At 42.5% G+C, this 288358-nt stretch overlaps 3 protein-coding genes across 3 annotated transcripts in view; 2 read left to right on the forward strand and 1 right to left on the reverse strand.

Moving 5' to 3' along the window:
• WRB (tryptophan rich basic protein) overlaps positions 1-11861 on the forward strand; it is a 15628-nt gene extending 3767 nt beyond the window's left edge. Inside the window, exons 2-5 of the mRNA XM_005675622.3 lie at positions 4746-4911; positions 5928-5995; positions 8982-9096; positions 10958-11861. Of these exons, the coding sequence (XP_005675679.1) occupies positions 4746-4911; positions 5928-5995; positions 8982-9096; positions 10958-11031 (423 nt within the window). The 3' untranslated portion in view covers positions 11032-11861. The remainder of the gene's footprint in view (positions 1-4745; positions 4912-5927; positions 5996-8981; positions 9097-10957) is intronic.
• Positions 26624-64799, reverse strand: LCA5L (LCA5L, lebercilin like). Its single transcript, XM_005675621.2, has 9 exons — positions 64619-64799; positions 51002-51159; positions 47066-47394; positions 39159-39673; positions 35847-35984; positions 33811-33895; positions 31364-31470; positions 31080-31197; positions 26624-27354 (listed from the first exon to the last, which is right to left on the reverse strand). The coding sequence occupies exons 3-9, from the start codon at positions 47382-47384 to the stop codon at positions 26624-26626; spliced, it is 2013 nt and encodes a 670-aa protein (XP_005675678.2). The 5' UTR covers positions 47385-47394; positions 51002-51159; positions 64619-64799.
• On the forward strand, positions 62760-150780 carry SH3BGR (SH3 domain binding glutamate rich protein). The gene is made up of 11 exons (XM_005675623.3): positions 62760-62890; positions 64676-64976; positions 65070-65230; positions 80632-80962; positions 89196-89381; positions 101008-101088; positions 124762-124836; positions 125473-125565; positions 139950-139979; positions 146491-146634; positions 150349-150780. The coding sequence occupies exons 1-10, from the start codon at positions 62760-62762 to the stop codon at positions 146599-146601; spliced, it is 1500 nt and encodes a 499-aa protein (XP_005675680.2). The 3' UTR covers positions 146602-146634; positions 150349-150780.

The raw sequence follows: 288358 nt of genomic DNA on the forward strand, positions 1-288358 counted from the left end.
TTCTCCAGGCAAGAATACTGGAGAGGATTGCCACGCCCTCCTCCATCAAACTTCATCTTAGAACCACATACAAAACTAATCTCAGTTGTTCAAAGAGGCTGTTGATTTTGTATTCCTCAGTGAATTGTTCCTGGGCTTCCCAGGTGGCTCAGTGGTAAGGAATCCACCTGCAATGCAGGAGATGCAAGTAATTTTTTGAAATTAATTTATTTTTTAATTGAAGGGTAATTGCTTTATAGAATTTTGTTGTTTTCTGTCAAACCTCAACATGAATCAGCCATAGGTATATATATATATATCCCCTCCCTTTGGAACCTCCCTTCCGTCTCCCTTCCCATCCCACCCCTCTAGGTTGATACAGAGCCCCGTTTGAGTTTTCTGAGATATACAGCAAATTCCCATTGGTTATCTATTTTACATATGATAATGTAAGTTTCCATGTTACTCTCTCCATACATCTCACCCTCTCCTCTCCTCTCCCCATGTCCATAAGTCTGTTCTGTATGTCTGTTTTTTCACCGCTGTCCTGCAAATAAATTCTTCAGTACCATTTTTCTAGATTCTGTATATATTCACTAGTATACAGTATTTATCTTTCTTTTTCTGACTTACTTCACTCCGTGTAATAGGCTCTAGTTTCATCCACCTCATTAGAACTGACTCAAATGCATTCCTTTTTATGGCTGAGTTTATTCCATGGTGTATATGTACCACAACTTCTGTGTCCATTCATCTGACAATGGACATCTAGGTTGCTCCCATGTTCTAGCTACTGTAAATAGTGCTGCAGTGAACAGTGGGATACATGTATCTCCTTCAATTTTGGTTTCCTCAGGGTATATGCCTAGGAGTGGGATTGCTAGGTCATATGGTGGTTTTATTCCTAGTTTTTAAAGGAATCTCCATATAGTCTTCCATAGTGGCTGTATCAATTTACATTCCCACCAGCAGTGCAGGAGTGCTCCCTTTTCTCCACTTCCACTCCAGCATTTATTTGTAGACTTTTTGATGATGGCCATTCTGACTGGTGTGAGGTGATATCTCACTGTAGTTTTGACTTGCATTTCTCTAATAATGAGCGATGTTGAGCATCTTTTCATGTGTTTGTTAGCCATCTGTATGTCGTCTTTGGAGAAATGTCTGTTTAGGTCTTTTCCCCACTCTTTGATTGGGTTGTTTGTCTTTCAGAAGATGTGAGTTTAATCCCTGAATCAGGAAGGTCCTCTGGAGATGGAAATGGCAACCCACTCCAGGGTTCTTGCCTGGGAAATCCCATAGATAGAGAAGCCTGGTGGGCTACAGTCCATGGGGTCGAAAAAGAGTAGGACACAACTTAGCGACTAAACAAACAAAAATAACAGCTATAAATAAGACCTATCATCATCTCCAGCTCCTTCCCCAAGCTTACAGCAAACCTAAGCCCTGCAGCTTCCACATTCTCAGAAGAAATTATTGCTGCAGTCTGCTCATGCATGAGGCTTGTGCCTTATTAGATGGCTGTTTGTCATTCAGGTGAAAGATACTGGGTTTGTCCTTGGACCCGGGTCATATCCTTTTGCTGCATCCTACTGCTGTATAGCCTCTCTAATCTGAAGCCAGTTGTTGTTGTTGTTCAGTCACTAAGTTGTGTCTGACTGTTTTAGCCCCATGAACTGCAGCACACCAGGCTTCTCTGTCCTTCACCATCTCCTGGAGTTTGCTCAAACTCATGTCCATTGAGTTGATGATGTCATCCAACCATTTTGTCCTGTGTTGCTTCCTTCCCCTGCCTTCAATCTCATCAGTCTTTCCCAGTGAGTTGGCTCTTCGCATCAGGTGCCGAAAGTATTGGAGCTTCAGCATCAGCATCAGCATCAGTCCTTCCAGTGAATAGTCAAGGTTGATTTCCTTTAGGATTGCAGTCTCTCAAGAGTCTTCTCCAACACCACAGTTCAAAAGCATCATTTCTTTGGCATTCAGCCTTCTTTATGGTCCAGCTCTCACATCCATACATAACTACTGGAAAAGCCATAGCTTGACTATGAGGACCTTTGTTGGCAAAGTGATGTCTCTACTTTTTAATGTGCTTGTCTAGGTTTGTCAGCTTTCCTTCTAAGGGGCAAGTGTCTTAATTTCATGGCTGTAGTCACCATCTGCAGTGATTTTGGAGCCCAAGAAAATGGAATATGTCACTGCTTCCTCTTTTCCCCTTTGTCCTGAAGTGGTGAATCAGTAGGGTAACCACCACAACAGTCAAGATAAAGAATATCTCTGTGACCTCTGGAAGTCCTTTTCCCCACCCAGCAATTTCTTGGTTTACAAAGTTTAAGCAGCATCTATGAACTCCTTCCTCTTAAGATGATTCTGTGGTTTTAGAGCTAGTTGGGCACATTCCTGTGTTCTTCTCTAGGGTGGATCTGGCCGGAGTGTATGTCCTTTAGTTAGAGTGTAGGGCAGTGGTCACTCCAGGGCAGAGAGGACAGGCCGAGCAGAGTGGAGCCCCTGCTGCAGGCTCGAGGCCTGCAGGAGGCTACACAGTGGTAAACACAGTGTGCTGCGGTGCAGGCGCCCTCTGGCCACCGAAGGGCCTCATTGCTCGGGTGCCGGAAAGCGGCCCTGGTGGGGCATTGAGGGGAGGGGCGCGTCTGCGCACCTGGAACTGAAGAGTCACCATACTGTGTGCTGGGCAGCAGGCATCGGGGCTAGAGGGACAGACTCAATTATTGTGCACCTGCTATGTACCAGTACACTGAAATATGTTTATATTTTTAAAAATTTGAAACAAACACAGATGTGCAGAGAAGTTCAATAGAAAGAACTGGTTGTTTCCTGAGCCATTTGAAAGTTAATTGTCGCCTTGAACACCCTCTTTCTCTCTCCCCGATACTTTAGTGTATAAACAGCGGCCTTGTCCACAGCCCAAAGGTTAGGTACAATCCTCCTGTCCTGTTCAGGGTTCTCTGTCCTGACCAGGTCCTTCCGAGCAGAAGGACCTTAGTCAGTGTCGTGTGTAGCGCACGCTTGTCAGGCCTCTCTAGTCTGGAAGGAGTCTTGGTCCTTCCCTGACTTGTGTGGCTGACATGCCCGAGGATCGCAGGGCAGTGGTGTTGCACAGTGGCGTTCTGTGGATGTCTCTGTCCGATGTTGGCGGGTTTGTCACATGAAGGATGCTGTGTTTCATTACATCTCATCAGGTGCTGTGGGCATGGATTTGGGGATGTCCACGCATCACTCGGGGCCAATCCCGAGGGATTCTTAGTCCCCTGCTGTGGAGGAGCTGGAAGGCTTTGAGCAAATACTGAAAATGTATTTGCTCCACTCTTAATGAAGGTTGGAAGCTGGAACGAGCATAACAAAGGGTTATGAGCGTTCACCGAGTGCCTGAGGCTGGGAACGGATAACGAAGGGTTATACGCCCGACCTTGAGGTGTTCGAAGGCTTCCTTCTGACCACCTGTTTCTGAGAGCAAGGACTGTTGTTTCATGATAAGACTCCCTTTAGAGTTTCACCAAAGCTATGTTATGGCTTGGGTGGTGGGAACTGTATTTTATGCTTAAATGCTTTGATGTTTATCTGAAATGGCTACGTGCAAGTCTGTTTTATGCTCTATTCCCTGAAAATTATAAAGCTACACAATTGGATAATAAACTTTGTCAGTCCACTAGAGGCTGTCCCTGAGTGTCCTTTTCAGAGTGCGGTTCTCCGAGCCTTATACCCTACGAGGTCGCCCGTGGACCTCTGTGTGCCCCTGTGAGAGTGGTCACCTCTCTCTCCCCTCACTGTCCTGGGACCCTCACTTGTCCTAGTCAGTTTGGCACCACCTGGCAGCCACTGCCATCTGGAGTCTGGGCCGCTGGCGTTCCTGGCAGGTTTGTGTGTGTGTGTTGAGGGGTGGTGCCTGGGAAGGGCGTCAGAGGCGAGAGTGGGTCCCCTCCACTATCTGGGAGCTAGGAACACCTTGGGGAGGGCGCCTGGGCCAGCTGCTTCCCATAGGGGCCCTGGCTGTGCAGGCGAATCCTTTGCAAACATTCATGTCTGTCATTGCCTCTGTCTCTATGTCTGGAAAGTCACGTGTCTCCAATTTTAATCTACGCCTGCAGGACTCATTCTAGTTCTCTATGGATTTGTATTTCTCACTCCCTTTTCTAACAGTGAGAACACTGCTACTGTTATCCTCAGTAGGTTTACTTGACTAGCTCAATGCTTTGTAAATGATCCTCGGTCTCCAGCACCGCCCCATCCCTCTCTGGGGCTCTGACACCATGATAGGCGGGGTTCCTTCTTCCTGTCATGTATGCTTATGTAAGCCCCCCTCACGTGCTGGGACTCTGACTCTCATGCCAGGCAGCTCCTCTGTAGGAGCGCTGTCTTCACCAGCCACCACTTTGTCCCTGACACCCAGCACCCACCGCTGCTCTGCCCTAATTGAGGACAGAATTGAATTCTTAAGGGTGAGAAGAGGATGCGGGATCCTTGCCGCCTGAGTGCAGCTCTGGGGGTGGAATCAGCGTTCACTCTATAATCACAGTTTTACAGTACACAAATGTACATAGCAGCCGAAGGAAGGGCATAGTTGACAGGAGACTTGGCTGTAAGGAGTCTTTATTTGTGCGGTGATTGTGGGCAGCATGCCCAGGACATGCAGCAAAGCCAGGCTGTGAAGGTAAAGGGCAGCTCGCCCAGGGGCAGGAGGCAGCAAGCCAATAGGACGGAGGAGGAGGAGGAGGTGGGGGACAAGGCCCTGACCCCACTGTTTCCTCCCCCAGATGTCCCGGGTACTGCAGAAGGACGCAGAGCAGGAGTCCCAGATGCGAGCGGAGATCCAGGGCATGAAGCAGGAGCTCTCCACCGTCAACATGATGGACGAGTTCGCCAGATATGCCAGGCTGGAGAGGAAGATCAACAAGATGACGGATAAACTCAAAACTCATGGTACTGTGCTCAGCTGTAGCCTGGAAAGCTTCGTAAGAGCTGGTTCACAGAGAAGCCTTTATATGAAGATGCATAGCGTATACCCTTTGAGCTTCAATGTTCTGATGTTGATGCAGAGTTTTAAGTTGTCTGGAAGAGACCTGGCAATAATTCTTACTTTGTCCTTAGTTTGCTGATGAACCTTTGCTTTCTAAACACAGAAACCTGGGAACTCCCTGGTGGTCCAGTGGTTAGGACTCTGTGCTTTCACTGCCGGGGCCCCAGGTTCCATCCCTAGTCTGGAAACTAAGATCATGCAAGCCTCGAGGTGTGGCCCAAAAAATTTTTTTAAACTCAAAAAACAAAACAAAAAAACCCACACAGAAAGCTCTAACATCCTCTTAGATTTTCTTCATTCTCTGTAGGCTGATACTCTCAAATTCAACAATTTTCTGAGAGAAGCCCAGGAAAATCTTACAGTGAATTTTCAAGGGCTTTTGTGAACACTCTCTAAAAATTGCCCAGGAGTCTCCTTATCTGAGTGTTGACTTCAGGGTGGGGATCAAGTCTTACTCAGCCACTGTTCCTAACTCTCTCATGGGATGGAGAGGAGGTCAGCGTGTGTGCCAAGAGTGTGTGTGGCTTGTAAAACATGCCAAGGGGGCCTCCCCAGGCCTGAGACAAACTAGACTATGGGTTAGTGTCCTGTGTGGGCTAAGAAGTCTGGAAAGAAAGTATAGTTCTGTTGGTTAAGTGCATTGTAAAATGAATCTCTGATTTAGATGATAGTTTTAAGAGTTTTTAAAATTAAAGCTTCAGATCTCATAATCTGTGAGTGATTCTATTTTGAATAATGGCATAGTGGGTGATTTTAAAGAAATTGCATTTTATATTTTCTAAGCATGTTGAGCAAATGTTGCATACATAGTTAGAAAATATTTAATGAGAGGGAAAAACATTTCTGTGTTCTTGAATATTTTCTTCATTTTTTTTTTGTTGTTTGTTTTAGGACTGATATCACTTGTTTTTCCTTTCAGTGAAAGCACGGACAGCTCAGTTGGCCAAGATAAAATGGGTTGTGAGTGTTGCCTTCTACATATTGCAAGTAAGTGCCCTGTTGTGTCACCTGGGGTCATTGAAGTCCTCCAAAACCGTGTGACCCAGAATCCAGGCCTGGAATTCAGGCTTTCCCACTTCCAGCTGCCGGCTGGTCCTGCTAGTGTGTGACTCTGAACACTGTGAGTTTCTAAGTTAGATTTTAAAAAAAGCGCCTTTCTTCCTCTTAGTCTCTTTCAGCTTTTCTCTTTGTTGTTGTTGTTTAGTCACTAAGTTGTGTCTGACTCTTTGCAACCCCATGGACTGCAGCATGCCAGGCTTCGCTGTCCTTTACTATTTTCCAGTTTGCTCAGACTCATGTCCATTGAGTCAGTGATACCATCCAACCATCTTATCTTCTTCTGTTCTCCTCTTGCCTTCAATCTTTTCCAGCATCAGGGTCTTTTCCAGTGAGTCAGCTCTTCATATCAGGTGATCCAAGTATTGGAGTTTCAGCTTCAGCATCGATCCTTCTGGTGAATATTCAGGGTTGTTTTCCTTTAATGTTGACTGGTGGTTTGATCTCCTTGCTATCCAAGGGACTCAAGAGTCTTCTCCAGCACTACAATTAGAAAACATCAATTCTTTAGCACTCCACCTTCTTTATGGTCCAACTTTCACATCTGTACCTGACTGCTGGAAAACCATAGCTTTCATTTTACAGACCTTTGTCAGCAAAGTAATGCCTCTGCTTTTTAGTATGCTGTCTAGATTTGTCATAGCTTTTCTTTTTAGCAAGCATCTTTTAATTTCGTGGCTGCAGTCACCGTCCACAGTGATTTTGGAGCCCAAGAAAATAAAATCTGTCACTCTTTCCACTTTTTCTGCATGTATTTGCCATGAAGTGATGGGACAAGATGCCATGATCTTAGTTTTTTGAATGTTGAATGTCAAGCTAGCTTTTTCACTCTCCTCTTTCACCCTCATCAAGAAGCTCTTTAGTTCCTCTTTGCTTTCTGCCATTGGAGTGGTGTCATCTGCATATCTGAGGTTGTGGATATTTCTCCTGGCTACCCACTCCAGTATTCTTGCCCGGAGAATTCCATGGACAGAGGAGCCTGGAGGGCTGCAGTTCATGGTATCTGTAGTCAGACGTGACTGAGCTTTTCTCTTTAAGAATTGTTAAATGTTGGAATTTTTTTAGCACATGACCTTTTCTGGAGTTCTTTCATGTTGCAGTGTTGGGAGCCTGGGGGATCAAGTCAGAGAGCTTATTATTATTTTTTCATCTTCCTATGTGCTTTTATTTATTTTTTTATTGGCGGATGATTACTTTACAATGTTGTGGTGGGCTCTGCCATACATCAGTGCCAATCAGTCATAATTATATACTTATATTTCTTCCTTTCGAGCCTGCCTTCTGCCTCCGTTCCGCCCCTCTAGGTCATCACAGTGCCTCGCTGGGCTCCGTGTGCTGCACAGCAGCTTCTCACTAGCCCTCTGTTTTACACGACGGTCTGTATATATCAGTGCTGCTCTCTCTTTTCCACCCTCTCCTTCCCCTGCCGTGGAGTCCACCAGTCCTTTCTCTGAATCTTTTTTTTCTTCTCTGTAATAGGTTCATCAGTACTGTTTTTCTAGATTCCATATACATGTGTTAATATTTGATATTTATTTTTCTCTTTCTGACTTACTTTGTGTAACAGGCTCTAGGTTCATCCACCTCACTACAATGGACTCAGCTTCGTTCCTTTTTATGGCTGAATAGCATTTCATTGTGTGTGTGTACCACAGCTCCTTTATCCATTCATCTGTCGATCGCCGTCTAGGTTGCTTCCGTGTCCTGGCTGTTGTAAACAGTGCTGCAGTGAACACTGGGGTGTGCGTGTGTCTTTCTGGATTGTGGTTTCTCCGAGTACGTGCCCAGCAGTGGGATTGCTGCATCACACGGTAGTTTTATTCCTAGTCTCCATGCTGTTCTCCATAGTGGCTGTACCAGTTAACATTCGCACCAGCGGTGCAGTAGGGTTCCTTTTTCTCTACATCCTCTCCAGCATTTATTGTCTGTTGCTACTGTTGTGTAGTCGCCAAGGCGTGTTTCGTGCCAAGTCTTTTGCGACCCCATGGACTGGAGCCCACCAGACTCCTCTGTCCATGGAATTTTCCAGGCGAGAACACTGGAGTGGGTAGCCATTTCCTTCTCCAGGGGATCTTCTGACTGAGGGATCAAACTTGGGTCTCCTGCCTTGACTGGCAGATTCTTTACTGTCTGAGCCACCCAGGGAAACCCTTTATTGTTTGTAGTTGATAGCTTATTTAGACATTATATTTTCTAAGCTGGTCAGTGATGTGGCAGTTGCTCGTCACCTGTCCAACACCATTGCTTCCCACCTTTCTCATCTGGTGGACCCTTGTTTCATTTCTCGCCCCTGCTCCTCTCCCTCCACCCTGAGGTTGTGGATGGGCTGCACAAGAGGCTGGAAGCTGCTTTAAAAGATCCCCGAGTATCAGTGCTGGGAGCCCTACCCCCCACAGTCCCTGTGGTCTGGGGTGTGTGAGGACTTTGATCCTGGGGCACTGTCACTTTGCTATAAGAGAGGTTTCACAGGGACAGGAGTTGGGAGAGCTGCGCTCTTGGGTCTGGTCACCTGGGTGGCATTTTCAGGACTATGGAGAGGACGGAAGACAGCTGATAGAATGCTGCTGGGAAGTGAGGAGCCATTGAACCTCACAGAGGGCTCACTGCTGCGCTTGGGTTGAGGATGGGAGGAATAGCTAGTTTTCTCAAGGGTCCGAGAGATATCACTTTTGTCACAGACGAGGTGTATTTAGCATAAGCTGGCCACTTCGGGGAGCTGCTTAATGGAAGGGAACACCTACACTGTGGGAGACCTTGGATAGTGTATCAGCTAATTTAATCGTGTGTGTGGATGGTGAGGACTGGATTGGCCTGGAGTGAAGTCACTGACTGGGAGTTTCCTTAGTTTGTCTTCCTGTTTCCTTGTCTTCCGTGGTGGTGGGTCGTGTGTCTCTGCTCACCAGCCATGTCTCTGCAGGCCGCCCTGATGGTCTCGCTCATCTGGAAGTATTACTCTGTCCCTGTGGCTGTGGTGCCAAGCAAGTGGATCACTCCTCTGGACCGCCTGGTAGCATTTCCTACGAGAGTCGCAGGTGAGGGTTCCGGCAAGCGTGGTGGGGGAGCGTGGCTAAGGCTGAAGTGGGACGTCTGCAGTCAGGTGACCTCCCCCTGCCGCCTGGGGTGAATAGTGCTTGTCTCTGCCCCTCCCACGAGTCTTGCAGCAAAGAAGCCAACACCAGGAGAATTTACTTAACTAGTCCAGCATGACCGAACTGTGAACTAGCAGAGCTGTAATTCAGCCCAAGCCTGCCTCTACAGTCCAAGGCCAGTACCGTGGTCTGATACCCATTTTTTAAAACACCACTTCTAATTCCCAGATTCAGTGGCTTCTTTAGAATTCACACTATGCTTAGTCCCTCAGCAGCATTTCCTGCTGTTGGCCATTCTTTCACTTATGAAAGAATTTTTTTCAGATGTTAAAATCAGTCCATGTCATGGGAATTCCCTGGCAGTCCAGTGATTAGGAATCTGTGCTTCCACTGCGTGGGGCTCGTGTTCAATCCCTGGCTGGGAGACTAACATCCTACATGCTGCCTGGCATGGCCAAAAAAAGAAAAATTAGTGCATGTGTTTGTAGAATGAATAGAAATATCAGAAAAAAATTTTTTAAAGACTCATTAGCTATGGATTGCTCTCTTAACATTGTGGTGTATTTTTTCCAGTCTTCTTTGCTATATATTTTTATACAGTAAAGGTTATCTGGCACATACAATTTTTACCCTTCCTGTTATTTAAGCCTTTTCCCACATCGGGCTTCCCTAGTGGCTCAGACAGTAAAGAATCTGCCTGCAGTGTGGGAGACCTGGGTTTGATCCCTGGGTTGGGAAGATCCCCTGGAGAAGGGAATGGCCAGCCGCTCCATTCTGGCCTGGAGAATTCTGTGGACTGTATAGTTCATGGGGTCACGACTGAGTGACATTTACTCTCCCATATCATTAAGTTTCTTCACATTCAGTTCAGTTCAGTTCAGTTGCTCAGTTGTGTCCGACTCTTTGCGACCCCATGAATCGCAGCGTGCCAGGCCTCCCTGTCTATCACCAACTCTCAGAGTTCACTCAGACTCACGTCCATTGAGTCAGTGACGCCATCCAGCCATCTCATCCTCTGTCATCCTGTTCTCCTCCTGCCCCTAATTCCTCCCAGCATCAGAGTCTTACTGAAATGCTGCTGGCTACGTTGAGAGGGCAGCTTATGGAGTTTCTTTATGAAGGAACTTGGAGCAGCTGTTCTTCATTTAGGTGTGTTATCATTTATTAATTTCCCTGCTAAAGGACATTTGTTTCAGTCTGAGTTGTTGCTATGGAGTGGATGCTATAGTACATGTGCTGCTTGGCCAGTCTCTGGCTGTGATTTGTGGTCACCCTGGAGGTGAACTACTACATTAGCTTAGCCAACCCTCTTCCTTCCCCTCCTCTTCCTCCTTTCTGGATTCAACCAGGAGGGCACGGCTGGTGGTTCTCAGTGGTCCTGTGCCGAGGAGCTAAGAGGCCACCCTTCCAGGCATCTTGTGGCCTGCTGTCCTGTCTCTCAGCCATCAGTGGGGCAGGGAAAGCCCAGGTAGACATTGCTCCGTGTTTGTAATGCTTTTGTGAGAAGGGAAAGACAAGTGGTCTGAGAGGGTGGTCCTGCAGTCAGTTAATATCATAAATAATGATGCACAGCTCTCAGGCAGGAAAGAGAAACTCAAACCATAGTTTATTGTTTTGAGTAATTCCTGCAGGTCCATGAATTGGTAGAAAGCATGATCAGTTTGAACCCACGGAACACAAACTTAGACCTAGCCCAGCATGACTCAGAGCGGCGTGCTCCGTCTCTCAGAAGTCAAAGGCAGCAGGGGCAGGAAATGTGGGCAGCACTCCTGCATGCTCTCATGTTGAATTTCTTTGTTTTTAGGTGGTGTTGGAATTACCTGTTGGATTTTAGTCTGTAACAAAGTTGTGGCTATTGTGCTTCACCCTTTCAGCTGAAAACGAAGACGAATTCAACTACAGCACTTTCAAAATCAAATTTTCATTTAGGAGGTTGCAAGTCTGAGTTATACTTTTTTTTTTTGTTTTAAAAGAAACACAGCCACAGATTAGCTGTCCTTGAACATGTTTATTCTTGGACTTCAAGTTGAGATTCTTAGAAGAATCGCGATTTTCTATACTTGTCATGGGCCGTGAAAGTCAGTCTCACACGTGTGTGCTGGCCACCATGGCACCAGATTTGTGACAAGAAGTGTGTGACATTATGGTCTACACATTTTTACTTGTGATCTGCACTTGTGACATGTTTTAAAGGTCATCTTGCCAACTGGGAAGTCAGACTTTTCTAGTAATGTAAGTGCTTTAAAGAGTTGGAGCTATTTTTAAGCCCTATTACCAAGTAGCTTAATTTTAGTACCACTACTAGAATTTGAAAATTTGTGTTTTAATTTCATGCAGTAGTACTGGGAGAGTAACACTAATTGACAGTGCTCTTTTCTTCCTCTGTTTCAAATGTCATTTGTTGAGCAAACCTTCAGATATTGTCTACTTATTTGAAGTGAATGTTTCATTGCTGTGTTTTATGTATTCGTGAACCCATAATGCATTGTCTTATGCTTAAACTGTTTTATAAAGTATTTCCAATGAAGGGGATTTTTTAAAGCATATAATTTTTATGCTCTGTAGAATGGAAGGAAGTTAAAAAACAAGCTAGGACCCCTGATTAAATTACTTTGAATGACTGCCTGTTTGCCCCGTCAAGTACAATTCTGCTAAGTATTTTTTAAAACACTTTTTTCTAATTAAAACTTTTGCAAGCGCTTGTGTGACTTCGTTCCTTATGGCCACTTTTTGCTACGACTGATCTGTGGTGGGAGCTTGCACCGATGACTAAGTGGGACTCAGCCCTGTAAAACCAAATACTAGCATGAGTTTTTGTTTTGTTTTTAAAGTATTTACTTGAATTGAAGTATAAGTGCTTTACGACGTTGTGTTAGTTTCTGCTGTACAACAGCCTGAGTCAGCTATATGTAGACATATATCCCCTCCTCCTTGAGCCTCCCTCCCACCCGCCTGTCGCAGCCCTCTAGGTCATCGCAGAGCACCGAGCTGAGCTCCCTGCGCTTCTCAGCGGCTCCCCACTGGCTGTTTTACACGTGCTGGCGTGCACGTCCCTCCTCCTCTCGCAGTCTGTCCCGTCCTCTCCTTCCCCTGCTGTGTCCACTGGTCCACTCTCTGCACATGTGTCTCTGTTCTGCCCTGTGGAGAGGTTCATCGGTACCGTTTTTCTGGATTGTGTGTATATGTGTTAATATGCGGTATTTGTTTTTCTCCTTCTGACTTCATGCTGTATGACAGACTCTGGGTCCTTCTGCATCACTGCAGGTGGCCCAGTTTCTTTCCTTTTTCTGGCTGAATACTCCGTTATATCAATGTACCACACCTTCTCTATTGCTTCCTCTGTCAGTGGACTTCTAGGTTGATTTCATGTAGCACAATGTGTGTATCCTTGTACTCCCTGATGCTGTGATAAGTAAGCTCATTACTGTTTCTGCTGATCATGCTATGAAGGGACCAAGCACTGTGTTGCTTCAGTCGGGCATCACCAGAGTGGGTTTCAGGTTCCTCTCCGACTCACTCAGCCCCAGGCTGCCCCAGCTCTGGAGGTGATGCAGAACGGGCAAGACAGCCGTGATTACAGCCAAAACCAGAGTCCACCATCCGGTCACCTCACAGGGTATGTTTCAGCTGCAGGGGATGAGCTGCTGACCTTGTCCTCATCAGTGGAGGCAATTACAGCAGCACAAGGAAGCTGCGGGGTCTCGGCCCCCTAGGAAGCCATATGCCCAGTGTGATTTTATGAGCTGCAGACATAAATGGCAGGTGACAGTCCACAGTTCGGTGGCCAGGTATCCTCCTCCCCAGGCCCATCCTGGGATCACTAATCCATGAAAGTCTCCTGGGCTAGATCCTCATTTCTCTACTAAGGATATAGTCTTTCTGCACGCATTTTGACAAATTTCACTGAGGCTAGGAGAAAAGGTTTATAATTCACAGCTGTTCCCTTTTTCTTGCCGGGAGCCAGCGTGAGGAATCCCGCCCATGGCAAAGGTCATGAGGAAGGAAGCCAGACATATGCAAAGGTGTGATCTGGCTTCAGGGGTTCCCCCTGGGTTTTCCTGAACATCTACCCCCGAAAACCAGAGTCTGCCTGCCTTATTGTACTGTGCTTTCCACTCTTCTGCCTCTAAAAGGAATTAACTTAGGGCTCCAGTTAACAGTCTCCTGCATATAAAAAGAATGTCTCGGTTTAAACCCCTCTGATAGCTTTCTAACTTATCTGATCAGTCTGCCCGGACTTTTACAACTTGTGAATTGTTTATAGCCCCCCAACCGCGAGAGGCACAAAGCTTAAAGCATCTTAAAGATACAAAGCCTTTTTCTAAAGAGCTAAAAATTATACTCGTGACAGGTTTCACTGTTGAGTCAATGACTGCTGCCAGGCCGCCATATTCTTAATCTTTTAGGCACCTGAAGGATATTAATCGATGTAATTGGGATATAGAAAAAGGAATATAGTAGTTTTGATGTTAGCAACACTAGACTTTTGAGTTACTTTTCTCTTTGTTATAAATCACTGTACTTCTTTCATTGTTATAAATTGTGTCCTTGCTATGTAAGAATGTAACTTTATTTAGTGCTTTCTGAGGGTGGCACCAGACTTTGGGAAGAACAACACTATTAAGGCAAATAAGTCTTCTGGTTGACAAACCCTTATCAGAAAAGGGCCGTAAAATGTTAATTGGCCTTCTGGCCAGAAGATGATGTAAATCACCTAAGGCTTATGTATACAACTAGGTATGCAGAGAGAAAGCCTGGTCTCAATAGAGTCAGGGCTGCTGATGCTGCATAATTTTGTATTATCCATTGATCTCTATGTACAATCAAAAGTATATAAGGCCTTTCCGGACAATAGAGGATGGCCAGTCACTGGAGAGACTGGTTTCCCCCGTGTCTTTTCTTACTCTGTTTTCTGGCTGAATTGCCATCTGGGGCATGGAGGCTTGCCATGTCTGCTTACTGGTCCTGGCTTCTAAGACCCATGAGAGAGGAAGCCCAAGGCGGGGCACCCTCCGCTATTCAAACAGGCGCCGGTGGCCTAACGTAGATGGTGCACATCTCTTGTCCTGAGGTTTTATTAGTTCTCCACATAAACCAAGTTATTCAGCCTCTTTTCTCCACTAAATTTCCCACTACATTATTCTTTCCTAATCTCTCTTTTATATTTCTAAATAAGTTTTTCCTCACTTACGCCATCCCCGCTTCAAATTACCCTGGATCTACCGGGGCTGGACCCCAGCATTTTTCCACATACATTAATAATAGTTTGTGAAGATTAAATAGGGGGCATTTAAATATCTGTCATGTTTCACATCCTTGTGGTTTTTGAAAAGTGGGTTTTTTAAAAAATAGTAAATGTGGGACTGAATTCACAAGATACAAAAAGATGTGATAAAAGTACATCTTCTAAGCTTCTGCTGTTATGCCCCTCAATTTTCCAGAGTTGTCGCTGCTACCAGTTTCCTCCAGTGATATTTCATACCTTTATGAAAACTGATACATGTGCTTTTAAAATAACTTTTTGAAAGTAACACCTAAAAAACTTTTATTTATTTTTTTTAAAATCCTAGCTGGAAAGTACAGAAAAGGAACTAGGAAGTGAAGTCTCCCAAGATTCCACAGAACTGGGACTGTGGTGTTATCGTTTGAGCTTTTCCTTTCTTTCTAAAATTTTAGGATAGCTTTAGGTTTTGTGTTCCTATTAAAAATTACTGGATATGGTTTATAGCTTCACATGAAAATAGACATCTGTTTGATTTAAAATACATCTAAAGTGGGAATTCCCTGGCGATCCAGTGGTTAGGATTCTGTTGCTTTCACTGCCAGGCCAGGGTTTGTTCCCTGGTGGGTGAACAAAGATCCCACAACTTGTAGAGTGCAGCCAAAAAGAAAAAATTCTAAAGTTCTCCTCATACCAGTTTGGTTGGCTCTAAATTTATGATAAATCAAGCAGGAGAATCTTTTTATATACAAACCCATGATCGTTTGTATGTGCTTAATACAGTCTGTTACTGGCACAGGAGGGTGGAATGCTACCTTGGCTAGTTTGTTCTTCCTTGACATGGCCAGACTGTTTGGCCACCCATGATTTTTCTCATACACAGGTCTGTGGGGGCAGTGTGTGTGTGTGTGTCTGTGTCTGTGTCTATGCGTGTGCGCATGCAAGTATGTGTGATGCCTCTTCTGTCCAATCTATACTTTGTATGCTAACTCATTTCAGTCGTCTCCGACTCTTTTGCAACCCTATGGACTGTAGCCCGCCAGGCTCCTCTGTCCATGGGATTCTCTGGGTAAGAATACTGGAGAAGGTTGCCATGCTCTTCTCCAGGGGATCTTCTGAACCCTGGGATTGAACCCCCTCTTATGTCTCCTGTTTATATCTTATTGTCCCTTTAAGATTATTTATGAAGCTTTTTCTGACCAGTTTAGATGACAGTGATTTCTTTTTTTCCCCCTCCTTGTTTGAACATCTGAAGTAGTGTCAGTATGACTGATCTGTCAACAAATTTTGTATTGACTTGTGATATCGGCTATTGTGTGTTTTTATTCCTGATGTTTGGTGGTGGTTTTTAGTCCCTAAGTCCTGTCTGACTCTTTTGCGACCCTGTGGGCTGTAGCCCACCAGGCTTCTCTGTCCATGGGGTTTTCTAGGCAAGAATACTGGAGTGAGTTGCCATTTCCTTCTCCAGGGGGTCTTCCTAACCCAGGGATCTAATCCCGGTCTCCTGCACTGCAGGCAGATACTTTACCATCTGAGCCACTAGGGAAGTCTGATTCCTAATGTTTAAATACTTCTTTTGTGATAAAGAGCTTCCCTGGTGGCTCAGATGGTAAAGCATCTGCCTGCAATGCGGGAGACCCGGGTTCGATCCATGGGTTAGGAAGATCTCCTGGAGAAGGAAATGGCAACCCACTCCAGTACTCTTGTCTGGAGAATCTCACGGACGGAGGAGCCTGGTAGGCTACAGGCCATGGGGTCGCAAAGAGTCAGACATGACTGAGTGACTTCACTTTGGGATAAAGGGTTTTCCTTCTGTTGATGCTGTAAGTGCCTTTAGGGCCAGAAACTGTTGCTTAGGCTTTTTTATACCCCTCCCAGCATGTTGTAAGTCAAAACCCAGGAATATTTAACTTAAAAAAAACTCCACCAAATAATGGTTTTCACCTAAGGGCTATGAACACCTTTTCAGGGAATATATCTTCACAGTTGAGCTGTTACCAGTTAGCAGTTAGGGGAACTTCCTTGGGTGCTGTTCTCTTACAAGTTCATGGTGGAGCCTTTTGGTGGTCTCACCAGATCCACAGCTCTGTGTGTTTGCACCCCATGTGGATCCTGGGACTCATGGCTCATTTTCTCTCTGGGTTCACTATTCTTTTCCTTTTGGGGGCGGGGGGGTGATGTGCGTACCGTGCTGCTTGTTGGGCCTTAGCTTTTTGGGCCAGGGGTCAAACCTCTGCTCCCTGCAGCGGAAATGCGGAATCTTAGCCACTGGCCCTCCAGGGAGGTCCCAGGTTCACCATTCTTGCTTGTGTGTGTCGGCTTTGCTGCCTGCGTGTTTGGAACGTAAAGTGTATGCGTCCCTCTTGCAGTATGGAGAGCACTGACTCTTGCTGTTGAGTCCAACCTTAAGTTGAATGAATGCTGTGTATTCTGCTGATGCTTTAGCTGTTGCTTGTGCTTTTGGTGTCATTCCTAAGAATCCATCGCCAGGTCCAAGGTCAAAGGTTGATGCCTATGTTTTCTTTTCAGAGTTTTATAGTTTTCGCTTTTACATTTAGGTCTTTGGTTCATTTTGAGTTAATTTTATATACAGAGTGAGGTAAGGATTCAGTTTTATTCTTTTACATGTGGGTATTCTATTGTCCAGGCTTCCCTGATGGCTCAGTGGTAAAGAATCCACCTGCCAACGTGGGAGACCTGGGTATGATCCTGGCTCAGGAATATCCTGGAGAAGGAAACGGCAACCCACTTCAGTATATTTGCCTGGAAAATTCACCGGACAGAGGAGCTGGTGGTCTACAGTCCACGGGGCCACAAAGAGTTGGACACGACTTAGCAACTGAGAATGCATGCATGCAGCCTGTTGTGCAAGCACTGTTTGTTAAAGAGACTTATTCCCCATTGAGTGGTCTTGTAACCTTTTCAAAAATCAGTGGACTATAAATACATGGATTTGTTTTTTGGGCTCAGTTCTGTTCCATCCATCTGCATATCATTCTCATACCAATTCCATGGTGTTTTGATTAATGTTACTTGGTAGTAAGTTTTGAAATTAGGAAGTGTGAAGCCTCCAGTATTGTTCTTTTGAAAGATTTTTTTGGCTGTTCTAGGTCCCTTGTGATTCCATCTGAATTTTAGAATCAGCTTTTCAGCTTCTTCAGTGACATTAGCTGGGGTTGTGTTGCCATCTTGACGTTATCTTTCAGTCCTTGTGCACAGGGTGTCTTTCCAGTTATTTCGATCTTTAATTTCCCTCAACAATGTTCTGTAGTTTTCAAATGATAGACATTGCATGTCTTTTGTTAAATTTATACATTAGTATTGTATTCTTTTAATGCCATTATAAATGGAATTGTTTTAAAATTTCAGTTCAGATTTTTTGTTTCAGGTATATAGAAATAGATTTTTGCACATTGATCTTGTTTTATTGCTCCTCCCCTTGCCTCCTTGGAGCAATTCTCTCAGGGCTACTGGAGGTGCTGCCTCCTGGGCTTAAAGTCCTAAAAATTCTCAACGAATAAAACATAACTCTCAACTTTTAGGCTGTGAATATTTTTTTAAGTTCACACCCCATAACAAGCAACTCTCTGGGACACCAACTTGGTGTCCAGCAAGTTAACTCAGTTCTGACAAACTTTACCTGGAGATGGTGTCAGATGCCACAGGTGAAGGTCTCAGTACCATAACACTGCCCCCTCCCCTTCCCCCACTTTAGATGCCAATCCCAAGTTAGGTTGTCACAGGGCTTCTGACTGACCAGTTAAATATCCGAGGTTCCCACAGCCCTCTCCTCAGCAGTTGCAATTTAATTAGTTTGCTAGAGCTGCTTACGGAACTCAGGAAAACCACGTACTTAACTGTTTTGCTGTTCAGTTGCTAAGTCATGTCTGACTCTTTGTGACCTCATGGATTGCAGCACACCAGGCTTCCCTGTGCTTCACCATCTCCAAGAGTGTGCTCAAACTCATGTCCATTGAGTCGGTGATGCCATCCAACCATCTCATCCTCTGACATCCCCTTCTCCTCCCACCTTCTGTCTTTGCAGGGACTTTTCCAGTGAGTCAGCTCTTGGCATCAAGTGGCCAAAGTGTTGGAGCTTCAGCTTCAGCATCAGTCCTTCTAATGAGTATTCAGGGTTGATTTCCTTTAGGATTGACTGGTTAGATCTCCTTGCAGTCCAAGGGACTCTCAAGAGTCTTCTCCAGCACCACAGTTTGAAGGCATCAACTTTTCAGCACTCTGCCTTCTTTATGGTCCAGCTCTGTCGTCCATACATGACTACTGGAAAATCTATAACTTTGACTATACAGACTTTTGACTTTTTATCTGCAAAATGATGTGCATTTACTAGTTTTATTACCAGTTTTATTATAAAGGATGGGATAAAGAACCCCAATGAACATCAAGAGGAAGGAATTCGTAGGGCAGGGGCTTCGTGCCTTCTCTGGGCATGCCAGTCTTCCCAAATCTCCATGGGGTCACCAACCCAGAAGCTCCCAGCCCTGTACTGTTGGGATTTTATGGAGGCTTCATTATGTAGGCATGATTGTCATTAACTCCATTTCAGCCCCTCCCCACTCAAGACAGTGGAATGCATGGCTGACAGGTCCAAGCTTCCAACCATGGCTTGGTCTTTGTGGTGACCAGCCCCCACCCATGAGCCATTCAGGAGCCACCCAGAGTCAATTCATAGAACCAAAGACCCTCCCATCACCCAGGAAATGGCAGAGGCTTTTGGAGCTCAGTGCCAGGAGCTGGAGTCAAGGACCAAATAACAGAAGAAAAGATGCCGCTGGTTTCTCATTATTGGAATCGCCAGGGTTTCAGGAGTCTTGTGCCCAGAAACAGGCGCAGAGACCATTTCATGTTCTCTCTTATCTCACAATTACCTTTTGTATTTCACGTCTCTCCCATATGTTTTGAAGTTGATTTTTGCTTTAGTGCTTACACTAGAAAATTTATCAGTGCTTAAAAATTAGTATTTTACTCTTCTCATCAGCAGTGTAAGACTCACAACACTTTAACTCTAGTCCTTTCCTCCCAGTGTGAATGTTATGCTTGTCATAAACTGATGTGATACAGGATACTTCAGCTGTATCTTACTTTTTTGCAAGACCATGAGGGATCAAAAACTAAATTCTTTAACTTGTTCAGGGAATTTAGCACAGGGAACTCTGCTCAATGTTATGTGGCAATGTGGATGGGAGGGGAGTTTGGGGGAGAATGGATACATGTATGGCTGAGTCCCTTTGTTGCCCATCTGAAACTGTCACAACATGGTTAACTGGGTATATCCCAATACAAAATAAAAAGTTAAATATAAAACAGTAATGTCGGGACTTCCCTCGAGGCTTGGTAGTAAAGAATCCATCTACAAATGCAAGAGACTTTCTGGGAAGAACCCACATGCTGCGGAGCGACTAAAGCTGTGCCGTAACCGCTGAGCCTGTGCTTTGGAGCCCAGGAACTGCAACTACTGGGCCCACCGGCCCTGGAACCTGTGCTCAGCAGCAAAAGAAGCCACCGAAGTGAGAAACCCATGAGCCGCAGCTGGAGAGTAGTCCCCACTCGACTCAACTAGAGAAAGGCCTGTTCAGCAGTGAAGACCCAGCACAGCTGAAAATACAAAATTTTTAAAAGCAGTAAGTCACTTAAAATTACACATTTACTACTCTCTTGCATATGAGACCTTTTAAACATCTCAAGTCACTTTTCTCCTGCCTGAAGTTTATCAGTTAGGACAAGGTTCACAAAACACTGCAAAATCAGGCAGCAGCAGGACTTGGCCTATAGGCTGAGTGTGTTTACTTTATTGGAATGCAGCCATGCCCTGAGATGTCTGGGCTTACTGAAATAATTCCTTTGATATACATGTTTACTCTCCAGGGCCTGTATCCTGTTTTTCTCCATCCTGAATTTCCCTCGGCCATCAGGGGCAGCTGCAGTGGCTGATGGTTTTCTGGCCCCCAGCATCCTTTGTTTACTGAAATGGCAGATGAGATTCTTTGTCCACAGTGGTAATAACACTAACATGTTAATAACTTGCAGAGCTGACCCTGGTATCTATTGTTCCTGTTGGTTCTCTTAGCACTTTGCTTTCTTGTGTCTTCCTCTTACCTCTATTGGGAATTTCTTGAGGCCTGGATCAAAGCTAGCTTCTTCCAGAGAGGGTTTGCATCTCTACTGCCCTGGGGGTACCATTTGCCTCGATCACTTTAAACTTTAGATTATAAATACCGGGTAACCATATAGTTAAGGCTATGGTCTTTCTGTTAGTCATGTATGGATGTGAGAGTTGAACAATAAAGAAGGCAGAGTGCTGAAGAATTGATGCTTTTGAACTGTGGTGCTGGGGAGGACTCTTGAGAGTCCCTTGGACTGCAAGGAGATCAAACCAGTCAATATTAAAGGAAATCAACCCTGAATACCCTTAGGCAGGGCTGATGCTGAAGCTGAAGTGCCAGTACTTTGGCCACCTGGTGGGAAAAGCTGATTCATCAGAAAAGACCCTGATGCTGGGAAGGATTGAAGGCAGAAGGAGAAAAGGGCAACAGGCAATGAGATGGTTGGATGGCATCACCGATTCATTGGACATGAACTTGGGCAAACTCCAGGAGATGGTGAGGGACAGAGAAGCCTGCATGCTGCAGTCCATGGGGTTGCAAAGATTAGGACAGACTTGGTGACTGAACAACAACCACCCAATTCAGGCTCTCCTGAGGATGAATGCTGATTACGGTTACAGAGTTTCAGAGTTTAAGACAGTTTGGGAGCTCATGGAGGCTGGATGTCCCCTTATGTGGGAGGGAACTCCTCTGAGGCTCCTACTTGGGCTGGTTTTGTCCTCTGGGTTTTATCCTGGAAGCTTTTTGGATACTTATCAAATGCCCGGTGAACTAGAAATGTCCCTGCTGCAGCTGCCCTGACAGTGCACCCTGAGGAGACTCAGCATGTGAAAAAACAGGATCCTGGCCTGAGAACAAGTGTGCATCAGAGGAATGATTTCAGTGAGCCCAGACTCTTGCATCTTCCCATATGTAGGTGCACTAAATTCCTTAACTTGAGATGCCTGGTTTTCTTTAACAGTCATCTTTTGATGTTCTGACTACCTTGTCTTTGTTGTGAAAACTATATATCCTGGCTTCCCGCCTTGCTTGCCTCTTCAGAGCAATCCCTCAGAGTGACCTGAGATGATGAGTCCCAGGCTTAGGTCCTCAGTTTTGTCTGTGGAATAAAGCATAACTCTCAACTCTTACGTTGTGCTTTTTTTTTTTTTTCAGTCGACAACCTGTTAGGCGGAAGCTGACTTCAGAGCCCTCCTTCCAGCCTCCCTGGTGCCCACTTTCCTGAGTGTTTACCCGCTCAGCAACTGGTCAAGAAACATGTTTATATACTTACTATGGCATTTTTAGCCTTTTTACAGCAGGAGATCCAGAGGACCTTGTATACCAGACTACATGAAATGGCGCTCTTGTTTTTATTTTGAAACCTTTTTTCTTCCTGTTTACAAAATTGTGTTCATTATAGAAAGTCACAGTAAAAAAAAAAAAAAAAAAAGCCAAAGAATAAATTTAAAAATTGGCCACAATCTCATTCCTCAGAAATAAAAATTTAGCATTTTATTACTTTAACTTCCTACACCTATAATTTTTAAAATAAGATGACCAGAAGATAACCATCTTAGTTTATATTAAATTATATTTTTAAAATATTCCCTAAAGAGGCTCTTTTAGATTGCTTTGATTTAATGCTTCGATTTGTGCTTCTATTGTGGTAATAAGAAAAGATCCCCCCAAATTCTCCATCTGCTATAAAGCAGGAGTAGGTGTTGGAATATTGTAATATTATTCTGTACACCATTTCATCCAATCCTGTATATTCATTGGAAGGACTGATGCTGAAGCTGAAGCTTGAATACTTTGGCCACCTGATTCAAAGAGCTGACTTACTGGAAAAGACCCTGATGCTGGGAAAGATTGAAGGCACGAGGAGAAAGGAATGATGAAGGACGAGTTGGTTGGATGGCATTATCAACTCAATGGACATGAGTCTGAGCAAACTTTGGGAGATGGTGAAGGACAGGGAAGCCTGGTGCTGCAGTCCATGGGGTTGTAGAGAGTTGGATACGACTTAGCGAATGAACACCACCACCACGACCATTTCTAAGAATCCTTTTAGTACATTTCTCCAGAATGTAGAGATGAGCAGTTGTATGTCATGTGCATTCGTGTGTCTCCCCCTCTAGAAGCCTCGGAGAATTCTCTCTTCCCTCCCTCTCTCCCCTTATCTTTTTTTTAATCCCCCCTATGTTTTCATAAAGATCAAAGCTTATGCCAATTCTAGTATTTATCTCATCTTTGATTTTAAATATAGTTCTTTTCTGAAAACCATGACTTCTGTTTCCTTTAGAAAATTTATTTGGCTATTCCCAGTTTTCAAAAGGATGCTGCTATTAATGAAATAAAACACTTATTTTATGGTGAGACTTTAAACATAAACATTTCCTCTGCCCAATTGGGCCTTCTCTCTCCCCTTTGGTGTCTGCTGTGTGTCTGCATTAACCAGACCCCCTTAGGAGATAACATTCCTTCTTAGTCTCAGGAAGGATCACACTGCTCAGGAAGATAACCTCCCTTCTTGATGTTACAAGGTCATGGTAATTCACTGTTTGTATGTGTAGATCTGGACTGTGTAAACTAGCAACAGTAGATAATCTTTTGATAGATAACCCTTTGTCTTAAAAACTTACATAACTTACATAACTGCACAAAACTTACGTAACTGCACTTTGAACTTTGGTGGGCGGAACGGTCCTAGAGCTTTCTGAAACGTCTCCAGGTTTTAATCTTCAGCTTGGCTTGAATGAAGTTTAACATTTCTTAGATCGAGTACAGTCTTAGATCAACAATATTACATACCAACCCATAAACATATTTGAAAATAATATGGTCTAAATTATAAATCAGTTCAGTTCAGTTGCTCAGTCGTGTCCCACTCTTTGTGACCCCATGAATTGCAGCACGCCAGGCCTCCCTGTCCATCACCAACTCCTGGGGTTTACCCAAACTCATGTCCATCTAGTCAGTGATGCCATCCAGCCATCTCATCCTCTGTCATCCCCTTCTCCTCCTGCCCCAATCCCTCCCAGCATCAGGGTCTTTTCCAATGAGTCAACTCTTTGCATGAGGTGGCCAAAGTACTGGAGTTTCAGCTTCAGCATCAGTCCTTCCAAAGAATACCCAGGACTAATTTCCTTTAGGATGGACTGATTGGATCTCCTTTCAGTCCAAGGGACACTCAAGAGTCTTCTCCAACACCACAGTTCAATAGCATCAATTCTTCGGTGCTCAGCTTTCTTCCAGTCCAACTCTCAGATCCATACATGACTACTGGAAAAACCATAGCCTTGACTAGATGGACCTTTGTTGGCAAAGTAATGTCTCTGCTTTTTAATATGCTATCTAGGTTGGTCATAAATTTCCTTCCAAGGAGTAAGCATCTTTTAATTTTATGGCTGCAATCACCATCTGCAGTGATTTTGGAGCCCCCCAAAATAAAGTCTGACACTGTTTCCACTGTTTCCCCATCTATTTCTCATGGAGTGATGGGACTGGATGCCATGATCTTAGTTTTCGAATGCTGAGCTTTAAGCCATCTTTTTCACTCTCCTCTTTCACTTTCATCAAGAGGCTTTTTAGTTCTTCTTCACTTTCTGCCATAAAGGCGAAAAATAAGTTACCCTTATACATACATTACTTTGCCAACAAAGGTCCTAGGTCTAGTCAAGGCTATGGTGCTAGGAGCCAGTATGGGGAATCCCACCCGTGGCAAAAGTCATGAGGAAGGAGGCCTGACAAAACGCAAAGGTGGGGCCTCAGGGCCCCCCCCTCCCCCAACGGATTTTCTTGAGTATCTACCCCCAGAACCAAAATCTATCTGCTTTACTATATTAAGCCTTTCACCAACTCCTCTGACATTAACAGGGGGCTATCCCCCACCACCTTTTTCTGGAAAAAGTCAACTTAGAACTCCAGCTAACAGTCTCCTGCATATAAAAGGAGTGTCTCAGCTCAAACCCCTCTGGTAGCTTTCTAACTTGCCTGACAGGTCTGTCCAGACCTTTTACGACTGCACAGGTGATTGCTCACAGCCTCCCGAACATAGAGGCACAGGAAGCTTAAAAAATCCTAGGAATGTAGGGGCTTCCGAGGAGTCGAAATCATTAGAATAGGACAGATTAAGGGTTTCATTGTTGAGCCAATAGTTGCTGCCAAATTTTCATATCTTTTATTTGTTGATATAGTTGGTATATAGAAAAAACAAGTAGCAACATAGATCTTTGAGTTAAGTACCTTCTTTGTTATAACCCACTGCACCTTTTTTCTACAGGGATGTAACTTTATTTAGTGCTTTAAGGGTGATGCAGATTAAAGAAAAACACTTCAGAGGAAATGAGATTAACATTCATTAAGGAAGAGAGCCATAAAGTGTTAACAGGCCTCTTGGCCAGAAGATAATGTAAATCACCTGAGACCTTTTGTATATGGAAAGATATGCAGAAAGAAAGCCTGGTATCCATAAGGGTCAAGACTGTTGCCTGCATGACTCTATCTTCCATTATGTAAAACTTGGGGTATATAAGCACCTTTTGAAAATAAAGTTATGGGATTTCTGCACAAGCTTGGCCTCCCCCGTGTCGACTCTCTCTGTCTCTTTCTCCCTCTCCCTCCCTCTCTTTTTCAGGCTGATCCCTTGGAACACAGAGGCTCTCCGTGTCTACTTATTTGCCTGGGCTTCTAAGACCCATGTGAGAGGGAGCCCAAGGCAGGGCACCCTCTGCTATTCAAGCGGGCGCCTGTGGCCTAACGTAGATGGTGCAAGTTTCTTGTCTTGAGATTAGCTTTCTGTGTAAACCAAGGAATATTAGCCTCTTTTTCCCACTAATTTTCCTACTACACTATTCTTTCCTAATCTCTCCGTATATCTTTAATTAAACAATTAATTCCTCAGATGCCGATGCCTTCCCCACTTCAAATTCCCTCGATCCACCGGGGCTGGACCCCGGCACTATGGTTTTTCCAGTAGTCATGCATGGATGTGAGAGCTGGATTATAAAGAAAGCTGAGTGCCGAAGAATTGATGATTTTGAACTGTGGTGTTGGATAAGACTCTTGAGAGTCCCTTGGACTGCAAGGAGATCCAACCAGTCCATTCTAAAGGAAATCAGTCCTGACTATTCATTGGAAGGATTGATGTTGAAGCTAAAACTCCAATCCATTGGACACCTGATGCAAAGAACTGACTCATTGGAAAAGACCCTGATGCTGGGAAAGATTGAGGGCAGAAGAAGAAGGAGATAACAGAGAATGAGATGGTTGGATGGCATCACTGACTCAATGGACATGAGTTTGAGTAAACTCCAGGAGTTGGTGATGGACAGGGAGGCCGGCATGCTGCAGTTCACGGGGTCACAAAGAGTCGGACACAATTGAGCGACTGAATTGAACTGAACTGATACATGAGTAAAGGTAAGTTAATTAACATTGGGAGTACAGTCTCCTCTGTACAGTCCTAATATAAAATATTCTAAGTATAATGAATATATTCATTAGGACTGAGCAGCTAACCCAGTGGACACTAATTATAACAATATACTGTTTTAGACAAGATTGATAGAAAAAGGGTTACGTTACAGGTATTCAACACATATAAATAAAAAATATGGGGGTACTTGAGGAAAGTGTTAACAACCAGGGCAGGATATTGGATACCCAGTTTACCTGAATAAGAGATGCTCAAAAATAATTTTCATAAAACCAAGCTTGGTAATCAATATGCTTTTTTTAAAAAAAGAAAAGAGAGACTTCTTATATTCTCTTTCAGAGCTGCTTCCATGTTTTTAAGTTACAGTGTAGTCTGATTCCTGATAAGGTTCTGACAGGTATGAGAAGTGTATGTTTTGGGTTGACTAACTTAGACTTATTAGCTATGGAGCCCCATGGAATATTGAAATAATATAATGAATTAGTCTTCCAAAAGATAGTGGATATGTTTCAGTTGTAGGAAAAAAAGATGTAATTTTGTATATGAAATGTTGTCATTGGCTAATATACAATGGACTTTTAAAATTAGATTAGAAATAAAACAAAACCTTAATTTTAAAAAATCAGTTTAAGTATTGAAAACACACATTAAAGTTACAAGACTAAAGGCCCATAAAGCCAGAGTGGGTTAGGATACTGATTATATTTAAATAATTATCTTTGTCTTTCCTTCTGTGGGTGAAGATGACTTAATAGAATTTACTACAGTTACTCCAGAATCTCCAAAAGCATTGCTGGTGGATGCCTGGCTAGGGGGTAGATGATGTATCTTTGTACTCTGCAAAGTCTCCTCAGGCTCTTTCATAACAGTAGTACTTGTTTGGTTGTTTTTTAAGACAGAGCCTGATCCAAAGAGTTCCTCCACTAGATTGCTTTTCTTCTCCCTGAAAGTTGTGTCTTTTGCCTTTGTTCTGGAAGATTTAGCAAAGGAGGGTTCGTGGGCGATGGCAGGATGCTCCAGCTTCATTTCTTCCGAGTGACTGTGGTGCTTGCCTGTGCTATGAGTGTACCTCGTGCTGCCTGCACTGACCAGCCCACCTGAGGCGGGAAGCCCGTGATGCAGGTTTTCGATTGCTTCTGTGAATGAATAATGCTTTCTTTGTCTGAAGGGTATTTTGAAATTTGGAGCAGCATTTTTATCTGGCATATCACCCATGTCACTGATTTCTGGACTTCTTTTAAACTTGTCTTTTTCTGTTTCGTCTTCCTGACCACCTTCCTCTTCGGGATGGATTACTTCAATTCTTTTTGGTGGTAGTTCCTGTTCTTCTTTCACCAAAGTGGTCTTCTTTTCTTGATTTTCTGTTCTGTCTCTCTGTTGTCCAGTATTCTTCAGAGATGGTTGTGCTTCCAAATATTGTTCTTCCTTGGATAAATCTGTAGTAGAAAAATAGTCAATTTATTGATCTTTAAAATTAATAGATTTCTGTTTCAAGATGGCATGTTGAGCACACTTATACCTCCTGACAAGCACATTAAAATGACAAAAAGGAAATAAAAGTAATGCGTACAATCCTAGAATACAGGGAAAGGTGCTATTAGCAAGTCTGATATGTTATACTTTTGAAGAACATACCAGATAAGTGAAAATTATGAAGCCAAAAGAAAATGATGTTCATAAACTTTGCCAATACATTATTAACAGATGTTCAACATCACCAGCTAGGTTGTGCCAATTAAAAAACAATGAGAGTATTTTTCACTCATCCAATTGGCAAGTAATTTTCAGAACTGGTGAGAATATGGGGAAATGGAAACTTTTGTTCCCCATTGGTGGGTGAGTAAGATGGTAGGTAGTCTGGATGGTGATTTGGAAGTATCTATCAAAATTTTAGGTGAGCATGCCCTTAGACCCAACAACTTCCCTTTTAGAACCAAACTCTGCCAAAATATACAAAAGTGTGTCTAAGGATGTTCACTGTAGCCTGATTTAGTGAGAGTGAAACATCCTGAATATCCCTGGAAGGAGTCCTGGTTGAATCAGTTAGAGCAAGTGCATGCATGCTAAGTCTCTTCAGTCGTGTCTAACTCTTTAGGACCCAAGAACTGTAGACCCCAGGCTCCTCCATCCATGGGATTTTCCAGGCAAGAATGCTGAAGTGGGTTGCCATTTCCTACTCCAGGGGATGTTCCCGACCCAGAGACCGAACCCAGTCTCTTATGTTTCCTGCGTAGACATTGGCAGACAGGTTCTTTACCATTAGTGTCACCTGGGAAGCCCCCAGGAACGCTTGGGGCTGTGCAATCTGGGCAGTAATTATAGAGAATGAGAAGGTAGCCTGTGCTGACAGAAGACACAATCGCAGAACACCGTCAGGTGCAGAGATGCTCTTTCCTCTGCTGCTTCTTCCCCGGGCACCCAGGAAACCCTGTGTGCAGCCCTCTGCTCGTCCCAGGACCAGACCTGCGTGGGTTCTGAGGAAACAGCATCACTCTCTGCCAGCCACTCAGCGAGGCCATCGTTTGTGAGGGAGAATGGGGACACAGTTGGGTATGCAGAGAGTTGAAACGTTTTCTCATGTGAATAAACTCTTGAATAAAATAATTTACCTACACTCTAGGAAAATGAAAAAAAAAATACTAGGAGGAGAAAGTAGTATGTTTCAAGAATTAACGGTGAGCCTAGAAGCTAGTCAAACATACTAAATAACTGTTAATATTATGCCTTATAACACCTGATGAGAATGTTAACATTTGAGACCATGGGGGGAATGTGCTTGTTTTCCCCTGCCTCCCCTGTCCCCGCCTGGCCTCCCTGGCCCCAGAAGTGGGTCTGCTCCCTCCTCTGCTCCAGGTGGTTCCAGCTCCTGGGGATCTTCCTGGAGGCCACAGCCCTTGTACGACTCCTCCTCTGGCCCTGGCATCCCTAGGACATTCTGTACCAGGAGTAGGTCATGTCCTTACTGGTCTCTCCTGAGCTGTCTGGACTCAACCTTGTCTTTCCCTCCACCCCTCCTCCCCACCCCCTCCTTAGTCTGGACCCTCTTTTTCATACTCATTGCCCTCCATCACTGCTGATCTCCCCAAGAGCACAGGATCCTGAGAGCACGGCATTTTCCCCCAGTATTTGGAGCAGTCCCAGACACAAAGTATATGCTCAGAAAATATTTGTCAAGCAAGTGAAGAAACTTTCTAGGACAATATGTGTGAGTGTTAGTTGTTCAGTGGTGTCTGACTCTTTGTAACCCCATGGACTGTAGCCCACCAGGTTCCTCTGTCCATGGGATTCTCCAGGCAAGAATACTGGAGTGGGTTACCATTTCCATCTACAGGGGATCTTCCCAACCCAGAGACTGAACTCAGGTCTCCTGCATTACAGGCGGATACTTTATCTTCTGAGCCATTACCAAAATGGACTAAAAAACAGGTGGAAAAAGTAAACAGAACCAGTATTTACTGCACTGGAGCAGTGGTTTTCCAGGTGGTGCAACCCGACCTGGGGTTTGTTTAAACTTCATTCTAAGGCCATTTGGGGACTTCCCTGGTGGTCCAGTGGCTAAAACTTTGCACTCCCAATGCAGGGGGCCTGGGTTTGATTCCTGGTCAGGAAACTAGATCCTACATGTCACAACTAAGACCTGGCCCAGCCAAATAAATAAACATTACAAAAAGAAAATAAAGCTTTCCTGGTGTCTCAGAATATGCTTGCAAAGCAGGAAACTGAGGTTCGATCCTTGGGTCAGAAAGATCCCCTTGAGAAGGAAATGGCAACCCACTGCAGTATTCTTGCCTGGAGAATCAGGCAAGAATCAGGAAAGTATCCTGGGCTACAGTCCATTGGGGTCGCAAAGAGCTGGATATACTACAACTAAGACCTGGCATGGCCAACTAAATAAACATTACAAAAAGAAAATAAAGCCACTTGGGCCCCACAGCTAAGATGTGGCCTCTCCAGGCCCACGCTCTGAGGGCCCCCTGGGAGGCCTTTCCCGTGGCTGCTATTTCTAGGGGGTTGTGCTTGCCCAGCTGGGTGGAGGGTCACCCAGATACCCCTATATCAATAATTTAACATGGAAACAATGGGGGAGTGTCTTCAACATTCTGAGGGAAAATGATCTTTGTACTAGAATTTTCTTTCTAGTCCATTACTAACCAAGTCTAGGGTAGAACCATGACATCCCCAGGGAAAGGTACACAGAGTTGCCTAATGTGCACCTGTTTCTCAAGAAGCCAGTAGAGGTTTTGCTCCTTGTCCAGGATGGCATTCATTACAGGAGGATACAGGAAGAATGGGGGCAAGAATCAGCAGGAAGGGTGATGGGAGCCCCTGGACCACAGAGGCAAAGGGCACCAGGCCTGAGGCCAAGGGCTTAAACCTTAAGGGCTGGCATCACCAAGACTCTGCTAGCTAACCCCCCAGCCTCTAGCATCCTTGGTCCATCCTGACCGGCCCGTAGCCTGGTGGAGGCATCCCTCCCACTGTGGTGTCTGCAGCCTGGGTGGGCTGAGAATGCTCCAGAGCCCAGTGCACGGGGCCTCTCCCTGCACCAGCAGAGCAACCCTGCCAGGTGTCTGGCTCTTATGGGTCCCCATCCCCCAGGACTGTGAGTGACCTTGACCCTGGCCAGGCCCTGTGCCCTCAGGGAAGCTGCAGCCAGTTTGTATCCAGCCTGCCTGCTCTGCAATCTTCTTCAGGGGCGGTGCTTCCCTTAATTCAGCTGGGTTTGGGTTTGAGACTCAGTTTTTCAAAAGTGAATATGTTGTTTAGGATACACACAGGTTTGGGAGCTGTGGCAGAAAATGGAATGTAGAGGTTGCTTTTGGTGGTGGTGATGGGGCGGGGCAAGAGCTTTATGGTTATGAAGAGCCCACAGGGTGTCCCAGGGGATGCTCATGTTCTGTTTCTTAAACAAGGTAGTGGCTACGCAGGTGTTTATTTTATAACAGTTCTCTCAACTGAACACATCTGTTTTATGTATACTTTTAAACACACATATAGTGAGTAATTCACAACTTAAAAAAACAGCAGGTGTTTATTTTATAACAGTTCTCTCAACTGAACACATCTGTTTTATGTATATTTTTAAACACACACATAGTGAGTAATTCACAACTTAAAAAAACAAAGTGTAAAGGAGACTTTTACTAGTTGTTAAAATTACCTTCATATTTTCTCTTGGAATCCTCTTGGTTTGGTAGTTTGCTGATACAGGGAGGAATTGCATGGATTATTTCAATAGATTTCTCTTTATGACCATTGTTTCCTGTTGTCTTTTTGCTCTATAATTTAGAAAAGTGGCAAAAAATATTTTTTGGTGGTAGAGATAATTTTAAATTGTGCTTTATTTAATGACTACAACAACTTTTTGTATAGAACAAGTGTGTAAAGCCTATGTTTGCAAAAGTATGTTTAATTAGACACTTCAAGAATTCAAATTTGCTGTACCTTAGTTGTCCAAGGTGGAACATCTTCCGATTTTTGGGTTTCCTGGTGTCGCATACTCGTAAATGGAAAACTTTTCTTGTCTGCTTGTACTGACTTTGTTGAAGAAACTACAGAACAGTTACATTCAATACATGTGAGAAGCATAACTTACATTTGGAAGCAATGTTGATTTTAAACAGAAAATAACAACTGAAGTTGGTAACGTAATAATGAAACAAAGTATACTAGACATTTTCTAAAGATGTTCAGTAAATATGAAACATTTGCCAGTTTCACTTTCTCCTCTGCCACGTTAGCACTTTTGTCCTGTTTTGGGCCGCAGAGGTTATGGGTATCACAGTGGTGCCCATACAAGAGGCATGAGGATGGGTGGGCATTGCTCTGGGAGGACACAGCGGCCCCTGCTGGCAGGAGGGGTTCAGAAGCATAGTTCTGCAGTTGCGATAGGGGCGCCACCATGTCTCCTGCGTCAGAGCTCTTGGTTATCAATGGTTAGATCGCCCATGCTAAAGTTTACGACTTCTAAATCTGGTAGCCACTTTCTTCGGAGGTTTTATCCTATTTAAATAACCCCATGTTTGATTTTATCATCTCTGCTGGCTGTTATTCTGGATTATAAACCAAAAGCAAAGAGATTGTTGCCTTGAAAAGTAAACACATAGTTACTTCTTCTAGCAAGAAGAGGTGTTTCTGTTGTTCCTCTTCTTAGCAGAATCTTGCTGGAAGGTCTTGTCTGTCGGGGATGGGGTGGGGAGTGAGTAAGTACATCCTGTCTTGAAGGAAAAGGTACTACTGATCCCCTGGAGAAAGGAATGGCAACCCACTGCAGTATTCTTGCCTGGGAAATCTCATGGACAGAGAAGCCTGGTGGGCTACATACAGTCCATGGGGTCACAAAGGGTCGGACACGACTGAACGACAAACACAAACACAACACAGCAATAAGAAGGTACAAACTAATGATAATAGCACAGCATAGATGAGTCTCAAACACACTATGCTGAACAAGAGAAGACAGATACAAAAGAGGACCTGCTGTATAATCCCACTTGTGAATCTGTAGAACAGGCAAACTGAGCAACTGCGACTGAAGGGAGGTCAGAGGCGGCTTTGGGCTGGGGCTGGGGGATCCCTGACCTGACTGCTAGGGACAAGGGCACCTCCTGAGGAGACGGCCATATTCTACATCTAGACTGAGGTAATGGTTACATAGGTATAAGCACATGTCAAAACCCACTGGACTGCACTCTTAAAATGGGGGCACTGCACTGAGGTTTATGCATACTCAGTTGTGTCTGACTCTTAGCGACCCCATGGACTGTAGCTTGCCAGGCTCCTCTGTCCATGGGATTTCCCAGGCAAGAATACTGCAGTGGGTTTGCCATTTCCTCCTCCAGGGGATCTTCCTGACCCAGGGATCAAACCTGCCTCTCCTTTGTCTCCTGCATTGGCAGGTGGATTTACCACTGACCAACCCAGGAAACCCACTGTATTGAGGTGAGAGTGTTAGTTGCTCAGTCGTGTCCGACTCTTTGCATCCCAAGGGCTATACCTGCCAGGCTCCTCTGTCCATGAAATTCTCCAGGCAAGAATACTGGAGTGGGTTGCCATTCCCAACCCAGGGACTGAATTCTGGTCTCCTGCATTGCAAGCAGATTCTTTACCATCTGAGCCAAAGGTACCTAAATAAAGGTAACCTTAAAAATCTACACAGGGTCCTCCCTGGTGGCCCAGTGAGTGGTTAGGACTTGGTGCTTCTACTGCAGGGGGTGTGAGTTCCATTCCTAGTTCTGGGAACTAGGATCTCACATGCTATGAGGCTCCGCAAAAAAAAAAAAAACCCAAACAAACAAAAACAACCCAAACAGAAAACAAAACAAAAAATCCACACACTGGATGACAGATCTACCTAGAAAGTTCAGTATTTGGCAGACATGTTGCATCAAACTGAAAGTTATCCCCTCATTCATGCGAGTGAGGACATAAAGGACCGAGCCGACGATGGGGAGGAGGACTGCGTCTCTGTTTCCTTCTAGCTGTTTCAACCATGGGGTGGTTTCATTATTCTATTATGTTACAGTGCCTAACAAAATGATTTTTTAAAAAATAGACTTTTGGACTCTGTGGAAGAAGGCGAGGGTGGGATGATTTATAGATGGCCAGTCCAGGTTCGATGCATGAGACAGGGTGCTCAGGGCTGGTGCACTGCCTGAGGGATGGGATGGGGGGGAGGTGGGAGAGGGGTTCAGGATAGGGGACACATGTACACCCATGGCTGAGTCATGTGAATGTATGGCAAAAACCAGTACAATAAGGTAATTAGCCTCCAATTAAAATAAATAAATTAATTTGAAAAAATGTCCATTATCTTGATGATATTAGTTAGGAAAATTTAACTACATACTTTAAAACAGATTTCAAGCAAAAATAATTGAAACATGCTTTACCTTTTGGATAATCTTCTTTGTCATGTAAATTTCTGAGTATCCGGTTAGTATAGATGTTTCTAATTTCGAGCTCTCGATCCTTCTCCTATAAAGAACCACAATACCAATATTTCTATAAGTGTTTACTTTTATCAACCTTCATTTTCTGTAAAAAACTATTTAATGTGAGGAGCTTGGTAAGCTCTAGCAGAAATTGGCCATATCATGGTATATCATTCCCAACATAAAAAAATTAGTTCTTTTTTAAAAAATATGTATTTATTTGGGCCATGGTGGGTCTTAGTTCTGGCATGTGGGATCTTGTTCCCTGACTGGGGACTGAACCTGGGTCCCTTGCTTTGGGGAGTCTTAGCTGCTGGACCACCAGGGAAGTCCCAAAAAAGCACTAGCTTTTAAACAGAGTGATAAACCATTGTGACTCAGACAATATTTTGAAGAGTTTGCAAGCCAAATTCTTTCACAGTTTTTTTTTTCTGTTCCCTGGGTCTGCACCAAGAAGTTTACTGTTCCTTGTGGTGCAATTCAGTGGCCACTAATCATGTTGTTCCTTGGATTAAGTAGAACTAAAAATATTTAGTTCTGAGTCACATGACCCGTATTGTGGATGCGCAGTCCTGTATGTGAGTGGTGACCACAGGGTTGGACAGTGAGAGAGAACACTGTCCTCATCACAGAAACTTTTGTCTGTACAGCCAGTGCAGGGTGGGTGGGACCTGGAACAAAAATACTGCTCTTTAGCTTGAGATTTCAGTGCTGACTTTTTAAGTCTTGGCAAAACAAAAGGTTTGACACCCTGGTTTTCTGAGAAAAATTGAAGTATGGTTGATGTATAGTATTATATAAGTTACAGGTGTGGTCTAGTGATCACAAGTTTTAAAGGTTATACTCCTTATTGTAAAATATTGGCTATATTCCCTGTATTGTACTGTTTCCCTGTAGCTTAGTTTATACCTAATAGTTTGAACGTTTTCCTTTCCTACCCCTATAGTACCCTTCCACCTCTCCCTCCCCATTGTTAACCACAAGTTTGTTCTGTATACTCATGTGTCTGCTTCTTTTTTGTTATATTCACTAGGTTGTTGTATTTTTTAGATTCCACATTTAAGTGATATCATACAGTATTTGTCTTTCTCTGTTTAACATATTTCACTTGACACTATTTTGAACTGTGGTCTTGGAGAAGATTCTTGAGGAGTCTGCAAGGAGATCCAACTAGTTCATTCTAAAGGAAATCAGTCCTGGGTGTTTTTTGGAAGGACTGATGCTAAAGCTGAAACTCCAGTACTTTGGCCACCTCATGCGAAGAGTTGACTCATTGGAAAAGACCCTGATGCTGGGAGGGATTAGGGGCAGGAGGAGAAGGGGACGACCGAGGATGAGATGGCTGGATGGCATCACCAACTCGATAGACCTGAGTTTGAGTGAACTCCGGGAGTTGGTGATGGACAGGGAGGCCTGGCATGCTGCAGTCCACGGGGTCACAGAATCAGAGATAACTGAGCGACTGAACTGAACTGAACTGTCTGTATAGTCAAAGCTATGGTTTTTCTGGTAGTCATGTACAGATGTGAGAGTTGTATCATAAAGAAGCCTGAGCACAAAAGAAATGATGCTTTCAAATTATTGTGTTGGAGAAAACTCTGGAGAATCCCTTGGAGTGCAAGGAGATCAAAGCAGTCAATATTAAAGGAAATCAGTCCTGAATATTCATTGAAAACACTGATGCTGAAGCTGAAACTCCAATACTTTGGCCACCTGATAGGAAGAGCCGCCTCATTGGAAAAGACCCTGATGCTGGAAAGGATGAGGGCAAGAAGAAAATGGGGCAATAAAGGATGAGATTGTGGGTTGGCATCATCGAACCAATGGACATGAGTTTGAGCAAGCTCTGGGAGATAGTGAAGGACAAGGAAGCCTGGTGTGCTGCAGTTCATGGGGTCACAAAGAGTTGGACATGACTGAACAACAACAGCTCTGATATTTTTGGAAGCTGAATTTCACAAGTTTTGGTACATTTTGCTTTAAAAAAAAAGTACCTTAAGTTTTTGTTGAAGGTGTTTTATTTCCATCTGCAGAGTCTTTGTGGCAGCCTGAGCTGCTAAGGTCTTCCGGTTCTCAAAGGTCAGCTGCCGAGTAAAGGCTTTATTGTTCAGCCTCAATTGTTTCTCCAAGCCCTGAAAACAGTACATATTTCAGCTCTTTGTGACCAGTGTAGTATTATACAAAACGTCAACTGTAATGAAACTAATTACACTTATGAAAAGTTCAAGATTTTAATATAATTTTAGTGGGGAGAACACATATTAGAACTAAAAATTATCATACACGCACAGAGAGGCACAAAGCCCAAAAATCTCAGATCCCAATGCTAGAGAATATATATCATGTTTACAGTCTGATGTTTTTTACACTCTGGAAGTTGATAAAAAAGAAATTTTGGGGGGGGAACAGAGCCTGAAAATCAATAAGCATAATCAGTGTTACACTTTCGGAGAAGGCAATGGCAACCCACTCCAGTGTTCTTGCCTGGAGAATCCCAGGGACGGGGGAGCCTGGTGGGCTGCCGTCTCTGGGGTCGCACAGAGTCGGACACGACTGAAGCGACTTAGCAGCAGCAGCAGCAGCAGTGTTACACTTTCAAACTAAACCTAAGCAATTGTATTGAAATGAAGTATTATGCTAACTTGGCATAGTGCACTCTTTCAAGCATCTCTTGCTGAAAGCTTTACCAGCATCAGTACAGATCATGATTCTGTGGGACTGTGATTCTCAGATAACCGAGACTGGAAATTATGCTGGGGCCTCACAGAGCCACACCTGTGTGAATGGGTTATATGTGAGACAGTGACATGACTGACTTATTAGCACAATGGAGTGGAGTGGAGTGGAGTTGCTCAGTCGTGTCCGACTCTTTGCGACCCCATGGACTGTAGCTTACCACGCTCCTCTGTCCATGGGATTTTCCAGGCAATAGCACTGGAGTGCGTTGCCATTTCCTTCTCCAATAACCTTCTATAAAAATGCAGGATTTACTATTGCCCATTCACCTTTCTGGAATGAGACGTGTTTTACTGGAGAACTGTTTGAGCAGGGCTTTAACAGGAGGTTGGCCTAAAGACCTTTTCTTTGCTTTTTTTACCATAAAGTTTCCCTTTATGGATTCCCTCATTATAACATTAACACTTTCTCATTAAAGTGTAAAATATGATAAATTAATGGGATTGAAATGAAATAATCTTTAAAATCACACTTTCTAAAATATTAACATTAAAAAAATACCTACATGTTTTGTCCCACAAATGTTTTCCCCCCACCAAATGCCCTAAAATCAAATGAAATCTCCTATATGGCCAAGTGCTCCTGATAAGAAAATAGCTAAGTAGTTCTTGAATTCTTTTTGGTTTTGGTTGTAGTATAGAGACATGAACTACTTAAACATATCTGTAAAAATATGTAGATGAGATACAAATACATGTACTTTCACATGACAGACAGATGCTAAGATCAGTGCTACCTGAAAAGCCAAACATTAGAAACTTGGTACACTATTTACATCAGTAAAAAAGGACGTTCCTCATTATGTCCTGTAGCTCACATATCCATTTTATGTGAGAAAATTCTCTTTGAAAATAGAGGAGGATTTTTACCAAAAAAGAAAGAAATAACTGAGAAATGGCTGAAATGAACTTAATGTCTTATTATTTCAAGTAAATACTTGTCTACTTGATGAATGATTTCTATTTCATAGAAAATACTTGTCTCTCACCATTAAGGAATGAAAGAATAAGTTAATTCCATTTGTGTCCATTCCATTTTGTGTTCATAGAGACCAAAACCACCTAATGTAGAATAGGCAGAATTCTCAGTGTAATCAGTGTTCTCCCAAACCACTCCTTGTAAACCCAAGCTTTTAACCACCATGCACCCTTGAGGAATACCAACCTATCCATTCCTTCAGTGATTTACATTCCTTTCCCCTATCTGTCTCCAGGAATATTACTAGAAAACTTGTCTGTTTCCAGGACATGGGTCTTTGTGGTCAGACTGGACAGATGGATGAGGGAGAGAAGAAGGAAGGGTATGAGGAGATGCACTTACAGTTTAGAGAAATGATCTTTTCAGAAGCAGTTTGGAGCAGAGGCTCACTTTCTAAGACAGGTTTCCCACAACATAGCACAGCACGACATAGCACGACACACTGCCCTCCAGCATGTGAACAGATTCCCCTAACCCTGGCAGCCAGACCATCTCAGAGAATGGTCATTTCCAGATAAATGAGCCCCACTGTAACCGAGTAGGACACTATGGGGCTTTTTCTGGAACAGGGACCCCCTCCCCACCACATGTCCTCCGTCTGCCTCCTGTCTTTAGAAAACCTTTAGCCTCCTATAACTTGCCTGAGTTCCAAAGAGTAATTTTAATCAGAGAAGTGAGAAGATGCAGAAAGAAATGAAAATAGTAAAGTAAGACAATTTGTTTCCCTGGTGGCTCAGATGGTAAAGAAGCTGCCTGAAATGCAGGAGACCCAGGTTTGATCCCTAGGTCAGGAAGATACCTTGGAGAAAGGAATGGCTACCCACTCCAGTATTCTTGCCTGGAAAATCCCATAGACAGAGGAGCCTGGTGGGCTATAGTCCATGGGGTAGCAAAGAGTTAGACATGACTGAGCGACTAAACACAGCACAAGAGAAAATAATAATAGTTTAGCTATTAAAGTTAAGAACTTCTAGTTCCTCCTCAAGGGCTATAGGTAATATTCTGAGCCATTTTCTGTGAGTTGTTTTGCAGATACTGAACCCCCACCAGGTAGAAGAAGTTTAACTGCATGCTGCCCACAAGCACACAGACCCCAGACTGGCTGGAACCAGAAGGTTGATGATGCCGACTCCTGAATACCTCACCACCAACCAGTCAGAGGAATGTCCATGAACTGATCACATAACACACTACCCCAACCTTGTCTTTAAAAATTTTTCCCTGAAAGCCACTGGGGGATTTCAGGCGTTTTGATCACTAACTACCTGGACTCCTTGCTTGGCATTTGCAATAAATGCTGCGCTTTCCTTTAGCACTTCAGCGCAGGGTCAGTAGACTGGCTTTGCTGCCCATGGATGAGTGGACCTGAGTTAGGTTGTGTGACACAAACACAGAAGGAGCCCTGGCTCAGTCCACAACAAGAGGGGCTGTTTCTGTTTCTCCTGCACACCTCCCCTTCCTGCCCCCACCCCATCCCACCATCCGTGTGCTCAGCCCAGTAGTGCTTCATTCCTCAGGCAAGTATGGTGAATGCACACCCTCTCCAGATTGCTTTTGGAACCTTAATGTTTCTAGGCCTCTGAAGTACAGACCTGTATCTTTTTGTCGTTTGCCTCCATCTTTGCTGTAAGAATGGACAACCTCTGAGTGAGCTCTTCTCTCTCTGAAAGACTCTTGTCTTCAGAAATCCTCTGCAGTACCTGCAAGGCATCTTTTGTCCTCAGCAGCTCACTGTCTGTCTCTCTCAGCTTCCTCGACACGGCTCTTTCTTTTCCCTGGGATTTCCTGAGGAGCTGCCTTAAATTTTTCACTTCGTTCTGATGTTTAGCCATAATTTGAGGTAGATTATTTTGTGAATTCTCATATTTTCCTATAGCTTTCAAGTGCTTAAGCTGGAGTTGTTTCAGAAATTGGTTTTCTATGACTGTGGCCTCCGCTTTGTGGTGCAGATCAGCTAACTCATTCTTGAGTTCTTTGATCTTATGAAGCCTCGCTGACAGGATGCGGTGGGCCATGGCATCGCGTCGCTGGGCAGCCACACTGATCTGGGAGTTGAGAAATGGTACATTCCAGCTGTGCTTTTTTCTAACCGAGATTTCCTTCTGGCCTGTGTAAGAAGATAATCCAGTCTGTTACTATAGTCATATGTATGTGCTTAGTTGCTCAGTCATGTGTGACTCTTTGTGATCCTATGGACTGTAGCCCGCCAGGCTCCTCTATCCATGGGGATTCTCCAGGCAAGAATATTGGAGTGGGTGGCCTATCCCTTCTCCAGAGGCTCTTCCTGACCCAGGAATCAAACCAGGGTCTCCTGCATTGCAGATGGAGTCTTTACAAGCTGAGTTACCAGGGAAGTCCAATCATATGCATATAGATATGTAAGTATGCAGGTATCTGTAATACCCATGCCCCCCTTCTGGCCTACTCCCACACACATATACACATACACACGCAAGGTAGAAGGGGAAGGAACTAACACTGAATGAATACTCATGCTTTATGCTAGGTACTTTAAGTCCAGCGATCTCATTTAATGCAATCCTTTTAAGGTCAGTAGTAGTCCATTTTATAGCTAGAGATTATAAGTCATTTGTCCATGGTTCAGTTCAGTTCAGTTCAGTCGCTTAGTTGTGTCCGACTCTTTGCGACCCCATGAATTGCAGCATGCCAGGCCTCCCTGTCTATCACCAACTCCCGGAGTTCACTCAAACTCATGTCCATTGAGTCAGTGATGCCATTCAGCCATCTCATTTCCGTTGTCCCCTTCTTCTCCTGCCCCCAATCCCTCCCAGCATCAAAGTCTTTTCCAATGAGTCAACTCTCCTCATGAGGTTACATAACCACAAAGTGACATAAAAGGAATTGAAATCAGGTCTTCTCTGACTCTAAAACCCACACTTACTTCTATTATAAAAGGTAAACTAAAAACCATAAGAATAAGTAATATTTACCAAGCATTTCCCATATGTGAAGCATTGAATTAAATGCTTTATGTAATAGATTATCTGATGTAATTCTGCCAACAAAATGTTATGAGGCAATTAGAGGGTAACATTAGAGCCAAGAGTTATATATGAAGGTCTCATAGATTTAAAAAGATGTTTAAAAGAGCCATTAAATTGCTTAGAGAATTCATATAAGTATTCTATCTCTCAATATATCTAACATAGGCAGTTTTTCCTTTGTTGCTTTTGGCTGGGCACTCAATTAACCAGTTAGATAGTTTGTGCTCAGGAAACTATTTTGATCAAAAAGCATCTAAATGATATTACACCAAGCTCATATAACTGAATTTGCATATGTCAACTGTATGTGTAACATCACTGTATTATTATCCCATTTTATTTTTTAAATTAATTTTCATTGGAGTATAGTTGTTTAACACTGTTGTGTTAGTTTCTGCTGTACAGCAAAGTGAATCAGCTATATGTGTACATATATCCCTTCTTCCTTGGATTTCCTTATTTAGGTCACCACAGAGCACTGAGCAGAATTCCCTATATATTATGTTCTCATTAGTTATCTATTTTATATATGATATCAGTAGTGTCTATTATTGCATTTTAATGATGATGCTTATCAACAGGCACACAGCTAGTAAGTGGTGAAACAGACTCAGGTCTGTGTACCTTTGCCACTTCCCCACAGGTATGTGCGTTTATATGATATTCATATGTGCATCTGTGTATGTACACATGTGTGTGCCTGTATCTATATCAGTATACCTGTATTCTGAGAAAGAGTGGTTGGAACTGGATTCTAGAATTTAAAAATGTATGATCCTCATCCTGCAGAGAAAGCCTCTTAGTGGCCAGTGTCACTGGGGTCTTAGCCCTGAGCTATTGGCCCAAGTGAGGACACATTGTTTGAGACACGGCTCAGTGTGTTTGGTCTAGTGGTGGGAAAGGCAATTCTGCCTGTGATGGAAACAATGAGCCAGCAGAGATAGAGGACACTTTCTGGGGATAAAGCATCTGCATCTTGGGGGTGACAGACCACACAGATCTCAGTGACCACACTATCTGTTTCCCAGGTGGTTCAGTGGTAAAGAATCTGCCTGCCAATGCAGGAGATGCAAGAGACATGGGTTTGATCACAAGTTTGGGAAGATCCCCTGGAGAAGGAAATGGCAACTCTCTCCAGTATTCTTGTCTGGAGAATCCTCATGGACAGAGGAGCTTGGCGGGCTATAGTTCATGGAGCCACAAAGAATCAAACACGACTGAGCGATTAGCACTTTCCTTTTTTTTTTTTTTAAAGCTGAATGGTTAAACTACTCTTAAGATACCTAGTTGTTAAACCACTAAGCTAAAACACTTAAATTAATTCACCAAAAACATGTACATCTAGGTCCATAGTCAAAAAGGGACTCTTGTTACTCAAGACCAGTCATGCCTTCCCAGTACAGACAGTGAAATAAGCTCTTTGGACAGACCTAAGCCCAAGCCCTGCTTCACTGGCTCCAACTTTCCTCAGCCATTTCCCCAGGTGCACCCTCACTCCCATCCTCCTTTTCAAAGCACCTCTGTCCTCCTGTCACACTGCTGTGCCCATCCTCCCAGCCCCGTCGTGGTCCTGTCTCGATGTCATCTTCCTCTTTGTGTCACAGTCCCATTCTGTTCCTGCCGTCTGCGCCCTCAGTCTGGTTCAGGTCCTCATCCTGAGCCAGGTCCCTGCTGGTGCTGGCGCTACCCTCTGCTGGGTCCTCTCTCTCTTCCAGGTCACCTTAAAGGAGGTGGCCCCTTCTTCCAAAGACCAGGGTAGGAAGAGGTTCAAAGGCAGGCCTTTCCCCTTCCTGTTCTCCACAGCTCCAGCATCAGTTGCAAAGCATACCTGCTCAACCCCACCTTAGGGCTTCCACCCACCTCTGCCCAAAGACAATAGGGCAAAAGGTGTCCCAAGCAAATGAATGTAGTAAAATAACTTTTGTTTTTTGGTATACCATTTTTTTCCCCTTATTTAAAATTCTGAGCTCAGAGCAAGTGTAGAAACCTTCATAGTTATACAGGTCCACAGTAAAACCTTTTCGTCATTGCTCAGAAATGATCAGTCTTTCATACACATACATCCACAGCCAGCTCTCACTCACCCACCAATAAGTCCTCAGTTATCCACTGTCACCTTTACAAAAACACACACACACCTTATTTTAAATTATTCTCTTGGTTCTCAGAACTACAGAGATCATGCATCAGGTAGACTGGGAGCTCTTCTGAGGCTCAGATTTGGCTATTTTCATCATTGATCCACTTCAGTGAGAGCGGATCTCAGAGAAGGTATACCAGTTTTTTGAATGACTATCACAAAACATCTTGGTGGGCTTCCCAGGTGGTACTAGTGGTAAAGAACCTATCTGCCAGTGCAGGAGACATAAGGAATCACAGGTTTGATCCCTGGGTCAGGAAGATCCCCTGGAGTAGAGCATGACAACCCCATCCAGTATTCCACTAATGAACCTTGCCTGGAGAATCCCATGGACAGAGCAGCCTGGCAGGCTACAGTCCATGGGGGTCACAAAGAGTCAGACATGACTGAGCGACTTAGCATGCACCCACGTGCACACATGTTTTGGCATTGTATTGACAAATCACAGTAAAGAAGGGTATAATTGAAGGAATTCTGAAAGTAAATTTTTCTATAAAAGAAAGAACCACATTTGGAAAATCAAATTATAGAAATATATTGCTTCCTATTTACAGTAATCTAAAGAAAGGCAATGGCAAAGAATGCTCAAACTACCACACAATTGCACTCATCTCAGATGCTAATAAAGTGATGCTTAAAATTCTCAAAGCCAGGCTTCAGCAATACGTGAACTGTAAACTTCCAGATGTTCAAGCTGGTTTTAGAAGAGGCAGAGGAACCAGAGATCAAATTGCCAACATTCCCTGGATCATCGAAAAAGCCAGAGAGTTCCAGAAAAACATATATTTCTGCTTTATTGACTATGCCAAAGCCTTTGACTGTGTGGATCACAATAAATTGAGGAAGATTCTGCAAGAGTTTGGAATACCAGACCACCTGACCTGCCTCTTGAGAAACCTATATGCAGGTCAAGAAACAACAGTTCGAACTGGACATGGAACAACAGACTAGTTCCAAATAGGAAAAGGGGTACGTCAAGGCTGTATACTGTCACCCTGCTTATTAACTTATACGCAGAGTATATCATGAGAAACGTTGGGCTGGAAGAAGCACAGGCTAGAATCAAGATTGCCTGGAGAAATATCAATAACCTCAGATATGCAGATGACACCACCCTTATGGCAGAAAGTGAAGAAGAACTAAAGAGCTTCTTGATGAAAGTGAAAGAGGAGAGTGAAAAAGTTGGCTTAAAACTCAACATTCAGAAAATGAAGATCATGGCATCTGGTCCCATCACTTCATGGGAAATAGATGGGGAAACAGTGTCAGACTTTATTTTTCTGGGCTCCAAAATCACTGCAGATGGTGATTGCAGCCATGAAATTAAAAGACGTTTACTCCTTGGAAGAAAAGTTATGACCAACCTAGACAGCATATTCAAAAGCAGAGACATTACTTTGCCAACAAAGGTCCATCTAGTCAAGGCTATGGCTTTTCCAGTAGTCATGTATGGATGTGAGAGCTGGACTATAAAGAAAGCTGAGCACCAAAAAATTGATGCTTTTGAACTGTGGTGTTGGAGAAGACTCTTGAGAGTCCCTTGGACTGCAAGGAGATCCAACCAGTCCATCCTAAAGGAGATCAGTCCTGGGTGTTCATTGGAAGGACTGATGTTGAAGCTGAAACTCCAATACTTTGGCCACCTGATGTGAAGAGTTGACTCAACTGAAAAGACCTTGATGCTGGGAAAGATTGAGGGCAGGAGGAGAAGGGGACGACAGAGGATGAGATGGTTGGATGGCATCACCGACTCAATGGACATGGGTTTGGGTGGACTCCGGGAGTCAGTGATGGACAGGGAGGCCTGGCATGCTGGGATTCATGTGGTTGCAAAGAGTCGGACATGACTAAGCGACTCAACTGAACTGAACTGAAGTATATAAATCTCTAGTATCTAACCAGAGCAAAAATCCTATCAAATTGAAGTTCTCATTTTATCCTTATAATTTTTCTCTATGAGATGTTCTTCTGCTATAAAATGTGCTTTTCTAAGATGAGAATTGAAAATAATCTCTGATGCTATTATCTTTGAGTGAATTCTGGGTCTCTATTGGTGGTTCCTGATTCAATGTTACCAGCCCCTGAGGGTCAGAGGTCTCCTTTTATATATCAGACAGCTGAACAGAAATTGAACCTTCACTCAAAAAGGGACTGCATTGGCTAGACATTATGCCTTATTGGTTGAGATTAGTTACATTTTTGTGTGCCTACTTAGTTGCTAAGTTTTGTCCCACTCTTTGTGACCCTATGGACTGCACCTGCCAGGCTCCTCTGTCCATGGAATTCTGCAGGCAAGAATCCTGGAGTGGGTTGCTATTTCCTTCTCCAGGGGACCTTCCTGATCCAGGGTTGAACCTGCATCTCCTGCACTGGCAGGCGGATTCTTTACCGCAAAGCCACCAGGGAAGCCCAAGAATTACCTTACCCAAGCATTGATTCTTTAGTTACTTGCTGATTGAATTTTTTTGGCAAACACTTACACGACATGGGCTGTGAAGGAAGAAAAGAATAAAAGGATACACCAAGAATATTTTTTATCATTCTGTGACAAAGCTTGATGTTACAAGTGTTTGAAGGTCATTACACATTGGGGTACAGGGATCTTCAGGGGCATAAAATTTGGGTTAAAGAAGCAGCCAAGATTTACTTAAAATAATTTGAGAGTATCCACACACAAAAGAGTACCCAAGGGAGAACAAGTCTTCACTAGTGGATTCACTAGTCCTCACTAGGATCATGGAATTTAGGTTCTGCGTGCTCAGTCACTTCAGCAGTGTCCAACTCTTTGTGACCCCATGAACTGTAGCCCTCGAGGCTCCTCTGTGCATGGGATTCTCCAGGCAAGAATACTGGAGTGGGGTGCCATGCCCTCCTCCCGGGGATCTTCCATACCCAAGGATCGAAGTCTTCTGCATTGGCAGCAGATTCTTTACCACTGTGTCACCTGGGAAACCCTCACTTGGATCATGGAATTTAGGTTCTAGTCCACTGTGAAGTGATAGTTCATTTGGGATGCTGCCAATTTATGAATAAGTACCTTGCATAAAGGATACAATAAACATTTGTGGAATAAATAAATGAGGAATCAGTTTTTAAAATTTGTATTGTAAGGCTCTTAGAACTCAACATGCAATTTGTTTCTTGTAGAAATAATTTTATAAACACTAACTGCCTTCTTACACAGTTCTGTGAAATTCTAGACTCAGTGTAAGATGTGGTTTATTGTTTGATGATTTCTTGTCATAAACCCACGGGGACCAGACTACTTCTGAATTTTGGGGGGTTTATTCTTTGGGATGGGCTTTCCTGGTGGCTCAGGCTTTTCCTGGCAGGCTCTTCTGCCCTGGCCTGGCCAGTGGGTACAGGACTCCCACCTCTCCAGAGAAAGGGCTGTGAAACCTTTCTAGAACCTGGAGGAAAACTATGGGTCCTTCTCCCTAGAAAGTTCACAAACACAAATAGACTCACATAGATACAGACACTCACACAAAATGCAAAGGATTCCCTAAGGCTCCCAGAGTCAGGTCTTAGATGAAGACTCCCTGCTCTGAGGCTGGGAAGAAGGGCAACTGAAGACTCCAGCTCTTCACAGGGTCCCAGGTGGGCTGGCTGTGGGAGGCAGGCGCTGGGTGAATGTGGCACTGGACGTGCTCCACGTTCAACAGGCCCTTAATTGTTTTTCGGCCACTTACTGACACCAGTTCTGATGGTCCCAGCCGGAAAAGAGTGGCAGCGGTTTCTACACAGGGAATATTTATAAGCCCGGCATTCCTGCCTAGGGGGCAGGAAGTGAGGAGGTCGAGAATGGTGCAGAGCTACTCTCAGTTTGGACAGTTAGAAGCTGATGCTGTTGCTACTCTTAAAATCCACAAGGAAATGACATTAACAGCCTTTTGACCAGCCCTGTATCCTAAAAAGCATCTTTGCCAATATGCCTCACCAGACTCGAAGACCATCTTCCTGGGGTGCTGAGACAGATAGTTACATTTCACTGGAGATTGAAACCTTGCCTCTTCAGCTGAGATGAAAGGCAAGAAGCCCATGAAATCCAAGTACTGTGGTGCGCTGTAACAGGGCCACCTGTTAACTAAAAACGGAACTAACCTCACTTATGGGTTCCAGGAGGGTAAGCTGGGCAAGAGGGCTTTCTGTCATTTTGTGATTATTCTTAATTTCTCTATTTCCTACTCCTTCTATGAAAAATTCACTTGTAATACTTATAATTTTATAAGTACTGGTACAATCTGGAAAAACAATAAAACTGAATATGGGCCACTCCAGGTTACCAGTGCATTAAATAATAATGTTATTATAACCCAAAATTTGGTCTTGGTTGGGAGATTTTGCTTCTTACCTTTAGGTTGGGAGATTTTAGAAACATTATACTTCATCTTCTCCTTTTTTTCTTTTACTGTAGGCTTCTCTAAGTAGTTGTTTCTAGCTGTGGTTTCTGAGCACACAGACAGAAAGTCTTCTGAATAATCGCAGTGGGAGCTTGGGCTTCGGCAGGAACACTGAGATCTGCTGTAATCAACACTCTTGGCAGAGGCCTCGCTGTTCCTGGGAAAACCTGGGCTGTTGCTCTCCCTTTTTGAGGAACTCCCGCCATTTTCGAAGGCTGTGCTGGGGAAATGTCCACCCAGATTTGTTTCTGTTGGACCAGCCAATGACATAATAAACAACCTAATAGAAGAAAAGTATTTTTAGATTTAGAGCTACAGCCCTTAAAACGAACCTATGCTTTATTATGTGTACGTGTTCAGTTGTGTCTGACTCTTTGTACCATGGACTGTATCCTGCCAGGCTCCTCTGTCCATGGGATTCTCCAGGCAAGAGTACTGGAGTGGGTTGCCATTTCCTCCTCCAGGGGATCTTCCTGATCCAGGGACTGGACCAGTGTCTCTTACGTCTCCTGCATTGGCAGGTGGGTTATTTACCACTTGATCCACCTGGGAAGCCCATGCTTTATTATAGTTAACTAACTATAAATGCACAATTAGGGATGCAAAACAACACATTATTTTTGAGTAGGTTCCAGAAAAAAAATTTCAATTTGGTTTTTATATTTTTTTCTCCCTAAAATATAAGACTCCTGAGACTGGACTTTGGGGAGACTATATTGACAGGAATTATAAAGTTCACATCAGATAACAACAACAGGGACAATTTATAAGTTAGTGAATTACATTCTTATTCTCTAAGGCTGGCTGTTCGTTGGGATTTTAAAAAATTGGAATATAGTTGATTTATAATCTTGTGTTAATTTCAGGTGTATAGCAAAGTGATTGAGTTATACATATATACATATATATATATGTATACACACTAGAACACAGAATGCTTTAAATTCCCAAACCAGTTCTATTTCTAAATCTTTCTCTAAGAACTACTTTGAGCTTCCTTAGACTCAGTCTGAACTGTGTTTTGTTTTGGGAAATGGTGATCAGGCACTGTCTGGAAGATTACAAGGCCTTCCTGCTGATGATCAAGAGGGATAAATGGCACCTCACTGTTGTTTACTGAATGGTGAGGATCACCTAGCTACATTCATTCATTCACCTGGGAAAACAACCAGGTGATTCCTCCATGTGTAGTCACTGTTCTTCCCCAGAGAGTGATCAAGAGGAGAACCACATTTACCCTTCAGATGTTGACTTTGGAATGCACACAGGTGGTGGGCAGCATCTAAGATGGCCTGCACCGATTCCCACTTTCTGGTGTAATCCCCTTAACTCCGGTGTGACTCAGAGGTGGCTTCTAAGGTGAGGTAACTAAAGGACTCTGACTTCCCTCTTTTTTTAAAAAAATTATTTATCTATTTATTTTTAAATACATTTATTATTTGTAATAAATAAATATTATTTGTTTATAAATGCTCTTCCCTGGTGGCTCAGACGGTAAAGAATTTGCTTGCAATGTGGGAGACCTGGGTTCAATCTCTGGGTCAGGAAGATCCCCTGGAGGAGGGAATGACAACCCACTCCAGTATTCTTGCCTGGAGAATCCCATGGACAGAGGAGCCTGGCGAGCTACAGTCCGTGGGGTTGCAAAGAGTTAGACATGACTGAGTGACTAACACTTTCACTTGGACTTATAATAAATGTATTATATTTACATTATTTATATAATATTTATATATAATAAATAACTAATATTATCTATAATAATATGTTAATATTATTAATATAATTTATATTAATGTACATAATATTATATATACACACACACAGGTCTCCATTACTGCCTGTGGGCTTTCTCTGGTTGCAGCCAGCAGGGTCTACTCTCTAGTTCTGGAGTGCAGGCTTCTCATCATAGTAACTTCTGTTGTGGCAGACCATGGGCTCCAGGGGGCAAGGGTTCAGTGGTTGTGACACATGGTCCCATGGAAAGTGTGATCTTCTTGGACCAGCAGTTGAACCCATGTTCCCTGCATTGGAACATGGATTCTTAACCTCTGGACCATGGGGAACATACAGCATGCTAAGTCTTGGTATATCCAATTTATGATAGTGTACAGTTCAGATTTTCAGTAGCATTTTTAATTGAACAATCAGTGTTTAGAGTATAACGATGCCCGTATTATTGCACCTGAAGCATGATTTTACTATGTTTCTATCATTATAGAGTTTTTAGTATTAGTAGTCTCTTTGCTGTTACGTATGACTCAGGAATTGCAGGTCAAGAAGAAACAGAACCTGATGTGAAACAGCTGACCAGTTCAGATTTGGAAAAGGAGAGTGACAAGGCTGTATGTTGTCACCCTGCTTATTTAACTCATATGCAGAGTACATCATGTGAAATGCCAGGCTGGATGAAGCACAAGCTGGAATCAAGATTGCTGGGAGAAATATTGATAACCTCAGATATGCAGATGACACCACCCTTATGGCAGAAAATGAAGAGGAACTAAAGAGCCTCTTGATGTAAGTGAAATAGGAGAGTGAAAAAGTTGGCTTAAAACTCAACATTATAAAAACAAAAATCATGGCGTCTGGTCCCATCACTTCATGGCAAATAGAAGGGGAAAAAGTGGAAGCAGTGACAGATTTTCTCTTATTGGTCTCCAAAATCACTACAAATGGTGACTGTAGTTATGAAATTAGAAGACACTTACTTCTTAGAAGAAAGGCTATGACATATGGCAATCTGAGCATTTTAAAAAGCAAAGACATCAGTTTACTGAACAAGGTCCGTATAGTCAAAGCTATGGTCTTTCCAGTAGTCATGTACGGGTGTGAGAGTTGGACCATAAAGAAGGCTGAACACCAAAGAATTGATGCTTTCAAATTGTGGTGCTGGAGAAGACTCTTGAGAGTCCCTTGGAATGCAAGATCAAACCAGCTAATCCTAAGGGAATCAACTCTGAGTACTTATTGGAAATCAACCCTGAATCCTCATTGGAAGGACTGATGCTGAAACTGAAGTTCCAGTACTTTGGCCACCTGATGTGAAGAGCTGACTCATTGGAAAAGACCCCGATGCTGGGAAAGACTGACAACAAAAGGAGAAGAGAGTGCAGAGAATGAGTTGGTTGGATGGCATCATCAATTCAATGGACATGAACTTGGACAAACTCTGGGAGATGGGGAAGGACAGGGAGGCCTCACATGCTGCAGTCCATGGGGTCCCAAAGAGTTGGACACAACTTAGCAAGTGAACAAAAACGACTCAGGAATATAACCCACAATTAAAAAGACTAATGGAAAATTGTGAACCTTCTGATGATATGATTTTTCTGGAATGCACTGTGGTGAAAAGGGGTATCTGCTTATATATACAATAAATTTGTAAATCACATTCATTTAATTATAGAATGAGAAATAAGATTGCTGAAGAGCAAGATTCATATCTGAATAATTCTGAATACTACAGTGTTGTATATTTGCTCAGTTCTGCTTTTACAACAAGGCCAACCAAAAAATAAACACAAGCAAAAATGTTTTAAAATGAATAAATGTGGACTTCCTTGTGGTGTAGTGGATAAGAATCCGTCTGCCAGTGCAGGAGACATGGGTTCAGTCTTTGGTCTGGGAAGATTGCACATGCTGAAGGGCAACTAAGCCCCTGAGTCACAACTACTGAGCCCATGTGTTGCAACTACTGAAGCCCATGCGCCTAGAGCCTCTGCTCCTCAAGAGAAGCCACTCCAGTGAGAAGTCTGTGCAGTGCAACAAATAGCCCCAACTCGCAGCAACTAGAGAAAGCCTGCACACAGCAATGTAGACCCAGTGCAGCCAAAAAATAAAAATAAATAAAATGTAAAATAAAGATAAAATGAATTAATGCGTACCTGGTGTTCTTTACCAGATGTTCCTAAGATGTATGAAAAATCAACTTTATGTCCTGAGCAGAGGGGTCTTCACACTGTAGTATTTATGAAGTTTTCAGGATAGTGTTTTTTTGACATGTTTTGATTTCTTTTTAAGAAAATAATGTATTTCAAAAAACCTAGAATGATATTACAGAAGGAAAATGTTAAGAGCCCATAAACAAACATTTATAAAAGAAGTTAACCTAGATGTCCATCAGCAGATGGATGGATAAGAAAGCTGTGATACATATACACAATGGAATATTACTCAGCCATTAAAAAGAATACATTTGAATCGGTTCTAATGAGGTAGATGAAACTGGAGCCTATTATATAGAGTGAAGTAAGCCAGAAAGAAAAACACCAATACAGTATACTAACGCATATATATGGAATTTAGAAAGAAGGTAACGATTACCTTGTATGCAAGACAGCAAAAGAGACACAGATGTATAGAACAGTCTTTTGGACTCTGTCGGGGAGGGCGAGGGTGGGATGTTATAGGAGAATGGCATTGAAACATGTAAAATATATGTGAAACGAATCGCCAGTCCAGGTTTGCTGCATGATACATGGTGCTTGGGGCTGGTGCACTGGGATGACCCAGAGGGATGGGATGGGGAGGGAGGAGGGAGGGGGGTTCAGGATGGGGAACATGTGTACACTCATGGCGGATTCAACTCAACTTATGGCAAAACCAATACAATAAAGTAAAATAAATAAATTTTAAAAGTTTTGAACCAGTATTAATTAATATCATTCATTTGCATATGAATTGCTTTATACTTCACATACTATAAGGCTTTTTCTCTATCAAAGTGATTTGTAAATTATATGTTTCATGATGGTAGTATTTTTGATGGTTTTGTCTATGCTGTATCATCTGTGCCTAGAAGAGTTCCTTGGAAATAATGTGTTTGATAAATATTGATTAAATAAATTAATGTTCAGGGTGCCTGTATGCTTAATTCCTGTCTCAATATCCATTACTCCTGACAAACTTCTCACTACTGTGACCCGACTCAATGCCCTAAATAAATGCTTCCCAATATAATAAAGAAATACATATCTAAAACTAAAAGCTAACCTCATGCTTAAAAGTGAAACATTAATTTACATTGCTGTAAAAATTAAGATAAAGGTGCCAATGATCACTTCTGTTGATTAATAATTGCTTTGTAGGCACTAGCCACTGAAATTGGATATGAGAAAAAATAGCAGGTATAAATGTTGGGAAAAAAAGGCAAATTATTTATTTGTGTAGATAATATAATTTTAAACTTAGAAAACCTCATAAAACATTATAAAATCATGAGAATTCAATAAAGCTATAGGTTATTAAATGCATATAAAAGCAATGTTTTCTATATGTTAATTAAAATGACTTAGAAAACAGATGAAAAGACCCCACTTACTATATCAGCTAAAAAATCAAAAATATCTGATACAAGTATAATACAAATAATATAAAGAAAAATTTAAAACTACTGAAATAAAAGATTTATGTATGTGGAAACACATACTGTGTCCTTATATAGGAAGGACCTTGGTGATAAAGATGTAAATTCTCCCTAATTTAATTTACATAATCAAAGTACTCCTAATAAAAATGTTGAGTAATTTTTTAGAAATTTGACAACATGATACTAAATTCACATAATTATAAATATGAAAAATGAGAACAAAAAAGATTTTGAAAAAATGATGAGAAAGGACCACCTCTATCAGATATTAAGATATAAAACTACAGTTAGTAAAAGAGTTTGATTCTGGTGCTTGAATAGACAGAGCAACATAATGAAATAAAGACTTCAGAAACAGAAACATATGAAAACTTGGCATAAAATAAAGGTGGAGAAGAGTAGACATTCAAGAAATGATGCGGTGGGGGCAACAGACTAGACTTCCATCTGGAAATCAGACAAAAGTGAATTCTTATTACCTTCCTTACACTGAAATAAACACTAGGTGAATTGAAAATGTAAATGTTAAAAACAAATGTTAAAACATGGAGGGTGGCAAAAAATAAAGCCCACAAACCACAAAGGAAACAATTAGAAAAACTGACTGTACAAAAGTTTTAAAAATTTTTTTTATTGAGGTAAAGTTGATCTATAATATTATATCATTCAGGGGTACAACAAAGTGATTCTCACAATTTAAAAATATTATACTCCATTTATACTTGTTATAAAATTCTGGCTATATTCCTCATGCTGTACAATATTTCCTTGTAGCTTATTTATTATATACATAATAATTTATACTTCTTAATCCCTTACCCCTAGGGCTTCCCCGGTGGCTCAGAGGTTAAAGCGTCTGCCTGCAATGCGGGAGACCTGGGTTCGATCCCTGGGTCGGGAAGATCCCCTGGAGAAGGAAACGGCACCCCACTCCAGTATTCTTGCCTGGAGAATCCCATGGACGGAGGAGCCTGGTCGGCTACAGTCCACGGGGTCACAAAGAGTCGGACACGACTGAGCGACTTTCACTTTCAATCCCTTACCCCATCTTGCCCTTTCCCTACTCCCTCTCCTCACTGATAACGATTAGTTTCTTTATACATGTGAGTCTCTTTTTTTTTGTTATATTCACGTTTGTTTTATTTTTCCTTCCTCTGCAATTTTTTGGAATCATTTGAGAAGGACAGATGTTAAATCTCGTCAAAATGTTTCGTAGAATTCACCTGTGAAGCCATCTTGTCCTGAACTTTTGTTAGTTGAGTTTTTTTTTAATGATTGATTCAATTTAATTACTAGTAATTGGCCTGTTCATTATTTTCTATTTTTTCCTGATTCAGTCTTGGGAGATTTTGCATTTCTCTGATAATTTGTCCATTTCATCTAGGTTTTACATTTTATTGGCATACAGCTGGCTGTAGTCATCTCATGATCCTTTGTATTTCTGTCGTATTCATTGTAACTTCTTTTTCATTTCTAATTTTATTGATTTGGACCCTCTCTTTTTTTCTTGGTGAGTCTGGTAAAGATTTAACAATTTTGTGTGTCTTTTCAAAGAACCAGCTCTTAGTTTAACTGATCTTTTCTATTCTTTAAAAAAAAATTTTTTTTTTTTTTTTAGTCTCTATTTCATTTCTGCTCTGATCTTTTTGATTTCTTTCCTTCTACCACCTTTGGGTTTCATTTGTTCTTTCCCTTGCTCTTTAGTTGTATGGTTAAGTTTTTTTATTTGGGAATTTTTTTTGTTTGTTTCCTGAGGTAAGCTTGTACCACTATAAGCTTCCCTCTTAGAACTGCTTTTGCTGCTTTTGGATTCTTTTTTTTTTCAATTTCATTTGTCTCCAGGTATTTTTTTATATCCTGATTTCTTCAGTGACCCTTTGATTAGTTAGTAGCAGATAGTCTCCATGTGTTTGTGTTTTTGCCTTTTCTTTTCCGTGTAGGTATTTCTAGTCTCATAGCATTGTGGTCAGAAAAAATGCTTGATACATTTCAATATTCTTAAATTTACTGAGACTTGTTTCATAGACTAGCACTTGATCTATCCTGAAGAGTATTCCATGTTTACTTGAAAAGAACGTGTATTCTGCTGCTTTAGGATCAAATGTTATATATATATATAAAGTCTATCTGTTCTAAGGGCTTCCTGAAGCTCTAGTGATTAAGAGTCCGCCGGCCAGTGCAGGGGACACAGGTTCGATTCCTGGTCTGGGAAGATTCTACATGCTGCAGAGCAACTAAACCCATGCACTACAACTACTGAGCCAGTGCTCTAAAGCCTACGATCTGCAACTACTGAGCCATGAGCCTAGAGTCCATGCTTCACAGCAAGAGAAGCCACCCATACACGGCAACTAGAGATTAGCCCTCACTCACTGCAACTAGAGAAAGCAATGAAGACCCAGGACCGCCATAAATAAATAAATAAATCTTAAAAAAACAAAAGTCTAACTGTTTAAATGTGTCACTTAGAGCCAGAATTTCTTTATTGATTTCTGCCTTGATGATCTGTCCACTGATGTTCAGTTTAGTTCAGTTCAGTCGCTCAGTCTTGTCTGACTCTTTGCTACCCCATGGACTGCAGCACGCCAGGCCTCCCTGTCCATCACCAACTCCTGGAGTTTACTCAGACTCATGTCCATTGAGTCGGTGATGCCATCCAGCCACCTCATCCTCTGTTAACATCCACTGATGTTAGTGGGGTGTTAAAATCCTCTGTTATTATTGTGTTGCTGTCACCTTCTCCCTTTATGTCTGTTAGGTATTTAGGTGGTTCTATGTTGGGTGCATATATAAAAATTTTAAAACTTCTCTATAACAAAAAAAATCATAAACTTAAAAGGCACATCAGAAACTGGGAAGACTACTCTCAACACATATGACAAAGAGCTAACTCAACCCCTTAATTTAAAAAGAACTCATGATAATCCATGAGGAAAATGGGCGAAGGGTATGAACACATTATATACCAAGCGCATTACAGCAACAGAGACAACCAAAAATATATAAAAAGTTTTTTTTACGACTTCCCTGGTGATACAGTGGATAAGAATCGCCTGCCAATGCAGGGGACACAGGTTTGATACCTGGCCCAGGAAGATCCCACAGGCCCCAGAGCAATTGAGCCTGTGTGCACAGCTATGGAAGCTAGTGCGCCTGCAGCCTGTGCTCCTCAATACGAGAAGCCCCTGCAATGAGCAGTCTGTGCACTGCTGTGATATCCCCATTCATTTTTATGCTGGCTTTGAAAATGGAGGAAGGGATCCCAGGCCAAATACAGTCTTTTCTAGAAGCTGTAAGAGGCAAGGGGATGGATTCTTCCCTGAAGGCCTGGAAGCAACCAGCCCTGCTGATATCTTAATTTTTAGCCTCATGAGACACATTTCAGACTGCCGACCTCCAGAACAGATTTGTATTGTTTTAAGTCACTGGGCTTGTGGTATTTGTTAGAGCAATGACAGGAAACTAATAGTGATTGTCTTGAAAATCATTATGAATCAAAATGAGACTAAAATAGGCTATTAAATGTAAAATAAAAAAATAAACTATTATACAGTTTAAAGTCAAAGAAGAAGGTAACTTCAAGTGCTTTGGGGAAGTAACTTAATGTTCTCAAAAGTAGCTTTCTATACCTTGTCCAGACTACATCTAGAAAAAAGATCACCAACTCTGGAGAGCTGGTGGGATTGTTTGCTTTGGAAAAACTAGCTAGAGAAACTAGCCAGCTCTCTCATCAAACACTCAGGGTGGAGATTCTAAAAACCAAGAAGGCTGTCTGGTGCAAAGGCATTTGTGGAGTGGTGGCATGGCTGGAGGCTGAGAAAGCTGGGTAGGGAGGAGATGATGTGTGTATGTGTGTGTGTGGGCGGTGGGTGACAAAAGGTGACAACAAGATCAGGAGATTATCTACACAGAGCAAATAAGATCACTGAGGAAATCAAATTGCTTTCTGCCTGAGAGAGTTTTACTTACACAGAGAGGGGGAAGGCTCAAAATAACCCCGAAGTGTTAGGTTATATATATATGTACACATTTTATACACACAGGGACAGATATAGAAATACAGATGTGTGTGTGTGTGTGTGTGTGTGTGTGTGTGTATTTTTCCTAACTATGTTGAGGGCCTAGAAGCAATGACACCCCTGCAACAATGAGCACACCGAGCTCCAGTCTTCACTAAATACCATTCTTTACAAAAGGAAATCAACCCTGAATATTCATTGGAAGGACTGATGCAGAAGCTAAAACTCCAATACTTTGGCCACCTGATGCAAAGAGCCAACTCATTGGAAAAGATCCTGATGCTGGGAGGGATTGAGGGCAGGAGAAGGGGGCGACAGAGGATGAGATGGTTGGGTGGCATCACTGACTCAATGAACATGAGTTTGAGCAAACTCTGGGAGATGGTGAAGGACAAGGAAGCCCAGTGTGCAGCAGTCCACAAGGTCACAAAGAGCTGGACACCTCAGCGACTGAACAGTAACTACTAACTCGAATCAGAGTTCCTTGGGGAAACAGATAATTCCAGGCATGGATCAGGTAAAGTTCAAGATAAAGCTGGTATGTGTTTAAAGGACACGGAAGCCAACTTGAAGTATTCTCCCATCAAATCTAGGACAATTTGAATATCAAAATAAATAAGGATGAAATAAGATGACAACCTATTAAATAAGATAGGAACCTATGAGTCCATACTAATACAAATGAATAAGTAAATAGAGAAAGGAAGAGAACGCTCTTCCTTATGGCACAATGACAGCTAATAAATGCAGAAGGAACAGAGGAAAGAAACAATGACTGATGCCTATCAGAGAGTTAGTTGAAACAGGCAGGACCTGCCATTGAATGCTAAGTGCCAGTGATGTAAGTCTGATAAGGAACAGGATTGTGCATAATACTAACGAAAAACATGGAAAGAGGGAGGCTTTGTGCAGAAACCTGGCAGACACCTTGATCGTTACCCGGTCAGCAAGGCCTGAACCACCAGTGGGACACGTGGATCTCATATGCCCCCTGGAGACTGCTAAGGGGAAAGGGTCATTCCTGAAGTCTCCCTGCCAGGAACTGGCCTGAGTCAGGTCATGGGGAGACACCAGCTGGACCCAGGTTGAGGGTCATCCTACAGGAGGAAAAGCCTGAACTCTTTGACAAGTTCAGCAGAATGTAAAATGAATACAGAAAACCAGTGTTACATACGTAAGATGATCATGTATTTTAGGGTTTTCAAGAACATGATTTTGAACACTGTATCCACCTTTAAGATGATGTGTCCCCAGTAGGGAAAGGAGAGGGTGGGACAAATTGGCAGAGTAGCATTGAATATGCATTGCCATGGGTAAAACAGTCAGCGGGAAGTTGCTGTGTTCAGGGAGTTCAACTTCCAGGGAGTTCAACCCAGTGCTCTGCAATGACATGGAGGGGTGGGATGGGCCGGCAGGTGGGAGGAAGGTTCAAGAGGGAGGGGATGTATGTATACATATGGCTGATTCATGTTGCTGTATGACAGAAACCAGAACTTCCAGGTGGCTCAGTGGTGAAGAATCTGCCTGCTAATGCAGGAGACCTGGGTTCCACCTCTGGGTCCAGAAGATCCCCTGGAGCAGGAAATGGCAACCCACTCCAGTATTCTTGGGAAATCCTATGGACAGAGGAGCCTGGCGGGCTACAGTCTATGGGGTTGCAAGAGTCAGACATGACTTAGTGACTGAACAACAGTAATGGCAGAAACGAACACAATATTGTAAGGCAATTATCCTCCAATTAAAAATAAATAAATAAGATGATGTGTCCCAACTTTTGGCTTCAGAAATGTGATCTCCCTAATAGTGAAGAAAAGCAGTTTAAGAATGAACACAGGGTTGAGAAGAAAGACAGCATGCTATTGAAGGGAAAAAGGCTTATGTGGCATGGCATCTGAGTTGCAACATCAGCTTTTGCCAGTATATCTAGCTCTCTGGTCTCAGTGGTTTAATGTATGAAAATTTCTGCTTTCAGTGATGTCTAAGGTTTAGTCCAGCACAAAAATCCATACATTAAATATATCTATATACGTCAGAAGTTGTAAGCTTTCTTGCATAACATGGAATTGTGCCATGTTCAAGGTTTGGCTGGTTATAGACAAGTTATGTAGGTTTTGGGTATTTAACAATTTTATGTAAAATGTTCAAATCCATTACCAGACCAGGCCTCCCAAAGAAGCACCTTCAGGGTGAGAAGCTCTACTCCCACCAAGCAGTGGCAAATGCAACTACTGCCCTTGTCTGTGCTCACTCTTGCTCAGCCATGTGGGACTCTTTTCGACCCCATGGACTGTGGCCCACCAAGCTCCTCTGTCCATGGGATTCTCCAGCAAGTATACTGGAGTGGGTCGCCATTTCCTTCCGCAGGGGATCTTCCTGACCCTGGGTCTACTGCATTGTAGGCAGGCGCTTTACTGTCTGAGCCAGCAGGGAAGCCCAACTGCTTCATGGGCTACAGAAAAATTCAACATTCTAGGGCTAAATTTATAGATGTGTAAACTTTTAGCTCTTCCTCCCAGCCACTGCCACACATCTTTTTAATTTCCGGTGTTGACCTGACTCTTTTTCATTATAATGTTTATTTTAATAAAATTCCATGAAAATATCCCAAATTTGATCTTACACATTTGGATGTTCATTAATTCACTCTTTCAACACACAGTTGAGTGCTTACCATGTGCCACGAGCTGTGTGAGGTGTGGAGGGTAAAGTGAACACAGAAATGGTTCTGTTTTTGTGGAGCTAGTATGTCAGTAATAAAATAATCACAGTAGTGACTGTTCTATGTGTTTTAAAGCAAAGAGCTACAAGTCTGTGAGGACACATGACAACAAAACCTGATCCAGACAGTGACCTGGGAAGCTTCTCTAGAGAAGTGGCAGCTGACTGAGATACAGGGGGTCAGTGGGAACTGCCTGGGCAGAGAGGAATGTGGGGTAGGAGGGAAGAACGATGTGGACAGAGGAGGCAGCACCAGGGCCAGTCGGTGGAGGAGGGCCTCATGTTTGGGGCCCAGTGAGAAACTCCAGTGGGTGCAGATGGGTCTCCAGAGGCCCAAGAGGTGAGCAAGCTGCAGGGTCATCAGAAGGCACATTTATGATATGGCTCATTCATCCAAGAGGAACAGACAGCTAGCAGTAAGAAGAGAGAGGGGCTGGGGAAGGGGGATATGATGAGCGCTGCCTTTTGAACAGGTGACTCTGGCTGCATTCTCCATCCCTCCGCAGGATGGAGAACAGAAGAGGGAAATGTCAGAGAGCAGTGGATGCAGAAGGCAGGACTAAGGAAGGCGGGAGCTTGGACCGAGGTGCCTGCAATGATCTGAAAGATGCATGGGGGACAATATCACTGGGGCATGGAGGCCCACTGGATGCTGGTGGGAGGGAAAATGTCAAGGAGGAATCCTGGTTTCCGGTGCAGGAGTCCCAGTGGGGTGGGTGGGGGAGACTGTCAGGGCTTGTGTGTGCTAAGTTGCAGGTGTCTGAGAGGTATTAAGTTGTGTTGCCACCCAACAGCTGGACCTATGGGTTGAATTCAGAAGATGCCAAGTGGAGAGAGCATAGAGATGGTGGGCATGGATTTGTGCCTAGTGTTGGAATCTGGGGGCCTGAGGGGAGGACACTGCACTCTGAGGAACTGCAGTGCTAAGGAGCCAGGAGAGGACGACAGCTGGGATGGGAGCAGGAAGTGTGGCGGCTGAGGGCACAGGGGCCGAGGGAAGGCAGCCCTTTGCTGCGGTGTCAGACTTAAATGCTGCTGGGAGACTGAGCAAGACTGAGTGGCCAGGGATGTCTGATTAGCGGTTCTTGTTTTAGTGCAGAGGTGAGAGGGGAGGGCAGACTGGAGCGGGCTGAGGAATGAGAGACGAGGAATGGATACACTGAATGCTGCGATTCTTTACCAAACTTTGCCTGTCGAGGGGGATGAGAAACTGGGCATGTCAACTACAAACTGGCACTTGCCAGAGTATTGGCAGCAACTGAACAACAACAGGTGGCGCTAGTGGTGGAGAATCTGCCTGCCAATGCAGGAGATGTAAGAGACGTGAGTTCAGTTCCTAGGTCGGGAAGATCCCTTGGAGGAGGGAATGGCAACCCACTCCAGTATTCTTGCCTGGAGAATCCCATGAACAGAGGAGCCTGGTGGGCTACAGAGTCGGACATGACTGAAGTCATTTAGGACACACACACGAACAAGAAGAAGAAGGACATTTGCCATCTGCCTGTGCTGCTGCAGCTGCTGACCATCAACACTCCCTGAAGGGAATGTGGGGTGGAGAGTAAGGCACTCTGTGCTCCAAGGAAACGTGGGACAAGTCTTTGGATAGATATTTTCAGGAACTGACTGCATGATCTCAATCTCTGCATCTCCTCATATCTAGAAAAGCACTAAATTCCTTCATGGTGACATCAGCTCCTCGTGACTAGCAGAAAACCTTTTTTAAAGTTAGTGCTCCATTGCTTTGGCTTCCTCTTCACCAAAATCTTATATATTGATCTTCCCCCACTGCCTCTTTGGGCTTCCCTGGTGGCTCAGGTGGTAAAGAATCCACCTGTGATGCAGGAGACCTGGATTCTATCCCTGAGTCAGGAAGCTCCCCTGGAGAAGGGAATGGCTACCAACTCCAGCATTCTTGCCTGGGAAATCTCCTGGCCAGCTGTCTGGAGAGCTGCCTGGAGCCTGACGAACTGCAATCCACAGGGTCACAAAGAGTTGGACACGACTGGGTGACTAATCACAGCACTGCCTCTTTAGAGCAGTCTCTCGGAGCTATCAGAGGTGCTGCCTTCCCTGGCTGCAGTCCTCATTTTGCCCCACATGAAACTTAACTTGCAGCTCTCATGTTGTGCATGTTTTTTTAGTCTACAGTTAGTAACTAGAAAATGAAGAGGAGCGCGGGTCAGGGAGCTTGTTTCTCTTTCTTTTCTGATGGGAGGTCTTCAGTTCAGTTCAGTTCAGTCGCTCAGTCGTGCCTGACTCTTTGTGACCCCATGAATCGCAGCACGCCAGGCCTCCCTGTCCATCATCAACTCCTGGAGTTTACCCAAACTCATGTCCATCAAGTTGGTGATGCCATCCAGCCATCTCATCCTCGGTCGTCCCCTTCTCCTCCTGTCCCTAATCCCTCCCAGTATCAGAGTCTTTTCCAATGAGTCAACTCTTCTCATGAGGTGGCCAAAGTATTGGAGTTTCAGCTTTAGCATCAGTCCTTCCAATGAACACCCAGAACTGATCTCCTTTAGAATGGATGGTTGGATCTCCTTGCAGTCCAAGGGACTCTCAAGAGTCTTCTCCAACACCACAGTTCAAAAGCATCAATTTTTTGGTGCTCAGCTTTCTTCAGAGTCCAACTCTCACATCCATACATGACTACTGGAAAAACCATAGACGGACCTTTGTTGGCAAAGTAATGTCTCTGCTTTTTAATATGCTACCTAGGTTGATCATAACTTTCCTTCCAAGGAGTAAGCGTCTTTTAATTTCATGGCTGCAGTCACCATCTACAGTGATTTTGGAGCCCAGAAAAATAAAGTCTGACACCGTTTCCCCTGTTTTCCCATCTATTTTCCATGAAGTGATGGGACCAGATGCCATGATCTTCTTCGTTTTCTGAATGTTGAGCTTTAAGCCAACTTTGTCACTCTCCACTTTCACTTTCATCAAGAGGCTCTTTAGTTCTTTGCTTTCTGCCATAAGGGTGGTGTCATCTGCATATCTGAGGTTATTGATATTTCTGCTGGCAATCTTGATTCCAGCTTGTGCTTCTTCCAGACCAGCGTTTCTCATGATGTACTCTGCATAGAAGTTAAATACGTAGGGTGACAATATACAGCCTTGACATACTCCTTTTCCTATTTGGAACCAGTCTGTTGTTCCATGTCCAGTTCGAACTGTTGTTTCCTGACCTGCATATAGGTTTCTCTGGTACTCCCGTCTCTTGCAGAATTTTCCACAGTTTATTGTGATCCACACAGTCAAGGGCTTTGGCATAATCAATAAAGCAGAAATAGATGTTTTTCTGGAACTCTCTTGCTTGTTCAATGATCCAGGGGATGTTGGTAATTTGATCTCTGGTTCCTCTGCCTTTCCTAAAACCAGCTTGAACATCAGGGAGTTCACGGTTCACGTATTGCTGAAGCCTGGCTTGGAGAATTTTGAGCATTACTTTACTAGCGTGTGAGATCAGTGCAATTGTGAGGTAGTTTGAGCAGTCTTTGGCATTGCCTTTCTTTGGAATTGGAATGGGAGGTCTCAAGCATGTTTAAAAGCCAAGGGAAAGAGCCAGCAGAGATGGGAGAGGTGATGACACGGGTGAAAGAATGGGCAGCCAAGAGTAACAGCAAGCAGGAGCGGGTAAGACCCAACGCGCAGGGGAGCTTGCTGTGGCGGTGGCGGTGGCGGCTGGAGGAGAGTCCCCTCCTGTGGCTTTAAGAGGCTCTGGGAAGTGAAAGCACGCGGGATGAGGAGGAGCCGCGGGAGAGTGGAACATCCCACAAGCCCTCTGCAAGTCGCAATTGTTCTACTGTTGTTCCTTTCCTCAGTCAGGGTTTCACAGGACGAAAAAAAAGAAAACTGAGGCCGCCGTTTGCGATTGGCCAGGGGACAGGTGGGCGGGGCCATCCGCTCCCAGAGAAGAGTGGACAAGTCTTATCAATCATTGCATCACTCTGTGACTGACAGACTATTAGCACCCAGGTACTTGCTATCAAAGGGATCAGCACATGAATGCTCCTGTGTCCCCATTTCAATTTACCTCTCTTGGTGCTTCTCTAAAACACCAAACAAGAAAACTACTCAACAGATAGAGTGTAAATTCCTCCACGACTTCTTTTTCTCACTGGGAAGAAGTCTACAGATTCTTTCATTCTTCCCTAAAGTCAGTTAGTTTTAATGTTCTTGCCATAGCTCTATCCAGAGACACTGTCCTAAACCTCAGGGAGCTAAAGGGCATCTTTTGATTTTTAGCTTAATAGTAAGGCACTTACGGAGCTTTGTCTACTTGGTTTAAAGGTCACAATTCTCAAAATACATACTAAAAATGTTGTATTGTTATCTATAAACTATAAAATTCAAATCCTTAAAAAAAAATAACCCCACCTAACTCACATGAAATAACAGAGAAAGGGAAAATAGCATAAGACTGTCTCTACTCAATGCAGAGAGACCAGTTAGGAGGCTTCTGACATAATCCAGGACTGGACCAGGGTGGTGACAGTGGGGGTTGGGAGAAATGGTAGGACTGTACATCTATTCTGGGTACATTCTGAAGGATGTGTTGACAGACTGAAGGTGCAGATGGAGGAAGAAAGGGAGTCCAGGAGGACCCCCAAGGCCCAGACAACTGAATGGCTTCTAGTAACTGGGATGGGTAAAAGCCGGGGATGAGCAGGTTTGGGAGAAACGTTCTGGACTTGTTGTGTAGCAGGAGATGGTTAGTCATCTATGGAGAGATGTGGGCAGAAGACACGAGTCTGTAGCTCAGAGGAGGCTCAGGACAGGAGAAACGCAGCTGGGGTTCATCGGCATTGAGATCGGTTTTGAGCCTATGACACTGGATGAATTCATTAAGAAAGTGAGTGTAGATTAAAAAAAAAAAAGACTCAAGGTCATGTTCCGCAGTGAAAATCTGGTCTGAAAAGTTATCTGTTGGCACAAGTGTGGCAAGGAAATGTTAAAGCACCACCAGGAAATTGCGGACAGAGAGCTCTGAGCCTGAGTTCGGCGGGGGAGGGGCAAACATACAGATACTGTGGCAAAGCGTTCAGACTTCCAGGGAATGGGGATTAAGGGACCGTCAGCGCTGAGATTAGAAAACAAAGCAAAGCAAAAGCAAGCAGGTAGATGAATAAATGAAGGTGTCAGATTTCAAAGGGAAATAGTGAAAGCGAGTCAATTGGGAAAGGGGTGAAATTTGCCCCAGCGTGATGGGGCAGGAGGGTGGGGTGGGGTGACGGGGGCCGGCCGTCCCCTGCCCGTCAGCCTCCGGCGGCCAGTCCGCTTGCGGGCGGTCCGCGGCCCGCCACCTCCCCCGGGACAGAGTGGGCTTGTAAGTGCGCTGTGTGGGCTCAGTCACAGTGTCTGAACCAGGAAAGAGGACGCCGAGGGCCGCTCCTCACCAGACCGCGTTTGCGGGAGGAAGCGGCCTGACCACCCGGCTACGTTACCAATTCCAGAGCCAGGCAGCGAAGCCCGAGTTGGGCAGGGGCAGGACTGAGTGATCGGGAGACACCGGAGGGCTCAGAAAGCTTAGCAGGAGGCTCCGCTGGGGCGCGGCGGCGGCTGGGCCGTTATCTGCTCAGCGCTACTCGCGCGACAGCGCCAACCCCGCGGCCTCTGGCTCTGACGCGTCGCCCTGGAAACCGGCGCGCGGGGCCTCCTGGGACTGACCCGCCAGCGGAAGGGGCTAGGGAACAGGCCCGCGAGGCCTGCGCGCACGCGCACTTGAGATCGCGTCCGTGCGGCCTGAGCTGGGACGTGAGTTTCGTCCCACTTGACTGTGAGGGTGAAGTCAGCTGGCTGCGGAGACGTTCGCAAACAGGCCTCTTACGGCTCCTCCTCGGCGCCTAGTACCACGCCTGCGTCCTGGCGCGCCCGTGGCGAGGGAGACGGTCCCTCGGCATCCCTGTGGGCTCGGAGTTCCCGCGGATCCTTCCCGCGTCGGGTCCCTCGAGTCCGCGCACCGGGTGTGTTGAATCCAAGTCTGATGTGTATGTCCGCTCCGCAGCCTGGTAGGGTCGTGGACCTAGAGCAGAGCGCCCGTGTTAAACTCTATAAAGATGGATTTCTCGGTAGCAGAAAATCTGATCCCAAAGCAATGCATGTTTGGTGAAGACAAGTTACCATGTAGAGAAAATACCAAGGAAAAGTTAAAAAAAAAAAAAAGTGATTGATTAGGAGTTTTTAGTGATACAATAGAGCTTCCCTGGTGGGTGATACAATAAATGTCTCCAAACCTTAATCCACATTGAGGGTAATCGTATTTCTTTAAAAAAAAAAAAGTATGCCCATGTTATTGTCGCAAAGTGACACCTTGGAACTTCTCTGGTGGTCCACTGGTTAAGATTATACTCCCGATGCAGGGCCCTGGGTTTGATCTCTAGTTTGGGAACCAGAATGAAAGAATGAAAACCACAATTACAGAAAACTAATCAAACTGAAAGTGAAGAAGAATTAAAGAACCACTTGATGAAAGTGAAAGAGGAGAGTGAAAAAGTTGGCTTAAAGCTCAACATTCAGAAAACGAAGATCATGGCATCCGGTCCCATCACTTCATGGCAAATAGATTGGCAAACAGTGGAAACAGTTGCTGACTTTATTTTTTGGGGCTCCAAATTCACTGCAGATGGTGATTGCAGCCCTGAAATTAAAAGACGCTTACTCCTTGGAAGGAAAGTTATGACCAACCTAGACAGCATATTAAAAAGCAGAGACATTATTTTGTCAACAAAGGTCCGTCTAGTCAAGACTATGATTTTTCCAGTAGTCATGTATGGATGTGAGAGTTGGACTATAAAGAAAGCTGAGCGCCAAAAAATTGATGCTTTTGAACTGTGGTGTTGGAAAAGACTCCTGAGAGTCCCTTGGACTGCAAGGAGATCCAACCAGTCCATTCTAAAGGATATCAGTCCTGGGTGTTCTTTGGAAGGACTGATGTTGAAGGTGAAACTCCAGTACTTTGGCTATCTGATACGAAAAGCTGACTCATTTGAAAAGACTTCCCTGGTGGCTCAGAGGTTAAAGCATCTGCCTCCAATGTGGGAGACCCGGGTTCGATCCCTGGGTCGGGAAGATCCCCTGGAGAAGGAAATGGTAACCCACTCCAGTATTCTTGCCTGGAGAATCCCATGGGTGGAGAAACCTGGTAGGCTACAGTCCACAGGGTCGCACACAACTGAGCGACTTCACTATACTATACACTATAATGCTGGGAAAGATTGAGGGTAGGAAGAGAAGGGAACAACAGAGGATGAGATGGTTGGATGGCATCACCGACTCAATGGGGATGAGTTTGAGTAAACTCCAGGAGTTGGTGATGGACAGGGAGGCCTGGCATACTGCGGTTCGTGGGGGTGGCAAAGAGTCAGACATGACTGAGCGACTGAACTGAACTGAACTGAATCAAACTAATCACATGGACCACAGCCTTGTCTAACTCAGTGAAACTATGAGCCATACCATGCAGGGCCACCCAAGACTGATGGTCATGGTAGAGAGTTCTGACAAAACATGGTCCGCTGGAGAAGGGAATGTCAAACCGCTTTAGTATTCTTGCCTTGAGAACCGCATGAGCAGTATGAAGAGGCAAAAAGATAGGACACTGAAAGATGAACTCCCCAGGCAGGTAGGTGCCCAATATGCTACTGGAGAGCAGTGGAGAAATAACTCCAGAAACAATGAAGAGATGGAGCCAAAGCAAAAACAACATGCAGTTGTAGTTGTAACTGGTGATGGAAGTAAAATCCGATGCTGTAAAGAACAATATTGCATAGAAACCTGGAATGCTAGGTCCATGAATCAACGTAAATTGAAAGTGGTCAAATAGGAGATGGCAAGAGTGAATATCCACATTTTAGGAGATGGCAAGAGTGAATATCCACATTTTAGGAATCAGTGAATTAAAATGGACTGGAAAGGGTGAATTTAACTCAGATGACCATTATATCTACTACTGTGGGCAGGAATCCCTTAGAAGAAATGGGGTAGCCCTCCTAGTCAACAGAAGAGTCCAAAATGCAGTACTTGGATGCAATCTCAAAATGACAGACTGATCTCTGTTTGTTTCCAAGGCAAACGCATGCAATATCACAGTATTTCAAGTCTATGCCCCAACCAGTAATGCTGAAGAAGCTGAAGTTGAACGGTTCTATGAAGACTTATAAGACCTTCTAGAACTAACACCCCCAAGACATGTCCTTTTCATTACAGGGGACTGGAATGTAAAAGCAGGAAGTCAAGAGATACTTGGAGTAACAGGCAAATTTGGCCTTGGAGTACAAAATGAAGCAGGGCAAAGGCTAACAGAGTTTTGCCAAGAGAACGCACTAGTCATAGCAAACACCCTCTTCCAACAACACAAGAGAAGACTCTACACATGGACATCACCAGATGGTCAACACCAAAAGCAGATTGATTACATTCTTTGCAGCCAAAGATGGAGAAACTCTATACAGTCAGCAAAAACGAGACTGCGAGCTGACTGTGGCTCAGATCATGAACTCCTTATTGCCAAATTCAGACTTAAATTGAAGAAATTAGGGAAAACCACTGGACTATTCAGATGTGCTCTAAATTAAATCCCTTATGATTATACAGTGGAAATGACAAATAGATTCAAGGGATTAGATCTGATGGACAGAGTGCCTGAAGAACCATAGATGGAGGTTTGTGACATTGGTCAGGAGGCAGTGATCAAGACCATTCCAAAGAAAAAGAAATGCAAAAATGCAAAATGTTTGTCTGAGGAGGCCTTACAAATAGCCAAGAAAAGAAGAGAAGTGAAAGGTAAAGGAGAAAAGGAAAGATATACTCATTTGAATGCAGAGTTCCAAAGAATAGCAAGGTGAGATAAGGAAGCCTTCCTCAGTGACCATTGAGTAGGTGATGACATCCAACCATCTCATCCTCTTTCCTCCCCTTCTCTTCCTGCCTTCAGTTTTTCCCAGCATCAGGGTCTTTTTCAGTGGGTCAGTTCTTCACATCAGGTGGCCAAAGTATTTCAGCTTCAACATCAGTCCTTCCAATGAATATTCTGGACTGATTTCCTTTAGGATGGATTGGTTGGATCTCCTTGCAATCCAAGGGACTCTCAAGAGTCTTCTCCAACACCACAGTTCAAAAGCATCAATTCTTTGGCACTCAGCTTTCTTTATAGTCCAACTCTCACATCCATACATGACTACTGGAAAAACCATAGCCTTGACTAGATAGACCTTTGTTGACAAAGTAATGTCTCTGCTTTTTAATATGCTGTCTAGGTTTGTCATAAGTTTTCTTTCAAGAAGTAAGCGTCTTTTAATTTCATGTCTGCAATCACCATCTGCAGTGATTTTGGAGCCCTCCCAAAATAAATCTGCCATTGTTTCCACTGTTTCCCCATCTATTTGCCATGAAGTGATGGGACTGGATGCTACAATCTTAGTTCTGAATGTTGAGCTTTAAGCCAACTTTTTCACTCTCCTCTTTCACTTTCATCAAGAGGCTCTTTAGTTCTTCTTTGCTTTCTGCCATAAGGGTGGTGTCATCTGCATATCCGAGGTTATTGATGTTTCTCCTGGCAATCTTGATTCCAGTTTGTGCTTCATCCAACCCAGCATTTCTCATGATGTACTCTGCATATAAGTGAAATAAGCAGGGTGACAATATACAGCCTATACAGTCAGCAAAAATGAGACAGGGAGCTGACTGTGGCACAGATCCTGAACTCCTTATTGCAAAATTCAGACTTAAATTGAAGAAAGTAGGGAAAGCCACTAGACCATTCAAGTATGACCTAAATCAAATCTCTTACAATTATACAGTGGGAGTGACAAACAGATTCAAGGGTTTAGATCTGATAGACAGAGTGCCTGAAGAACTATGGATGGAGGTTCATGATATTGTATAGGCGGCAGTGACCAAGACCTTCCCCAAGAAAAAGAAATGCAAGAAGGCAAAACGGTTGTCTTAGGAGGCCTTACAAATAGCTGAGAAAGGAAAAGAAGCAAAAGGCAAAGGAGAAAAGAGAAGATATACCCATCTGAATGCAGAGTTTCAAAGAATAACGAGACATGATAAAGCCTTCCTCAGTGATCAGTGCAAAGAAATAGAGAGAAACAGTAGAATGGGAAAGACTAGATCTCTTCAAGAAAATTGGAGATACCACGGGAACATTTCATGCAAAGATAGAGACAATAAACGACAGTAATGGTATGGACCTAACAGAAGCAGAAGATATTCAGAAGAGGTGGCAAGAATACGCAGAAAAACTATAGAGATACCAAGGGAACATTTCATGCAAAGATGGGCACAAAAAGCACAGAAATGGTTCGGGCCTAACAGAATCAGAAAATATTAAGAAGAGGTGGCAAGAATACACAAGAACTAAACAAAAAAGATCTTCATGACCCAGATAACCACCATTGTGATCACTCACCTAGAGCCAGACATTCTGGAATGCAAAGTCAAGTGGGCCTTAGGAAGCATCACTATGAAGAAAGCTAGTGGAGATGATGGAATTCCAGTTGAACTATTTCAAATCCTAAAAGATGATGCTGTGAAAGTGCTGCACTCAAAATGCCAGCAAATTCGGAAAACTCAGCAGAGGCCACAGGACTGGTAAAGGTCAATTTTCATGCCAATCCTGAAGAAAGGCAATGCCAAGGAATGTTCAAACTACCACACAATTGCACTCATTCACACATTGGCAAAGTAATGCTCAAAATTCTCCAAGCCAGGCTTCAATGGTATGTGAATCGTGAACTTTCAGATGTTCAAGTTGGATTTAGAAAAAGCAGAGGAACCAGAGATCAAATTGCCAACATCTGTTGGATCATTGAAAAAGCAAGAGAGTTCCACAAAAACATCTACTTCTGCTTTATTGACTGCCAAAGCCTTTGACTGTGTGGATCACAACAAACTGGAAAATTCTTAAAGAGATGCAAATACCAGACTACCTGACTTGCCTCCTGAGAAATCTGTATATGGGTCAAGAAGCAACAATTAGAACTGGACATGGAACAACAGATTGGTTCCAAATTGTTCCAAGGAATCCATCAAGGCTGAATATTTTCACCCTGCTTATTTAACTTATATACAGAGTACATCATGTGAAATGCCAGGCTGGATGAAGCACAGGCTGGAATCAAGATTGTCAGGAGAAATACCAACAACCTCAGATATGCAGATGAGGAACTAAAGAGCCTCTTGATGAAAGTGAAAGAGGACAGTGTAAAGTTGGCTTAAAATTCAATATTCAGAGAACTAAGATCATGGCATCTGGTCCCATCACTTCATGACAAATAGATGGGGAAACAATGGAAACAGTGAAAGACATTTTTTTTTTTTTGTACTCAGAATTACTGCAGCTGGTGACAGCAGCAGTAAAATGAAAAGACACTTGCTCCTTGGAAGAAAAGCTATGACCAACCTAGAGAGCATATTAGAAAGCAGAGACCTTCCTTTGCCAACAAAGGTCCATCTAGTCAAAGCTATGGTTTTTCTAGTAGTCATGCATGGATGTGAGAGTTGGACTATAAAGAGAGCTGAGCACTGAAGAATTGATGCTTTTGAGCAGTGGTGTTCAAGAAGACTCTTGAGAGTACCTTGGATGGCAAGGAGATCAAACCAGTCAATCCTAAAGGAAATCAGTCTGGAATATTCACTGGAAGGACTGATGTTGAAGCTCAAACTCCAATCCTTTGACCACCTGATATGAAGAACTGACTCATTGGAATAGACCCTATGCTGGAAAGGATTGAAGACAGGAGGAAAAGGAGTCGACAAGAGTATGAGATGGTTGGATGGCATCACTGACTCAATGGACATGAGCTTGAGTAAGTTCCAGGAGCTGGTGATGGACAGGGAGGCCTGCCATGCTGCAGTCCATGGGGTCGCGAATATCAGACATGATGGAGCAACTGAACTGGGAACTAGATCCACAGAGCAAGCAATACTCAGAACAGTCAAATAAATAAAAATAAACAATAACTACATATATATATATATATATATATATATATATATATATATATATATATATATAAAAGTGACACTTCACTTTGATTTTATTCACAACTTTGGTTACTAGGAAGGATAGGCATTTTTGCTGTATTTTTAATGACTATTTGTACTTATTTTGTGATTTGCCTTTTTCTTCCTTTTGCCAACTTTTTCACTTGGTGTTAATCTTTGTAAAAATAGATTTGTTAGAACTTTTGATTATAGTATATATTGCAAATATCTCCTTTAATTTGTCAATTACCTTTTAATTTTGTTTACAGTGTATTTTGTGTTTGTATAGTTTAGTTCAGTTCGGTTGATATTTGTGTTCTATTCAGTTATTTTCTGCTCAGTTCAGTTGATACATGACATATGGATATTTTTTCATCTGAGGTTATTGATACTGTGTACTTTATTTTTTTTATTTTTATTTTTTAATTTTAAAATCTTTAATTCTTACATGCATTCCCAAACATGAACCCTCCTCCCACCTCCCTCCCCACAACATCTCTCTGGGTCATCCCCATGCACCAGCCCCAAGCAAGCTGCACCCTGTGTCAGACATAGACTGGCGATTCAATTCTTACATGATAGTATACATGTTAGAATGCCATTCTCCCAAATCATCCCACCCTCTCCCTCTCCCTCTGAGTCCAAAAGTCCGTTATACACATCTGTGTCCTTGTGTACTTTAAATCTATCCATTTCCCTTTTGTTTTTTGGTGTTTGGTTTTATATAATAGGGGCTGTGGGCATTTCCAAGCAGACTCTTTTTTAAAAAAATTTAATTTTATTCTTGTTGTTACTGTTCAGTTGCTAAGTCATATCTGACTCTGTGACATCAAGGACTGCAGTACAGTCCGGATTCTGTCCTTCACTATATCCTGGAGCTTGATCAAACTCATGTCCATTGAGTCAGTGATGCTATCCAACCATCTTGTCCTCTGTTGCCCCTTTCTCCTCCTGCCCTCATCATCTCCTCCTGCCTGTCTTTCCCAGCATCAGGGTCTTTTCTAATGAGTCAGCTCTCCACATCAGGTGCTGGAGTTTCAGCTTCAATAATTTTATTGAAATATAGCTGATGGTTTGATAGAATAACTCACTCAATGGACATGAGTTTGAACAAGCTCTGGGAGTTGGAAACGGACAGGGAAGCCTGGCATGCTGCAGTCCATGGGGTTGCAATGAGTCAGACATGACTGAGCAACTGACCTAAACTGATTAAATATAGTTCCCTGTGCTATACAGTAGGTCACTATGTGTTTCTACAATCTTGGATGATGAGTTATTCACGTAGAGTGGGTAGTGGTCTTTGTTATGGTTCAGCTGGACACCATCTCCAGACAGACATACATTAGACAAGTATTGCCCTAGACTTGTTCATGGAAAGATGGCTGGTTCATGGCTGGTGGCACTCCCAAGACAGCAACAAAAGTGACTGCTTATTATTAAGGGAACATTCCAATTACTTGCTTCTCAGGATTGGAGGACCCTGAAAGATGGAGGATCCTCAGAATGTCCTTTCCCATCTGAATGGTCTTTATCTCTCTTTTCTGCTAGCTCTTTGCAGTCCATAGTCTTTGCTTCTGCCTTGGAAAGAGGTGCTCCTTTTCTGTTTGTGTGTTATGGAAGTGGGATAAGCCCTTAGTAATTATGGTGATCACCTCCATCATTATTAACCTAGGCCTTCATTGCTCTAAAGGTTGCTCTAACAAATTACTACAGAGCTGGTAGCTTAAAACAGCACAGGTTTTTTTCTCTTATGGGTTTGGAGGTCAAAAATACAAAATCAAGGTGTAAGCAGGGCCATGCCCCCTCTGAAGTCTGGGGAGAATCCTCCCAGCCTCTTCCACCTGGTGGCTCCTGGTGCTCTTTCCCTATGGTCACATCACTCCAATCTCTGCCCTGTTTTTGTGTCTCACTATGTTTTCTCCTCTTCTTATAAGGACATCATTTATTGGATTTAGGGCCCACCTGAAATCGCGGATGATTTCATCTCAAGATCCTTAACTGGGCTTCCCTGGTGGCTCAGTGGTAAAGAATCCACCTGCCAATGCAGCAGACACAGGTTCCATTCCTGGTCTGGGTAGATCCCACATGCCGAGCAGCAACTGAGCCTGTGCACCACGACTATCGAGCCTGTGCTTTAAAGCCTGGGAGCCACAAATACTGAAGCCCACATGCCCTAGAGCTTGTGCTCTGCAACAAGAGAAGTCACCACAATGAGAAGCCTGTGCACCACAGCTAGAGAGTAGCCCCCAGTTGCTGCAACTAGAGAAAAGCATAAAGACTCAGTTCAGTTCAGTCGCTCAGTCGTGTCCGACTCTTTGCGACCCCATGAATTGCAGCACGCCAGGCCTCCCTGTCCATCACCAACTCCCGGAGTTCACTCAGATTCACGTCCATCGAGTCAGTGATGCCATCCAGCCATCTCATCCTCTGTCGTCCCCTTCTCCTCCTGTCCCCAATCCCTCCCAGCATCAGAGTCTTTTCCAATGAGTCAACTCTTCGCATGAGGTGGCCAGAGTACTGGAGTTTCAGCTTTAGCATCATTCCTTCCAAAGAAATCCCAAGACTGATCTCCTTTAGAATGGACTGGTTGGATCTCCTTGCAGTCCAAGGGACTCTCAAGAGTCTTCTCCAACACCACAGTTCAAAAGCATTGATTCTTCGGCGCTCAGCCTTCTTCATAGTCCAGCTCTCACATCCATACATGACCACAGGAAAAACCATAGCCTTGACTAGACAGACTTTAGTCAGCAAAGTAATGTCACTGCTTTTGAATATGCTATCTAGGTTGGTCATAACTTTTCTTCCAAGGAGTAAGGGTCTTTGAATTTCATGGCTGCAGTCACCATCTGCAGTGATTGTGGAGCCCCCCAAAATAAAGTCTGACACTGTTTCCACTGTTTCCCCATCTATTTCCCATGAAGTGATGGGACCAGATGCCATGATGTTCGTTTTCTGAATGTTGAGCTTTAAGCCAACTTTTTCACTCTCCTCTTTCACTTTCATCAAGAGGCTTTTTAGTTCCTCTTCACTTTCTGCCATAAGGGTGGTGTCATCTGCATATCTGAGGTTATTGATATTTCTGTCGGCAATCTTGATTCCAGCTTGTGTTTCTTCCAGTCCAGCGTTTCTCATGATGTACTCTGCATAGAAGTTAAATAAGCAGGGTGACAATATACAGCCTGGACGTACTCCTTTTCCTATTTGGAACCAGTCTGCTGTTCCATGTCCAGTTCGAACTGTTGCTTCCTGACCTGCATGCAGATTTCTCAAGAGGCAGGTCAGGTGGTCTGGTATTCCCATCTCTTACAGCACAGCTGTAAATAAATAAATAAAGCTTTTATTAAAAAAAACATGTCCTTAGCCAACTTCATTTGCAAAGACTCTGCTTCCAAATAAGGTCATATTCTGAGGTTTTGGGGGAACATGAATTTTGTTTTTGCTGGTGTGGGGACAGTATTCCACCCACTACTTTTGCTATTACCAACCTAGATAGCATATTAAAAAGCAGAGACATTATTTGCCAACAAAGATCCATCTAGTCAAACTATGGTTTTTCCAGTAGTCGTGTATGGATGTGAGAGTTGGACATAAAGAAAGCTGAATGCCGAAGAATTGATGCTGAACTGTAGTGTTGGAGAAGACTCTTGAGAGTCCCTTGGACTGCAAGGAGATCCAACAGTCCATCCTAAAGGAAATCAGTCCTGACTGTTCACTGGAAGAACTGATGCTGAAGCTGAAACGCCAATTGTTTGGCCACCTGATGTGAAGAACTGACTCATTGGAAAAGACCTTGGTGCTGGAAAAGAATGAAAGCAGGAGGAGAAGGGGACGACAGAGGATGAGATGGTTGCATGGCATCACCAACTTGATGGAAAATGAGTTTGAGTAAGCTCTGGGAGTTGGTGAAAGACAGGGAAACCTGGTGTTTTGCAGTCCATGGGGTCGCAAAGAGTTGGACATGATTGAGTGACTGAACTGAACTGAACTAAACTGTTACCATGATAGTCACCACTGTTATTCCGCATAATAAAAATCAGCTTTTACTTTTCATTTTATTTTACCTGTAAAGTTATATAATTAAACAAAGCATAGCATAGTATCATTTATTGTAAGATCATCTGAGGAGCTCTGCTAAGTTTGGAGCCAATATGTCATACTTCTATAATTAAAATTATATGAAATTGTCTTTTCACAGTGTATACATCTATCAATCATCATGATTTACACTTTAGATATCTTACAATTTTATTTGTGAACTGTAACTCAATAAAGCTTGAAAAAAGAGAAAATTCTGTTAAAAATTAGGTCAGATCTAAAACTATTGTTATTTGACTTTAACATCAAGAACTACAGATCTGAAATAATTAGGCTCTTGCATCTTCACTCGATCATGCAACTTATTTCTGAAGTGAAACTTCAAAGTCGGAGATTCATTGAGCTTTCTTTTAAGACTCATTTGGAATGTTTGGTATTTGTATTAATTATCTGGAAGCTCTTGAGTGTCATTGTAACAAAAATTCTTTCAGTTAGAGTTTTCAGATTTCTGATTTATACCTTTGCATGGTCATTATTAAAAGGATAAGCTTCGAAAGATAATTCATAGCGAAATAAAGGAGCACTAGAAATTTGAAGGTAGGAAATCGGAGTTTTCCTGGTGTGATATGGATGTAAATGCGGCTGAGTTCAATTCCTGGATACACTGTTTACCTTTCCCATCATCTCCCATTCTTTCTTTCTTTTTTTTTTTTGCCATGCCTCAAAGTTTCTGGGATCTTAATTCCCTAATTAAGAATCGATCCTGGGCCCTTGGCAGTGAAAATACTGAGTCTTAACCACTGGACAGCCAGAGAATTCCCCCATCTCCCATTCTAAGTCCTCATCTCTGAGGATGGATAGTAATAGAACTCGGTTTTAGAGCTGTTGTTCGGATCACGGGAGTGGTTTGTGCAAAGTCCTTAGATGAGGTCTGGCATGGCACACTGCTCAAAATTGTTAGCTATTATTTTAAGTAGGAAATTTGTTTATCCCTGTGGCAAGCAGCTCAAGGGGATGTCAAGACTGAAGTCAGTTTTACCCTACTGTTACCAAACCAAACTTGATTTCTCTGGCTTTGTGCACAATAATGTCAATCTACTGACATGGAGTTGTGAAGGAAAGCGCAGGGTTTACTGTAGGTGCCAAAACAAGGAGTGTGGGCAGCTGATGGTTAAAAAAAAAACAAAACCCTGAGCTTCCTGATGGGCTTTAGGGAAGTGTTTTTATGGGTAAAGTGAGGGACAGGGAGGCTGCAGGTGGGTGATCAGCTTGTGCACAATATTTGATTGGTTGCTGGTGAGGATACCAGTTATCAGGGTGGTGGCACAGGAGTGAACATCATCAGGCTCCAGTCAGTCTGAGGGCTATGTGCTCATGGACATCATGCAGTTAGCCTCTTCCATTGGTGGGGGCTTTAGTATCTGTAAAACAACTCAGGAATGTGCACGAGATAAATTATCCATGTACTTCAGGGAGGAACTAAAGATTCTGTGACTGCCACATGGCTGATTTACTGTTTAAATTGTTACCAGTTCTCTTGGCTCAACTGCTACTTTTCTCACTACATGGTCACATACTCTTAATCGATAATTCTTTTTAAAGAAATAGTTTAATTTTTTATTCTTGGCTGTGTTGCCTCCTAAGGTTTTTTCTAGTTGCAGTGAGCAGGGGCAACTGCCGTGCATGGGCTTCTCACTGTGGTGGTTTCTCACGTTTGCAGAGCACAGGCTCTGGGGCAAGAGGGCTTCAGTAGTTGTGACATGTGGGCTCAGTAGTTTCGGCTCTCAGGCCCTAGAGCGCAGGCTCAATAGTTGTGGCATACAGGCTTAGTTGCTTTGTGGCATATGGTTTTTTCCAGGCCACGGACTGAACCCATGTCTCCTGCATTGGCAGGCAGATTCTTACCACTGAGCCACCAGGGAAACCCAATCAGTAATTCTTGAGCCAGGCTTTTGTGACTCAGGGAAGGCCTGGGAGACTATAGCTTTTCTACAAAGGAGAGGCAAGCAGAGGATATGGAGGGAGGGGTTTGTCCCAGGAAGCCCCAGAGGGGGCCCCATAGACTTCGGTCCTATACATAATGAAAAATAGATTCATACTTAACCTTTCTAGAATTTGACCCAATTTTATGTCCGAAGTTTCTTGCCAGACTTTTACAATTTAATAAGACAGAGTAAGCTGTGGCTATGGTTTTTCCAGTAGTCATGTATGGATGTGAGAGTTGGACTGTGAAGAAAGCTGAGCGCCAAAGAATCGATGCTTTTGAACTGTTCTGTTGGAGAAGACTCTTGAGAGTCCCTTGAACTGCAAGGAGATCCAACCAGTCCATTCTGAAGGAGATCAGCCCTGGGATTTCTTTGGAAGGAACGATGCTAAAGCTGAAACTCCAATACTTTGGCCACCTCATGCGAAGAGTTGACTTACTGGAAAAGACTCTGATGCTGGGAGGGATTGGGGGCAGGAGGAGAAGGGGATGACAGAGGATGAGATGGCTGGATGGCATCACTGACTTGATGGATGTGAGTTTCAGTGAACTCCGGGAGTTGGTGATGGACAGGGAGGCCTGGCATGCTGCAAATCATGGGGTCGCAAAGAGTCGGACATGACTGAGTGACTGAACTGAACTGAACTGAACTGAAGCTGTAGCTATGCAGAACCAGTATATATACATGATCAGTAAATGTATATTTTTTAGGCACATGAGCCATAGTGTATATTATGATTTACAAAGACATTAAGAAATATTCAGAGCTTATTATTCTTAATATTTGGAGCAAAATAATATGCTTATGTGGTGGACTTAGGACTAAGGTGTTGAAAAAATGTTTTGTATGACAAAATAGTATACACTCACTGTAGAATTTTTTAAATCTATTTATTTATTTTGGTTGTGTGGTTTGGGTTGGCTCAACCCCAACTCAAACCACCAGGGAATTCCCTGTAGGAATTTTGAAAATACAGGAAAGAAGAAAAGCCAAAACGACTTATAATCTTCAGTTAGTGTTAGTTGCTCAGTCATGTCTGACTCTTTGCAACACCATGGACTGTAGCCTGCCAGGCTTCTCTGTCCATGGAATTCTCGAAGCAAGACTACTGGAGTGAGTTGCCATTCCCTTCTCAATCCCTGATCCAGGGATTGAACCCTGGTCTCCTGCATTGCAGGCAGACTCTTTACCATCTGAACCACCAGGTACAATGAGTTGGTGGGGTTTAAAATGAAAAGCTTGTGACTTAAATTTGGGGAACCATTAATCATCTTCACCTAGTTTGGGGAATAAACTTTGCATGTTGAGGCTGTAAGTTAAATTATGGTGGGTTCATCTTGACCATTCATTCTGCTGTAAATGAACTGAGCTGTATTCTGGGCTCAGGGTAGCCTTCTCTTGTAAGGAACTTACGTGAGGGGGAGAGGAGGAGGCCTCTGGACCTCCTGGCTCTGGTTGGATGCAAAAACCTGACAGGTTCCTCCCTTTTCTGGGATCCCACAGCCATGTCCCCCATGAGTAGCAAGGGATTGAAAATCAGAGAGTGACTTGGTTATTTCTCTCATTTTTTTGAGGAAGAGAAGAACTTTGTTTACATAAATGCTTCATCACTGTATTTTCATATTTTGGCCATGCCATAGGGCGTGTGGGATCTAACCCTCATTCCCTGCAGTGGGAGTGAACGCAGAGCCTTAACCACTGAACCACCAGGGAAGTCCTAAGACGATTAAGAAGACTAAAAATAGCCTTCCATCTTGGCCCCAAACGCCCTTGATCTTGACTTTGAAACCCATCAGGAGAGTTGGGTGGCTACTATATGGGCTTCTTACTAGAATTTTAATGCTAATGTTTAACAGAATTCAAATTATCTATACAAATAAGACACAGAGAGAGAGCCTGTTACAAACAGATCCCCCTTCCCCCAACGGCTCCAAAATAGTGGAGACAATTTGCTTGTTGATGTCACTGGTGCTGACAAGCAGGCCGCCACCTCCCTGCCTGCTCTAGGGTGTCAGTGAAACCTGACACGGTCCTCGGCTTGTCAGCTTCTGTTCTTTAGGAGAAACAGGTGGTAAAGGGAGAAAACTGGAGACAGGCCACTCCTGAAGGAATCTATTGTGTGGCAGCTCATTGCATTTTTTTTTTTTCTCAATGAAAAAAAAACATCATTAGTTTTACTTTTTAACTGTATCCATTGAAATTGCATTGGAAGGTTTCATTAAGGTATTCCTCAGAGTAGACTTGAATGTGGGAAGGATGAGTATTCACAAATGATAATGAACAACGACTAAGTATTAATTAGCAAATACATGTTTTAGGGACTTCTCTGGCAACCCACTCCAGTGTTCTTGCCTGGAGAATCCCAGGGACGGTGGAGCTTGATGGGCTGCCGTCTATGGGGTCGCACAGAGTCCGACACAACTGAAGCGACTTAGCAGCAGCAGCAGCAGGAATAATTTAGGAGAAGGCAGTGGCACCCCACTCCAGTACTCTTGCCTGGAAAATCCCATGGATGGAGGAGCCCGGTGGACTGCAGTCCATGGGGTCGCTAAGATTATGATATGACTGAGTGACTTCACTTTCACTTTTCACTTTCGTGCACTGGAGAAGGAAATGGCAACCCATTCCAGTGTTTTTGCCTGGAGAATCCCAGGGACGGGGGAGCCTGGTGACTACCGTCTATGGGATCGCACAGAGTCCGACACAACTGAAGCGACTTAGCAGTAGCAGCTGGCACTGCAGTGATTGAAATACCTCTCTGCTAACGCTGGGAGCGCTGGTTCCAGCCCTGGTTGGGGAACCAAGATCACACGTGCCATGCGGTGTGGTCAAAAGATTAAAAAAACCCCAAACATACTTTGTACACTAGGTGCCACTACTGAATAGCTTAATAATAAAAATCACGCACCCTTTAAAAACATTATTTAATAACCAACCGCTACTGCTGATCCAGAAGGGATACTCTTTCTTATTAATGACAAACGTACTTTCTTGAGTAAACTTTCATCACTTGTTCCTTTTTTTTTTCACTCAGCGAAATTTATCTGAAGCAAAAATATAATAAAGCAAGACCTATGTAATGCAGAATTAAAGTGGAGATTCATTAAAACGGACTCCAGTTGAAGGTCATTTAATTTTTTAATCTGTCATAAAATTTTAAATTAAGGAAGCCCGTCTTTATTTATTTAAAGGCTTCTGTGGCTGTTCTGACCCTTCCTTGTGCGTTTGCCAAAAGCCCTGTAAACAAAGCCTCCTCTGGGACAGAGGTGGTTATCTGGGCTTTTCCAGCTCCTTCCCTTCTCTTCGCCACCCTCCGCCCCGGGCCCCGCCTTCCTCCGCCCCGGGCATCTCCGCGCAGGCCTCTGATTGGTGCAGAGCGCAGCCTTGCCTTTTAGGGACAGTTGTCGGGCTTTTAAAGTGGTAAGGGAAAGGGTGCAGTGGCTGCTTTTATCAACCAATCAACTGTTTTCTTGCCAGATCCCCAAATATTCCCGGGCCAATGGAGGGGAGAGCCCAGGATGCCCGGGAGAGGCCGGGCTTAAGTTGAGCCGAGAGGCAGGCGCTCAGACAGCCCTGGGGCCCCGCCAGCCCCCATCTGGCACTTGTCTGTGTCGCTGTCAGAATCTGTCTAGCTCCGCGTTCCCTCGCAGGGGTGTGTTGGGGGGAGTCCTCATTCCGACTCTCAAAATGGTTATCAAAGTGTTTGTTGCCACATCATCTGGGTCCATAGCGGTAGGTGTCTGATGGAATTCGGGGGGGGGGGCTTTCTTCTCGTCCTCTTTTCTGAAAAACTCAGACTTGGAAGTAGAAGCAGCGGGTATGGCCCAGCGCTGGGCTTACATTTCTTTTTGAGGTGTGTGTGAGTAAGCCTGCGAGCCCTTTGCTCTCAGCCTTGATCTGAATGGTGTAGAAGTGTGTAAAATGTGTGATCTGGGGCAGCTGTGTGTGGAAGGGGATTCGAGGAAGGGGGGTGTGCTGGATGCTAAGACTTTTAATGTGTGATTTATGTCTATTGTGTCGCATCTTTGATAGAATCAGAGGCGTGGTTTTTTTTTTTTTTTTGGTGGAATGTTTCTGCCATTCATCCTGTGAGACTTAGACAAATCTAATATTGCAAGTAAATGACACTTTATGTAACAACATTTTTAGCGTATGATGGGCCAGATTACTAAAATGACCCCTGGCTGCAATGACTTTTGTATGTGGTGTAATCCTAAGGAAAGTGTAAATTTAGCATGTGTAATACTATTATGAGGGTAATGATGTCACAGTGAATAAAACAAACATCTCTGAGGCTACAGATTTAAATGCTCTAGGAATCCAAACAGACCAAAAATAGGTGCTTTATCTGATTTCCTTGGGACAAGGCTGGGAGTCACCCAGCCTTCGTTTTGTGCCTTAAGAAATAGGGGTAAGGGAGGGACTCATTTTATCCTTGGAAATGATTCAGGCTTTGATATTAGACTTGAACCTGCAGTGTCTGTCTGGGACTGATATTTGGACCAGCATTTTAGCATCTTCGAGGCTGTGGAGAGAAAACAGTTTTATTAGTCCTGAGAGGTGAAGAGCAGCACAGGGGCTGTTTCCTTTTATATCTGATTCCTGGAACTTCTCGGGTTACAGCTTGGATTTCAGCGGTCCCTCAGCCAAGATGACACCCTAGGTGAGTGACTGGCCCAGGGAACAATCCTAACAGCAGCTACTGATTGCCTTCCCCCCTCCCCTACCACTCACCTCCAGCCCTGAAAGTTCACACCGTTTCCAGAGAGGACAAGAGGAAAACCTGAGAAAAGAGCCTGGTCCTTCCTTCTGACACAACTGTTCAATGATCTGCTGAGCATCTTTCATGATGTCCTAATTTTATGAAAAAATTCCAAATGTAAAACTGCAAAGTCTTTTACGACTGTTGATGACCTCATAAACTTTGATCTACAAAAAGCACATTTTTGGATTGCTTAGATTAAAAAAAATTTTTTTTTTTTAAAGAAAATGGCTTTCATCATGGAAAAATGGCTTTCATCGTGGGCTTCACATAAGCTGTTGACACACTCATTGCTGGAAACTTTTACTGCTAACCTGTCAATCTTCTATATATTCCATAGATCAGGTCTGAGTGACCTAGACCTCCTTACGGAGAAGGCAATAGCAGCCCACTCCAGTACTCTTGCCTGGAAAATCCCATGGACGGAGGAGCCTGGTGGGCTGCAGTCCATGGGGTCGCTAAGAGTCGGACACGACTGAGTGACTTCCCTTTCACTTTTCACTATCATGCATTGGAGAAGAAAATGGCAACCCTCTCCAGTGTTCTTGCCTGGAGAATCCCAGGGATGGGGGAGCCTGGTAGGAGGCCGTCTATGGGGTTGCACAGAGTCGGACATGACTGAAGCAACTTAGCAGCAGCAGACATCCTTAACAAAGACAATGAACAAACAGGTCCTTTCTTAGGATTTTCTGATTTCCTATGTTCTTGAAATTTGGGAACATGATTTAATTAGCCTGGGAGGATCTGGAGGGGTACTGTTTATTCCAAGATCTGGAGAAATCCAAGTTCATTTTGCTGCTGTAAGCAAATGTTTTGGTGCCACGTGGGACGACGTGACCTTGAGAAAGTTATTTCACCTTGCTAAGCCTCAATTTCCTTGTCTGTAAAAGGAGGATAAGAATAGAACTCAACTCAGCTTGCCTAGGAAATAAGTTAAGAGTGAGGGTCAGTAAGCAAGGGTCAGTAAGTAAGGCTCAGTAAGCCAAGAGTGCCCAGCATGGTGTCAAGTGCTTAATAAATATTATCATTATTAGTTAATGCTATAATTATCAGCTATTAATATTATAATTGTTATAGCTATTGGATATTATAGTTATTAATGTTAAATGTTAATACTATTATTAATAATTGTTAATATTATTGTCTGTTATAATTATTAGTTAATATTAGAAGGTCTTCATCTATGATGATGTTCAGAATAATTATCTCAAGCCACATAAATTGAAGAATTTCTATCTTATCATAAAGAATAAGAACAGATTATTCCTATGGTGTCTGTGCTAATGATTTTTCCTGGTTGAGGGAATTTCACCCAGAAGTTTCTTTGCAGGACAACTCAGAGCAGCTGCCAGCACTTATGCTGTGTGGATGGTGGTTGGTCTACAAAACTTTTACTCCTTATTTCTTCAGTCTATATGCTTTAAAAATAGGTTCTTGCCTGTGACATCATCAGAAAGAGCATTATGACTTCTGTTGGATGAATGAAATAAATGAAAAAGGAAAATACTGATTGTAATCTCTTGATGAAGATTATATATGCAGTTGTATATTACATCTCTGTTTTAACAGTTGATGCCAAACTGTGGTTCCATGTTTTACTACTTTAGAGATAGATGTGGGTGAAGAGACCCTGGGAGCAGGAAAATGTTGTGTCTTCGTGTCTAACCATCCCTTCATCCTGAAGGCCATTGCTGCAAGGGTCTGAAGACAAAAGGAGAGAGATCAGTCCTCCTTGTTTTCAAGATGCACAGCCCCTGAGCCACCATCATTAAGGACAAATGAATGGTGGCTCCTGGATTTCTTTAGTCCTTTTTCCAGTCTTGGGCTTTCCTGGTGGCTCAGATAGTAAAGAATCTGCCCACAATGCAGGAAACCCAGATTCTCTCCCTGGGTTGGAAGATCCCCTCGAGAAGGGAATGGCTATCCATTCCAGTCTTCTTGCCTGGAGAATTTCATGAACAGAGGAGCCTGGTGGGCTACAGTCCACGAGGTCGCAAAAGAGTAAGACAGTTGAGTGACTAAACTTATCACTTCATAGAGGGAAAAACATAGCTCTTGAATTGATGACTCTGGGTGTGACTCTTGGAAAATTCTTTAATTCACTGCACCTCAGTTTTGTTATCTTAAGATGGTGATCAGAATTCTTGCCTGGTGTGGCAGTCAGGATGAGACAATGAGGTAACAGTGTGCTGGGTGCCTGACTGTGCCGTTACTTGAATTGTGGTGCAAAATGCTTTTCCATGCATTCCTCAGTTCTCACCAGCCCTGGGAGAAAGGCAGCGTTCTATCCATTTTGCAGATGAGGTGATGGACAAGCAGAGCTTCTGCTCAGATAACAACCTTCCCGGCCAGGATGGACTCGCAGGTCACTTGTCACTTAGATGCGGCATGCTTTATATTACAGTGCTGCTGCTGCTGCTAAGTCGCTTCAGCCGTGTCCGACTCTGTGCGACTCCATAGACAGCAGCCCACAAGGCTCCGCCATCCCTGGGATTCTCCAGGCAAGAACACTGGAGTGGGTTGCCATTTCCTTCTCCAATGCATGAAAAGTGAAAGTGAAGTCACTGAGTTGTGTCCAACTCTCAGCAACCCCATGGACTGCAGACCACTAGGCTCCTCCATCCATGGGATTTTCTAGGCAAGAGTACTGGAGTGGGGTGCCACTGCCTTCTCCAGTCACCTCTTTTGGAGAGGTTTCTAACTGTACAAGACAATAAGTGGGAGGTGCCAAGCGAGTGACCCAGAGATCCCTCTGATGCATCACAGTCGCCAACAGTGGCCGGTGACGTCAGGACCCTGAATGACACTTTCTTTTAATTTTTTGATTTATTTTATTGAGGTATAGTTGATTTACCATGTTGTGTTAATTTTTGCTGTATAGCAAAGTGATTCAGTTATATATTCATATACATTCTTTTTCAGATCCGTTTCCATTATGATTTATCACAGGATATTGACTATGGTTCTCTGTGCTATATAGTCGGGCCTTGTTTATCCATTCTATATACAATCATTTGCATCTGCTAATCCCAAATTCCCACTCCATCTCTCCCACACCCTTCTCCCCTTTGGCAACCACAAAACTGTTCTCTTTGAGAATGACACTTTCTTAGGAGTCAATGTAACAGGATAAGAAAACAGAGCTTTCTGAGCTTGCCCCGAGGTCCCGAAGGCTCCAAGTGACACAGACCCTGAGGACCGCACACCCTCCAGAGGGGCTGCTCAGAAGGATGAGCAGCCTTGGCCGTGGCACCCTGGAGAGGGGAGAAAGTGTGAGGCATGCAAGGAGAAGTGTGTCTGTGGTGAGGACTGTTGAGGGGCTCTGCACCACCCCGCCCCTTGAAGCCATGAAGGGGAGGTCTCCTCTGGGGGCTGATGTTATGTCCCTGGGGTCAGCTTGGGAGGCCATGTGGAGAAAAGCTGTACATTGACTGCAAGGAGTAGGGAGTGTGTAGTGGGGTTCCTTGAACAAGGGTCCATCAAGGGGGTGTTGTAGGAGAGTGCACCCACACTCAAATGAGTATCAGAGTGTGGGCAAAGGCCACATGCCAGCCAGGTGAAGTCACATGCTCACCTCTCCCTCTGGGCTCATCCTAAGACCCTTCTCCAGCCCCCAGCAGAAGTCAAGTGCTCCAGACAGCTAGGAGAGCAATGCTTTTGACCCATTTTAAGTGATTGGTGTTTGGGAAGTCCAGGATGGCAGATTTTATTTTTCTTCTCTTTTTTTTGAATGAGGTGCTGAGAGAGAAACTTTAACGCAATATCATGCTCCCAACAGTCAGTCAACTTTCTGTAAATGTAATTGCTTGTCTTGAGAGGGATAATAGTCAACAGATCGTCCCCTCCTGTTTTCTCCATTTTTCTTTGACTTTCCAGAAGAGAAAAAATAAGTCAGGACTTGGGAAAATGTTCTCCATCTATTTAGAAATTGTGGAATAAAATGAAATCCTTTTCCATCCCACCTCAAGTCCTGAGGCATGATTTTTTTAAGTTCTTCTTTTTTATAATTGACATGTAGTTGATTTACAATGTTGTGTTAGTTTCAAGTGTGTTGTATAGTGATTCAGTTAACTCCTGAGGCATTATTAATAGAGATGGGACTCTCGTCAGTGGGGAAGTGGACTTCAGCCAGGCTGAAGGTGTTTGAGGAGCAAGGAAGAGAAGGGTTTGAACAGAATAGAGAATATTGCCTTCTGAGTATTTAACTAAAAGGAAAGCTACCTGAAGTGAGGATGTCTCTACTCTTTGAAACAGCAAAGTTATCTCTGAAAATAACTAAAGGAGTAAGTAATTTATAAAGTGACATAAGTAATTATGAACAGGTTGGAGAGCATGTAGAGAAAACATGATTAATTAAAGTAATTTAGTCCAACAACCTGTTGTCATGTCTGGTGGGATTTTCTGATATTCAGAAACTCCGCCATGAAGCCCGGGAATACGGAGTCCAGTAGAAAGGCCAGGAGGTTTGGGATTCCCCTAGCGTAGCCTTGGGGAAGCTCACCCTGGTGGGGAGGTAAGCAGTCTGTCCATTGGTTCTGAGAGATGTGACTCTCAGGAATGTGCCCAAGTGCTTATGCCAGATTCTTAAGGGACCTTCCATCCTTCTATTCCTTTCTGTATGACTTCTGTTTTTATTTTTTGTCTGTGCTTGCCCCAAACTGAAATAGATCCCTTGGCCTGAGTCTTATGGATTAAATGTTGTATTATAGCTAAGAGCAGCCTTTAATTTATTGACCTAATGCTTTTAGTTGCTTTATCTTTGTTATGTTGATGGTACAAATGTTAATTAAGAAAATGTATGATTAACATTTATATATGGGTATATGTAATTTATATACAAAAATTTATATGTAATTTATATTTAGGTAAGTATTACATGCTCAGTCATGTCCAGCTCTTTGTAACTCCATGGACTGTAGCCTGTCAGGCTCCTCTGCCCTTGGGATTCTCCAGGCAAGAATACTAGAGTGGGTCACCATTCCCTTCTCCAGAGGACCTTCCTGACCCAGGGATGTAACCCAGGTCTCCTGCATTGCAGTCAGATTCTTTACCATCTAAGCCACTAGGGAAGCCCATAATTTATATTCACTGTGCATTAATTAAAATTATAAAACAGTAATTTATATTAATTAAATTATTAAACAGTAACATTATACTTATAATTAATATGCTATGTGAGTGAGTGAAGTCACTCAGTCGTGTCCGACTCTTTGCGACCCCATGGACTCTAGCCTGCCAGGCTCCTCAGTCCATGGGATTTTCCACGCAAGAATAGTGGAGTGGGTTGCCATTTCCTTTTCCAGGGGATCTTCCCTACCCAGGGATCAAATCCGGGTCTCCCACATTGTAGATAGACACTTTATTGTCTGAGCTTATATCTATATATAATCAAGTCACCACCCAAACCAAATTACATAGGGTTTGTTTTTGGTGGTGATTTGATTCTAGGGCATAAGCATCCATGTGTATCTTTCTTTACCTTACGTTAGGAAAGAACCTCTACACAAATGTCATTGCTATAATCAATCATTTTGGCAAAAATGAATAAAATAAGAATTTTGGGGAGGTGTATAAATCTCTGAGAGCTCAGCTGGTAAAGAATCCGCCTGCAGTGCAGGAGACCCTGGTTCGATTCCTGGGTTGGGAAGATCCCCTGGAGAAGGGAAAGGCTACCTATTCCAGTATTCTGGCCTAGAGAATTCCATGGACTATACAGTCCATGGGCTTGCAAAAAGTTGGACACGACTGAGTGACTTTCAGTGACTTTTATAAATCAATAAAGATTTATATCGAATGAATTGGGTTTAAACAAAAGAGGATTTGAATCTAGATGTTGGGTTTAGGATTGGCATGTACCTTTTCAGCATTTGGAATCCTCAGCATCTAGTCCTTCTGCTGATGAACAAGTTACATGAAAATGACAAGGGGACTCATCCTAGAAAACATTCTTAATGACTATTTTCATTGTGAGGCAATATTCCATTCAGAGGACTTAAAATTAAGACATTGGATATTTTTATGTCAAAGAAGATACTAATGTAAACTTTCAGTTTTAAGAAAGGACCGTATTGTACCTCTTTATCATCTGTACAAATTTTTTTTTTTACCCAAATAACATCTTATGAAACTATTCATGTGAAGAGCTTGGCACCATGTCTTGTGCAGAGCAGGGAATCAATAAGTGAGTACTGATTGGTTTATGCTATTGATCATTCTGAAGTTTCTCCCAGAGTTCTTACAATGTGGTCCACAGTCTGCTGTAAGTTGTTTACCAGTGTTTATAAAAAAGACTGGTGGTCCAGTGGGTAAGACTCCATGCTTCCAAGGCAGCAGGTGCAGGTTTGATCCCTGGTCAGGGAACTAAGATCCCACATGCCCTCAGTCAAAAAAAAAAAAAAGGCATCATGCATTCTGGGAGTGAATTCCTTGATTGAAGAGAGAAAAATTATGACTGAAGAGAGAAAATTGTAATTGTTTCTGGGGAAGGAGTGCTAAGATTTCAAGATGGCCACATTCACAAAGAAATGATATTGGTAGAATACAGTCCCTACTTGTGAACCACGTGTAGAGAAAAGGGCATCTGGGTTTTCTCTTAGGTGTGGCTGCACTTTGATTCTACTTAAAGAGTTGGATGTGAGTAGAAAACAATTATTTTACTGCGTTACTCTCTTACGTGCCAGGAGAAATATCCACCAGCTCTTCTAGTTTTTCTCCTGCTCTTCCTTTTCCAATAATCTCCATGTGGGCCTCTCAGTTTCCTGTGTTATTTCTAAAGCTACTTTTGTTCAGCATGACTCATGTTCCCATTTTCATAACTGTGAATAGTGCCTTTTGGTGTGAGTGTACTTGGTATTTAAGTTTCATAGTAAATTGTGTTTTTTTCCTTCTTTGTAACCAATCCCTATTTAATTTTTGGCTTTAAAGCTTAGCAGAGAATTAAACGTATTTTGAAGACCTCAAATAAAAGCTATGATGATTGCGTCTCTATTCCTAGTCGGTTGACTATATCATGATTTAAACATTGATGAGATTAAAATTTCAGAATTTAAATGATTTTTCTGTTGATCCTATGGAATGAAGAAGTGTGATTGTATGATTTTTCTTGTTTAAATACTTAGCAAAGTTATTGGTATTGTATGGTATAGTTGGAGAACAGGTTTTTACAAAGGAGTCTAACGGCAATCTTTTTCTTCTCATGACTAGATTAGGAAGAAACAGCAAGAAGTTGTGGGCTTTTTGGAAGCTAATAAAATTGATTTTAAGGAGTTCGATATTGCTGGAGATGAAGACAACAGGAAGTGGATGAGAGAAAATGTTCCCGGAGAGAAGAAACCTCAGAATGGGATTCCGCTGCCTCCTCAGATCTTTAACGAGGAGCAGTATTGTGGGGTGAGATTTAGTTTCTCTGAAAATTCTTCTGCAAGTGTGTTTATCAGAGATTGTTTAAGCAGATAAGCTTTGAGGTAGCGTTTACATTTGTTGACATTTTTCAGCTTGTGATCCATTTCTACCATTTGATACCTGGATGGTTAGATCCATGGTGAAGAATAAATAGTTAAGATTTAAAAAGTGATAGAAACAATAAAATGATGATTCAGAAGTTCTTGGGAGTCCTTTAGGTTTTTTATTTTATTTTGAAGAGAGGAGGCCACTTGTTTAGGCAAAATAAGCGTTGAGTTGAAAAGACATTCTGTTCAACCTGGTAGGGTACACATACCTGCATCCACGGGCACACGTTCACCTTTGTAAAGAATGATTTGCAGAAGTCAAGTTTTGTGTGAAAGTGAAAGCGTTAATCCCTCAGTCACATTCAACTCTTTGTGATCCTGTGGCCTGTAGCCTTCCAGGCTCCTTTGTCCATGGAATTCTCCAGGCAAGAATACCAGAGTGGGTTTCCCTTTCCTTCTCCAGGGGGTCTTCCCAACCTAAGATCGAACCTGGGTCTCCTGCGTTGCAGGCAGAAAGTTTTGTGTAAATGCATCTAAATAGCTAAACAACTGTTCTGGACACCCTTCCTCCTTGTGAGGACACAATAAGAAGATGGCCATTTATGAACCAGAGAGGGGCTTACTCACCAGACAGTGAATCTGCTGACACCTTCATCTTGGACTTCCAACCTCCAGATCTGTGAGAAATAAATGTCTGTTATTTGTAAACCACCAAAAACAAAACAAAACCAACAAAAACTCTTCTGGGCATTTAATTATAATAGCAGTTTTATTTTGTACATTTAGTCATTCATTTTATCACAAAATCATTTTTTCCTCGGGGTTTGTAGATTCTGGTTGATAAATCAAATTGTTGAAAAGAAACATTTAAAAGCTCAAAGGACTTTGGAGCACGAGAACCGGAGTTAGCTTTGGGGGATCATCTAAGTCTTCCAGGCCATTTTTCAGACTTGGCCATCATGCTTCTGGAAGGCAGAGGGAACTAATTACACAGAGCTGTGCTGTTTCTGGAGGTTGGAGCCTGCCACAGGATTTTTTCACTCACTTCTTCTCTTTTATAAAAAATTAATTATTTATTAAAAATTATAAGCAATTTTTATTTTGTTTTGCTTCACCACATAGCATGTGGGATCATAATTCCTCGGCCAGGAATCAAACCTTTGCCCTTTGCCTTGGAAGCATGGAGTCTTAACCACTAGACTGCCAGGGAGGTCACCACCTTTCTCCTTGCTATACAAAACTGCTGGCCCTTTAGCTCAGCTTCTCTTTGTTATTATGTTTCTCACCTAAAGCAAGTGTCATCAAACTACAGCCCGAGTGCCACAGCCTGCAGCTATCTGTTTTGGTGAAATTTTATTGTACATGCCTGCACTAATTCACCACCTAGTGCCTATGGCTAATTTTGCATGATGGCAGATAGTAAAGTAATGCTCAAAATTCTCCAAGCCAGGCTTCAGCAATACGTGAACCATGAACTTCCAGATGTTCAAGTTGGTTTTAGAAAAGGCAGAGGAACCAGAGACCAAACTGTCAACATTCCCTGGATCATCGAAAAAGCAAGAGAGTTCCAGAAAAAGATCAATTTCTGCTTTATTGACTATGCCAAAGCCTTTGACTGTGTTGATCACAATAAACTGTGGAAAATTCTGCAAGAGATGGGAATACCAGACCACCTGAACTGCCTCTTGAGAAACCTATATGCAGGTCAGGAAACAACAGTTAGAACTGGACGTGGAACAACAGACTGGTTCCAAATAAGAAAAGGGGTCCGTCAAGGCTGTATACTGTCACCCTGCTTATTTAACTTATACGCAGAGTACATCATGAGAAATGCTGGACTGGAAGAAGCACAAGCTGGAATCAAGATTGCCGGCAGAAATATCAATAACCCCAGATATGCAGATGATACCACCCTTATGGCAGAAAGTGAAGAGGAACTAAAAAGCCTCTTGATGAAAGTGAAAGAGGAGAGTGAAAAGTTAGCTTAAAGCTCAACATTCAGAAAACGAAGATCATGGCATCTGGTCCCATCACTTCATGGGAAATAGATGGGGAAACAGTGAAAACAGTGTCAGACTTTATTTTTTGGGGCTCCAAAATCACTGCAGATGATGACTGCAGCCATGAAATTAAAAGACGCTTACTCCTTGGAAGGAAAGTTATGACCAACATAGATAGCATATTGAAAAGCAGAGACATTTTGCTAACAAAAGTCTGTCTAGTCAAGGCTATGGTTTTTCCAGTGGTCATGTATGGATGTGAGAGTTGGATTGTGAAGAAAGCTGAGTGCCGAAGAATTGATGCTTTTGAACTGTGGTGTTGGAGAAGACTCTTTCAGAGTCCCTTGGACTGCAAAGAGATCCAACCAGTCCATCTTAAAGGAGATCAGTCCTGGGTGTTCATTGGAAGGACTGATGCTGAAGCTGAAACTCCAATACTTTGGCCACCTCATGAGAAGAGCTGACTCATTGGAAAAGACTCTGATGCTGGGAGGGATTGAGGGCAGGAGGAGACGGGGATGACAGAGGATGAGATGGCTGGATGGCATCACCGACTCGATGGACATGAGTTTGAGTGAACTCCGGGAGTTGGTGATGAACAGGGAGGCCTGGCGTGCTGTGATTCATGGATTCAAAGAGTCAGACACAACTGAGAGACTGAACTGAACTGAACTGAGAGCTGAGCAGTTGCAACAGAGCCCATCTGACCCACAAAGCCAGAAACATTGAGATTTACTATCTTTTCTGGTGGTTCAGATAGTAAAGAATCTGCCTGCAAAGTAGGAGATCCAGGTTTGATCCCTGAGTCAGGAAGGTCCCCTGGAGAAGTAACTGGCAACCCACTACAGTATTCTTGCCTGGAGAATCCCATGGACAGAGGAGCCTGGCGGGCTATAGTCCATGTGGTCTCAGAGTCAGACACGACTGAGTGACTAGATGACATGACGTGACATTTACAGAAAGGCTTTCAGACTTCTCATTTGAAGCATGAATTGTTCTGCTGTTCGGGGTTCATATTACTTTCTTAGGGCTGATATAGCAAAATACCACAAACCTGGTGATTCTTATGGACTGTATGTTTGTGTCCCCCTAAATTTGTATGTTGAAGTTCTAAGGCCCAGGGTGATGGTATTTGAGGAAGGGATATTTGGGAGGTGACTAGGATCAGATGAAGTCCTGTGGGTGGGGCCTTCATGGTGGGATTAGTTCCCTTATGGGAGGAGGAAGAGGAAGAGACCCCTTTCTCTTCACCATGTGATCACACAGCCAGAGGCAACTGTCTGTGAGCCAGGAAGAGAGCAGCGCTCAATGACGCTGCACCCAGAATGCATTTCTGCTAGCAAGCCACCCAGCATATGGTATTTTGTTATGGCATCCCCAGCTGATGGCTACAGTGCTTTAAAACAACAGAAATTTATTCTTTCACAGTTCTAGAGGCTAGAAGTTGTTTTAAATTAAGGTGTCAGTAGGGTTGGTTTGTGCTGCAGGCTCTAAGCAAAAATCCGTTTGATGCGTCTCTCCTGGCTTCTGGTGGCCGCCAGCCATCTCTGACATTCCTCCACTTGTTAACACATCCTGTCCATCTCTGTCTCCATCTTTACATGGCCTTCTTCTTGGGGTCTCTCTTTGTCTTCACATGGCTTTCGTATAGGGACAAAAGTCACTGGAATAGGGTCCACCCTAGTCCAGCATGGCCTCATCATAAAAAACTACATCTGTGAATGTAAAAAGAGAAAGTGTTAGTTGCTCAGTCATGCCTGACTCTTTTCGACCCCAGGGATTATAGCCCACCAGGCTTCTCTGTCCATGGGATTCTCCAGGCAAGAATATGGAGTGGGTAGTCATTCCCTTCTCCGTGGCATCTTCCTGACCCAGGGATTGAACCCAGGTCTCCTGCATTGCAAGTGGGTTCTTTACCATCTGAGCCACCATGGAAGCCAATATCCCAATTTCCAAATAAGGTCATTTTCTGAGATTCTGGGTGGACATGGCTTTTGATGGGGAAGTACAGGCTGTGTGAATTTACATGGCTGTGTTAGACTTCTTCAGAGGCTTAACTTAAAGTCCTGTGGATGTGAGAGTGTTTTCAAACAGGTTTAAGGTGTTGAACAATTATTTAGTGGAACTTATGGCCAGTCCCTTGGACTGCAAGGAGATCAAACCAGTCAATCCTAAAGGAAATTAACCCTAAATATTCATTGGAAAGACTGATGCTGACGCTCCAATACTTTGGCCACCTGATACAAAGAGCTGACTCACTGGAAAAGACCCTAATGCTGGGAGAGACTGAAGGCAATAGGAGTAGGGGGTGGCAGAGGATGAGAGGTTAGATAGCATCAATGACTCTGTGGACATGAATTTAAGCAAACTCCAGGAGATAGTGGAGGACAGAGGAGCCTGGTGTGCTGCAGTTCATGTGGTCACAAGGAGTTGGGCATGATTTGGTGACTAAACAAGGAACAATGGTCCAGTCCAACTCTCTTGTGATTGAAGCTGGGGCTTCCCAGAGTGAGGAAAGTATTTCTTTGGTTAGGGAGGGTCCCTCCCCTGTAAACCACACTCCTCTCCCCACACCCTCCAGACTGCTTGGCTTCCGGACATCTCTCCAACCTGACCTGAATTTCTAAGAATTGTGGCTTTTATTAGATAAGGAAAGGGAGAAAAAGGCTTCTTGGGGTGGGGGGCAATGGTGATGGTCAATTTTTATTTTTTTAGAAATTAAAAATTTATTTATTTATTTGTCTGCACTAGGTCTTAGTTGCAGCATGGGGGACCTTTGTTGAGTTATGAGGGATCTTTCATTGTGGTGCATGGGCTCTCTAGTTGTGGTGTGAGGACTGAATAGTTGAAGTGTGTGGGCTCAGTTACCTCGTGGCATGTGGGATCTTAATTCCCCAACCAGGGGTCCAACCCACAGTTCCTGCATTGCAAGGTGGATTCTTAACTACTGGGCCACCAGAAAAGTTTGTATAACATTTTTTTAATAATTGAAAAATGAGTCTGTGCACACAGAAAAATTAAAATGGTTCCCGAGTTGTCCACAGTGGAGATGATTCTTCCTCCCATTTTAGACCCCTCTAGTTCCTTTTTCTGAGGTGGGCCAACTTTATGAGCCCACCACCTGGGAAGTTACACCTGGCCCCACTCAAGAGAGCACTCTGCTTGTTTTAACACACTACTGTTGCCGTCTTGAAATTCATAATGATTTTTGAAAAAAGATTGCCTTGTTTTTGTCAATTTATTTTTATCACTTTATTTGCACTGGGCCCTGCAAATTATGTAGCTGTCCTGCTTTGACCCACCAATGTTGGCAGTTTCTTGTATGGCCTTCCATGAATTTTGTATGTGTATTAACCATTGCTAATCACTTAAAAAAATGGAAATAAACTCTATACACTTTGTTCTTTTCACTTAATAACTGTATCTCAGAGCTGTATATAATAACTATATTGCAGAGCTGCAAATATTCTTTTTAAAAAGCTTTTTAAAATTTTATATTGGAGTATATAGTGTGTTAGTTGCTCAGTTGTGCCTGACTCTTTGCGACCTCATGGCCTGTAGCCAGCCAGGCTCCTTTGTCCATGGGATTCTCCAGGCAAGGATACTAGAGCGGGTTGCCATTTCCTTCTCCAGGGGATCTGCCTGACCCAGGAACTGAACCCATGTCTCCTGTTTGCAGGCAGATTTTTTTTTTTTTAAACCATTGAGCCACCATGGAAGCTCAGGAGTGGGATTGGTGGGTCCCATATTCTTTATTTCAATGGTTGCAAAACGTTCCATTGGATATGACATAATTAATTGGCACAGTTCTCTAACGGGAAACATTCAGGTTGTTTTCAGTTTCCCTCTGGCTCAGCCTGCAATGGAGGAGACCTGCATTCGACTCCTGGGTTGAGAAGATCCCCTGGAGAAGGAAATGGTAAACCACTCCACTATACTTGCCTGGAAAATCCCATGGACAGAGGAACCTGGCAGGCTACAGTTTGTGGGATTGCCAAGAATCGGATACGACAGAGTGACTTCACGTCTCTTCTAAGCTACAGATGATGCTGCAGAAGTCTCTTTACACGTACAGAACTTTGTGTTCATTCTGGGTGTATATATAGGATAAATTCCTAGAAGATGTGCTGAGTTACAGCATATATGCATCTCACATTTCAATATATATTAAATCTGGACTGTAGTTGCACCAGTTTATATTTGGGTGTGGCTGGTTTCCTGTGACTTCGACAATACTCTATATGCAAACAATCAATTTGTTAGATGAAAAATGTGTTCTCACTGCTTTGACTTGGATTTCTGTCTTTATTGCAGAGGCTGAATATCTTTTCCTGTTTATAAGCTTTCTGTGTGTGTGTGTGTGGTTTTTTTTTTGACTTTCTACTTTTTCTCTTTGGTTCCAGGTAATGTTCATTGGCTTGTGAGAATCTTTACTTGTGACAGAAAGTAGCCCTTTCACTACCATAGATGTTGCAAATATTTCCCTATGTTTCTTATTTGTCTTTTGACTTTTTGAAGTGGTTTTTTTTTTTTTGGAATGCAGGGCTTAACATTTATTTTCTGTAGACAGTTTATTAATATATTTTATGGTTCCTGCACTCTATGTCTTGTTTAGAAAATCATTCAGCACTTTAATATCATTAAAGGAATCATCTCGTTTTCTTCTAGCCCTTTTCTAGTGAAAGTAGAATTTTAAATCTCTTACTTTTTCTTATTTTCACTGTCCTTTTCAGTTAAGACTAGTTATAATGGAGACGATACTGAAGTCTTTTCTTTCAACCTATGTTTATCTCAGAATAAAAATTCTGTAGTTACTTTCTGCTATAGAAATAGAACTTCAGAGGCGTTTCTTATTTCATCTTACTGTCATCGAGCAATGCTTTCTGTATTAACTGTGGAAGAAGAAAAGATTTCCCAACCAAGAAAAAAGACTTCTATTTTTAAGATGTGCTTTCCTGTTATAAATACGGCTCTAATGAGATAAGCATACAAATGATTTTATGTTTAGCTGTTTCGAATTCTTTCTGCATTCAGAGAGGTATTAGTAGTTTTTCTTACTAGCAGCTTTGCTAAACTTGCTTTTCCGCAATCTGTGGATACTCCCAACAAAAGGGCATTAATGAGGCAGAGGACTTTGTTTTCAGAAAGTAGGTAAAATGACTATTTGTATTGCAGATTCCAATTTTGAAAAGAAACTCAAAGTTCTGAAGGACGTGTCAGGTTTAAAATGGCATAGTTGTTCAGTTGCTAAGTCATCTCCGACTCTTTGCATGCAACCCCATGGACTGCAGCACACCAAGCTTCCCTGTCTTCCACTATCTCCCGGAATTTGCTCAGACTCGTGTCCCTTGTGTCAAGGATGCCAGCATAAATCTACTCAGTATTCTGTAATAGCCTATATGAAAAAAGAATCTGAAAAAGAATGGATATATGTCTATGTATAACTGAATCCCTTTGCTATGCACCTAAAACTAACACAGCATTGTGAATCAACTATCCTCCAATATAAAATGAAAATTAAAAAAATAAAGTAATAAACTTGCTTAAAAAAAATAAAATGGCATAAATATGAATGGTTAACATATCTTTCCACATGATAGAAATGTGGACCATCAGAATAAGGCAATCATTTAAGCTGACTCAATGGCCTCTGTGAATTCTCAAATGATGATGGCAGCAGCCGGAGGGGATCTCAAGGGCAAGCAGTGGCTTTCTCTGCACCAGGTCAGTGCAAGGCTGGTGTCGTGGGTGGTTCTGTGTACCATCGTGTCCCTGCCAGCCTGAACTCCTGCTGCTCTGGGCAGAACAGATGAAGATGTTATCTCGAGGGCATGGCAGACAACCTCTAGCTACAGAAAGGGGACACCACCAGGAAGCCAGGCCCAGTGGAGGCCAGGTCACCCGCCTGGCAGAAAAATACTAACAGGAAGTAGCAGACTTGTTTGCTGATGCCAAGTTGGAGTCTGTGCATTTTCACCAATGTGAGCGCTGGGGTACTTGCCTGGTCCTGAGCACAGCTAAAAGGGTCTTCGACCATGCAGCATAAAGGCAAATATGTCTGGGGACTCAGGGCAAGAGGGGACAGGATGCCTGCCTGATTAGGGCAGGGGGAGGGTGTTTTCAACACACTGATGTTACTGAACATGCTGTTTTACTTTTTAATTTTTTTCAATATGATGGCAATTTTATTATATCTTACATATAACTTTGATAGTGTACATATCAACATAATAAAATTTATCTTTTGTTTTGCCATTATGGTCAAGTTTTCTTTGCTTTTTAAATTAATTAATTTGTCTATTTTTGGCCAAGCTCAGTCTTCATTGCTGTGCACTGGCTTTCTCTAGTTGCGACAATCAGGGGCTACTGTCTAGTTGTGGTTCACGGGCTTCTCACTGCAGTAGCTTCTCTCATTTCTGAGCACAGACTCTAGGTGTGTGGGCTTCAGCAGTTGGTGGCACATGGGCTTAGTGGCTCTGCGGCATGTGGGATCTTCCCAACTAGGAACAGGGATCCAACTGGTGTTCCCTGATTGGCAGGCAGATTTTCAAATACTGGACAACCAGGGAAGTCCTTTGTTTTTTTTTTTTTTAATTGTATTGAAGTGTAGTTGAGTTACAATGTTGTGTTAGTGTCTGGTATATAACAATGTGATTCAGTTATACATATATTTGTTTTCATATTCCTTTCCATTATGGTTTATCACAGGATACTGAATATATTTCCCTGTGCTATAACTACTACTTGACTACTTGTTAGTTACTCGTCATCTCCAGTTCTTTGCGACCCTATGGACTGTAACCCACCAGGGTCCTCTGTCCATGAGATTCTCCAGGCAAGAATACTGGAGTGGGTTGCTATTCCCTTCTCCAGGGGATCATCCCAACTGAGGGATCGAACTGCAGGGGAATTCTTAACCACTGTGTCACCAGGGAAGCCTGAGAGAAGATGGCATCATGGATATTTGAAGCACTGGGTGACATCACCCCCATATCTCTGGTCCCTCTAAGAAGGTTTTAATATTTGTTTTTATCTGACCTCCCTCAAGGGCCTGGGAGTCAGGGCTGGGGTCAAGTGAAATGGAACCTTTGTGAGTTATAAACTCTTATCACTTTTATATTGGTAACATGTATTTTTAAATTTTATGAAAAAAAATGACCACAGCAGACAATTAAAAATTTTTTCCTATGTAACAAAATAAACCACCAACTCTATTTCAACCCCTCTGGTACTTAAAAGTTGTTCTAAACCATGCACCCTGACTCCCTGTGGCAGTTCCATGAAGACACACAGAAGGCATCCTTTGACTGTGGCCATTAGTAAAGAGATTGTCTAGCTCTTTATGTTTGTATGTCTTCTTCTGTATATCTTTTGAATATTCTTCTATTGAGTTTTTGCCTTTTCCTTATGATGGAAGAGGGAAAAGCATAATATATTATACATACTAGTATTATACATTAGTTTAATATATATAAATATATATTAGTTATATATATACATGTTTTATATATATATGTGTTGTTAAGAAGAGCAAAAAATTGTGAAATCCATCCAAAATTTAGCATGAGATGTCTGGAGAAAATTTGCATGTTAGTGAGAGACTTTATTTTCTCGGGCTCCAAAATCACTGTGAATAGTGACTGCAGCCATGAAATTAAAAGATGCTTGCTCCTTGGAAGAAAAGGTATGACAAACCTAGACAGAGTATTAAAAAGCAGAGACATTATTTTGCAACAAAGGTCCATCTAGTCAAAGCTATGGTTTTTCCAGTAGTCATGTACAGGTGTGAGAGCTGGACCATAAAGAAAGCTGAGTGCTGAAAAATTCATGTTTTTGAACTGTGGTGTTGGAGAAGACTTTGGAAAGTCCCTTGGACTGCAAGGAGATCCAAACAGTCCATCCTAAAGGAAATCAGTCCTGGATATTCATTGGTAGGACTGATGCTGAAGCTGAAGCTCCAATACTTTGGCCTCCTGATTTGAAGAGCTGACTCATTGGAAAAGACCCTGATGCTGGGAACGATTGAAGGCAAAAGGAAAAGGGGGTTGGCAGAGGATGAGATGGTTGAATAGCATCACTGACTCAATGGACATGAATTTGAGCAAATTCTAGGAGATAGTGTAGGACAGAGGAGCCTGGTATGCTGCAGTCCATGGGGTCACAAACAGGCAGACGTGACTTAGTGACTGAACAACAACAACTGACTACTACTATTACTACTAATGCATCCTATCATGTAATCTTTAGCAACAACTAGTAAGTGTGTATTCTGGGAATCAATGAGTATTTCTAATACCAAAGACTCACTCACAGTATGTGATATCTCCCTTAAGATGTGAGGCAGCTTACAAAAATGCATTCAGTACAAAAGAAGAAAATAATTACAGAGAATCAGGGTGACAGGTAGGAAAAAAGCAAAGCTTTGGATAAGATGAACACACAGGAATTACATAAGATTTTCTTCTTAACATAGGTGGCCTGTCTTTGGTTTTAAGCTCTTAACACACGTCAAAGGAGGGTAGGCAGTAGCAAGACCACATGTTTGCGAGTCCTGTTCAGTTCAGGCCAGACTAACCCTGTACCGGTTGAGCCTATGGCAACACTGTTGAAACTGCGTTATGGCCCCAGTGATGAAGACTGGCAACAGGAAAGTGGACTGGAGGAAGATCTTTTATGTTTTAATGATAAAAAGTGAAACTCTTCCAAGGTGTTGACTAACACAGCTGGAGAGTTGGCTTAGGGCAGGACCCACCTGGTGAAGGACTGACTTGAGTGTGGCCTGGCCTGGGTGGGGGTGGGGGGAAGGGCAGATCTTTACTGAGCTTCTGATTTCCATCTGCTGCCAGGTTTCTAATCATTCTACAGTTTTTCCCCTTTGGGCAAAATGAGCATGCTTCTAAACCCTCTATAATCTTGCAGCTCCTGGTATTGGAAGAGCCTGAGACAAGTCTAGTCCCTTGATGGTGATTTAGTCACTAAGTTGTATCTGACTCTTTGCAACTCTATGTACTGTAGCCCACCAGGCTCCTCTGTCGTTGGGATTTCCCAGGCAGGGATACTGGAGTGAGTCACCATTTCCTCGTCCAGGGGATCTTCCTGACCCAGGGATAGAACCTGGATCTCCTTCATTGCAGGTGGCTTCTTTACTGACTAGAAGCTACTATAATAACAGCACAGAAATCTTGTTTTAGTCCTGTGTTGTTTGGACCCTAATCAGGGTCTGAACCCATAGGACCAAATTATAAGGAAACCAGCTAAAGATGTGAAACTTTTAGAGAAGACTTTCCCTATGTATGTTTGAGTCTTGTCAGTAACTCCTGAGCTGGAGTACTCCATGCGTGTGTGTTCTCACTATACTATAACAGGCACAATGAAGGTGTGTAAAAACAAATGCAAACTTCATGGTTCAATTTCCCAAATTTGAGAATTTATCATCTTTGGCAAAGCGAATAAACTTTTGTGTTAACTCCTCACTTTATGACTAATAAATAAGAAAGATTAACTTAGGTCAATGTACTGGCTCACACGTGTGCATTGGGTTTAATCATTCTTTTTCTTTGCTTCAAGGATTTTGACTCTTTCTTTTCTGCAAAAGAAGAGAATATTATTTATTCCTTCCTTGGCTTGGCTCCCCCTCCAGGCTCAAAGGTAAGCTTGAGCACCCCCATGGGGTTTGATATAGGTCATAAGTGAGGATAAGATCAGCATCCGAGACTGTTAAATAAGTAATGATCTTTAAATTAACATGATTGTAATATACTTCTTTTTCTTATGCAGAGATATCATGCATGGGTTCTACTAAAACATATTTCAGAACTATACTTTTATTATTTTTGAGGTTTACACCTGTTATAATAAGTTTTCAGAGAAGGCAATGGCACCCCACTCCAGTACTCTTGCCTGGAAAATTGCATGGATGGAGGAGCCTGGTGGGCTGCTGTATGGGGTTGCACAGAGTCAGACACGACTGAGCGACTTCACTTTCAGTTTTCACTTTCATGCATTGGAGAAGGAAATGGCAACACACTCCAGTGTTCTTGCCTGGAGAATCCCAGGGATGGGGGAGCCTGGAGGGCTTCTGTCTATGGGGTCGCACAGAGTTGGACACGACTGAAGCGATTTAGCAGCGGCAGCAGCATAATACATTTTACATACCTAAGTTGAGAAATACGGCATTCAATAATTTTAAGTGTGTTAATTGAATATGTAAAAATATAAATTCTCAGGTTATATCTATGAAATTATTTTGTTATGAATTTTTTATAACAGCTTATGTTAGTTAATTTAATAGTGATATATACTCCTCTATTATTTCTGTTTAAAATAAATTGAATTTTGCCTTTTCGCATCTGGTAAGGAGGGAAAAAGTATGATCTAGACTCATAAATAAATTTCATAAGGTTTTTTTCCCCCTCTGGTGTTGTTTCATCTTGAATTATGTATTATATATCATTGAAATAAAGAATTATGCTAATAACACAAGTACCATGAATTTGAGTGTTTGCTGAAGATCATCGGGCTTTATTCTTTACTTTCATTGAAATCCTTACCTCTACCAAGCATCTCATACCTGATTCTCCATAGACACAAGACAAGCACACATTTATCTAATTCATTTATTTCTTAGTTAATTTGTTTGTGCCCTGCTTCATTTCAAAAGAGATTTTTGTGAAAGTTAATTCTCACACAATTAAATTCTGAGTTCCCCCCAAAGGCTTACCTTACAGAGACGGGTGTGTCTCAGAGGCATGTGGTATGCTGTCTTCCACGTGTCTACATTCTTCAGGTAATAATGCCTGAGGTCTCTTTTATGAAGTTTAACAGATTCTGTCTCCAAATGGTAATGTAGATTTCCCAGGTGACTAATGGTTCTATAGGAGGATAAAGCCTCCTATTAAGATAATGAAACACCTTTCTGGCTTTGGTCAAATTAAATGCAACATATTTCGTACATTTTATTAACAGCTTAAAAAAGTCCTAAAAGTTATTACACACAATTCAATCATTTTTATTTGATGAAAGAGTTTGTTAACTGAGTCACATTAGCTTAGCTAGTATGTTTAAAAGATGGTGCCTTAGTGTTAGGATATATTTCTTGGTGGGGACACTCAGGTCCCTGGGATCTTGAAAAGGAAAGGAAGGGTGGAGGGAAGAGTGTTTCAGGGAAAGGTAAGAGCAAGTGCAAAGGCCCTGAGGCAGCATAGAGCTTGGAGAAGACCTGCTTGATGGCCATGAGGCCTGAGTCCCTGGAGTGAGGGGAACAGATACATGGGATGCAGGGGTGGCAAGTGGGCAGCCTGTGGCTTACTGAGGTGCTCTGGAATCTATCTTAGGTGTGTGAAGACATAAGGGTTTTTAAGCAGAGGAATAAAGTGATCTTATTTCCTTCTTAGAATTCTTTTGACTACAATAGGATGAATGGATTGAAGTGCGATGAATGACTATAGATGCCATGGTGGCTTGGATTAGGCTGGTGGGGATAGAATGGTACAGAAGTGGATGACTGTAGTGCCTGTTCTGAAGGAAGAATGCTGATAAGAATTGCTGATGGACTGAATCAGGGATGAGCATGTTGGACAGAAAAGAGATGTATTGCAGGCAGATTCGTTACCATCTGAGCCACCACAAAGGGACCCCACTATTTGCAGTGCAGTCTGGGCTAGAACCTTCGTTGCTGTCATTATTGCTCAGTGTTTATGCGTGTGCACTCTGGCAAAGTCCTTCAAGTCTCCTTTGGGAAGACAGACACCTGGTGATTTATGGAAATGATGTTATTTGTCACAGTATCATTTTGTAGTAAACAACATCGTGGAGAAGTGTCAGCAAGGAAATCAATCTTGCTCAAGCTAAAAATAGATATTCTTGACTATTGTGGAGAAAATGTATACTTATAAAATGATATTCAGCATTATAAGCAGAACTGATTTTTTTGTCTAAGGCAGGCTATTCCAGGCCAAGTACCGGGCTGGTTTTCCTAAGAGAGCTTTGTGAGTAAGCACTGTCTCTGTAAAGTCAACCTTAGTTCTTCACAGGCATCTGTTCATATCTGATTCAATGAACATCATTCTTCTCTTTTTAATTGAAGTATAGTCGATTTACAATGTTGTGCTAATCTCTGCTGCAAAGTGACCTAGGTATATACATATCTACATTCTTTTAAAATGTTCCTTTCCATTATGGTTTATCCCCATAGATTGGATATAGTTCCCTGTGTTATACAGTAGGACCTTGTTGCTTCTCCATTCTAAATGTAATAGTTTGCATTAACCATCCCCAAACTCCCAGTCCATCCCTCCCCCCCCACCCCTCTCTCTGCCTTGGCAACCAAAACCCTGATCTCTAGGTCTGTGAGTCTATTTCTGTTTTGTAGGTAGGTTCATTCTTTTTCATGGCCGAGTAGTATTCCATTGTATATATGCACCACATCATTATCCATTCATCTATTGAGGGACATTTACGTTGTCTCCATGTCTTGACTATTGTGAACAGTGCTTTTATAAACATAGAGGTGCATATATCTTTTTGAATTGTAGTTTTGTCCGGGTATATGCCCAGAAGTGGGATCATGTGATAATTCTATTTTTACTTTTCTGAGGAACCTCCATACTGTTTTCTATAGTGGCCACACTAACTTGCATTCCCACCAACAGTGTAGGAGAGTTCCCCTTTCTCCAGACTATCTCCAGCATTTGTAATTTGTAGACTTTTTAGTGGTGGCCATTTTGACCCTTGTGAGATGGTATCTTGCAGTTTTGATTTGCATCTCTCTGATACTTAGTAATGTTGAGCATCTTTTCATGTGCCTTCTGGTCATCTGTACATCTTCTTTTGAGAGTGTCTATTAAGGTCTTCTACCCGTTTTTCAATTAAGCTGTCTGTATAATTTGGAGATTAAGCCCTTGTCAACTGTATCATGTGCAAATATTTTCTCCCATTTGGTAGGTTGTCTTTTTTTTTTTAAATGTATTTCCTTTCCTGAGAAAAAGCTTGTAAGTTTGGTTAGGTTCCATTTGTTTATTTTTGTTTTTATTTCTATTACCTTGGGAGACCAACCTAAGACATTTATGTGATTTATGTCAGAGAATGTTTTGCTCAGTGAGCCTCATTCTTAATAACACAGACGCAAGGCTTTGGTTGCATAACCAGTTTCCAATTATGCCTTGGTAACAAGGAATATACATTCTTACTGAACCTAGGCAAATAACTATATTGTCATAAAAAGTAAAAAGATTCAATTAGAATTTTTGAATTCCGGAGGAATCAGGTAGAGAGAATGTTATTTACAAATGTTTGATATCAGTGTATAAAAGTAGCATCTACTACCATGTCAAAAATTTATAAAATACTTAAGAGGAAAAACAGGGCTTCCTTACATATCCAGAATATAAAACATTAAAAAAATCAACAATATTCCAAACAAAAACTACAGTCATACCTCATTGATTCATTCTGTTTAATGTAATTAGCTCTTAATTCCACTGGATTTGAGTTTAGAAGTCTCAGGAATCCACCTACATCTCAACTAGAATTTTGGAAATTCTGACTCAGTCCAATCATATGGTTTCTAACTGATGCTATCAGAAGCCTATACTCCACAGCACTCGACATATAATCCTTTTCTGTGGCACTCTGAGCAGTCATTCTACATAGCAGATTAAGCACGATGGCTTGTAGCTGATTACAAAGGCTTTCAGGGAAGCTAAGGAAAATATCTGTGTGTGACAAAAGGCTTAAAATGACAGGTTAATTCATTACTGTTAATTTTCAAATTTGAAAGACTTGATGAGAATTATGACAATAATAATGCACCTGGCAAGAAATTTGGTTATATATGCTAACAAAGAGCTAAGCAGAAAAAGAAATTAAGAAAATAATTCCATTGCAGTTACAGCAAAAAGTAAAATACCTAAGAATACATTTGACCAAAGAGGTGAAATACCTATGTACTGAGGACAGTAAAACATTGTTGGAAGAAATCGAATAAGATACAAATAAATGGAAAGATATTCTGTGTTCATGGATTGGGAGAATTAATATGGAATCTATAAATTTTTTTTTGGACCCAATTTAGGATTTTTTTTTTTGGTGCTTCCCTGGTGGCTCAGAGGATAAAGCGTCTGCCTGCAATGCAGGAGACCCGAGTTCGATCCCTGGGTTGGGAAGAACCCTTGCAGAAGGAAATGGCAACCCACTCTAGTATTCTTGCCTGGAGAATTCCATGGACAGAGGAGCCTGGCGGGCTACAGTCCATGGGGTCGCAAAGAATCGGACACAACTGAGCTACTTTACTTCCTTACTTCCTTAGAAAGTTTTTAGCCATTATAGTTTCTGCCCCATTTTTTCTCATCTCCCCTTCTGACAGTCTAACTCCATATATGTTAAGTCTTTTGTCATAATCCTATATTTCCTTTATTTCCCTGAAGCTTTTTTTTTAAACCTTGTTTCTCTCTAGTCTTCAAATTGTATAATTTGTTTGTCTATCTTTAAGTTTACTTACTTTTTCCTCTGTCATCTTTATTTTGCATTCAGTCTAGTGACACTTAAATTTCAGATATTGTACTTTTTTTTTTTACATTCTAGAATGTCCCATTTGTTTGCTGTTTACAGTTTTTATTTCTCTGCTGATATTTCCAATTGTGTCATCATTGTAGGAATATTTTTCTTTACATATTTGAATATAGTCTTATTAGCTGCTTTTAAAATTTCTTGTCTGCTAATTCCAACATCTGGCTTCTTTCTGGATTCAGTCTCTATTCTTTTGTCTTTTTGGGGATGGGTCGCATTTTCCTTGTTCTTTATACTTCAAGGGTTTTGGATACTTGGGCATAGTGAATATTGTGTTGTGCAGACTGTATTTTGTTACATTCCTCTGAAAAATGTTGATTTTTTTTTTTTTTGGTTCAGTTGGGCATTTACTTTGTTGTGCTCAGACTGCAAACACTATGTTTTTAGTAGCAGCTTAAATCTGAGTTATTTTTTCTTTAGCTGAAACCAGTCATATGCAAACATTGTTCTGGGCTCAGTTGAAGATTTTGGCAGAGTTTATAAACAGAATTTGGGGCTCTCTCCATTTGCCTCTCTCCTGTCCAAGATTCTCTCTTGATTTTCCAGGGGCTGTGGTTGCCCCAAATTCAGGTTTTTTGATTAATTTTTCAGACAAGAAAAAAAAAATCTGTGAATTTGCTGTTGTGGGTTTATGTTTCTCACAAGATTTGCTTACTTTCAGGTTTAAGCCCTGAGAATGGCAACTTACTCGGTGCTATTCCTACTTTCTTAAAAAATTACTGCTCAGTAGTGTTAACTATATTTACATTGCAGTGCAAAAGATCTCCAGAACTTTTCATTTTGTAAGACTGAAAGTCTTATATTCATAATACTCCCCATTTCTCCTTATTCTCAGTCCCTAGTAACCACTATTTTTCTTTTTGTTTCTATGAATTTTTCCCCTTTTAGATTCCTCATATGAGTGAAATCAAATGGCAGTTGTCTTTTTGTGACAGGCTTGTGTCAGGATTTCCTTTCCTTCTCTTTTTTTTAAGGTTGAATAACATTCCATTATATATTCCATTCACCCATTGATGGTATTTGGATTGTCTCCAGTTCTTAGCTTTTGTTAATAATGTGGCTGTGAGCTTGAGGGTACAAATCATTCTCATCTTTCAAATGTCAACTTCCTCTTGAATCATCTAGCTTTGGTTCATTCTCTTATTTTTCCTTTGCTTATGTCTTATAGAAAATTTATTTTTAAAATTTCACCTAGAGTTTATAATCATTGCCTGTTTAAGTGTCTGTAGAAGATTACTTTCCTATACCAGAATTAGAGTTGTCAGTGAAATTAGATTTTAGTGAATATTGAGATATGTTATTTATAAGAATAAAATAATAATTCAAAGAAAACTTGAAATAAACAAAAAGAAAGCTGGAATATTGGCTTTCAGAGGAATTAAAGACCAAAAGTGATAATGAAGTAAAAGAGGTATATAAAGAAAAATGGTAAAAATATATGAAGAAAATATAGTAGTCCTGGATTTTTGTGGATCATAGTACATGGCAGTCAAATACATAAATCAGAAACCCCTAGAGAAAACTTGTTAAAAACATACCTTTCAATACATACAGTGCATTTCTTACATATTGGGTACTCTTTTAAGCATACAAACAAATATAATTAGCAAAATTAATTTTCAAAAATCTTAAAAATAAAAATTTCTTCCAGTTTAATTGGGATATAATTGACATATAGCCCTAGAATTTAATGTATACAGCATAATCATTTACATGCATCATGAAATGAACCACAGTAAGTTTAGTGAACATCCATTATCTTGTATAGATACCAAATTGAAGAACTAGAAAAGAAATTGTTTTCCTTGTGTGAGAATTCTTAGGATTTACTCTTTTAACATTTTTCATATATAACATAAATCTATGTTAATTATATTATCATGCTGTATAGTACATCTATAGTTCTTGTTTATCTTTTCACTGGAAATTTGTATGTTTTGTCCATCATCATTCAGTTCACTTCTCCCCACCCCCTGCCTCTGGTAAACACATATTTTTTCCCTATGAGTTTGTTTATTTGTTTTTGAAATATAATTAGCCAACAACACTACATTAGTTCCCATTGTACAACACAGTGATTCATTATTTCAGGATGTTTCAAAATAGTCACCATAAAAAATCTAGTTACTGTACAAAGATATTACATAATTGTTGACTGTATTCCCTATATTGTATGTTTCATAACAGTGATTCATTTATCTTGTGATCTCCCTCAGTTATTTATTTCCTCCCTCCATCCTTCTCCACTCTGGCAAACACTATGTATTTACGATTCTGTTTCTGTTTGGTTATGTTTGTTCATTTGTTTTGCTTTTTAGATTCCATATATGAATGATACCATACAGTACTTGTCTTTTTCTGTCTGACTTATTTCAGTTAGCATAATACCCTCTAGGTCCATCCATGTACTTGCAAACCATTCTATTATATGTGTGTGTTATGTGTTAGTTGCTCAGTCATGTCCAACTCTTTGCGACCCCATGGACTGTAGCCTGCCAGGCTTCTGTGTCCATGGGATTCTCCAGGCAAGAATACTGGAGTGAATCACCATTCCCTTCTCCAGAGGATCTTCCTGACCCAGGGATCAAGCCTGGTCTCCTGCATAGAAGACAAATTCTTTACCATTTGGGCTACAGGGAAGTCCTAATTCTTTTTATATGACTGTGTAATATTCCACATGTATATGGAATATAGATATATAATATCTTCTTTATTTACTCATCTATTTAAGGACACTTGGGTTGCTTTGATATCTTGGCTATTGTAAATAATGCTGCAATGAACATTGAAGTGCATATATTCTTTTTCAGATTAGTGCTTTCATGTTCTTCACATAAACACTCAGGAGTACCACTGATGGATAGTATGGAAGTTCTAGCTTTAATTTTTTGAGGACTTTCCATACTTTCTTTCTTAGTAGATGTAACAATTTGCATTTTTTATCAATGGTGCATGAGGCTTCTCTTTTCTCCATATTTTCACCAACACTTGTTATATGTTGTCTTTTTTTTTTTTTTTTACTTTGGAATTTTGTGGTGTTTTTTGCCATACATTCACATGAATCAGCCATGGGTATACATGTGTTCCCCATCCTGAACCTCCCTCCCACCTCCCTCCCCATCCCATTCCTCAGGGTTATCCCAGTGCACCAGCCCTGAGCACTCTGTTTCATGCATCAAACCTGGACTGGCACCTATTGCACATATGATAATATACATGTTTCAATGTTATTCTCCCAAATCATTCCACCCTCACTTTCTCCCACAGAGTCCAAAAGTGTTCTTTACATCTGTATCTCTTTTGCTGTCTCACATATATGGTCATTGTTACCATCTTTCTAAATTCCATATATATGTGTTACTATATTGTATTGGTGTTTTTCTTTCTGACCTACTTCACTATGTATAATAGGCTCCAGTTTCATCCATCTTATTAGAACTGATTCAAATGCATTCTTTTTAATAGCTGAGTAATATTCCATTGTGTATATGTACCATCATGTATATGTATCCATTCATCTGCTGATGGACATCTAGGTGCTTCCATGTCCTAGCTATTGTAAACAGTGCTGCGATGAACATTGGGGTACATGTGTCTGTTTCAGTTCTGGTTTCCGCAGTGTGTATGCCCAGCAGTGGGATTTCTGGGTCATATGGCAGTTCTATTTCCAGTTTTTGAAGGAATCTCCACACTGTTCTCCATAGTGGATGTACTAATTTGCATTCCCACCAACAGTGTTAGAGGGTTCGTTTTTCTCTGCACCCTCTCCAGCATTTATTGTTTGTAGACTTTTTGATAGCAGCCATTCTGACCAGTGTGAGATGGTACCTCACTGTGGTTTTGATTTGCATTTCTCTGATAATGAGTGATGTTGAGCATCTTTTCATGTGTTTGTTAGCATTTGTATGTCTTCTTTGGAGAAATGTCTGTTTAGTCCTTTGGCCCACTTTTTGACTGAGTCGTTTATTTTTCTGGAATTGAGCTGCAGGATTCTTTGTCAGTTGCTTCATTTGCTATTATTTTCTCCCATTATGAAGGCTGTCTTTCACCTTGCTTATAGTTTCCTTCATTGTACAAAAACTTTTAAGCTTAATTAGGTCCTATTTGCTTATTTTTGCTTTTATCCCAATATTCTGGGGAGGTGGGTTATAGAGGATCCTGCTATGATTTATGTCAGAGTGTTTTGCCTATGTTTTCCTTTAGGAGTTTTATAGTTTATGGTCTTAATTTTGATCTTTAATCCATTTTGACTTTATTTTTGTGTACGGTGTTAGAAAGTGTTCTAGTTTCATTTTTTAAAAAGTCACTGATCAGTTTTCCCAGCACCATTTGCTAAAGAGATTGCCTTTTCCCCATTGTATATGCTTGCCTCCTTTGTCGAAGAAAAGGTGTCCATAGGTGCATGGCTTTCTATTTTGTTCCATTGATCTATATTTCTGTCTTTGTGCCAGTACCATACTGTCCTAATGACTGTAGCTTTGTAGTATAGTCTGAAGTCAGGCAGGTTGATTCCTCCAGTTCCATTCTTCTTTCTCAAGATTGCTTTGGCTATTTGAGTATTTTTTTGTATTTTCATACAAATTGTGAAATTATTTGTTCTAGTTCTGTGAAAAATACCACTGGTAGCTTGATAAGGATTGTATTCAGTCTGTAGATTGCTTTGGGTAGTATACTCATTTTCACTATATTGATTCTTCCGATCCGTGAACATGGTATATTTCTCCATCTATTTGTGTCCCCTTTGATTTCTTTCATCAGTGTTTTATATTTTTCTATATATAGGTATTTTGTTTCTTTAGGTAGATTTATTGCTAAGTATTTTATTCTTTTTGTTGCAGTGGTGAATGGAATTGTTTCCTTAATTTCTCTCTCTGTTTACTCACTGTTAGTGTATAAGAATGCAAGGGATTTCTGTGTGTTAATTTTATATCCTGCAACTTTACTATATTCATTGATTAGCTCTAGTAATTTTCTGGTGGAGTCTTTAGGGTTTTCTATGTAGAGGATCATGTCATCTGCAAAAAGTGAGAGTTTTACTTCTTCTTTTCCAGTCTGGATTCCTTTTATTCTTTTTCTTTTCTGATTGCTGTGGCTAAAACTTCCAAAACTATGTTGAATAGTAGTGGTGAGAGTGGGCACCCTTGTCTTGTTCCTGACTTTAGGGGAAATGCTTTCAATTTTTCACTATTTTTTTCACCACTGAGGATAACGTTTTCTGTGGGTTTATCATATATGGCTTTTATTATGTTGAGGTATGTTCCTTCTGTGTCTGCTTTCTGGAGGGCTTTTAAAAATCATAATTGGATGTTAAATTTTGTCAAAGGCTTTCTCTGCATCTATTGAGATAATCATATGGTTTTTATTTTTCAATTTGTTACTGTGGTGTATCACATTGATTGATTTGCAAATATTGAAGAATCCATGCATCCCTGGGATAAAGCCCACCTGGTCATGATGTTGGATCTTTTTAATGTGTTGTTGGATTCTGTTTGCTAGAATTTTGTTAAGGATTTTTGCATCTATGTTCATCAGTGATATTGGCCTGTAGTTTTATTTTTTTGTGGCATCTTTGTCTGTTTTTTTGATTCATGGACCTGACATTCCAGGTTCCTATCCAATATTGCTCTTTACAGCATCAGACCTTGCTTCTATCACCAGTCACATCCACAACTGGGTACAGGATGGTGTGATCACTCACCTAGAGCCAGACATCCTAGAAAGTGAAGTCAAGTGGGCCTTAGAAAGCATCACTATGAACAAAGCTAGTGGAGGTGATAGAATTCCAGTGGAGCTATTTCAAATCCTAAAAGATGATGCTGTGAAAGTGCTGCAGTCAATATGCAGGCAAATTTGGAAAACTCAGCAGTGGCCACAGGACTGGAAAAGGTCCGTCTTCATTCCAATCCCAAAGAAAGGCAATGCCAAAGAATGCTCAAACTACTACACAATTGCACTCTTCTCACACGCTAGTAGAGTAATGCTCAAAATTCTCCAAGCCAGGCTTCAGCAATACGTGAACCGTGAACTTCCAGATCTTCAAGAAGGGTTTAGAAAAGGCAGAGGAACCAGAGATCAAACTACCAACATCCGCTGGATCATGGAAAAAGCAAGAGAGTTCCAGAAAAACATCTATTTCTGCTTTATTGACTATGCCAAAGCCTTTGACTGCGTGAATCACAAGAAACTGTGGAAAATTCTGCAAGAGATGGGAATACCAGACGACCTGACCTGCCTCTTGAGAAACCTATATGCAGGTCAGGAAACAACAGTTCGAACTGGACATGGAACAACAGACTGGTTCCAAATAGGAAAAGGAGTACGTCCAGGCTGTATATTGTCACCCTGCTTATTTAACTTCTATGCAGAGTACATCATGAGAAACACTGGGCTGGAAGAAGCACAAGCTGGAATCAAGATTGCCGGGAGAAATATCAATAACCTCAGATATGCAGATGACACCACCCTTATGGCAGAAAGTGAAGAGGAACTAAAGAGCCTCTTGATGAAAGTGAAAGAGGAGAGTGAAAACGTTGGCTTAAAGCTCAACATGCAGAAAATGAAGATCATGGCATCTGGTCCCATCACTTCATGGGATATAGATGGGGAAACAGCGGAAACAGTGTCAGACTTAATTTTTGGGGGGCTCCAGAATCACTGCAGATGGTGACTGCAGCCATGAAATTAAAAGACGTTTACTCCTTGGAAGAAAAGTTATGACCAACCTAGATAGCATATTGAAAAGCAGAGACATTACTTTGCTAACAAAGGTCCGTCTAGTCAAGGCTATGGTTTTTCCAGTCGTCATCTATGGATGTGAGAGTTGGATTGTGAAGAAAGCCGAGTGCCGAAGAATTGATGCTTTTGAACTGTGGTGTTGGAGAAGACTCTTGAGAGTCCCTTGGACTGCAAGGATATCCAATCAGTCCATTCTGAAGGAGATCAGCCCTGGGTGTTCTTTGGAAGGAGTGATGCTGAAGCTGAAACTCCAGTACTTTGGCTACCTCATGCGAAGAGTTGACTGGAAAAGACTCTGATGCTGGAAGGGATTGGGGGCTGGAGGAGAAGGGGACAATCAAGGATGAGATGGCTGGATGGCATCACTCACTTGATGGATGTGAGTCTGAGTGAACTCTGGGAGTTGGTGATGGACAGGGAGGTCTGGCATGCTGCGATTCATGGGGTCTCAAAGAGTCGGACATGACTGAGGAACTGAACTGAACTGAACTGAACTTGTCTGGTTTTGGTGTTAGGGTGATGGTGGCCTCATAGAATGAGTTTGGAAGTTTACCTGCCTCTGAAGTTTTCTGGTAGAGTTTGAGTAGGATAAATGTTAGCTCTTCTCTAAATTTTTGGTAGAATTCAGCTGTGAAGCCATCTGGTCCTGGGTTTTTGTTTGTTGGAAGATTTCTGATTACAGTTTCAATTTCTGAGCTTGTGATGGGTCTGTTAAAATTTTCTATTTTTTCCTGGTTCACTTTTGGAAAGTTATACTTTTCTAAGAATTTGTCCATTTCTTCCAAGTTGTCCATTTTATTGGCATATAGTTGCTGATAGTAGTTTCTTATGATCCTTTGTATTTCTGTGTTGTCTGTCATGATTTCTGTTTTCATTTCTAATTTTGTTGATTTGAGTCTTCTCCCTTTTTTCCTTGATGAGTCTAGCTAATGGTTTTTCTATTTATCTTCTCAAAGAATCAGCTTTTAGCTCTGTTGATTTTTGCTATGGTCTCCTTTGTTTCTTTTTCATTTATTTCTGCCCTAATTTTTTTTTATGATTTCTTTCCTTCTACTTACCTTGGGGTTCTTCATTTCTTCTTTTTCTAGTTGCTTTAGGTGTAGAGTTAGGTTATTTATTGATTTTTCTCCTGTTTCTTGAGGTAAGCTTGTATTGCTATGAACCTTCCCCTTAGCACTGCTTTTACTGAATCCCATAGGTTTTGGGTTGTTGTGTTTTCATTTTCATTCATTTCTATGCATATTTTGATTTCTTTTTTGATTCCTTCTGTGATTTTTTGGTTATTCAGAAACGTGTTTTTTAGCCTCCATATGTTTGTATTTTTAATAGTTTTTTTTCTTTCCTGTTGTTGACATCTAATCTTACCACATTGTGATCAGAAAAGATACTTGAGACGATTTCAATTTTTAAAAATTTACCAAGGCTAGATTTATGGCCCAGGATATGATCTATCCTGGAGAAGGTTCTGTGTGCATTTGAGAAAAAGGTGAAATTCATTGTTTTGGGGTGAAATGTCCTATAAATATCAATTAGGTTAAACTAGTCCATTGTATCATTTAATGTTTGTGTTTCATTGCTAATTTTCTGTTTAGTTGATATATCCATAGGTATAAGGGGAGTATTAAAGTCTCCCACTATTACTGTGTTACTGTAAGTTTCCCCTTTCATACTTGTTAACATTTGCCTTACATTGCGGTGCTCCTGTGTTGGGTGCATATATATTTATAATTGTTATATCTTCTTCTTGGATTGGTCCTTTGATCATTATGTAGTGTCCTTCTTTGTCTCTTTTTACGGCCTTTATTTCAAAGTCTATTTTATCTGATATGAGTATTGCTATTCCTGCTTTCTTTTGGTCTCCATTTGTGCGAAATATTGTTTTCCAGCCCTTCATTTTCAGTCTGTATATGTCCCTTGTTTTGAGGTGGGTCTCTTGTAGACAGCATGGATAGGGGTCTTGTTTTTGTATCCATTCAGCCAGTGTTTGTCTTTTGGTTGGGGCATTCAACCCATTTACAGTTAAGGTAATTATTGATAAGTATGATCCCATTGCCATTTACGTTGTTGTTTTGAGTTTGAGTTTATAAACCTTTTCTGTGTTTCCTGTCTAGAGAAGATCCTTTAGCATTTGTTGAAGAGCTGGTTTTGTGGTGCTGAATTCTCTCAGCTTTTGCTTGTCTGTAAAGCTTTTGATTTCTCCTTCATATTTGAATGAGATCCTTGCTGGGTACAGTAATCTGGGTTGTAGGTTTTTCTCTTTCATCACTTTAAGTATGTCCTGCCATTCCCTTCTGGCCTGAAGAGTTTCTATTGAAAGATCAGCTGTTATCCTTATGGGAATCCCCTTGTGTGTTATTTGTTGTTTTTCCCTTGCTGCTTTTAATATTTGTTCTTTGTGTTTGATCTTTGTTAATTTGATTAATATGTGTCTTGGGGTGTTTCACCTTGGGTTTATCCTGTTTGGGACTCTCTGGGTTTCTTGGACTTGGGTGACTATTTCCTTCCCCATTTTAGGGAAGTTTTCAACTGTTATCTCCTCAAGTACTTTCTCATGGTCTTTCTTTTTGTCTTCTTCTGGGACTCCTATGATTTGAATTTTGAGGCATTTAACATTGTCCCAGAGGTCTCTGAGGTTGTCCTCATTTCTTGTAATTCTTTTTTTTCCCTCTCTGCTTCATTTATTTCCACCATTCTATCTTCCACATCACTTATCCCATCTTCTTCCTCCGTTATTCTACTGTTGGTTCCCTCCAGAGTGCTTTTGATTTCATTTATTGCATTATTTATTATTGATTAACTCTTTTTTATTTCTTCTAGGTCCTTGTTAAACTTTTCTTGCATCTTCTCAATCCTTGTCTCCAGACTATTTATCTGTAACTCCATTTTGTTTTCAGGATTTTGGATCATTTTTACTATCATTATTCTGAATTCTTTTTCAGGTAGACTCCCTGTCTATTCCTCTTTTGTTTGGTTTGGTGGGCATTTATCATGTTCCTTTACCTGCTGAATATTTCTCTGCCTTTTCATCTTGCTTAGATTGCTGTGTTTGGGGTGGACTTTCTGTGTGCTGGAAGTTTGTGGTTCCTCTTTATTGCAGAGGTTCCTCACTGTGAGTGGGGTTGGATGAGTGGCTTGTCAAGGTTTCCTGGTTAGGGAAGCTTGCGTCGGTGTTCTGGTGGGTGGAGCTGGATCTCTTCTCTCTGGAGTGCAATGAAGTGTCCAGTAGGGTTTTGAGGTGTCTATGAGTTTGGTGTGACTTTTGGCCTCTTGTATTTTAATGCTCAGGGTGTGTTTTGCATTGTTGGAGAATTAGCTTGGTATATCTTGCTCTGAAACTTGTTGGCTCTTGGGTGGAGCTTGGTTTCAGTGTGGGTATGGAAGCTTTTGGATGAGCTGTTGTCTGATTAATGTTCCCTGGAGTAAGGAGTTTTCTGGTGTTCTTAAGTTTTGGATTACGCCTTTTGCCTCTGGCTTTCAATTTTATTCTTACAGTAGCCTCAAGACTTCTCCATCCATACAGCACTGATGATAAACATCTAGGTTAATGGTGAAAAGATTCTCCACAGTGAGGGCCACTCAGAGAGGTTCACAGTTACATGGAGAAGAGAAGAGGGACGGGGAAGATAGAGGTGACCAGGAGAAGAGGAGGGGCAGTCAAAAGGAGAGAGACCAGTCTAGCCAGTAATCAGTTCCCTAAGTGTTCTCCACAGCCCAGAACCCCCAAAGAGATTCACAGAGTTAAGTAGAGAAGACAAGGGGGAGGCAGGAGATAGAGGCGACCTGGGGGAGAAAAAGGAGAGTCAAAAGGGGAGAGAGAAATCAGGCCAGTAATCACACTCCTAAGTAAGAATAGGTGCTGAAGATTGAATTCTTAAAGGTACAAAATTGATAACAAATACCAAAAAGCACAGGTTAAAAATCTAGAGTAGAGGTTACACTCTCAAAAATACAATATTAGAAAAACAAAACAAAATCACAAATTATAAAAAATATAAATATGAAATTTGCTTTAAAAATAGGGTATTCTTTTGGCAAGGTAATAGTAGGTTTTTAAAATGAAAATTAAAGGAGTAATAAAGAACTTAAAAATAAAAATACTAAAAATGTTAAAAGATGATAATAATAAAATATATCTAGGAATTTCTCTGGAGCTGTTGAGGGCATTGTGGGGTCAGTTCAGTTTCTGATAGTTCTTTGTTCCAGCTTATACTTCTTCTCAAGGTCTATAGGCCCCTTCCAATGTAGCCAATGCTAACTACAGGGTTTTAATCTGATGCACCTGTCACTTCCAAAGCAGTTCCCTCTTCTTTGTTTATTTTGACTTCCTCTGTTTGCAAGTCTCTTCAGTGTCTAATTTCCACTCTGACACAGGAGGCGAAGGTGGTCATTTATTTAGGCCCACTTGTTCAATTGTGCTGTGAGGAGGGAGGAACACTGCAAACAAACATCACTGGCATATGTGGGGAGTGCTTGCAGTGTTTGGGTTACACTAGGTTTGCCCCCATTCACGGCGTGTGTGCTTTCCCTGTCTATACTGCTCAGGCTCCAGGCTCCAGGTTGCTTTGCAGGGGAACTGTCTAAAGCTGGCCCTGGGTTGTGTGCACTTCCCAGGTCTAAGCTGCTCAGGTTCAGGTTCTCAGGTACTCCACAAAGGCACAGACTCAGTTGGGCCTGTATTTTGTGCCCTTCCCAGGTCCAAGCAGCTCAGGTGACCAGGTGCTTGGCAAGCACACTCTCCTCAGGTGGGTGGTGTGCCATATTACCTCCTCAGTCCCAGCTGCTCAGTTTCCTGGGTGCACCACAAGAGCACCATCTCAGGTGTGCCGTGTCTTTTTTAGGGGAGCTGATCTCTTACTGCGACCCTCCTGGTGGATGTCAACCATCCAGGATCCCAGGAAGTCTTGGTTAGCAACTGGGAGCCTGATCACAGTTTGGTGGAGGATGCCATCTCTGGGGCCGAGGTTGCCTCTCGCCTCCTGGCTCTGGCTGTCGCCCGCCTGCCTCTCTGCCTCCAGTGGGTGGAGGGCCCAGTCCACAGCCAGCTAGCTCTCCTCTGGTATTCACTCAATCCTTTGTTCTGTGAGTGGGCCAGGTTGTGACTTAGAGCTTTTCGAGGGGAAGTTCTCTCTCTCTCTTTTTTTCCCTCTCTCTGACTATCCCACAGTTTGGGTTGCTATCTCATGTTAGCTTCCTCAGATGGTCCTCAGGGCATTCAGGCCTGGTCCTTGCCCTAAGCATGCAGCCCAGGCCTCCCTGTTCAGCCCCCATTCACTGCTGGCAGACGGGGAGCATCTGGGCTGCTACTCTGCTGGGAGTTGTGGTTAGGCGCGTAATCTTTTTTTTTTTTTCCTCCGAGTTATGTTGCCCTCTGAGATTCCAAAACTCCTGGTGTTTGGAAACTTCTCCTCCCTCAGGGCTCCCTCCTGGATGGGTCTCTGTCCCTAACTCTTTTGTCTCTCTTTTTATCTTTTATATTTTGTTCTATCTCCTTTTGAAGAGAATGGGCTGTCTTTCTGGGTGCCTGGTGTCCTCTGCCAGCATCCAGAAGTTGTTTTGTGAAATTTGTTCAGCGTTCAAATGATCTTTTGATGAATTTGTTGGGGAGAAAGTGGTCTCCCCGTCCTATTCTTTGCCATCTTAGGACCGCCCTCTACGTTGTCTTTTAGATAATGGCTATTCTGACAGGTATGAGGTGATATCTCATTGTGTTTTGATTTTCATTTTCCTGATGATTAGTGATGTTGAGCATCTTTCGTGTGCCTGTTGGCCATCTGTATATTTTCCTTGGCAAAGTGTCTATTTAGGTCCTCTGAACGTTAAAATTTTTGTGTGTGTTGAGTTATATGAGTTCTTTGTATATTTTGGATATTAATCCCTCCTGAAATGTATTATATACAAATATCTTCTTCCAATAAGTAGACAGTCTTTTTGTTTTTTGATATTTTCTTTCACTGTGCAAAAGCCTTTTAGTTTGATGTAGTTCAGTTTATTTATTTTTGCTTTTGTTTCTCTTCTCTGTGGAGATATCCAAAAATACATTGCTAAGACTGATGTTAAAGAGTGTACTGCTTATGGCTTTCTTCTAGAAGTTTTATGGTTTCAGGTCTTACATTTAAATGTTTAATCTATTTTGAGTTCATTTTTGTATGTGGTATGAGAAAGTAGTCCAGTTTGATTCTTTAGCATGTAGCTGTCCAATTTCCCCAGCTCCATTTATTGAAGAGATTGTCTTCTCCTCATTATATATTCTTGCCTACTTTGTCATAAATTAAATGTCCATAAATGTATGGGTTTATTTCTGGGCTCCCTATTCTGTTCCATCAATCTGTATGTCTGTTTTTGTGCCAATACCATACTGTTTTCATTTTGTAGCTTTGTAGCATAATTTGAAATCAGGGAACATAATACCTCCAGTTTTATCTTTCTTAAGATTATTTTGGTACCTTGGGGTCTTCTGTGACAGCAATTTAATAGACACATGTGTGCAAATACAAGAATAAGAATATATTGGATAGAAATAGAATGTATTTTTCTTATATACTTATTACACAATTTCTAAATCTATTATATTCTTGGTCACAAAGGAAACCTTCACAAACTTAAAAAAGGGATGATTTTATAGGATACATTTTTATTCCAAGTGTAGAATTACCATATGAAAGAGAAATAACATAAAAAATTAAGAAATAAATATATTTCAAATAACTCCATATCCAAAGGAAAACAAAACTGATATTACAAATCATAAAATAATAAGCAAAAGATATTATTGCATAAACAAATCACAATATATGGCCAAATTTCTGTACAGAGGAAAATTGTTAGCTTTAAATATTTTGGGGCTTCCCTCATGTGGTAGGGAATCCACCTGTGATTTCAGGAGATGTGGGTTTGATCCCTGGTCCAGGAAGATCCCCTGGAAAAGGAAATGGCAACCCACTCCAGCATCTTTCCCTGGGAAATCTCATGGACAGAAGAGCCTTGTGGGCTATGAGTCCAGGGGTTGCAAAGAGCCAGACACAACTTAGTGACTAAATAACAAAAAATAACAGAAAAATTAAAACCTAGTAAAATGAATACTCAACTTTTAAATTTAGGAAAATAGAAAAACAGAATAATTCACATGCAGTGAATGAATAAAAGGAAAAACCAAGATTAATACAAAATAGAAAGTGTGTATCTGTGTATGTTTATGTGTGTATATATATATTCAATTTATGTATCATTTGAATGCAAATCGATGGGGAAACAATAGAAACAGTGAGAGACTTTATTTTCTTGAGCTCCCAAATCACTGCAGGTGGTGACTGCAGCCATGAAATTAAAAGATGCTTGCTCCTTCAGAGAAAAGCTATGACCAACCTAGACAGCATATTAAAAAGCAAAGACATTAGAATTGGACCATAAAGAAAGTTGAGCATCAAAGAATTTATGCTTTTGAACTGTGATGTTGGAGAAGACTCTTGAGAGTCCCTTCGACTGCAAGGAAATCAAACTAGTCAATCCTAAAGGAAATTAATCCTGAATATTCATTGGAAGGACTGATGCTAAAGCTGAAGCTCGAATCCTTTGGCCACCTAATGTGAAGAACTGAGAATCTGGAAAAGACCCTGATGTTGGGAAAGATTGAAGGCAGGAGGAGAAAGGGAGGACAGAGGATGTGATGGAGTTGGACTCATGACCAACTCCATGGACATGAGTTTGAGCAAGCTCTGGGAGTTGGTGATGGATAGGGAAGCCTGGCATGCTGCAGTCCATGGTGTTGCAAAGAGTCGGACACAACTGAGTGACTGAACTTGAATACATTTATATGAATTAAAAATATTTATTTGTTTTATTATTGTTTACTTGGCTGCTTGGGGTCTTAGTTTCATCATACAGGATCTTTTGCTCTGGTGCATGGACTCTAGCTGTGGAGCGTGGGCTCTGTGGTACGTGGGCTCAGTAGTTGCAGTGCCCCCAGGCTTAGTTGCTCCACAGCATGTGGGATCTTAGTTCCTCGACCAGGGATCGAGCTTGCATTCCCAGCATTGCAAGGCAGATTCTTAACTATTGGACCACTAGGGAAGTCTCCTGTTTATATGTAATTTGGCTGTATGTAATTTGAACAGACAAATAAAATAGATAAAATCCCCGATCAATTGAGGTATTACTTAGAAAACTTTCAGTTATACCTAGATCAATTTCTGTTATGAATTTGGATGGGAAAAGTCTAAATAATGTATTAGCAAACTGTATCTAGCAGTGGGTTACAGGTAACTAATTAAAGCAGAATTTTTTCTATTGACATAGTTCATTACATGAACTTATTAATGGAGAAAAACTATAAGAGTCTGTCTATAAGTACCAAGAAGATATTTGATATAATTAATCAGCTATTCCTGGTTAAAAATAAACATGGATTAAAATATAAGCAGAAGGAAACTGATTAAATGTGATAAAAACCAGTTGTCAAGAGGAAACTATCATAATGAACCATAAAATACTGAAGCATTTCTATTAAAATCAAGCGACAATAGGCATGCCCATCATCACCATATTATTAAACATTGTTTTAGAAATGGTGGCTATTGGGCTTCCCTGGTAGCTCAGATGGTAAAGAATCTGCTTGTAATGCAGGAGACCCTGGTTTTAATTCCTGGGTTGGTAAGATCCCCTGGAGGAAGGATAGGCTACTCACTCCAGTATTCTTGGGTTTCACTGGTGGCTCAGATACTAAAGATTCCGCCTGCACTGTGGGAGACCTGGGTTTGATCCCTTGGTTGGGAAGACCTCCTGGAGAAGGGAACAGATACCCACTCTAGTATTCTTGCCTGGAGAATCACATGGACAGAGGAGCCATGGACATATTATTAAACATTGTTTTAGAAGCTGTAGTTATCACAATAAAGTAGGAAAATGAAATATCTCATATATATGTAATGTATGATATATAAAAAATATCTTCATTTGTGTATGATGTAAATGTATACTTATAAATTTCAACAGACTCCGGTAAAATTCATTAGAATTAATAACATAGAGTTTCTGGATTAAAGAATGGAAAAATTAGTAGCTTTTACTTGTATCAACTATAATGGATAAGAAGTTAAAATGTAAAAAACAAATCCAGTTCACAATGTTGATAAAAATCTTTAAAATTTTTAGGAGCAAATTTATCTGAAGGACACCAACAAGTACTAAAGTTATGGGGAGAGTATGATGCCCTAGGTGAGATGACTTAACAATAAGAAGTGAAAATTTCTAAACTAAGAAATACATTTAGTGGTATTTTAAAGAAAAGCCTATTTAAAAATTGTTGACACTGGGAAAAATGATCTTAAAATGTACTGGAATAATACAGGTCTGAGAAGAGCCAAAAATTTTGGAAAAAGGAGACTTTGTAGCAGCTTGCCTTTCTGAATATTAAAATTCATGTTGAAACTACAGTGATAAAAGCTATATATTGGCTTGGGAACATATAAATACATCCAAGGGAAAAAATAAATACATCCATGGATATGTTTATATATTTATATATAGACCAGTGTGTTAACAGATCCAAATGTATATATAGAATTTTATAAATGACAAAAATAACATCTTAATTGAAAGGACAGTGGTGGTATATAAATGTTACAGGCATACTTTGTCATCTGTCTGGAAGAAAACAGAGCCCTACTTTATATTATACACAAAATTAGATTTCACACTGATTAAATCACTAGATGTTAATAATTAATATAAAATAACTACATGTCAGAAAATAAAAGTTGGATGTGTGTGTGTTAAGTTGCTTCAATCGTGTCTGACTCTTTGCAACCCCATGGTCTATAGCTTGCCAGGCTCCTCTGTCCATGGGATTCTCCAGGCAAGAATACTGGAGTTAGTTGCCATGCCCTCCTCCAGGGGATCTTCCTGACCCAGGGATCAAATCCCGTCTCTTAGGTCTCCTGTATTTGCAGGCAGGTTCTTTACCACTCTCCTGGAGAAGGAAATGGCAACCCACTCCCGTACTCTTATTTGGAAAATTCCATGGATAGAGGAGCCTAGTAGGCCACAGTCCATGGGGTTGCAAAGAGTTGGATATGACTGAGTGACTTCACTCTCTCTCTCTCTTTACCACTAGTGCCACCTGCTGCTGCTGCTGCTAGGTCGCTTCAGTCGTGTCCGACTCTGTGCGACCCCACAGATGGCAGCCCACCAGGCTTCTCTGTCCCTGGGATTCTCCAGGCAAGAACACTGGAGTGGGTTGCCATTTCCTTCTCCAATGCATGAAAGTGAAAAGTGAAAGTGAAGTTGCTCAGTCGTGCCCGACTCTCAGCGACCCCATGGACTGCAGCCTTCCAGGCTCCTCCTTCCATGGGATTTTCCAGGCAAGAGTACTGGAGTGGGGTGCCATTGCCTTCTCTGACTAGTGCCACCTAGGAAGCCCCCGAAGTTAGATAAATTTGTGTATATAAAAGGCTAGAAAACAAAAAATTTCTTTTTTAAAAAAGTGATTTATCATGCATTTATTTAGTTTAGTATAGTGTTGTTTGTAGACACACAAACATGTGGACTTTCTGAATAGCCATCAGTTGGGAAATATATGAATAAGTTGTTATATTTTTAACATTAAGCAAATGTTAATAGGAATGAGTTACAACCATATGAATTAATCTGGACAAATGCCCATGATATACTAAGCAAAAGAATCAAGTTGTGTGTAGTATGTACCTATTTATTGTTTTTAAAAAACACAAAAATGAAACAAAAATAGCCTATGTATATGTTAACATAGAGTTGAATACATATAAAGATTTTAATATTGAGTATTGTAGAAGCGTGGGATTGGAGGCTGTGTTTATGGCCCAATTTGTTCCCATGAACTTGAAGTGCCTTTGGAATAAAAATCACCAAATCTTTATGCATTGTTATATATTTGTTTCTCTCTTTCTGACTTATGTTACTCTGTATGTCAGTCTCTAGGTCGATCCACATCTCACACGTGGATGTGGAATCTAGGAAAATGGTATAGAAGAACCTATTTGCGAAGCAGAACTAGAGACAGATGTAGAGAACAAATACAGGGACACCAAAGGGGAAAGGGGAGTGGAATGAATTGGGAGATTGGAATTGACACATACACACGCAGGCTATGTGTAAAATAGAGAGCCAATGAGAACCTGGGCTTCCCTGGGGGCTCAGATGGTAAAGAATCTGCCTGCAAAGCAGGAGACCTGGGTTCAGTCTCTAGGTTGGGAAGATCCCCTGGAGAAGGGAATGGCTACCCACTCCAGTATTCTCGCCTGGAGAATTCCATGGACAGAGAATCCTGGGGGCAGGCTACAGTCCATGGGATCATAAAGAGTCGGACATGACTGAGTGACTGATGCACACTCAGACGTGCACAATGAGAACCTACTGTATAGCACAGGGAACTCTGCTCAATGCTATGTGGCAGCCTGGATGGGAGGGGAGTTTGGGAGAGAATGGATACTGTACACGTATGGCTGAGTCACTCTGCTGTGCACCGGAAACTCTCCCAACATTGTTAATTGGCTATACTCCAATGTAAACTAAAAAGTTTAAAAAAATCACCGAATTCTACCCTCGCCCCACTTTACTAAGATATAATTGAAATATAACATTATATGAATTTAAGGAGTGCAACACAATGATTTGATATATGTAGATATGTGGAATAATCACCACAGTAAGTTTATTTAACATCTGTAACCTCACATAGTTACAATTCACTTCTGATGAGGAAAATAAACTAGCACTTTAAAAGTCTGGAAACCACTGGATAGGTCAGGAAAACATAAAGTAGAAGGTGTATCCTAGCCCTGCCCTAACTTGCAGTGTGACAAATTTTGCCTTATTTTCTTGTTTCTTAGGTGTGAGTGGTGGTGACTATCTACTGACTTAGGTTACAGCATCATAGTGAAGATAAAATGAGGGGTGAAGACAAACATAGTTTGGAGACTTAAAAGGTGTTGAAATGCAAGCCATTATCCTCAAGAAAACTCTCAAACATTCTCAATTTCTGTGATACAGGTGACAAAGTCGCCTGAGGAAGCGTCTTCCCTTCCTGATGGTGAAGTGGCAGGAGAGGCTCAGAGCACCACAGAGGTAAGAGTTGGTGTCTTGAACCATCTCCCGGGAAACCTGTTTTACATAGCATGTCTACTGGGTTCTAGTTTTTCCATATCTGTTTGTCTGTCTAGCTCTTCCATCCATCCATCCATCCATCTATCTATCCATCCATCCATCACATCTGTCTATTTATCCATCCATCCATCACACCTATTTAGCTACCCATCCAACTATCTATCCATCCATCCATTACATCTATCATTTCTCTATGTATCTGTCAATCATTCATCATTTATCTCTATCATCTTTTTTAATCTCTAAAATTATAATGCCTCTCTCCATATAAGCAATAGAAAACAAATACCCCCTAAATATGGAATCCTTTGAAGTTCTCTTCACAAGCCTTAAGTGGATGAATTAACTCCTATTAGGGTCTTTATGACTCTACCATGCCTGTGAGTTGGGTCTGTTCACTGACACTGATAGATCCAATTAGCAATGTTGAGGGTTGGTGATCCTATACTCTGGGAGTTAAGTGACTAGCAAATAGAAGTCTACCTTTGCTTCAGTTATATACTGTATCGAAATAAGGAAACCGTAGCAGTTATGGCCTGGTGTTGTCTTGGAAGCTTATCCAAGGTTGGTGATACCATGGGTTTCCTTTGTGACCAGGGAACAGAGAAGGCTGAAGAAAGTGGAGAACATGAGGCACAAGAAGAGGGTGATGAAGATGCGGGCGACCCTGTTGGATCCCAAGAGAAGGATGTGAGTGTTCGCTTTTCTCACTGTAGTTTCACTGGATTCAGTTCTATTCAATAACCATTTATTGAGCTCTGACCAGATGCTGGGAATCTTTCAGGGCACACAGTAGTGAGCTCAAAAGTGAGGAACTGAGGAATTAGCCAGGAGGCAGCAGGTAATTTTCACTTAACGTGTTAACTGCTGTGTGTGAGGTGGGTGAGGGCTGAAAGGAAGCTAGAGGAAGGGCCTGACTCAGGCCTGGAGTGACAGGCTACACAAGGCTTGTCATTGTGTTGTTAGGGTCAGGTTGAGTTCATGTTCTTTCAGAAACAAGGGACCTTACACCTTGTTTACAAGTATTGATGAATTCCTATCATACTTGTTGACTTAAAAAAAAAAGCACAATGTGAGAGTTGTGAATTAAGCTTTACTTGGGCAAAATGAGGACTATAACCTGGGAGACAGCATTTCAGTTAGCTCTGAGAAACCGCTTCAAAGAGGTAGGGGGAAGGTCAGTATATATGGTCTTTGTGAAGGAGGGGTACATGCAATCAAGCTTATATATTTGGCAGAAGGTTTCTGGTAGTCTTGAGGAGCAGTCATCACCATGAAGGATTTTGGTGCTTTTCTAGATATGAGGAGGTGCAAGAATTGGGCTCATAAAGTCTAGTCCTGAAAATATCTATCTGAGGACTTATTCTGCCAATTCCTTCCAGGGCACAGAGGGCTTTGTTCCTGATCTCCACCCTGAACTCCTTTCTGGGGGTGTTGAAGGTCAGCAGCTGCAGTAGCTCATGGTTTAATCCTGAGCAAGTGACAATTTGTAGTTGACATACTCTACCAAGAGGATTTGTGGGAAGCCAACAGGAGCTGAGGATAAGAGGGGCTGTGGGGGAGGGATTTGAGGCCTCCAGTTTGAGGCCAATCAGAGGAACTGCAGGACCCAGCTGATGCAAGGCTACTTCTAAAAGATTCCAATGCAGGGGCTGCAGGGTAAAGGGCCAAGTGGAGACTGTGGTTCTGGAAGCGCCAAGCTAAGATAATGGGGCATCAGTTGGGCTACTTATTCAAGAAATTCTGAAAATGTGGCTGGGAAGCCAGACAAAGGAGAGACCCTGGCACCAAGGGAGCCTGAATGGGCGGGGTAGAAATCAGGAGGATTTCAGTGGGTTTCTGCTTTGGGCCAATTGTAGAAAAGATTACTTACCAAAGCCCAGTGGTTTGCATTTGTCCCTATTTATTGATTCCAGGAGAGGTGTGAACAGCTCTTGATCATTGAACCCTTGTTCCCAGCAGAGAGACTGTGACTGGGAAAGGGGCCAAGACTGACGCCTTGCTATGGAAAATGTGAGATGGCATCAGCTTATCTTTATCTCAAGGAATTTAAATTTAGGAGGAGCCAGGGCAGTAAATTCCCTTATGTTTGAACACTGCTATTTCAGTGTTGCTAATTTAAGACCCTTTGACATTTCTGTTTTGAAGAAAGACCAAATCTTCTTCAGTCTTTGCTTAGAAGTTAGGTGGGGTTTCATGGCTGCCAGTATAATTCAGAAATAATCAACTTAACATGAAATGGAGTGACCATGTAATTATCTTGGAGATTATAAAAATCTTTAAAAGTATTTTATAATCTGACTTTGCATGGATTGCCTAAAACACTGGTACAGAATTATTGATTTATACATTGAAATTCAGTTTGCTCTTTTTAAGGCAGAGAAACAAAGGAAAGAAACATTACACCCCACCCCCTTTCTCTCATGAGACTTAAGAGGAAGACAGCCTCTTGAGGCCAGAGCCTGATGGCTTCAGCTTCCCAGCTTCTCAGTTGCTGGGCCGGTTAGTTCAGTGAAGTGATAAGCCATTCAGCCTGGGGATTCTCTTGTTAATATTTTCTAAAATTGTGAGCACTTTGCAAAATAAATTACAATCTTGTGGATCCCCATAGGAATTAAAAACATTGTTTTGGTATTTTTGCGTGGGCTGTGGTGAAGGAATGACTAAGTTTAGAAGACATTTTTATTTTAGATGAATTAATGTTAATAATTAATTAACATCAATGTTAATGATCAATTCTTTAATAATATTTATTCTACCCTGGTGGCTCAGATTGGAGAAGGCAATGGCACCCTACTCCAGTGCTCTTGCCTGGAAAATCCCATGGATGGAGGAGCCTGGTGGGCTTCAGTCCATGGGGTCACAAAGAGTTGGATGTGATTGAGTGACTAACAATTTTTCATTCTACATAAAGAAAGATTTTGACTTTTTCTCATTTAACAAGTGATGCATGCCCTATGACTTACTGTAATTCAGTTAAATAAGGGAGAAAACCATGATCTGTCAGAGAACATTAAAAATGACATAATGACATGATTAGCTTTGGGATTGAATACATAGAAAACTTGATTAAAATTTTAAACAGAGACAAAAGCCATCTGATATTTAGAATGATTGCATTTTGTGCTTCAAGAACCTTCTGTCTGCTTTTCTGGTTTGGGGTTGTTTTTCAAGGTTGAGATGGCTGTCTCAGCTCTTTGTCATCACGTCTTTGCCAGCTGTGCACCCAGGCTTACACAGGCTTATCTGTGATGAGCAGAAAGGCCAATTAGATCACTGTGTTCTACCTTTGTAACATGGATTTTTAAAGTACCAGTCACATGTAGTAGGTTCTTCTAGATATCACAATTCAGATAAATCCAAGGCTTTTAGCTACAAACCCTGGCTCTGTCGAAACCATCTTGGGGCGCTCTCATGGACTCTTAGCTTTCGCTGCTCCAGTCTGTTGTAACTAAACAGTGGCTCCCTGCACTTCCTTTTCTAACCAACACTCCATGAAGGATTTAAATAACATTGGATTTGTGGGCTGCTGCTGCTAAATCTAGGTTTAGTTTTCAAAACTTGTGGTTGTGGACCATCAGCTTCACTGATTTCTCTAGACATCGTATTATCTGCTTCATGCCTCCACTTCTGGCAGGCAGGAAATTCAAACTAGGTGAAGCATTTCAGAGACCCACTCCTCTCCAGGGACTTAAGAGTCATCTTGGGGTCTTCAGGGGTGACTGGAGGCCAGAGGGCCCTGGTTCTTTGTGGTGGTCCTCTGTGATGTGGGTTTCCTGATGCCCATTGGAAACTCTTAATGCTGGTCCCTCAGCATGGGTTAGGCCCTCTGCCCTGGCTGGATGTGGCCATGCCTCTCACAGTGACCAGCCCTCTGACCGCAGTTGATGCTTCCCCGAGCATCATGTCCAGGTGCTGCCCTGATGCCCCAGGGGTCCCTGGCTCAGCTTTTGCATCAGGCACCACCTGGAACATCCACCTCCTTCTCTCTTTTGAATCTGGCTGCTTCCATCTTCTCAGCTCCAAGCCCTAAACTCCAAGGACTTTTTTTTGCATTGATCATCTAGCCTCCTCACCTCTCTCAGCCCAGGGTTTTGAAAAGCACAGTCAGTAACTTCTTCCCAGCAGGCGGGGAACTGGAACAAGTATGTGGCTGTCTCCTTGGAGTTTGTGTGTGGGGAAGACAGTAACTCTTATTTTGGGTAGCAGGGAGAACAAAATGAGAATTTGTATCTTGGTATATACCATTGCTTCCCAGGTAGCGCAGTGGTAAAGAATCCACCTGTAATTCAGGAGACGAGGATTTGAGCCTGGGGTGGGGAAGATCCCTGGAGAAGGAAATGGCAACCCACTCCAGTATTCTTGCATGGAAAATTCCACAGACAGAGGAGCCTAGCGGGCTACAGTCCATGGTGTTGAAAAGAGTTGGACATGACTGAGCGACTGAGCACATGTATACAGCCACATGTTCATGACAAGGCATACAAACATAGTTTAACCTGTTATTCTGAAAGAATTACAGACTCACAGGGATTTAGTACTGAGTCCTGTGTGCTCTTCTCCTGGCTTCCCCTAGTGGTGACATCTCAGCTGGCTGCAGTAGGAGGTAGAAACCAAGAGTATGACCCTGGTGCATCTCTGTTAAGTAGACTTATAGACCATATTCAGGGTTGACCATTTTCCCAAAAGCTTTCATTTGTGTGTTAAACACCATTCTTGTGTGTCCAGTAGTCATGTATGGATGTGAGAGTTGGACTATAAAGAAAGTTGAGTGCAGAAGAATTGATGCTTTTGAACTGTGGTGTTGGAGAAGACTCTTGAGAGTCCCTTGGACTGAAAGGAGATCCAACCAGTCCATTCAGGACTAAAGGAAATCAGTCCTGAATATTCACTGAAAGGGCTGATGTTGAAGCTGAAACTCCAATACTTTGGCCACCTGATTCGAAGAACTGACTCATTGGAAAAGACCCTGATGCTGGGAAAGATTGAAGGCAGAAGGTGAAGGGGACAACAGCGGATGAGATGGTTGGATGGCATCACTGACTCAATGGACATGAGTTTGACCAAACTCCAGGAGATGGTGAAGAACAGGGAGGCCTGGCGTGCTGCAGTCCATGGGATCACAAAGAATCAGACATGACTGAGCAACTGAACAGAACTGTGTGTTCAGAACCATTTCCAAGTGGGCAGTGGTAATAGCTCCCTCCAGTGGCTGGGAGTGTTAAAACCAGTGATAGACCAGCTGAGTGTCTAAGCTCACCTGATTTCAACTACTGCACATGCTTATTCAGTACACACTTCTAAGTGCTCAGATGATGCCAGTTTCATGGGGAAGATATTTATCGAAGAATATCAGATTGATTTAAAAAATCATAATTATTTCCTCTAATGATGTGGACTTTTCCTGACCACCAATCCAAACCTTGGGGGTTCTTACACATAAGATGCTGAAGCGTATGTTACCTACTTGCTGACAGGTTGGGGCAGTGTTTGGGAGGCAAAATGGTGCACCATGAAAAGGGCTTTCATTCCTGTCTAAGCTGAAATCACCTGCAGCTTCAGATCTACAGAGAGGGAACTTCATGGTTCCCTTCCCTGATGACCAGGGAGGGATGAGGGGCTAAGGAGAGGGGATGTTTGTGAATACTACCAGAGGGGGAAAGAAGGCAAGCAGGTCACCTCAGCTTCTGGGAATGCTGAGAAGGGGACTGCAGACTGGGGGTGTCATGAGAACTTTACGAAACCTTGGAAGTAAAAGATGCAATTTGTTCATCTTTGTGTTTGGTTTTCATTGAGGCCAAAATATTTTACATTGTGTTCTTTGCCATTTCAGTGATCCTCTCCAAAACCTTCTGACACCTTGGCTTGACTGACTACATGATTATGGTCTATACATATTCCCCACTCTGCTTCCTCTAAAATTAGTCTTGAGGATAGTTTCTACATCAAGGGGCAGGTGTTGGTTTAGGTCCACCATGAACTTGTGAGTCTAAGGCTGAGCCCCCATACTGTCTGATGATGGAGAGAACCCTGCTCTTATTCCTGACCTCTAGCCTGGTCATCCTTTTCAGATCCCTCTGGGCTGGCCCCTGCCTTCCTTCCATACTGACCACTTGTCTTAACCAGCCACTGCCTGACACTCACCACGGCTGACACCTGTCCTTAGTCCTGGCCACATGCCATGTCAGCAGCCTGCCTCCCTGGCCAACTTCCCAAGAGAAACAGCTGCTATGAAATTCTAAGGCTTCTCACTTTGGAGGCTTCCTCTGACTAGATTTCTTTTTTAAAAAGTTTATTTACTTATTTTTAATTGAAGGATAATTGCTCTACAATATTTTGTTGGTTTCTGCTAAATATCGACATGAATCACCATATGTTTGCCCATGTCCCCTCCCTCTTGAACCTCCCTCCCTCCTCCCTCCCCATCCCACCCTGCTAGGTTGTTACAGAGCCATGGTTTGAGTACCCTAAGTCACACAGCAAATTCCTATTGGCTATCTATTTTACATATGGTAGTGTATGTTTCTATGTTACCTTCTTCATGCATTCCACCCTCTCCTTCTTCCCCACCCATCTTTTCTTAAGTGTATTCTCTATGTCTGTCTCCACTGATGGACTAGCTTTCTGAGAAGAACAAGGTAAAACAATTTTAAGTTGTAGCTTAGTCCAGTGCAGGATTCAAACCTATTCTGTTGTTGTTGTTTACTTGCTCAGTCGTGTCTGACTCTTTGTGACCCCATGGACTGTAGTCCACCAGGATCTTCTATCCATGGGATTTCCTAGGCAAGAATACTGGAGAGGTAGCCATTTCCTCCTCCAGGGGATGTTCCCGACTCAGGGATTGAACCCTTGTTTCCTGCATTGCAGGCAGATTCTTTACCGTCTGAGCCTCCAGAGGATATTTAAGGATCTGCGTAATTCTGATGCTTTAAAATTTCATGAGCTAAGTGACCATTCGGAGAAGGCAATGGCACCCCACTCCAGTACTCTTGCCTGGAAAATCCCATGGGCAGAGGAGCCTGGTAGGCTGCAGTCCATGGGGTTGCCAAGAGTTGGACATGAGGGAGGTGGGAGGGAGGTTCATGTTTGGGAACGCATGTACACCCGTGGTGGATTCATGTCAATGTATGGCAAAACCAATACAGTATTATACAGTAAAATAAAAATTAAAAAAAAAAAAGAGTCGGACACGACTGAGCGACTTCACTTTCACTTTTCACTTTCATGCACTGGAGAAGGAAATGGCAACCCACTCCAGTGTTCTTGCCGGAGAATCCCAGGGACGGGGAGCCTGACGGGCTGTCGTCTATGGGGTCGCACAGAGTCGGACACGACTGAAGCGACTTAGTAGTAGCAGTAGCAAATGACCATTGTATCTAATACTGTGGGCAAGAATCCCTTAGAAGAAATGGAGTAGCCCTCATAGTCAACAAAAGAGTCCAAAATGCAGTACTTGGATGCAATCTCAAAAATGACAGAATGATCTCTATTCGTTTCCAAGGCAAACCATTCAATATCACAACAATCCAAGTCTATGCTCTGACCAGTAATGCAGAAGAAGCTGAAATTGAACGGTTCTGTGAAGACCTACAAGACTTTCTAGAACTAACACCCAAAAAAGATGTCCTTTTCATTATAGGGGACTAGAATGCAAAAGTAGGAAATCAAGAGATACCTGGAGTAACAGGCAAGTTTGGCCTTGGAGTACAAAATGAAACAGGGCAAAGGCTAACAGAGTTTTGCCAAGAGAACGCATTGGTCATAGCAAACACCTTCTTCCAGCAACACAAGAGAAGACTACACGTGGACATCACCAGATGGTCAATACTGAAATCAGATTGATTATATTCTTCACAGTCGAAAATGGAGAAGCTCTATACAGTCAGCAAAAAAAAAAAGACCAGGTGCTGACTGTGGCTCAGATAATGAACTCCTTATTGCAAAATTCAGACAAATTAAAGAAAGTAGGGAAAACCACTAAACCATTAGGTATGACCTAAATCAAATCCCTTACGACTATACAGTAGAAGTGACAAATAGACTCAAGGGATTAGATCTAATAGACAGAGTGCCTGAAGAACTATGGATGGAGGTTCATAACATTGTTCAGGAGGCAGTGATCAAGACCATCCCCAAGAAACAGAAATGCACAAAGGTAAAATGGTTGTCTGAGGAGGCTTTACTTATAGCTGAGAAAAGAAGAGAAGCAAAAGGCAAAGGAGAAAAGGAAAGATATACCCATCTGAATGCAGAGTTCCAAAGAATAGCAAGGTGAGATTAGAAAGCCTTTCTTAGTGATTGATGCAAAGAAACAGAGGAAAACAATGGAATGGGAAAGACTAGCGATCTCTTCAAGAAAATTAGAAATACCAAGGGAACATTTCTTGCAAAGATGGGCACAATAAAGGACAGAAATGGTATGGACTTAGCAGAATCAGAAGATATTCAGAAGAGGTGGCGAAAATACACAGAAGAACTATACAAAAAAGATCTTCATGACCCAGATAACCACAATGGTGTGATTACTCACCTAGAGCCAGACATCCTGGAATGAGAGGTCAAGTGGACGTCAGGAAGCATCACTATGAACAAAGCTAGTGGAGGTAATGGAATTCAGCTGAGCTATATCAAGTCCTAAAAGATGATGCTGTGAAAGTGCTGCACTCAATATGTCAGCAAGTTTGGAAAATTCAGCAGTGGCCACAGGACTGGAAAAGGTCAGTTTTCATTCCAATCCCAAAGGACAATGCCAAAGAATGTTCAAACTACTACACAATTGCACTAATCTCACATGCTAACAAAGTAATGCTCAAAATTCTCCAAATGAGGCTTCAAAAGTATATGAACCAAGAACTTCCAGATATTCAAGCTGGATTTAGAAAAGGCAGAGGAACCAGAGATCAAATGGCCAACATCTGTTGGATCATAGAAAGAGCAAGAGAGTTCCACAAAAACATCAACCTCTACTTTATTGACTGCCAAAGCCTTCAACTATGTGGATCACAATAAACTGTGGAAAATTCTTAAAGAGGTGAGAATACCAGACCACCTGACCTGCCTCCTGAGAAATCTGTATGCAGGTCAAGAAGCAACAGTTAGAACTGGACATGGAACAACAGACTGGTTCTAAATAGGAAAAGGAGTATGTCAGGCTATATACTGTCACCCTGCTTATTTAACTTATATACAGAGTACATTATGCAAAATGCCGGGCTGGATGAAGCACACGCTGGAATCAAGATTGCTGGGAGAAATATCAATGTCATCTAAGACATGCATATGACACCATCCTTATGGTAGAAAGCGAAGAGGAACTGAAGAGCTTCTTGATGAAAGTGAAAGATGAGAGTGAAAAATCTGGCTTAAAACTCAACATTCAAAAAAACCAATATCATGGCATCCAGTCCCATCACTTCAAGGCAAATAGATGGGGAAACAATGGAAACAGTGACAGACTTTATTTTGGGGGGCTCCAAAATCACTGCAGATGGTGACTGCAGCCATGAAATGAAAAGACGCTTGCTCCTTGGAAGAAAAGCTACGACCAACCTAGAGAGCATATTAAAAAACAGAGACATTACTCTTCCAACAAAGGTCCATCTAATGAAAGCTATGGTTTTTCCAGTATTCATGTGTGGATGTGAGAGTTGGATCATAAAGAAAGCTGAGTGTTGAAGAATTGATGCTTTTGAACTATGGTGTTGGAGAAGACTCTTGAGAGTCCCTTGGACTGCAAGGAGATCAACCCAGTCAAACCTAAAGGAAATCAGTCCTGAATATTCATTGAAAGGACTGATGCTGAAGCTGAAACTTCAATTCTTGGCCACCTGATACAAAGAACTGACTCATTGGAAAACACCCTGATCCTGGAAAAGACTGAAGGTGGGAGGAGAAGAGGATGACAGTGGATGAAATGGTTGGATGGCATCACTGACACGATGGACATGAGTCTGAGCATGCTCTGGGAGTTGGTGATGGACAGGGAAGCCTGGCATGCTGCATTCCTTGGGGTTGCAAAGAGTTGGACGTGAAAGAGCAACTGAACTGTAGGATGGGTATTGAAGTTTTTATTTAATAACTATCCCATCTCCTCCTAAGAAAGATTTGAGGCAGGAATGGCATACATAAATACCTTAATTCAACATTTTATTGACAGATTGAATGCTGCCTCATGCCAGGCAGTCCAGGGACTGGGGATGGAGCTGTGAAAATGAGCTTCTGTTCTGGTAGAGCTGATGATGGTCTTAGCCAAGTTTCTTCAAAGCTTATGTGACCTTTAAAACTTATTTTAATTTGAGTATAGTTACTTTACAATATGTGTTAGTTGCTACATTACAGCAAAGTAAATCAGTTATTTGTGTACATATATCCCCTCCCTTCTGGACTTCCTTCCCATGCAGGTCACCACAGAGCACGGAGTAGAGTTCCTTGTACTATACAATAGGTTTTAATTAGTTACCTATTTTATACACAGAAGTGTATATACGTCAATTCCTGTCTCCCAATTCACCCAACCGCTCCTTTCTCTCTTGGTCTCCATACGTTTGTTCTCTATGTCAATGTCTCTACTTTGCAGATAGATTCACCTGTACCATTTGTCTACATCCCACATATATGTGTTAATATACAGTATTTGTTTTTCTTTACTTGACCTTTTGAGGCTAAGAATCTCTAGAAATTCTCTGAGCAATCACTTTTTTCTATTTAATGTTTCTTTCAAGAAATCAAGGTCAATTCAGATATTGATAAGAGCCCTAGGTTCCTTGGTAATTGCTGCTGCTGCTAAGTCACTTCAGTCATGTCCATCTCTTAGCTACCCCATGGACTGCAGCCCACCAGGCTCCCCCGTCCCTGGGATTCTCCAGGCAAGAACACCGGAGTGGGTTGCCATTTCCTTCTCCAATGCATGAAAGTGAAAAGTGAAAGTGAAGTCGCTCAGTTGTGTCCAACTCTTAGCAACCCCATGGACTGCAGCCCACCAGGTTCCTCCATCCATGGTATTTTCCAGACAAGAGTACTGGAGTGGGGTGCCATTGCCTTCTCCCGGTAGTTGCTGCTAGCTAACCTCTGAAAGTTGAGATGACCACTAATTCCTATAAGAGCTCAGTGTCCTCCAGCCTAGCTCTAAGGGTAAGTCCATTTTTAATAGTGTGTTTTTTTAAACTCATTTGCTTCAACTGTACACAATTAATAAAAATAATTGGATTTAGAAAAGTGTAAAGCTCTACATAGCTGATAGTTCTGTATCACGTAGTGAATTCTAATTTGATTGTATGTAGATAAGAAGAAAATGAATGTTCTTTGAGATCTAAAGAGTTAATAGATCTAAAAGAGTTACAGGTTCATTTATTTAGTCACTTAACACATTTATTGAATTTATTCCAGACAGTAGCTGGGTCCTGGAAATCTAAAAATGAACAAGGATACATGTTGTGCCCCAAGAGCACACAGACTAGTCAGGGAGGCCAATAAATGATGATTGTGGGAGCAAATAAGGAGATTCTTTAACTCAGCCCTTGTTGTTGTTGGTTAGTCGCTAAGTTGAGCTTGACTCTGCCGCCCCATGAACTGTAACCTGCCAGGCTCCACTGTCCATGGGATTTCCCAGGCAAGAAAACTGGAATGGGCTGCCATTTCCTTCTCCAGGGGATCTTCCCCACCTAGGGATCAAACTTGATTCTGCTGCCTTGGCAGGCAAATTCTTCACTACGGAGCCATCAGGGAAGCCCCTTCAGTTCAGTTCAGTTCAGTCGCTCAGTCGTGTCCGACTCTTTGCGACCCCATGAATCACAGCACGCCAGGCCTCCCTGTCCATCACCATCTCCCAGAGTTCACTCACACTCACATCCATCGAGTTGGTGATGCCATCCAGCCATTTCATCCTCTGTCATCCCCTTCTCCTACTGCCCCCAATCCCTCCCAGCATCAAAGTCTTTTCCAATGAGTCAACTCTTCGCATGAGGTGGCCAAAGTACTGGAGTTTCAGCTTTAGCATCAGTCCTTCCATGAACACCCAGGACTGATCTCCTTTAGAATGGACTGGTTGGATCTCCTTGTGGTCCAAGGGACTCTCAAGAGTCTTCTCCAACACCACACTTCAAAAGCATCAATTCTTCGGTGCTCAGCTTTCTTCATAGTCCAACTCTTGCATCCATACATGACCACTGGAAAAACCATAGCCTTGACTAAACGGACCTTTGTTGGCAAAGTAATGAATCTGCTTTTGAGTATGCTGTCTAGGTTGGTCATAACTTTTCTTCCAAGGAGTAAGCGTCTTTTAATTTCATGGCTGCAGTCACTATCTGCAGTGATTTTGGAGCCCAAAAAGATAAAGTCTGACACTGTTTCCTCATCTATTTCCCATGAGGTGATGGGACCAGATGCCATGATCTTCGTTTCCTGAATGTTAAGCTTTAAGCCAACTTTTTCACTCTCCTCTTTCACTTTCATCAAGAGGCTTTCTAGTTCCTCTTCACTTTCTGCCATAAGGGTGGTGTCATCTGCATATCTGAGGTTATTGATATTTCTCCTGGAAGCCCCTAGGGGTCAGGAATGTCTTCCTTGAAAGTATCGATGTATGCAGTGTCCTGGAATGATCAGTGTGGCTGATCATTAGCTGAAGTAAAACATGATGTGACTAGAAAGGTGAGCAGGAGCCAGATCATGATGGCCTCTCAACCATTCTAAAGATTATGGATTTATCATGAGAAGATCGAGGGTTTTAGACACGAGGTGGATTGTCTTTTTTAAATTAATTAATTATTTTTTGACTGCACTACGTCTTCTTGCTGGGTGTGGGCTCTCTCTAGTTCTAGTTAGCAGGGGCTACTCTCTAATTGCAGTGCACAGGGTTCTCATTGTAGTGACTTCTCTTGTTGCTCAGCACAGGCTCTAGAGCTCAGGCTCAGCAGTTATGGTGCACGGGTTTAGTAGCCCTGAAGCATGTGGGAGCTTCCAGAACCAGGGATGGAAGCTGTGTCCCCTGCTTTAGCAGGCAGATTCCCAACCATTGGACCACCAGGGAAGTCCCTGGTATGTCTTTTAGAAAGATATCTCTGGCTATAGTGTGGAGAGTTACTTGGAGATAAGGAAGCCTAGAGGTGATGTAATCTTGGTGAGAGAAGATGGCAGTCATGGTGAAGGAAAGACAAGGCATTGCAAGAGGTAGACAATATCAAAGACATTTCATATTCAACACATCACTGAAAAACCAACACTCAGATTCTGCAACAAGTGCAGGACTCTCTTTTCCTGAAATTTATAAGACTTGCTGTGTTGCCAGCTTCAGTTTAGAGATTCCCCGTACTGGGACAACTCTTGGGTTGACTCAGCTTAAGCCAGCTGGATCAGGCTTTCTGTATTTTCTTTGCCAGCATCAGAAATCTGAGAATATTGTTCTGGAGCTGGCCAAGAACTTGAGGTTGGGCCAGAGGATGTGGCCATATGGCAGGCCCTCCATGCCTTGCCTTCTGTGATAATCTTGAGAGGTAGCCTGGTGGAGTAGGAAGAACATTAAGTTAGGAAACAGGAGAAGGGGGAGACAAAGGATGAGATGGTTGGAAGGCATCACCGACTCAATGGACATGAGTTTGAGCAAACTCTGGGAGATAGCGAAGGACAGGGAAGCCTGGTGTGCTGCAGTCCACTGGGCCACAGAGAGTTGGACACGCTTAGTGACTGAACAACAACAACAACAACAAAGAGTCTCAGAGTAAGTCCTGATTGTGTTACTTGGCTTCTGATTTTTGTCTAATTACTTAACTCTGTGGTCTTTGTGTCCTCATTTGTCCAAAGAAGAGACTGAGTAAGAGGATTTAGGTTAATATGAGGTTGCTTTCAACTCCTTTGGTCCAGAATTCCATGAGCTCACTGCCTGCTTTGAAAGGCATTGGGAATGTTTAGCGGAGAAGGCAATGGCACCCACTCCAGTACTCTTGTCTGGAAAATACCGTGGACGGAGGAGCCTGGTAGGCTGCATTCCATGGGGTCGCTAAGAGTCAGACACGACTGAGCGACTTCACTTTCACTTTTCACTTTCATGCATTGGAGAAGGAAATGGCAACCCACTCCAGTGTTCTTGCCTAGAGAATCCCAAGGACGGGGGAGCCTGGCAGGCTGCCGTCTATGGGGTCGCACAGAATCGGAAACGACTGAAGTGACTTAGCAGCAGCAGCAGCAGCAGCAGGAATGTTTAGGGACTACTCTTTAGAACCAGATCTTCCTGCCCAATTAAAGCCATTGTAATACTCTGGCCCCAGAAAGGCTCATCAGAGGGCCATTCTGGGAAAGGATGTCAAGGTTCTTATTTCTTTGCAATTTTAGGAAGTATTGCCTGGTTTTCCTACTTTGATCCCAGGGAAATAGAAACTTCCATGCATTGGCAGAGTGGAGACCTGTTTGAGCCTGGAAATGGCTTTATAATTTCTTAACTTTAAGTTTCTTTCTTTAGCCAGGATTCAGTGTTTAAATGGTTTAGAAATGTTATTTGTTCTGATGGAGGATAAATTTTTGATCTACTTTTATTAATTGGTTCAGAACTGAAGTAAGGCATACTTAATAGGCCATAAAAGCAGAAAAGACATAATTTTGTTCAAATTTTCTAGTTGCTTACATATATAGTCTGAATTTTCCTTAATAGCTCTATAGGTCTGCAATATGCTTTGGATATAGAATAGTATTAAACTTATAATTAAGCAGTATTACTAATTAGTTGTATTTTCTTAGGAGTAAGAATGATGAAAATATGTCTTTGATTTTATAATATTCCAAGGACTCAAAATAAAATGCATGAAATAAGTAGGCATTGCTCAGTTATCATATCTTTGCTATTGATGTTTCTCAATAAATTGATAATCTTCGTTTTGGTAAACACACATTTATTATAGCTTGCTTAATTTCTATTTATTTTTTTAACTAAAATTTTTTATAGTTTTAAATTTTTATGCAATTTTAAAAGTTGCTTTCCATTCACAGTTATCACCAAGTATTGGCTATATAGTTTGCTTAATTTTTAGATTCAACTTAAAACTGATGTGAATTTATGTTTTTATTTAATTTCTGTTTGTGGATTTAAGGAAGAAGAGGGAGAGACAGCAGCGGAAGAGGTACAGTAGCATATTTCACAGTTGTGTTGTGCTTAACAGAAGCAGCTTTTAGGTGAGAGAATTGCAGCTTTCCCAATATTTCACCATGTTCATGATACAGAGAAGCTGACTCGACCCACATTCCCAGAAAGTGAATGTAGGTCTCCTTTAGGCTGCCAAGAAAAGAAATAAAATAAATTGGAGATAGATTTGGAGGTGAATGAAGAAATAGGGGCTCTGAACCCTTCACCTCTTGTGGTGAAGGTGTCATCAATGAAGTCAGGCCAGGCTGGACCAAATCCTTCAGTGGTGATGTCTTCTCCCTTCTTCCTTCCCACCCCATTGAATAGCGCACCATTTATGCCCCTTGTGTGGTTCTTACTGGTATTACTGCCTCCTATTTACCTTGTTGGTGACCGAGGAATTCCCTCCTTCTGGTTATGGGAATGGCAGACACACAACTGGACACACTCACTGGACAAGTGAGATGGACAGGGCTTATTTTATTTTCTTAACTAATTAATTAATTTTAACTGGAGGATAATGATTTTACAATATTGTGGTGATGTTTGCCATACATTGACATGAAATAGCCGCAGGTATGGACAGGGTTTATTATTCACATGTTCTCCAAGCCCAGGGGATAAGGTCATTCACACAGTGCAGGGCCACACGGGGTAGGGTCACTTGGGAACAGTGTGAACGACCAGGGCTCCGGGAGGCAGGTTGTGTAGAATCAGAGGGTGGGTGTCCCCGAGTCTGCATGGGGGACATGGTTGGCCTGATTGAGTAATTCTGGGGTGAAAGCAGGCACTGCATCTGATCCCTTGATACTGAGGGCTGCCTGGGTGAGAGACCTAATTTGTGGGAGCAGAGGGGGAGGGGAGCCAGTGGTCAGGCCATTGTAAGTCTTCCCAATTTTACCAATGTTAAGGCAGTGGATAATACTGAGTCTTAATTGTAGTCTTGCACCATGGTATGTACCTTAGATACCAGGAGGTTTAAACATGCAACTCATCATTTAGTGTCTGGAAGACCTGTGACATAGGTAAGTAACCACGTGGTTCCAGGATTTCTAGTGTGAATCTATCCAGGGGGAGCATTACTATTTGTGTGTATGTGGTTTTTTTTGGGGGGGGGAACGTAATTGATTTACGGTGTTATGTTAGTTTCAGATGTGTAACAAAGTGATTCATGTGTGATTCTTTTCCCTTACATGTTATTATAATATATTGGGTAGAATTCCCTATGCTATGCAATAATTACTGAGCCGGGGCACCACAACTAAGAGCCAGGCAAATAAAATAATAATAATAATAAAAAAGAGTTGCACAAAGTAAGAAAATAATTGAGTACTGAGGATACAAGTACATTTAAAACAATGAAAGAAGTTATAAAACAATATTAGTGATATTAAGGATAAAATTTAAAGGAATAAAATATATCCTCTGTAACATATAATTTAAACTATTATTGGGCTGGCCAACATGTTTGTTTACAGGATTTATGCTCAAATAATAACCAACATTCCTAGGGAGACCTCATATCTCACTTTTGGAGCTGGGAGTTATTTGAACAAATGAAGAATTTAATTAAAATGTTAAATCACAAAAATGTAGAGACCTTAAACATTTATTTTAACTTGAAATATACAGATGTATATTTATATACACATGTGTATTTATATACACATACAAATATACAAATGTGCCAAGTTTTTGGATGCAGGACAAAAATTGCTTCTTTAAAAAATAGTCCAATGACTAGATTTACCCACTGTCTTTCTAACATAATCAGTAGTCTGTCTAGAAATTCCAGCTTTTGTTTCTTTCCCTTTGGGTTTCATGAGTCCTCCTTACCACCCAAGCTTTTTGACACTTCATTTGATGACGGACATATGTTGGTCTTTTCAAAGTATTCCATTAACTTTACATGGGAAAAAAGTTCTTTTCATGTTCATATTTCATTGGATTCCATGGTGCTTATTTTTTTTTAAAGATTTTTTGATGTGTGCCATTTTTAAAGTCTTTACTGAATTTTTTACAATATTGCTTTTGTCTTATGTTCTGTTTTTTTGGCCTCAAGGCACGTGTGATCTTAGCTTCTCGACTAGGAATTGAACCTGTACCCCCAGAAATGGAAGGCAAAGTCTTAACCACTGCACCCCAGGGAAGTCCCTATGATATTTATTCAAGTTGTATAATTACAATAAGACTGACGTGGATATACCAGCATGGGAACAAACATAACCCAGTCTGGTAAATGAAGACTTTGGCGGGTAGTGATACCAAACCTACTTGTAAGCACTCACCATGCCTTCATCAGCCAGTGTTATTTGAGAGAGAACACAGGCTTCTGCGTTGCAGGCAGACTCTTTACCGTCTGAGCCACCAGGGAAGTCCAGGCTTCAGCAGAGGTTCTCAAAGAGGGTTTCCAGAGCAGAAGCAGCTGCCTCACCTGGAAACCACTACAAATACACGTTTTCAGGCCTGGCCCCAGATCTATAAGCTCAGAAGCCTTGAGTTGGAGCCCAGTAGATTGTTTTGAGACGCTCTTCAGGTGATTCTGATGCTCTGTCAAGGCTGAGAACATAGGTTCTAAGTGACCCAAGGGTTGCCAAGTGGAGGTCAAGGGCAACAACTCCTACTGTTTTGGTGCTCGTAATTGCTTTTGTTGTTCAGTTGCTTCGTTGTGTCCAGCTGTTTTCGACCCCAGGGACTGTAGCAAGCCAGGCTTTCCTGTCCTTCATTATCTCCCAGAGTTTGCTCAGACTCATGTCTATTGAGTTGATAATGCATCTTCATTGTGGGGCTTCAGGATTGAAAGGAATGAGGGATCACTCAGAGGTAAAAACAGCTGATCAGAGCCTCCAGCTGTTTGGGGCAGAGCCTTTCTCTCTGCCATCCTTCCTGTACCCGTGAAGGAAAACACCAACCACGGGAAAGGAAAAGAAATAGCAGCTATATTCCAATAAAAATTAATTAAAAAGTACAAATGCTAATCAGAGAGCTAAATTAAAATGGAAAACTCAAGGAAAGATAGAATATTTACCAAAAGTCACATGTATTGTCTAGGTATTTCAGTGGAAGGTCATTCACATTAAAGAAGGTCCCCTGTCATAAGAAACTCCTCCTCAAAACTTTTGCTGATATTTAAAATTGCAAATAATTCATGACATTTATAGAAAGTTTAGATAATACAGAGAAAAACAGAAACTAATAAGTTTATAACCCCATTACCCCAAGAGACCCACTAGTTACACACTCATACACATGCACACACATATTTATCAAACCTTTGTGGATACTCTTCTGTAATCCGCTTTTTTTTTTTGTAATCTACTTTTATTCATGTAATTAAGCTATATTTTTTTTGTAATCTACTTTTATTCATGTAATTAAGCTATATTTTTTTGTAATCTATTTTTATTCATGTAATTAAGCTATATATTTTATGGGGATGGTTTTTTTTGTAATCTACTTTTATTCATGTAATTAAGCTATATATATTTTTTGTAATCTACTTTTATTCATGTAATTAAGCTATATTTTTTTGTAATCTACTTTTATTCATGTAATTAAGCTATATATTTTATGGGGATGGGTTTTTTTTGTAATCTACTTTTATTCATGTAATTAAGCTATATTTTTTGTAATCTACTTTTATTCATGTAATTAAGCTATATATATATATTTTTTGTAATCTACTTTTATTCATGTAATTAAGCTATATATTTTATGGGGATTTTTTTTCTGTAATCTACTTTTATTCATATAATTAAGCTATATATTTTATGGGGATGGTAAATATAGATCTGTTTCATTATGTTAATATTATTTTATCAAACTCATCCCTATTATTAGACCTAAAAGTTATTTTTAGCCTATTCTATACAGTGACTTTTTATTACCTGTATATTATATCTTTCCAATGATAAATTTTCATTTCTCTCTTGCTAGGCAAGCTTCCATTAAAAAAAATCCCATTTTTATGTAGAAAAAAAAGACAAAAAGATTATTAATTTGCAAATAGTTTCAGATTATATATGTAAGTTGCTGATAACTTTGGATTCAATAAATTACTTAGTATAACAAAATATAGCCAGCTTCCATGTTTAAAACCTTCATCAAAATTCTGACATGTATACTATCATGTAAGAAACGAATCGCCAGTCTATGTTCGATACAGGATACAGGATGCTTGGGGCTGGTGTACCGGGAAGATCCAGAGAGATGATATGGGATGGGAGGTGGGAGGGGGGTTCAGGATTGGGAACTCACGTACACCCATGGCGGATTCATGTCAATGTATGGCAAAACCAATACAGTATTGTAAAGCAAAATAAAGTAAAAATAAAAATTAAAAAAAATTCTGACAAAATTCTATTTGCTGAGATTCTTTTTGTATTTTATTCTTCCAACTGCTTTCTGAATTTTTAAAGGTAATTGTCTTAGAACAATCTGTTAATACAAGTAAAGACTATATGCTTAAGAGGAATCATGAAACTCATTAGAATTAATGTATTGCCAGCAGAACCATCCCAGGGTGAAGGGTCTCTGTTGAGGAAGATGATGTCTTGTGTGTGTGTATGTGGTGGATGTATGTGTGGGGTGTGTGTGTGTGTTGGGTGTATGTGTGGGGTGTGTTGGGAGGGTGTGTGTGTTGTGTATTGAGTGTGTGGTGGTTTGTGTATGTTGGGTGTGTGTGTGGTAGGTGTTTGTGTTGGGTATGTTGGGAGGGTATGTGTGTGTTGTGTGTTGAGTGTGTGGTGGTTTGTGTATGTTGGGTGTGTGTGTGGTGGGTGTATGTGTGTGGTGAGTGTGTGTGTGAGGTGTGTATGTGTGGGTATGTGTGTTCTGTATGTGTGTTGGGTGTGTATGTGTGTGGGGTAGGTGTATGTGCAGGGAGTGTGTGGGAGAATATGTGTGTGGTGTGTGTGGGGTATGTGTGTGGTGTGTGTATGTGCTGGGCTTGTATATGTGTGTGGTGGGTATATATGTGGGGTGTGTGTGTGGCGGGTGTCTGTGTTGTGTGTGTGGTGGGTGTATATGTGGGGTGTGTATGTGTGGCGGGTGTCTGTGTTGTGTGTGTGGTGGGTGTATATGTAGGGTGTGTATGTGTGGCGGGTGTTTGTGTGTGTTGTGTGTGGTGGGTGTATATGTGGGGTGTGTATGTGTGGCGGGTGTCTGTGTTGTGTGTGTGGTGGGTGTATATGTGGGGTGTGTATGTGTGGCGGGTGTTTGTGTGTGTTGTGTGTGGTGGGTGTATATGTGGGGTGTGTATGTGTGGCGGGTGTGTGTGTTGTGTGTGTGGTAGGTGTATATGTGGGGTGTGTATGTGTGGCGGGTGTCTGTGTTGTGTGTGTGGAGGGTGTATATGTGGGGTGTGTATGTGTGGCGGGTGTCTGTGTTGTGTGTGTGGTGGGTGTATATGTGGGGTGTGTATGTGTGGCGGGTGTTTGTGTGTGTTGTGTGTGGTGGGTGTATATGTGGGGTGTGTATGTGTGGCGGGTGTGTGTGTTGTGTGTGTGGTAGGTGTATATGTGGGGTGTGTATGTGTGGCGGGTGTATGTGTGGCGGGTGTGGTGGGTGTATATGTGGGGTGTGTATGTGTGGCGGGTGTCTGTGTTGTGTGTGTGGTGGGTATATATGTGGGGTGTGTGTGTGTGGCGGGTGTCTGTGTTGTGTGTGTGGTGGGTGTATATGTGCGGTGTGTGTGTGTGGCGGGTGTCTGTGTTGTGTGTGTGGAGGGTGTATATGTGGGGTGTGTATGTGTGGCGGGTGTTTGCGTGTGTTGTGTGTGGTGGGTGTATATGTGGGGTGTGTGTGTGGCGGGTGTCTGTGTTGTGTGTGTGGTGGGTGTATATGTGGGGTGTGTATGTGTGGCGGGTGTTTGTGTGTGTTGTGTGTGGTGGGTGTATATGTGGGGTGTGTATGTGTGGCGGGTGTATGTGTGGCGGGTGTGGTGGGTGTATATGTGGGGTGTGTATGTGTGGCGGGTGTCTGTGTTGTGTGTGTGGTGGGTATATATGTGGGGTGTGTGTGTGTGGCGGGTGTCTGTGTTGTGTGTGTGGTGGGTGTATATGTGCGGTGTGTGTGTGTGGCGGGTGTCTGTGTTGTGTGTGTGGAGGGTGTATATGTGGGGTGTGTATGTGTGGCGGGTGTTTGCGTGTGTTGTGTGTGGTGGGTGTATATGTGGGGTGTGTGTGTGGCGGGTGTCTGTGTTGTGTGTGTGGTGGGTGTATATGTGGGGTGTGTATGTGTGGCGGGTGTTTGCGTGTGTTGTGTGTGGTGGGTGTATATGTGCGGTGTGTGTGTGTGGCGGGTGTGTGTGTTGTGTGTGTGGTGGGTGTATATGTGGGGTGTGTATGTGTGGCAGGTGTGTGTGTTGTGTGTGTGGTGTGGGTGTGTTGTGTGTGTGTGTGTTGGATGGGGTGGGGGAGGCCCTGACCTCTAGTCTGATGTTTTACACTCTTCCTCACTGTATCTGTTGACCCTTACACTTCTCCATAACGGTGTGATTTTTGTTAAAGATGAAAGAAGCAGCTGCAGAGGGAGCAGAAGGGGAAGCAGAGGGAGAGGAAGCTGAAGAAGAAGAGGAACCAGAAGAAGAAGGAGAAGGAGACGAGGAAGAAGAGTCTTAAGCCTGGTCATGCTCTGCTTTTCCACTTGTCCAGGTAGCATCATTCTGGGGTTGAAGGCCTGTTTATTACTGTCTGCCATCTAGACCACATTTCACCTAGTGATGGAAGTGGATTCCAATTCGATCGGTGTGTCTGTCTTCTCAAGGCCCTGGGCTGCCCCTTCTTGGAGCCGCCAGGCTGGTTAATTCTCCTGGACCCATTTCTTGGGCACCAGGGCAAGGAAGGCTGTGGTTGATACGATTTCTAGTAAAAAGTGTGACTTTCAGGTGAGGAAGTTTGTGTTGCACCTGTTGCTCCTTCTTCCTCTGTATTTAAGTGAAAGCACAGGGAGTATTCTGTTCTCAGCATCTATCACATGAACTCCTTTACACATCTGTGGGGGAATTTACAATTGATGTTTATAACAATGATGATAAATTATCAATACAGCCTAAAAAACCCCCAAAGCTGGCTGCTCATGAAAAAAAATATTGCCAGATTCAATGATAAGTACTTGATATTACTATTCATTGATTTATATCAAAACATCCATTAATACAATATTAGCCAGAGGACTCATGTAGAAACAGTTTGGAATATGGTGAAGTCACTTTAGGTATCTTTGACAAGTATGCTTACTCCCTTGTAATTTTAAACTTCTATTGACAATGAAAAAGAGTTATGTGGTTCTTAATAGTTCGGTAAGTTAACCCTTTTGTTGTTGTTCAGTCGCTCAGTTGTGTCTGACTGTTTGCAACCCCATGGACGGCAGCACGCCAGGCCTCCCTGTCCATCACCAACGCCCAGAGCTTGCTCAAACTCATCTCCATCGAGTCAGTGATGCCATCCAACCATCTCATCCTCTGTCGTCCCCTTCTCCTCCTGCCCTCAATCTTTCCCAGCATCAGGGTCTTTTCCAATGAGTTGACTCTTGGTATCAGGTGGTTAAAGTATCGGAGCTTTGGCTTCAGCAGGTAACCCTAAACGTATTATATTAGTAAGATACTGAAAGTGGGTATTGAGGACACAGAAAAAATACTCAAATGTTGTGGGCTATACAGAAAAGATGATAAGGTCATTAAGAGCTATAAAAGTATCTGGTATACCAGACTTTTAGCAAATACCTATGTGAACATTATGTTTCTATTGACATGATTTGACCTTGCCAACAGATTTGAGGGTAACTATTTATTCTCTGGGGCAGTGAGGCTCACAATTTGCTCTGGTACCCTAAGGGTTCTTGTTCATTAAAAAAAAAAATTGTAGTCTCCTTTCTGTCTGTACCATGCCTCCACTGAAGCAGGTAAGACCAATTTGGTGGCTATTGATATCAGGGCATGCTGCAATTCATGGGATCGCAAAGAGTAGGACACGACTGAGCGACTGAACTGAACTGAACTGATATCAGGGGAGCAGGAAGAAATAGAGGATGAGAGAGTGAGCGCTGGACACACAACAAGTCTTCAGTTAAGGTCTGCAGTCACTCTTGGAGCCTGTCTAGTGAAGGGCAGACAAAAGACACTGTAGACAGGAAAAGAAACTCCAGTGCTTATAAATATCAGCTAACAGAAGGCTCTGCTCTGTGCACCAAAGACCGATTTGAATAGTATATATCTCCCCTTTTAATATACTTACACTTAAACATAAAATGCTGATTAAAAAAAAATGGATGTATTTTTAAGAAATCTTGGAGCTGGTGGGAGCAGCCATCACAGTGTATTATTGGGACTATGGAAGTTTCATTACTCCTTTATTCAAATTACAAAGCAAATCTGAAAGTGAAAGTGTTAGTCACTCAGTTCAGTTTATTTCAGTTCAGTCCCTCAGTTGTGTCCGACTCTTTGTGACCCCATGAATCGCAGCACACCAGGCCTCCCTGTCCGTCACCAACTCGCGGAGTCTACCCAAAGCCATGTCCATTGAGTCGGTGATGCCATCCAACCATCTCATCCTCTGTCGTCCCCTTCTCCTACTGCCCTCAATCTTTACCAGCATCAGGGTCTTTTCCAATGAGTCAGCTCTTCGCATCAGGTGGCCAAAGTATTGTCCAACTCTTTGCAACCCCATAGACTATAGCCCTCCAGGCTCCTCTGTCCATGGGATTATCCAGACAAGAATATGGTGTGGGTTGCCATTCCCTTCTCCAGGGGATATTCCTGACCCAGGGATTAAATCCAGGTTTCCCACATTGCAGACAGATTCTCTACTGTCTGAGCCTCAGGGAAGCCAATCTAGCCCATCATCTGATGCTTTCCCAGGGGCTTTCTTTCATTTTTGACCACACAGACCTCTACTTTAGGGCCAAATGATGATCAATTTGGAAGCGATCTCATTTCTTTATTTTTAATTTTCTTCTAAATAGAAGAAAAAAGTTACAATTGAGAAGTCTGTTGTCAGTCTGATTAATGTCCCCAATCCCATGTCCTAATTCCCTTAGGAATGGATTGGGACTCAATTTTGAAAAAAATGAAGACTGGCAAGTTTACTTTTAGAATTCTATCTGAAGAATGATAGGAAAGGAAAATATGCTGATATTTATAGCAACCTTCCCCCCCAACAGTAAAAGACTCATAAATACAGTTAAGTTCATTTCTATTCACTCTGATTGTAAAGTCTTTTAAAATTATGCAATTTAATGTGATAATTATAAAAAATATTGAATATGAAATGACACAGCTGAGAGAGAATCCTTCAGTAGTCAGATGGCTCTATAGACTGATTTAAAAAAGAAAACCTATGGCAAGGCCATTTTACCTGTTTCTCTGATGATGAGATGGTTGGATGGCATCACCGACTCAATGCACATGAGTCTGAGCAAGCTTTGGGAGTTGGTGAAGGACAGGGAAGCCTGGCGTGCTGCAGTCCATGGAGTTGCAAACAGCTGGACATGACTTAGTGACTGAACAACAGCAACCGATGACTTCTAGTTTGGAATTTAATTCATGGAAGTTTGTCGTGAGGTCAAAATGCCTGGCAGCGAAGGCATGAATCGCTTTCCTAAATTGCATCCCTGACCCCCAGAGAGATCCTATGTCCTTGAAAATGCAACATGAAATGGGCAAACCATTCTGCGTCTAAAAGCACACCATCTCATAGCTCATGGATGTGCCAGGCATTTTGCTTGAAGAAATGGTCCTAGGGAGAATATGGTCGTGAATGGAACTACGAAAGATTTCTCATTTCTTATATTTGAAATTGATGCTAAATTGAGGCCCAGGAGAAACAGTCTGTAGTCTGAGACTGAGTTCTGTCTCCTAACGGGGTACTGCTCCATACTGTCTCTAGTCTAGCTGTGGATCATTTCAATTGCCCCTGCTTGCTCTTCCCCTGCTTCCCCCCACCCCCAGGACTAAGCTGTAAATTCAGTCTCTCCGTTTTTCATGAAAATGCAATGGGGAAACTGTAATGGCAGATACCAGCTTCCTTCTGATGTTTGATAGGTTAGTACAGAGAAAGGTTTACCTTGGCTAGTTTTCCACAAGAAAACTTTAATTTCCTTTCTTTGCCCTTGATGAGTAGTAGTTTCTAGAATAAAAGGCAGTTCAACTCTTGACTGGAGAAGGAAATGGCAACTCATTCCAGTATTCTGGCCTGGAGAATTCCATGGACAGAGAGGAGCCTGGCAGGCTGCAGTCCATGGGGTTGCAAAGAGTTAGACATGACTGAGCGACTTTCACTTCACTTCTCTTGATAAATAATTAAGTTTGTGGTAAACATTCTCTGTCTCTCTTTCATTTTCATCTCCCTAATATCTTCCCTTTCTTTTAGGAAACCCAAACCACGAAGCACCATTTCATCTGTCTCCCCACAAACTGAATTCAACGAAACGCTTTGGCCTGAAGCTAGCACACCTCTGTCAGGATGTCCAGGGTTCACTGGGGAATTGTATGACATGATGCGATTAGATCTCCACACATGTATTTACTTAATCATATCGACATGAAATCAAATGTGAAGACAGCACTCACATACCTTCACGGGCCTGACATTTGTGGCCTTTGCTTACTTTTTTTTTTTTTTTTGCTTTGCATGAATAGTCCTTCTCACCAATACCCTGAAAAAAAAAATTACAAAATCTAGAACTTCTCTTTGTGATAAGACAAAAGCGCCTTATGCTCCTTTTCTCAGAATTCGCTTTGAAGATGAAGAACTTTCCAGAGAACAACCATACAAATAAAGCTGAATAAGAAATATCTTGTCCCAAGGAGTGGATTTCTTCGTTTCTAGTCTCTCCATGTACAGGCTGGCTCAGTCTGTCTGTAGCGGGGGCGGGGTGTAGTCCTGGAGCCTCCGCAGAACTTTTCTGTGTCCGCCAGGATGGATGCTGTTTGTTGCATCGATTGTTTTGGTCCATGTTTTCCAGTGACACTGACTGCCTCGTTATGTCCTATTTTGTATTATTCGCACCACTGTGTGTACCTTGTCTCCCAAGCCTTGTTTAAATGTCGCTGCTGTCCACGTGTGTAGGGATCTCGAGGCAGACAAATAAATTCGCCACCCCAGTGCCCTCTGCACGTTTCCACGCTGGAGGGAGTGGCTGCCTCTGCTTCTCCTGTACTGATTGATTCGCAGCCATGACTGCTACGTGCAAAGCCTGTGACTGTAATCTTGCCTCCTGATGCTGAGTGTCTGTTCTCCAAGGGCTGGTCCAGCCCCTTGGCGTGTTCACCAGGTAGGTCTGAAGTGTTTCTCTGCTCACCTGCCCCATCTCAGTGTCTGATAGCAGTTTTTTTCCCTTCCTCGTAAGGTTTGGCTGGCGTCTCGCCCCTCTGTGTGTGTGCTTCTGTGTGCTTTCCTTGCAGCCAGTATTGCTCCTGTGCCACCAGAAGGGCCCTTCTCTGTGCTGTTTTCTTAATTAAGGACAATGCTGGCTGTCAGCTTGGAGTAGCCTTAACTTTTCCTCCGCCTAAGTCTGCCTATCGATTTTGCGGCTAAGCCTGTTGGTGTCACTGGGGAATGTAGTCTCTGGTGGCTCAGGGGAGCTCTGGCAGACAGCTCTTTTCTGGTTACCCTGGTAACAAAAAGAGGCATTTTGAAGAGAATGAACATTATTTTGTTCCAAAATGTTGAAGTAGACTCCTCTGAGGAAATTTCTCTCCTTGTTAAAAATAAGGTGAGAGACTGCAGTGGGATGGAAATCCGTATGCTTAAAATTTAGTTTCTACTTTGTACTCTCTTTCATTAGATTATGTCCTGTGTAAAAAGCGTCACAATTTTATAGCTGCTCCACACCCAAATAGGCCTTAAGCATTTGCTGTTGCTGGGGCTGACTTATAGCTCTTGTGGTAGAGCAGGCTGGAGACAGATTTATTCATCTAAATGCCAATTTTCCTCCTATTTTTTTTTTGTATTTTTGAATGAGAATAAATATTTGTGCTAATAATAAGCAGAGTAAATAACTTATTTAAATTAATAAATCACTTAATTTAATTATTTTTTATTATGTTGTCTTTTGTAGTCAAGAAATTAATATTTTAATATATATTATTTATTCACTCACATTTCACTTTGCACAAGGTATTATTAAAATGCAAAAATCATTTTGATCAATAATACCATGTAACTAGTATAAGTTCTCATCCAGATTTGACTTCACCCATCAGTCTAACCCCCAGTGGTTAGTGGCTCCAGGGGTGCAATGACAAATGTAGACTATAAGATATCAAAATATAGTTTAAAAATCCACATGCTTTGTCAATATATGAAGTTTCTAGAAACTAGACAGCATTACAAATACGTAAAAAAAAGAAACTCAAAAGAAACACCCAGGTTAATAAGCAAAATCCTGCAAAAAAAAAAAAAAAAGAGAGAGAGAGAGAGAAAAGACCAGAGACATGGAATAATTCTATGATGATCTCAACTAACAGAGGTTCAAATAGTTGATTTTGATTAGTTCATACAGAGCCTGAACATTCAAAGTAAATGTTCCTTTTAATTTTTTTTTTTTTTTTTAAGTTGAGTTTTAGGCTACACTGGGTCTTTGTTGCTGCAGTCTCTTTCTAAGTTGCAGGGAGTCAGGGCTACCCTCTAGTGGTGGTGGGCAGGCTTCTCACTGCGGTGGGCTGTCTTGTGGAGCACAGGCCCTAGGGCACAGGCTCAGTAGTTGTGGTACATGGGCTTAGCTACCCTGCAGCATGCGGAATCTTCCTGGACCAGGGATCGAACGAACCTGTGTCCCCTGCAGGTTGGCAGGCAGGTTCTTAACCACTGGACTGCCAGGGAAGTCCTCCTTTTATATTTTTTAACTTGAAAAGCAGGTACACAAAAATTCAAGTGCATTTTTCTAGCCACAGAATAGTAAATGCTTCCTCTTTCACTTTTTACTTTTGGGGTTTTTTGCATTTCTTTGGTTTGAAATCTTCCTCTGGTGCAAGGATCCAAGATAAGAGATAAAGATGGTTTATTTTTGTCATCAAGTTTTCTAGATTAAATGCGAGACGTGTAGAAAGGGAATGGACTGTATTGCCTACAAAGTTCCTTGAGGGATTTTAGAAATGCTGCTTTAAAAAACAGTGTCAAACCTGTGCAAAGGTAGTGAGTGTAGGGTGACCGTTTTGCTGTCCTGTCCGACTCTTTTGAGACCCCATGGATTGGGATTCTCCAGGCAAGAATACTGGAGCGGGTTGCCATTTCCTTCTCCGGGGGATCTTCCCTATCCAGGGATGGAACCAAGATCTCCTACATTGCAGGTGGGTTCCTTACCGCTGGGCCATTGAGAGAGCCAGTGAGGTGTAGTAATAGAGAAGAGCCACTAGATGGCGATAAAACACAAGCTTCTTGATAACAGCATCGCTGTCCCCGGAGCCCTCCTGGCTATGTGTGCGGGTACTGTGGAGATCAGAAGGTGAGCATAAAGCATTTGTCCACCAAACAGAGGAAAAACAAACAAACCATCTTCCACATCCAATGGTCAGTTAATTAGTATATTGTTTATAATGCTTTTCAGTTCAGTTAAGTTCAGTCGCTAAGTGGTGTCCGACTCTCTGCGACCCCATGGACTGCAGCACGCCAGCCTCCCTGTCCATCACCAACTGCCGGAGCTTACTCAAACTCATGTCCATTGAGTTGGTGATTCCATCCAATCATCTCACCCTCTGTCGTCCCCTTCTTTGGGACTGGAATGGAGACTGACATTTACCAGTCCTGTGGCACTGCTGAGTTTTCTAAATTTGCTGGCACATTGAGTACAGCACTTTCACAGCATCATCTTTTAGGATTTGAAATAGCTCAGCTGGAATTCCATCACCTCCACCAGCTTTGTTCGTAGTGATGCTTCCTAAGGCCTACTTTGCATTCCAGGATGTCTGGCTCTAGGTGGGTGATCACACCATGACGGTTATCTGGGTCATTAAGATCTTTTTTGTATAGTTTTTCTGTGTATTCTTGCCACCTCTTCTGAATATCTTCTGCTTAAGATCTTTTATGTATAGTTTTTCTGTGTATTCTTGTCACCTCTTCTGAATATCTTCTGCTTAAGATCTTTTTTGTATAGTTTTTCTGTGTATTCTTGCCACCTCTTCTGAATATCTTCTGCTTCTGTTAGATTCATACCATTACTGTCCTTTATTGTGTCTATCTTTGCATGAAATGTTCCCTTGGTATCTCCGATTTTCTTGAATAGATCTCTAGTCTTTCCTATTCCATTGTTTTCCTCTATTTCTTTGCATTGATCCCTGAGGAAGGCTTTTTTTAATCTCATCTTGCTATTCTTTGGAACTCTGCATTCAAATGAGTATAGCTTTCCTTTTCTCCTTTGCCTTTAGCTTCTCTTTTCTCAGCTATTTGTAAGGCCTCCTCAGACAACCATTTTGCCTTTTAGCATTTCTTTTTCTTGGGGATGGTATTGATCACTGTCTCCTGTACAGTGTCATGATCTCTGTCCATAGTTCTTCAGGCACTCTGTCTATCAGATCTAATCCCTTGAACCTATTTGTCACTTCCACTGTATAATCATAAGGGATTTGATTTAGGGCATGCCTGAATGGTCTAGTGGTTTTCCCCACTTTCTTCGATTTAAGTCTGAATTTGGCAGTAAGGAGTTCATGATCTGTGCCACAGTCATCTCCCAGTCTTATTTTTGCTGACTGTATAGAGCTTTTCCATCTTTGCCTGCAAAGAATGTAATCAATCTGCTTTTGCTATTGACCGTCTGGTGATGTCCATGTGCAGAGTCTTCTCTTGTGTTGTTGGAAGAGGGTGTTTGCTATGAGCAGTGTGTTCTCTTGGCAAAACTCTGTTAGCTTTTGACCTGCTTCATTTTGTACTTCAAGGCCAAATTTGCCTGTTACTCAAAGTATGTCTTGACTTTCTACTTTTTTGCATTCTAGTCCCCTATATGAAAAGGAAATCCGTTTTAGGTCTTAGTTCTAGAAGGTCTTGTAGGTCTTCATGAACCGTTCAACTTCAGTTTCTTCAGCATTATTTGTTGGCGCATAGGCTGGGATTACTGTGATAATGAATAGTTTCCCTTGGAAATGAACAGAGATCATTCTGTCATTTTTGAGATTGTATCCAGATACTGCATTTCAGAATCTTTTGTTGACTATGAGGGCTACTCCATTTCTTCTAAGGGATTCTTGCTCACAGTAGTGGATATAATGGTCATCTGAGTTAAATCCACCCATTCCAGTCCATTTTAGTTCACTGATTCCTAAAATGTCAATGTTCACTCTTGCCATCTCCTAATTTGCCTTAATTCGTGGACCTAACATTCCAGGTTCCTATGCAATATTGCTCTTTACAGCATCAGACTTTACTTCTATCACCAGTCACATCCACAACTGGGTGTTGTTTTTTCTTTGGCTCCACCTCTTCATTCTTTCTGGAGTTGTTTCTCCACTGATGTCCAGTAGCTTACTGGGCACCTACTGACCTGGGGAGTTCATCTTTCAGTGTCATATCTTTTCCCTTTTTCATACTGTTCATGGGGTTCTCAAGGCAAGAATACTGAAGTGGTTTGCCGTTCCGTTCTCCATGGGACCACATTTTGTCAGAACTCTCCACCATGACCCATCTGTCTTGGGTGGCCCTACATGTCATGGCTCATAGTTTCACTGAGTTAGACAAAGCTGTGGTCAATGTGATCAGTGTGGTTAGTTTTCTGCAACTGTGTTTTTTCAGTCTGTCTGCCCTCTGATGGATAAAGATAAGAGGCTTATGGAAGCTTCCTGATGGAGAGGCTGACTGAGGGGGAAACTGGGTCTTGTTCTGATGGGTGGGGCCATGCTCAGAAAATCTTTAATCTAATTTTCTGTTGATGGGCTGGGCTGTGTTCCCTCCCTGTTGTTTGACCTGAGTCCAGACTCTGGTGGAGGTAATGAAGATAACCCTGACCTCTTCAAAAAGTGTGGTGCACTGCTGCACTCAGTGCCGACCCATGCCTCTGCTGGAGACTCCTGGACACTCACGGGGAAGTTGGTCAGTCTTTTGTGGGGTCACTGCTCCTTTCTCCTGGGTCCTGGTGTGCACAAGGTTTTATTTGGGCCCTCCAAGAGTCTGCTTCCCCACTCCTGTGTAAGTTCTGGTAGCTCTATGGTAGGGTTAATGGTGACCTCCTTTAAGAGGGCTTATGCTATCCCAGGACTGTTGCACCCAGAACCCCTGACTCTGTGGCAGGCCACTGCTAACCTGCACCTCCACAGGAAACACTGAACTCAGTTCTGGCTCAGTCTCTGTGGGGGTCTCTGGGTCCTGGTGTGCGCAACGTTTGTTTGAGCTCTCCGAGTATCTCTGACAGGTAGGGTGTTTGGTTCTAAATGTGACTTTGCTCCTCCTACCATCTTGCTGGGGCTTCTCCTTTGCCCTTGGTTGTGGGGTATCTTTTTTTCGTGGGATCCAACATTCTGCTGTTGATGGTTGCTCAGCAGCAATTTGTAATTTTGGAGTTCTTGTAGAAGATAAGCGCACATCCTTCTACTCCACCATCTTGGATTTTTGTAATTTTATATCAATGCTTTTATCCAGGACAATTAATTTTGGGCAAAATGTGGTGCATTCTTAAAAGACGTGAAAACCAGTCATTGATTGAATTTCAAATGCTAGGTTACATAGGGGGGTTTCCCTGGTAGCTCAGCTGGTAAAGAATTCACGTGCAATGCAGGAGACCCTGATTTGATTCCTTTCAGGCAGAAGATCTTCTGGAGAAGGGATAGGCTACCCACTCCAATATTCTTGGGCTTCTGTGGTGGCTCAGCTGGTACAGAATCCGCCTGTAATACGGGTTCAATCCCTGGGCTGGGAAGAACCACTGAAGAAGGGAAAGGCTACCAACTCCAGTATTTTGTCCTGGAGAATTCCATGGACTGTATAGTCTATGGGGTTGATAGGAGTCTAAAGTTGTCAGCAACGGATAGCCTACTACAATTTTGATCAAGATACAGAATCTTCTTTTACCTTGTAAATAGCTCCTCATGGAAGTGTAAACAGAACTCCCATGGGCCAAGTGGCTGATTGCCCTTGTTTCAAGCCTTTTAGCCTAGTATGACGTGTTTTCCAAATGTTTGGAAATAGACTCATTGTCCTCGCAGAAGCCTTCTTTTCACAGGTGCCTGAGCTGCTCAGTGTTTTGATGATTTGTTTTGGAAAGACTTTCAGGTAAGTAGGAAAAAAAATAAGTTGTGAAACCGAGGTAAACTATGCCTTAGTCCCAGGACAAGAATTTTAATTTGCTTGTTTTGTACCAGGTCACTTTTCTCTGTGGTCTGTTTCATATAATGTTTGTTTGTTTGTTTTGTCCATCCCTTGAAAGAAACAGAAGTTAATAGGGATGCAAATAAAACTCCCACAACAAAACATCGCACTCATAGACTAATCAGGGTCAAATAAAGCAGAGAAATGCAGCCTGGCTTTATTTTTCTCTAGAGACCACTGTCTAGATATTAACAGATTTCCCTATAAATAACTTTGGACTTCCCTGGTGGGTCAGACAGTAAAGAACCTGCCTACCATTCCAGGAGACATAAGAGATGCAGGTTTGATTCCTGGGTCGGGAAAATTCCCCTAGAAAAGGGAATGGCTATGCACTCCAGTATTTTTGCTTGGAGAGTTCCATGGACAGAGGAGCCTGGCAGGTTACAGTCCATGAGGTTGCAAAGAGCTGGACACTGCTTAACAGCTGAACAACAACAATAATAGATAACTTTCTCCAGCCTTTGACTAGGTTCATAGATTTTAAACGGAAATGTTGGTAGGTCAAATTCACTAAAAAAAGTGCACCTTGATGGTGTTTCAGAGTGGCTACCGGGGATTTGCTTGATATGTCGAGATGGCAAAATATCTAGGTAGAGAATGGGAATTTTGCGTGGTTCCTGAATACACCTGTTGATGGTTCTCCTCCTGGCTTGAATTTCTGGAATAGTTTTAGAACCATGATGTCACCTTTGACTCACTATGAAATTCTTGATGGGGCTCATGAGACAAAGTATTTTTAGAAGCTCCTCAGATAATTGAGCTGTGAAACTAGGTTTAAGAAACACTATGTGACACAGGAAGCTCAATCCAGTGCTCTGTGACCATTCACAGGGGTGGGATGGGGTGGGAGGGAGTTTCAGGAGGGAGGAGACACATGTGGCGGATTCATGTTGTTGTATGGCAGGAATCAACACAATATTGTAAAGCAATAATCCTTCAATTAAAAAAAAATTGCTGGCCAGGAGGAATTTAGACCCTGGAAAACATCCAATTTGTTCTCCCTAAAGGGGAGTTTCCCAGGTGGCACTAGTGGTAAAGAATCTACCTGCCGATGCAGGAGATATAAGAGATGCAGATTCAATCCCTGGGTCAGGAAGGTCCGCTAGAGGAGAGAATGGCAACCCGCTCTAGTATTCTTGCCTGGAGAATCCCATGGACAGAGGAGCCTGGTGGGTTATAGTCCGTAGGGTCACAAAGAATCGGGCATGACTGAGTCTACTTAGCATGCATGTACACACCTGTATGGGACAATAAAGTTGATCACTACTGATGGAATTTTCCAAAGGATCCAGTTGTTTTCAAATACATATATATGTATTTGTTTTAGGCCATAGAACTCTTTGTTTAAATGGATCTCCATATAAAAATCAGATGGATGAAGAGCTGCTCTGAGTATAGCTACAGGGACTTTGACCCCCATGGGGACTCAATTCAGAGTACAGTTTGGAGACTCTTTGCTTGGTTGTAGATTTTAAAAGTTAACCTCATTGAAGTTAGGTTGTTTTTCAGTGCAGAACTGTTCTGCAGTGATTTTGGAGCCCAAGAAAAGAAAATCTGTCACTATTTCCATTGTTTCCCCATAAACATCTACTTTTGCTTCATTGACTATGCTAAAGCCTTTGACTGTGTGGATCACAACAAACTGGAAAATTCTTCAAGAGATTGGAATACCAGACCACCTTACTTGCTTCCTGTGAAATCTGTATACAGGTCAAGAAGCAACAGTTAAAACTGGACATGGAACAACAGACTGGTTCCAAATTGGGAAAGGAGTATGTCAAGGCTGTGTATTGTCACCCTGCTTATTTAACATATATGCAGAGTACATCATGAGAAATGCTGGGCTGGATGAAACACAAGCTGGAATCAAGATTGCAGGGAGAGATATCAATAACCTCACATATGCAGATGACACCATCCTTATGGCAGAAAGCAAAGAGGAACTAAAGAGCCTCTTGATGACAGTGAAAGATGAGAGTGAGAAAGCTGGCTTAAAACTCAACATTCAAAAAAACAGGCTTGGGGAACCTAATTTTTCTTTTAATTTTTAAGTTTTTTTTTTTTTTTTAATGTACCAGGTTTGATGTCTTCAGCTGTCTGCTCAGTGTTCTTATCAACAAGGCCTCCTGTGGCCACTCCATTGAAAATGAAACTCTCTCCCCCTAAATTAAACATAGAGTTACCATTGTTGTTGTTCAGTCACTCAGTTGTGTCTGACTCTCTTCAACCCCATGGACTGCAGCACACCAGGATTCCCTGTCCTTCACGATCTCCCGGAACTTGCTCAAACTCATGTCCACTGTATTGGTGATGCCATCCAACCATCTCATCTTCCGCTATCCCTTTCTCATCCTGCATTCAGTCTTTCCCAGCATCAGGGTCTTTTCTAATGAGTCAGCTCTTCGCATCATGTAGCCAAAGTATTGGAACTTCAGCTTCAGCATTAGTCCTTCCAATGAATATTCAGGATTGATTTCTTTTAGAATTGACTGGTTTGATCTGTTGCTGTCAAAGGGACTCTCAAGAATCTTCTTCAACACCGCAATTCAAAGTATGACCCAGCAATTCCACTCATAGGTCTATACCCAAGAGACAGGAAAACATATGTCCACTCAAGAACATGTACATGAATATTCATAGCAACATTATCCACAATAACCACAAAGTGGAAACAGCCCAGACATTCAATAAACTGGTGAATAAATAAGCAGACAGTGGTCTCTCCATACAGTGGAGTGTTACTCATCCACAACAAGGAACGGAATGTTGACACAGACAGCAACATGGATGAATCTTAAAGACATTATGTAATTGAAAGAAGTCAAACAGAGGCAGTTCTATTTGCAATTTTTTAAGGAATCTCCACACTGTTCTCCATAGTGGCTGTACTAGTTTGCATTCCCACCAACAATATAAGAGGGTTCCCTTTTCTCCACACCTTCTCCAGCATTTATTGCTTGCAGATTTTTGGATCACAGCCATTCTGACTGGTGTGAAGTGGTACCTCATTGTGGTTTTGATTTGCATTTCTCTAATAATGAGTGATGTTGAGTATCTTTTCATGTGTTTGTTAGCCATCCATATGTCTTCTTTGGAGAAATGTCAATTTAGTTCTTTGGCCTATTTTTTGATTGGGTCATTTATTTTTCTGGAATTGAGCTGCATAAGTTGCTTGTATATTTTTGAGATTAGTTGTTTGTCAGTTGCTTCATTTGCTATTATTTTCTCCCATTCAGAAGGCTGTCTTTTCACCTTGCTTATATTTTCCTTTGTTGTGCAGAAGCTTTTAATTTTAATTAGATCCCATTTGCTTATTTTTGCTTTTATTTCCAGAATTCTAGGAGGTGGATCATAGAGGATCCTGCTGTGATTTATGTCTGAGAGTGTTTTGCCTATGTTCTCCTCTAGGAGTTTTATAGTTTCTGGTCTTACATTTAGATCTTTAATCCATTTTGAGTTTATTTTTGTGTGGGGTGTTAGAAAGTGATCTAGTTTCATTCTTTTACAAGTGGTTGACCAGTTTACCCAGCACCACTTGTTGTGACCCAGCAATCCCACTGCTGGGCATACACACCGAGGAATTGCAGTACTGTTTATAATAGCCAGGATATGGAAACAACCTAGATGTCCATCAGCAGATGAATGGATAAGAAAGCTGTGGTACATATACACAATGGAGTATTACTCAGCCATTAAAAAGAATACATTTGAATCAGTTCTGATGAGATGGATGAAACTGGAGCCGATTATACAGAGTGAAGTAAGCCAGAAAGAAAAACACCAATACAGTATACTAACACATATATATGGAATTTAGAAAGATGGCAATGATGACCCTGTATGCAAGACAGCAAAAAAGACACAGATGTGTATAGCAGACTTTTGGACTCAGAGGGAGAGGGAGAGGGTGGGATGATTTGGGAGAATGGCATTGAAACATGTATACTATCATGTAAGAATCGAATCGCCAGTCTATGTCCAATGCAGGGTGCAGGATGCTTGGGGCTGGTGCACGGGGATGACCCAGAGAGATGTTATGCGGAGGGAGGTGGGAGGGAGGTTCATGTTTGGGAATGCATGTACACCCGTGGTGAATTCATGTCAATGTATGGCAAAACCAATACAGTATTGTAAAGTAAAATAAACTAAAAATAAAAATTTAATTAAAAAAAAAAAGAAAGAAGTCAGACAGAGAAGGACACATATTGTAGGACTCCATTTATATGAATTTTCCGGAACAGGCAAGTGTGTATACAGGAAGGAGATCTGTGATTACCATGGGCTGAGGAGAGGAAGCAATGGGGAGTGGCTGCTACTGGGTATGTTTTTTTTGGCAGAGGGTTAGTGCTGGGTGATGAAAATGTCCTGAAAGTAGGTAGTGGATTTGGTTGCATAGCTATGAATACACTAGAAATCATAGAACTGGGCAGTTTTAAAGGGTGACCTATATCCCAATAACCAAGGGAACATTTCATGCAAAGATGGGTACAATAAAGGACAGAAACAGTATGGACTTAAAAGAAGCAGAAGATATTAAGAAGAGGTGGCAAGAATACACAGAGGAACTATACAAAAAAGATCTTAATGACCCAGATAACCATGATGGTGTGATTGCCTCCTAGTGCCAGACATCCTGGAGTCCTGTGGACCTGAAGTCAAGTGGGCCTTAGGAAGCATCACTAGGAACAAAGCTAGTGAAGGTTATGGAATTCCAGTGAGCTATTTCAAATCCTAAAAGATGATGCTATGCTGCACTCAATATGCCAGCAACTTTGGAAAACTCAGCAGTGGCCACAGAACTAGAAAATGTCAGTCTTCATTCCAATCCTGAAGAAAGGCAATGCCAAAGAATGTTCAAACTGCACAATTGCACTCATTTCACACGCTAGCAAAGTAATGCTCAAAATTCTACAAGCTAAGCTTCAACAGTATATGAAATGAGAACTTCCAGATGTTCAAGCTGGATTTAGGAAAAGCAGAGGAACCAGAGATCAAATTTCTATGTTGGATCATAGAAAAAGCAAGAGAATTCCAGAAAAACATTGACTCCTGTTTCATTGACTATGCTAACACCTTTGACTGTGTGCATCATAACAAACTGTGGAAAATTCTTCAAGAGATGACAATATCATACCTCTTAACTTGCTTCCTGAGAAATCTGTATGCAGGTCAAAAAGCAACAGTTAGAACCAGACATGGAACAACGGACTAGTTCCAAATTGGGAAAGGAGTACATCAAGGCTATATATTGTCACACTGTTTATTTAACTTATATGCAGAGTACATCATGTGAAATGCCAGGCTGGATGAAACACAAGCTGGAATCAAGGTTGCTGGGAGAAATATCAATAACTTCAGATATGCAGATGACACCACCCTTACAGCAGAAAGTGAAGAGGAACTGAAGAACCTCTTGATGAAGACAGACAGTTTGGCGAGAATGGGAAGCTATTAGATGTCATAACCAGGTGAGGGGTGTGTGGAACAGGGAGCTGTGTGTGTGTGTGCCTGAATAAGGAGTGGGAGACAGAGGGCTTCTGGGTAAACCTTGCCTCACTCCAGTAGGATTGAGAGCTGTGGTCAGGCAAGTGAAATACCATGTTAGTTGGGTAGTCCACCCTGGCAGGCATTTCTGCCTTGAGTGCAGACATCTACCGCCTCCCATCTGGTTCGCTAGGTTTTCCCCACCGGCCCCACCAGGACCTGCATGCTCTCTCACTTCCCCTGCACACTGGTGTAACTACCAGTACAGGTCCACATTCATCTTCACACCTATGCCTCCTGGAAAGTGAAGAAGAACAAAAGAGCCTCTTGATGAAAGTGAAAGAGGAGAGTGAAAAAGTTGGCTTAAAACCTAATGTTCAAAAAACTAAGATCATGGCATCCGGTCCCATTAGTTCATGACAAATAGAATAGGAAACAATGGAAACCATGAGAGACTTTATTTTTAGGGGCTCCAAAATCACTGCACACGGTGACTGCGGCCTTGAAATTAAAAGACGCTTGCTCCTTTGGAGAAAAGATATGACCAACCTAGACAGCATATTAAAAAGCAGAGGCATTACTCTGACAACAAAGGTCCATCTAGTCAAAGCTATGTTTTTTCTGGTAGTCATGTATGGATGTGAGAGTTGGACTATAAAGAAAGCTGAGTTCCAAGGAATTGATGCTTTTGAACTGTGGTGTTGGAGAAGACTCTTGAGAGTCCCTTGGACTGCAAGGAGATCAAACCAGTCACTCCTAGTGGCAATCAGTACTGAATAGGCTTTGGAAGGACTGATGCTGAAGCTGAAACTCCAATCATTTGGCCACCTGATGAGAAGAACTGACTCATTGGAAAAGACTCTGATGCTGGTAAAGATTGAGGACAGGAGGAGAAAGGGACAACAGGGAATGAGATAGTTGGATGGCATCACTGACTCAATGGACACAAGTTTGAGCAAGCTCTGGGAGTTGGTGATGGACAGGGAAGCCTGATATGCTGCTGTCCATGAGGTTGCAAAGAGTCAGACATGACTGAGAGACTGAATTGAATTGAATTGATATCCCAATAAAACTGTTATAAAATAATGTGAACTCCCTGTGTGTCTAGTACTCATTATCTCCCTTTCCCTTTATTTTCCTACTGATTCCAACCTGCGTGCGGGCATGCTCAGTCGCTTCAGTTGAGTTTGACTCTTTGTGAGCTCATGGACTGTAGCCCACCAGGCTCCTCTTGTCCGTGGGATTCTCCAGGCAAGAATACTGAAGTGGGTTGCCACGCCCTCCTCCAGGGGATCTTCCCAACCCAGGAATGAAACCCATGTCTCCTGCATTGCAGACAGATTCTTTATACCCACTGAGGCACCTGGGAAGCCCTAGTCCCATTCTACTGTATGCCATTTATTCTGTGTACAGTCTGTCTTACTTCACTAGGTTATAAGCTCCATGTAATTAGAGATTTTTTGCTGTATTGTTCACAGTTATGTCCTGTGAGCCCAAACAGTGCAGACTACATGCCCAGTAAATCTGTCTAATTGATTGAATAAATGTGACCATACTGTAGACCCTTGAACAATGTGGAGGTTGGGATGATGACCTCCATGCAGTTGAGAATCTGACTGTAACTTATAGCTGTCCTCTATATCTGGGGTTCCGTATCTGCAGATTCAACCACCCCAGGTCGAGTAATACTATAGTATTTACTGTTGAAAAAAAATTCACATGGGACTTCCCTGGTGGTCCAGCGGTTAGGACTCTGTGCTTCCACTGCAGGGGGCATGGGTTTGATCCCCGGTTGGGGAACTAAGATCCCATAACTTGTGTAGTGCAACTAAAAAAAAAAAAAAAAGAGAAAGAAACCCAAATATAAGTGGACCCCGCAGTTTCAACCTGTGTTATTTGAGGGTCCACTGTCTATACACTGAAGCTGGCACAAGGATATCTTTCAAAAAAAAATAAATAAAAAATAAAAAAAAGATAGTTGCTCAGAAAAGGAAAAGAGAATGAATATGGAGACACTTTTCTGTTAGGTTACTGGGTTTGGGTTGAAAATGTCAGTATGGACTTATGACTTAATAACCTCAGATATGCAGATGATACCACCCATATGGCAGAAAGTTAAGAGGAGCTAAAAAGCCTCTTGATGAAAGTGAAAGAGGAGAGCAAAAAAGTTGGCTTAAAGCTCAACATTCAGAAAATGAAGATCATGGCATCTGGTCCCATCACTTCATGGGAAATAGATGGGGAAACAGTAGAAACAGTGTCAGACTTTATTTTTGGGGGCTCCCAAATCACTGCAGATGGTGACTGCAGCCATGAAATTAAAAGACGCTTACTCCTTGGAAGAAAAGTTATGACTAACCTAGATAATATATTCAAAAGCAGAGACATTACTTTGCCGACTAAGGTCCGCCTAGTCAAGGCTATGGTCTTTCCTGTGGTCATGTATGGATGTGAGAGTTGGACTGTGAAGAAGGCTGAGCGCCGAAGAATTGATGCGTTTGAACTGTGGTCTTGGAGAAGACTCTTGAGAGTCCCTTGGACTGCAAGGAGATCCAACCAGTCCATTCTGAAGGAGATCAGCCCTGGGATTTCTTTGGAAGGAATGATGCTAACGCTGAAGCTCCAGTACTTTGGCCACCTCATGCGAAGAGTTGACTCATTGGAAAAGACTCTGATGCTGGGAGGGATTGGAGGGAGCAGGAGAAGGGGATGACTGAGGATGAGATGGCTGGATGGCAACACAGACTTGATGGACGTGAGTCTGAGTAATCTCTGGGAGATGGTGATAGACAGGGAGGCCTGGCGTGCTGTGATTCATGGGGTCGCAAAGAGTTGGACACGACTGAGCGACTGAACTGAACTGAAGATGTAAGACTCTCTTCTCTTAGGTAGCACTAGTAGTAAGGAATCTGCTTGCAATACAAGAGACGTGGGTTCCATCCTAGGTTGGGAAGATCCCCTGGAGGAGGGCATGGCAACCCACTCCAGTATTCTTGCCTAGAGAATCCCATGGACAGACGAGCCTGCCGGGCTACAGTCCATAGTGTGGCAAAGAGTCAGACACAATGAAAGCAACTTAGCACATGTGCTGGAATGGGCATGGAGGCCATCTGTGAAGCCCAAGCTTTGAGAAGCTGGATCTGAAAACCGGTAGTAACAACTAGAAGAAATAAGCCAAGCCTGTGAGAACCTTGTGTCTATGGAGCTGCTGAACTGATCCTGAAAGGTGCCAGGGGCCTGTGTCCTGCTTTGGTTGCAATGTTCACTGGTGCTTACATGTTGCCTGTTCCAGGCACACTGTAAAATAGTTGAATTTCATTCAAATTTTGGCCAACATCCAGACATTATTACTCCTTATACCTTTAGACTTGATCAAGTCATTAGCCTGGAGGTTGAGAATGTATACCGTTCTTTATTGTTCTGGCCAGCCATGTATCTTTATCAAGTAGTGTTTGATGTGTGTGAAAAGTGAAAGTTGATTTTTAAGAATTTCTGATTGCTAACTGTATTTCAAATGCTTAGGTTTTATATACACACTGCACACACCTTTGCATGCGTGCACGCACAGACAATTGTATCTGCTACTCCGGATTCCTAAAATGGCTCAGCTACCCTGCTCTTGGAACCAGGAGAATATTAGGGGGAAATATGCAGGGGAAATTTCACAGGAGAGGATGAAAATCAGGTCAGCATTTTTCCCCTAAGCCTTGTTTCTTTAGTAATCTTTACTCCTTCCCTCCCAGGCCCAGTTCTGAAGCCAATAAATGTTGCAGAGAGCAGCAGATGACCTCATGTTTCCTGCTCCTTGAAGTCCAGCCAATACTTGATTTTACTGCCTCTTGTTGCGTGGTGGCTCTTCGAGGGGCCAGTTTTATGATGGTGGTTTTGAAGTGGCCCTAGTGAATTCTGAGTCACGACTAAGTCTCTGAGGCCTCCTCCTTGGCCATGCTCTGGAAAATGGACACTGGGACAGAGTGAATGGTCTGCAGAGAAAGTGGGTGAAACTGAGAGTTTCTTAAAACCAAATCCTTGTTTTATCTTCTAAATAATATTCCTGTTTAAGGTGGGAATGGTTGGGTGGATTTTTTCCTTTAGTTAAACTATAAGCAGAAAAGTGAACTTACATGGTCTGAAGGGAAAGTGAAAATAATGAAGATGTTCAAAGGTCATGAATACCTACATGTCAGAGTCAAAATTTGAACCCAGGTCTCTCTGTAGTTCAAGGCCATGCCTTACCATTTCCATCCCAGTTTATACATGCATGTGTGGGTGCTAAGTCGGTTCTGTTGTGTCCGACTCTTTGGGACCCTATGAACTGTAGCCCGCCAGGCTCCTCTGTCCGTGGGATTCTCCAGGCAAGAAGACTGGAGTGGGTTGACATTATACATGACATCTTGTAAACATTGTAAATACTCCTTTTCTGAATCTTCTTCCTCTTTCTCTCTTCTTCTTCCTGCTCAGGGCTCCTCCTGCCACTGTCCCCTCCTGCTCCCTTTCCACATCTCCTCCACTTTCTTCTCATGGTTATTATTATAGCCACCACTTATCAGATATTGACTATGCTGTGTCTTGAGTGTTGTGTCAAGCATTGTGCATGCATTCTAAGTCACTTCAGTCAAGTCAGATTCTTTGTGGCCCCATGAACTGTAGCCTGCCAGGCTCTTCTGCCCATGGGATTTTTCAAGCAAGAATATTGGAGTGGGTTGCCATGCCCTCCTCTAGGGGATCTTCCTGACCCACATCTCCTGTGGCTCCTGCATTACAGGCAGATTCTTTACCGTCTGAGCCACAGGGGAAAACTTACAGTATTTCATTGTTATTTTGTACAACTGGTGTCATCATTCTCATTCTGCCACGAGGAAATTGACACCCAGAAACATTGTGTGGCTCACCTAAGTTTTCAGGGCTAGCAAGGGGTTGGGCTTTGACCTCAGACTGACTTGATTTCAAAGCTGGTTCTCTGAACTATCATGGAGCATGGAGCCTTGATATCCACTTATCTGTAAATCTTAACTGTGCAAAATACCCCCTCAAAAACCGCATAGCTTTCTCTTTTGGCATGGGTTCAGCAGTGCTCAGGCCTTCTCATAGGTTTTGTAAAATTCCTTGGTCAGTAGTGACACCCCTGGTGTTGTTGTTTTATAGTTGTATAGTTTGCATTGACTTAACTTCATGATGACAGTGGGGGTTGGGTACCCACATAGGTGTGTGCTACCCTCACCTTGGTTGATGTGGGGCGCTGCCTTCTGGCAGGTTCTCTGAGAGACCTCTCCTGAAGCTGGGGCTGCTGAAGTGATGCTGACAACCCCCCCGAGATCTTTGATTTCCTCTAGGGCCCTGATGACCGATCTGTGCTTCACCTTGAGTAATTCTGATCACTGGGAAAGAATTCATCATTGGCAAGACATCAGCTGTGGTTTTTAGTTGGTCACTGCAATTTTTACTTTATTATATCAGTAACATATATTTCAAGAGGAGTATTTTTCTCTTTTACTTTTGCTTATTGAAGCAATTCATCACAGGATTCCCTGACAGGAAGTCCCACCCAGACCTGAAATTAGACATAATGTAAAGACATTAATGTAATGGTATAAAATCCGTTTGTCAAGCCAACTGGTGTGCAATATGGTTGGAAAGACCATGCCATGGTCACAGGGCTCTTGAATACCAGAACTGAGAAGTATTCTTCAGTATCAGAGGCTCATGTTGATTTTTAACTCAAGAATAAAACAGTGGAAACAGTGTGAATGGAAGCCAAAGAGCTGGTTTGTTTTCAAACAATATCTGTAATCTGGAAAGCACCCTGGAAGGGTCTGGTAACTATGGCAACAGCTGGCACTCAGAGCTCATGGTCTTCAGGCTGCCAGGCTAATTCCTACAACAAAGTCTTTTCTGTGTTCAAGTGGACCCAGGGAAGCTGTGGGCTGGAACAGTGGCCACAAACCCAAGGACCCCTGAGTGAAATACATGAGTTTTAATTGTTCACTGTTAACTATTTCATGAAAAGATGAATGAAAATGCCAGCAAACCCGATGAAGGTCCCCATACGATTTGGGCTCCTCTCCTAAAAGTTATCTTTGCTTTGTTCGAAATGTTACCACATGTGTGCACTGGATGGTCCACAGAGTCTGGACATGGTCTTTAAGGATTTCTCATTTTATGTCCAAATTTCACAGTAGCCAAAGCCATCTCAAATGTTTAGAAGGGATTGGAAAAGCCACCTTCTCTACAGAGTTTGTTTTAGAAGAACCCCCACTATTAGAATATTATGCTTCCATTAGATGCTGCTTAGTGGTGTTGCCACCAGTTCCTCACTCAAAAGTGTAATAGGATTAAAAGTATCGCCTTTTTCATGAAGTATAATTTCCAGAATTTTCTATTTCAGCCCCATTGTTTAGGGAGTTTATTGTCAACTTACAGATAATCAATCAAATTCAAGAGAAAGTAGACCCCAATAAAATGATTGGGATGGGAAGTATTAAACCTGAAAAGAGGTTCAAATTTGGATTTTAAAGAAAGAGATTGTCTTCTGTGTGGTCACTTCTCCTTTTCCTTGGGTCTTGGTGTGCACAAAATTTTGTGCGTGCCCTTCAAGAGTGGAGTCTCTGTTTCCCCTTGTCCTGTGGAAGTCCTTAATCAAATCCTGCTGGCCTTCAAAGTAAAATTCCCTGGAGATTCCCAGTCCCATTGCTGGAGCCCCAGGCTGGGAGCCTGACATGGGGCTCAGAACCTTCACAACAGTGGGGAGAACTTCTTAGGCATTATTGTTCTCCAGCTTGTGGGTCGCCCACCAGCAGGTATGGGATTTGATTTTATTGTGATTGTGCCCCTCCTGCCATCTTGCTTCTGCTTTTCATTTGTCTTTGGATGTTGGGTATCTTTTTTTAGTGGATTCCTGTGTCCTCTGGTTGTTCAACAGATAGTTGTGATTTTGGTGCTCTCACAAGAGTAGGGGAGTGCATGTCCTTCTCTAAACAGGTTTCATTAGAGACTCTTTTTTTTTTTTTAAGATGGTATGTATGAGTAAAATTATATGGTGTCTTTCTCCAGCTCACATATTTCATTTAATGTAATACCCTCAAGGTCCGTCTATGTTGTGACAGATGGCAAGAATTAATTCCTTTTTATGGCTGTATAGTTTTTTGTTATACATACCACATCCTCTTTACCCATTCATCCATCAGTCAACCTTTAGATTGCTTCCAGATCTTGGTTACTGTAAATAATGCTGCAATGAACATAGGGGTGCATATGTTTTTTCAAATTACTGTTTTTATTTTCTTTGAGTATACTGCCAGAAGAGGAACAGACACTTCAATTCCTAATTTTTTGAGTAATCTTCCTAATGGCTTCCATAGTGGCTTCACCAATTTGCATTCCAAGCAACAGTGCAGGGTTCCCTTTTATCCACATCTTCACCAACACTTGTTATTTGTTGTCTTTTTGATGATAATTACTGTGACTGGATGTGAGGTGACACTACATTTTGGTTCTGATATGCACTTGTCTAATCATCGGTGGTGTTGGGTACCTTTTCATGTGCCTATTGACCATTTGTGTGTCTTCTTTGGAAAAATGTCTATTCAGATCCTTTGGCCATTTCTAAATTGTGTTGTTTGGTTTTATGGTTTTTGAATTATATGAGTTCTTTATATACCTTAGATTCTTGAGTTCTAAACTGGGGATAAAAACAATGGGGGATACCACTGTTCAGCATATTGTGAGCATTAAGTGAGATCAAACTTAAATTGCATTGAATAGTCTATGTGATGTGTTTAGCTTGTGACAGTAAGGGTTCAATACTGCTTTATAAAATTGGTACATGCTTAATGGATCAGTTGTGGCTACATTCACCAGATCATATGTACATTTCTTTGAAACTATTATGTAGTAGAGAACGTGGTGGTGAAGGGTAAAAGTTAGCCTATCTCTTGGCTTGTGTTCCCAGGCAGTGCAGTGGTAAAGAATCTGCCTGCCAATGCAAAAGAAGCTGGAGATGCAGGCTCGATCCCTGGGTTGGGAAGATCCCCTGGAGAAAGGAAATGGCAACCCACTCCAGCATTCTTGCCTGGAAGATTCTATGGACAGAGAATTGGGGCTGGATACAGTCCATGGAGTCTCATGCAAAGAGTCAGACACGACTGAGTGCACGCATGGTGGTTTGGGTCAGAAGTTAGTCAAGATGTTAGCTTCCACTTCTGGACTTGACAGCTTACCATTGGATTCACTATGGAATTGGAAAACCATTTCTGTTCCTTACAGAGCATCCTGCCCTGGCAATGGGAAGGAAGCTCTTTTTCCAACAGAGGAGAATCAGCAACACATGGTGCTCCTTGGGCAACTGCCTACCTGGAGTCTAGAGCAAGGAAAAGGGGACACAAATGTTACTGAGTCTAAGCCTGGTCTGCTTGCCAAATAACAGGCCAGTTAACAGAGAGATGAAGTGTTGAGGCAAGGAATATGACTTTATTTGGAAAGCCAGCTGACTGAGAAGATGGCAGACTAATGTCTCAAAATAACCATCTTGGCAGGGTTTGGATGCCAGGTTCTTTTATAGGACAGAGTTGGGGAAGTAAAGATCATTACCTTACAAATATCTCCTGGCATGGCCAACCTAAGGGAGGGATTGTGTTAATATCTTCAGGTAGAGAGGCAGGGTCAAGAAGAGACAGTTAGAACCTTACATGGGAAAACTGACTGGTTCAAAATTGGGAAAGGAGTATGACAAGGCTGTATATTTTCACCCTGCTTATATAACTTATATAAAAAGTACATCATGTGAAATGCCTGGCTTGATGACTCACAAGCTGGAATCAAGATTGCCAGGAGAAATAGCAACAATCTCAGATATGCAGATGATACCTCTTTAATGGCAGAAAGTGAAGAGGAACTAAAGAATCTCTTGATGAAGGTGAAAGCGGAGAGTGAAAAAGCTGACTTGAAACTCAACATTCAAAAAACTAAGATCATGGCATCCAATCCCATCACTTTATGGCAAATAGAAGGGGGAAAAGTGGAAACAGTAACAGACTTTATTTTCTTGGGTTCCAGAATCACTGCAGTCATGGGACTGCAGCCATGAAATTAAAAGATGCTTGCTCCTTGGAAGAAAAGCTGTGACAAACCTAGACAACATATTAAAAAGCAGAGACATCATTTTGCTGACAAAGGTCCATATAGTCAAAGCTATGGTTTTTCCAGTAGTCATGTATGGATATGAGAGTTGGACCATAAGGAAGACTGAATGCTGAAGAACTGATGCTTTTGAATTGTAGTACTGGAAGGACTCTTGCGAGTCCCTTGGACAGCAAGGAGATCCAACTAGTCAATCCTCAAGGAAATCAACCCTGAATATTCACTGGAAGGACTGATGCTGAAGTTAAAAGTTCCAATATTTTGGCCACCTGATGCATAGTGTCAACTCATTGGAAAAGACCCTGATGGTGGGAAAGACTGAAGGCAAAAGGAGTAACAAAAGCAATGAAAAACAAAGGTTAAAGTCAAAGAAACAGCTCCATCACGGAGTCAGAGTTGGCTCTTACCTGCAACACAAAGAAGAATTCCAAGGACAGGGGATCACAGACCAGGGTCCAGGCCCATCTGCACCTCTGGAGTCTTGAGTTGCAAGTACAAATCCCTGATGGCAGAGTACCCTGTGGCTTTTAAATTCAAGCATGAAAACAGAAGTCTGACTGTGTCTTCCAGGAGATGACTTGAGTTTCGGTTCCTCAAGTCGTAAGATCATTAGGATCTGCTGGGGCCCCTGTGTGAGGTCATGACTCTGGCTCTGGGATAGAAAGGGCAGGCTTCCTGGCTCTTCTGCTTTGTGGTTGTGTGGCTCCTCTGTTGTCCTCCATTATCTCCTGGAATTTGCTCAGATTCATGTCCATGGAATTGGTGATGCCTTCCAACCATCTCATCCTCTGCTGCTCTGTTCTTCTTTGGCCTTCAATCTTTCCCAGCATCAGGGTCTTTTCCAATGAGTCAGCTCTTTTCATCAGGTGACCAAAGTATTGGAGCTTCAGTGTCAGTCCTTCCAATGAATATTCAGGGTTGATTTCCTTTAGGACTGACTGGTTTAATCTCCTTGCTGTCCAAGGGTCTCTCAAGAGTCTTTTCCAGCTCCACAGTTTGAAGTCATCAATTCTTCAGTTCTCGGCCTTTTTTATAGTCCAATTTTCACATCTGTACATGACTACTGGAACAACCACAGTTTTGACTATACAGACCTTTGTTGGTAAAGTGATGCCTCTGCTTTTGAATATGCTGTCTAGGTTTGTCATAGCTTTCCTTCCAAGGAGCAAGTGTCTTTTAATTTCATAGCTGCAGTCACTGTCCACAGTGATTTTGGAGCCAAAGAAAATAAAATGTGTCACTGCTTCCACTTTCCCCCATTCTATTTGTCATGAAGTGATGGGACCAGATGGCATGATCTTAGTATTTTAAATGTTGCATTTTAAGACAGCCTTTTCACTCCCCTCTTACACCGTCATCAAGAGGCTCTTTAGTTCCTCTTCAGTGTCTGCCATTAGAGTGGTATCATCTGCATATCTGAGGTTTTGATCTTGATTCCAGCTTGTGATTCCTTCAGCCCAGCATTTTGCATGATGTACTCTGCACATAAGTTAAATAAACAGGGTAACAATATACAGCCTTGTCATACTCTTTCCCAATTTTGAAACAGTCCATTGTTCCATGTTCAGTTCTAACTGTTGCTTCTTGACCTGCACATAGGTTTCTTAGCAGATAGGTAAGGTTGTCTGATACTTCCATCTCGCTAAGAATTTTCCAGTTTGTTGTGTTTCACACAGCCAAAGGCTTTAGCATAGTCAAAAAAGCAGCAGTAAATGTTTTTCTGGAATTCCTTTGCTTTCTCCATGATCAACAAATGTTACCTGGGAATAAAGAGATGCTTTTAGTTGTCTCTGTCTCCATCTGTTTCTGCCTCTCTTAGTAATGCAGCAATAGAAGCCAGGGGGCAGGGGCAAATCATACCACCCTGCAGAAAACCCAATTAAGTGTGCACATGCATAATATCAATCCATGGAAAGTCAAGAACTTTCTTGAAGGGTTAAAGTCCCCGTTAAGTGTGGGTGTAAATTATGTTGGAATATCAATAAACAAGGACTCACATGAACAAAGCCTGTAAGTTTGCACCAAGTGCCCTTGAGCTATTATGTGGGCCCTCCACCACTGGAGTCCCTTCAACATTCAGTTCAGTTCAGTTGCTCAGTCGTGTCCGACTCTTTGCAACCCCATGAATCGCAGCACTCCAGGCCTCCCTGTCCATCACCATCTCCCGGAGTTCACTCAGACTCACATCCATTGAGTCAGCAATGCCATCCAGCCATCTCATCGTCTGTCGTCCCCTTCTCTTCCTGCCCCCAATCCCTCCCAGCATCAGAGTCCTTTCCAATGAGTCAACTCTTCGCATGAGGTGGCCAAAGTACTGGAGTTTCAGCTTTAGCATCATTCCTTCCAAAGAAATCCCAGGGCTGATCTCCTTCAAAATGGACTGGTTGGATCTCCTTGCCATCCAAGGGGCTCTCAAGTGTCTTTTCCAAGACCGCAGTTCAAAAGCATCAATTCTTCGGCGCTCAGCCTTCTTCATAGTCCAACTCTCACATCCATACATGACCACAGGAAAAACCATAGCCTTGACTAGATGGACCTTAGTTGGCAAAGTAATGTCTCTGCTTCAACATTAGAGCCACTCTAAAGAAATGATCAACATAATACATGTTCATGGTAAAACAAAAGATTCAAACAGATGAGTCAAATTTCACTTTCTCTTGCCAATTCTTTCCCAAGTCTTTAGAAGTAATCATTTAATAATGGCTAATATTAGTAATTTATTCATAATTAATAAAAACTATTAAAATAGTTTTTGTATATTCTTCTGGAATTCATATATACATAGTGTATAAATGAAAAATCAAATTGTAAAATGTTTAAGAAGACTATGTATAGTGCAGTAAATATAGTATAATATGGACTTTATTTTCTACTCTTTTTTCTTTCTACTTAAAATATCCAAGCAATCTTTCCTTATCAGCACATATAAATCTTTCGGATTTTGGGGGAAAAAAATAGCATTGTATCATTACTGTTGACTTAACCAGGCTTAATCTGTAGACTTTGGAGGCAGTTTCTACTTATTTGCTATAATAAATACTGCTACTATAAACATTTTTGAGCATTTTATATATTTATGCAAATATCTATATGCTAAATTAAAAAATTTTTAAATTAAAAACTTTTGATTGATGTATAGTTGATTTACAATGTTCTGCTAGTTTCTAGTGAACAGCACCAAGATTCAGTTATATATATATATACACACACACACATATTCTTTTCTATTATGGTTTATTATGGAATATTGAATATAGTTCCCTGTGCTATACAGAAGGACCTTATTGTTTATGTATTTTATGTTATATTATGTTTTAATTTTGATTGGAATATATTTGGTTTACAATGTTTTGTTAGTTTCAGGTGTACAGCAAAGTGAATCAGTTATATATATACATTGTTGTTGTTTAGATGCTAAGTTATGTCCCACTCTTTTGGGACACCATGGATTGTAGCCCACCAGGCTCCTCTGTCCATAGGATTTCCCAAGCAAGCATACTGGAGTGGGTTATCATTTCCTTCTCCAAAGGATCTTCCAGACCTAGAGATCAAACCTGTGTCTCCTACATTGTCAGGCAGTTTCTTTACCACTGAGCCACCAAGGAAGTCCATATGTATTCATATATCCACTCTTTTTTGTTTAAATATTATTTTTCCATATAGATCAATACAGAATATTGAGTAGAGTTCCCTACTATACAGTCGGTCTTTGCTAGTTGTCTATTTTATATATAGTATTGTGTATATGTCAATCCCCATTTCCCAATTTATCCCTCCTTTCCTTCTCTTTCCCCCTGGTAATCATACACTTGTTTTCTACATCTGTGACTTTATTTCTGTTTTGTAAATAAGTTCATTTATACTGTTTTTTTTTGGTTGTTTTTTTTTTTTTTTTTAGATTCCACATGTAAGTGATATGATACTTATCTTTCTGTCTGACTTACTTCATTTAGTATGATGGTCTCTAGGTCCATCCATGGTTGCTGCAAATGGCATTATTTTATTCTTTTATGGTTGAATAATATTCTGTTGTATGTTTATCCATTTATCTGTCAATGGACATTTAGATTGCTTCCATGTCTTGGCTATTGTAAATAGTGCTGAAATGAACATCAGAGTTCATGTAGCATGTTTTTCTCCATATATATGCCCAGGAGTTGGGCTGCTGGATCACATGGTCACTCTACTTTTAACTTTTTTTTTATTTTTAATTTTTGGCTGCACTGCCTGGTGTGTGAGATCTTAGTTTCCCAACCAGGGATCAAACCTGTGTTCCCTGAATTGGAAGCAAGGAGTCTTAATCACTGGACTGCCAGGGAGTCCTCTATTTTTAGCCTTTTAAGGAAACTCCATACTGCTTTTCACAATGACTGTACCTTCTTACATTCCCACCAATAGTGTAGGAGGGTTCCCTTTCCTCCACACCCCCTCCAGCAATATATTTGTAGATTTTTGGTGGTGGCCATTCTGATTGGTGTGAGATGGTACCTCATTGAAGTTTTGATTTGCATTTCCCTGATGACTGGTAATGTTGAGCATCTTTTTATGTGCCCATTGGCCATCTGTATGTCTTCTTTGCATAGAATAAATTCTCAAGGAATTTGTTAAGAATTTAAACTGTGCTAGTTTGTACATTTTAAATATATGTTGCCAAATTTCCCCACAGATATTGTACTTACACTGCAGCCCACGCTGTATGAGAATGCTTGTTTCTTATACCTAAACTTTAAATTTTTGCCAAAATTGAAAAGAAAGCATTTTTATTATTTTTATCTTAGTTTCTGTAATTATGAGCCAGCTTGAGACTGTTTTCCTATGCTTTCATGTCAACTACCTATTTAAATCCTGTTTTTTCCCCCAACTATTGGGTGGCTCCTTACTGATTTTTAAGAGCTCTTTTCATAGTGAAGTATAAGCTCTTGTGTACATTGTTGTTCAGTCGCCAAGTCATGTTTGACTTTGTGACCCCATGAACTGTAGCACACCAGGCTTCCCTGTCCTTCACCATATCTCAGAGTTTGCTCAAACTCATGTCCATTGAGTTGGTGATGCCATCCAACCATCTCATCCTCTGCTGCCCCTTTCTCCTTTGGCCTTCAATCTTTCTCAGCATCAGGGTCTTTTCCAATGAGTTGGCTCTTCCCATCAGGTGGCCAAAGCTTCATTGGAGCTTCATCTTCAGCATCCATCCTTCCAATGCATATTCAGGGTAGATTTTCTTTAGGATTGAATAGTTTGATCTTTCTGTCCAAGGAACTCTCAAGAGTCTTCTCCAGCACAACAATTGGAAACCATCAATTCTTTGGTGCTCAGCCTTCTTTATAGTCTCACATCCAAACATGACTACTGGAAAAACCATAGCTTTGACATCAGCAAAGTGATATCTTTGCTTTTTAATATTGTGTCTAGGTGTGCCATAGCTTTTCTTCCAAGGAGCAAGTATCTTTTAATTTCATGGCTGCAGTCACCATCCGCAGTGATTTTGGAGCCCAGGAAAACAAAACCCGCCACTGTTTCTACTTTATCCCCCATGTATTTGCCATGAAGTGATGGGACTGGATGCCATGATCTTACTTGTTTGAATGGTGAGTTCTAAGCCAGCCTTTTCACTGTCCTCTTTCACTCTCATCAAGAGGCTGTTTAGTTCCTCTTCATTTCCTGCCATTAGAATGGTACATACAGCATGCTTATGGAGAATAACTTAATCATTTGTCATTTATCATCTAACTTTAGTTAGGAAATTTTTTTTCTTTTTCCTCACACAGAAGTTGGAAAGGGTCACAGAGTTAAATTACCAGGATGTTTTATGGCTGCTGGGCTCAGTCAGGGAGGACCCTTTCTTGAGGTTGACCTTGTGCTTTGGTGGTGGGGGTACAGAGTCTTGTGGCTGAGTTATTATAGAAGAATGACTTCTTTCCTTACCTTATGACTCTAAGGAAATTTTAGGAAGTCTAACCAAAATATCTCCACCATTTTTTTCCCCCCTAGAAATGCTTCTGGGTCTGTGGTTGTCAGCTCACTGCAGGAGCACACCCATGTAGGTATCTCTTTTGGGAATGACATCTTGCTCTGCCTGACTTACTGAATGTCATGGGATGTGGGCCTTTGGTCCCAATTAACAGGGCAAGCTCTGCTTGACCCAGCTTCTGAGTTTTCTGCTGAGATAGCTGCTTGGGTGAAAATCGCAAAGAATAGGTGTAGAGGGTGTGGCACTGAAAATGTCTTCCTTTTCCCCTGTAAGCTCTGGGGACAATCCAAAGGATGCCAATGGAGACAAATCCAGAAACATTGTCCCAATTAGTGACTCAGACTCTCTCTTGCCAGATATGAAATGATGGGCTAACCAACCATAATCTCCAAAGTTTTCCAATCTTGTATTATTTTGTATGATTCATTCAGATTGTTTGTTTATGAAGTATTTCTGTTGTTGTTCAGTTGCTCAGTCGGATCCTACTCTTTGCGACCTCATGGATTGCAGCATTCCAGGCTTTTCTGTCCTTCACCATCTCCTGAAGTTTGCTCAAACTCATGTTCATTGAGTTGGTGATACCATCCAACCATCTCATCCTGTTGCCCTCTTCTCCACCTACCTTCAATATTTCCCAGCAAAGTTCGTGATATTGTGCAGGAGACAGGGATCAAGACCATCCCCATGGAAAAGAAATGCAAAAAAGCAAAATGGCTGTCTGGGGAGGCCTTACCAATAGCTGTGAAGAGAAGAGAGGTGAAAAGCAAAGGAGAAAAGGAAAGATATAGGCATCTAAATGCAGAGTTCCAAAGAATAGCAAGAAGAGATAAGAAAGCCTTCTTCAGTGATCAATGCAAAGAAATAGAGGAAAACAACAGAATGGGAAAGACTAGAGGTCTGTTCAAGAAAATTAGAGATACCAAGGGAGCATTTCATGCAAAGATGTGCTCGATAAAGGACAGAAATGGTATGGACCTAACAGAAACAGAAGATATTAAGAAGAGGTGGCAAGAATACATGGAAGAACTGTACGAAAAAGATCTTCAGGACCCAGATAGTCATGATGATGTGATCACTAATCTAGAACCAGACATCTTGGAATGTGAAGTCAAGTGGGCCTTAGAAAGCATCACTACGAACAAAGCTAGTGGAGGTGATGGCATTCTGGTTGAGCTATTTCAAATCCTGAAAGATGATGCTGTGAAAGTGCTGCACTCAATATGCCAGCAAATTTGGAAAACTCAGCAGTGGCCACAGGACTGGTAAATGTCAGTTTTCATTCCAATCCCAAAGAAAGGCAATGCCAAAGAATGCTCAAACTACTGCACAGTTGCACTCATCTCACATGCTAGTAAAGTAATGCTCAAAATTCTCCAAGCCAGGCTTCAGCAATACGTGAACCATGAACTCCCTGACATTCAAGCTGGTTTTAGAAAAGGCAGAGGAACCAGAGATCAAATTGCCAACATCTGCTGGATCATGGAAAAAGCAAGAGAGTTTCAGAAAAACATCTATTTCTGCTTTATTGACTATGCCAAAGCCTTTGACTGTGTGGATCACAATAAACTGTGGAAAATTCTGAAAGAGATGGGAATACCAGACGACCTGACCTGCCTCTTGAGAAACCTATATGCAGGTCAGGAAACAACAGTTCGAACTGGACATGGAACAACAGACTGGTTCCAAATAGGAAAAGGAGTAAATCAAGGCTGTTTGTTGTCATCCTGCTTATTTAACATATATGCAGAGTACATCATGAGAAACACTGGACTGGATGAACACAAATCGGAATCAAGGTTGCTGGGGAAAATATCCATAATCTCAGATGACATCACCCTTATGGCAGAAAGTGAAGAACTAAAAAGCCTCTTAATGAAAGTGAAAGAGGAGAGTGAAAAAGTTGGCTTAAAGCTCAACATTCAGAAAACGAAGATCATGGCATCCAGTCCCATCACTTCATGGGAAATAGATTGGGAAACAGTGGAAACAGTGTCAGACTTTATTTTTTTGGGCTCCAAAATCACTGTAGATGGTGACTTCAGCCATGAAATTAAAAGACGCTTACTCCTTGGAAGAAAAATTATGACCAACCTAGACAGCATATTGAAAAGCAGAGACATTACTTTGCCAACAAAGGTCCGTCTAGTTAAGGCTATGGTTTTTCCAGTGGTCATGTATGGATGCAAGAGTTGGACTGTGAAGAAAGCTGAGCACCGAAGAATTGATGCTTTTGAACTGTGGTGTTGGAGAAGACTCTTGAGAGTCCCTTGGACTGCAAGGAGATCCAACCAGTCCATTCTGAAGGAGATCAGTCTTGGGTGTTCATGGAAGGACTGATGCTAAAGCTGAAACTCCAGGACTTTGGCCACCTCATGCGAAGAGTTGACTCACTGGAAAAGACCATGATGCTGGGAGGCATTGGGGGCAGGAGGAGAAGGGGACGACAGAGGATGAGATGGCTGGATGGCATCACCGACTCGATGGACGTGAGTTTGAGTGAACTCTAGGATTTGGTGATGGACAGGGAGGCCTGGTGTGCTGCTATTCATGGGGTCACAGGGAGTCAGACACGACTGAGCGACTGAACTGACTGACTGACTGATTCTTTTCTGTGTAAGTTTAGTGTCAATATTCCCACCCATTTCTTTATTCAAGTGTTTCAGAAGGTGTGGTGGCTCAGCAAGAACTCTCTGCAAAGCAGGGTAGCTGGTGAGTGATTCAAGTTCAACATCTTGAGTTGTGGGAGTTTGGGATGTCACCACTGAGTGCTCCTCAACCCCTGGAAGTGATCCAGGCCACTTCTAGCTTCAGTGTGAGCTCTTCCTTGATTCATCCTCTTTTTGAAAATATTTTTATTGGAGTACAGATGATTTACAATGTTGTGTTAGCTTGTGCTGCACAGAAAAGTGAATCCGTTACACATATAGATATATCCACCCCCTCTAGGGCTTCCTGGGTGACTCAGATGCTAAAGAATCTTCCTGCAATACAGGAGATCCAGGTTCAATCCCTGGGTCAGGAAGATCCCCTGGAGAAGGGAATGGCAACCCCACTCCAGTATTCTTGCCTGAGAATCCCATGGGCAGAGGAGCCTGGTGGGCTACAGTCCATGGGTAGCAAAGAGTTGGTCATGACTGAGCGACTAAAACACACACACACACACTCCTTTCTAGATTCTTTTCCCAGTGCTCTCTTTTTATGGGGTGGGGGTGTTGCAGCATGGGACACACTGAATCTTAGTTCCCTGGCCAGGGATTGAACCCATGCCCCCTGAAGTGGAAGTATGGAGTCTTAACTGCTGGACCACCAGGGCAGTTCCATGCGTCCATTCCTTTGAAGGTAGACTGCACCTCCAGTGTGTCCACCTTAGACCCTAAGGGGCTGGAAGGCTGCTGGTGTTACTGCAGGCAGGCAGGTAGGTCTGAGCAGAGAAAAGGGGACCGGGGCCAGGCAGCAGGAAATCACACAATTTGTAAACAGTGAGGGTCCGTGGGCAGAGAGAGGAAAGCAGGAACCTTCAGACTGACAGGAAGCTGCATATTTTGGGTGATAAGGGTCCAAGTGGCAAAAAAGGAAAGGCAGGGGAAGGGCAGGAATCTTCTGTGTCTAAATGTAACCTGTTGCTCACTGTGCTCTCATTATAGTAAGATTTGCATGCTCAGTCTCTAAGTCATGTCTGACTCTTTGCAGCGCCATGGACTGTAGCCTGCCAGGCTTCTCTGTCCATGGAATTCTGCAGGTGAGAATACAGGAGTGGGTTTCCATTCCCTTCTCCAGGGGACCTTCCCAACCCAGGGATCGAACCCATGTCTCCTGAGTCTCCTGCATTGGCAGGAGGGTTCTTTCCCACTGAGCCACCTAAAGAAGCCCTGAGAGTGTATCTTTGCTCAAATAAGCTTTCACTTTACTTTCTCAACCTCTTTGCTTCGTCTCTGAATTCTTTTTCAATGAAGAAGAACCTCAAATTCACCTGCAATGCTAGAACCTGGGGGCTGAAAATGGGTGGAGCTACAAGGAGAAGGGAAGGGGTGCAGGTTGTGAGCCTGGTGTTCATCTGCTCCCTTGATCTGGTCCACAGTGTTAGGGGCCCTCTACCTTGATCACATCTGGCTCCCTCCATCCCCCTCTGCACACTTCTAGCAACCCTGCCCTGTATTGTTCTAAAACCTTACTGACCTGGCTTCAGAGATCAAGTTCAAGCTCTCAATCTAGTCCCAACCTGTGCCCCTGATTTATCTCTCACTCTGGACCAACACAGACTTTCTCCTTGAGCCTGGATATTCAAGTGTCAACCCTCCATCACAAGCATACCTGCTCAGGTGCACACACCCATACCCACTTGTTCACCATCATCTGTCTCCAGAACTTCCCCAGGTGAAACTCTGTCCCCATTAAATACTAACTCTCCATTTCCCCTACCCCAGCCTCTGGCAACTGCCCTTCTACTTCCTGTCTAGATGAATTTGACTGCTCTAGGTACCATATCGGAGAGGGCAATGGCACCCCACTGCAGTTCTCTTGCCTGGAAAATCCCATGGATGGAGGAGCCTGGTGGGCTACAGTCCATGGGGTTGCACAGAGTCGGACACGACTGAAGCGACTTAGCAGCAGCAATAGGTACCATATAGAAGTGGGATCAAGCAGTATTTATCCTTTTGTGAGCTGCTTATTGCAGTAAACATTTTAAAACACCTCTCCACCATGGACTGGGTAAGAATTCCCACACCTGGGGTCAGAATCGCTGGGTCATTGGGGTGATTCAAGAATTCACCTGCAGTGCATAAGACACAGGAGGCCTGGGTTTGATCCCTGGGTCAGGAAGATCCTCTGGAGGAGGAAATGGCAACCTACTCCAGTGTTCTTGCCTGGAGAATCCCACAGACAGAGGAGCCTGGCGGACTAGTCCATGGGGTGGCAAAGAGTCTGACACAGCTTAAGATCTAAATAACAACAATGGAGTGATTTGGATTAATTCACCTAAACCAGGAACAGCCTGTGCCCCAGAAAGTGCCCCTGCCATTACTCCCACCAGCAGAGCCAGCGCAAGGTCCAGGGAGCCCCACACCCTTGCCAGTTCTTGGTATCAGTCAGCTTTTGAATTAATTCCAGGCTGAGAGGTGTAAAGTGATTTTCAGTGGTTATTAATTTGCATTTCTCTGTCTACTAAGTGTTTTGAGCACCCCTTTTTCCACAGGGGACTTCCACAGCTTCCTGTCTGTAAGTTGTTTTTAACCCTTTTTCTATCAGGGTTGTTAAGATTTTTCTTTTGCTTGCAGACATTTCTTGTTCCACATTTTTGATACCTTGTTGATTTATTTCTTTCAAAATCTTCTCTCACTTTGTTACCTATTATCTTAGTCTGTGATGATCTTTCTTGAGCAAAAGTCCTTCATTTTCTTTATTCATTTTTGGCCATGACATTTGGCTTATGGGATCTTAACTCTCTGACCAGGGATCAAATTCATGCCCCCTGCAGTGGAAATACGAAGTCCTAACCACTAGACCAACACGGAAGTCCCCAAAGTCCTTCATTTTTATGTCATCAAACTTACCAGCTTTTCTGTGCACCTGAAGTTCTGCTTAAGTCCTACCTTATGGGTCAGTCATTAAGATATTCTCTTTTATCTTTCTCTACTAACTTTATAGTTTTACCTTTCTCATGTCATTGTTAAATCAATCTAGAGCTCACCATTATTTGTATATTAGATAGAAATTCAATTTTATTTTGCTTGATACACTTACAATTTCCACAGTACTATCAGCTAAACAATCTGCTCTTTCCTAATTGGTTTTCTCTACCACTGGGACTGAGCACACACAGCGAAAGGAAATAAAAAAGGATTCCCATATAGACCTCAGGTTTTACTCGGGGCTCTCTCTTCTGTCCGTTTAGAGTCATTTTCTATTTTTGTGCTTCAGTTCAGTTCAGTTCAGTCACTCAGTTGTGTCTGACTCTTTGCAACCCCATGGACTGCCACAGGCTTGCCTGTCCATCACCAACTCCTGGAGCTTGTTTAAACTCATGTCCATCAAGTTGGTGATGTCATCCAACCATCCCATCCTCTGCCGTTCCCTTCTCCTCCTGCCCTCAGTATTTCCTAGAAAAGGATGTCAGCTCTTCATATCAGGTGGCCAAAGTATTGGAGCTTCAGCTTCAGCATCAGTTCTTCCAATGAATATTCAGGACTGATTTCCTTTAGGATTGACTGATTTGATCTCCTTGCAATCCAAGGGACTCTCAAGAGTCTTCTCCAGCACCATAGTTCAAAAGCATCAGTTCTTTGGCACTCAACTTTCTTTAGGGTCCAACACTCACATCCATACATGACTGCTGGAAAAACATTAGCTTTGACATCAGCAAAGTGATATCTTTGCTTTTTGGTCACAGCTTTTCTAAAGAGATAAGCGTCCTTTAACTTCATGGCTGCAGTCACCAACTGCAGTGATTTTGGAGACTAGGAAAATAAAGTCTGCCACTGTTTCCATTGTTTCCCCATTTATTTGCCATGATGTGATGGGACCAGATGCCATGATCTCAGTTTTTTGAATATTGAGTTTTAAGCCAACTTTTTCACTCTCCTCTTTCACTTTCATTAAGAGGCTCTTTAGTTCCTCTTCGCTTTCTGCCATAAGGGTGGTGTCATCTGCATATCTGAGGTTATTGATATCTCTCCCGGCCATCTTGATTCCAGCTTGTGCTTCTTCCAGCCCAGAGTTTCTTATGATGTACTTTGCATATAAGTTAAATAAGCAGGGTGAAAATACACAGCCTTGACATACTCCCTTCCCAATTTGGAACCAGTCTGTTGATCCATGTCCAGTTCTAACTGTTGCTTCTTGACCTGCATACAGATTTCTCAGGAGGCAGGCCAGGTGGTCTGCTATTCCAATCTCTTGACGAATTTTCCACAGTTTGTTGTGATCCAAACAGCTTTGGCATAGTCAATAAAGCAGAAGTTGATGTTTTTTCTGGAACTCTCTTGCTTTTTCTATGATCCAGCAGATGTTGGCAATTTGATCTCTGGTTCCTCTGCCTTTTCTAAATCCAGCTTAAACATCTGAAAGTTCTTGATTCATGTACTGTTGAAGCCTTACTTGAAGAATTTTAAGCATTAGTTTGCTAGTGTGTGAGATGAATGCAATTTGTAGTAGTCTGAACATTCTTTGCATTGTCTTTCTTTGGGATTGGAATGAAAACTGACCTTTTCCAGTCCTGTGGCCACTACTGAGTTTTCCAAATTTGCTGGCATATTGGGTGCAGCCCTTTCAAAGCATCATCTTTTAAGATTTAAAAAATCTCAACTGGAATTCTATCACCTCCACTAGCTTTGTTCATAGTGATGCTTCCTAAGGCCCAGTTGACTTCCCATTCCAGGATGTCTGGCTCTAGGTGAGTGGTCACACCATTGTGGTTATTTGGGTCATTAAGATCTTTTTTGTACAGTTCTTCTGTGTATTCTTGCCACCTCTTCTTAATATCTGCTGCTTCTGTTAGGTCTATATTATTTCTGTCCATTATTGTGCTCATCTTTGCATGAAATCTCTCCTTGCTATTCTTTGGCACTCTGCATTCAGATGGGTATATCTTTCCTTCTCTCCTTTGCCTTTCATTTCTCTTCTTTCCTCAGCTATTTGTAAGGCCTCCTGAGACAACCATTTTGCCTTTTTGCATTTCTTTTTCTTGGGGATCTCTGCCTCCTGTTCAAAGTCATGAACATTGAGCCATAGTTCTTAAGGCACTGTATCAGATCTAATCCTTTGAATCTATTTGTCACTTCCTCTTTATGATGTAAGGAATTTGATTTAGGTCATACCTGAATGGTATAGTGGTTTCCCCTAATTTTTTCAATTTAAGTCTGAATTTGGCAATAAGGAGTTCATTATCTGAGCCACAGTCAGCTCCTGGTCTTGTTTTTGCTGACTGTATGGATCTTCTCCATCTTTGGCTGCAAAGAACGTAATCAATCTGCTTTTGGTATTGCCTATCTGGTAACATCCATGCATAGAGTTGTCTCTTGTGTTGTTGGGAGAGGGTGTTTGCTATGACCAGTGTGTTCTCTTGGTAAAACTACTTTGTACTCCGAGACCAAACCTGCCTGTTACTCCAGGTATCTCTTGACTTCCTGCTTTTGCATTCTGGTCCCCTATGATGGTGTTAGTTCTAGAAGTTCTTGTAGGTCATCATAGAACCATTCAACTTCAACTTCTTTGGTATTTGTGGCTGGGGCATAGGCTTGGATTACTGTGATATTGAATGGCTTGCCTTGGAAACAAACAGAGATCATTCTGTCATTTTTGAGACTGCACCCAAGTACTGAATTTCAGACTCTTTCATTGACTATGATGGCTACTCCATTGCTTCTAAAGGATTCTTGCCCACACTAGTAGATATAATGGTCATCTGAGTTAAACTTACCCACTCCAGTCCATTTTAGTTCACTGATTCCTAGAATGTGGATTTCACTCTTGTCCTCTCCTGTTTGACCACTTCCAATTTACCTTGATTCATGGAGCTAACATTCCAGGTTCCTATGCAATATTATTCTTTACAGCATCAGACTTTACTTCTATCACCAGTCATATCCACAACTGGGTGTTGTTTTTGCTTTGACTCCACCTCTTCATTCTTTCTGGAGTTATTTCTCCACTGATCTCCAGTAGCTTATTGGGCACCTACTGACCTGAGGAGTTCATCTTTCAGTGTCTTATCTTTTTGCGTTTTCATATTGTTCATGGGATTCTCAAGGTAAGAATACTGAAGAGGTTTGCCATTCCCTTCTCCAGTGGACCGACCACATTTTGTCAGAACTCTCCACCATGACCTGTCCATCTTGGGTGCCTATGGCACACTTTTTTGTTGCTCTAACTTTGAGGTATGTCTTTGTATCTACTTGGCCAAGCCCACTATTTTACTGGCTTTTTCAAAGTTGACTTAGCATTTACAAACCTTTCTTCCTCCATATAAATCTTCAAACGGTTGTTGAGATTCCACCTGGCTGGAGTTTTTCATTCACTTTGCATGGCATTTACAGGTTAAGGCAAGGAGAAAGACACCCTCCCCCTCCCCCCACCCCCCCGCCCCAGTGTTTTCCTGTCTGAGTTATCTTTCATGGCTTCTTGACCCCTTCACACCCAGTGATAAGGTAGAGAGTGAAGCCTGAGGGCATTGCTGCCCCAGAAGGGAGCATGGCCCTCTTGGTCTGAATAACCCATCAGAATGGGTTTCCAGAGGCCCAAAGGGAAATTTGGATGCTGTTTTCTCCCAGGATCCCTGCCTCCATCTGAGGGAGGTGGGGGTTGGAGGTATGTTACAGAAAGCTCGGCTTCTCTGTACATCAGTGTTGAATCAGATTCTTGGAGACAGACTTTTGGGTGTAGTAGAAAAGGAGTTTCTAGACAGCATATTAAAAAACAGAGACATTACTGTGCTGACCAAGTTCTGTCTAGTCAAAGGTATGGTTTTTCCAGTAGATGTGTGTAGATGTGAGTGTTGGGTCATAAAGAAAACTGAGCGCCAATGAATTAATGCTTTTGAACTGTGGTATTGGAGAAGGCTCTTGAGAGTCCCTTGGACTCAGTCAATCCTGAAGGAGATCAGTCCTGAATATTCACTGGAAGGACTAATGCTGAAGCTGAAGCTCCAATACTTTGGCCATCTGATATGAAAAGATGACTCATTAGAAAAGACCTTAATGCTTGGACACCACTGAGCAACTGAACTGAACTGAACTGATTACTTTGGCAGACCAAGAGAGAAATAGTGGGCTTCTGCCTCAAAAAACTATGTGTCCCAACCTGGGAGTATCTGATGAAGGGTTTTATAACAAAGATTCAAATGTGGGGTCACTAAGATTAGAGTATGAACAGGGTCTCAGGTGATTGGTCTCCTAATCTTGATGAGTTCTGTGGTTCCTTTAATCTCATCTCAGATGGTTTCTTGGCTGCTTCTCCCTTGATTGTTGTTGCTGTTCAGTCACTATGTCGTGTCCAACTCTGAAACTCCATGGACTGCAGCAAGCCATGCTCCCCTGTCCTTCACTACCTCCTGGAGTTTGTGCACATTCATGTCCAATGAGTCAGTGATGCTATCCAACCATCTCATCTTCTGTTGCCCCTTTCTCCTCCTGCCCTTAATCTTTCCCAGCCTCAGGGTCTTTTCCAGTGAGTCAGCTCTTCACATCAGGTAGCCAAAGTATTGGAGCTTCAACTGTTTAAATCTGCCCTTTGGAACTGAGGGAAGGTCATGGAGGCTTGAGTCTTGCCAAAGGAAATGAAGAACAAAAAAGAGACCTACGTGCCTGGGAGCCGCACAGGACCCTGCTTGGTTTCAGGTGGAGGGGACTTGGATCCTGTTCCTCTTTCACCTCCAACACCCTCAGCCTCAGCACACACCGGCTTGTGTTCCCTGAAACTCATCTCCATGTGTCTCTCAGTTCATTGATGTCAGGCACTGCCTGGTGCCTTGGAACCCCAAGTCATTCCTGTCTCCCTCATTCCAAGCACCCTACAGAAGACAAGGAAAACTCTGGACCAAAAACACACAAACAACACAGGAGAATGAGGAAAAGCAGGTGATTCAGCGATGACCCTTGAGAAATGAGAATAGCTTGGAAAGAGTTAGCTGTTTTCATGGCCTTGAGCCTGGCACCATGGAAAAGACAAAACTCCTGTCAAAACCTTGATTCTTTCTTTCCTGAATCGTCAGAGGACAGAAGCAGGTGAAACCACAGGCACTGGAGAGTGATGGGTGATCTTGGGAAGGAAGGGATCAGAGTTCTCAGCGGAAGCTTCACCATCCTGCCTGATCCCTGAACCGAGCAGAGAGGGATAGAGCCCAGCTAAGGGAAAAGACATCAGCTGAGGAAACCAGCAGTTGCTGGAGACAGAGTGCAGTCTGAGTCCAAAGACATGAATTACCTACTCCACAGACAGCCATCCACATCCATCAGAGGACTCAGTCTCCAAAACACAAGGCTAACAATGTCCAGGATATCATACACAGTCCTTTGTTTGTTTTTAATATTTATTTATTTGGCTGCATCAGGTCTTAATTGAGGCAAGCGGGGTCCTCCTTGCATCATGCAGGATCTTTCATTGCAGCTCATAGACTCTCTAGTTGAGGTGCTTGGGCTCAATAGCTCTGGTGCATGGGCTTAGATGCACTCTTAGTTCTCTAACTGAGGATTGAACTCATGTCTGTCTGCTGTATTGCAAGGTACACTCTCAACCACTGGACCACTAGGGAAGTCCTGACACACAATCCTTTGGAGTTTATTTCCTTGGCTTTATTTTCACACACTCCTCCCCATAACACCTGTTTTTCTGAGATTATTTAAAATTTCTGGATGTCACTCTTTTGCCAAAATTTTCCTTTATATAAGTGACTCTCAGTGTCAGGACCACATTTCAGTCCCCTGGGAACCCCCCGCCCCGGCCACAGAGATTTCCAGTCAGTCCTTCTTGGCTGCAGCCCCGGCATCTCCTGGTACTAACACCTCCCGTGGTGCTTCTGCTGTGCAACTCAGGCAAGAGTCTCCCCTCCTCCCAGTTCCCAGTTCCTTCAACCACTGCTACCAGAGAAGGCCCCTGTTCTGGTCCCTGACCACTGCTGAGACTAAAAAACTCTCTTTAGTTTCAGGGCGCTTGTCAAGAGTTCTGACTAAAAATGAATGTACAGTACTAAACGTGTCCACCAGACATGCCAGTGTATAGGGAAAAAAGCAAAGTGATGTTCCTTTTCCAGTAAAGAAAGTAGCGCAGTCACCTGAGTCACTTTGCTTGCCCCTTCCCAGCTCTTGCTGAGGTTCTTCTGCTCAGCCTCTCCGAACACCAGAAGGGAAAGGTGATCAGGAGAGATGACAGGTGCCTGCCAGGCTACCAGCATCCACACTTGAGACTGAAGAAAAAGAATGTACCTGGTCAGACAGAGGTGAGGCCATATCTGTAAGGTCGAGTAGCCCCAGGGCTGGTAACTGTTGGGAGCTCAGTGTGTGGTGGTAAACCAACACTGAGGCTGGGGAGCGAAGTGAGGAAAGGAGCATAGGCCAGAATCCCTGGGGCCGCAGAAAGGGAGTGGCTCCTGACAACTCTTCAGCTCTTGGGATGCCCAGTCATGTTCCCAATCCATTTTTTCACTGGATCTGATGTTCCTTCCAACCAAACCGGTCCTGCCTGATATGAGAAAAAAAAAAAAAAAAACAAACCAAAAAACTCTGAAAATAGTAAATGCTGTTTACAATGCCTAGAATCATATAATGAATGTAAATGTTCTATTCCTTTTAAAAGCTGACTTCTTTTATGGTAAGTATTTTTAAACATACATTCCTGCTGATTTAAAAAGAGGTATTGCTTTTGAGGTTTTTCTTTGGTTGAATTAGGGATCATAATATAACTTAATTTATCATAAGCCACTTCAGACTAATATTAACTTAATTCTGGTAAAATGTAGAAATTTGTCCCCTTCTCCTTAAAAAAATTTTTTTTCTGTCTGTACTGGGCCTTAATTGTAGCAAGTGGGACTTTGATCTTCGTAGCAGCTTCCTAGGTGGCTCAGTGGTAAAGAATCTGCCTGCCAATGCAGGTGCTGCAGGAGATGTGGGTTTAATTCCTTGGTTGGGAAGATGCCCTGGAGAAGAAAATGGCAACCCGCTCCAGGATTCTTGTCTGGGAAATCCCACGCACAGAGGAGCCTGGAGGGCTACGGTCCATGGGGTCACAAAGAGTTGGACACAACTGAGTGACTACTTTCACTTCCAATTGTACTGTTGTTGTCTTATATACTAAATTTATAGATGTTAGAAATCCAACAATACAATGTTAGAGTGATGATTTTATAGAATCTGTGTCTATTGAAGAAGTTAAGAGGCTAAATGAGAAAAAATATTTTTGCAGACTTTAAGCTCCATATTTACCATTTTGTGAGCTATTAAATTTCTTTCCCTGGATTGTTTACCAGCTGGTGCCATTTTCTTTCAGCCTGAAGAACTTCCTTTAGTATTTCCTGTAATGTAGTCTGCTATCAATGGATTCTTTTATTCTTTGTTCATCTGGAAATATCTTTATTTTACTTTCATTTTCAAAGAAAGGATTTGTTGGATATAGAATTCTTTTCCTTCCCACCAGTTTTACTGAGATACAGTTAACATCTAACAGTTGTATTAGTTTTAGGTGGGCATGCTGATTTGATGTATATATATATTACAAAATGGTTACCACAATAGTTAGAATTCTTGATTGATAGTTTTTTTTTTTTTTTCGGTTTTAAGCACATTGCATATGTCATTCTCCAGCTTTCTGGCTTTCTCTGGTTAGATGAAGATGCCCATCAATCATATTGATGCTCTTCTGTTCATGAATTATTTTTCTCTTTAAAAAATTATTTTCTTTTTAAAATTTATTCTTGCACTGGGTCTTCCTTGCCGTGCTGGGGCTTTCTCTAGTCGCAGCATGCAGGAGTCACTCTTCGCTGTGGTGCATGGGCTTCTCTTGTTACTGAGTACAGCTCCTAGGTGCTCTGGCTTCAGAAATTGCAGCCTAGGGACTCAGTAGTTTTGCTGTGCGGCTCTAGGATATATGGGCTTCAGTAGTCGTGGCATACAGGCTCAGTGGTTGTGGCACACGGACTTAATTGCTCTGTGGCATGTAGATTCTTCCCAGACCTGGGATCGAATCCATGTCCCCTGCATTGGCAGGTGGATTTCTACCCACTGCACTACCATAGATGTCCTCTCTTGATACTTTCAAGATTTTCTCTTTGCCTTTCTACAATTCGACTATGCAGTATTTGAATTTATCCTACTTAGTATTCATCAGACTTCTTGGATATGTAGATGTTATTGACTGAATATTTGTTGAATATTGACGGAATTCATATATTGAAATCTAATTTCCTATGTGATGGTATTTGAAGGTGGGGCTTTTGGGAGGTAATTAGGTGATTGGTGCCTTCATTAGAAGAGGCCAGAGCACTAGCTTTCCCTTTTTTCTGCCACCTGGGGATACAACAGGAAGTTTTATCTCATCAGAACCCAGTGGTGCTGGCACCCTGATTTGGATGCCATGTTCCAGAATTGTGAAAAATAAATACATGATAATAAGTTGCCCAGTTCAGTAATTGCTTCAGCACACTGAATTAAGATGGTAGATTAATGCTTTTCTCATAAATTCTGGAAAATTTTGGTCATTGTTCCTTCAATTTTTTTCTGCTTCTCCCCCCAACCCTTTTTTTAACCCTTTCTGCAATTCTCATTGAGTGTAGATGTTATGCTTGATGGGCTCTGTTAATCTTTACTTAATCTTTTTTCTCTCTATTCTTCAGATTGGAAATTTCTATTCCTCTATCTTCAAGTCCACAGAAACGTTTTCTTTCATTTCAAATCTGTTATTGAGTTCTCTCGGTGAAAGTTTCATTTCGGTTATCGGATTTTTCACCTCCAGAACTTCTTTGTTGATTTTTACTTATAATTTCTACTTCTTATTGAAAATATCCATTTGTTGATTCATTGTCATAATTTCCTTTAAATTTTTACACCTGGTTTGCTTTAGATCTTTGCTGGGGTCCAGCCCTGGTGGATCCAGGGTTATTTGAAGGGGAGACGGAATTGGCGTCCTAGGAAAAAACTTATTTAATTACAGATATAGAGAGAGATTAGAAACGGATAGTGTAGTAGGAAATATTAGTGGAGAAAAAGAGGCTGAATAACTTGGTTTATGTGGGATACCAATAAAGCTTCGAGACAAGAAGCTTGCACCACCTACGTAGGCCACTGGTGCCCACCTGAATATCAGAGGGTGCCCCACCTTGGGCTCCCTCTCGTGTGGAACTTAAATGCCAGGGCAAAATTAGCAGGCTTGGCAAGCACCCATGCTCCAGATGGGAATTCTGCCAGAAAAACGGGGAACAAGAAAGAACAACACGGGGGAATCAGTCTTTCCAGAAACTGATCTGATTTCTTTGTTTTTTAGGTTTGCTTATATACCTTTTGTTACACATAGAGACAAATGGAAATTTTAACGTCATGCGGGGGTCAGCAGTCCTGACCTTTATCAAACTCAAGTGCTTCACATAAATGTATAAAAAAAGGTCTTAGGGGTTTTACATCATCTTCTGGCCATGAGGCCTGCTGACATTTTATGACCCTTTCTTTCTGATAACGGTCAGTTAACCAGAAAACTTATTTTTTCCAAGGGTGTTTTTTCTTAAACCAGGCGCCACCCTCTGAAGGTACCAGATAAAGTTGCATTCCTATAGGGTGAGGGTGTAGTGGGTTACAACTAAGAAAGGAATTTATTTAACCTAAGGTTAACATGATTAATCTTAAAGGTTAATACTTATTTCTCCTATATGCTAGTTATATTCATTATAAGGACAGGGAATATGGAGATTTAGCATAAACATCAGCCCAACAAATGAAAACCCTTCACCAATGTTCCCCTTAAGATCTATTTAGTCTTAAGATAGTGATGAAGTTACATCTTTACACAGCAAGGACACAGTGATTTATAACAAAGTACAGTGATCTATAACAAAAGAGAAAATTCATTAACTCAAAAAGTCTAGTATTGCTAACATCAAAAACTACTATATTTCCTTTTCCATATTCTAAATACATTAATATATTCCCAGGTGCCTAAGGATATGGAGGCCTGGCGGCAATCATTGACTCAACAATGAGAAAAGCCCTATGCTAATTAAGATTTTCAAAATACTGCAAACTCTCTGTGCTGTTTATGGTTGAGAGGTAGTAAACAATCATGTGCTAGTGGCAGGAGTGTGGATAATCCTATCACACAAGCTAGTCTGCCAGCAGAGAGGTTTGACCTGAGACACCCTTGTCATGCCCATTCTGTTGTTTTCCTTTATTTCTTGGCATTGATCCCTGAAGAAGGCTTTCTTATCTCTTCTTGCTATTCTTTGGAACTCTGCATTCAGATGCTTATATGTTTCCTTTTCTCCTTTGCTTTTCGCCTCTCTTCTTTTCACAGCTATTTGTAAGGCCTCCCCAGACAGCCATTTTGCTTTTTTGCATTTCTTTCCATGGGGATGGTCTTGATCCCTGTCTCCTGTACAATGTCACAAACCTCATTCCATAGTTCATCAGGCACTCTATCTATCAGATCTAGGCCCTTAAATCTATTTCTCACTTCCACTGTATAATCATAAGGGATTTGATTTAGGTCATACCTGAATGGTCTAGCGGTTTTCCCTACTTTCTTCAATTTGAGTCTGAATTTGGTAATAAGGAGTTCATGATCTGAGCCACAGTCAGCTCCTGGTCTTGTATTTGCTGACTGTATAGAGCTTCTCCATCTTTGGCTGCAAAGAATATAATCAGTCTGATTTTGGTGTTGACCATCTGGTGTTGTCCATGTGTAGAGTCTTCTCTTGTGTTGTTGGAAGAGGGTGTTTGCTATGACCAGTGTATTTTCTTGGCAAAACTCTATTAGTCTTTGCCCTGCTTCATTCTGCATTCCAAGGCCAAATTTGCCTGTTACTCCAGGTGTTTCTTGACTTCCTACTTTTGCATTCCAGTCCCCTATAAATGAAAAGGACATATTTTTTGGGTGTTAGTTCTAAAAGGTCTTGTAGGTCTTCCTAGAACCATTCAACTTCAGTTTCTTCAGCGTTACTGGTTGGGGCATAGACTTGGATACCTGTGATATTGAATGGTTTGCCTTGGAGATGAACAGAGATCAGGCTACAGCAATATGTGAACAGTGAATTTCCTGATGTTCAAGCTGGTTTTACAAAAGGCAGAGGAACCAGAAGTCATATTGCCAACATCCACTGGATCATGGAAAAAGCAAGAGAATTCCAAAAAAACATCTATTTCTGCCTTATTGACTATGCCAAAGCCTTTGACTGTGTGGATCACAATAAACTGTGGACAATTCTGAGAGAGATGGGAATACCAGACCACCTGACCTGCCTCTTGAGAAATCTGTATGCAGGTCAGGAAGCAACAGTTAGAAGTGGACATGGAACAACAGACTGGTTCCAAATAGGAAAAGGAGTACATCAAGGCTGTATATTATCACCCTGCTTATTTAACTTATATGCAGAGTACATCATGAGAAACGCTGGGCTGGAAGAAACACAAGCTGGAATCAAGATTGCCGGGAGAGATATCAATAACCTCAGATATGCAGATGACACCACCCTTATGGCAGAAAGTGAAGAGGAACTAAAGAGCCTCTTAATGCAAGTGAAAGAGGAGAGTGAAAAAGTTGGCTTAAAGCTCAACATTCAGAAAATGAACATCATGGCGTCCGGTCCCATCACTTCATGGGAAATAGATGGGGAAACAGTGGAAACAGTGTCAGACTTTTTTTGGGGGGCTCCCAAATCATTGCAGATGGTGACTGCAGCCATGAAATTAAAAGACCCTTACTCCTTGGAAGAAAAGTTATGACCAACCTAGATAGCATATTGAAAAACAGAGACATTACTTTGCTGACTAAAGTCCGTCTAGTCAAGGCTATGGTTTTTCCTGTGGTCATGTATGGATGTGAGAGTTGGACTGTGAAGAAGGCTGAGCGCCAAAGAATTGATGCTTTTGAACTGTGGTGTTGGAGAAGACTCTTGAGAATCCCTTGTACTGCAAGGAGATCCAACCAGTCCATTCTGAAGGAGATCAGCCCTGGGATTTCTTTGGAAGGAATGATGCTAAAGCTGAAACTCCAGTACTTTGGCCACCTCATGCGAAGAGTTGACTCATTGGAAAAGACTTTAATGCTGAGAGGGTTTGGGGCAGGAGGAGAAAGGGATGACAGAGGATGAGATGGCTGGATGGCATCACCGACTCGATGGACATGAGTTTGAGTGAACTCCGGGAGTTGGTGATGGACAGGGAGGCCTGGCGTGCTGTGATTCATGGGGTCGCAGAGTCGGACACGACTGAGCGACTGAACTGACTGATGAACTACATATAAATAACTGCAAGCATTTCAGGTAATAAACTATGATTGTCATTCATTTTATACAATAAAGCTAGTTTTGATGTTTTAGTCTTTTTCCTTTGTAATTCTTCATAATCTGTATTTATTGTCTACTTTAGATTTCCCTTGTATCAGGTACAGTTGTGTCATCTACTTTGCTTTCTCTTTCTTTCTTTCTCTTGTGCATGAGTATAAACTCAGTGAAAGTCTTCCATTGAACTTCCCAGTGGCTTAAGTTCTCTTTACTCGTTTCTACATTTGAAGAATGAGTACTCAGGCTACACATTCTCCTAAAGCAGTCTGACTAGATGTTTAGAAACTCGAGTGCTAGGAACAGATAGCTGAATATTTAAAATATCTAGAGACACAACAGTATAAATAACCCTAAGTATGTGGCATTTGTAAATCATGGAGCAAAGCATAGACCATCTGTGAAGAGAAGGGAGATGTGGCTGCCAGTTCAGTGAATGAGCCTATGAACAGACAAGCTTAGCTGGTCTCAGGCCTGCAGCTGAACAAATTTGGTGAATCCCTGACAAACACTTCTCTCTTCAGTACCTCCTTAGAGTAGACAGATGGCAGCCTAACAATAGACCTTGGCTTACTTCTCTGAGAAATCGGGGGAGTAGTATAAATTAAATTACAAAATTTCTTTTCTTCTTATTTTAAAAATTTAGTTAATTTCTTTATTTTTGGTGAAATTGGGTCTTAGTTGTGGTGCCTGGGCTCTGTAGTTGTGGTGTGCAGGCTTAGTTGCCCTGCGGCATGTAGGAACCCAGTTCCCTGATTAGGGCTTGAACCCATGTCCCCTGCACTGGGAGGTCGACTCCCAACCACTGGACCACCAAAGCAGTCCCTCTTTTCTTGTTTTTGTCCCCTGTTATCCCATAAAGACAGCTTAGCAGTGTTCATCTTCCAGCTAGATTTAAAGTATACTTAAAGGAATGGTTAAAGTTTAAGGTAGTGGGAACCTCCTGCTATTTTCTCCCTCTGGTCTCCTGATCTGCATTTCACTTAAATTTTCCTTAGTCTCTCATCTCATAATTAGAAATAAATAGCTCATAGTTTATGTGTTCCTGGGAATGATTTTTCCTAAAATACTCTTGTTGAAGTTTTTCTTATAACTTATGGTTAAGAGATGGAGAAGGCAATGGCACCCCACTCCAGTACTCTTGCCTGGAAAATCCCATGGATGGAGGAGCCTGGTGGGCTGCAGTCTATGGGGTCGCTTAGAGTCGGACATGACTGAGCGACTTCACTTTCACTTTTTACTTTCATGCATTGGAGAAGGAAATGGCAACCCACTCCAGTGTTCTTGCCGGGAGAATTGCAGGGACGGGGGAGCCTGGTGGGCTGCCATCTATGGGGTCGCACAGAGTTGGACACGACTGAAGTGACTTAGCAGCAGCAGCAGCAACTAGAAGCGTAATGTCCAACATGAGAAATATGACCAACACTGCTGCATGTTACAAACAAAAGTTGTTTAGAGAGTAAATCCCAAGAGTTCTCACACAAGGAGAAAAATTCTGTTTCTTTAATTTTGCATCCATATGAGAGGATAAATCTTCACTAAACTTACTGTGATCATCATTTCATGATGTATGTATGTCAACTCATTATGTTATACACCTTAAATTTATATAGTGCTGTATGTAAGTTATATCTCCATAAAGCTGGAAGAGAAAAAAAAAACACTAAGGAAGCCATAGAAAGAACAAATGCGTTCTCCTTACAAAGAACATCTGACAGCTCTAATTAGGGATTCAGAGAAAAAGAGTGCACTCAGAATTTGACAAAAGATGAAGATAAGTGGGGAAAATGCTCTTTGAGTGCATTGCTCCAATTTCCTTTCAAGCAATTTCATTCTTTCAGAGCCCCTCCAAAGCTGGGTACCATAGGTGCACACTCTGTAGGGAGAGGAGCTAAAGCAGATAACTTACCTCTCCTTCTAGCACCACTTCTTTGCTCTCTATTTCTATCCTGGAAATGCTGCAGGCCAGGTGGAGAGGATGGAGAGGTGCAGGGTGGAGTGAGAGAGAAGCAGATGGGGAGAAGAAACCTAAATATTGTGAAAAATGAAGGAATGGTGACTTCGGCTAAATTTACAATTGTTTGAAGTATGGTTTATATTTACTGTTTCTAAGTATACCCTAAAAATATGTACAGGCTTAAAAAACAATTATATTTATTTATATAGTTATGAATGAGTGAGTGAAAGTGAGTGAAATTTGCATCCGGCTCTTTGCGACCCCATGGACTATACAGTCCTTGGAATTATCCAGGCCAGAATACTGTCCCTTCACTTCAGAATACTAGCTTTTCCTTTCTCCAGGGGATTTTCCCAACCCAGGGATAAAACTCAGGTCTCCCACATTGCAGGCGGATTCTTTACCAGCTGAGCCACAAGGGAAGTTCAAGAATACTGCAGTGGGTAGCCTATCCCTTTTCCAGCGGATCTTCCTGAGCCAGGAATCAAACACAGGTCTTCTGCATTGCAGGTGGATTCTTTACCAACTGAGCTATCAGTGAATCCCTGTATATAGTTATAAATATAAAAAAGGAAAAGACTGATGCTGGGAAAGATTGAGGGCAAGAGGAGAAAGGGGTGGCAAAGGATTAGATGGTTGGATGGCATCACTGACTCAATGGACATGAGTTTGAGCAAATTCCTGGGAGATAGTGAAGGACAGGAAAGACTGGTGTGCTGCAGCCCATGGAGTCTCAAAGGGTCAGACATGACTTGGCAACTGAACAACAATGACACATACTTATTTATTTTTGACTCTGCTGGGTCTTTTAAACTATGAGTGGGTTTTCCCTAGTTGCAACAAGCAGTGGGGTTACTCTCTATTTGTGGTGTGGGCTTCTCTTGTTGTGGAGCATGGGCTCTAGGGCACCTGGGCTTCAGTAGTTCTGGTGCATGGGCTTAGTTACCCCACAGCATGTGGAATCTTCTGGACTAGAGGTTGAACCGGTGTCCCTGCATCGACAGGCGGATTCTTAAACCACTGGACCACCAGGGAAGTCCTGCTACACAGGTTTTAAAACCAACTGATGGCCATGTTTATTTTAATTTCTGGGTGGAAGGTCAGAAGAACTCTCCAGGGTTCTTAGCTGAAAGCACATGGAAATAGTCCTTGGGCGAGTGGCTGGCCCATCTGCACAGAGCATCAGTCCGCTAACAAAGAAAGCCCTGAGTTGAAACTACAGGAAATTGAATTATGAACAGTTCTGGAACCCAGTAAATGAATTATAAAATGACTGTTTTATGCCCTGAGCCAAACTTCTCTATATTTGGGCAGCTCCCTGGCTCTTGTTGGCATGAGGGTGGGTGGGTTTCCCTCACACTCAGACAGGTTTCTACATTTGCATGGTGACATATGCATTATGTATATTGATTTAATTCACTTGGCAAGTTTATACAAATCATAACAGAAGCTTTTATATGCTGGCAGAATAAGGAGAACCATATGTTTGAGAAATTATACTTTGTGAAATAGCCTTTTTCTTGGAGAAAAAAGCAAAATTAAACAATTAGTAACCTTATTGGAATAATGCACAGAAGACAATAGGGTGTTTTTAAATCTGAAATACCCTTGCAGATTGCAAGCTCAGAGTCGATCATGACTATTCAAGTGGGATGGAAATGGATTTTTAAAATGTGGTGAGGCAAACTCTAAAACATTATTGTGAATATTAATACCAAACAGCATTTAATATGCTTTCTTTTATAATTTAGTGGTTTCTTCCTAAAGAGATGTGGTTGCTGCTACTGCTGCTGCTAAGTCGCTTCAGTCGTGTCCGACTCTGTGCAACCCTATAGACTGCCTCCTACCAGGCTCCTCTGTCCCTGGGATTCTCCAGGCAAGATCACTGGAGTGGGTTGCCATGTCCTTCTCCAATGCATGAAAGTGAAAAGTGAAAAGTGAAAATGAAGTTGCTCAGTCATGTCCGACTCTTAGCAACCCTGTGGACTGCAGCCTACCAGGTTCCTCCGTCCACGGGATTTGCCAGGCAAGAGTACTGGAGTAGGGTGCCATTGTTATACACTTTCTAATGGCGTCACTGAAAAACTCTCCCAGTGGCCTGACTCAGCATGGAGGTGCTTCTTTTGTTAATGGCTACCTCAGTAACTTAGGAATGATGTGATTCAATAATTCATGGTTTGTTAAATCAAAACATGTGCAGTTATTTACAAGTCTCAGAACTCTGTTCTCAGAAACAAAATACTTTGGGGATAGAAAAGAAAAACTAGTTCAGAAAACACTGCAAAATAAATCACTGACTCAAGTCTGGGAGCATTTGCAATTTTAGAAGATCCTAAGGGAAGAGCGATATGCAGATGACACCACCCTTATGGCAGAAAGTGAAGAGGAACAAAAAAGCCTCTTGATGAAAGTGAAAGAGGAGAGTGAAAAAGTTGGCTTAAAGCTCAACATTCAGAAAACGAAGATCATGGCATCTGGTCCCATCACTTCATGGGAAATAGATGGGGAAACAGTAGAAACAGTGTCAGACTTTATTTTTTTGGGCTCGAAAATCACTGCAGATGGTGACTTCAGCCATGAAATTAACAGACACTTACTCCTTGGAAGAAAAATTATGACCAACCTAGATAGCATATTGAAAAGCAGAGACATTACTTTGCCGACTAAGGTCCATCTAGTCAAGGCTATGGTTTTTCCAGTGGTCATGTATGGATGAGAGAGTTGGACTGTGAAGAAAGCTGAGAGCCAAAGAATTGATGCTTTTGAACTGTGGTGTTGGAGAAGACTCTTGAGATTCCCTTGTACTGCAAGGAGATCCAACCAGTCCATTCTGAAGGAGATCAGTCCAGGGTGTTCATTGGAAGGACTGAGGCTGAAGCTGAAACTCCAATACTTTGGCCTCCTCATGCGAAGGTTTGACTCATTGGAAAAGACCCTGATGCTGGGAGGGATTGGGGCAGGAGGAGAAGGGGATGACAGAGGATGAGATGGCATCACTGACTCAATGGACATGAGTTTGGATAAACTCCGGGAGTTGGTGATGGACAGGGAGGCCTGGCGTGCTGTGATTCATGGGGTCACAAAGAGTTGGACATGACTGTGTGGGTGAACTGAACTGAACTGAACTGAAGGGAAGAGCAGGGCTGATCTGCTGACCTTCTAAAGCCACCACTGGACAAGGCTACAGGGTCCACACAGGAACCAGGAAAAACTTGTACCTGAGCCCAAAGTCAGAAAGTCTTAATCAAAACATTCCCTTTGCCTTTGCCTTACAACCAAGGGAGTCTCTGGGGAGGGACTGGGTCCCTCACATCCTCCTACAAAGTTCCTTGATTCCCTCCAACCCTCTTCCCCAGTCCCCAAGTACCATCTCCCATTTCCTCCTTTAACTCCAATGCTACTTCCCACTCACCCCTATTGTTGTAGCCACACATTCCGGGAAACAAACTCACTGAGAAGGACAATGTAGATAGTGGAGTGCAGCTTATTACACCGGCGGACCCAAGGCAGAGTCTCCTCTTAGCCAAGGACCCTGACCAGCATTTTTGAAAATCTTTTATACCCTATGTGTACGTGTCTGAACCCACCACCCCAAATTCCTTGAGACTTACATAAACCAAGGAAAATACAATCCCAATAACCCCATCATTCACATGCTATGTGCTCATGTGCTCAAACAGTCAAACAATTAGCCAATAATCAATAAACCCGAGGTTACACTCTGATAGATACAGAAGCATTTATGGCCTGTCTGGAGGAAGGGGTGATTAGTGTATGTTTTCTCTTAGGCAATGAGTAACCTAGATACGATCTTCAAGGTTCCCCTGTCTTGAGGGGGTCTTATCCTTCTGTTGTTGTTTTCATAGTCACTAAACAGAGTTCAGAGTCCGTTGGAAAGGTGGCCGAACATGATCAACATGAACAGGCCTAAGATGGAGTCCAGGCCCTATGAATTCCTTCTTCACTATAAGCTTATGAAAATGGATGCCTGAGTAGAATGGAAGGAACCACAGTCCTACACCCCACATGCACTCGATCTCCACTTAGACTCTCAGCTACACTGAAGTACAATATTTAGCACAGTGCCCTGCCCAGAGTAGGAGCTCAGTAAATATATAGTAGCACACAGTGGGCAAACCTTGGGTTCCATGTAGCCTCATTCCTATGTCCTGGGACACCCTCACCCACACCTATAGTGTGGAAGGGATCTCAGTGACAGTGAATGACCTACACAGCAATCTAGTAGGTAAGTTACATTGGTGACCTTGCAGGTGTGCAACGTGGAGTCTAAACATCCTGGGTGCCTGGACAAATCTGGTTGGCCCATGTTCAGACTCCCTCTTGTCTGCTGTAAGGGCCCTGGGCTTCCAACCATGGGCATGGGCATGACTGACTTTGTTTCCCAGAGTGGAACTGTGTGGATGGGCTAAACAGACAGACACTCAACAGCTCCCTCTGCAACCTTCACCCGGCTTAGGGGACTTTGCTGTGCTTTTCCTTTCTTTTTATTATTTTTTTCCATCTTATAACTCCTGTGTTTGTTTGTTTCTTTTTTTTTTTCTTTCAAATATTTATTTATTTGGCTGCATTGAATCTTAGTTGTGGCATATGTGGAAATCCTCCTTGCATCAGGTGGGATCTTTCATTGTGGTGCAGGGACTCTCCAGTTGTGGTGTATGGGGCTCAGTAGTTGTGGATTGTGGGATCTTAGTTCCCAGACAAGGAATTGTCCCCTGCATTGCAAGGCAGATTCTTAAATACTGGACCACCAGGAAAGTCCCTTCCTGTGTTTCTTACTCTCCTGGAAAAGGCTGTTTTTCCATAGACACTCAACTAGCTGGAACACAGATTTCTACAAGAACTGGACATAGACTTTGGAGCCTTGGTTCTTCTCAGCTGATTTTGTTGTTTGATGCTAAAGAGCTGCTTCTTTCAGAATAATGTGACTTATGGGGCAGAGGCTGGAGGTGGGGGTGCATTATGGAGTGAATTATGTAATCCCCCAAGTCATATGGTGATATCCTGATCCCCAATCCCTCAGAGAGGCTGTTTTTGGAGATGAGTTTTTACCAAGTTAAAATGAGGTTATTATGGTGGCCCCTATTTGGCCACCTCATGCGAAGAGTTGACTCATTGGAAAAGACTCTGATGCTGGGAGGGATTGGGGGCAGGAGGAGAAGGGGATGACAGAGGATGAGATGGCTGGATGGCATCACTGACTCGAAGGACGTGAGTCTGAGTGAACTCCAGGAGTTGGTGATGGACAGGGAGGCCGGGCGTGCTGCAATTCACGGGGTCGCAAAGAGTCGGACACGACTGAGTGACTGAACTGAACTGAATCTAATATGACTGGAATCCTTATAAAAGGGGGAAATTTGGAGACAGACTTGCACATGGGGATAGGGCCATGAAAGCATGAACAGATCTGTGGACAAGCCAAGGAGGGGGCCTGGAACAGATTTTTTCCTCACAGCTCTCAGAGGGAAACAGCCTTGCCAACAAACACCTTGATTTCATATCCCTCGTCTCCAGGAACGTGACAATGCATTTCTGTTGGATAAGCCACCCAGTCTGGGATACCTTGTTACAGCAGCCCAAGTACATTGAAACAGGGGGACTGATAGGTTCCAGACTAGTGAGGAAACCTCATGGTCAAAACAAGTATGGTGGCAAGAAATAGAGATGTGTATGTATGTATACATAACCAGACATAAACAATTCACTTGAAATGCAGGAAACCTGAGTTTGATCCCTGGGTCAGGAAGATCCGTGGGAGAAAGGAATGGCAACCCACTGCAGTATTCTTGCCTGACTAACACTTTCATACTTTCATTTATGTATGTATATGTGCTGTGCTAAGTCACTTCAGTCGTGTCTGACTCTGTGACCTATGGACTGTAGCCTGCCAGGCTCCTCTGTTCATGGGATTCTTCATGCAAGAATACTGGAATGGGTTGTCATGCCCTCCTCCAGGGGATCTTCCCAACCCGGGGACTGAACCCATATCTCCTGTGGCTCCTGCATTAGCAGGTAGGTTCTTTACCACTAGAGTCACCTGGGAAGCCCATTTATATGTATAAAATATGTATATGTATATATACATATCTATCACTCGTAAAGAATCTGCCTGACAATGCAGGAGACAGGAGTTCAATCCCGGGTTTGGGAAGATTCCCTGGAGAAAGAAATGACAACCCACTCCAGTATTCTTGCCTGGACAGAGGAGCCTGGCGGGCAAAAAGCCTGAGTAAAGTGACTAAACAACAACAGCAATAGGTATGCAGACATATACATATAAACATATATATAGTCTCATTTTACTTATATATGAGGAATGGAGCATCCTTTTAAATGGTAAAATATGCAAGTCTCTCAGTAGGTGTATTTGGCTGGGGGCTCAGCTCCAGCCTCTGTCCTCCAGAGAGGGGGAGTTCTAAGGCAAGGTTAGGAGCGGCTGCTTTAGAACTTCACCTTGGGTGGGTGCCCTGAAGGCTGAATGACTTACTTAGAAAGGATTCTGTCAAGTTTGGTTTAGAACATCCTGTTTGCCAACATTACCAAGTCTGATGCTTCTGATCTCTGTGCCATGAAACTCCATTTGAATCTTCAGATTCAATAAAGCCTGTCTCAAAGAAATCCCCACACTTTAGGAAGAGACATACAGCATTGTTCACTGTGGCTTGTCTTTGGGCAGTGGTCATGGCCTTCGTCGAACTTGGGGAAGCTCTGGAATGTTTGGATTCCTCCATGGTAAGTGCGTGTACTCTTGACGTTTGTAGTGTAAGTATGGGAAAAATCACGTGCTTCTTTGCTTCCATTCCCAAGTATCCCCTTTATGTTTCTATAATGGAAGTGCCTTTCTACTTTTGACATTCCTGTATTAGAAAATTTGAAAGTAATCTCGTTTCATTGGCTACAAACGTCTCTAATTATTTTCTTGGCATCTTCTGTACTTAATCTCTTGCTTCTACACAACTTCCCCTATTTCCTGAATTTTTCTATTCTTTTTATTTTAAAAAAGATGTTTAAGTTTAGCAGTTTGATGTTGTTCAGTGGCTAAGTCATGTTCAACTTTTTGCAACCCCATGGACTGCGGCATGCCAGGCTTCCCTGTCCTTCACTATCTCCTGGGGTTTGCTCAAACTCATGTCCATTGAGTCATTGATGTTAGCTATCTAACCATCTCGTCTTCTTCCACCCTCTTCTCCTTTTGCCTTCAATCTTTCCCAGCATCAGGGTCTTTTCAGATGAGTCGATTTTATGTATCAGGTTGCCAAAGTATTGGAGCTTCAACTTCAGCATCAGTCCTTCCAATGAATATTCAACCCCTAAAGGGTTGATTTCCTTTAGGATTGACAGGTTTGATCTCCATGCTGTCCAAGGGACCTCAAGAGTCTCCTCCAGCACCACAATTGAAAAGCACCAATTCTTCAGTGCTCAGCCTTCTGTATGATCCAACTCTCACATCCGTACATGACTACTGGAAAAGCCATAGTTTTGACTATTTAGATCTTTGTTGGCAAAATGATGTCTTAGATTTTTAATATGCTGTCTAGATTTGTCACAGCTTTCCTTCCAAGGAGCAAGCATCTTTTAATCCCATGGTTGCACTCACTGCCTACAGTGATTTTGGAGCCCAAGAAAATAAAAATCTGTCACTGCGTCCACGTTTCTCCATCTATTTGCCATGAAGTGATGGGACTGGATGCCGTGATATTTGCATCAATGATCTGATATAGAATCTTAAAAGGGATATTTACCCATGAGAATAGAAGCTTTGGAAAAATAAGTTGACTTAGAATTCACAAATAATACTAAAGGAAAAGGCATCTAGAGAAGATGGAAAGCTGCATAAAAAGGTCTTTGAGCTCAGCTTTATGAAATAATGTAAAAAGACAGAGAGGGAGGGGCTCTATGTAAATAGAATAAAATTCTTTGATAGTGACCTGTAAGAAGAGGATCAGGTGACTGAGAAATGTAAGAACCTTTCCCTGAGGAAGATGCTTTTGTGCCTGAGATAGAAGGAAGCCAACAGACTCATTATGGTCCTCCAAAGAGGGTCTTCTGGTTTGAAAAATTAAAATAATATAAAAAGAGAGGTAGACTGAAGGCCTGATGTGAAGAGCCAGCTCACTGGAAAAGACCCTGATGCTGGGAAAGATTGGAGGCAGGAGAAGGGGACAACAAAGGATGAGAAGATTAGATGGCATTGTTGTAGCCACGCGTTCCGGGAAACAAACTCACTCAGAAGGACAATGCAGATAGTGGAGTACAGTTTATTACACTGGCAGTCCCAAGGCAGAGTCTCCTCTTAGCCAAGGACCCGACCAGTTTTTGTGAAAACTTATATACCCTAAGTGTACGTGCTCAAACCCACCTCCCCAAATTCTCTGAAACTAGTCTGAACAAAGGAAAAGAAATATGCAATCAAAGTTAACCTGTGATTCGTATGCCTTAAGCCTAGGTAGTTAACAGTGGACAGCTATTAACAGGCCTGTGGTCATACCCCAATAAGCATAGTAGAATTTATGATTCTATTTGGTTTCACAGATAATTAGGGTATCCTGTTAGGCGATGGAGAGTCTAGGTATGAGCCCTGGGGCTCTTCCTTCTTGGGGGCCTGGTTTTCCAGCTGGTATATTGTTTCCATAGATACCGGGCATATAGCTCAAAGTCCACAGTCTGGCCCAAGATGGAGTCCTGCTTTTAAGATGGAGCCTATTCTGTTTCCTCCTTCAGCTTCACCTGCTCAATGGACATGAATTTGAGCAAACTCCAGGAGATAGTAGAGGACAGAGGAGCCTGGTGTGCTGCAGTCCATGGGGTCACAAAGAGTTGGATACAACTTAGTGACTGAACAACAACAAAGACTCAGGAGAGGTGAAAGGAGAGTCAGAAAACTGGTCAAGCATTTGGCAAGAGGACCCTTCAGCTCCAGATCAGTCACATTCCAGAGTATTTCTCAGAGCTCCTGCCAGCCACTTTTGAGGAATCCTGGGGAGGGACAATAGACACTGGACTTGTGTGAGTTCCTTTCAGAAAAAGGGGAAAAATGAAGACTCAGAACTGATGAACTTCAAGTCAGTTCCTGGTAGCCTCGGGAATGCCACATGAAACAGATGGTGTCGGAACATTTACAAGAGGAAATAACGAACACTGGGTGCCAGCTGAGGTTCCTGACGAACAAATCCATCACCAATCATTTCTTCTTGTTTTTAATTAGTGGACTTAGGAATACTGTCTGAATGTTTTCATCTCATTAAAAATACTTCATGAAGTTTCTCATAGAAATGTTCTTGGACACGGTGAAGAAATGAGGAAATGTGGGTGGAAGTTCCAGGAGGTGGATTCTGCCCTGATGAACGACTGTGTTCAAATAGTGTTGACTGAGGACATGGTCTAGAGTTTTCTGCCCTTGGGTGGCCTTTGTTGTCAGTCATACAAATGAAAACTTAGCAGATGTGCCTGTGAGAGTGCAGGGTCCCTGCAAACAGTTGTTGTGTTTGAAGAACACAGAAAAGAGAGAGGGATTTTGGATTTTGAGGGTGAATTTAGACAAAAAGGAAAAAAAAATTGGCAAGTATATAAAACGCTATCAAGTATTCTGAAAAAATATAAACAACTTAGTGTTGAGAAAGAAATGGCAACCCACTCCAGTAATCTTGCCTGGGAAATCCTATGGACAGAGGAGCCTGCCTGGTGGGCTACAGTCCATGGGGTCCCAAAGAGTCAGACATGACCTAGCCACTAAATGACAATGGCAAATTTAGTGTTAATATATTTAATGGAATGAAATCATGATGCTTAATTAGCTCACAGACAAGAGAATAATGATGGGCAGTTTGGTGATTTTAAAAATGAAACTCATGGTGTAGCTTCTTGCACTTGTTGGCCATGGTAAGGGGTGTCTGCAGGCAGGCAAGTTTTGGGAGGAAGGATGTTGACTCAGTAAGGTTTTAGAGCATCCTCTTAGTGTCAGTGAGGAAATTTAAGTTCAAACATTCCCCTGCTTTCATTGTTTAGCTTAACAGTGTTATAAGAATAATATCATTGTATGCAGCATATTCAAATTTTGTAATTTAAATAAGTACTTTGGGGCTCTAAAGGGTTCTTTGGTATTACATTCGAATTTAATGCTAAATTCAGAGAACTTTAAAAATGCACAGATTAGGAGTTTTATTTCTGTCAGTGGGGAGGTCCACATTCACTACTATTAAATAAAACTCTAGGAAACTGGATGACATAAAAAAAGATCCTTCCGAGCGCAAGACTGAGCTTGTAAGAGATAGAGGCAACATTCAAAGAAATAATGGCTGAGAATTTCCCAATCTCAAGGAAGAAAACAAGTTCTTAGATTCAGGAAGTTCGGTGAGGCCTAAATAAATAAAAATAAACAACAGCTAGATACATGGGAACAAAATTGCAAAATACCTAAAATAAAGATCCTGTATGGAAACAGGGAGCAAAGTCCAAGTTGCCTAAAAACAGAACAAAAATGAGACATCATCATCTTCTCAACAGCAGCAGGAAAGTGGTAAAGAATCCAAATACAGGAGACGCAAGAGGTGTAGGTTCAATCCGTGTGTCCGGCAGATCCCCTGGAGGAGGGCATGGCAACCCACCCTAGTATTCTTGCCTGGAGAATCCCATGGACCGAGGAGCCTGGCTACAGTCCATGGGGTTGCAGAGTCGGACATGACTGAAGTGACTTAGGATGCACACACACAGCCATACACCCAAAGAATAGAAAGGGAAAGCATAACTTCCAAGTGTATACACAAAAAATTCATCAAATAACTACTTTGATACAAAATATCCAAAAGCAAGTTGATCCTCTTCTCCTGGGGTTTTGTTATTGGATGTGAGTTTAAAGGTGACTCCCTTGTTGAGAGAAAGGACACAGACTGTTGTTGAGTGCCTGCTGTATGCCAGCTATTTGCCTTAACGTTGTTTGAGTTCATTGTAAAAGGATACCTACAAGGGGATGAATATTATCCCCCATTTCCAGATACTCATAGAATTTTTGTAACATGCTCATGATCACATAGCTTTTTAAGGCAGGATATAATTTTAAAGAGGGCTTCCCAAGTGGCTCAGTGGTAAAGAATCTGCCTGCCAATGCGGGTGATTCAGGTTTGATCCCTGGATTGGAAAGATTCCCTAGAATTAAATGGCAACCCACTCCAGTATTCCAGAAATCCCATGGACAGAGAAGCCTAATGGATTACAGTCTATGGCATTGCAAAGAATCAGACACAACTGAGCTACTAAACAACAGCAATATAACTTTAAACACATCACTGTGATGCAGAGGCCAGGATATTTTACCCTCATTAGGGTTTCCAAACTCCTGAGGAACAGAGAGCTTTGTAAAGCGGCGTTCAGCCGGTGTGTGTACCCTTAGCATCATGCATGGCTGGGATAAAGAGTTTTGCTCCTGTGTGTTCTCAGTTGTTCAAATATGTGTAGAGGCACTTGTGAAATAGAAGGAACAAAGTCTGAAAATTTATGAGGCTTTTTCAACAGTGTTTACCTTCTGCAATAGAAGAAGTCAGGGTGGAACACAGGATATCATTTTTTCTATGTCAAGAAGGAAAAGAAAAAAGAAGGGAAAAACAAGAGAAGCATACAGTTCTCTTACTAAATATGTGAGAATCTCTAAACTCAGCTTTCTATGCAAGATATACCAAGACCTCAGCACACTGCACCATAATGGGAGCATTCCACATCCATGTTGATCTTGCTCTCAGGGATGTGGAGACTTCACTGCTTTCCTGCCAGAAAAACATGTTCTCCCTCTGGTTTAACTCTTTAGGCCATTTTGGTTAGTTTTCTGTGATTGTAGTTGGACCATAAAGAAGGCTGAGTACTGAAGAATTGATGCTTTCAAACTGTGGGGCTGGAGAAGACTCTTGAGAGTCCCTTGGACTGCAAGGAGATCAAACCAGTCAATCCTAAAGGAAATGAACCCTGAATATTCACTGGAAGGATTGATGCTAAAGCTGAAACTCCCATACTTTGGCAACCTGATACAAAGAACTGACTCATTGGAAAAGTCCCTGATGCTGGGAAAGATTGAGGGAAGGAGGTTAAGGGGGTGATAGAGGTTGAGATGGTTGGATAGCATCAACGACTCAATGGACATGAGTTTGAGCAAACTCCAGGAGACAGTGAAGGACAGGGAAGCCTGGCAAGTTGTGGTCCATGGGATTGCAGAGAGTCAGACATGATTGAGTTACTAAACAATGACAACTACAGACCACGGCCAAACTTCACATGATTTTTGTTAGCAATAAAAGATTTAAACAAAATTTTGTTGTGTTTAGTTGTTCAACTGTGTCCGACTCTTTTGTGATCCCATAGATGGTAGCCTGCCAGGCTCCTCTGTCCATGCGACTTCTCAGGCAAGAATACTGCAGTGGGTTGCCATTTCCTTCTCCTGGGGATCTTCCTGACCCAGAGATCAAACCTGCATCTCCTGCATTGGCAGGTGGATTTTTACCACTGAACCACGTGGGAAGCAATTAAATAAAAGTTTACCTATTTTTAAAAACACTTTTTGCTCTGAATCTCAGCCTGTCCTACACTCAATCATTCATTCACTTACTCACTTATTCATCCATCACTTGCTGGGGGTCACTGGATTCCAGGCCCCATTCTTTCTAAATCTGAACAGCCCTGAGGTCTGACAATGTGTAAGTGACTCACCCAAAGTTATGAACTTTATAGGGAAGGACCTTGCCTTTATCTTCATTATATAGGGCAGTCTCATTTTATTTGTACATATTTCTATTTAATCTCCTTTCTTTACTTGACAAATCTTTATCTAAACTGCTGCTTGTCCAGTGTTTCCTGTACTTTATCAGAGGAGTGGCATAATTTGCTTTTCTGTAACTTTTTTTCCCCAGAGGCAATGTGATCCGCTCTGTTTCTGGCTGAGCACTATGTGGATTAAGTCAGTCAGGGCTGGCGGCAGGTGGGGTGCTCAGACCCCACCAATGTGGGGGGATGGTGAGCTCAGGCTGGCTTCTAGCCCTGGCAAGACATAGCTGTAAGGAAGTCCTTGAGGACAGAGGGACATGCCAGGTCTGGAAAGATAACTAGGCTCAGCCACTGGGCAGTCTGAAGGCTGAGTCTGAGAGAGGCAGCTGAATGGAACCTGAATCAGAATAGAAGTTTTAGCTTCAGACGTGACAGCCATCCACTGGGTGATAAGGCCTGGAAGTGGGGTCCAAATGTCCTAGTTTTACTAATTCAGCTATGATTTATGCCTGTTGTCTCAATGTCCTGTCTAATGGAGCATCTGCATGCTCTATAATACAGTAGAATTTGAAAGATGACCAGCAATAAACTCTGTCCATGGGATTTCCTAGGCAAGAATACTGGAGTGGGTTGCCATTTCCTTCTGCAACGGATCTTCCCGACCCAGCGATTGAAGCCCTGTCTCCAATATTGCAGGCAGTCTCCTGCATTACAGGCAGATTCTTTTTTTTTTTTTTTTTTTAATTTATTTATTTATTTATTTATTTATTTTTAAATTTTAAAATCTGTAATTCTTACATGCGTTCCCAAACATGAACCCCCCTCCCACCTCCCTCCCCATAACATCTCTCTGGGTCATCCCCATGCACCAGCTCCAAGCATGCTGTATCCTGCATCAGACATAGACTGGCGATTCAATTCTTACATGATAGTATACATGTTAGAATGTCATTCTCCCAAATCATCCCACCCTCTCCCTCTCCCTCTGAGTCCAAAAGTCCATTATACACATCTGTGTCTCTTTCCCTGTCTTGCATACAGGGTCGTCATTGCCATCTTCCTAAATTCCATATATATGTGTTAGTATACTGTATTGGTGTTTTTCTTTCTGGCTTACTTCACTCTGTATAATCAGCTCCAGTTTCATCCATCTCATCAGAACTGATTCAAATGAATTCTTTTTAACGGCTGAGTAATACTCCATTGTGTATATGTACCACAGCCTTCTTATCCATTCATCTGCTGATGGACATCTAGGTTGTTTCCATGTCCTAGCTATTATAAACAGTGCTGCGATGAACATTGGGGTACATGTGTCTCTTTCAATTCTGGTTTCCTCGGTGTGTATGCCCAGCAGTGGGATTGCTGGGTCATAAGGTAGTTCTATTTGCAATTTTTAAAGGAATCTCCACACTGTTCTCCATAGTGGCTGTACTAGTTTGCATTCCCACCAACAGTGTAGGAGGGTTCCCTTTTCTCCACACCCTCTCCAGCATTTATTGCTTGCAGATTTTTGGATCGCAGCCATTCTGACTGGTGTGAAGTGGTACCTCATTGTGGTTTTGATTTGCATTTCTCTAATAATGAGTGATGTTGAGCATCTTTTCATGTGTTTGTTAGCCATCCGTATGTCTTCTTTGGAGAAATGTCTATTTAGTTCTTTGGCCCATTTTTTGATTGGGTCGTTTATTTTTCTGGAATTGAGCTGCAGAAGTTGTTTGTATATTTTTGAGATTAGTTGTTTGTCAGTTGCTTCATTTGCTATTATTTTCTCCCATTCCGAAGGCTGTCTTTTCACCTTGCTTATATTTTCCTTTGTTGTGCAGAAGCTTTTAATTTTAATTAGATCCCATTTGTTTATTTTTGCTTTTATTTCCAGAATTCTGGGAGGTGGATCATAGAGGATCCTGCTGTGATTTATGTCTGAGAGTGTTTTGCCTATGTTCTCCTCTAGGAGTTTTATAGTTTCTGGTCTTACATTTAGATCTTTAATCCATTTTGAGTTTATTTTTGTGTGGGGTGTTAGAAAGTGATCTAGTTTCATTCTTTGACAAGTGGCTGACCAGTTTTCCCAGCACCATTTGTTAAAGAGATTGTCTTTACTCCATTGTATATTCTTGCCTCCTTTGTCAAAGATAAGGTGTCCATATGTGTGTGGATTTATCTCTGGGCTTTCTATTTTGTTCCATTGATCTATATGTCTGTCTTTGTGCCAGTACCATACTGTCTTGATGACTGTGGCTTTGTAGTAGAGCCTGAAGTCAGGCAAGTTGATTCCTCCAGTTCCATTCTTCTTTCTCAAGATTGCTTTGGCTATTCGAGGTTTTTTGTATTTCCATACAAATCTTGAAATTATTTGTTCTAGTTCTGTGAAAAATGTTGCTGGTAGCTTGACAGGGATTGCATTGAATTTGTAAATTGCTTTGGGTAGTATACTCATTTTCACTATATTGATTCTTCTGATCCATGAACATGGTATATTTCTCCATCTATTAGTGTCCTCTTTGATTTCTTTCATCAGTGTTTTATAGTTTTCTATATATAGGTCTTTTGTTTCTTTAGGTAGATATATTCCTAAGTATTTTATTCTTTTCGTTGCAATGGTGAATGGAATTGTTTCCTTAATTTCTTTTTCTACTTTCTCATTATTCGTGTATAGGAATGCAAGGGATTTCTGTGTGTTGATTTTATATCCTGCAACTTTACTATATTCATTGATTAGCTCTAGTAATTTTCTGGTGGAGTCTTTAGGGTTTTCCATGTAGAGGATCATGTCATCTGCAAACAGTGAGAGTTTTACTTCTTCTTTTCCAATTTGGATTCCTTTTATTTCTTTTTCTGCTCTAATTGCTGTGGCCAAAACTTCCAGAACTATGTTGAATAGTAGCGGTGAAAGTGGACACCCTTGTCTTGTTCCTGACTTTAGCGGAAATGCTTTCAATTTTTCACCATTGAGGATAATGTTTGCTGTGGGTTTGTCATAGATAGCTTTTATTATGTTGAGGTATGTTCCTTCTATTACAGGCAGATTCTTTACTGACTGGGCCACTGGGGATGAAATCCCATGGACAAAGGAGCCTGGTGGACTACAGTCCATGGGGTCACAAGAGTCGGACATGACTCAGTGACTAAACCACCATCAGCAATAAGCTCTGCCTTTCGTTCTGACCTTTCTTTTCAATGACAGCTTGAAAGCAAACGGGCAGGTGGGCCTAGGGATTGGGACCCACCTCTTGGAAGGTGCTAGAGGAGATGTTTGATGCTACTGCCCCTGCTGGTCTCTTACTATATTAGCCAGTTGGCCAAGGTCCCTACCAAGACCTGTTAATGGATGAATGGGGTCCTTATGCGCAAGCTGGAGGGCTCCCCGGAACAATGTCGTGAGTTAGGTCTGCATGAGGGTAATATTTTCTCTAGTCCACAGTTTTTATGTGAGCTAAATGGGAAACATACACATCAGAGAGTGAAGAAGTGAAGTGTTAGTCACTCAGTCATGTCTGACTCTTTGCGACCCCCTGGACTGCGGCCCACCTGGCTCCTCTGTCCATGGGATTTTCCAGGCCAGAATATTGGAGTGCATTGCCATGCCCTTCTCCAAGGGATCTTCCTGACCCATAATAAATAAATAAATAAACCACCACAGTAAAATGTTACAAAACAGAGTCTACTCTTTGCAGGTGAGAAAGTGAGAAATTTGTAACTACTAAAAAGGAGTTCAGTTCATAGTTAAGTGTGAAAGTTACCCTCTAGATAGGATGAGATGAGCCCATGAGTGTGTACCCAGTGGGTCAGAAGAAGGTTAGGAAACAAGAGCTGATTTTGACAATTACTAGACAAGAGAGGCTACAAATGGGATGGATCCTTTATAATCCCTCCTTCTGGTGCTCTTGCTGAGATGATAGGAAGACCACATAAGGGAAGGCAAATTACCACACTTTTTCACCTACATTACCATCTTGATTTCAGTTTCTCATAGATTGAGGGGGAGTGGTCAGAAAAGTTAGAAAGAAAAACTTCATAACTAGGTGAACAAATTAAATGCAAGTCATCTCTATTTGCTTCCCTGGTGGCTCAGAGGTTAAAGCGTCTGCCCGCAATGTGGGAGACCTGGGTTCGATCCCTGGGTTGGGGAAATCCCCTGGAGAAGGAAATGGCCACCCACTCCAGTACTCTTGCCTGGAGAATCCCATGGACAGAGGAGCTTGGTGGGCTACAGTCCACGGGGTCGCAAAGAGTCAGACACGACTGAGCGACTTCACCTCACCTCACCACCTCATAATAATAATATCAGAGCAAAAGAAGATACTATTCTTTAAGGCATAATATATATCTGTATAAATTTATAAGAGTATTTTCAATAATTACCTTAGGGTAGGAACATATTATAGATAGTGAGGGTATTGACAGACTTCCAGCACTTTATTCTAAAACAGAAAACACATTATGATTATCTACAATTGAAAAGGTTATTAAAATGTAGGTAGAAACAAAATATTTTCTAAAATAAATCAACTGGTAGACAGTTATGTCAGTTTCTATACACAAACATGAATATCCTACTTCTTAGTGAATATGTAATCACTAAGACACGGCTCACATTAACAACAAATTACTTCTATAGAAACAAGCTTTTGCTGTTGTTCACTTGCTCAGTTGTGTCCAACTCTTTGTGACCCCATGGACTGCAGCACGCCAGGCCTCTCTGTCCTTCACTGTCTCCTGGAACTTGCTCACACTCATGTCCATTGAATTGGTGATGCCATCCAACCATTTCACCTTCTGTTGCCCCCTTCTCCTCCTGCCTTCAATCCTTGCCAGCATCATGTTCTTTTCCAATGAGTCAGCTCTTTGCATCAGGTGGCCAAAGTACTGAAAATTTAGCTTCAGCATCAGTCCTTCCAATATTTAGGGTTGATTTCCTTATAAATCAATAAATATTAGGGTTGTTTTTCCAGTTGGCAAAAACAAGACTGGGAGCTAACTGAGGCTCAGATCGTGAACTCCTTATTGCCAAATTCAGACTTAAATTGAAGAAATTAGGGAAAACCACTGGACTGTTCAGGTGTGATCTAAATCAAATCCCTTATGATTCTACAGTGGGAGTGACAAATAGATTCAAGGGATTAGATCTGATGGATAGAGTGCCTGAAGAACTATGGATGGAGGTTTGTGACATTGGTTGAAGAGGCAGTGATCAAGACCACCCCCAGGAAAAAGAAATGCAAAAATGCAAAATGTTTGTCTGAGGAGGCCTTACAAATAGCTGAGAAAAGAAGAGAAGTGAAAGGTAAAGGGGAAAGATATACCCATTTGAATGCAGAGTTCCAAAGAATAGCAAGGTGAGATAAGGAAGCCCTCCTCAGTGATCAATGAAAAGAAATAAAGGAAAACAATGGAATGGGAAAGACTAGAGATCTCTTCAAGAAATTAAAGATACCAAGGGAATTTTCATGTAAAGATGGGCACAAAAAGGACAGAAATGGTATGCACCTAACAGAAGCAGAAGATATTAAGAAGAGGTGGCAAGAATACACAGAAGAACTATATAAAAAAGATCTTCAAGACCAAGATAACCACAGTGGTGTGATCACTCACCTAGAGCCAGACATCCTGGAATGTGAAGTCAAGTGGGCCTTAGGAAGCATCACTACAAACAAAGCTAGTAGAGGTGATGGAATTCCAGTTGAGCTATTTCAAATACTAAAAGATGATGCTGTGAAAGTGCTGCACTCAATATGCCAGCAAATTTGTCCACAGGGCTGGAAAAGGTCAGTTTTCATTCCAATCCCAAAGAAAGGCAATGCCAAAGAATGTTTAAACTGCTGCTCATTGCACTCATTTACAGGCTAGCAAAGTAATACTCAAAATTCTCCAAGTGAAGCCTCAACAGTATGTGAACCGTGAACTTCCAGATGTTCAGGCTGGATTTAGAAAATTCAGAAGAACCACAGATTAAATTGCCAACATCTGTTGGATTGTCGAAAAAGCAAGAGAATTCCAGAAAAACATCTACTTCTGATTTATTGACTACGCCAAAGCCTTTGACTGTATGGATCACAATAAACTGGAAAATTCTTAAAGAGATGGAAATACCAGACCACCTGACCTGCCTCCTGAGAAATCTGTATGCAGCTCAAGAAGCAACAGTTAGAACTAGACATGGAACAACAGACTGGTTGCAAATTGGGAAAGGAGTACGTCAAGGCTGTATATTGTCACCCTGCTTATTTAACTTATATGCAGAGTACATCATGTGAAATGGCAGGCTGGATGAAATACAAAGTGGAATCAAGACTGCAGGGAGAAATATCAATAACCTCAATATGCAGATGACACCACCTTTATGAGAGAAAGTGAAGAGGAACTAACGAGCCTCTTGATGAAAGTGAAAGAGGAGAGTGAAAAAGCTGGCTTAAAACTCAGCATTCAAAAAAACAAGCTTGGGAAGCCAAATATTTCTTTTAATTTTATAGGTTTTTCTTATGTACCAGGTTTAATAAACAGTTCTCATGAGAGTTTTGAATGAATTAAAATCTGGAGGACACCAAACAAACTCATTTATTTTTGTTATTTCTTGTTTCACAAGGTGAAAGGGTCAACATTCATGTTTACTTAGTGGCTGTCCAGGAAACTCAAAAGATATTTTAGGGGTCAAGTATGTCTTAATAGCTTCATGTTTCTAAATTTGGGGCCTGAATTTGGGGAAACAATATTAAAATGAGACATCAGAAGAGACTGGTCACAGAACAGGAAATAGTTGTTCTCATGACATCCTTATGAGAAAAAGTGAAAATATGGCATTTAAAATGAACACCACAGAAGCTAATATAAAAATTATCAAGAATATTAATTCTTACTAAGGAAGGATTTGTACTGCTTTATCTAAAATGGCCTAAGGAACTTCCCTGGTGGTCCAGTGGCTAAGCCTCTATGCTCCCAATGCAGGTGGCCTGGGTTTGATCCTTGGTCAGGGAAGTAGATCCTGTGTGAGGTGACGAAAGATCTTGCGTGCTATAGCTAAGATCCAGTGCAGCCAAATAAATAAATAAATATTTTAAAAACACCAGAAATCTATTTTTTGAATATTAATACATTTTTAAAGTTTTACATCTTTTCTCCACCAGATTTGTACAAGAACTCTGTTTATAAATAAAATGGCCTTAGATACCTGCTTTGGAGCTGGAACATGGAATAAGGTTTTCTGTACCACAGATCAAAGCCAAAATCTCTAGACAAAACACAGATAGCAATGACCTAATGACTTTGAAAAGGAAAGCTAGCAGGCAGATTCGGAGAGGGGTCAGAGCTTGAGGAAGTGACTCATGTAAGGTGAGTTTTCCTTATTATTATTGCTATTTTTTATCTTTTCATCATTCCACTCTGACCTGTGGGTTGCCCTAGTCGTGCATGGAGTGTGAATAGCAAAAGATTGAAGATAACCCCTTCCCCGCCTTTTTTCTTCCTGGCCGGAGTGCCCAGAAAACAGCTTCCTTCAAAGCTGAGAGTGTGGTTTGCAGAGGCCTCCCCATATGCCTCCCCTGCTTGCCCATGTCCCAAGTAATGGCTCTAGCATAGAACTGTGTGAGGATCACATCGGCAGCTTAAGCTGAGAGAGAAACCCCATCTTTCTGGCAGGCAGGAGTAATTGGGGAAAGAAGCTCTTATGTTCCAAAGAGTTACTTTTTCCTCTGTCCGTTTTCTCACTGCTTTGTCCTGCATAGGACTCCAACTGTATAAAGCAGCAACGCCAGCAACTAAAACTCTCTCAGAAAGTAATTTTTCTGAACAAAAGAACAGGGAGTCACCAGAAGCTGGAGAAAGTAGAGATGATTCTGACTTTGAAAGCCATCTCCAGATTTTAACATAACCTAGAGTCTCAAAAGAGAATATTCAAACCGTCCAGGATGTATTGCATATTTACTCAACATAGCAAGAACCAGGAAAATGTGAACAATTCTCAAGGGAAAACACTATCAACAGAGGCCAAGTCCAAGATTATCCAAATGTTGCAATTATCAGACAAAGCCACTAAAAACAGCTATTTTAATTGTACTTAATGAAATAAGGATAAACAATCTTTGAATGAATGGAAAGTTAGAAATTCTCAGTAGAGAAATAGAAAGTATAAAAAGTAATATGAAAACTTTAGTACTGAAAAAATTTATCTGAAATAAAAAACATTCAGAATATATGTTAGAATATATGTAATATATATATATTTCATAGTATAACCCCTGGAGCAATGAAAAAATATTATATATATATAATGTTATATTATATATATATATAGCCAAAAACTCTGTAGATAAAGTGAAATGGAAACTAAAAATGGTTGAAATAATCCAGGAAAAGACTAGAAGGGGAAAAACTGGAATAAATAAAGGGATTAAAAAATACTTAATAAAATGACATCTAAACATATTAGTAATTATATGAAATGCAAATGATCTAAAAATACCAGTTAAAAGTTAGAGATGTCTGATTGGCTAATAAAACCTAACTGTACGCTGGCCACAAAAAGCCAATTTAAAAAAAAAAATTGAACAATTGTTGATTTACAAAGTTGTGTTAATTTCTGCTATACAGCAAAAATTCAGTTATATACATATACATAATTCTTTTTCATATTCTTTTCCATTATGGTTTATCATGGGATATTGAATATATTTCCCTGTGCTATACAGAAGGACTTTGTTGTTTCTCCATTTTATATAGAATAGCTTGCATCTGCTAATCCTAACCTCTCAGTCCATCCTGTCCGCACCCCCACATCCCCTTGGCAACCACCAGTCTGTTCTCTATGTCTGTAAGTCTGCTTCTGTTTAGTAGATAAGTTCATTTGTGCCATATTTTAGATGCCACATGTAAGTGATATCATATGATATCTGTCTTAGAAAACCAATTTTAAAATATGACATAGGTTAAAAAGATGAAAAAGATATATCATAAAAATTCTAATCAATAGAAATCTGGAATGGATGTACTAATATCACACAAAGTAGACTTTAGAGCAAAGAAGCTTACCAGGGATAAAGAAGGGCATTATACACTGATAATGGGGAAGGAAATGGCAACCCACTTCGGTATTCTTGCCAGGAGAACTCCATGGACAGAGGAGCCTGGTGTGCTATAGTCCTTGGGGTTGCAAAGGGTCGGACTGACTCAATGAGAGAACACACACACATGCACGTTGATAAATGGTCAATCACCAAGAATAATAACAATCTGATTGTGTATTGGGCCACTTGCTACAAAGAGCCAACTTGTTGGAATAGACCCTGGTGCTGGGAAAGATTTAAGGCAGGAGGAGAAGAGGACAACAGAGGATGAGATGGTTGGATGCTGCAGTCCACAGGGTTGCAGAGTCAGACACGACTACTGTGTAGTAAGTACTGTGTAGTAATTACTGTGTAGTACTCATGTCAGACATGAGCTACTGAACAGCAAGAACAAATGTGTATACATCTAAACCTGATATATATGAAGCAAAATTGAAAAGAATTAAAAGTATAAGTAGATAAATCCATACTTGTACTCGGACACTTCAACATTCCTTTCTCAGTAATTGATAGGACAGATGAATCAGCAAGGATATAGAGGACCTGAATAACACTGTGAACCAATTTGACATAATTTATAGAACATTCCACCAAAATACACACTGTCTTCAAATGCACACAGAACACGGACCAAGATATACCACATTCTAGGGGACAGAACAAACCTTAATACATTTAAAAGAATTGAAATAATTAAAAGTATGTCCTCTCTTCATAATAGAAATAAACTAAAAATCAATAATAAAAAGATATTTGGAAAACTCCCAAATACTTGGAAATTATAAGTAATCCATAGGACTTACTGAAGTGACAAGGGAAATTAGAGCATATTTAGAGCTTAGAGAAAAGGATAATATAATCTATCAAAACTGGTTAAATTCAGCTAACACTGCATAGAGGAACTTCTCTGGAATTACATAGTGCAAAATTTAATGCTTTTAATATGAATAAAGAGTTCTCAGTTCAATAATTTAAGCTTCCACCTTAAGACACTAAACAAAGCTAAAAGCACATGTAAAAAATAATGTAGATTATTCTAAAATTTATATGAAAAGGCAAAAGACCTAGAATATCTAAGACAATTTTGAAAAAAATAAAAATGGAAAGAGACAGTCTACTCCATTTCAAGATTTATTTTATAGCTACTACGTGGTCCTGGCAGAGGGGTGGACCCATAGATAAACTGTACGGAACAGAACCTGGAAATAGACTCACACAAGTTAAGCTTGACTGCTCTGCCCAAAGGCAGAGCAATTCAATGGAAGAAAGGTAGCCTTTTTCAGGAAATGGTTCAGGGACAATTGTACATTCATAGGCAGAAAAGTAATTCTTCAAAAGTTTCCCACATTATAAAAAAATGAACTCAAAAGGGATCCTGCACTTACATGTAAAAGTATACAACTTTTAGACAGAAATATAGGAGAAAGACTTTGGGATCTAGGCCAAGGCAAAGAGTTCTTCAGTTCAGTTCAGTTGCTCAGTCGTGTCCGACTCTTTGTGACCCCATGAATTGCAGCATGCCAGGCCTCCATGTCCATCACCAACTTCCGGAGTTCACTCAAACTCATGTGCATTGAGTTGGTGATGCCATCCAGCCATCTCATCCTCTGTCGTCCCCTTCTCCTCCTGCCCCCAATCCCTCCCAATATCAGGGTCTTTTCCAATGAGTCAACTCTTCGCATGAGGTGGCCAAAGTACTGGAGTTTCAGCCTCAGCATCAGTCCTTCCAATGAACACCCAGGACTGATCTCCTTTAGAATGGACTGGTTGGATCTCCTTGCAGTCCAAGGGACTCTCAGGAGTCTTCTCCAGCCCCACAGTTCAAAAGCATCAATTCTTTGGCGCTCAACTTTCTTCACAGTCCAACTCTCACATCCATCAATGACCACTGGAAAAGCCATAGCCTTGACTAGATGGACCTTTGTTGGCAAAGTAATGTCTCTGCTTTTGAATATGCTATCTAGGTTGGTCGTAACTTCCTTCCAAGGAGTAAGCGTCTTTTAATTTCATGGCTGCAATCACCATCTGCAGTGATTTGGGAGCCCAGAAAAATAAAGTCTGACACTGTTTCCACTATTTCTCCATCTATTTCCCATGAAGTGATGGGTTCTTAGACTGCATCAAAAACAGAATCCCTAAGAGGAAGAATTGATGGACTGGATTTCATTGAAATGGAAAACTTTAGCTCCATGAGAGACCCTGTTAAGAGGATGAAAAGACAAACTACAGACAGGGAGAGAATATTTTCAAGCCATACATCTGACAAAGGACTAGTGTATATAAAACAAAAACGCTAGTAAATTAGTTGGCACGATGATAAAGAATACGCCTGCCAATTCAACTGACACAGGAGATGCCAGTTTGATCCCTGGGTCGGGAAGATCCCCTGGAAAAGGAAATGGAAACCCACTCCAGTATTCCTGCCTTGAAAATTCCATGGACAGAAGAGCCTGGCAGGCTACAGTCCAGGGGACGGCAAAGAGCCAGACATGACTGAGCACTGAGCACACTAGTAAATTATATACATACACATGTATAAAGAATTCTCAAAACCCAACTGTAAATGTGAATGCATTTTTATATGGGATTAACATTTAAATCACTAGATTCTGAGTGAGGCTGATTTCCCCTAGTCATGTGGGTGGGCCTCATTTAATCAGTTAACGATCTGCCAGCCTATCTTGCAGATTTTGGACTTCCAGCCTTCACAACTGTGTGAAACAATTCTTTGAAAATTTCTTCCTGTTTCTCGCTGTCTGCTTCCTACTGATTCTGTTCCTTTAGAGAACCCTGGCCAATACAAGTGGTTGCTTGAAGGGAAAATTTCAAGGTTTTTTAATGCCAGGAAGGGGAAGATCTTGGTGATTATGCTAATGAATCTTGTCTTCTGGAAAGGCTGAAATGACGCCATAGCTGTATATGTGCATGTGTGCTAAGTCACTTCAGTCGTGTCCAGCTCTTTGCAGCGCCATGAACTATAGCCCGCTGGACTTCTCTGTCCACGGGATTCTCCAGGCAAGAATATTAGAGTGGGTTGCCATGCCTTCCTCCAGGGGATCTTTCCAACCTAGGGTCAAAGCCGAGTCTCTCATGCCTCCTGCACTGGGCAGGCGGTTTCTTTTACTGCTAGTGCCACCTGGGAAGCCCCATAGCTCTGTACACAGGTGGTCAAAAGAAGTTCCACTGTTCATTTTCAATTAAGCCCAATGGGTTCTGACATCTCAGGTCCCTTCAGCTCATGGGAGCCAGTTGAGATGAAACAATATCTACTTTATAAGTGTTTACTTACCAACTGTTGCTGTAAAGTGGGAAGATCTTCTTTACATATGTTTGAAACCCAGTGCCTGGCATACATTAATTCTCAATAAAAGTTACGTCCAAGTTTTCCTTTAAGATTCAAGCCATAAAATTGCCATACCAGGAAAAGAAGACTAGGTCAAAAGGAAGACAAGAAATAAATATCCAAGAAATTGAAGACTTTCTACTCTCTTCGCTTGGTATGCTGATGTTAACCTTGGTCAGAAACAAGGACTTCGCACCTCTAACTGATTCTGCTAACAGCCTGAGCGAGCCTGAACGTGGATTCACCCCCATGAGCCAGGGCTCAGTTCTGGCTACACTTAGATTTTGGCCTCGAGAGACTCAAAGCAAAGAAACCAGATGAGCCCACTGGACTTCTGACCTGCAGGATAATAAATGTGTGTAATGTGGAGACCCTGAGATTGTAGCAATTTGTTTTAGCCTCAATGGAAAACCATATACTATCGATTTCCGCATGTGTGGGCCTTTGCTGGTGCTTCCACTGCTGCCAGGAACACATTTTCCCTATTTCTCCACTTTGTATGAAGTGTATATCCTGAGCTGGGGGGATGGGAAAGGGTGGGGAAAGTCCAGTTTTCCTGGCCGTGCCTCTCAGTGGCACTTCCCTTATCCCACTGGCAGAGCAGAGTCATTCACATCTTCATCTTTGTGCCATAGAACTCGGCTCCTGCCTTGGTCCAGTACACACGGTCACTTGTTTGCTTAATGGCCACTCCTTGCCCCCTCAGACTTTTAATGACTGGTGCCCTTGTCCCTGGGCCTCCCTGGTGGCTCAGATGGTAAAGAGTCTGCCTGCAATCCAGGAGACCAGGGTTCGATCCCTGGTTCAGGAAGATCCCATGGAGAAGGAAATGGCAACCTGCTCCAGTATTCTTGCTGGGAGAATCCCATGGACAGAGGAGCCTGGCAGGCTACAGTCCATGGGGTCACATAGAGTCCTTAGCCTAGTGGCTGACAGTCTGTCAATCAGATATTATTGAGGGACTATGTTGTGTTAGGCAGATGCATCTCAGGTGGGCAGATATAGTGATGTGTGTATCAAGCCTGAGCCCTGTCCTCATGGAGCTTGCAGGCTACAGACAGTCAGGACTCAGCAACATTTGCCAAGTGGACTGAACCAATGCATACTGGGAACAGGAAGCCACAGTCCCCAGGAAGCAGGCATGGCTGGGTCTCTCTGTCACAGCAGCCGCATGCACGCACCAGTGAGCCTCTTCTTGCTCTGCGCACTGACTGTGGGGCTGGTGTGGGACCGGATGCTCACTTTTGGGGCTTTGCAGAAGTTGGTCCAACTGGGACATAATAATCAGAGCAATGCTTTTTTTTCTTTCTTCTTTTAAATTTCCTTTTTTCATAAGGGGACTGAAATGAGAATTTTATGCATATATATTTTAGTTTCCTAAAAACATTTTCACCTTTACCTTGACATTGAATCCTCATGGGTTATATGAATCCCATTATTACAGGTAAGAATTCTGATTCTTCAAGAGAACTTCTTGATGGACCTGGAGGGTATTATGCTTAGTGAAATAACTCAGGCAAAGACAAACACTGCATGTTATCACTTATAAGTGGAACCTAAAAAATACAGCAAACAAAGCAGACTCAAGAATATAGAGAATAAACTAATGGTTACCAGTGGGGAGAGGGAAGTGGGGAGGGGCAAAATAGGGGTATGGGATTTAAAGGTACATATCACTGTGTAGAAAACAGATAAGCTACAGGGACATTTCATACAGCACAGGGAATATTGCCAGTATTTTACAATAACTTTAAATGGTGTATAACCTATAAAAGTTTAATAACTATATTGTACACCTGAATCTAGTTTTCAAAATGTTTATAGGTTATACACCTTTTAAAATTATTATAAAATACTGACTATAGTTCCTGTGCTGTATGATATGTCGAACTGAGGGTTCCATCTCTGTGTTGAGAAGATCCCCTGGAGGAGGAAATGGCAACCCACCCCAGTATTCTTGCCTGGAGAATGCCATGAACAGAGGAGCCTGGCAGGCTACAGGCAATGGAGCTGCAAAAGGGTTGGACACGACTGAACATGCACGCATGCACATCTCAGTCTAATATATATTGTAAATCAAGTAGATTTCAATAAAAAAATTAAAAATGAAATAAAAAAAAGATTTCTGATGTTTAGGCTTCCACATAGCATTTTAAGACTTTCCTCACTAAAGCAAAGCAAAGAAAAATAAACAAACCTAGGTCCCTTGATGGAGATTGCTGGAGGACTGGCTCAAGCCAAAGGAACAGAGGACCAGAAAGGGTTCCACTGGTGACCAAGGGAAAGGTGAGCTTTGGGACAATCAAGGGAAGAGAGAGGAAGGAGGCATTCACATGGTGGAGTGAGCCCATGGTTAGTATCATAACTGATTGTAAGGGTAAGGATGGACAACCTCCAGAGTCAATCAGAGTTAAGTGGTGATTGAACCGATGGCAAGATTTTGGGATATAAGAAGGAGGTACTCTGCTTGACTTCTCTTGTTGTGGAGCATGGGTTCTTGAGTGCAGGCTCATTAGTTGTTACACATGGGCTTAGTTGCCCAAGACATGTGGAATCTTCAGGCTTTGTAGGTGGCTCAGTGGTAAAGAATCCACCTGCCAATGCAAGAGATGTGTATTCGATTCCTGAGCCAGGAAGATCCTCTGGAGAAGGGAATGGCAATCCACTCCCACATTCTTGCCTGGAAAATCCATGGACAGAGGAGCCTGGAGGGCTACAGTCTATGGGGTCGCAAAAGAGTCGAACATGACTTACCGACTAAACAACAATAACAGCAAACATATGGAATCTTCCTGGACCAGGGATCAAACTCATGACCCCTGAATTGGCAGGGGAATTCTTAACCACTGGACCACCATGGAAGTCCTGTTGTCTTTCTTTTTAATGTACATTTCTTTTGGTTCATGTTTTCACCCTTTGCTTCATTATTGTAATGGGCAACAGGAAGCTTTGACGTGAGTCTTAAGCAGAAGCGTTATCTCAGACATAGAGTCCTTCAGCCTTACTGTGCCCAGGGTCTCTCCATCCTGGATGCTCAGCTTCTTTCTGGCTACAGGAAAGCCCTGAGAAGGGTGAACGCCCCAGACCTAAGACCTTGGCTTCTGACAACCTGGTAGAGCATCTGGGAAAGTTCTTCCCTTTAGAGAGCATCAAGCCAGTCCCAAAGAGAGCTCAGGAAGGTGTCAGGCCCCCTGGCTCCTGTATGAAAACACATTTAGCTCCTAGAGGGACCCCGCCTCTCCTCCATTATTATTACACTCCTAGGAGGAAAGAGGTGGTGGTTTACACCTGAGGGAGTGTCTTCTGAGGTTCTATAACATGGCCTTGTTGTCTGTGGGAGTTGAAGGTGATGGCTGAGGATGTCTGACAAAGATATTCTTGCTTCCAGTGTTTTCAGGAGCTCCTGGGGAAGGTCAAGTGCAAAGACTGTGAGAAGGATGTTTCTGTCCTTGTTTGTCCTGTGGAACTCTACCAGGAGGAACTGGCTTTGTAAATTATCAAATAGCAACTTCTTTCATCAATGGGGGACTTTTATCAATTTCAGAACAGCTATTATTATCTCTAAAAATATAGATGTCATGAAATTTATAGTGTTCCCTTTTGAGGCTGGAAAATCTAGGTATCAAACACTTAAATCATCTTCTTACACTATAAAAGAAGATTAATGATGTGCCTTTTTAATGATTTTTTTTCTAAGATTAAAACCTTATATGTGGAAAAATAATGGTTACCATTCCTATTCTGAGCCCCAGCTGAATTACTTTAATGTCTCTGTCCGAGACAGATGGTCCCTGTCCACTGCAAATTCTACTCTCTCTTTGTTTAAATAAATACAATTGATTATACAGTTTTCTAAGTTGGCCACCTCATGCAAAGAGTTGACTCATTGGAAAGACTCTGATGCTGGGAGGGATTGGGGCCAGGAGGAGAAGGGGACGACAGAGGATAAGATGGCTGGATGGCATCACTGACTTGATGGACGTGAGTCTGAATGAACTCTGGGAGTTGGTGATGGACAGGGAGGTCTGGTGTGCTGTGATTCATGGGGTCGCAAATAGTTGGACACGACTGAGTGACTGAACCGAACCGAAGTTGTCTAAATTTGTTGATTTAATTCCAGTGGTTCAATTCATTCCAGAATTTTATTCACTAATGGCATGACACTGCACTTTCTTGCATGAAGAGGTTCTTTTATGGTTGGCAGTAATTCTATTGATAGGAACACAAGAAAATACCCTATTTATAGCTCTGTAGGTGGAACTTGGTTGACATAAGGTGTTCTGATTAGTTTGTATGCAGCTTCCACTAGGATGCAAAGTTGAAATATTAATTGTACAATTCTATTGCTTTTGAGCAGATGAGCAAAAAGGAATAGTTCATAGGATCAAATAATTTCCAGAAGTCCTTTTGGTGTGACCAGGGCTTAAAATACGTGTCAAGATGAACAAAAACATCATTCCATAAATATGGACTATGACCAGAGTCAAAATGATGAAGCAAGATGTCCCTGCTGGGCCCCCATCCCTGGCATTCCCTTCCCTCTGCTGTCCCAGCCCAGTGGCCCACCCCAGGGACTTCACCTTGGCCAAGGCTGTCGTCTCCCATAGTGCCAGCATGGCTTGAGCACCAGTCTCCTATTGAAGTATACCTGCCTGGAGTCCTACTAAACGTCCTAATGTGCTGTCCCTTCTGCCAACAACACTTTACTTTTCAGCATAGATCTTCCATATTTTAGCCTGAATAGCTGATAACTGGCTGTATCCAGTGATGAGGGATAAGAAACCAAGAACAAAGAGATGCCACCTCTTCCTCCTCTTTGGTCTGCATGATGCTATTGGCGTGCTTCGAGTAGGTCACAGCAAGGCAGGCAAGGGTATCCTTAGGGTCTACAGGTGCATGATTTAATACTTACCTGGCAACACCATGTGAGCTTTGGAGGCTTTAAAACAAATGATATGAGGTCTCTGTTCCCAAGTGACGAGGTGACAAACATGTGAGCCAAGAGACAGCAGCCCCAGCAGAACAGTGTGGCAAGCGGTGCTGCAGAGGCAGGGACAAATGTGGCAGGATGTCTAAATCACTAACTTGACTTCTCAGAAGTCAAGCAGAGAAGGGGGCATTTGATGTGGGTTTTGATGGCTAAATAGGAGTTTTCTAGGGATCCAGGGAAGGGAAGAGTGGGCAGGAAAGTAATAAGGAATGCCAGAATATTATGTCACAGTGGCAGGTGGTCAGCATGGTTGGTAAGAGGGGCTGGGCAGTGCCTGGCTTGTATTGAGACTGGCTGGGCAGTTCAGTCACTCAGTTGTGTCTGACTCTTGGTGACCCCATGAATCACAGCACACCAGGCCTCCCTGTCCATCACCAACTCCCAGAGTTCACTCAGACTCACGTCCATCGAGTCAGTGATGCCATCCAGCCATCTCATCCTCTGTCGTCCCCTTTTCCTCCTGGCCCCATTCTCTCCCAGCATCAGGGTCTTTTCCAATGGCTGGGCAGTTGGGGTCAAATTAAGAATGGTCTTTTTTTTAAAAAACCAATTGTCTTTCAATGTGGGCATGCACCTGGCTGGAAGTAAGCACTGTTTTCAATCAAAGACCTGATTAATTAGGTAAGATTCTTCCAACAGTGGAGCTCAAGGGGAGGCCAAGCATTGAGTGGTTGTAACACCAGCTAGAGATGTGGAGGCCTCTACTGGGGTGGAATCAAGGGATGAGTGTAGGCAACATGGATGGACCTGGAGGTTATCATAGTATGTGGACTAAGTCAGACAAAAACAAATATCATATGATATCACTTATATATGGAATCGAAAATATGACAAATAAATTTATTCACAAAACAGAAACAGACTCACAAGACTTAGAAAACAAACATAATTAACCAAGGATAAAGGAGGGTGAGGATAAATTAGGAGTTTGATATTAACATACGATGGTGGTGGTTTAGTGAATTAAATTATGTCCAACTCTTTGTGACCCCTGAACTGTGGCCTAGCAGGCCCCTCTGTCCATGGGGGCACTTTCATCCATCTATTCCAGGCAAGAATACTGGAGTAGATTGCTACTTCCTTCTTCAAGGGATCTTCCCAATCCAGGGATCAAAACTGGGTCTCCTGCATGGCGGGTGGTCTCCTGCTTTGCAGGTGGATTCTTATCAACTGAGCCATCAGGGAAGCCCATTAACATATGCATACTACTATAAAATAGATAACTAATAAGGACTTACTGTACAGAACAGGGAACTTTACTCTGTAATAACCTACATGGTAAAAGAATCTGGAAAAGAATGGATATATGTATATGTATAACTTATTCACTTTGCTGTACATCTGAAACTAACACAAGAGTGCAAATCAACTATATTCCAGCATGAAATAAAATTTAAATTAAAAAAATTAAAAAGAGGAAAACGACCAGCTTAAGGGAAATGGACTGGATTTTGTGAGGGGTGAGAGGAGGGGCCTCAGGCATCTCACTTGGGTGTTGGGCTGGATGATGACACTGTACATCCAGGAAGGAGGTCGCAGGTGCTGCTGGCTGGTGGGGAAGCTTGTGAGCTCTGTAATGACATCTGCTCTGATGGGTCCTTCCCTCTCAGATGGAAAGGCTCTCAAAGGTATTGGTCTACCCTCTGCCTCTCACCCCTGCTGTGCCTACTTCACAGTTCCGAGAGCCTGGGCAATCGTCACAGAACAGAGAGACGGTAGAAGCTTATGGAGAGATGGAGCCAAGTTCCCAGCCCTTCCCAGCATGCTTGATCTCTAAAGAGACATGGCAGAGGGAGGTACACTATGGCTGGGAGAAGCCTGCCCACAGATATCTGTTGGTGGCATGATTTTGGCTTGAGTTGGCATTTTCATGCCTGGGCATTCTATAATGGGAGCATGTCCATTGAGGGACTGGGTCTCATCCAAATGGGTGGGTCTGGAGCTTCCTACTTTATCACTTGCTTTTTTTCTGGGACAAAGCATACAGGAGCTCCGTGTGTCCTCAGCTGCACTGGAGGTGGGGGGAGGCAAGGCAGAAAATGCTGAGAAAAGCATGTTCTCCTGGTTCCACAGAGAGAAGGATCCAGTACTTGGGAAAAACTTACACACCCACTTAGCTTACATAATACTCAACAACCCTGTTTCCAAGAGTAGCCAATGTTTTCTGCCCCGTGGACTTTGGGGACAGTGCCATCCATGCATGAGTATCAAAAACCAAGTTCATGTCTCAAGTGCCTCAACAAGCTTCCTTTCATCTGTGTTCATGAACTTAGATGTCATGTTACCAAATGGATATCATGTAATAGCAGAAATAACAGGCGTATCACACCATTATTCATTTCTTTTGATTTTTTCTGCTTTAGAATATCATTCTCCAAAGTGAGGACCTTGAAACAACAGTCCTACAGTATGTTCTTTGAAAAGTGGGTTGTGTGTGTGTGTGTGTTAGTTGCTCAGGCATGTCTGACTCTTTGTGATCCTATGGACTGTAGCTCGACAGGCTGCTCTATCCATGAAATTCTCCAGGCAAGATTACTGGAGTGGGTTGCCTTTCCCTTCTCCAGGGCATCTTCCCAACCAAGAGATTGAACCTGGGTCTTCTGCATTGCAGACAGATTCTTTACCATCAGAGCCACTAGGTTACATTATTGGACATGTTTGGAAAAGACTGTCGTCCTCACGCCCCTTTTGATTATTCATAATACAGGCTCTGAGAAGGCCTGCACTAAAAAACCATATGGACTAGATCTCCCAAAGTTGTTAGTACCTGAGACTCCAGACACTGTTTTAAATATGTTTAAATACATTTTTAATGCCCAGGGGACAGACTTGGGCAAATGCTGCCCTAGCATACGCAAACCACAAAGACCTTAAATGTCATGTTCTTAAGTTCAATAAAAAATGAAGAAGAGTTGAAAAACCATGGGTAATGGACTGCAGGGCTGGTCCTGGACCTCTAAAGATGATCTTACTTTTTTCTACTCCGTGGAAGGGAGCTGGCACACCACTGATTGACACTGGTTTTCCTTGACCCACCCCAGCACACCCACCAGGGGCTAAAGGGAAGAAGTGTTTGAAAGGTCGGAGCTGGAGGGGAAGCAGAGGGCCCTAGCTTACAGCTTTGGAAGCGAGCGGTGCCCTCAATTCCTTAACCCCCTCCCTGTTCTGTACGTCGCTTCCCTAACCAATATGATGGTTAGAATTGGAAGGAAACATCCCTATGTTCAGGTCTAGAGAACCTGAGGGCTTGGGCAATGTCCTAGGGGTGTAAGATGGGATCTCTGAGACAATGGAAGGAAGAAAGGGGGTGTTGAGTGGGCTGGGGGCCCCGTAACCTCCTACAGAACAACTTCTGACCTTGCTCGTTTTGGGGTATTAGAGGTCCACACACACTCCATTTGTAAAGGGAGTGTCTAATGTTAAAGTGTTAGTTGCTCATTCATGTTCAACTCTTTTCGATACCATAGTCTGTAGCCCACAAACCTCCTCTGCCGATGGGATTCTCCAGGGAAGAATACTGGAGTGGGGTGCCATGGCCTCCTCCAGGGATCTTCCTGATCAAGAGGTTAAATGTGGGTCTCCTGCATTGCAGGCAGATTCTTTATCATCTGGGCCACCAGGGAAGCCCCTTCTAATGGTAAAAAAGATGGAAAACAATGATGAAGTCTAAACGATGAAGTCTTGGCTCTCAATGGTGAATGATGTTGGGTGACTGTTATGAGTTTACTAGCTGTCCATATACCTTCTTTGGGGAAGCGACTGTTTAAATCTTTTGTACATATTTATGTTCAGTTGTTTGTTTTCTTACTATTGAGTTTTGAAAGTTCTTTGTTTTTTAAAACTTCACCTTTTATTGTATGCAATTCAGAAGTTTTCAGTATATTCATGGAATTCTGCATCCATTACCACTAACTGTATAACATTTTTGTCATTTCCAAAGAAATCACACATGCAGTAACTGATGGATTTCCCTGGTGGCTCAGCTGGTAAAGAATCTACCTGCAAGGCAGGAGACTCTGGTTTGATTCCTGGGTTGGGAAGATCCCCTGGAGAAGGAATAGGCTAGCCACTCCAGTATTCTTGCCTGGAGAATCCCCATGGACAGAGCCTGGCGGACTACAGTCCATGGGGTCGCAAAGAGTCAGATGTGGCTTAGCGACTCAGCACAGCATAGCACATGTAGTAACAGACACTCTCTATTGAGTTAAAAAAGAAAATACTTGTTTCTTTTTGGCTGTGCTGGGTCTTCCTTGCTGCATGGGCTTTTCTCTAATTGCAGAGAGTAGGGGCTACTCTTCTAGTTGTGGTGCATGGGTTTCTCACTGTGGTAGCTTTTCTTATTGCAGAGCATGGCCTCTAGGCACGCAGGCTTCAGTAGTTGCAGTGAGTGGGATCAGTAGTTGGGGCTCCCAGGCTCCAAAGTGTGGGCTCAGGAGTTGTGGTACACTGGCTTATTTGCTCTGCAGCATGTAGAATCTTCCCAAACTAGGGATAGAACCTGTGTCCCCTGCATTAGCAGGTGGATTCTTTACCACTGAGCCACCAGGGAAGCCCTCTTTTGAGTTTTGAAAGTTCTTCACATATACTGGATACAAGTTCTTCCTCATCCCCCGACTTAGAATGAAGTGATTCTTCCTCATCCTCCCATGACATTCTGTTAAACTTCATTCACATCCAGATTCAACTCTTGAAATGAACAGTTACTGATGAGTTGGTCTCTCTCCTGCCACTGGGGCTCCTGAAGAAGAAAGATAATGACTTTTACCTTCTTCTGTGCCCTCCTCAAAGGATGAGCAATGTGTGAAGACAATGCTCCAGAGTTTGTACTTTTGAAATGAAAGTCTGCTCTTGCAAATGGTCCTCAGGAGGCGATTCTCTACAATGACCCTCTAGGAGCAAAACTCAAGACATGTATAAGTCTCAACTGTAAAAGAATATTTGATTGTGAAGTTGATTTCAACACCCCCCAAAATAGTTTCAAGGCAGGTAGACAGCGTCTCTGACAATGATGTGCATACCTCCAAAGAATGGCTTTCTTGAGAGGAGGGCAAATTCTTCTGAAGGCAATGCTGACATAAGTGGTGGGGACTCTAATATAACCCTCCATCCTGTTGCCCACTGTTCAGATGAGGATACTGGAGGAGCCAACTTCCAAAGACAGCATCTTGCAGAACCAGAATGACTGGACTCTCAGTGACCCCACCTTTCTGTCACCTCTGTGACTTGGAACTTCTATCCTTAAGATGCAAGGCGAACATCTGTTTGTAGACTTCAGAATCTGGTTAGGTTTAGATGTTCCAGCATTCACTGGAGATGTCAAGGGATGCAAGGCAAACACCTGTTTGTAGACTTCAGAATCTGGTTAGGTTTATTTATTAATTTTTTCGGAGGCTAATTACTATACAACATTGTATTGGTTTTGTCATACATTGACATGAATCCCCCACGGGTGTACATGTGCTCCCCATCCTGAACCCCGCTCCCACCTCCCTCCCCATCCCATCCCTCTGGGTCACCCTAGTGCACCAGCCCCGAGTACCCTGTCTCATGCATCAAACCTGGACTGGCGATCCGTTTCACATATGACAATATACATGTTTCAATGCCATTCTCCCAAATCATCCTGCCCTCGCCCTCTCCCACAGAGTCCAAAAGACTATTCTATACATCTGTGTCTCTTTTGCTGTCTCGCATACAGGGTTATCATTATCATCTTTCTAAATTCCATATATATGTGTTAGTATACTGTATTGGTGTTTTTCTTTTTGGCTTACTTCACTCTGTATAATAGGCTCCAGTTTCATCCACCTCATTGGAACTGATTCAAATGTATTCTTTTTAATGGCTGAGTAATACACCATTGTGTATATGTACCACAGCTTTCTCATCCATTCATCTGCTGATGGACATCTAGGTTGCTTCCATGTCCTGACTATTATAAACAGTGCTGCGATGAACACTGGGGTACACATGTCTCTTTCAAATCTGGTTTACTTGGTGTGTATGCCCAGAAGTGGGATTGCTGGGTCATCAGTTCAGTTCAGTTCAGTCGCTCAGTGTTGTCCGACTCTTTGTGACCCCATGAATCACAGCACCCCAGGCCTCCCTGTCCATCACCATCTCCCAGAGTTCACTCAGACTCACGTTCATCGAGTCTGTGATGCCATCCAGCCATCTCATCCTCTGTCGTCCCCTTCTCCTCCTGCCCCCAATCCCTCCCAGCATCAGAGTCTTTTCCAATGAGTCAACTCTTTGCATGAGGTGGCCAAAGTCCTGGAGTTTCAGCTTTAGCATCATTCCTTCCAAAGAAATCCCAGGGCTGATCTCCTTCACAATGGACTGGTTGGATCTCCTTGCAGTCCAAGGGATTCTCAAGAGTCTTCTCCAACACCACAGTTCAAAAACATCAATTCTTCAGTGCTCAGCCTTCTTCACAGTCCAACTCTCACATCCATACATGACCACAGGAAAAACCATAGCCTTGACTGGACGGACCTTAGTCGGCAAAGTAATGTCTCTGCTTTTGAATATAAGTTGATCATATGGCAGTTCTATTTCCAGTTTTTGAAGGAATCTCCACACTGTTCTCCATAGTGGCTGTACTAGTTTGTATTCCCACCAATAGTGTAAGAGGGTTCCCTTTTCTCCATACCCTCTCCAGCATTTATTGCTTGTAAACCTTTGGATAGCAGCCATTCTGACTGGTGTAAAATGGTATCTCATTGTGGTTTTGATTTTCATTTCTCTAATATGAGTGATGTTGAGCATCTTTTCATGTGTTTGTTCAGTTCAGTTCAGTTCAGTTCATTTCAGCCGCTCAGTCGTGTCTGACTCTTTGCGACCCCATGAATTGCAGCATGCCAGGCCTCCCTGTTCATCACCATCTCCCAGAGTTCACTCAGACTCATGTCCATCAAGCCCATGATGCCATCCAGCCAGCCATCTGTATGTCTTCTTTGGAGAAATGTCTGTTTAGGTCTTTGGCCCATTTTTTTTGATTGGGTCATTTATTTTTCTGGAATTGAGCTGCAGGAGTTGCTTGTATATTTTTGAGATTAATTCTTTGTCAGTTGCTTCATTTGCTATCATTTTCTCCCATTCTGAATGTTGTCTTTTAACCTTTCTTATAGTTTCTTTTGTTGTGCAAAAGTTTTTAATTTTAATTAGGTCCCATTTGTTTATTTTTGCTTTTATTTCCAATATGCTGGGAGGTGGTTCATAGAGGATCCTGCTGTGGTTTGTCAGAGAGTGTTTTGCCTATATTTTCCTCTAGGAGTTTTATAGTTTCTGGTCTTACATTTAGGTCTTTAATCCATTTTGAGTTTGTTTTTGTGTATGGTGTTAGAAAGTGTTCTAGTTTCATTTTTTTACAAGTCATTGATCAATTTTCCCAGCACCACTTGTTAAAAAATTGTCTTTTCTCCCTTGTATATTCTTGCCTCCTTTGTCAAAGATAAGGTGTCCACAGGTGAATGGATTTCTCTCTGGGCTTTCTATTTTGTTCCATTGATCTATATTTCTGTCTTTGTGCCAGTACCATACTGTATTGATGACTGTGACTTTGTAGTAGAGCCTGAAGTCAGGCAGGTTGATTCCTCCAGTTCCATTCTTCTTTCTCAAGATTGCTTTGGCTATTTGAGGTTTTTTGTATTTCCATAGAAATTGTGAAATTTTTGTTCTAGTTCTGTGAAAAATACCGTTGGTAGCTTGTAGATATTGCATTGAATCTATAGATTGCTTTGGGTAGTATATTCATTTTCACTATATTCATTCTTCTGATCCATGAACATGGTATATTTCTCCATCTATTTGTGTCCTCTTTGATTTCTTCACCAGTGTTTTATAGTTTTCTATATATAGGTCTTTTGTTTCTTTAGGTAGATATATTCCTATGTATTTTATTCTTTTCATTGCAATGGTGAATGGAATTGTTTCCTTAATTTCTCTTTCTGTTTTCTCATTGTTAGTGTATAGGAATGCAAGAGATTTCTGAGTGTTGATTTTATATCCTGAAACTTTACTATATACATTAATTATCTCTAGTAATTTTCTGGTGGAGTCTTTAGGGTTTTCTATGTAGAGGATCATGTCATCTGCAAACAGTGAGAGTTTTACTTCTTCTTTTCCAATCTGGATTCCTTTTATTTCTTTTTCTGCTCTGATTGCTGTGGCCAAAACTTCCAAAACTATGTTGAATAGTAGTGGTGAGAGTGGGCACCCGTGTCTTGTTCCTGACTTTAGAGGAAATGCTTTCAATTTTTCACCATTGAGGATAATGTTTGCTGTGGGTTTGTCATATATAGCTTTTATTATGTTGAGGTATGTTCCTTCTATTCCTGCTTTCTGGAGGGTTTTTATCATAAATGGATGTTGAATTTTGTCAAAGGCTTTCTCTGCATCTATTGAGGTAATCATATGGCCTTTATTTTTCAATTTGTTAATATGGTGTATTACATTGATTGATCTATGGATATTGAAGAATCCTTGCATCCCTGGGATAAAGCCCACTTGGTCATGATGTATGATCTTTTTAATTGTTGTTGGATTCTGTTTGCTAGAATTTTGTTAAGGATTTTTGCATCTATGTTCATCAGTGATATTGACCTGTAGTTTTCTTTTTTGGTGGCGTCTTTATCATGTTTTGGTATTAGGGTGATGGTGGCCTCATAGAATGAGTTTGGAAGTTTACCTTCCTCTGCAATTTTCTGGAAGAGTTTGAGTAGGATAGGTGTTAGCTCTTCTCGAAATTTTTGGTAGAATTCAGCTGTGAAGCTGTCTGGTCCTGGGCTTTTGTTTGCTGGAAGATTTCTGATTACAGTTTCAATTTCCATGCTTGTGATGGGTGTGTTAAAATTTTCCATTTCTTCCTGGTTCAGTTTTGGAAAGTTGTACTTTTCTAAGAATTTGTCCATTTCTTCCAAGTTGTCCATTTTATTGGCAGATAGTTGCTGATAGTAGTCTCTTATGATCCTTTGTATTTCTGTGTTGTCTGTTGTGATTTCTCCATTTGCATTTCTAATTTTGTTGATTTGGTTTTTCTCCCTTTGTTTCTTGATGAGTCTGGCTAATGGTTTGTCAATTTTATTTATCTTCTCAAAGAACCAGCTTTTGGCTTTGTTGATTTTTGCTATGGTCTCTTTGGTTTCTTTTGCATTTATTTCTGCCCTAATTTTTAAGATTTCTTTACTTCTACTAACACTGGGGTTCTTCATTTCTTCCTTTTCTAGTTGTTTTAGGTGTGGAGTTAGCTTATTTATTTGATTTTTTTCTTGTTTCTTGAGGTAAGCCTGTATTGCTATGAACCTTCCCCTTAGCACTGCTTTTACAGTGTCCCATAGGTTTTGGGTTGTTGTGTTCTCATTTTCATTCATTTCTATGCATGTTTTTATTTCTTTTTGATTTCTTCTGTGATTTGTTAGTTATTCAGCAGCATGTTGTTCAGCCTCCATATGTTAGAATTTTTCATAGTTTTTCTCCTGTAATTGAGACCTAAACTTAGTGCATTGTGGTCAGAAGAGATGCTTGGAATGATTTCAATTTTTCAAAATTTACCAAGGCTAGATTCATGGCCCAGGATGTGATCTATCCTGGAGAAGGTTCCTTGTGCACTTGAGAAAAAGGTGAAATTCATTGTTTTTGGAAAATGTCCTATAGATATCAATTAGGTCTAACTGGTCTATTGTACCATTTAAAGTTTGTCTTTCCTTGTTAATTTTGTTTAGTTGATCTATCCATATGTGTGAGTGGGGTATTAAAGTCTCCCACTATTATTGTGTTATTATTACTTTCCCCTTTCATACTTGTTAGCATTTTGTGGTGCTCCTATGTTGGGTGCATATATAATTGTTATATCTTCCTCTTGGATTGATCCTTTGATCATTAGGTAGTGTCTTTTGTCTCTTTTCACAGCTGTTGTTTTAAAGTCTATTTTATCTGATATGAGTATTGATACTCCTGCTTTCTTTTGGTCTCTATTTGCATGGAATATCTTTTCCCAGCCCTTCACTTTCAGTCTGTATGTGTCCCTTGTTTCGAGGTGGGTCTCTGGTAGACAACATATCCATTCAGCCAGCATTTGTCTTTTGGTTGAGGCATTCAACCTATTTACATTTAAGGTAATTATTGATAAGTGAGTAGCCATCATGTTCAACAAAAGAGTCCGAAATGCAGTACTTGGATGCAATCTCAAAAACGACAGAATGATCTCTGTTCGTCTCCAAGGCAAACCATTCAATATCACGGTAATCCAAGTCTATGCTCCAACCAGTAACGCTGAAGAAGCTGAAGTTGAATGATTCTATAAAGACCAACAAGACCTTTTAGAACTAACACCTAAAAAAGATGTCCTTTTTATTATAGGGGACTGGAATGCAAAAGTAGGAAGTCAAGAAACACCTGGAGTAACAGGCAAATTTGGCCTTGGAATGCGGAATGAAGCAGGGCAAAGACTAATAGAGTTTTGCCAAGAAAATGCACTGGTCATAGCAAACACCCTCTTCCAACAACACAAGAGAAGACTCTACACATGGACATCACCAGATGGTCAACACCGAAAGCAGATTGATTACATTCTTTGCAGCCAAAGATGGAGAAGCTCTATACAGTCAACAAAAACAAGACCAGGAGCTGACTGTGGCTCAGAACTCCTTATTGCCAAATTCAGACTTAAATTGAAGAAAGTAGGGAAAACCACTAGACCATTCAGGTATGACCTAAATCAAATCCCTTATGATTATACAGTGGAAGTGAGAAATAGATTTAAGGGACTAGATCTGATAGACAGAGTGCCTGATGAACTATGGAATGAGGTTTGTAACATTGTACAGGAGCCAGGGATCAAACTATCCCCATGGAAAATAAATGCAAAAAAAGAAAAATGGCTGTCTGGGGAGGCCTTAAAAATAGCCGTGAAAAGAGAAGCGAAAAGCAAAGGAGAAAAGGAAAGATATAAGCATCTGAATGCAGAATTCCAAAGAATAGCAAGAAGAGACAACAAAGCCTTCTTCAGTGATCAATGCCATGAAATAGAGGAAAACAACAGAATGGAAAAGACTAGAGATCTCTTCAAGAAAATTAGAGATACCAAGGGAACATTTCATGCAAAGATGGGCTCAATAAAGGACAAAAATGGTATGGACCTAACAGAAGCAGAAGATATTAAGAAGAGGTGGCAAGAATACACAGAAGAACTGTACAAAAAAGATCTTCACGACCCAGATAATCACGATGATGTGATCATTCATCTAGAGCCAGACATTCTGGTATGTGAAGTCAAGTGGGCCTTAGGAAGCATCACTACAAACAAAGCTAGTGGAGGTATGGCATTCCAGTTGAGCTGTTTCAAATCCTGAAAGATGATGCTGTGAAAGTGCTGCACTCAATATGCCAGCAAATTTGGAAAGCTCAGCAGTGGCCACAGGACTGGAAAAAGTCAGTTTTCATTCATCCCAAAGAAAGGCAATGCCAAAGAATGCTCAAACTACCGCACAATTGCAGTCATCTCACATGCTAGTAAAGTAACGCTCAAAATTCTCCAAGCCAGGCTTCAGCAATATGTGAACCGTGAACTCCCTGATGTTCAAGCTGGTTTTAGAAAAGGCAGAGGAACCAGAAATCAAATTGCCAACATCTGCTGGATCATGGAAAAAGCAAGAGAATTCCAGAAAAAACATCTATTTCTGCTTTATTGACTATGCCAAAGCCTTTGACTGTGTGGATCACAATAAACTGTGGAAAATTCTTCAAGAGATGGGAATACCAGACCATCTAACCTGCCTCTTGAGAAATCTGTATGCAGGTGAGGAAGCAACAGTTAGGACTGGACATGGAACAACAGACTGGTTCCAAATAGGAAAAGGAGTACGTCAAGGCTGTATATTGTCACCCTGCTTATTTAACTTCTATGCAGAGTACATCATGAGAAATGCTGGACTGGAAGAAACACAAGCTGGAAACAAGATTGTCAGGAGAAATATCAATAACCTCAGATATGCAGATGACACCACCCTTATGGCAGAAAGTGAAGAGGAGCTAAAAAGCCTCTTGATGAAAGTGAAAGAGGAGAGTGAAAAAGTTGGCTTAAAGCTCAACATGCAGAAAATGAAGATCATGGCATCTGGTCCCATCACTTCATGGGAACTAGATGGGGAAACAGTGGAAACAGTGGCTAACTTTATTTTTCTGGGCTCCAAAATCACTGAAGATCGTGACTGCAGCCATGAAATTAAAAGACGATTACTCCTTGGAAGGAAAGCTATGATCAACCTAGATAGCATATTCAAAAGCAGAGACATTACTTTGCCGACTAAGGTCCGTCTAGTCACGGCTATGGTTTTTCCAGTGGTCATGTATGGATGTGAGAGTTGGACTGTGAAGAAGGCTGAGCGCCGAAGAATTGATGCTTTTGAACTGTGGTGTTGGAGAAGACTCTTGAGAGTCCCATGGACTGCAAGGAGATCCAACCAGTCCATTCTGAAGGAGATCAGTTCAGTTCAGTTCAGTCATTCAGTCATGTCCGACTCTTTGCGACCCCATGAATCGCAGCACACCAGGCCTCCCTGTCCATCACCATCCCCCGGAGTTCACTCAGACTCTCATCCATCGAGTCCGTGATGCCATCCAGCCATCTCATCCTCTGTCGTCCCCTTCTCCTCCTACCCCCAATCCCTCCCAGCATCAGAGTCTTTTCCAATGAGTCAACTCTTCTCATGAGGTGGCCAAAGTACTGGAGCTTCCGCTTTAGCATCATTCCTTCCAAAGAAATCCCAGGGTTGATCTCCTTCACAATGGACTGGTTGGATCTCCTTGCAGTCCAACGGATTCTCAAGAGTCTTCTCCAACACCACAGTTTAAAAGCATCAATTCTTCAGCACTCAGCCTTCTTCACAGTCCAACTTTCACATCCATTCATGACCACTGGAAAAACCATAGCCTTGACTAAACGGACCTTAGTTGGCAAAGTAATGTCTCTGTTTTTCAATATGCTATCTAGGTTGGTCATAACTTTTCTTCCAAGGAATAAGCGTCTTTTAATTTCATGGCTGCAGTCACCATCTGCAGTGATTTTGGAGCCCCCCAAAATAAAGTCTGACACTGTTTCCACTGTTTCCCCATCTATTTCCCATGAAGTGATGGGACCAGATGCCATGATCTTCATTTTCTGAATGTTGGGCCTTAAGCCAACTTTTTCACTCTCCTCTTTCACTTTCATCAAGAGGCTTTTTAGCTCCTCTTCACTTTCTGCCATAAGGGTGGTGTCATCTGCATATCTGAGGTTATTGATATTTCTCCTGACAATCTTGATTCCAGCTTGTGTTTCTTCCAGTCCAGCATTTCTCATGATGTACTCTGCATAGAAGTTAAATAAGCAGGGTGACAATATACAGCCTTGACGTACTCCTTTTCCTATTTGGAACCAGTCTGTTGTTCCATGTCCAGTCCTAACTGTTGCTTCCTCACCTGCATACAGATTTCTCAAGAGGCAGGTTAGATGGTCTGGTATTCCCATCTCTTGAAGAATTTTCCACAGTTTATTGTGATCCACACAGTCAAAGGCTTTGGCATAGTCAATAAAGCAGAAATAGATGTTTTTTCTGGAATTCTCTTGCTTTTTCCATGATCCAGCAGATGTTGGCAATTTGATTTCTGGTTCCTCTGCCTTTTCTAAAACCAGCTTGAACATCAGGGAGTTCACGGTTCACATATTGCTGAAGCCTGGCTTGGAGAATTTTGAGCGTTACTTTACTAGCATGTGAGATGACTGCAATTGTGCGGTAGTTTGAGCATTCTTTGGCATTGCCTTTCTTTGGGATGAATGAAAACTGACTTTTTCCAGTCCTGTGGCCACTGCTGAGCTTTCCAAATTTGCTGGCATATTGAGTGCAGCACTTTCACAGCATCATCTTTCAGGATTTGAAACAGCTCAACTGGAATGCCATACCTCCACTAGCTTTGTTTGTAGTGATGCTTCCTAAGGCCCACTTGACTTCACATACCAGAATGTCTGGCTCTAGATGAGTGATCACATCATCGTGATTATCTGGGTCGTGAAGATCTTTTTTGTACAGTTCTTCTGTGTATTCTTGCCACCTCTTCTTAATATCTTCTGCTTCTGTTAGGTCCATACCATTTTTGTCCTTTATCGAGCCCATCTTTGCGTGAAATGTTCCCTTGGTATCTCTAATTTTCTTGAAGAGATCTCTAGTCTTTTCCATTCTGTTGTTTTCCTCTATTTCATGGCATTGATCACTGAAGAAGGCTTTGTTGTCTCTTCTTGCTATTCTTTGGAATTCTGCATTCAGATGCTTATATCTTTCCTTTTCTCCTTTGCTTTTCGCCGCTCTTCTTTTCACAGCTATTTTTAAGGCCTCCCCAGACAGCTATTTTGCTTTTTTGCAGTTCTTTTCCATGAGAGTGGTCTTGATCCCTGTTTCCTGTACCATGTCAGGAAGCTCATTCCATAGTTCATCAGGCACTCTATCAGATCTAGTCCCTTAAATCTATTTCTCACTTCCACTGTATAATCATAAGGGATTTGATTTAGGTCATACAGCCTTGGGATTTCTTTGGAGGGAATGATGCTAAAGCTGAAACTCCCGTACTTTGGCCACCTCATGCGAAGAGTTGACTCATTGGAAGAGACTTTGATGCTGGGAGGGATTGGGGGCAGGAGGAGAAGGGGATTACAAAGAATGAGATGGCTGGATGGCATCACTGACTCGATGGACGTGAGTTTGAGTGAACTCCGGGAGTTGGTGATGGACAGGGAGGCCTGGCGTGCTGCAATTCATGGGGTCGCATAGAGTCGGACACGACTGAGCGACTGAACTGAACTGAACTGATGATCCAGTTACCATTTACTTCATTGTTTGGGTTCAAGTTTATACACCTTTTCTGTGTTTCCTGTGTAGAGAAGCTCCTTTAGCATTTGTTGGAGAGCTGGTTTGGTGGTGATGAATTCTCTCAGCTTTTGCTTGTCTGTAAAGCTTTTGATTTCTCTTTCATATTTGAATGAGATCCTTGCTGGGTACAGTAATCTGGGCTTAGGTTGTTTTCTTTCATCACTTTAAGTATGTCTTATCATTCCCTTCTGGCCTGAAGAGTTTCTATTGAAAGATCAGCTGTTATCCTTATGGGAATCCCCTTGAGTGTTATTTCTTGTTTTTCCCTTGCTGCTTTTAATATTTGTTCTTTGTGTTTGATATTTGTTAATTTGATTAATATGTGTCTTGGGGTGTTTCGCCTTGGGTTTATCCTGTTTGGGACTCTCTGGGTTTCTTGGATTTGAGTGATTATTTCCTTCCCCATTTTAGGGAAGTTTTCAACTATTATCTCCACAAGTATTTTCTCATGGCCTTTCTTTTTGTCTTCTTCTTCTGCGACTCCTATGATTTGAATGTTGGGGCATTTAACATTGTCCCAGAGGTCTCTGACTTTGTCCTCATTTCTTTTAATTCTTTTTTCCTCTCTGTTTCATTTATTTCTACCATTCTGTCTTCTACCTCACTAATCCTATTTTCTGCCTCCTTTATTCTACTGTTGTTCCCTCCAGAGTGTTTTTTATCTCATTTATTGCATTATTCATTATATATTGACTCTTTTTTTATTTCTTCTAGGTCCTAGTTAAACCTTTCTTGCATCTTCTCAATCCTTGTCTCCAGGCTATTTATCTGTAACTCCATTTTGTTTTCAAGATTTTGGATCATTTCCCCTTTCATTATTTGGAATTCTTTATCAGGTAGATTCCCTATCTCGTCCTCTTTTATTTGGTTTGGTGGGCATTTATCCTGTTCCTTTACCTACTGGGTGTTTCTCTGCCTTTTCATCTTGTTTATATTGCTGTGTTTGCGGTCGCCTTTCCGTATTCTGGCAGTTTGTGGTTCCTCTTTATTGTGGAGGTTCCTTGCTGTGGGGGGGGTTGGACATGTGGCTTGTCGACTTTTCCTGGTTAGGGAAGCTTGTGTCAGTGTTCTGGTGGGGAAGCTAGATTTCTCTCTGGAGTGCACGTAAGTGTGCAGTGATGAGTTTTGAGATGTCAGTGGGTTTGGTGTGACATTGGGCAGGCTGTATATTGAAGCTCAGGGCTATCTTCCTGTGTTGCTAGAGAATTTGCATGGTATGTCTTGCTCTGGAACTTGTTGGCCCTTGGGTGGTGCTTGGCTTCAGTGTAGGTATGGAGGCATTTGAAGAGCTCCTATCGATTAATGTTCCCTGGAGTCAGGAGTTCTCTGGTGTTCTCAGGATTTGGACTTAAGCCTCCTGCCTCTGGTTTTCAGTTTTATTCTTACAGTAGCCTCAAGACTTCTCCATCTATACAGCACCGATGATAAAACATCTAGGTTAATGATGAAAAGTTTCTCCACAGTGAGGGACACCCGGAGAGGTACACAGAGTTACATGGAGAAGAGAAGAGGGCAGAGGGAGATAGAGGTGACCAGGAGGGGAAGAGGAGGAATCAAAAGGGAAGAGTGCAAGCTAGCCAGTAACCACTTCTCTATGTGCTCTCCACAGTCTGGATCCCTCAGAGATGTTCACGGAGTTACACAGAGAAGAGAAGAGGGAGGAAGGAGTCAGAGGTGGCCAGGAGGATAAAAGTGGGAATCAAAAGGAAAGAGACAGATCCAGCCAGTAATCAGTTCCCTAGGTGTTCTCCACAACCCGGAACACACAAAGAAATTCACAGAGTTGGGTAGAGAAGAGAAGGGGGAGGGAGGAGATAGAGGTGACCTGGTGGAGAAAAAGGAGACTCCAAAGGGGGAGAGAGCAATCCAGCCAGTAATCTAGTTCCCATGTAAACATGGGTACTGAAGACTGGGTTCTTAAAGGTACAAAATTGATAACAAATACCAAAAAGCAAGGATTACAAATCTAGAGTAGAGGTTATATTCTCAAAAATACAATATTAAAGGAAAACACAAAGTCGCAAGAATTATAAAATATATATATATATATATGAAGTTTGCTTTAAAAATTGGGTCTCTTTTTTTGCAAAGTAATAGTAGGTTATAAGAATGAAAATTAAAGGAGTAATAGAGGACTTATAATTAAAAAAAATTTTAAATTAAAAAAATGATAATAGAAAAAATATATCTAGGACTTTCTCTGGAGTTGTTGTGGACAGTGTGGGGTCAATTCATTTTCAGATAGTTCCTTGATATGGCTTACACTTCTCAAGATCTACAGGCCCCTTCCTATGTAGTCTGTGCTAACTGCAGGGTTTTAATCTATTGCACTTATCACTTCCAAAGCGGTTCCCTCTGTTTACTTTAGCTTCTTCTGTTTGCTGGCCTCTTCAGTGTCTAATTTCTGCCCTGACACAAGCGGGTGGTGGTGGTCACTTTTCTAGGCTCACTTGTTCAGTTGTGCTGTGGGGAGGGAGGAACACTGCAGACAAATATCACTGGTGTCTGTGGGGAGTGCTTCCAGTGTCTCGGCCACACTGGGTTTGCCCCAGCTCATGGCGTGTGTGCTTTCCCAGTCTACACTGCTCAGGGTCTAGGTTGCTCTGGCTGGAACTGTCTGAGGCTAGCCCTGGGTTGTATGCACTTCCCAGGTCTAAGCCGCTCAAGTTCAGGTACTCGCGAACGCCACAAAGGCACAGACTCAGTTGGGCCTGAGTTTTGTGCCCTTCCCAGGTCCGAGCAGCTCAGGTGACCAGGTGCTTGGCGAGCGTGGCTGCTGTGCCTTATACTGGCACGCCTTCTCAGGTGTGCTGTTTGTCTCTCCTGGGGAGCTGATCTCTGGTTGCGACCCTCCCGGCGGATGTCAACCGTCCAGAATCCCAAGGAGTCTTGGTTAGCAACAGAGCCTGCTTGCAATTTGGTAGATGATGCCCCTCTGGGGCTGCCCCCTTCCGGCTCTGTCTGCCCTCGCCTGCCTGTCTCTGGTGGGGGATGGGCTGGTCCGCAGCTGGCTAGCTCTGCTCAGTACTTTGTTCTGAGTGGGCCTGGCAGTGTCTTAGGTTAAAGGGGCTTTTTTCGCTGGATAGCTATCCCACAGTCTGGGTTGCTATCTCAAGCTAGTTCCCTCAGATTGCCCGCAGGGCATTCAGGCCAGGTCCTTACCCTAAGCAATGCAGCCCACGCCTCCCTGTCCAGCCCCTGCTTGCTAGTGGCGGATGCAAGCGTCTCTGCTGCTTCTCTGCTGGGAGTTGCCTTTAGGCACGTAACCTGCGGGTTTTAATTATTTATTTTTCCTCTCAGTTATGTTGCCCTCTGAGCTTCCAAGGCTCGCCACAGACTTGCAGGTGAGAGTGTTTCCTGGTGTTTGGAAACTTCTCTCTTTTCTAAGACTCCCTTCCCAGGAGGGATCTCTGTTCCTACCTCTTTTGCCTCTCTTTTCATCTTTTATATTTTGTCCTGCCTCCTTTTGAAGACAATGGGTTGCCTTTCTGGGTGCCTGATGTCCTCTGCCAGCATTCAGAAGTTGTTTTGTGGAGTTTGCTCAGTGTTCAAATGTTCTTTCGATGAATTTGTGGGGGAGAAAGTGGTCTCCACGTCCTATTCCTCTGCCATCTTAGGACCGCTCCCCTCCTGGTTAGGTTTAGATGTTCCAGCATTCACTGGAGATGTCCAGGGGAGCATGTCCCTGTGTGAATGATGTACACTATGTTGAGAAGTTAAAAGTCAGTATGGTCAGAAGTTAGCATACAGCATGAAAGTCAAGTGTTAATTGCTCTGTCCTGTCTGACTCTTTGCAACCTTATGGACTAATACCCATCAGGCTCCTCTGTCCATGGGGATTCTCCAGGCAAGAATACTGGGGTGGGTAGCCATTCCCTTCTCCAAGGGATCTTCCCAACCCAGGGATCAAACCCCAGTCTCTTGCAGGCAGATTCTTCACTGTCTAAGCCACCATGGTAGCCCAGTATACGCATTATAATGTGTACTATGCAGAGAAGTTAGAGCTGATTCTCAACAGTTGAAAGTTAGAGGGGTCATTTTATAAGAGTCCTTGGGTTTCTTATGTGTCATAAAACTGCATTATTCTGGAATAATTCCCTCAATAAAATACTTACACGAAAGTACGAAATACAGAATATACTGATGCAGGTTTATATACACTCTGGCCATGCTCTGAGGACTGAAGCACTCTATTTTTTCTGAGGTGGCTGGTGTCATCCAAACTCAGCCCTCCTTCCTAACCTGACCTAGCTAACTCTAACCCTCTCTAGCTGAAGATTGTCTCTGTGGTGCCCCTCAGAGTGTGAAGCTCTTTATTATTTGGGAAGGTGTGGTCCTATCTACTTATAGGAATGAGCAGCTACCCTTATTCCAATCTGTAGGGCATGACTGGCCATAGCTTTGTCTTGTTAGGACCACATGGGCCAACCTGGTTCTAGCCAGAATCTCCTCACTGTCTCCTGTATTGGCAGGTGGGTTCTTTACCACTAGTTCCACCTGGGGAGGCCACATACACCAAACCCTGAGCTAATTTCAGCCACTTCCTCTGAGTTCAGAATATCAGTTCCCAAACCCTTCACCTTGGCCCATGAGAACCTTATTTAAGGCTTCAGGAAACTGCTGATGGCCTGAAAAACCTCACTGGCTCAGTCATTCTAATTGGTAGTGAATTCCCGGTAGCACTATTTTTCAAGCTTCAAAGAACCTCTGATCAGCTCTCTAATTTGCATGAAGGCCCAGGGACCATCCCACGGATGCTGGTTCTACCAGTTTCTTGAACGCAGGACTCCTCGCTGGCAGCTGTTCTCTCCTCTCTAACACAAATGAGAAGTAGGCAACACGCCCACCTCCTGTGATCACTAATGAAGGGAAGGATCTTTCCCTGCCTCCCACAACACCTGAGACCCAACCCAAAGGCATAAAGGGAGTTTTCTCCAACACTCCAGCCCCTCTGCACTCTCTGCCCTTGGTCCCTCCTCCCGCCTGTCTATCCAGAAAGTATGGTTCAAGTATTCACTCTGTGCCAGGGTGAACTTGTGCTGGGGATGTGCTGGCCTGCCCCGAAGTCCCTGAGGTTCTGGAAGGGGAGACAAGCACACGCAAGGGAGCAGATGGTCTTGGCAGTGCCAAGGGGCAGAAGGGTAGAGTCATGTGATAAGGAGTGACAAGGGTGGAGCATATGGGCACTAGTGGTGTTCAGGGGAAGCCTGTCTGGTACGTGGTACCCAAGTAGGATCCGAGTAAAGCCACAGAGAGTCCCAGGGATATCTGGAGGAGGAACATTCCAGACAGAGGGAAGAGGAGGGGCCCAGACCCTGCCCTGGGAGTGAGCTTGACCTGATCAAGAGACACAGGAAGTCGGCTGTGACCGCAGGAAGTGGACTTTGGCCAGAATCCCCACTCTACATGTAGTGAAGCCTTCCAGTCTGAGAAATGGCCCTTTTCCATGGGGCCATCACTGATAGATGTGTTCTGTAGGATCTGTGGGGTGCTGGGTCCCCTATCTTCCTATTAGAGCAGTGCTTTTCAATTAGGGGCAACTTTGCTTCCTTTGGGACACGAAGCAATGTCTGGAGACAGGTGTGTGTGTGTGTGTGTGTGTGTGTGTGTTTGCACACACACCAGCATGCCTAGCATCTAGTGGAGGAGAAGAGAGTTTTCCTGCTAAATACCCCACAACACACAGGATGGTCCCCACAGCAGAGTTCTCTGAGCCAAAGTGTCCACTGTGCCGAGGTTGGGCACTCTGGTTTGGGTCCGGATGGCGTGGGACTGGCAGTCACGTCCCTGGTGCAGAGAGGAGTGGAGGCGGGGGTGGGGGCGGGTGGACACAGAGCCAGGGATGCCTCTGCTTCAGCAAAACCCTTTCTTCAACGGGAGCGTAGTGCACAGCACTTATGGTGGGGTGGGGAAGGGGGCGGAGGGGGAATCCACCCCACGGTAACAAGCACAGCAGCCAGAATTCCCCTCTTTCCCTACCCCCCCCCCCACCCCTCCTGGAGCTCAGCAAACACCAGCCAGCGTCAGAGCCTCAGCTAGGGGGAACTGGGATCCATACATAAGGTGGTGCTTCCCCTTTCCGGACAGGTGTGTCCAATGCTACGCGATTTGTGTACACCGACCACAGTCACCACGCGGTAGTGCTGAGCCACCGAGAGGCAAACTCCAGTCTCAGCTTTCCCTCTGCCTTTTCAGCATTCTCATCTCAGGGGGACACTGGCCTCCACCCTGGGTCCCATGTCCCCAGCCCCTTTTCTCTAGGTCCTGGACTTTCCTTGCTCCGCCGCACACTCCCTCCCCACGCCCTCAAGATTAAAATACATCTGCTCCATGTCACGGTCCCTTGGGATACCAGAAGCGAAGCCCTGAGCCCACGGAGCTGAGGTGTCTGTGACTTGGTACCCACGTTCAGAAAAATGAGCGCGAGATTGGGAGGGACTTAGCCGAGGGAGCGAGAAAGAGAGAGGGAGGAGAGGGGTCCCTGGGGAGACCAGGCTTCACCTCGCTCACCCGTTGCGCTCTGCCCGCCCCACCTAACCGCTGTGGAGCCTGCGTCCGCCTGGTCTTGCAGGATGAGAAGCGCTCAGCTGTGAGGCCGTTTGGTTACCCCAGGGAACTTGCGGTATCCACCGAGAGCTGCGCAGCAGCGCGGGGGAGGCGGGTGATCGCATCACCCTGACTCTAGAGCTCACTCCCATCAGATCAGCCTCTTCCCCGGGGGTCCGCCCGCCACCCACAGCTCCGCCCACTGGCTCCCGGGAGCCACTTCCTTTCTCTGCAAGCCCGCAACAGCGGTTCTGCGCATCTTAGGCTTTGGCGCTGCAGCTAAGTATTCAGGGGTCTTCCTCCTCCCTTCCCCCCACGAGAGCGCACTTCATCTTTGCGCCAGAACGATCACGTGCTCACCGTGGCGAAATAAGGCCTGCCAGTCTTCCGAGGTTATGGCAGATAACGAGCTTAAGGAAAAGCAGTCAGTTCATTTTGTCTGCGGTAGGGCCTGAGCATTGGGAATTATAAAACTTTCCCACGCAATTTTACTGTGTGGCCAGGGTTGACAACCCTGAATTTAGATGATCATGGACAAGTCCGCCACTCTTAAAAAAAAAAAAAAAAAAAAAGCGAAAGCGAAGCGAAAGTATCTCAGTCGTGTCCGATTCTTTGCGACCCTATGGACTATACAGTCCATGGAATTCTCCAGACCAGAATACTGGAGTGGGTAGCCTTTCCCTTCTCCAGGGAATCTTCCCAACCCAGGGATCGAACCCAGGTCTCCTGCATTGTAGGTGGATTCTTTACCAGCTGAGCCACAAAGGAACATGCATGTATATCTTTGTACATGAATATCTGTCTGTCTATATTTTCTCTGCCAGAGACAGCTGGGGTCCCCTAGGCAACTTCTCATTCATCTGATCCCCTTCGCGCTCCCCATAGACTGTAGCCTGCCAGACTCCTCTCTCCATGGGATTCTCCAGGCAGTGATACTGGAGTGGGTCGCCATGCCCTCCTCCAGCGGATTTTCCTGACCCAGGGATTGAACCTACAGCTCCTGCACTGGCAGGCGGACTCTACCACTGAGCTACCTGGGAAGTCCACATGAGTATCTATCTGCCTATATTTTCCCTGCCAGTGAGAGCTGGGGTCTCCCAGGCACCTTCTCATCCATCTGACCCCCTTCACGCTCCCTAACTTCCCCACCCCTCAGTTTCCTCATCTGCTAAGTGGGAACAGTGCCTACTTCACTTGGCGGTCCTAAGGATTAAACAGCCCCCGTAATTCGCCCTTCTGTTATCTGACCTCGAATCTGCCCATCACCAAATGACTCTGAAAATGGCATCTCTTTTGTGAAGGAGCGGAGGCGCTCCTTCTTGAGGCATCTGGGGTTTGGGGAAGTGTGGGACCGCTGGGCCTTCCCGCACAGAGGGTGTTTTGGTTTTTTCGAAGTTAACTACGGGACAGTTTCCATGGTGGACAGGGAGAGAAACTCAAAGCTCCCCCCTCCCCCCAAGGGGTGTGTGTGTGTGTTAACTACGGGACAGTTTCCATGGTGGACAGGGAGAGAAACTCAAAGCTCTCCCCTCCCCCCAAGGGGTGTGTGTGTGTGTTAACTACGGGACAGTTTCCATGGTGGACAGGGAGAGAAACTCAAAGCTCTCCCCTCCCCCCAAGGGGTGTGTGTGTGTGTTAACTACGGGACAGTTTCCATGGTGGACAGGGAAACTCAAAGCTCTCCCCTCCCCCCAAGGGGTGTGTGTGTGTGTTAACTACGGGACAGTTTCCATGGTGGACAGGGAGAGAAACTCAAAGCTCTCCCCTCCCCCCAAGGGGTGTGTGTGTGTGTTAACTACGGGACAGTTTCCATGGTGGACAGGGAAACTCAAAGCTCTCCCCTCCCCCCAAGGGGTGTGTGTGTGTGTTAACTACGGGACAGTTTCCATGGTGGACAGGGAGAGAAACTCAAAGCTCTCCCCTCCCCCCAAGGGGTGTGTGTGTGTGTGTGTGTGTGTGTGTGTGTGTGTGTGTGTGTGTTGGGGGATGGCAACCCGCTCCAGTATTCTTGCCTGGGAAATCTCATGGACAGAGGAGCCTGGCGGGCTACAGTCCCTGGGCTCCCAAAGAGTTGGACACGACAGAGCGACTAAACAACAATAACAACGGGAATTTGAGCAAACTCCATCGCCGTGAATGTCCGGTGCTGCGCGAAAGATGCTCTTCCGCTGGGGGGCCACCAAAGCGGAACAGCGCAGACGGTGCCTGCCGCCTTCCCTGGCGCTGGGCGTTGGGGTCTAGTCACCTCCCGGAGCCCCGCGCGGGGCACTGGTGGGGACTCGGGGGGCCCAGCCATCCCCAGCAGCAGCGCCCCGAGTCCCCGCCCGCCCGCCGGCTCCTCACCTATCAGATTTCCTGTGCGCACCGCGCGCCGCTCCTCCCACCTCCTAAAGGCCAGCGCAGGGGACCGCCGCGCTCCGTCAGGACCCAGCTACTCAAGGGACGGCGCAATGCGGCTCTGAGCTCGGCCAGCTGCACGGCCCCGCGCAGGGAGTGCGGGGCGCACGGTGAGGCCCGGCGGCTCGGCGTGCGGGAGGTGCGGGGGCGTGAGAGATGCGGTCCCTGGGGACCGGAGGCGGGGGCGCGGGCCCCGTGCACTTCTGAGGATCGCCTAGCCTACTGAGGGCTTGACTTCTCTCTTTCTGCTTTGTAAATTAAGGAAATGGTTACAAGACCACATTTGACCAAACTTGGTCTGTAACAGTGTACTAATTTTAAAAAATTTACCTTTTTTTTGTTGTTGTTGTTATTGTTGTTTTGTTGTTGAGAAGTTCTAACCTTTTAGGAGATTTCTGTTATACAACATAGTGTTATCAACTGTCTTCATCCCTGGTGGTTCAGACGGTAGTCTGCCTGCAGTGTAGGAGACCCAGGTTTAATCCCTGGGTCCGGAAGATCTCGTGGAGAAGGAAATGGCAACCCACTCCAGTATTCTTGCCTGGAGAATTCCACGACAGAGGAACCTGGTGGGCTACAGTCCATGGAGTCGCTATAGCCACCTTGCTATAAACATTAGGTTGTCAGAAACGCTAGTTCCTTCACCTCTCTAGCTCCTGACAACCATTCTTGTACTGTTTCTATGATTTCCACTTTGTTTTTTAAAAATTAAGATTCCATATATAAGTGATACCAGGTAATATTGGCAGCACTTGCCTTTCTGTGGCTTACTTCACTTAGCATAATGCCCTCTTGGGTCATCCATGGTGTTGCAGAGGGCAGGATTTCCCCACTCCCCCCCCCACCCCCCCCTTTTTAAGGCTGAAAGCATGGAACGTCTGTATATCTTTATCTATATCCATATATACACATACATATAGCATTTCCTTCATGTTTGCCTGTCCACCCTAAGATTGTGTCTGTACCTTAGCTCTTGAGAATAATTCTGCAGTGAGCATTGGAGTACAGTTAGCTCTTTCAGATGATGCTTTCATTTCCTTTAGGTTTTAAACTCAGAGACGGAATTGCTGGATCCTATGGTAGTTCTGATTTCTTAAGGCACCTCCACAGTGTTTTCCACAGTGGCTGCACCCGTTTGCATTTCCACGAACAGTACACGAGTTCTGTTACTTTTTTCTCCACATGCACAGGGACATTGTTATCTCTTGTTCTTTTGATAATAAGCATCCTAACAGGTGTGAGGTGATGGCTCACTGTGGTTTTGATTTGGATTCTCCTGATGATTACAGTTTTTGAGCACATTTTCACATACCTGTTGGCCATAAGTATGTCTTCTTGGGAAGAAGGATTCCTTGCTTTTTGCCCATGTTTAAATTGGATGCTTTGTTTATTTCTTGTTATTGATAACTAGAGGAGGAAATGGCAATCCACTCCAGTATTCTTGCCTGCAGAGTCCCATGGACAGAGGAGCCTGGTGGGCTACAGTGCATGGGATTGCAAAGAGTCGGACAGGACTGAGAGACCGAGCATGCGTGCATGCTGTTGATAACAAGGTGTTGATTTCTGAAGAGTTATCCCTGCTCTCATTACCCGCCCAGGAAGTTGGGTTACTGACTGGACACAGTGTAAGCAGAAGACTAGGGAATTAACACTGAATAGAAAGTCTCACAGTTAAAATGAGTAAGCCAATCTAAGAAAAAACAAAAATCAATTCCTTAGCACTGGGCCCAGACAGCTCCTGCAGAGCGTGGGCGTCGTGGGGGTGCTGACAGGCGATGTGGTGAAAAGACGTCTTTTCACTGAGTGCCAGTAGGGTTTTGATTTTGAGTCTCTTTAGCTCATTCCTAAATGCCTTACAATTTTATAACCAACATTTTAGTAATATCTCTGCCAGTTGTGTGTGTGTGTGTGTGTTTTGCATGGTAAATATTGCGCCTAACTTTTTAAGGAATCCTGTTTCTGTTTCACTTTCTTTTTTGTTTGTTTTGGTATCTGACCTGTTGGGGATAAATACAGCTTCCAAAACCCTTTCCAAATCACCAGTAATCAGATATTGTGAAGTTATTTTTCGCTTTCTCTTTGTATTAGCATGACAAACTTAAAAAAAAATCTTTCTTATGTATTTTCCTTTTGTAAATAATTAGTAATACCTCCCATCCCCTTGTCTTCCTCATTTACTGTTTGTGCCCCTGCACCTTGACTTGGAGGAGTAGAATTTAATGAAGATAGAGATCTGAGGAAAGTGTCATATTCTAGTGAGCACTAGTGGTGGGGCATGGGTACTGTGTAGAATAGCTTATAGACAGGAAATTCCTAGAGTCACATTTGTGGTTAAATGCATGCTGGTTCTGACCATCCTTACATGTAACAGAATATTTCAGTTAAGTTACATAGTGTGGTAGATTGCCATTTTTTATGGTGTTTCCTCCTCTTTTTTTGTAAACCAATAGGTTTTTATTTTTGCTTTTTAGTTAATTATCTATTTGTTTTTGGCTCTGCTGGGTCTTTGTTTCTGTGGGTTTCTGTCTTGCTTTCTCTCGTTGTGGCAGGGACTACTCTTCTTCGTGGTATGCAGGGTTCTCATTGCTGTGGCTTCTCCTGTTTCGGAGCATGGACTCTAGGCACATAGCCTTCAGTAGTTGTAGCTCCCAGGCACAAGCTCAGTTGTCAGTGTACTGCTGTACAGGCTTAGTTGGGGCATGTGGAATCTTCCCTGACCAGGGATCAAACCTGTGTCTCCGTATTGACAGGTGACCACCCAGCCACCCGGGAAGCCCTGGTATTTCTTCTTAAACAGCTACATGTAAGAGGCAAATTGTTTCCAAGAGAGAGCAGTTCGCATTTTCCTTTAAGTGAAATAAGTCAGACAAAGGCAAACACTGTATGATCTTACTTACGTGTGGAATCTAAAACAAAAAAATGAAAACCTCTCCAAAACTGAACCCAGAGATATAGAGAACAGATGGCAGTTATCCGAGGCTGCGAGAGTAGGGGGTGGAGGTGGGTTGGGGGGTGTTGCCCTAATGGTGCGGGAGTGAGTGGTGAGAATGAAGACAGAACAGGAAAGCTAGTGCCATGGGTCAGGGACCTGCAGCCTCTATTGGACTGAGGTTCAGAGTCCACTCTGAGTCCAGCTTTATTCCTAATTGCAGACTACAAGACTTTCTTTGATCTTATCTTTCTCCAAACGCTACACTGACTTGGTCCAGATCTCCTTGTTTTCACCCCAGGCCATTCCCTTCTGGGCTAGTCTTCGGAAGTCAACAAGTGCGTAGGCAGTGTTCATGCCCGGTGCTGACCCGGTGTTCCGAGGTCCATAGTTTCATGATCTCAGTCATAATCCTTTCTGGGTCTGCCCTTGGGGTTTGTAACAAGGCAGTTATTCTAAGAAAAGCATAAAAGATAATCATTAACATAGTGTCTTAATATACACTGTTTTTGTAGGTGCTATTTCTGTGGAATTTCTCAAGGTTGTGAAAGTACATTATTAGGAATTCCCACTACCTGGGTAAGGGGGTGTTAGGCAGAATGAGTGAAGACGCTCAAAAATTAAAAACTTATAAGAGAAATATGTCCTGAGAATGTTATCAATACATGGGGAAAAATAAATCTCTCTCTCAAATCTTCCTTTTAAGGAATGGCTGCATAATCTATTAAGATCTCTTTTCTATGTCTTTTCATTTTTTCTTTCTCTTCTCAAGTCAGTTCATCTTAAATAGTTTCTTTGTTAGGTAAAATTAAGCTCTGATATGTGCAAAGAGGATTTCAATATGAGGTCCATTGACATATAACTCCTACAAATGCAACTCGAGTATAAAGATATTTCACTAAATTGTTTCCTTAAAAGATTGAAAAGGACAATGGTGTCTTTGGAAAGAGTCTTCCACACACGGGCACCCTTTCTTCTGTAGGATTCCTCAGTCGGTGTTTTGAATAAACAAGGATCACAATTAATATCTGATTTTCTGAGAGGCTGTATGCCTGTCCCAGGCTTCCTTGCAGGGGCGACAGATTCATCCTTTCATGAACGGAGCCGTGTGCAGCCCCCCTTCCTCAGTCCTGCTTGCTCATCTGTATGCAGCGGACAAGTGCAGACTTAGGTCAGTTCAGCTCAGTTCAGTCGCTCAGTTGTGTCCAACTCTTTGCGACCCTATGAACTGCAGCACGCCAGGCTTCCCTGTCTGTCACCAACTCCCAGAGTTTACCCAAACTCTTGTCCGTTGAGTCGGTGATGCCATCCAGCCATCTCATCCTCTGTCGTCCCCTTCTGCTCCTGCCCTCAATCCCTCCCAGCATCAGAGTCTTTTCCGATGAGTCAACTCTTTGCATCAGGTGGCCAAAGTATTGGAGTTTCAGCTTTAGCATCAGTCCTGAAAGTGAAAGAGGAGAGTGAAAAAGTTGGCTTAAAGCTCAACATCGAGAAAACTAAGATCATGGCATCTGGTCCCGTCACTTCATGGGAAATAGGTGAGACTTAGGTCAGTGCAGACCAATTCTGGAAGGGAGTCAGGGGCTCCACTGCCGCCTACCTGGGCATGGACTTGGACTTGGACTTCAAGCCAGGCGCTGGTGTCCCAGGAGAGTCCTTTGTTTCTCAGGATGCTTGTCTATTTTGACCCGGCTTCTGATCAAATTTTCACTTGGTTCTCTGCCAGAAGGTAGATCCTTGTCGTGGATCCAGGTTCCAATGGCCTTGAAACTCAATTTGACCTTGGTCAGCCTCTCTCCCCAGCTGCCTGGGAGGCTGCCTAAGATGAACCCGGAGACTTTGAACTACCTCATTCCTACCCCTCTGAATATAACTGTCAACACCAGTCAGGAGCTCACTGACTTAGTTGTGTAGAGGCCTTGTTTGGTCTAATGCCACCCCACCGCCAACTGATGCTCTTGGGTGATCCCAGGTTTGTGACCTCCTGTGGTGTTCTTTTGACCTCCTCTGCTGCTGCTCCCCCACCTCTAGGAAAGCCCGCTGAATTTGGGTAGGGGCTTCTTCCAGCCCTCCTAATTCCAGACTCTTCTCCTTTGCCCTTGGCCTGAGCTTGCTTCTATGACTGGCCTCTTGTGGGTTTTGACAAGACCTCACTTATTAAGGGACTGAACCTGTGGCTGAAGAGGCAAGGTGAAGGGATGGGTAAGGTGGCTTCTAGACATTTTGACAACAAGCATGACCTTCCTTGAAAACCAGATTAGGAGGGATGGGTATTGTGGAATGAGGTGCACTTGAAAGAAGATATCAACCAGAATTTTTATATCTGATTTTGAATGGTTTCTCATAGTCTCAATAGAAGAAACAGAGTAAGAAGTGGAGTGGGACCAAGCTGGGTAAGGGAAGCAGCTGGCCATTTATTTGCACATTCGTGAGGAATAAAGATTATGAATGCTGGACCCAGATGCCTGAGTTCACATCCCAGCTGTGTCAGGTACTTGTTTGATGATCATGGGCAAGTTACTTCATTTCTCCCTGCCTCACTTTCCTCAGGGGCTTCCCTGGTGGCTCAGACGGTAAAGAATCTGCCTGCAAGGCAGGAGACCTGGGTTCCATCTCTGGGTTGGGAAGATCTCCTGGAGAAGGGAGTGGCTACCCACTCCAGTATTCTTGCCTGGAGAATACCTTGGACAGAGTAGCCTGGCAGGCTATAGTCCACGGGGTCACGAAGAAGTGGACCAGTCTGAGCAATTAACACTTTCACTATGCTCTACTGAGATGGGAGACAATAATGGTATTTATTTCCTTGGGGGATAGTTATGAGATTAGATGCTTTCATAGGTGTAAAGTTTTACAATAGTGCCATTATGTAATACATGCTACAGAAGTTACAGCTATTACTGTTATTTGCCTTTTATGTGCCAATCCTTTAGTCATGCTGTATACAGTTGTTGCAGATCAAGGATGAGGAAGGAAAATAAAGTAACAAAGCTAGTTTTCTTTTATTAAATTAAAAAAAAAAAAAACAACCACCTTGGTTTTAAAAGCAATTGTCTCCCAAATGTGCCCAAACTCTTTTGAGCAGTAATAGAACTGCTGGAATAAAATAACTGATGTCAGGGCTATAGTATTTAATTTGATGTCTCAGTTTTGGTCTCTAAACCCTTTCATTTAACTTCTGACTCTCTGTAGTTATTTCAAGCCATTCCTGGGCATTACTATTTAAGTTTTCAACTCTGTCTATGCTATTTCTCACCATTTTCAATTTATTTATTAGTTTTGTAGAGGTGTTTTGCTCTCAGGATGTTTCCTGAATTCTGTAGTTTCCCTTTGTAATCTCCTTTCTTTGCCTTGTCCGCTCATGTTTTCTTTCTTGTTTTGCTGATTTTATGTTCTTAGTTTTTCATAGAAGATCATTTATTGGAAGAATTTTTTTTTTCTTTTTGTAGCTTAGAGTGTGGTCAACACTTTTAAAGCCTGAAGTGAGTGGTAGGACACAGAGAGCTTAATTTTTAAAAATGTTTTGGCCACACCTTGAGTCATACAGGGTCTTAGTTCCTTGACCAGGGATTGAACCCATGCCCCCTGCATTGAGAGTGTAGAGTCTTAACCACTGGACCAGGGATGTTCCACAGACAGCTTTGAAAGAGTTGAGAAGTACTAATCACTCCAGTTTCGAATGAAATATTCCAAATTGGGCTCAAGGCAAAAAATGCTTGATCTAGAGATGGAATCAAGGGTGGAGAAATAGCCACCCAGAGGTACTTCTCTTGTGTTGGCTATCACCAGGACCTGTATGAGAACTTCTCACCCATTTCTGGGAGGATATTTCCTTCCAGGCTGGCTTCTGCACTTGGTTTTCCTTCTTTACTTTTGTCATAGTTGTGTGTATTTGCTCTGCCATTTCTTTTTATGTCAAGTATATTTAAGAAGGGCAGCTTCAGCTGTACCTTCCAACTTAATTTGAGTGACTTGTCCTTGATGGCTTCTGTCCTTGTGTGAGAAGTGTTTTCTTTCTGAGCTTCAGTTTGCACCTTGGACATCATGCTTAATCTGCTTTTCTGTTGCCTGAGGAGGTGAAGGAGGAGAAAGTATAGGTGGTTGTTGTTGTTGAGGCACTAAGTCATGTCCGACTCTTTGTGATCCCATGGACTAAAGCCCCATGCCAGGCTTCCCTGTCCTTCACTACCTCCCAGAGTTTGCTCAAGTTCATGTCCATTGAGTTGGTGGTGTTCTAACCATCTCATCCTCTGCCGCTCCCTTTTCCTTTGGCTTTTGACCATTCCCAGCTTAGGGGTTTTTTCCAATGAGTTGGCTCTTCACATCAGGTGACCAAAGTGTTGGAGCTTCAGCTTCAGCATCACTCCCTCCAATGAATATTCAGTGTTGATTTTCTTTACGACTGACCAGTTTGATCTTGCAGTCCAAGGGACTCTCAAGAGTCTTCTCCAGCACCATAATTCAAAAGCATCAATTCCTTGGCACTCAGCCTTCTTTATGGTCCAACTCTCAATTCCATACATGACTACCAGAAAAACCATAGCTTTGATTATACGGACCTTTGTCAGCAAGTGATGTCTTTGCTTTTTAATATGCCGTCTAGGTTTGTCATGGCTTTCTTTCCAAGAGGCAGGCATCGTCTGATTTCATGTTTACAGTCACCGTCTGCAGTAATTTTGGAGCCCAAGAAAAGAAAATCTGTCACTGCTTTTATTTTTCCCCTTACATTTGCCATGAAGTGATGGGGCCGGATTCTATGAGCTTAGTTATTTTTTAATGGTGTAGCTGGAGTTGTGACTAATCATGATGTTACGATTGGTGGATTTAATATCTGTTTTTCCTGTCATTTTATTCAAAGCTGCTTGAAAAGTTCTTGGAAATTCACAATATGACAATAGCATTCTTGTATGTTTGTGTCTCCTTTTGCACACAGGTGTGTTCCCTTTAGAGTACATTTCTAGAAGAGAGTAAATGGATAAAAAAGCATGTTAACTACACCTTTCTAAGGTGGTTGTACTAATTTATGCCCTCACCTACTCAGTGTACAGTTTTTGTTTCTCTGTAGCCTCCTCATTGCTTAGAATTATTGGACTTTTATGAACATATGGGATGCATGTATCTTTTTGAATTATAATTTAGTCTAGATATATGCCCAGGAGTGGAACTGCTGAATCATGGACTTTAAAATTTTTGTTAATTTGATGGGTGTGAAATAGTATAGTTTTTTTATGCTGATTAAAAAAGATATTTATTTTTAATTGAAGGATAATTGCTTTACAATATTGTGTTGGTTTCTGCCATGTCAACTTGAATCAACTATAGGTATATATATGTCCTCTCCCTTTTGAACTTCCCTCCCACCTCCTACCCCTGTAGGTTGGGACAGAGCCTGGGTTTGAGTTCCCTGAGTCATGCAGCAAATTCCCACTGGCTATCTAAATAGTCGGAGAAGGCAGTGGCAACCCATTCCAGTACTCTTGCCTGGAAAATCCCATGGACAGAGGAGCCTGGTTGGCTGCAGTCCATGGGGTCACTAAGAGTCGGACACGACTGAGTGACTTCACTTTTGCTTTTCACTTTCATGCATTGGAGAAGGAAATGGCAACCCACTCCAGTATTCTTGCTTGGAGAATCCCAGGGATGGGGGAGCTTGGTGGGCTGCCGTCTGTGGAGCCGCACAGAGTCGGACACTACTGAAGTGACTTAGCAGCAGCAGCAGCAGCATCTAAATAGTAGCTCTGTTTTAATGTGCATTTGCCTGATTCTAGTAGAGCATCTTTTCATGTATATATATATATATACACACATAATAATAAAAATGTCTATGTATATATATGTGTAATGACTCATCTATGAATGGTCTGTTTATGTATTTTGCTCATTTTTCATGTGGGGGTATCTTTTTAATCTGGAGAAGTCTTTTTTACACATTCTAGATCCTTCATGTCAGTAATATACATTGTAAGTATCTACTACTAGCCTATGGCTTATATTTTTTCATTTTTAATTTGCTAATTTTTCATTTATGGTTTGTGCTTTTTTTTTTCTGCCTTAAAAATTTCCCCCCTTTTTACCAATAGCCATGTATATTTTCTTCTAATCATCTTTACTTCTTGCTTTTCATGTTCAGATTTTTAATTCTCCTTGAATTTACTTTTGCTGTCGTCGACTTAAAAAAGACACACTGCCTAAGAGCTGGGAGTTAAGTTTTATTTGGGGCAGAAATGAGGACTGCAGCCCGGGAGACAGCACCTCAGAGAGCTGAGAAACTGCTCCAAAAAGGTAGTGGCAGAAGGTCAGTATACGTGATTTTGGTGAAGGAGAAATTCGATGCATTAAAGCACTTATCTTACAAAAGGTTTTCTGTTAGTCTTGAGTAGCTGATGTCACCATGAAGGGATTTAGTGCTTTTCTAGATATGAGGAGATGCAGGGATTGGGGCCATGAAACCAGGTCCTGAAAATATCTATCTAAAAGCCTGTTCCACCAGTTTTCCTGGAGCACAAAGTGCCTCATTCTCCAGCCTGAACTCCCTTCAGGGCCTGTTGAAGGCCAACAGCTGCAGCAGTGTAGGATTCAATCTCTGCAGAGGCAGATGGCAAATGCCCTTGGCGAGTGGCAATTTGTAGTTGACAGTATGTTGTGAGCTAGGATTTCAAATTTAATTTTTCCATTTGAATTATCACTAGCCCCAGGTCATTCATTCAGTAGTCAAGTCCTTTCCTTGGTGATTTGTGATACCATTTCTCTGTGTATATATGTAGATTTCCAGGCTGTCTCTTCTCTTTTATTGGTTATTTTGATCTGCTCAGGCTGCCGTAGCAAAAATGCCATAGACTGGGTACCTTAAACAACAGAAATGGATTTTCTCACAGTCCTGGAGGCTGGCAGTGGGATATCATGGTGTCAGCAGAGTTGGGTTCTCATGAGAACCCTCTTCCTAGCTTTCAGATGGTAGACTTGTGGCTGTGTCCTTCCGAGAGAGTGAGATCTTGCCCTTCCTCTTCTCAAAAGATCATCCTGTTGAATTAGAATCCCACCCTATGACCTCATTTATTCTTAATGACCTCCTAGGAGCCCCAGTCAAATTGGGTTTAGAGCTTTTTGTGGGAGGAAAGAGTTGGGTCCATTTTTGTTGTTTAGTTGCTCAGTCATGTCTGACTCTTTGAAATGGCATGGACTGCAGCACCCCAGGTTTTCCTGCCCCTCACTATCTCCTGGAATTTGCTCACACTCACATCCATTGAGTAGGTGATGCCATCCAACTATCTCATTTTTTGTCACCCTCTTCTCCTCCTGCCCTCAATGTTTCCCAGCATCAGGGTCTTTTCAGTGAAGCATTTTAACTATATATAATTTAAAGTTTTTCAGCATTTTTTTATCAATTTCTCTATCATGACGAGGACCTTAGCACACTTTAATTATCAAACAACTGCTCTCCTTTATTTTTCAACTGTTTCTAGAGTTTGGTTATAATTTTTCAGACATGAAAATTAGTTTACATGGATATAAATTAATTAAATTTAATCACATATTTGGTCTACTTCTGTGCCATTTTTGTGTCCCATATTGATAAAGGTGAAAGAGGAGAGTGAAAAATCTGGCTTAAAACTCAACATTCAAAAAACTAAGATCATGGCATCTGGTCCTATCACTTCATGGCAAGTAGATGGGGAAAAATGGAAACAGTGGCAGATTTTCTTTTCTTGGGCTCCAAAATCATTGTGGACAGTGACTGCATCCATGAAGTAAAAAGACAGTTGCTCCTTGGAAGAAAAGCTATGACAAAGCTAGACAGCGTATTTAAAAGCAGAGATGTCACTTTGCCAACCAAGGTCTGACTAGTCAAAGCTATAGTTTTTCCAGTAGTTATGTGTGGATGTGAGAGTTGGACCATAAAGAAGGCTGAGCACCAAAGGATTAATGCTTTTGAACTGTGATGTTGGAGAAGATTCTTGAGAGTCCCTTGGACTACAAGGAGATCAAACCAGTCAATCCCAAAGGAAATCAGCCCTGAATATTCATTGAAAGGACTGTACTGGAGCTGAAACTCCAATACTTTGGCTTCCTAATGTGAAAAGCTGACTCACTGGAAGAGACCCTGATGCTGGGAAAGATTGAGGGCAGGAGAAGGGGGCAACAGAGGATGAGATGGTTGGATGGCATCACTGACTCAGTGGACATGAGCTTGAGCAAACTCCTGGTGACAGGGAAGGACAGGGAAGCCTGGTGTGCTGCAGTCCATGGGGTCGCACAAAATCTTAGCAACTACTTGATGCCATGTGGTGTACAGTGTGGGCAAGCCTGCCCCACTCTGACGGAAAGGATTCCATGTTCCCACTCACCCTGACCTTGGCTTCTCTTCAACCTGTGATTCATTTTCTTTTTTTTAATTAACAATTTTATTGGAATATAATATCCACAGCATATATTTTATGCATAGAGTTTACAATTCATTGAATCTGAAATTCTTTTTTATTAACTTGTGTAAAATATATTTAAGTTGAGTTGACTACCTTAGTGACAATCCCAGAATGTTTAGTGCGTCCTCCATGGTTTGCATCCATTTCTCCTGTCTAGTTGCTAAACATTCCATCATTTCAAAGAGAAACCTTATACCCGTTATCATTCACTTCTCCCCAGAGCCCCTGGCCCTTGGGAGCCCGCATCCTGCCTTCTGTCTATGAGTTTGACCACTCTAGGAATCTCATGTAAGTATTTTTCCTTGTGTGGCTGGCTTATTTCACTTAGCATCATGTCTTCAACATTCATTCATGTTGTAAAGTATATCAGAATTTCTTTCTTTTTCAAAGCTGAATATTATTCCATTATATGAATATGCCACATTTTGTTTATCCATTAAATTGTCAGTGGGCACTTAGGCTGCTTCTACCCTTTTGGCTATTGTGAATAATGCTGCTATAAACATGGGTGTACAAATATTTTCTCAAATCCCTATTTTCATTTCTTTTGAGTTTATACTCAGAAGGAGAATTACTGGATCATATGGTATGCCTATGTCTTCTTATTTTAAGAATTACCATACTGTTTTTCACAGTGCCTCATCATTTTATATTTCCACTAGCAGTGCACGGGGTAGGTTCTAATTACTTCACATACTTGGCAGCACTTTTTAATTTTTAAAAATCTGTGTTTTTATAATAGCCATCCTAGTGGGTGTGAAGTAGTAGCTCACTGTGGTTTTGATTTGCATTTCTCTAATGACCAACCTAGATAGCACATTCAAAAGCAGAGACATTAATTTGCTGACTAAGGTCCATCTAGTCAAGGCTATGGTTTTTCCAGTAGTCATGTATGGATGTGAGAGTTGGACTGTGAAGAAGGCTGAGCGCCGAAGAATTGATGCTTTTGAACTGTGGTGTTGGAGAAGACTCTTGAGAGTCCCTTGGACTGCAAGGAGATCCAACCAGTCCATTCTGAAGGACATCAGCCCTGGAATTTCTTTGGAAGGAATGATGCTAAAGCTGAAACTCCAGTACTTTGGCCACCTCATGCAAAGAGTTGACTCATTGGAAAAGACTCTGATTCTGGGAGGGAATGGGGGCAGGAGGATAAGGGGATGACAGAGGATGAGATGGCTGGATGGCATCACTGACTCGATTCACGTGAGTTTGAGTGAACTTCAGGAGTTGGTGATGGACAGGGAGGCCTGGCATGCTGTGATTCATGGGGTCGCAAAAAATTGGACATGACTTAGTGACTGAACTGAACCGAATGATTAGTGATGTTGAGCATTTTTCATGCATTTATTTGTTGTCTGAATATCTTCTGTGGAGAAATGCCTATTCAAGTCTTTTGCCCATTTTTAAATCAAGGTGTTTGTTTTTTTGTTGTTGATGAGCCCCTATTTGTTAACAGGTAAGATATTTTGACTGTCATGAACTTTGCTTTGGGGAAAGCTATTGACTGGCACTTTATTTATTTTCTGCTTTTCTCTCTCCATCATAGTTCCCCTCAGTTATTTTTTATTGCTGTCCTAGTTCGTCCTGTTCTCAGAGTTGTCCCAGCAGATCCATTCCTTCTCTTCCCTTCCCACGTCCCTTGTTCTGGACTCTTGTCTTTTTAACCGTTGAGTCCTTAGATGGAGAGTTTTACTTAAGCCAGCTGTCCCATGTTGCCTTCTTTTTGTTCCTAAGGATTGTCATCTGCTTTCTGATTTTAGCCACAGTTCCTCCACTGATGGCAATCCACTCCAGTACTCTTGCCTGGAAAATCCCATGGACAGAGGAGCCTGGTAGGCTACAGTCCATGGGGTCGCGAAGAGTTGGACACGACTGAGCGATTGCATGTTCACGTTCATGTTCCTCCACTGAAGCTGCATATGGGAAGTCCAGGAGCTTCTGACGCCACATTTTTTTTTTTTTGTAGGATTGGCACTAATGATGACTTCTTCCTTCTTGAAGCTCCTTTGGTCCCTGGGACACTTCTCTGTGAAGGGAGTGAGCAGTGGGGTTTAGAACTATGGGCCTTTGCCTGGCTATAGATGCCAGCTTTGACCATGAACTCACTCTAGGTTCCACGCTGCTGACCTCATTCTGTGGGATTTCCCCTCAGTGAAGGAGAACGTTAACACCCACCTCTGTGTGATGAGCACGGAATGAGTTATCACATGAAACCATCTTAGACACAGTAGTTCACACACAGGAAGTGTTAATTTTTAACCACTACTGGGACACTACAGTTGGTCCTCTAAATCAGTGGGCTCTCTATCTTTGAATTTAACCAGCTATGGATAGAAAATATTCAGGAAGAGAAATTATGAAAAGTATCTGAAAGCAAACCTTGAAGTTGCCTTGTACCTGCCAGTGTTGATGTAGCACTTGGATTGTATAAGTATACAGGAGGATATGCATAGATTATATGCAAATACTTTGCCATTTTATAAGAGAATTCAGCTTCCTTGAATTTTGGTGTCTGCAGGGGTGCTAGACCCAGCCTCCCAAAGACACCGAGGGGTAAATGTAATTGGTTTTCCTCTTATGTGTCCGGTTGATCCTTTTTCACCTCCCTTCGTTCCGCTCCTGACTCTTGTTTACTAAATAATTCTGTTCTTTGCTCCTCATTGTTCTTTTCCTAGACATTGTGTTGCTCTTGTCATTTTAATGTCCACCTTTATGCAGACAGATTCTCACCAGGTCACCTCTCTACCTTTTAAAAGGAGACTTCTTGCAACAGGAAACTGCTGTATAGACATATTTTGGAGAGGACATTTTGACCGTTGTCAAATCACTCCATGTTGGCTGCCCCCTCACTATCTCATACACAGCCATGTCAGTTCCATTTAAACCCTGGACAAATTTGATCTTTCACTTTTTCCGTAAATTGCATTAAAAAAATTTTTTTTGAGCGTTTCTGATGCAGGCCTTTCTTTATAAAGCATTTGTTGAATTTGTTAGAATGTTGCTTTTGTATTATTTTTTGATTTTTGTGGCCATGAGACATGTGGAATCTTAGCTCCTTGACCAGGGATCAAACCTGCACCCTCTGCATTGGAAGGTAAAGTCTCAACCACTGGACTGCCAGGGCAGTCCCTGAATTGCATTATTTTGAAGATGCAATCACAAGTGTCACCCTGCACCATGCACCTAACAAGACCATGTTAAGTGATTATATTCTGAGCAAATGTAAGAAGGGATGGTGGGGCTTTACAAATCAAGCAAACTAATGTCATGGAAGTCTTAGGAATGATCTAGAATAGAGCCTGGTGCTTACTAGTTCCTATACTGTGAGGTGCTTTATTGACTTTTGCAAAAACTTTAGGAGGGAGGTAGTATTATCTTCTCTTTTAAGAAATTTTCCATTTCTCGTTTATAGAGAAAATAGGCTGAAGAAGGTAGATATACCTGGAGTCTCATAACTAGCAAGTGACTGACTTAAGATTTGACCCAGTTCCTTGGGTTCCAAACACAGAACTCTTTAACATCTTGATCATCTTTTATATGTCTCATTTCTCATTTTCCATTTCTCATTTTGTTCTTTCCTGCCCTCTTCCTGTATTTCTTAGATACACTAGAGCTTAGTTCCTTTCAAAGAGATGATGTGTGTGATTTATCAATAATATCACATTTTAATGTCTGAATGAATTCAATCCTGCTTTTAGTTTTATTCTCTTTTCTGTGATTTTCGTTTGTTGTCTAAATTCTTTTATGAGCTGAGTCCTTTTCTCTCCTTCTTTTCTTTAATAATGGAAATACTTAAGGCTATACATTTGCCTTTGAAAGCAACTTAGAGCACATTCTGAAGGATCTTATCTAGTGTTCTTTTTTGTTTTACAAGTAATCTGTTATTACGTCTTTAATATCTCCTTTTCACCTCATAGTTAATTTTCTTTATTTCCAAGGGACTGCAATTTTATGACCTTTTTAAAAAGTGTTAGTCTCTCAGTCATATCCAACTCTTTGTGACCCCATGGACTGTAGTCTGCCAGGCTCCTGTCCATGAATTTTCCAGGCAAGAATACTCAAGTGGGTAGCATTCCCTTCTTGTTAAACTTAATGTTTCTTCTTGGTTTTAGTTTATTGCTGTGATGATGGTCCATTGTTTTCCTCTTAAGTCTGTGTACAGATATATTGCTATTTAGAAATATGCGTAGTTATAATTATGGAAATGCTGGTTTGAAATGAAAATGAGCAGGATTTGAAAACAGTGCTTATAATTCACTTCAGTTCAGTTCATTTCAGTCGCTCAGTCGTGTCCGACTCTTGGCGACCCCATGAATCGCAGCACGCCTGGCCTCCCTGTCCATCACCATCTCCCGGAGTTCACTCAGACTCGCGTCCATCGAGTCTGCAATGCCATCCAACCATCTCACCCTCTGTCGTCCCCTTTTCCTCCTGCCCCCAATCCCTCCCAGCGTCAGAGTCTTTTCCAACTCTTTGCATGAGGTGGCCAAAGTCCTGGAGTTTCAGCTTTAGCATATAATTCACTTACTTTAGTCTAAATTTTGAGTTCTTATTTCTCCAACTAATGTGCTTTGTTTCTTTTATTATTAAAATAAAATATATATTCTCAATAAAATTCTTAGGGCACATTTCTAGCTTTGGTTTTTATAGGAAAATGGTTCCAGCCTGTTCTGTAACAACCAGCACACAGTGAAAAAATGAAGAGCTATTGTTAAGTTGAACAGTAAGACTAGCTAACAAACCCATCAACATTTAACAATTTTAATGAGCTTTTCCAAAATGTCATATTTTCACTTTGAATCATTTCACATTAAAATCTATGGTCTTCCTGCCAACGTTATATTTAATGAAGCTGTGTGCTTTCAGCCAGATTTGGATCAAAGTGAATGTGAGTGAGCTGGAAGGAGAATCCATTACAAACCCAAGTGTCTAAGGGGAAATTTCCTGAGCATGTGGGGCTAGGTTCTATTCATTCCTTCGGGGCAATCTTAGCCACAGTCCTTGATGTCCCAAGGCAGTGAGTCATTCAGGACTACTTGGGAATTGGTAAATTAGGTCAGTGAAATGTCTGTCTCACATATTTCTCCTTCTTCCACTGATTCATGGTGTCTGTGCTGGGTTTCCAAGGGAGAAACCATGAAAGACACAAGGAAGTGACTGGCATTTGATCCAGGAGATGATGTTTGCATGTTAGTATTTTCTTTTATATTTCAGGAAAGGTGGTTTATGTAGATTTACTGCCAAGTTATGATGACCTAGAGGTGGCAGGAGTGTCAACTTAAAAAAAAATAGTCACAACTTAGAAAGTGAGAGTTATATTTTATTTGATGGAAATTTTTAGGACTTCAAGCCTGGGAGACAATATTTCAAGTGACTCTGAGAGAACTGTTCCAAGGAAGTGAAGAGGGGAGCCAGGTTATATAGAAGTTTTGCAGCAAAGAGCAGGTAGTCTGAACATCAAAAGATTATCGTTAGTTAAGGAAAAGCAGATATCTCAAGGAATTTAGCACTTTTCTCTGTATGGGAAGATACAAGAGTTTGGGCTCACTGAAACAGTTTCCTTTCATATGCATCTTAGCTGTCTGGGGCCAGTTGTTCAGTTACTCAGTCGGGTCCGACTGCAACCCCATGGATTGCAGCACACCAGGCTTCCTTTACCATCTCCCGGAGTGTGTTCAAACACATGTCCATTGAGTCAGTGATGCCATCCAACCATCACCCCCTTCTCCTCCTGCCCTCAACCTTTCTCAGTGTCAGTCTGTTTTCCAGTGAGTCAGCTCTTCATATCAGGTGGCCAAAGTATTGGAATTTCAGCTTCAGCATCAGTCCTTCCAATGAATATTAAGGGTTGATTTCCTTTAGGATTGACTGGCTTAGTCTCCTTGCTGTTTAAGGAACTGTATCCCATTTCTGTGTGTGTGTGTGTGTGTGTCCCTCCCTCCATAGCTCCTCAGTACTGCCTTAGGGAGTGGGTGGGCTGCCAGATCACAGGTATGGCTCTTCCTGGGTACCCTCGGGGCTCATAAATTCACCGTTGGAGGGCCGGAGTTACTGATGGCTGTGACAATCTTGTTTATTGATATGGCAGGAAATACTCCATTTCTCAGGAAGGGGGGCAGTTCTGGAGAGGTAAGATGTGGCAGGAAAAACTAAGAAAGGAGGGGACACAGCTGAATGGAAGTACTCCCATCTGTTTTCGACTCTTGAATGTTGTAACCATCTGTCTGCTCTTCAATTACAGTTCCTGCCTTTCGAGCTTTCTTTAAACAGAAATAAAAACCTAGTGGGTAAAAGTTATGGAAAAAACTGTTTTCCTTTCAAAATATTCGTAGAGAGAGGAGGAAGTCTGTCCTGACAGATCTGAATGCAGCATGGCTTGTGGGTGGAATTCTGCCCAATACCCCACTATTGTGTTTGCAGCTTAGCAAAGCTTGCACAGGTGCATTGCTGATATTCAGGCAATTACTGCTTTGAGTAATTTTATTCATTTATTCACTTAGTGAGTGCTGCAGTGTTCTAGGGCTGACGTATCAAGGGACCAGAAATGAGGGTCTTAAAGAATAGAAATTGCTTGTCTCACAGCTGTGGAGGCTGGAAGTCTGAGGTCAAGGTGTCTGCAGGACTGGTTTTGAGATTTGTGAGGGGAAAATCTGCTCCAGGCCTCTCCTTTCATTTTTCCTTTAAATTTTTTTTTTGATTGGAGGATAGTTGATTTACAATGTTGTGTTGGTTTCTGCTGTATAACAAAGTAAATTAGCTAAAAGTATACATATGTCCTCTCCCTCTTGAGCTTCCCTCCCACCATTCCCCATATACCCTTCTAGGTCATCACAGCACAGAGCTGGGCTCCCTGTCTTATACAGCAGCTTCCCACTAGCTCTCTGTTTTACATATCATTTAGTTGCTAAATGGTGTGTGACTCTTTGTGACCCCATGAACTGCAGCATGCCAGGCTTCCCTGTCTTTCATTATTTCCCAGAGTTTGCTCAAACTCATGTCCATTGAGTCAGCGATGCCATCCAACCGTCTCATCCTCTGTCACCTCTTTCTCCTCCTGTCCTCAGTCTTTCCCAGCATCAGGATCTTTTCCAATGAGTTGGCTCTTCGCATCAGGTGGTCAGAGTATTGGAGCTTCAGCTTCAGCGTCAGTCCTTGCAATGAATATTCAGGGTTGATTTCCTTTAGGATATAGTGGCTTGATCTCCTTGCCGTCCAAGGTACTCTCAAGAGTCTTCTCCAGTGCCACAGTTTGAAAGCATCAATTCTTTGGTGCTCAGCCTTCTTTATATAAGGTCTAACTCTCGTATCCATATGTGACTACTGGAAAAACCATACCTTTGACTTATATTGACCTTTATTGGCAAAGTGATGTCTCTGCTTTTTAATATGCTATTTAGATTTGTCATAGTTTTTCTTCCAAGAGGTAAGTTGTCTTTTAATTTTGTGTCTGCTGTTGCTGTCTGCAGTGATTTTGGAGCCCAAGAAAATAAAATCTGTCTCTGTTTCCACTTTTTATCCATCTGTTTGCCATGAAGTGATGGGACTGGATGCCATGATCTTTGTTTTTTGAACGTTGAGTTTTAAGCCAGGTTTTTCACTCTCCTCTTTCACCCTCCTCAAGAAAGAGGCTCTCTAGTTCTTCAGTTTCTGCTATCAGGATGGTATCATCTGCATATCTGAGGTTGTTGATATTTCTCTTGGAAATCTTGATGTCAGCTTGTGATTCATCCAGCCCGGCATTTTGTATGAGGCTCAAATGGTAAAGAATCCACCTACAGTGCAGGAGATCCGAGTTCAATTCTTGGGTTGGGAAGATCCCCTGGAGAAGGGAATGGCAACCCACCGTGGTATAGTATACTTGCTTGGAGAATCCCATGGACAGAGGAGCCTGGCAGGCTACAGTTCATGGGTTGCAAAGAGTCAGACATGACTGTGCGACTAACACTTTCATTTCCACTCTGCATAGAAGTTAAATAATCAAGGTGACAATACACATCCTTGATGCACGCCTTTCCCAATTTTGAACTAGTCCGTTGTTCCATGTCTGGTTCTAACTGTTGCTTCTTGGCCTGCATACAAGTTTTTCTGGAGGCAGGTAAGGTGGTCTGGTACTCCCATCTCTTGAAGAATCTTCCACTGTTGGTTGTGATGCACATAATCAAAGGCTTTGGCATAGTCAATGAAGCAGAAGTAGATGTTGTTTTGGAATTCCCTTGCTTTTTCTGTGATCCAATGGATGCTGGCAATTTGATCTCTGGTTCTTTTAGAAAAGGCAGAGGAACCAGGTATCAGATTTTACATATGGTAGTGTAAGTATGTCAATGTTAGTGTATGTGTGTCAGTGGTAGTATGTGTGTGTCAATGATAGTGTATGTCTGTCCGTGGTAGTGTACGTGTGTCCGGGGTAGGGTATATGTCAATACTACTGTCTCAATTCATCTCACTTTCCCTTTTATCCACCTGTGAACAGGTTCTTTCTCTATGTCTGTGTCTCTATTCCTGCCCTGCAAATACCATCAGTACCATTTTTCTAGATTTCATATATATGTGCTAATATGCAGTACTTGTTTCTTGCTGACTTGCTTCACTTTGTATAACAGGCTCTAGGTGCTTTGATGACAATTTTTGACATTCCTTGGCTTATGGAAACATTACCCTGATCTCTTTCTTCATCGTCACTCGATGTTCTCTCTGTGTGTGTGTGTGTGTGTGTGTGTGTGTGTGTGTGCGCACGTCTTTGTTCAAATTTCTATTCACTAAGGATCCCAGTCATATTGGATCAGGGACCACCCTGCTCCAGTATGAGCTCATCTTAAGTAGTTACATCTGCAGGGACCCTGTTTGCACATGAGGCCACTTTCTGGGGTTCTGAGGGTTAGGACTCCATATGGATTAGGGGGAAGACAATTCAAACCATTAACCGTACTATTTATTTACACACACAGTGAATGTTTAGCTTGATGGCCATAAGTTTGTTTTCTAAGTCTGTGAGTCTGTTTCTGTTTTGTAAATAAGTTCTTGTGTATTATTATTATTTTTAGATTCTGCATGTGATATCATATGACATTTGGTCTTCTCTGTCTGACTTAATTTACTCATTCTGACAGTCTCTAGATCCATCCGTGTTGCTGCAAATGACAATGTTCCATTCTTTTTAAAAGGCTGAGTAATATTCCATTGCCACTGGAAAGTTTTAAGTGCTGGAATGACGCTGTTGGACTTGTGGTTTTGAAAAGTTCAGAGTCATGCAGCATAGAGGCTGGAGTGAAGCCGATTAAGTCTAGTGTTCATGAGATTAAAGCAGTGAAAATGGGTTTGAGTTTGCTTCTTGTGGGCAAATTCAAAGATCCTTCAGCCTGAAAAAAGGAGTGGGATTTGAGATGTCTATGGATGTTCATAGGCTTTGGGATTTGGAGTATGGAACAGGCTTCCCAGGTGGCACAGTGGTAAAGAATCTGCCTGCCAATGTGGGAAATGCAGGAGACTTGGGTTTGATCTCTGGGTTGGGAAGGTCCCCTGGAGAAGGAAGTGGCAACCCACTCCAGTATTCTTGCCTGGGAAATCCCATGAACAGAGGAGCCTAGTGGGCTATAGTCCATGGGGTTGCAAAAGAGTCTGACACAGCTTAGTGACTGAGTGAGCATGTATCGAAAAGTGTGGAAGGACAATATGGATTGAGGGATGATTTTGAGTATAACCAGTGAAGTAGATAAGTGAGACTGTGTTAAGTAAGAAGAGAGGGTCAAGAGCACACCTCAATTTTAGGGGCAAGATGAGGACAAGAGCTAACAAAGGAGAGTCAGAATGAAAAATCAGAGTGCTTAGAGAAGAAACAGATGAGCAACTCTCAGCTGCAGCCTGTGGGATCTAATTCCCTGACCAGGAGTTGAAGCCAGGCCCCTTGCATTGGGAGCAGAGTCTTAGCCACTCGACCACCAGGGAAATTCTGGTGGCTCAGTCTTGACACTATATCTTTTACAGTCTCATCTGATGTATAAGAAAATATCAGCAGTTTGACAGCCAAAAGGCATTTAGAATCTTTACTGAAATCTTTTATTTATTTATTTTTGTCTGCGTTGGGTCTTTGTTGCTAAATGCAAGCTTTCTTTAGTTACTTGGTTTCTTTGGTTGCAAAGCTCAGGCACACCTAGCGAACTTCAGCAGTTGTAGCGTGTGGGCTCAGTATCTGTGGTTCTGGGTCTCTAAAGCACAGGCTGTGGCCTGTGGGCTTAGTTGGTCTGCAGCACGTGGAATCTTCCCAGACCAGGGATCACACTTGTGTTCCCAGCATTGGCAGGCAATTCTTAACCTCTGGACCACCAAGGAAGTTCCCTGAAATCTTTCGAAGAGCATCAAAGGCGATTCCATTCATAATGCAAAACAAAAGTTTAAATTCTCCCTCCTCTCTCCCTGTAATCTTCTGCCTTCTGAGTTACCCTGTCCCCTTGCTCTAAATCCTCCACTGTGTCTCCAGCCCTTCCTATCCCTTTCTTTGATCCTGGCACCTCTTATCTTCCATGTTGATTTTCTTCTGTTCTACTGTATTTCTCAATTCTTCCCTCATCTGTGGCCCATAAAGGACAGAAATGGTATGGACCTGATAGAAGCAGAAGATATTAAGAAGAGGTGGCAAGAATACACAGGAGAACTGTACAAAAAAGATCTTCATGACCCAGATAATCACAATGGTGTGATCATTCACCTAGAGCCAGACATCCTGGAATGTGAAGTCAAGTGGGCCTTAGGAAGCATCACTACAAACAAAGCTAGTGGAGGTGATGGAATTCCAGTTGAGCTATTTCAAATCCTAAAACATGATGCTGTGAAAGTGTGACACTCAATATGTCAGCAAATTTGGAAAACTCAGCAGTGGCCACAGGACTGGAAAAGGTCAGTTTTTATTCCAATCCCAAAGAAAGGCAATGCCAAAGAATGCTCAAACTACTGCACAATTGCACTCATCTCACATGCTAGTAAAGTAATGCTCAAAATTCTCCAAGCCAGGCTTCAGCAGTACGTGAACCATGAACGTCTAGATTTTCAAGCTGGTTTTAGAAAAGGCAGAGGAACCAGAGATCAAATTGCCAATATCTGCTGGATCATGGAAAAAGCAAGAGAGTTCCAGAAAAACATCTCTTTTTGCTTTATTGACTATGCCAAAGCCTTTGACTGTGTGGATCACAAGAAACTGTGGAAAATTCTGAAAGAGATGGGAATACCAGAGCACCTGACCTGCCTCTTGAGAAATCTGTATGCAGGTCAGGAAGCAACAGTTAGGACTGGACATGGAACAACTGACTGATTCCAAATCAGGAAAGGAGTATGTCAAGGCTGTATATTGTCACTGTGTTTATTTAACATATGCAGATTACATCATGAGAAATGCTGGGCTGAAAGAAGCACAAGCTGGAATCAAGATTTCCGGGAGAAACATCAATAACCTCAGATATGCAGATGACACCACCCTTATGGCAGAAATTGAAGAACTAAAGAGCCTCTTAATGCAAGTGAAAGCGGAGAGTGAAAAAGTTGGCTTAAAGTTCAACATTCAGAAAACTAAGATCATGGCATCTGGTCCCATCACTTCATGACAAATAGATGGGGAAACAATGGAAACAGTGAGAGACTTTATTTTTTTGGGCTCCAGAATCACTGCAGATGGTGATTGCAGCCATCAAATTAAAAGACGCTTACTCCTTAAAGGGAAGTTATGACCAACCTAGATAGCATATTAAAAAACAGAGACATTACTTTGTCAACAAAGGTCCGTCTAGTCAAGGCTATAGTTTTTCCAGTAGTAATGTATGGATGTGAGAGTTGGACTATAAAGAAAGCTGAGCGCCAAAGAATTGATGCTTTTAAACTGTGGTATTGGAGAAGACTCTTGAGAGTCCCATGGACTGCAAGGAGATCCAATCAGCCCATCCTAAAGGAGATCAGTCCTGGATGTTCATTGAAAGGACTGATGTTGAAACTGAAGCTCCAATACTTTGGCCACCCGATGCGAAGAGCTGACTCATTTGAAAAGACTTTGATGCTGGGAAAGATCGAGGGCAGGTGGAGAAGGGGCCGACAGAGGATGAGATGGTTGGATGGCATCACCGACTCAATGGACATGAGTTTGGGTAAATTCCGAGAGCTGATGATGGACAGGTGTGTTGCGGTTCATGGGGTCGCAAAGAGTCAAACACGACTGAGCGACTGAACTGAACTGTGACCTTAATTCCAGGCAAGGAACATGTTGGTAATGGCAGTATTCTTGGCAGAGTGGGTCAGAGGAATATCCTGTCAGTATTCCTCTGTTAACTGTTTGCTGACCCAAAGCAGGTTAATGGTGACTTTTGCTAGAATGCTTTTAGATAACCAACAGGAGCAGAAGTGGATTGCAGTGTGTTGAAGATTAAATTCATTGGTGGATAAGACCATCCAAAGTGGTGAGTGGAGACTATTTTTTCCAGAAGCTTGATTTGGAAACAAGAAAATAAGAGGCTTACTAGAAGATGCCAGGTTGCTTAGATAAGGTCTCTTAATTGTTTTTTTGGGGGGAGGAATGAAGTTTTATTTTGCAACCATACATAAAGCAGAAATTCATGTAGGTAGTGGCTGTTATCTTAAGAGAAAAAACAATACCGTTTGCGTTCCTTGTTATCAGTATGTACTGTCATTGGAACTGATGAGGAGGAAATTCACCGTGTCCTTCCCCCTCCCCAGCCAGAAACCTGGATCCCAGAAGAGGAACATTTTCTGCTGTGTGTGTGTGCTCAGTTGTGTCTGACCCTTTGCAACCTCGTGGACTGTAGCCCTCCAGGCTCCTCTGTCCATGGATTTCTCCATGCAGGAATAGTGAAGTGGGTAGCCGTTCCCTTCTCCAGGGGATCTTCCTGACCCGGGGACTGAACCCATGTCTCTTGTGTCTCCTGCATTGGCAGGTGGGTTCTTTTCCACTCAAACCACCTGGGAAGCCCCACTTTCTACTTAGAGATGTTTAAACGTTATGAGAACAGGGTGAGCTGTGAGTGGGAGTCCACCATGAGGGGAAGGAATGAGGAGAGTGATAGGGAATGATGCAGGGGAAAAGTGTCCTTTGTTTTGTGATCATAGACTCCCCCCAGATGATTTATTCAGCAAATATTTGTGCATCTCCCACCATTTCCTTCCAATTGTGCTATTCCTTGGGTTCCTGGGAATGTAGCAGGTGGACAGAATACCCCATCATTCCCTTGCTAATTTTTTTCCTGACCCCCAAATTCCCAATGGGAACTGGCTATTGAACTCTTCTATTAAAAGACTGCGTTCTTTATGTCTGTAAACAGGGGAATGGTTGCATGATTGCTCTAGTTGGAGAGGCAATGTAGACAGGTGGCTCCATCCATCACAGGAGACTAGCTGTGTTTATACCTGGGTGCCGGGGTCCAGCCCCAGTGGATCCAGGGTAATTTGAAGGTGGGGACAGAATCGGCATCCTGGAAAAAACTTATTTAATTACAGATATAGAGGGAGATTATAAACAGATAGTGTAGTAGGAGAATTAATGGAGAACAGAAGCTGAATAACTGGTTTACGTGGAATACTAATCACCACCTACATAGGCCACAGGCATCTTTCCAGTCTCCCGAAGGAGAGGAGGCACTGAGGCCTCCCCAGTCCCATCTCAGAAGCCCAGGCAGAATTAGCAGGCTTGGTGAGTACCCACATTTCAGATGGGAATTCAGCCAGGAAAGCGGGGAGCAAGAAAGAAACGACACGGGGGAATCAGTCTTTCCAGAAACTGATCCGATTTCTTTATTTTTCAGGTTTGTTTATATACCTTTTTGTTATACATAGGGATGAATATAGAGTCACGCGGGGGTCAGCAGACCTGACCCTTGTCACAATCAGGTGCTTCATATAAAATTATACAAAGGTCTTATGAGTTTCATCATCTTCTGGCCATGAGGTCTGCTGACATTTTATGGCCCTTTCTGATACTGGTCAGTTAGCCAGAAAACTTATTTTTCCAGGGGTGATTTTTTCTTAAATCAGGTGCCACCCTCCAAACAAAGTTGCATTCCTATAGGGTGAGGGTGTAGTGAGTTACAATCAAGAAAGGCATTGACTTAACCTAAGGTTTAACATGATTAATCTTAAAGGTTAATACTTATTTCTCCTATATGCTAGTTATACTCATTATAAGGGCAGGAATATGGAGATTTAGCAGCAAATATTGGCTCAACAAATGTACCCTTCACCAATGTTCTCCTTAAGATCTATTTTGTCTTAAGATAGTGATAAAGTTACATTTTTACATAGCATAATGATTTATAGTGATTTATAACAAAGTACAGTGATCTATAACAAAAGAGAAAATTCATTAACTCAAAAAGTCTAGTATTGCTAACATCAAAAAACTACTATATTTCCTTTTCTATATTACAAATACATTGATTAATATATTCCCAGGTGCCTAAGGGTATGGAGGCCTGATGGCAATCATTGACTCATCAATGAAAAAAGCGCTATGCTAATACTCCAAACTCTCTGTGCTGTTTATGGTTGAGAGGTTTTCACACAAGCTAGTCTGTCAGCAGAGAGGTTTGACCTGAGACATCCTTGTCACATCCAGGGCAGGGAATTAGCAGTAATTATTGGCACGAGAAATGAAGAAAAAACCCTTCACCAATATAATTCCTAATCAACCCACTAATAGTATACTAATGGTCTTCTAACTTCTCAAAAGAGTCTGTATTTAGAAAGTTTTAAAACATCCCATGCCTCTAACAGTTGGGAGGCTATAAACAATCACATGCGGCCGGACGAGCCTGATCAGGCAGGCCAGAGAAACTTCAGAGTTCATAAGTTGAAACACTCTTGTCACGCCTAGGAATTTTTATTAACTGGAGCTGCAAATTAACTCTTTCTCTAAGAGAAATGGTTATGGGGGAGAGCTCCCCGTAAAGTACTCTGGTTTTGGGGGTAGATGCTCAGGAACAGGGGGTTTCCTGAGGCTTGATCACGCCTTTGCGTATGCCAAGCTTCCTTCCTCATGACCTTTGCCATGGGCAGAGTTCCTCACGCTGGCTCCCAACACCTGGGCCCCTTGGTAATAATTAGTGAAGTTGCTCAGTCATGTCTGACTCTTTGCGACCCCATGGACTGTAGCCTACCAGGCTTCTCTGTCCATGGGGTTTTCCAGGCAAGAATCCTGGAGTGGGTTGCCATTTCCTTCTCCAGAGGATCTTCCCAACACAGGAATCGAACCCAGGTATCCCACATTGTAGGCACACACTTTACTGTCTGAGCCACCAGGGAAGGCCTTTGGTAATAATGGACTCCCAAAAAGTATGTGTGATACCTGTCAGCATACCTGTCACCACTATGGTAGGTGATCCCAAGTTTAAAAGTGTAAGGAAAGGTCAAGTTTAAATTAGCGAATGTTGTGCAGTGCTATTCATTTTCTTTGCTTCTGCAGTCTATACGGCCTGGAAATACAGGATGGTTAACAGATATTGCTATGGAAGGGTCTTGACAAGGTCTGAACTAGGGTCTGAGTAGGAATGTTCATAACCAGCACAATATTTATATACATGTTGCAGTTGGGAAGCTTGTATCTAGCATGTCATGTGGAAATTTGCTTTCTTGAGAAGACTGCAGAGGTGTCTGCTCAATCTTTCCTCCTAGTTGCTAATTCTCCACAAATGTTTACTGTTTACTCTTCACGGTGATTTTTGTAAATGGGAAACTGGGTTGAACAGTCTTAGGAGTTTGAGTGAAGTCTCTTGGCAACTGTGTAGATCAGTGTTTGAATTTATAAAAAGGGTTCTTAACTCTCCCCCATCAGTGAATTTCTTGGCCGAGTGTCATGGCTTCAACATTTTGTCTAGACCCTGGGGACAGGGTCTGCTTCAGGCCAGGCCAAATGACCTTGAACTCAATGGGCAGAAGTCATGCTATTGCTACTGTCGTTTAGTTATTAAAGAAAAGAAGAAAGAGAGTGAAAGTTGCTCAGTCCTGTCTGAGTCTTTGCAACCCCATGGACTATAAAGTCCATGGAATTCTCCAGGTCAGAATACTGAAGTGGGTAGCCTTTCCCTTCTCCAGGGGATCTTCCCAACCCAGGGGTAGAACCCAGGTCTCCCACATTGCAGGCAGATTCATTACCAGCTAAGCCACAAGGGAAACCCAAGAATACTGGAGTGGGTAGCCTATCCCTTCTCCAGGGGATCTTCCTGACCCAGGAATTGAACTGCGGTGTCCCGCATTTCAGGCAGATTTTTTGCCAATGAGCTATCAGGAAAGCTCATTTAGTTACTAAGTCACATCCAACTCTTTGCGACCCCATGGACCGAAGTAGCTTGCCAGGCTTTCTGTCCATGGAATTTCCCAGGCAAGAATACTGGAGTGGATTGCCGTTCTCTTGTCCAGGAGATCTTTCTGACCCAGGTATAGAACCCATGTCTCCTACATTGGCTGACAGGTTCTTTATCACTGAGCCACCAGGAAAGCCTTGCAGAGGTCGTGAAGTTTTCTGTATGTTTGCTAGAAAAACAAAGCTCCTTTCCTAGCCACAGGTCATCAGTAGAATCTGCCCACTTTCTTAAAGACAAGCAGTAAGTAACAACAAGCTGGAGGAAGCTATGTGATTACTACACGGGAAAAGATGACAGGCATAAAGAAGTATTGGTCATCTTGGGTAGACATCATGCCCTTGTTATAAGAGCATCTGCTGTGAGATCAGATTGTCCTGCAATGATGTCTAGGACCTGAAATAGCTCACAGTTCAAAGGACATTTCAGTGCAAGATAGATGATGATAATCATAATTACCAGGGGCTGCTCAAGTGTGGGCCTGCCTGTGTGGACAAGATTGCCTGTGTTTGGATTTAGTTTTTCCCTGTCTGCTTGTAGATTTCTTTGGTTGTTGGCTGTCATGCTTGAGAGTGAGCTGCTGAGTGATGAAATCTGTGGTGAGAAAGTCATCCCACACTAAAAGGGAGTTTCTGATTGAAGGTTATCTGCTTGTGCTATGGAGGGGCGGGTCTGTAAGTCAAGAGGCTGTTCTGCCAGAGATTTATCTCCTTCTGAAAAAAGTCACTCTGCTATATTGACAAGTGACATAGGCTTTTGAATTTTGTCTCTGGACAGCAATGGTTTATTATGTGTGTCTGCAGCCATGAAGTTAAAAGACACTTGCTCCTTGGAAGAAAAGCTATGACAAACCTAGACAGCGTATTATAAAGCAGACACGTCACTTTGCCAACAGAGGTTTGTATAGTAAGGTTTTTCCAGTAGTCATGTATGAATGTGAGAGTTGGGCCATAAAGAAGGCTGAGCCCCAAGGAATTGATGCTTTCGAACTGTGGTGCTGGAGAAGACTCTTGAACATCCCTTGTATAGAAAGGAGATCAAACCAGTCAATCTTAAAGAAAGTCAGCCCAGAATATTCATTGAAAGGATTGAAGCTGAAGCTACCATACTTTGGCCACCTGATGCAATTGGAGGAGGAGCTGACTCATTGGAAAAGACCCTGATGCTGGGAAAGATTGAGGGTAGGAGGAGAAGGGGGCAACAGAGTATGAGATGGTTGGATGGCATCACCAACTCAATGGACATGAGTTTGAGCAAACTCTGGGAGATAGTGAAGAACAGGGAAGTCTGGTGTCTATGGGGTTGCAAAGACACAACTGAGCGACTGAACAACAACAGAAATTACTGTGTGTGCTCTATTCTCTAAATGAAGACAGTCTTTTCTCTGTCGCTTTTATTGAAATATGGCTGATTTACAATGTTGTGTTAATTATTGCTCTACAGCAAAGTGTCTCAGTTATACACACAGATATATTCTTTTTCCTAGTCTTTCCCATCATGGTTTATCACAGGATATTGGATATAGTTCCCTGTGCTCTACGGTAGGACCTTGTTGTTTATTCACCCTATATATATAAGTTGGCATCTGCTAATCCCTACCTCCCACTCCACCCCTCTCCTACCCACCACCCACTTGGCAGCCACCAGTCTGATCTTTATGTCCCTGATTCTCTTTCATAGACAGGTTTGTTTGTGTCATATTTTAGGTTCCGTGTATAAGTGGTATCATAGGGTGTTTGTCTTTCTCTTTCTGACTTACTTCACTTACTGTGATGATATGGTAATATTTGGAGTTGGGGCTTTTGGGAGGTGACTTGGTTTAGACTTAGTGATTCTCTCTGCTTCTCTCTCTCTCCCTCCTCTCTCACCTCTGCCACGTGAGGACAGAAGGAGAAACCGGCCATCACAAGCCAGGAAGAGGGCTTTTGCTGCAACCCAGCCCTACTGCCAGCCTGATCTCAGACTCCAGCCATGGGATCTGTGAGAAAATAAATGTCTGTGGTTTAAGCCTCCATGTCAACAGTGTTCTGTTAAGGCAGCCTGACTGCCCTAAAATGCCTTTAAAAAAAAAATTCAGAGATAACTTTTTCTTAAAGAACAATATGCGTACAGAAAAAAAAAGTACCATAACTACAAGTTTCATTGAATTTTTACACACTGAATGAATTCATAAAACATTATTTCCCCTTTGTTTTTAAACTAGCTGTGTTACCTAAACTTATTTGTTCACTTTTACCTAAATGAAATAACATACTCGACTCTTCATTAGGATTTCATCCATGTTCTAATAATATCTTTAGAACATCATAATTATTAGTGCATTTAATGTTTAAAGTCTACATGTGAAATAACTAAGCTTGTTTTTTTCTTCTGTCTCAATATGGGTTGGGAGAGGGGTGGAATTACCGTTAGAGCATTATTTCTGGAGTATCATATAGAATTCTATTTATTTTGAACAAGTTAAATTCCAACAGCAACAGGCTTCATTAACTTTATTTTTCTCCTTTTGTTCCTTTAGAAGTTCAAATAGATACAACATGTGCATTATTATACTTGCTGTTCAGTTGCTTAGTCGTGTCTGACTCATTGCGACCCCATGAACTGCAGCACTCCAGGCTTCTCTGTCCTTCACCATCTCCTGGAGTTTGCTCAGACTCATGTCCATTGAATCAGTGATGCCATCCAACCATCTCATACTCTGTCACCCTCTTCTCTTCCTGCCCTCAATCTTTCCTAGCATTAGGGTCTTTTCCAGTGAGTTAGCTCTTCACATCAGGTGGCCAAAGTATGGGAACTTCAGCTTCAGTGTCAGTCCTTCCAATGAATATTCAGAGTTGATTTCCTTTAAGACTGACTGGTTTGATCTCCTTGAAGTCCAGGGGATGCTCAAGAGTCTTCTCCAGTACCATAGTCAGAAAGCATTAATTCTTCAGCACTCAGCCTTCTTTATGGTTCAACTCTCACATCTGTACATGACCAGTGGGAAAAAACATAGCTTGAACTATACCGACCTTGCTGTCTAGGTTTGTCATAGCTTTTCTTCCAAGAAGCAAGTGTCTTTTAATTTTGGAGCCCCAAATCATAAAATCTGTTACTGTTTCCACTTTTTGCCCATCTATTTGCCATGAAGTGATGGGACCAGATGCCATAACCTTCATTTTTTGAATGTTGGTTTTTAAGCCAGCTTTTTCATTCTCCTCTTGCACCATCATCAAGAAGCTCTTTAGTTCCTCTTCACTTTCTGCCATTAAAGTGATATTATCTGCATATCTGATGTAGCTGACGTTTCTCCTGGCAATCTTGATTCCAGTCTTGATTCCAATCTTGCCTGTGAGTCTTCTAGCCAGGCGATTCGTATAATGCATTATTACTAACCAATGAAATTATCCTGCCTTGGTGTATTTTAAGTTGCTAAGTGCTAACTTACTAACAATCATGGCTTCCTTCTGGCCATTTCTTTTCTGTGATAATGGTTAAATACTGAAAAACAGAACTGGAGACTAAATGTGTTCTCAAAGCTCAGCATCTGCTGGTTCTGAGACCAGAGATCATTGGTGTGAATCTCTGGATTCTATTTTCTCAGCCACTTGGGGTGGTTGGAGCTGCCATGTTCAAAGTAAGCGGGAGGCTTCTGTGTTGTATTATGGATGGGGAGAGAGGTCCCCAACCCCGGGACCCCAGACTCAACAGTTCATAAAGCCTAGAGAAGCTCTGGACCAATTCCCTGACGTCCTCAGAAAAGTCAGACTCCTCAAGGCCATGCTGGTCTCCAGCCTCACTTCCAAGCTTCCCCTTTGTCCCTCCTAGATTCCTGCCTCTGCCTGTGGGCCTCCCTGGAGCAGCAGTCCTGAGCATCCTCAGGTAGGACTTCTCTCCTCTGTGCTGTGAAAGAAAAGCCAGAGTGGGATGCAGATAAAACAGTAAGAACAGATTTTATTCCAGAAGTACTGTCATAGGGGAAACTTGACCTTGGCACAGAGCTGAGCTCAACTCTGAGTACTGGGGATTTACAGCCAAGGAGGAGGTTGCGGGGGTGGAGTGGGTTCGTGGTTGGGGAATTACTGTGAGGAAACACTAGGGGTCAGGGAGTTCTGGCCAAACTGAATTTGACAGAATGATTGCTGAAGGTGGGCCTCAAGTTTGGGGGAAGGAAATCTAACCAGATAATAATAAAAAACTTATTTATTTGTTTGTGTTGGGTCTCAGGTGCGGCACGTGGAATCCTCATTAGGTCATGTGGGGTCTTTCATGGCGGTGCATGGTCTCAGTAGTTGTGGCGACCAGGCTTAGCTGCCCTGAGGCACGTGGGTTCTTAGTTCCCCGACTGGGGATTGAACCCGTGTCCCCTGCATTGCAAGGTGGATTCTTAACCACTGGACCACCAGGGAAGTCCCTTGACCAGATACTGAGGGTGAAGGATTCTGGGTAAACCCACTTAGCAGGATGCTTGATGAAACCAGGTGACACAAAGATGGTACAGGAGCCCAAGGCTGAGATCTTGTTGAGAAGGGGGTTCAGAGCAGGCTGATGGAAGTTCTGTCAAGGACGGCCTTCTGGGTTCACAGGTAGGTTCTCCTTGCTGTGTCATGCCCATAGTTACAGCTCTGCTCATCCTTAGGGCTGTGAGCACCTCAAAAGTTTACTTTCTTTATTCTTGAGCCCCAGGCCCCTGGACCCCGCCCCTCCTCCGCAGAGGAGACACTCAGAAGAGGTTTTCTGAGGCCGTGAAAGCATCCAGGGTGTGAGGGCCCAGAGCTAGCTCCCTCTCGAAAGCCAGAGACCACATGAAAGCTCTTCCAGTGGGAAGTGTTCCTGTCCTAGCCGGTCAGCCATAGAGGATAAGCACAGGATGCCCCTGAGGCCGTGTCAGTGGGGCCGCTTCACCAACATAATTTCCTGCAGTCCCAGCAGCAGGAGCGGTGAATGGTGAATGGGATTTTTGTTCACGGTCCTTGGTTGAAGTCGTGAGGTGATGGGAAAGGCAGAGGAAGAAACCATTTCTCGTGGTCTGGATGTTCAAATTCCCTTCTCCCAAAGAGGAGGCCCTAGATGCCCTCTGAACACCTCTGGGCCCAGAATTCAGCCACTGGCCCAGCGATGACCCACAGCGTCACAGGCAGCTGGTGTGCCAGGCCACGGGCCAAGGACACCTCCCAGGGGAAGGGAGGGGGCCTCCACAGAGCTGGCACAGGGAGCCAGAGCAGATGGTTTTGAACATTTTTGAAATGGGAGAGGGGTTGAATTAGGGTTGATGGTTTATTTTGTTAAGTAGAAAAAATTTTTTAAATGGTCAGCCACCATCACCCTTCCCCCTCCCCCATAAAATTGAAAAATATATTTTACCCTCCAAAAGTGGTAAAAAACGTGCAAAGCTTTCACTCCATACAACCCTGGTGCCCAGGTCCTTGAGGGAGGTCAGATAAAAACAAGTATTAAAACCTTCTTAGAGGGACTGGAAATGTGGGGGTGATGTCACCCAGTGCTTCAAATAGCTACGACTGCTGTCTTTCCTCCTGTTTCCCTGGTCCCTCAGTGGTAAAGAATCTGCCTGCAATGCAGAAAACTCGGGTTCGATGCCTGGGTCAGGAAGATCCCCTGGAGAAGGAAGTCACAACCCACTCTAGTATTCTTGCCTGTGGAATCCCATGGACAGAGGTGGCTGGCAGACGTCAGTCTGTGGGGTCGCAAAAGCTGGACGTGGCTGAGCATGCACGCATCTTCCCTCTCCTGGGATCACGGCCATCACGTTTTTGAAGCATGACCATCCCTCAGTTCGGGTGTGACAACCTGTCTACCAATGGTGACAGAAGACCCTGTACAGGTCCAGCACCTTGAAAGCACTTCCTTCCATCATGAATATGGTGCTGTGTTAGGTTCCTAGGGCTGTGGTAACAAAGTACCACAAACCGAGGGCTCAGGACCCGAGGAGGTAAGATGTGGCTGTTGACAGATGCTTACCTTCTCGCGGGGCTGGCAGCTGGAAATTTGCAGTCAGGTGTGGGCAGGGTTGGTTCCTTCTGAGGCTGTGGGGAGAGTGTCCTAGTCCGGTTGCTGGTAATCCTTGATGATCCGTGTCTGTAGATGTATCACCACCATCTCTGCCTTTATTTTCACTTGGTGTTCTTCCAGTGCGCCTATCTGTGTCCAAATTTCTTTTAAAACTTTATTTATTTATTTAATTGTTGGCTGTGCTGGGTCTTCCTGATCCAGGGGTCCAACCCACATCTTCTGTGTCTCCTGCCATGCAGGCATATTCTTTATCATTGAGCCCTCAGTGAAGCCTGAGTATTATTTTGGTGCACTTTAAAAAGTATTTTCAGACATTTATTTCAAAATACTTGATTTCCTTGGTTATCTTGTATCTTTTGTTTCATGAGCTGCATTGAAAGTTTCCATGATATAAAAATGTTTGTGGAGGGTTTGTGGCTCCTGCTGGCTTCAGGAAGAACTCACTCCCACAGAGAACTGTTAGGAGGCCCAGTTCTCTTCCTCTCACTGGCCCTCCAAGAGGTGGCCACTGTCCTCTGAACCCACCAGGCTGTGTTTTCTCTCTGGTGCTCCCAGACCCTCCAGGGCTGTGGCCTGTGATGTGAGCATCCAGCCAGGGGTGGAGCTCTGGGGCATCCCTGGGCCACTCTCCCCACGCTCCTCCAGGCTGGGGTCATCCTTAGGTAGGGTACCCTCTGCTTGTTGGGACAGAATCCCCTTGCAAAGTGGACTTGAAAGGGGGGACCGAGGTGACAGTGTGGAGTGTCCCCATCCTGCTTCAGTTAGAAGTCAGGAGGGTGACATTCCCCTCTGCACTCATCTGGAGCTCTTGTGGTTGTACTCTTAGCAAAACTGGCCGTGGGCAGATGAACAGGAGAAAAAGAAACAATTTTACTTCCTATGTACTGAAATCTCATAGAATTGGGACTTGAGAAGAGGTCAAAGCAGGCAGCCTTTAAACTTTTGAGACAAAGAAACAATAGACTTGCAGGATGTTGACAAGATAAAGAATCTCAGGTTTTGGGTGCCACTTAGTGAAAAATCTAAACAGCATCTGGGCTGGAGTAGTAAATTAAAGAAGTAACAAGGTTTGTTTATATCGGCTTTTCTGCCCCAGATTCTTCATTTCTGGAGATAAAGGTGTGTCTCTACTTCCAGATTCAGAGAGGGCACCTTTCACATGAGAGATTTTTTTATTTTGGGGGGACAGAAAAGAGGGTCAGAGTGTCCCTTGCATTGGCTGCTTCTTAAATAACTGTAATTCAAAATAATCCATATGCCATTGAAACATATTTTGGAGTGACCTGCCGTAAGCCCCCCAAAAGTCATGACAGAAGTAATTGCCATTAGACATCCAATGGTTTCCAACCATATTGAGCAGCAGGCATGGTTCTCCCCAGTTGGAGACATAGACACAAGTGGGTAGTATTTAAATATTTGTCTCAAATAACACTCTCTTGTGATCTAGCCTGATGTGAATAAGATCTTGTGTTTCCAAATTCCTCCATCTTTCCATCCAAGCAGGCTGCCTGAGGTTAACAAAAGAGAACTTTTAAGAATCTGTTCTGCCACGTCTTAAACTGATCTAAAATGGAAAATGGAGTGCATACTGATTTGGCAATTAATGAAATATTGGAGCATCATCATAGCAACCACACATTTTTATTTGGAAGCCTGCTTTTCATGTCTGGCCAACTGGTATGTTACAGCAGCCTTCCAGGCCAGCAGCCATCCAGGCTTCAGAGTTTGCAGAAAAAGTAAAGCCCAGACTTCCTGGGGTTGTGTTAATCCTGTTTTAAATTTTCTCTTTATTATGGTGTTTTGACTTTAAAAAAGCATCATAATATACAGAAAACCTTTCTAGGGACTTCCCTGGCAGTCCAGTGGTTCAGACTCTGAGCTTCCACTGTGTGGTGAGAGGGGTTCCATCCACATTAGGGAGAGCAATCTGCTTTATCCAGACTCCCGATTCAAATTTTCATGTCATCCAAAACACAGCATCACAGACACAACCAGCATGTCTGACCAGATGTCCAGGCACCTCATAGCTCAGGCAAGCTGACACACACTCATTGCCCTGCAAGAACTGTATTGCTCCCGTAGCTTCAGATGCTGACTCCCAGCTCTCCTCCAATGGGCTGAGTCTGGACTCTGGCTGGAAGCAGAGAGCTGTGGCCTAGCGTGGGCTTGGGGCAGTTGTAGAGCGCCTCATTCACATGGCTTTATCCAAGTGGTGCCCACTGGTGTTTTCAAAGGGGCCAGCCTAGAGTGTAATTGTTATGCACCGAGCCCGTATCTCCGAACCGACCGAGAGAGCAAGTCCACCACAGTAATGCAAAGGCAAGAAGGGAGTTTATTTCTAGCGTGCTAGGGCCCAAGTCTCATCCAGCACAGTGGAATCCGACAAGAGCCCCAAACAAAGGAGTATGGCGGCTTATATACAGGCAGTTCTTTGTCTCAGTTACAGGAGTAGCTGGCGTTACATGATTGGCCAGGCAGGATGAGCGCATGTCCTGTCTCTTTCTGGTAAACATGACTCAGGTCCTAGAGCCCGTCGTTTGGTCCCTAACATTCCCCCCTGTCCTTAGATCATATAGAGGAATCTTCCTCTCGGTCCTGAGACACAGCTTGATATTGTTGCCGAAGCACAAACAGCTGTACTGTATTTATGCATTCCTTTACAAAGGCTATAAGTCTATTGATAATACATGGGCCAAAGGTAAGCATCAGTAGAAGTATTAGCAGGGGTCCCAGCAAGGTGGAGATTAGCGTGGTCAACCAAGGGGATTGTTGAAACCAAGACTCAAACCATCCTTGTTGAGCCTCACGTTCTCGTTTACGTTGGGCTAGTCCCTCTCTTACTTTGGCCATAGATTTTCTAACTATTCCTGTGTGGTCAG

The sequence above is a fragment of the Capra hircus genome, chromosome 1 (assembly GCF_001704415.2).
Source record: "Capra hircus breed San Clemente chromosome 1, ASM170441v1, whole genome shotgun sequence".
Taxonomy (NCBI): Eukaryota; Metazoa; Chordata; class Mammalia; order Artiodactyla; family Bovidae; genus Capra; species Capra hircus.

Bases quoted from the DNA above. Each gene is read 5' to 3' on its own strand.
- LCA5L (XM_005675621.2), bottom strand. From the start codon at position 47,384: ATGTCATTGGCTGGTCCAACAGAAACAAATCTGGGTGGACATTTCCCC. The intron at 35,985-39,158 runs GTCTGTACTTCA...TACTGTTTTCAG, and splicing joins CAAACGACAAAAAGATACAG to GGCTTGGAGAAACAATTGAG. The intron at 27,355-31,079 runs GTAATTTTAACA...TTTCTACTACAG, and splicing joins TTCCAAGAGAAAATATGAAG to ATTTATCCAAGGAAGAACAA.
- SH3BGR (XM_005675623.3), top strand. From the start codon at position 62,760: ATGTTTAAAAGCCAAGGGAAAGAGCCAGCAGAGATGGGAGAGGTGATG. The intron at 62,891-64,675 runs GTGGCGGTGGCG...TACCAATTCCAG, and splicing joins CAGGGGAGCTTGCTGTGGCG to AGCCAGGCAGCGAAGCCCGA. The intron at 65,231-80,631 runs GTAGGGTCGTGG...TTTTAGGGACAG, and splicing joins TATGTCCGCTCCGCAGCCTG to TTGTCGGGCTTTTAAAGTGG.